The sequence below is a fragment of the Danio aesculapii genome, chromosome 17, assembly GCF_903798145.1.
Source record: "Danio aesculapii chromosome 17, fDanAes4.1, whole genome shotgun sequence".
NCBI lineage: Eukaryota > Metazoa > Chordata > Actinopteri > Cypriniformes > Danionidae > Danio > Danio aesculapii.
This window is the reverse complement of record NC_079451.1, coordinates 28,838,885-29,089,867: the sequence shown is the minus strand read 5'-3', so window position 1 is coordinate 29,089,867 and position 250,983 is coordinate 28,838,885. Positions and strand designations below refer to the sequence as shown.

The 250,983-nt window shown below is 35.0% G+C and overlaps 8 protein-coding genes, 1 long non-coding RNA gene and 3 other non-coding genes across 14 annotated transcripts; 9 read left to right on the top strand and 3 right to left on the bottom strand.

Moving 5' to 3' along the window:
* Window positions 1-1,679: 1,679 nt before the first annotated feature.
* On the bottom strand, window positions 1,680-20,040 carry minpp1a (multiple inositol-polyphosphate phosphatase 1a). The gene is made up of 5 exons (XM_056477306.1): window positions 19,310-20,040; window positions 17,318-17,509; window positions 14,514-14,611; window positions 11,583-11,713; window positions 1,680-2,715 (listed from the first exon to the last, which is right to left on the bottom strand). The coding sequence occupies exons 1-5, from the start codon at window positions 19,902-19,904 to the stop codon at window positions 2,355-2,357; spliced, it is 1,377 nt and encodes a 458-aa protein (XP_056333281.1). The 5' UTR covers window positions 19,905-20,040; the 3' UTR covers window positions 1,680-2,354.
* Window positions 20,041-22,740: 2,700 nt separating this feature from the next.
* On the top strand, window positions 22,741-56,356 carry sgms1a (sphingomyelin synthase 1a). Of its 3 annotated transcripts, XM_056476875.1 has the most exons (7): window positions 22,741-22,960; window positions 26,126-26,275; window positions 46,986-47,853; window positions 49,383-49,500; window positions 49,738-49,891; window positions 52,089-52,255; window positions 53,754-56,356. In XM_056476875.1, the coding sequence occupies exons 3-7, from the start codon at window positions 47,213-47,215 to the stop codon at window positions 53,931-53,933; spliced, it is 1,260 nt and encodes a 419-aa protein (XP_056332850.1). In that variant the 5' UTR covers window positions 22,741-22,960; window positions 26,126-26,275; window positions 46,986-47,212; the 3' UTR covers window positions 53,934-56,356. The 3 variants fall into 3 exon arrangements, with proteins under 3 accessions (XP_056332850.1, XP_056332851.1, XP_056332852.1); XM_056476876.1 differs by lacking the exon at window positions 26,126-26,275; XM_056476877.1 differs by lacking the exons at window positions 22,741-22,960; window positions 26,126-26,275 and adding an exon at window positions 23,151-23,171.
* Window positions 56,357-60,757: 4,401 nt separating this feature from the next.
* On the top strand, window positions 60,758-67,790 carry kcnk18 (potassium channel, subfamily K, member 18). Its single transcript, XM_056477308.1, has 3 exons — window positions 60,758-61,207; window positions 61,396-61,530; window positions 66,370-67,790. The coding sequence occupies exons 1-3, from the start codon at window positions 60,994-60,996 to the stop codon at window positions 67,194-67,196; spliced, it is 1,176 nt and encodes a 391-aa protein (XP_056333283.1). The 5' UTR covers window positions 60,758-60,993; the 3' UTR covers window positions 67,197-67,790.
* A 2,961-nt stretch (window positions 67,791-70,751) lies between these two features.
* slc18a2 (solute carrier family 18 member 2) lies at window positions 70,752-97,725 on the top strand. The gene is made up of 15 exons (XM_056477786.1): window positions 70,752-70,891; window positions 72,445-72,778; window positions 73,664-73,722; window positions 73,881-73,964; window positions 76,537-76,629; window positions 77,299-77,388; window positions 77,548-77,591; window positions 83,213-83,273; window positions 83,734-83,829; window positions 85,204-85,282; window positions 87,825-87,876; window positions 88,720-88,783; window positions 91,069-91,188; window positions 91,283-91,416; window positions 96,794-97,725. Exons 1-15 carry the CDS (start codon window positions 70,759-70,761, stop codon window positions 96,896-96,898), a joined length of 1,548 nt encoding a protein of 515 aa, XP_056333761.1. The 5' UTR covers window positions 70,752-70,758; the 3' UTR covers window positions 96,899-97,725.
* Window positions 97,726-106,055: 8,330 nt separating this feature from the next.
* pdzd8 (PDZ domain containing 8) lies at window positions 106,056-175,835 on the bottom strand. Its single transcript, XM_056476762.1, has 5 exons — window positions 174,820-175,835; window positions 149,492-149,617; window positions 143,149-143,251; window positions 109,606-109,768; window positions 106,056-109,479 (listed from the first exon to the last, which is right to left on the bottom strand). The coding sequence occupies exons 1-5, from the start codon at window positions 175,707-175,709 to the stop codon at window positions 107,219-107,221; spliced, it is 3,543 nt and encodes a 1,180-aa protein (XP_056332737.1). The 5' UTR covers window positions 175,710-175,835; the 3' UTR covers window positions 106,056-107,218.
* A 3,033-nt stretch (window positions 175,836-178,868) lies between these two features.
* trnal-caa (transfer RNA leucine (anticodon CAA)) lies at window positions 178,869-178,977 on the top strand. Its single transcript has 2 exons — window positions 178,869-178,906; window positions 178,932-178,977. It is a non-coding gene; the product is annotated as a tRNA-Leu (tRNA).
* Window positions 178,978-179,686: 709 nt separating this feature from the next.
* trnal-caa (transfer RNA leucine (anticodon CAA)) lies at window positions 179,687-179,795 on the top strand. Its single transcript has 2 exons — window positions 179,687-179,724; window positions 179,750-179,795. It is a non-coding gene; the product is annotated as a tRNA-Leu (tRNA).
* Window positions 179,796-181,067: 1,272 nt separating this feature from the next.
* trnal-caa (transfer RNA leucine (anticodon CAA)) lies at window positions 181,068-181,176 on the top strand. Its single transcript has 2 exons — window positions 181,068-181,105; window positions 181,131-181,176. It is a non-coding gene; the product is annotated as a tRNA-Leu (tRNA).
* A 359-nt stretch (window positions 181,177-181,535) lies between these two features.
* pex13 (peroxisomal biogenesis factor 13) lies at window positions 181,536-191,382 on the top strand. Its single transcript, XM_056477632.1, has 4 exons — window positions 181,536-181,668; window positions 182,938-183,662; window positions 185,387-185,509; window positions 190,927-191,382. The coding sequence occupies exons 1-4, from the start codon at window positions 181,598-181,600 to the stop codon at window positions 191,256-191,258; spliced, it is 1,251 nt and encodes a 416-aa protein (XP_056333607.1). The 5' UTR covers window positions 181,536-181,597; the 3' UTR covers window positions 191,259-191,382.
* A 3,199-nt stretch (window positions 191,383-194,581) lies between these two features.
* Window positions 194,582-216,764, top strand: sanbr (SANT and BTB domain regulator of CSR). Its single transcript, XM_056477654.1, has 21 exons — window positions 194,582-195,085; window positions 195,437-195,588; window positions 197,431-197,620; window positions 200,726-200,819; window positions 200,900-201,147; window positions 201,352-201,410; window positions 201,780-201,940; window positions 203,497-203,583; window positions 203,729-203,839; window positions 203,954-204,077; window positions 205,965-206,117; window positions 206,211-206,344; window positions 206,471-206,570; window positions 208,661-208,693; window positions 208,777-208,876; window positions 208,992-209,080; window positions 209,227-209,255; window positions 211,066-211,139; window positions 211,500-211,588; window positions 213,293-213,384; window positions 216,091-216,764. The coding sequence occupies exons 1-21, from the start codon at window positions 195,034-195,036 to the stop codon at window positions 216,125-216,127; spliced, it is 2,208 nt and encodes a 735-aa protein (XP_056333629.1). The 5' UTR covers window positions 194,582-195,033; the 3' UTR covers window positions 216,128-216,764.
* A 4,273-nt stretch (window positions 216,765-221,037) lies between these two features.
* Window positions 221,038-224,787, bottom strand: LOC130244094 (uncharacterized). The gene is made up of 3 exons (XR_008839202.1): window positions 224,615-224,787; window positions 224,003-224,133; window positions 221,038-221,979 (listed from the first exon to the last, which is right to left on the bottom strand). It is a non-coding gene; the product is annotated as an uncharacterized LOC130244094 (long non-coding RNA).
* Window positions 223,017-243,373, top strand: LOC130244093 (exportin-1). The gene is made up of 25 exons (XM_056476373.1): window positions 223,017-223,580; window positions 225,134-225,265; window positions 227,209-227,310; window positions 230,172-230,244; window positions 230,891-230,952; window positions 231,033-231,077; window positions 231,207-231,388; window positions 231,507-231,555; window positions 231,824-231,943; window positions 232,044-232,172; window positions 232,256-232,414; window positions 232,493-232,690; window positions 232,773-232,911; window positions 233,015-233,196; window positions 233,687-233,843; window positions 234,108-234,271; window positions 234,400-234,534; window positions 234,713-234,896; window positions 235,356-235,462; window positions 237,316-237,510; window positions 238,191-238,359; window positions 238,452-238,586; window positions 238,922-239,081; window positions 239,452-239,548; window positions 242,109-243,373. The coding sequence occupies exons 2-25, from the start codon at window positions 225,140-225,142 to the stop codon at window positions 242,253-242,255; spliced, it is 3,216 nt and encodes a 1,071-aa protein (XP_056332348.1). The 5' UTR covers window positions 223,017-223,580; window positions 225,134-225,139; the 3' UTR covers window positions 242,256-243,373.
* Window positions 243,374-250,983: the final 7,610 nt, after the last annotated feature.

Here is a 250,983-nt window from a genome sequence, read left to right as displayed (position 1 = left end):
AATTAGCTAGTGAGCTAACAAAGATGATTATAACATATCTAAAATATACTTCAAAATAAAGTTCTTTTTATTCTTGCTCTTTCTTTTGACTATAATTTTGGATATTACCACTTGTGTCTACATGTGCACCATTAGTTTACACTGCTTTAACACTCCCTCTGACAATGAAAACAGTTTGTTCATCTGACATTCAGCACAAAGCCTGGATTGTAGGGAATAATTGTTTTTCAGCTTTCTCTTTCTTATATACTATCTTATATAGTATATAAGTATTATAACATTCACAGTTGAAGTCAGAATTATTAGCCCCCCTGAATTATTCACCCCCGTTTATTTTTTCCCCCAATTTCTGTTTAACGAAGAGATTTGTTCAACACGTTTCTAAACATAATAGTTTTAATAACTAATTTCTAATAACTGATTTCTTTTATCTTTGCCAATGATGACAGTAAATAATATTTGACTAGATATTTTTCAAGACACTTCTATACAGCTTAAATTGACATTTAAAGGCTTAACTAGGTTAATTGGGTTATCAAGGCAGGTTAGGGTATAGGCAGCTTATTGTATAATGATGGTTTGTTCTGTAGACTATAGATAAAAATATATAGCTCAAAGGGGCTAATAATTTTGACCTTAAAATGGTTTTAAACAAAATTAAAAACTGCTTTTATTCTAGCCGAAATAAAACAAATAAGACTTTCTCCAGAAGAAAAAATATTATCAGACATACTGTAAACATTTCCTTGCTCAGTTAAACATCATTTGGGAAATATTCATAAAAGAAAAAAATTCAAAGGGGGGCTAATAACTCTGACTTTAACTGTATATAATACATACAGTATATGGGTATTTTGTAAAACACCATTTTTAAGAAATAAAATAGATATGCTTATGCAGTTTGAAGTCTGATGTTTGAGAAAATATCAATTCTTTCATGTTTTTTTAAATACATTTTAACTGTACCTTGGTGTGACAGCAAAAATTAAGAAAAACAACTCTTAATAATAATTTACAAATAGCATGCGAGTGATTTAACTTCATTGTTACCTTAGAGCTATTTATTTTATAAAACAATATCATATGTATTATTGGAAAATAACACCACATGAGAGTTTTCAGATTGGGCTCAAATGTGTAATAATCCATGGACAAAAAATGCTTAACCATTTACTGCATTTTAAATGATGACAGTCCTAATTCTATTCATTTTTGTCAAGCATGACAGTGAAAATACAACATCAAGTCAACAAGTCAATGGACTGCTTTTGCCATTAACATTGCTACCAATCAGTTCATTTAACATAAGAATTCTTCAAGTGAACATCAGTTTGCTCCCAAGGTCGTTTATTTTACTTCCACAACAAAATGACAAATCAAAAATGCAACATAAAGCTATTTCAAGGTTCCTACACCTTTTGCCCAAATAGTTACCATGACATTTCTTGTCATACCTGATAAACGGAAGTAATTGCACTTGCAAAAGTAATCTCAAATCTAAACGTTGAGCACAATTAATGTCATATTCACTTTGGAGAGTGTGTATATATATTATATATATATATATATATATATATATTATATATATATATATATATATATATATATATATATATATATATATATATATATATATATATATATATATATATAAATAAATGTATATAAATGTATATGTATATATAAAATGTGCTTTTCAGAGAAAAAAGATTTAATCTAAATATATAGCCTTCACTTTTTGTCCCTTCATTTAATAAGAACGGAATGGCATGCAAGTTCAGTCTGCTAAATTAGAGGTTTTATATATATATATATATATATATATATATATATATATATATACACATACAAGATATGATCTTCAAATAAAACCAAAACAAACATTAGATGTTGGCCAAAAGTAAACTTTGGTCTGAATAGATATTACATACCACTGACCAAGGCATTAGCAGAAATTGTGTAGTAAGCAAGAACTGATGCCTCAAACCAGCAATTTCAAAAGCAGACCTGTAAACAATGTACAATCACTGGTTCTTCATTTAAAAATGCAGCAGACCTAATTTACCTACAATTATGTAACCTATAAAATAAAATGTAAAATATCTAAAATCGTAAATACCTTTACTAAAGTGCTGATATATTTTGCATTAGAAGTGTCAAAATTGGTTGCTAAGTCCACAAATACAGTCCATTCCATAGGCAAGCAATACTGATAAAATTAGCTTTAACATTTCTAAAAGTTATAGTAAATTTTAGTTTCTGTCATCAGTCAAATTAGTTTTCTTTTAGACAGTTCTTGCTTCTATGAAAGTGTCAGTGAGCTGGCCTTAGTGAGTTGTGTTGCTGTTTTATGTTCATGAACTGTTAATTTTACACACAGTCTCTTGGTCACAACCTCCCAGCAGAGAGCTGTAGTGTTTCTTAACATCCTCATACATGGGCACGGGCTCGCTGAGTCCAGGTAAGGTCAAAGATTTCTCATTGAGTCGCACTCCCATTCGGATCCCCTCTGGACATCTATACAGCACCACCAGCAGGTTGGCAGCGTATGGCGTGATGCGGCCACTTCGAAATACTCTGTTCTGCTGAGTATTAAAGTTAGTCGAGCTGAGAGGAACGTCATCCTTGAACAGATCCAGCAGGGTGAGGAGAGGGATCAGAGTCTCAGCGTGACCAACCTGCACTGTTACAGCCTCTGTTACTGGAACATCTGAGCTGAGAGAGAAGAGACAGAAGAAAAGAGACACAGCATCAAAAACGGCATCTGCCAAGGTGTGACTGGAGGGTTGTGTTTAAGAACACACTCAAAACTGATAGCCCAGTGGTTAGTGTGCCGACATAGTTTAAGTCAGAATTATAAGCCCTTCTGAATAGATTTTAGCCCCCCTGTGTAAAAAAATCCCCAATTTCTATTCCATATTCAACGGAAAGAAGATTTTTTTCAACATGTTCCTATAATTTTTAAAACTAATTTCTATTAACGGATTTATTTTATTTTTGCCATGAAGACAGTACATAATATTTTACTAGATAATTTTCAAGACACTAGTATTCAGTTTAAAGTATAATTTAAAGGCTTAACTAGGTTAATTAGGTTAACTAGGAAAGTTAGAGTAATTAGGCAAGTCATTGTATAATGATGTTTCGTTCTGTAGACAATCGAAAAAAAAATTGCTTAAGGAGGCCAATAATATCGACTTCACAATCGTTTTAAAAAAAATGTATTGCTTTTATTCAAGCTGAAATAAAACAAATAAGACTTTCTCCAGAAGAAAAAATATTGAAGGAAATACTATGAAAAAGTCTTTAAAAAGATTTAGACTTCAACTGTATATCGCAACATAGCTCCGGGTGTCTCGAGTTCAATTTACGGCTTGTGGATCTTTTCCAACCCAGGCTCATTCTGAAAACGTACCTCTATATACATTTCTGGAGTGCACCAAATACGGTGTACACTTTTTGAGATCTCAAATTTCTCTCACGAGTGCCATTTGCACCTGCTCTTCTAGCGTAAATCCACCAGAGGCAGCTGTCGACTGACTGTTTGTTTGACTGACTGACTGACCGACCGACCCACCCAGCCCCTTCCCTAAACTCAACCTACAGTTTAAAAAAATAATCCAGAAAAAGAAAAGCCCTCGTCTGATTTTTACCACGTTTTGAGATTTTACCACATTCTCACCCTGTTGTTTACTTGCTTATTTTATTTTTTGAAGTCTGTTTTGTCTTACCCGCTTTCTGGAACCGTTCTTCACCGCACTCAAACCCCGTCGTCTTGGTCAACTCCTCTCTGCATCGCAAGTCCGCCAACGTACATGGTGAGCTAACTGGACAAACTGGTAACAGTGGGAAAACCGTCCAGAAATGGCGTCATATTGCCCCATAGCGTTTGGTTACGAAACGAAATGAAGCCATACTGTATGTACTTCTGGCTACATAATTCGCGATCTCCAGAAATGTATATAGGACTACGTTTTCACAATGAGCCTATGTTGATCTTTTCCGATCCTGTCCCCCTCCTGTCTCTCCACCTTAATTTCCTGTAAGAAAAGTGTTTGTAAAGGCTGTTGATTAAAGTTTTTGATGTTGTAATTAATGTTCAGTTTCTTTCACAGACTGTTTATTACACTTCAGACCTTAATATATCGCCATGATCCATGAGGATTAATTTACTTTTGCCTGTATTTGTTTTTTTTACTCTCATGTTACAGCATCTTTAATAATAAAAATGGGTATACTTGTCATAACGAGAGACAATTTTTACCTTAATTGGATTCAATACAATTCACCAAAAATATCTAGATAAAAAACAAAACAAGAAACACATAAAACTGTAAAGCTTTGTTTATAATGAGAAATGAGAGAAATATATTTAAAAAGGATTTTACAGTTGATTTTAACAAATAGTTATACTTTAATTCAATAAATAAATAAATTATTCAAATGAGTAGAATAGTAAAAATTTTTAGAAATTATTAAAATCATTATTATTATTATTATTATTTTAAAAGTTTCTTTGAATAAAAGTTTGTAAATGTAAATTAATAGTTGGGTAGTTGAGAAAATGACTATAAATTACAAAAAGGATGTAGTTTTCTTTGCAGCTTGTAAAACATTAAACACTTGTTTCCGTAAAATGTTCACCATAAAAAGTGTCAATTTAGGCAAATTTGTCACTCTAATTAGATAAATAAATAAAAACTCCAACAAGAAAATAAATCATGATATGCCCATTTTCTAGACAAGTCAAAAAAATCGAAATGGGTTGAACTGACATGCAACCCTGTAGGGTCAATTAAGTTACACCAACAATTTAACAGCTCTAAAATGCATGACGTTCAGGATTTATTCAGTTATCTCATATAGCACTTGCCTTTTCTTACAAAGTCCACACACTACTTGAATTACAAACTACTATTTGTTTTTTTTTCCAGCAGATTAAATGACAGTGTGCCTGGGTACATGTACGTCACTGTGAGTTTCTCCCTCCCTGCTGTTTGCCCCCAGATATTATGGAGGAGTGCTCTACAACAACCTTTGCACATGAACAAAGGTGATCTCTGGAAAAAATATATATATAAAACCCACAAAGAGAACGTGGACAGACTATGAGTTCACCACCAAATCGCAATGTTCTGCAGATTGAAGAAATCAGCAATGAACACTAGCTGTCATAAAATCATTCATAATTACACGCTGATTATAAACAGGCCTAGGCAAGTTTTTCTGACGAGGTCATGGTCAGTCATTGCCTCATAATCACAGCCAGTTAAAAGCTGATCGATCACCTGTTATAAACGCTGAACAAACAAAAACTTCAAATGTTGATCAGTTAAGCAACCCTGGCAGAGGGAGGTGGAACTGTGCTGCCTGATAATGTCAGTACAAAGTAATATTATTAAAAGTTTTAAGGGAGTGTTCAGACAGAATCAAATGCTAGATAAACGTGTTTGACTGTTGCCCTCACATTTTCCGTATTACGCCACACTCACAGTACAGTTTGTGCATACAAAATTCTTTCATACGGTGCTGCGAAAAGAGGCAGAATAAAACAAGATGATGCGACTGATAAAATGAGCGATTCCTCCATATTTAATATTTCTGTACAGAGAGATCGCGTTTTGATCTTGATTTTTTCCTTAGCACTAATGATACGAATTAGCAGGTCAGAGTTCACCAAGCTCGGACTTTGGAACACAAAGACATGCAAAATCTCTTACACAAGCTTGCGTTTCCGGTCTGGACCATTCTCATGCTTATGAATGTAAGTCTATGTGGCAAAAAGTACACTGTGACTACAGCTTTATGCAGCATCATGAGCGTGAATGCATTTTAAAATCGTGAAGCTACAATCAACATCAAATTTAAGCGAACAAGCAACAATTTAATACATTTTGAGGTCACCACTTAGTCCTGTTTGAAGCTTTCCTACAGTTAAAGGTGCCCTATAATGAAAATCTGGGTATACCAAGGCATAGTAGAATAATAAAAGATCAGTATCTGGAAATGGGCACACTGTGAGCCTCAAACACCACTGTTTCCTCGTTCTCATGTAAATTCCACGAGTGTAAAACTTCGAAGACAAAACAAACTGTGACGAGACTCACAGGCCATGCCCTCTACATTTGCATGTATGCTTAATTTGGGTCGTTCATCTGGCTTTGACGAGCAGCCATGTCATTAAGCTCTGAGATAATAAAAAAAGCTCTCAGATAATTAAAATGCACACATCATGCTGTGTATGATAAGCAACAACATTTTCTAGTGAAACAACATTGATAAATTTCCTCCCATTTCACTTACTATGTATGTGGGACTTTTATTTTGAAAACACGAGCGGCAAATTGTTTACTGAGTGTTACTGGGCAACGACAGCACGAGACATGTTTCAAATTCACCTCAGGATGCAAAACGTAAGATTTATAGATAACACATTTATTCATCTCCACTCTGAAGAGGCAGATGGTACAGTGTGTTTAGTTACATTTTTTGCTAATTTATCGTGTTTATTGTGAAATTTGATGCGTGTGTTTCAACAAACACACGTAGACTGCTGAATGCAGAGGTTGATATTTATTACTGGCTGTGTTTTCTGTGACTGTAGAAGACTGTCAAAGAAAACATTTGACTGTTCAAAATACAGCGCGATACATCTCTATCACTCTCTTTTGTGAAGTTTAATTATAATTTAGCCTTTATCCACAACAGATATGGTGAGCAAAATAGGTTAACGTTACTCTGATTGGCTTTATATTTGTTCGTGTTCAGCGTACATCATGCTGTATGTTTGTTTGTGTCTGAAAGAGTGGCACATCAGAGGGGAGCTCATTAATATTCAAGGCACGAGCCATATATGGTCAATCTTGGACCTTCTGATTCTATGGGTATTTTATAGAGTAATAAATGAGCTTATAAAACTGTTTCTGGAGATTTTTTTTTTACTTACTGAAGCCATAAACCTATTATAGATATCAGAGAACTATTTAACTTATTAAACCAATGCAGTATATGGCACCTTTAAGAATATCACATACAGTTGCATACTGTATATTCTGAACCAAAGTGTAAAGAAATTTGAGGAATAACAAAGAGGAAAAAAACAGAGGACACTTTAAGATTCATTCTATTTATAAATCTTACTGTTAATCAGTAAGTTTAATCTGGTGGTAACATGTAAATATCTAACAAACACTTTTAACTGGCACAGTATAACTTTCTGGTTTTGATGATGTTCTAAAGTGACTGAAACAGCAAGTTGTTTGGACAACAAGGATAAATGGAAAGGTAAAACAGTTCCTTAAAGCTGAAAACACTGAAATAATGAAATGGCACTCCAGAGTCCTGATCTAAACCAGATTAAAACAGTATGGCTAAGAAACCACCTTTGAGGACAAAACCCTAACAACTGTCTTGAAATATCATCATATTCGTATACTGTATATTATACTACTGTATAAGTCTTTAGGTACAGAAACCATACATGGAAAGCATTGTATAAGCAAAATGATTGACTCTGGTCCATGAAGTTATGGTAGCATTACCACCTCAAATGTGCATTATTTTATAACATTTTAACAGTTCATCATCAGCTATTCAAATTCAATTTATTTGCACTGTGACAGTTCAACTAAACTATCTGAAATCCCAGCATTATAAAAACAGAAATGACTCTGACCATTATCTAAGTTATTAGACAATACCACCTTGAATATTCAAGCCAAGAATTTAGTTTGATCAGGGACTTTCCTAACAATCCACATTATCTTATTTCAACTGATGGAGTATCATCTTATTTCCTGCCTGTTTTCTTCATTTTTGCATGGATTTAATTTAAAAAAGATGCTTAGATGTGAAACAAAACTAAATGTAAAAGAAAAAAATAATGAAAAGACAGCCAGATTAGCATCAAGATGAAAATGAAAACCTGTTTGGTCAGGAAATAAACATTAAAAGACCAACTGACAAAAAGTTTAAATTCCAATAACTCAAAGTCATGCTATTGCAAACTCTTGACCTATTTTTCACTGTGAAACATAAACTGAGAGGTTTCGTATAATGTTCAAGCTGCACTTTTTAAGTAATATTTTGATATTTGATCAGATTAACTGATTACAAGTGAAATTAAAAGGCTTTTTAAAAAATCTATTTTAAATAAACCCTGTATTTTGAACTCTCCATTTATTAATAAAAATCTATAAAACATAATCACAGTTTCCACAAAAATATAGAATTTCTGAAATTAATTACATTTTTTAAACACAAAAAGAAATCCATTATTTAATATTGAGATATTGTTTTTCTTTTTATACAATCTCATCCTTGTTGAATAGCAGCCTAACTATAAATCAAACAAGTAGCTTTGTGTGAAGAAATTTACAGTAGGGAATACATCCAAAATCCTTAAATAAAATGATGCTACATTTTAAGCAATGATTATCAAACACTTTCTTTACATGAACAGCAGCAGCCAAGACATTATATTTTGAACAGCAAGAGGGTAAATAAATGATGACATTAATTCATTAATCAAAAAGCAGTACACGCTGCCAAGCATTCAACTCGTGCCTGCCAAATGCAGAAAAGTAAATGCGCAAGTTTAAGGACACGTATACATACACTACAGTACGTAATAATGTATCCCCTCATGCATCTAGTTTTATGACACACATCCCCCACACCCAAGTTTGCTTAACTTTCAGAATGGCATTCAAACATAGAAAAGGATGTCTAACAGACTCAAGAGAATAAATGGGAGGATTGCTAAATATTACACAAGACAATTATATCATAGTAGTTCCTGTTCAGATGCTGTGTAATGCGCAGTGCACGTGACGTTGTATTTGTAGTATGATGCTGTTTCGGCTGTACGTGTAAATTTAACAAACTTTTTTTACGCTCGACTGCTCTTAAATAGAGATACTATTGGCTAGACAAACTCTCTCTCTCTCTCTCTCTCTCTCTATGGTTACATATACACATAGTGATTAGGATTTAGAGCAATGTTTACTGTAGTAACAGTTTTGACGTTTAGTAACAGACAAGCGTGGATCAAACAATGGATTGAAAGCAAAGTCAAAGTCAATGCCCTTCTTGTGATGGCCTTGAGTAATGCCTGGAACCAAAGTGACATCACCATTGTAAATGTTTTTATTATATTTATATTAGATATTTTTTGATCAGGTAATACCCAAACTTCCTGCACATTTTCCACATCTGTGAAAGGCTGACTGCTGTTAGTAGTAGAGACTCCGCTTGTCTCTCAATTTCAAAAATGGCATAAGTGTGATTATAAAAAAATAACTATAAATGAAAAAATAATTAACACAGTGTCAAGAAATGTTTCTGTGCATACCAGAGTCGAAAAGAAAAATCAGAGTAAATTAAAAACATGCATTCAAAGCAATCGAAATGATTACGTACACAATCTAATTATTAAATATTACACACTTTCAAACAAGAATAAAAGTGAATGAAATGAATGAATGAATAACAAATATAACTAAATACCCTTGTTTGTTCACATTGTTTGAATGTACTTGTTTCCTTTATTTTTATATGTATTATTGTAACTATAAATATCCTACAAAATCATAATCACACACTCTCGTTAAACCCATATAACATTCATTTAAGCACATATTCAGTACTTGTATATTGGTTTTCCAGATGTGGTGTTAAAGAAATTGTGTAACACTAACATGAATGGTTAGGACCATAGACTGTAAAATATATGGACGGAGCATCCGTGACGTCACCCATAGGTTTCTGAACACTGCAAAAGAAGCTACTAGTAGGCGCGGCCAACCGTCGCCATTTTGTTCGCGTGTCATCGCACCCACGGCGGGATACCAAACAAGGGCAAAGAGGCGGAGAGTGGGCGGAGCTACAGACATGTGTTTTCACTTTGCTTAGACCTGGCAGACAGACTTTACTTTGGGAGAAACGCTTAATACTTTATTACCTGCGACTCGTTTGTGTTCTGACCACATGTGCTTGGCTGTGCACTATATCAATAAAGTGTTTAGACTTTTAAAAACACTGTAGTAATACATTGAGCCACTAAACATTGTTCTTATGACGTTTTTCTACAGGAGGAAAACGCGAAATTCTTCCAAACACTTTAAATATAGTCTGTGTTAGTAAATGCAAGACTATTCATGAAATCCAGCATAACACTGTATGATAACGCTTCAGATGACTGTTCAAGAGCCTACAGCTAATCAATCTGTCACATTCTGGAGTGCTTTACGGGTCAAAAGAAAAATATTAATGATAAATGATCTTAAATAAAACAAATACATTTATAGAGATGGTATACAAGTTTATAATTTTACTCGCATGGGAAACGAGGCCACGTGAATGGTTTGTGAGCACAATTAAGTGCACACAGCATCCCATATCATCTGATAATTGTAAGAAATAAGTCCAAAAGGCAGCTGACTGTGTAAAGCCACAAAAAACAAAACAAAACTACGATGAATATGCTGAGATCAGTGGCTAATCTGCCGGATTCAGCTGAGGTGAAGTGACGGCGACCAGCGAGACCTAGCTGTCACTCAAGTGGCCACACCCTTAATTATGCAAACTTAATATAACCTAATATGAAGGAAATGGATGAGTTATAAAAAAATTCACCCCCCTCACAGTTGTCATGGAGGGTAATAATAGCTATATGAACCAAAATCGTTCTTTGTACCAGGCTGTAAACACCTTTTTTTCTGCTGTAAAGTTGGCCATTCTAACAGTGGGCTCAATTGCAACTTGCTCTATTATGGAGCCAGGACTAGCGGAATTTTGATGAATTGCAGTTTCATTTACTTCCGTATTGGCCTCCCGAGGGAGAGCGGGAGGTTGCCGCTTGGTTAGGACACATTGAAGGACACAAAAATATGAAGCAGCAGAACCATTTTGAACAACTGTACTAATAAATGTGTGTGAGTGTATGTGCGTTTTAGCACCAATTAAGCATATTAGAATGATTTCACTGATGAAAACTACAGCTTTGTCATCGTAGGATTAAATTGAATATAAAAAATATATAAAAAATACATTTGTAATTCCATTTAAGTACATTTTAAAACATATTGGGTTGAAAAATCTAAAGAATATGAAACATTAACTGTATCAGTATCTGTGCATCCTTATTAAAAAAAGTCAAGACTGCAATTTCTTACTATGATTTTGTAAAATTAAATTATTTCAATTTCAATAATTTATTTTATTTTTGTAAAACAAAATAATCCATTTCGCATTCACTTTAAAAAGTCAGATACAGATATCTTAAAATTTTCACTCTATTTTCTTCTAGGTTTTCACTCTCACTGCTGAACTATGCAAAACTTTTCACAATGCAGACTGTACCTGCTGATCCTTTCCAATGAATTCTCAGCCACAATAGCTGAGAATGCAGACTTTCTACTCTTCCTCAGAAACATGAGCTCTTTTGTGTGAAACAAAACTTACTTTTAGTTATTTTCCCACCAAGGCCATTGTTAAACAAAAGTAAAGTATTTTACATTTAAGTGGAATATGTTCCTTATATGTGTTCTGCAAAGATGAGAGAAAAGTGACAGTGATCTTACTTTATCTGGTCAACAACCCGGTCAAGTCGATAGAAAAGATCATGGAAGAGGATGCAGCTGGACTTGCTGTTTATGTCATGTCCGTAGCTTCGTTTCCAGTACTGTTTTAGGTCATTGGAGTACTCCATCACCTTTAGAGACACAACACAGAGTCTTCATGCATATGCAGGTGCACCGAAAGTGTAAATTTAGAATCAGCCACTGTGTCATTACACTAACATTATAGAATTAACTAATATTATGCCTTGAAAAAAATTAAGGTAGGTAAGATTTTTAAAATATTTTTGGATGAAGACTTATGCTCACCCTAGCTGCATTCATTTGCTTAACAATACTGAGCTACCGAGCTTTTAATATTTAAAAATAAATAAAAAAAATTAATAAGTGAAAAATTATTATGAAAATAAATAAATACAAATAAATAAAAACACACATGTATATACTTTAAATAACCTTAAAGCATAACACATAATTAAATAAAAATATTGTTAAAACACCTGTAAAAATGAATAAAGAAACATTATTTTAGTTCAAAATATATATTATAATTTAAAATAACTGTAATTATCTTGAAAGGTTACAGTGGACCAACTTTGGCCCGCAGGCCCTAGTTTGGGCATCCATCCCATCTGAGAAGAGAGGGAGGATCATGGGGAATGTTTAGACACTGTCTTTTCAAATCGAATGTAAACTTTTATTTAATTGTTAAAAGCTAATTGAAATTGCAGAGGACTTTGGTGAGCAAATCAAGGCAAAGGCAGATTTAGCATTGAACTTCATTGTTATGTTTCTATTGCAATAGGTTATCGTTCTAAAAGTTATACTGCATAAGTTCATATGATTAGTATTAGTAATTGTTTTTATTTATTTTTACATATCATGAAATAAATTTAAATACTACCCATGGCAACATATGGCCGATTTACATATCGGCCCACGGCTCATAATGATATTTGGTTTTTGGCCCTTTATATGAAAAGGTTTGGGCACCCCTAGTCTATATAAATAAATAATATACCCTAATAATGTATACCCTAATAATAATAATAAATACCCTAATAAACCCTAACCCTCTCTGGAATCGTCAAAACAAATCTCAGATAATAATAGAAAAAAATTATCTGGTCAGATAAACCTACATTCAAGCCTCATGTCTGGAGGAAACAGGGCATCAATTGACACCAGCAGAAATACCATCTCATCAGTAGGCCCACACGGAATCTGCATGCGCAGAATTCTGCAGATTTTCCGCAGATTTTCACAGAAATCCGCAGATTTTTAGCCCATCATTAATTCTGTTTATTTACTTGTGAAAATCTGTATTTATTCAGTTTTTAAGTTAATTACAGTAATATTATTGACTAATATGAAAATGTTCATCTGATGTATGTACAATGCAGTTTGTACAGTAATAATTTATGTCTTTTAGTAGATATATTATATGAGAGACTTGCTTTGTTTACCAAATAAAGTTAATCTAATTGGATTTGCATTTTAAACATTAAATAAAAGTTAAAAAGATATATTTTTTTATTAAGGTTTTAGTTATGATACTCCCAAAATAATTCCGCAGAAATCCGCAGATTTTTACCAAAATTCTCCGCAGAAATAGCAAAAAACGTCCGCAGATTCCATCTGGCCCTACCCATCAGTGAAGCATGATCAAAGCAGAATCCCGCATTGAGGATGTTTGTCAACAAGAGGAACTGTTGCAACTGTCAGTTAAACACAGCAAAAGATATCCTTAAAGGGATAGTTCACCCAAAAATGAACATTAACTCACCATTTACCATCCCTCAATCGATTCAAACCTTTGTATCATGTTTTCTTCAATTAAACAATAAAGAAGATGTTTTGAAGAAAGATGAAAACATGTAACCATTGAGTTGCATAGTAGGATAAACAAAGTCAACAATTACAGGTTTCCAACATTTTTCAAAATATCTTCTTTTGTGTTCAACAGAAGAAAGAAACCCATAAATGTTTGAAACAAATATAGGGTGAGTAAATGATGACAGAATTTTCATTTAAGGGTGGATTGTCCATTTAATAGGCTTCTTTAGTAGTGCTCAGAACCACAGACTGAGATGAAAATTCATCTTTTAATATGACAGTCGTCTTAAACACAGCCAACATAATGCAGAAGTGGCTTAAGGATGACTATGTGAATGTCTTTGGACTCATGGACATTTTTGTAGAAACTTGAAAATCGCCTGATCATCATCATCATCCTCTATCCAAGATGAGAGAAGCTTGTTGTCACATCATACCCAAAAACACTTGAGGCTGTATTCACTCCCAAAGGTGAGTCAACTGGGTTAAGGGTATAAATACTTCACCAATGTAAATAATTCAGTTTGTCCATTGTAGTAAAATTGCAAAGCTGTCATGACTCTTTTTGCTTTTTTTTGTTTTGTTTTGTTTTTTGCTTTGTCATGATGAAATGTGGACTGTAGATTTACATAGGGAAAAGAAAAAGCTATTTAATATCATGCTGCAACAAAAATATGACCAAAAAATTGCTTAAATTCCCAAATATAGGCTAATAATGCTGCTAAATCATAATCTTCCCAAAGGCAAAGAAGGATTTTAGCTATCACTATGGGGATATAAATATGTTTATTCTGATTAATATATTTCAGTAACATTTAGAAACAAGTCATTAGACTAACATTAGGAATTAGACTAATATTATGCCTTTTAAAAATTAGGGTAGGAACGCTTTGTTTAATGTTTTTCTATAAAGTCTCTCATGTTTGCCAAGGCTTTATTATCGCAAACAGTTTAATTATTGTTATTATTTGTATTATTTTTTAAATTTGGTATGTATGGAGTTTTCATTATAAAGCTAATGAAGAAATCTTGATATGTTTAAAGAAAATATTCTAGAATAAATGTGGACAAACAGGAAAAACTGCTCAGTTCCAGTACCTGTGCATCTACTTCATCAAAGAGTTGGCACCAGGGTGAGTTCACACTGAGAATGGCAAATTCATATGCACACAGGTAAAACGCTGCTTCCACTGAATCTGCAAAGTAAATATAAAGTATCATTGGTTGTGGCATTAGACAGTAAAACGTATGTCTTTTTTGGAAGAAAATCTATATATATTAAAATAGACAAAATCTGAATATTTGACTTAAGCAGAGATGCTGAAAGTAGGGCCCGCGGGCCAAAATTGGCCCATTGTAACCTTTGATTTGGCCCACCATCCCATCTGAGAGGAGAGTGAGTATGATGGAGAAGGTTGGGGCGAATGCCTTTAACACAGAGATCGTCATTTCTAATTTGACGTAACCTTTTTGTTTGTTTTATTACTGAGCTATGAGTAAAGCAAACAGAAAATAATTTTTTAATTAAATATAAATGAATCAGATTTTATAAAAATGTAAATACTGTTACTCGACGGATAGAGAACTACGCAGAAGACATCGCCAAGCAAATCAAGGCAAAAACTAGAGTAATTTTCTTATAAATTAGATTGTTTTGTTTTACCTGTAATAAATTCATTATAAAATTAACAAAAACTGTATTGGTTAATATAAAGCAATGTTTTATAGTCATATTTAAACTTTATTAAATAAATCAGGAAATTACCCATGGTAAATTACCCAATCTATACTTACCTTCCGCCCACTAGCCTTGATCAAGTTTGGTTTTTGGCTCTTCATAAGAAACAGTTTGGCCACCCCTGGACTAAAGGTATGAAAATCTTTCTTTCTATTGTTGGGTCAAAGACTGCCATCTAACGGTCAGATTATAAATTGCAGTAGATTCAATGTGCAAATTCTTTACCTCTCTCATAATCTCTTACTGTTTATTGATATCCAACTGCTGATACAGCAGATCAAGAGAGCAACCCTGACCTCTAAACTCTGCAAGTAAATTCTGCTTCATCAGCTCTGTAGAATGTTTTTCTTGCTTTCTCAGTTATAAAATTCTGCAATTTAAAATTGACAAACTGTTTCCAATCATGTTCAACAAATAATCTAATTTACATGCATTGTAAGCTCATTGCTATTCTGTTAGACAGTAAAATGTAGCCAAAGAAAAAAATCTGCATACATAGTTTGCATTTTCAGCATACAGCTCCATATTTTGATACAAAGTTTTCACATTCTAAAGGTGCAGTGTGTAAATTTGACACCCAGTGGTTGCCAGATTGATGACCAACAGGAGTAAGTCTGAAGGCTGATTTAAATCTTGTTCTATGCAAAAGCAACGCCATGCAATAGAAGCAATATTCTCCAAATTAAATGGAGTTTTTGTTTTAACCAACACCGATATATATTGATATATTAGAAAAGGCTTCTATTTCTTGCAGCTGAACAACAGAAGACTGACATGATCACCTCAGGTACACCTCATGTGCTTTATTCAGTGTTAAATGCTAATAATGTGAGTTTAAATGCCATTTTACACAGCATTTATTACCATACTACTGAAAGCAGCAGCAGATAGCTACCTCAGCTCTTGAAAATAAAATAAACCGTTTGCAATTGAACTTCAGAACTGTGACTTAAAATAAATAACATCAGTGATTCAGCCTGTTTATTTAATAATGTTAAATTATTATTATAAAGTTCAATTAGATTATAAACCTTACCATTTCATGATTGAGTACATATTCCGTGCTTCTGAATGGCTGTATTTACATTTCTGAACGTGGAACTCTGAATTTGCATCTCATTTCGGGGCTGCTACTGTCCACCGGAGGTCGCATTACAGTTGTGGGCGCAGGCTTTGTCTTTCTGAATGAATGAAATATGCTGTTTTCTATCATGGCAACCCGGGGTGCAGAAATATATTTCAGCATTGTTTTACAGATAAACAAGAATTTCTCACTTATCATGTTTTCTTTTAAATATCTCCAAACGTATTATGGTCTTTTTATGCTTTAGAAGAATCAAAAACTTACATACAGCACCTCAAAATAAGAAATTAAAAATTAAATGAAACATTGAATTCTTATGAAGCAAATATCTGAGCATTATTTACAATGTTATAACCAATCAAAGGACCCTTATGTATCATCAGGAGCCATGGGTATTATTTTTAACCATTTGAGCTAAAAATCATGTTTAATGCTTTCCTGAAAAGAAAAGAATCTCTTGGTGGCCCTAAAGGGAGTCAGATAACAGTTGACATTTCTTTTTGTATTATTAGATGAATTGTCTCCTATAGTGCACATACTGTACACTGTAGATTAATGGACTGCAGCCTCTGGATTTCAACTGCATCTTAAAGTGTTTATATTTTCTTTTAACAAATCTTGCTCCGTATAAACAAACTTTTGGAACAGAATGCTTCAAATGTAAACTATGCCTGTGGATGCATTTTGTTTTCCAACAGATTAGCAATCTGAGCTGATTTGCATGAAGCTTTACACGTATAATCATTTTAGTTGAATATCTGAAAAGACAAACAACGCTGGAGGTTTTAGTCTTTAGTCGAAGTTCTGTCTTTAGTTTTGCATGTAAACATGTTTATTTTATAACCGAGCTGAGGTTGGCCTTACAAGAATTTGGGAAGAAAGAGTGAGTAATAATATACTGATGTGGAAAGTTTTGTGGTTGTGGTTGCATGAGTGTAGCATTTACAGGGAACTGAATTTGCCACATCTATTCTGAAATTGGAGACGACACAACAGCTCTTCCCACAAAACCGCATCAGTAGGTTCCCCAGTGTACAGTTAGATTTCGTATTCGGTTTTGTTTTGGCGTTTGTGACTGACCATCATTGATGCTGGAGTACGGGACATCCAGCCTGTCAGCCATTTTCTCCATCACTCTCTTCATCTCGGGGCCTTCATTAAAATGCTTCACTTCTTCCAAGGCACTCTTGTTGTTCTCCACTTCTTTTACAAACCGCTCACACTGGTCAAAGTAACGCATTAAAGCGTCATTCAATTCAGGCTCCAATTCAACTGCAGAATAAACAAAAAAAGTTTAAGAAAAATTTTATTGCAAAATGCTGCTTTGTATAACTATGATTAAATCACAAAATGAATTAATCAAAATCCTTCATGTCCTGCATTTGTCTACATGTTTACCAACAAGTTTCTTTGTTTAAATGTGAACTGCATATAATATATAGTGTAGTACACTACCTCACTAAAATCTTGTTGCCTATCCAAGTTTTAGGAGCAACAAATAATAACTTGACCTCTAGTTGATTATTTGGTATCAGAAGTGGCTTATTTGAAAGGCAAAGGCCTCTAGATTAGGCTTATTTAACCAAAATAAAATATGATTATGCCTTTTAATTATTTAATTAGGACAGTATTTTGACTTTAGACAGAAGTCTTGTCACTTAACAGAAATAATGTACAGTATAGAATATAAAGTCATGATGTAGTGGAAAAATAATGAATATTGTGTATGACTCCCATGAGCTTGGAGGACTGCATCCATACATCTCTGCAGTGACTCAAATAACTTATTAATAAAGTCATCTGGAATGGCAAAGAAAGGGTTCTTGTTGAACTCCCAGAGTTCATCAAGATTCTTTGGATTCATTTTCAATGCCTTCTCCTTTATCTTACCCCATACATGCTCAATAATGTTCATATCTGGTGACTGGGTTGGCCAATCCTTTAGCACCTTCTTTGCTTTCAAGAACTTTGATGTGGAGGCTGAAGTATGAGGAGTGCTATCCTGTGGTTTGTAACATAATGGAGAACACAAATGTCTTGATACCTCAGGCTGTTGATGTTGCCATCCACTGTGCAGTTCTCTCTCATGCCCCCATACTGAATGTTACCCCAAACCATGATTTTTCCTTCACCAAACTTGACTGATTTATGTGAGAATCTTGGGTCCATGTGGGTTCCATTAGGTCTTCTGCAGTATTTGTGATGATTGGGATGCAGTTTTACATATGATTCATCGAAAAAATCTACCTTCTGCGACTTTTCCAAATTATCAACTAGAAATCATGTTATTATTCGTTGCTCTTACAACTGGGAATATGGTAAAGACTTTTAAAGACTTTTGTCAGGTAGTGTATATGTTTTGGCTGTTAGTGGAAATCTTGGACGTCTAAGAAAAGCCCTCAACGAAATTAGTCAACAAATATACAGGAATGAATGACTATGTGAACTTTAGATGTCTATTAGAAAAACAAACATCTAAAAATTGTTTGGTGGGATTGTTGGAGAGCCACATAAGCATATTTGAGTTTTTAGATCAAATTTGTTTATGCCTCCTTAGGGTACTGTTGGTAAATGAAACATGACTACTTCAAATGTTTTTTATTCTAAATGCTGTGTCTGCCATCATTGCATACACATTAGTGTAGAGCAAATGACAAACGGTAATGATATCAATGAATGTATAAATGGGTCAAAGACAAGATGTCTTGGTTTGGTGTCCACATCAAATTACAAATATTCTTAAACATAGCTGTGAATAAAGCAAAAGCATTTGCTCTTTTTAAAATATCATTGCTTTCAAAACAATTGAGATTAAAGGGATGAATTTTTGATGCTTCTTAAAGCATGAAACAAAAAAGGTGTAACAGAATAAGTATTAACTGCATTAAAATCAAGCAGATCTTCATTTTCTCTTCATTGAGTTTACTGCTGTTGGTGAGAAACATTGCAAGAAATCATATATGAGAGCTCAGAATCAGATTAACAGACGTTCATTCTGGGAAACAGTGATTTTACAGTGTGGCATGCAGATGATTCAGTGCTTGCGGTAACTGCAGGATCTTTATGCATTACCTGCTATTTTGAGTCCTGTCATTAGTCCCTCTCTGAAAGCGATGGTACTGTTCACACACCTGTGCTTGGAGCTGGTAATCAGTTTCACGCGTTTACCATGCACATTTTCCCCATTCAGCAAAGAGGGGAACCATTTGATAAGTCTCTGCGCCAGGTGCTTGTGATCCTCACGGCCCTTTTCCACCAGTCTGCCGTCCATCTCATCCGTGTACCACATCTTCCACTGAGACTTGATTTCTGACAAACAGGTTAAGTCGTCCGTCGCGTTAAGCTTCACCAAATCGTAAAATTCCCGCATCTTCTGGATGTTTTTGGTGGTCGGGAACCTCGTCCCGTGCCTGATTATAGCTGTTAAATGAATCTCGCTACATTTCGGGGAAGGCAGCGTTACGAGGGATTTGTTTATGGCTAAAATGTCGTCGATTAACCACGAGTTAACGTCCTCATAGCGACCCTTGGTGCCAAAATACCTGGCGATCGCTGGTATGCTGGGTTTTGTGGATGAGTGGAGGCTGCATGAGGACATAAACGCCCAGTAACTTATAACGAGGTGAAAAAGAACAAAACATATTGTCGTTACCACTTGTTTGACCATATTTGTGTTTTGGTTGCTCGGCGTCTCCTCTCCGTTGCCTGGTTTTGCGCAACTGAAATGTGAGTCATTTCACTAGATTTCAGTCACTCTTACAGACTGCTGTTTACGGATGTTTACACACCGAGGACCTTGGTGATGTTGGCCAAACAGCAGCTTTCCCTGTTTTCTGCCGTATGTGCATCTGTACCATTCTTTACAAAATGAAATGTTGGAAATGTTCATTAGAAAATATTTTACGGCCATTAAAAATGTTTTTTTTTTTTTTATTAAACTAAATATATATTTAATACGTTTTACCCCATTTCCACACCTGAAAAAAACATAAACTCTATCACCTGAATGCACTGTAAATACTCAATCTAGTAATCTAGCATGGTTGCCGTATGAGCATATTTTATCAGGGAGGTTCTGCCGAGCGGGATTTTATCATTACGTTATTTTATTTATTTTGTTGTTATTTTTATGTATTTATTTTATTGGAACGTTCAACAAGAGTACAAAAATATACAGAAAATGTATAAAACCTATAACACTAACAAACAGACAACAGAACACAACAAAAAGAGAAACAAAAGATGCCAGGGGTAATATAAATTACAATAGATCACTTTAAATCTATTTTAAAGCAAGGTCACAGTGATGCATAAAAACTCAGAAAATACAGTCAGCTGGGTATTATAAAAAAGAGACTGTAATACCGTAAGATTCACATATCTCGTTACGTTATTGAATATTTCAATTTTAGCCTAGTCACATCACTCACACCAGCTTAACTTTTGAAATGCATTTTTTGTATTAAACTATATTTGACGACTTGTAAAAATAAATTATATTCTAAAGAATTAGTGCAATAAAGATAGAAAACCAAAAACGTATAGAAAAATACAATTTTAGTCGTATCATCTTAGATTTGCTGTCGGCAGGGGGTGCTGTAGCACTCTCAGGGCCCCTAGTTCCATAGCTTTACAATAAGTCAGTGGGTCCAAAAGTAGGGGTCGGGACATCCTATAGGGTGACAGGGGGTCGCTTGGTGATTTCCAAAAATCAAAATAATTTTATTAAACTATTAGCAAAAATAGAAATAGTAGTTAATAGTTACATAAAAAAGCAACAACATGCAAACAAAAAGCCATCAGCCTTTTAATTGTTTTTCATAGGATTGGTGTTTTTACGTTAGATTAACAACACAGCAATAGCATCAGCTGCAGCAGATTAATTTTATAGCACCAGGTTAAACTTTCTGACACCTTTATAGCAATCAAATACATTAAAAATGAATACAGGCCACAACTGAACATTGACGATGATCTCTGAGTGGCGGTCTCCAAAATTAAATCAAGAATAGTCTTGTGCTGAAAACATTGTGCACATCAGTCTCATTAGGTGAGGTTAATATTAAATTAAACAAATTAATAAATGACTATATAATTATAGCCTATGGTTGTTGCACTTTGTGTTGTCAATTCGTGTTTATATAGGCGTATTGTTGTGTGCGCAACATTTGTATATTTATAACCACCTCCGAGGAATGTGGGGCTCGCAAGTCACTGGCATTGTTATTTTGGGGGTCGCAGGCTGAAAACTTTGGGAACCCTTGCAATAAATAATCCAAAAATAAAGATCTACTTTAAATGTACAGTCTCTTAGGAAGTACGATTCACTGAAGTCTTATCAAGTAAAACAACAGGCCTGTGGAGCATTATTTTTCAACATTATTGTTTGTTTACAACTTATTTTCATAGATCGCGTTGTCCAGGGAACCACACTTATGATGGACAACACAACACATATGCATAAGAGTTTAAGTCTGAGAATATGTTTAGCAATAGAGAGCTCTTGCTTCAGACTGTCATAGATAAGGACTGTTTGCAAAGGCTTTGGAATGGGGTAAATGCACAGCTAGTGCTTTTCAGCCAATGATAAACTTCCGGTGAAAGCTTAATGTGGCTATTTTCAGTTTCACAAGGTTCCTTTTACAGCATCAATGTTGAAATGTCATTACATTACATTAAGTTAAATAGACTTCAGCATTCATTTAGTTGTTCAAGTGTAAAACGAGATGAAATGCTATGTAACCGCTAGCACCATTAGGATCAGCAGGTGAGTAACTCCATTGAAAATACTGGAGTAAAATAATCTGTCATTTTTTAAAGACATGGCGGGGGGAAATGTAGTATGATGCAGTCCTGTCAGCAACCCACTTATATCATATATCTATCTATCAGTATATCTATCAAGATCACTGATTTTTAAAGAAATCAGACCTTTAACGTGGCAATTTTATAATGGAAAGACAGTTCACCGGAGCGCTGAGACTGGCTCTGGCTGAAATTAAGTTTGTGTGCATATACCCCATTAAAGTAATAATAATGTTCAGTTTCTTGCACAATTCTTCAAATTGTAGCTGTTGATTGCAGTTTATGAATGAGAAAGGAATTTCATCTTAAAATCTTCTTTTAATTTAATATTCTACAAGTTACATTAACATAAATTCTGTAAATTAACTGAATTTAATTTAATTTTGAACTACTTTTCATCCACTGAAGAGAAATTACCAAATACATTAACTTCAGTAGACACTGTACAAACTGTTGTATCATCCTAGTGTGAAAGACACTGTTAATGCATGGCGTCTTATAATGTCCCATTTTTTCTGTGAAAAAAAAATAGAAAATATGAAAATAACACTGCGACTATAGCTTCTTCACTCGCCAGTGTAAATCCAGCGTACATTCTGGTTGGACCTCGAAGAGAGGCGGAGCGCTGTGTTCCACGTCACATAGAGTGGGCCAAGACGGGATCCCCCCTCCTCCCCCTCCCCTTCTTCACGCAGGACCGACTGCTGTCTAAAATCCGCCCACTGACGTGCGCGGAGACAGTCTCGTATACGCGGCCAAAACCACCAGCCCCATCAAAACACAGTTACCCACTTCTAACGGGCATAATCAGGCGACAGCAGGATATTCAGGAGAGGCTTGTTGTTTTGGCCTGGATCGGGATCGCGTTGGATCGGACGAGCTACAAGTCCCCTTTGGGGAAAAAACAACAACAACACGGTGAGTTCGACTAAAGGGAGCTGTTGATCTCCACTTCCCCAGGGCCTCTCAAGAACACGTTTCTTGTATTTTGACGTTCTCCATAGGTATTATAACCGCCCACTCTGGACTAGGGGAATGTATTTCCCTCTAGGGTCGAGTGATCCTTTGGCTGGGTAATCTCTCTTTAATCGCTTGCCTAATCATCATGACTAGATCTACCGTTTTGAAGGTAAAAATATGCTTTAACAGGAGACACCGAGAGGGAATTTGCCACGTATTACCAAGCATTTGTGGAAAAAATTCTGCGTGTTCTCGATGGTCGTGTTAAATTAGCGCTTGTTCTCGCCAGACGAGTCCGTTCACGAAAGCGTTTACAGTTTATTACACTCAGAGCTGTCACACGCTGACGAGAGTGGTGTGAAAAAAAAGTGATACAATTGTTGGGCTGCCTTGGCCCACATGTTGCTCTCTGTGGTTGTTGTTTATGCAACTTAGTGTGATCTAATATGTCCCATTTAAAATCCTTGCCAAATATACCACACAGAGCGAATAAAGACATCGTTTAACCGAAATGTAAAATTAATTACTTGAAATGTTCACTGATTCTCAAGCAGTCGCTTTTATAAACGTTGATTTCTGTGTGGAATTTCGGGGACGCAGTCGGTTATTTTCGTCTCCCTCAGTATGCGTTTTGGCGACTTGAGCAAAGTTAGCAAACGTCATCCGTCTACAAGACTTTTATCCGAAACCATTATGCCTTTCATCGTATTTTCCTAAGTGTTAACACGATAAATAATGGGTTTCCTTTGCCAGAGAGCTATCTAGAAGCTGTTGCCATGGTTACATCCTAATTCGATTTCTGTTTGCCAGCGTACACATTCAGCAAACTCGAGCTGCTTTTGTTACCCGCATTTTGTGTTTACTAAAACATTATTGCAAAATTTGTATATGGAATTATACATACAGATAATTGTGATATATTTTTATATTAGCCGAAACCAGACAGTTAATTTTCAGAATTCGACAAAAACGTAAACTATATCAGGGGTTCCCAAAGTAAGTGTCGTGGGACAATGACAGGAGGTCACTTGGTAATTTCCAAAAGTCAAATAAATTTTATTAAACTGTTAGAATTATCATATTTTATCCACAACCCACAGAAGTTAAATCAAATAAAATTAGTAGTTAATAGTTACATAAATAAGCAACAACATGCAAATAAAGAGCCGTATCAGCCTTGTGTGTTTAGGTTAGATTAACAACACAGCAATAGTGTCAGCTGCTGCAGATTGATTTTATAGCTCCATTGATTATATAGGCATATTGTTGTGTGTGCAACATTTGTATATTTATAACTATCTCCGAGGAATGTGGAGGTCTTGAGTCACTGGCATTGTTTTTTTGGGGGGTGCGGGCTGAAAAGTTTGGGAAACCATGAACTATCATTTTACAAATCTGAGGCACAATATTTATAATGATAAATATTTTAAAAAAATGTTTACAATAAATATACACAAATACAAGATTTCAAATCATTAAAATCGGTATCCCCTAATACGTATTGTTATTATTTTATCAGCCAGCACTAATATAAAAGAAAACATATTTAACTTTTAATGCGTTAGTTCACAGGAAAATGTAAATTTATTGTTAATTTATGCAACCTCAATCAATCCAAAATATTGATTATTACATCAAGATAGATGGTTTCAGTATCGATATCGCAATACGCACATCCACAATAGTCACATCGCAGGATCTGCAATGTCGAGTTATGAGTTGACCAGGTGAAACGGAACACATGAAAATTGTGTAGTTATTGCAGCGTTTAACCGAAATGAGGTGTTTTTAAGGCCTGACAGAAATAAGAATTTTTTAAAATTACTGTTAATACAGTAAAAACTTTTGCAGTGTTATTTTACATTTTACTATTTAAATTCAGTACCTGAATGCTATTTTACTGCCCCAAAACCATAAAACACTGTCTATTTTACTTTTATCTTTGCTATTAATTCATTTTTTGACATTTATGATCGATTCACTTCCCTACAAAATCATTCCAATCAATGTAAATGAATAAATTCTTTCTAAATAGCAGTTTCAAGTCATCTGGTGAAATTGCATGCACATATATATATATATATATATATATATATATATATATATATATATATATATATATATATATATATATATATATATATATATATATATATATATTTATTGCAGAAAAAAAGTATCGCAATGTCAGATTTTTCCAATATCGTGCAGCCCTACATCAAGGCCTTTAGCTGAAACTGTGGTCTTTCGTGATTCATAAAATGCAATTAAACAGAGTTGTATTTTAGTGTCAGAACAACATGTACAGGCAAAACAAAATTAATTCCCTTGCTTCCTGACGATACATTAGGGTTAATAAGCTTAACATTAGAATATGCACTAGTACATACTATTTTTATGAACAACATAGACTTCTGGGAATGTGCCTAGAACCACAAAATTGCTCATCCTGGATTGCCTGAGAGTTGGTAAATAAACCACAATTAATAATTTGTACTCACACAGACACTTACTCATTGACATCCTGTGAGTGTTTCTTGACATAAACGTTTCTCAAGCGTTGTTCTAAACCAAACCTAAACGTTTTTTTTTATAAGGAAATAGTAAATCCAAATGAAATAGCACCAACATTATAGTTAGTAAATGAAAACAAAGCATCCCTTTAAGTATTCAGGTCTGTTGAGAGTGGCAATATTTGTAATTCCAGGGAGTTCTTTGCACTCTGAATCGTGGCAGAAACAGATAAGTGACACCTGGTTGTGTCACATGAAACTCTTTGCATATTTCTCAATCATTGATAAACATTTTTCCACTACTAGAGCTGTAAAGCTACTGCTTCGTCTTCACAGTTCATACTGGACTTTGTCCTTTGTCACTCTGGCTGCTTTGTGGGGAATATCTGGATGAGAATATTGATCGGCAAACGACTGTTAAAATACATAGCATTGTTCAGAGAAAAGAGATACAACAGTCTTTAGTTACAATTGTTAGTTCTGTTTAAGGCCTTAAAGCTTAAAATCTGGAGTCAGATGTTTTCTACGTTCACAGATCGGTAGTTTGAGATCCAGTGTTTACAGATTTACAAAAAGCAGAAGAGTCCCTAAACCACTTTTTTCTTCTCAGGAATAATTCGAAACTGGGCCACATCATGGGAGTCACAGTGAGAAAAATGTGTTTCTAATCACTGAAAATGAGAGCAGGAAACATGACTGCACTTTCATATGGGTGTGCTTCACATGTAAGCAAAAGGAAGACCTAAATCACAGCTGTCTGGTGAGATGCATTACTTTACGTATCTATGCAATCCTAAACATTTGTGATTTAAGTCAGATGTGATGAAAGATTACAACTCGTGATTCATCTGGTTTTGCAATGAGGATGTGTAGTCATTGTGAGAGTGATTTCACTCTCCACCCCTTTCGTTCAATAGCCACGCTTGCACAATCAACTTTTTTTATTTGTTATTCTGATTAAAATCGTAACGTAATCTTTTCCAATATGGTGATTACATGAGTACATGAGTTCCAGTTTACATGCAGTACTTTCATTTGGAATGTGCACACTAGCCCGTCCTGTTTTATGCCTTTTTTCTGTCAAGATGAGTTTAGTTCCATTATTTCTTAAGGCTGCCTGATTTATACTTCTGTGTCAAGCGCATACATATGCTCCAACACAGCTTTCGCACGGTTGCATAGCCTTCGTGGCTGATGCACACCTCTCAAAAAATGTAACTACATGTTGCAACGACACATATCTCAAGCTCTGTAGTTGGTTGGCTTTTTGGGATGGTTGATGCGGGTTGTAATGCGTTATATTAGGCTATGTTTACACGACAACAATGTAGTCAATAACTGAAAAGGTTTTAAACTTTGCTGCGTCCGAAATTGGCAATTACTCGAGTAGGTACTACATTTGAATTAGAATTTACTACATGACCATTATAAAACTATGTTTTATATAGTATGAATGTGACTAGTATGAATGGAACTCGGACAAACTACATCCACCATTTGTCATTATACTGTGAATTCTCTCATGTGGCTTCATGGGGTAGCGTAGCATCTATGGGATGTGCATTTCAGAATCTCGCCATAAGTTGTAGGTCATCTGGGTACTTCAGTTTTTCGGATGCTATGAATTTGGACATACTACTCGGCTCGCATACTGTTTTAAGCATACTATAAAGTATGGAAGTATGTCTTTTTGGACGCAGCTCTTGCGCTTAAAAAAAGTTTCATGTCTAGACAACAACGTTTTCAAAATTATTTAAGTTTTACACACATCCATGAAAACAGCCAGAAAGGCTGTATGTCATATGCCAGCTCATTATTTGGAGCTGTCATCTTGCTATTAAACAGTACCTGTGGGAAAGTGATGTCATGCTGTTGGGGCCTCAGTGCTAATGTCTATGTGTAAGGTGTACCTCAACTTTTGGCTGTAATGTGAAGTAAATCCATGCTTTGCTGATGAAGCGTTTGGAAACACTTGAGCAACAACACTACCACATACTCGGCCATTGTTGTGTATGTTTGTGTACTCTTGTCATTAATCTACACGTCCCCAAAGACATACTGTGCATGTGTATGTTGTAGTGTTGTCAAGATACTGGAATTTCAGTACCAAATTTTTTAAATGTCCATTTCCTGCTTACATTTGAGCGCCTACTTAAACACAGTTGAATGGCCATTGTGTTCAACAGAATGGGCCATATGCTCAACTAGTGTTTTTCAGCTGATCATGAACTTCCAGTGAAAGCTTTATGTAACTATTTTTAATTTCATAAGGTTTCTTTTACTGCATCGATGTTGTAGTGTAATTCAAATATAATCAGTAAAATAGACTTAAACACCTATTTGGTTGTTAAAGCATAAAAAGAGACTAAAGACCATTTAAACGCAGGCACCGTCATTAGCAGCAGGCTAGCGCAGAAATTCCATTGAAAATACTGGGGTCAAATTCATTTCCATATTTTAAAGACATGGCGCAGAAAAAAATAATTTAATGCAGTGCTTCTTGTTTGGTCTGATTCCCACTTTACATCGTATCTCAGCCAGGCAGTGATGATCGCTGTTAAAAAAAAAAAATCTGATCTTAAACGCTGCGATTTTATATGGGATGACAATAAACCAGAAGCCTTGGGGCTAGCTGACTGAAATAAAAAAATCTGTGTGCATATACCCTATTGACTGTGATTGGCCTTTAAGGTCATCAGTTCAAGGCTGTTCACCAAGTGCAAACAAAGATACATGGACACTGGAGAGTTTCAAAGCCATGAAGATCAATCGATCCATCAGTGAATCGCTTGTATGCCAGTGCATACACATCAGCTTATTGACACTGCATGGAAACGCTCCAGTGTCTGTGTATCTGTGTTTTCACTCTGTGAACATCGATGAAGAACGGTGAACTGATAATCTTCGCGGCCAATTACAGTCATTTCTGTTGAATGTGAACACAATCTGTCAATCAGCTGTGTTTAAGTACATGCTCAACAACTCTCAAATGTTAGTGAGAAATGGATGTTCTTAAAATTTCAGTACCGATTGGTACCGAACTCGATACTTTGACAACACTAGTATGTTGTCAGTTTTCAAAGACTGGTTTTTGGGTGTTTACATACACGAACATAACAAAACATCACAAAACACATTACAAAAACACAAGTAAATGTAAATGAACAGGCGAAGCACATTTAGTTTCCTGTTTTCGACTGAAAATGTTGTCGTGTAAAGGGCTTCCTATCTAAAATGCAAATTAAATGTTAGAATGAGTAGCAACCTGCTGGTCATTCATGTATGAACAAGTGTCTTATCTGCTGTTTCAAGCTTTGTGGAATGTTTGTTGTGGCGAATCATGACATGGAAGCAAAGTATTCTGTTTAACAAATTAATTGAATTATTAGTTTGTATTAGTAGTTGATTTAACCATTTCTATTTTGTTTGGTTTACAGAAAGGTTTATCCCACCTTTCTCTTTATTTCGATTCAGATTTGACTTTGAAACCAATTAAAATGCTCCATGTAGACGACCAGTGGTTTAGCAGTGCATTACTTGATTTTAAAATAACTGAAGGAAACACACACCATCTGGTATCTATGATTATTTGAAAAAATGAGTCTATTCTACTATCTATGACCTGAAAAAAATTTGGTTGGTTTTAGGTTCTGAATGTTGATTTTCTTTTCGATTAATCGCCCAGCCCTATTCCATAGTAGTTTATGCACGTTTCCTTATCAAATAAAAAGTTTGTCCTACTCAGTTATGCACAAACATTTTTTATTTGCATTTTCAAATTGTATGCGCATCTTGGCATTTCCATCAACTGTTTTTTTATGCGCATATCCAAAATGCACGTAAAAATAGGTGGACCGAAACGTTGCAACAGACACGCATGTTCTCTTGTCCCTGTTTTTTCCCTGTTCATACAATCTGTCCTACTTAATGTGAAATGTCATACAGTCTAATTATAGGAGGAGGTCTGTATTTTTGTCATCAATATCCCAGGGAGGTTAATAACAACATTCATCATGGGCCTTTTTCTTTATGGGTGGGCCAAATAGTAGTTACTATATAATGGAAGATATTTGTAGGTCCCTCTTGTTTTCAGAGTTCACACAGATACAGAAAGTTATAGTTCTTTTCATCCATGTTGCCGCTGTATTGTAATCATTTGTTTGTTTCTCTTTTTAAGTCTAGTATACGCTATCTTCTAATGCTATGCAAACAATCTGCAACATGTAACACTGTGCAGATTTGTTTCGTACAAAATGTTATGCAAGCTTCTATTCATGCATTTCCTTGGCAGGTGGTGTTTTGATGTGGTTTTAAGTGCAAGACTCTAGAGTATTCCTGCGTGTTTTCAACCAGTTAATGCAGTGATTACACACTTCACTTCATCACATAAAAATACATGATTATTGTACTCCATGCATATTAAGGAGGTTAAAATATCAGAGATTGATCTTATTAACAAACCGTGCAGGGCTAAGCTGTAGCACAAGCTGAGTATATTGAGGCAAAAACAACTTTAAAGGATGTTTCTGATTTTTAGTTTTTATTTTTTTGGAATTTTTTAGAAAATGCTTCAGATTTTTGTAATTTTTTAAAAATATCAGGCCAAATGCCCACAATACTTTGCATTGTTATTTCCACAATGCAGTAAATGTGGGTGGAATCTTGGAATTCAGTATAGTGTGGAATGTTATGTAATTTGGCAATGAATGAAGCATGATCTGTGATATGGACTAGTGTCTGTGAATAATAAACTGCATTTAAAATGTCAGTGTGAATGACTGGCAGTTTCATTTATAGAAGTTACCTAATGCACGATAATATCATACTTGATATTTTAATGACATGTAAGCTGACAATAATAAGTATTCCACTTACTGCAGATAAAGACAAACACTTGACGATCCAAAAGCAATCACTGTGTGACCAAGCCTCTGCAGTTAGAAATCCCCTAAAATTATGAAAGCAAAAAAAAAGAAACTTCCCACCTGGGTTTTTGTATGTTTATTTATAAGATGTGATCTACTTTAGTAATATCACACACCAGCACGAGTATCATTTTTTCAAATATATTTTATAAAACAAAAGGTTAATGAGTAACTTTAGACACTGCATTGCCTGTTTTTCCTGTTTCTCCAATGAAAAATAATTCCAAAGAAAGCCAGAGCAAAACAGCAGTTTTGTTACTGAAATCTGAGCCAAGATCCTTTTGTAAACCAATCCATTCATGAAGGATTCACTTCATTTCTAATTAAATCAGCCATATTAAATGAATAGTTTGAATGAATGGTAACACTTTACAATAAGGTTCCATTAGTTAATGTTAGTTCATCTGTTTACTGACGTGAACAAATAATGAACAATACATTTATTACTGTATTTGTTCTTCTTTGTTAATGAAATAAAGTCCTTCATTGTTAGTTTGACTGACAATGCATGAACTAATGTTAAAGGTCCCTTGTAGTACTTTCAAATTTGCATTTTTATTCGATGTTTGACATAGAGTAGCTTCTCCCCCTTTGTTTTATTACTGCTCTGCCAGTGAGAGTGGTTGAGCTCAAGTGCATAAAATGAGAAGCATCTTGAAGGGGATGGGGCATATCAGATACTAGAGAGCAACAGTAACAGTATGTACATTTTAAACTAAATCTGATTAATTTACATCATTTAAATTGAAAATTTTTATTTCAGATTTTTGTATCTTTTTTGTAGCTTAACAATAAAACAAACAAATAAAAAATGACATTAAATTTGAAATGACAATCTCTAAACCATCACCATCATTCTCCCTCTCATTCTCCCTCACTTCTCAGATGGGATGGCGGGCCAAATCAAACGTTACCATGGGCCAACTTTGGCCCGTGAGCCCTAGAGCATCTCTGCATTAAATAAAAAAAAAATGTTATTGTAAAATCTGACAGAATAGATGATATGGTAGTTTCAGTGTCGTCATTTACTAACACTAAAGCACATGCAGTAAAATACTTAAATTTTAAAGGTATCGGAAAAATATCAACATCTCACAACTGTAACTTCAGCAGCATTTTACCATTTTATTTTTTATCAAATAAAATGATGTAAAAATCATAGCATGCTCAAATAGAATCTCAACTTCATGGCTGCCCATCAAAATAAAAGTTTGATTTAACTTGAAGAGATTCTGATGGAAAAATAGACCTTATTGTGCAGGTAACGTTTCAGTAATAATAATACTTCACTAATTCACTTTTCTTCAGCTTAGTCCTTGCTTTGTTGGGGTAGCCACAGCAGAATGAACCTCCAATAATAATAAAAATAAATAAAATAATGAAAACAAAATAAAAAAACAGTTTTTCTTTCATATTTTTAATTTAATAGGAATACATATAAATATGATTTAAAATAAAAATGTGATTGTATCATTTGTGACCATTAAATTTAAAATATCCATTAAAAATGTCATCAACAGTGTAGGAGCCATAATTTGATTTAATATAATTTATTATTAGTGCTCAAATACATACACAAATACATATGTTAATATGTTTAGTTGTGTACATTCGCTGATTTCACCCCTACTCCTTTGTTTGTGATGGTTTGCTCCGCCTTTATTGGACTGTTTGAAGTTGTATTACAAGATACGAAAAGGAAATGAGAAGGACAGAGAAACAGTTTTTTTTATAGGAGTTTACTGTTATACTGCATGAGAATTTAGTAAACCTCTTTAATTGAAGAGAAACCCAAGTCAATTTATTGCTCGACTGATTCACTGAAAATTCTGATAGTCCTAATAGGGTTTAATTGTGCCTCACGTATCCCTGTTTATGGCACAAAAGCATGCGTGTTCTTTTAATTTGAATTGTAAAAATGCACGATTGTTTTAGCTTTTCAGTTTGTGCCATTGATATAAGGGTGTGTGTGTGTGTGCGTGTGTGCGTGCGTGCGTGCGTGTGCGTGTGCGTGTGTGTGTGTGTGTGTGTGTGTGTTAGGGCTGCACTATATTGGAAAATACTGACATAGCGATATTTTATTTTGCTGCGATTTATATTGCGATATGAATTAAATTTCGGCAGATGACTTAAATAGCAATATTCGGAATAAAGTCATTCACTTTGATTGGAATAATCTTGTAGAGGAAAGAATCAAAGAAATTGCAGGAATAAATAAATAAGATGGAGCAAAGATGAAAGTGAAATAAGTAGTCAGATATTCAAGTACAGTGATACGATATTATCATGATATTTTGTTCCTCATAATGATAGATTACGATATCAGCAATATATCACAAGAAAACCATCCACAATATATCATGATATTAGTAAATGAAGAGGGAAAAACGCATCAAAAACTTATAAGATGCATCTCTTTTATGACAAGGACATATATTTCTTGGAATTGCAACATTGACTATGTTTACATGGACATCGGTAATCGAATTATTTGCCTTAATCTAATTAAGACAATAAAAAATTTAGGTGTTTACATGAGTTGCTTTTTGAATGTTCCTTTCATGATACTGTTTTACATGTTATAGCGCATAATTCAAATAACGTCATTGCGTCACCACGCTATCCACATTTCCTTCGGAGTTTCATGCAATTTCGCGTGTTTCATTTTTAATTTGTCAACTTTAACTGCAGTTTGGCACTTTCACTTTCATTCGGGAGCATTTCATGCATGCCCCCCATGACAAACGAGATATTCGAAGCAACTATGAACTGCTGGAAGAGTGTTGTTTTAATGGAAGTTCATACCGCATACTGAATGGAAGAAAAAAACCTCATGATGCAGGTGTCTGTGGTCTGAGTGTCAAACAGCCGCATGTGTGTGTGGTTGTGTGTGTAGATGTGTGGACTATCCTGTCGCAAAACGCGGCAAAGTCCTACATAACAGTAATAGTTTGATTAAGGTGTTTACATGTCTGTACTGCACTTCAAAATGCGACTAAATTTGGCATACTCCACATGTCTTTATTCAATTTCTCTTTAGTTTGATTATGACCTTAATCTGATTAAATTAATCGAAAATCGCTGTTTACATGGTAGACTCTTAATCAGAGTATTGTCTTAATCACATTAAAATCGAATTATTGGTGTCCATGTAAGTGTACTCACTGATATATTTTGGATCCGCCATTCTGACAATCGCCACCTCATGCGTATCACTATTTTGTCCTGCCCCTATTATTGAATAATCAAATGTAATGTAAACTGTGAACACTGTACATTCTTCATTGCTGACCAACTATAATAATCCCAACTCCACATTGCAGTTGCTGCGAGGTGACTATTGCAAATGCGCGCATTGCGATATCGATGCTGAAATGATGTATTCTGCAGCCTTACTGTGTGCGTCTTTCTGCTCAGTGGTTTGTTGTGCTGTGGGCAAAAAATTCAAAGTGAACAGCAAGCCAATGCAAATGTCTACAAAACTGTCCAGGGATTACAGTACTCACTGTGACCTGCTTTATCTTTATTTATTAATTTAATGAAATCTGTTGTATTGCAAGCCAAATAAAAAGAAAGCTAATGAAGAAAAAGAATGAAGTGAAATTTGAAAAAGTGCACAGTAGCACATCATTTAAATTCAAGGAAGTATTTCTTTGCGGTTGACTCATTACACATCTCATGCAGGGTGGAGTTGTGCTTTATGGGACAAAAAAGACTGCGATTTAGGTCAGATAGTTCCTGCTCGGGATGGTTTTGCAAATATTATTTCATTATTAAAAACATGCAATTTTAAAACCGGTAAGGCTGGGAGACCGTACTAAAGTCCAATGTGTTAAAAGAAGTTGGGATTGATTATTGTTGAGGTCACAGTAAAGGAGGAGTACATGTTTTCAATAACAGTAGTTAAATTGTTAATTTCAAGGTTGAAGGGGGGAAAATGACGATTAAAGGAACAGCTGCTCCTACTTCTTATTCATATACAAGGAGGACCAGCTGTGGGAAAAAAACAAGACCTTCAGCTGACTCCTGCTAGAAAGTCAACTTTACCATAGGTTGTTTTCACATGACTTCGTTCGACATTCAGATGAAGGACAGGAAGTGATTCTTCTACATAGGAATCACTATCAGAACATCAAAATGTTTGTTTTATGTTGTTTATAATTGTTTAAATCGGCCAAAATAAGAAATGCCGAACAGCTTTTATAGACTTCCAAAAGTTTTGCTCATAAAGGGGAGAAAGTTCAAGAAACATTTATTATTAACAAGCATTATTTCCATACATACAGAGATATACAGGCCTAGCTATGTGTATAAATATGTTAATGTGTTATATAAAAGTCAGATGCAAACACCACCACATATATACAAAATCCAAGAGAATATTAATAACTTACCCTGCCATGTAATCGCTGTAATGAAATATCCGTCTTGTTAATCCATGTCTTTACTGGCGTTTCGGCAGAATAAACAATCGTAACGTGAACATCAAGATGTGCAGCACAGATGAATGTTTGTTGATGGTAAGTTCATTCCCCCTTATAAAACAAATAAATAATAATGTAGATTATGCATCCATGCTTTTGAATGCTTTTATCTCTTATTTTGCGATGTCTGGAAGATATCCGCATGGGGAAAATATGTTATAGTAATTTATAATAAATATGTTTTTGAACCAGTTTCCCAGAGCTGGAAGGGCATCCGCTACGTAAAACAAATGCAGGATAAGTTGGCGGTTCATTCCGCTGTGGCGACCCCAGATTAATAAAGGGACTAAGCCGACAAGAAAATGAATGAATGAATGTTTTTGAACCACATAGTAAAGTGTATAATGTGTATGTCTTTGTTAATGAATGCTACAGAATATACTGTAGTATAGTAAACTGATAAACTAATAAATAATGTTGGTGTAAACTACGCATGGGCTGGTATAAGATTCTGACGGTATGAATAGCTAGGATAAAAATATCACAGTTTCACAGTATTGTGATTACTGCTCTTAAATAAATTCTTTCTAAATGTCTAAGTAAAAACTAAAAGTTGTTCCCCTTTAAACACAATATATTTCATTTTGAGAAACATTTAAAATATTTTGGAGCACTAAACATGTCAGGCTGAATCATTCAAATGAATCAGTCTTCATTTGTTTCAAAAACACTGATTTCATTACAAATTTAAAACGGCATCTCTGGATCTTTTTTCTGTTGGAAATACTGTTTTTCTAAAAAAAATATATATATATAAAAAAATAAATAAATCTTACACATACCTTAGGAACGGTATGGCAGAAATATTTGGTGGTTTAAAAACCTTGACTTTTCCAAACCGCGGTATACCTTGAAAGCGGTTATCGTCCCATGCCTAGTGTAAACTGTGGTGAATTGTGATGGTCTATAATTATAGCGAAGAAAATCGAAGCCTATTGAATTTGTTTATTACTACAGTTGTGTCGTACCACAGCAACAATAAACTTATATTTTAGTTCAGTAGAAAACTCGGTCCACTTCATGATACAAGGATCTAATCCAACATATGTGGTTATTTTCTATTTATATATTCTTTGAAATATGGTATAAATCACTAAAATACGGACTTTCCTCCGTCTGAATTTGAATCTGAATATCGCGCGTCACCAGAACCATGTAATTGAAAACAACCTATACATGAACTTTTCCTTAGCGGAAATATCAAAAGTTATCAACGCATATTACACACGTTGCTACTAAAAAAGTATTTTTGTATTTTGTGTAATTTATTCTTTTACAATTTCTGAGCAAAAGGGGTTTCAGGCAAAGTTTGAAGCTAATATTTAAATGGTTTAACAGCAGTTCTTTGCCATCAGCTGACACATAAAATAAAAAGTCGACATCAATTTAGCAGATACTTTTGTCTGAATTGACTTACAAAATGAGGAAGGCATTAATTAAGTCCTCATGAAGAGGCGGTACAAACAAGAAGTGCTACTATGCACAAGTTCTAACATTGTTAGAGAAATTAAAGAGAACTGCTGTAGGAGAATACAATGGAAGATATTTTGAAAAATGTCTTTGTTTTGTTTATTTATTTATTAGTTATGCATGCAGTAGTGTTTGTATACAGTTGAAGACACGATTATTAGCCCTCTTGTGAAATATGAATAATTTTTCAAATATTTCCCAAGTGCTGTTTAATGAAGAGATTAAAAGAATAGTTTAAACATAATGGTTTTGATAACTAATTTCTATTAAACTTATTAGTTTGTCTTAGCCATGATGAGAGTACATAATTTTTACAGGTATTCAGCTTCACTGTAAAACCCAACAGTCACCTTTATCAAATGAAATGAGTGTAGTTAACTCAAAATTGACTGAAAGTTAATTACTCATTTGAAAAGAGTTTTGAACTCCGTGTTGAAGGTAATAAGTTCATTAAATACCTCATTACTTCAACTTAAATGAAGTAAGTTCTCAGTACTCGTATAGATTCGTTTTTTTACTCAAATGGTTTTTAGCAATCGGTTTCCTCAAACGGTTTGAGTTGCCCTAACTTATTGGGTTTTACAGTACTCAGTTGGTTTGAGTTCTCTTAATTTATTGGCTTTTACTGTGCTCAAATTGCTTTGTTTACTCAAATGGATTAAGTTCATAGTAGTCATTAGGATTAGTTTTTGAACTTAAATTATTTGTTGAAATCGGTTTTCTCAAATGGTTTGAGTTAACTTTTTGGGTTTTACAGTGTTGAATTCAGCTGACATTTAAATGCTTAACCGGGTTAAGGTTAACTCAGCTAGTTAAATCAATCAGGGAGATGATTGGATAACAGTGGTTTGTTCAGTAGCCAATTGAAAGAAATATTTTTAAGGGGGCTAAAAATATTGACCTTAAAAATGTTCTTAAACCGTTTTAAATTCCAGCCAAACTAAAAGAAACCAGACTTCTTTCACCAGAAGAAATACAGTGATACTGTGAAAAAGTTCCTTGCTTTGTTAAATAATAATTGGCCTTCAACCAAGTAAATTTTTTTACTCCATTGGCTTTAATTTTGTGGCCAAAGACTGACTTTCTTTAAAATTACTTCTTTTATTTTCCACCATGAAAAGAAAGGATGGTTTGTAACAACAAAAGTGTGAGTAAAAGATGACAAAATATAATATAACCCATATATAATATAGATATAATAATAACCCATTCCTGGATTAACTCGAACTCTAGAATATATTGTATTCTAATATATATATATATATATATGTATGTATGTATGTGCGTGCGTGCGTGCGTGCGTATGTATGTATGTATATATATATATATGTATATGTGTGTATATATATGTATATGTGTGTGTGTGTTTATATCATAATATATGTTTCTTGTAAATCAAAAAAACTATCCCCCCAACTGCAGAGATTGACACTAGAAATGGGATTACTAAAGGTAGCGTTGAATACAGGCGTGAATGCATAAATGAAAATAAACACAACAAAAATAGTATCTGGCAGTTTCAGGCTTAGCGCTATGTAAAGCTACATGTCTATGAGGGGGATGTGGGCTGAATATGTAGGCCAGGGTAGCACGTAGAGCATTAAAATGGTGTTGATCTTAGTCTTAGAAGCGCTGTTGAATTAATGCTTTTGAGGTCTGTGATTAACTTGATTTTCATCATGGTAGAGCGAAATGATTTATTTCATCTCTGAGTCACAGAGACGGACACTCAAGATGTTTCCTAATGGAAAAATCCACACACTCTTGCAGAGCTCAGTTGGAGATTAAAGTCAATAGTTTGCTTTGCTTCTCTAAAGAAACATTTACTTTCCCATAATCTGCTAAAATGTAAAAAAAGCTAGTGGAAAAGTAGAGAAACTGAATCTCTGAAGGATAATATGTGTGAATGATTATGTTGTGCAACTGGCATTTCATACACGTGAATCTGCATAAAAGATTCTATTGTGTGACCTTTGATTTGGTGTCGTAAGATGTAGAGTATTGACCTTTTTGTTAGAACTCTCTTACAAAAGATTGAGCACTCTTACAAAATTACTAGCATTTAATGGAATCTGTGACTTAATTTGTTTACTTAAGTTATTTGGACTCTTAAAAATGTGCTGTATTTTCCTTAATGTGTAAATATACTAGTTTCTGTGTAGGCTATGCAAGTTTGAAGTAGACCAAAAATAAAAGTATGTTCTAAAGGAAATGTGAAATGACAATAATTTATCCTCAACCTTTTTATCACCACGGAGCGGTCAACGTTTGACTATTTTACCGCAGACCGGGGGTGGGGGGGGGGGGGGGGGGGGGGTGCTAGGTTGCTAGGCGACAGCAAAGCATTACTGTCATTTTGATACAAGTTTTATTTATGGAAACAATTACAAAGCACTGCAGTGTTTGGGTGTTCTGTGTTTGTCTAAGATAATTTGTCTACCGAAATGTGTATATTCCATACAAGCTGAAGCTGATTGGTCAGTTATTGTCATGTGACTCGCAGTGCTCTCGCGGGATTCATTCAGCTGGGTGTGTTTGGAAGGCGTGAGCATTGTGCACACAAGCCACACACCTCCATTGGAAACAACGAATTTGTGCCAACTCTAGAAAAGACATCAGTTAATCTACATGTACAGCCATGGTGGATTCACCTGATTTGTTGACAAATGGGTTGCGGATCCATTCCTTGGCTGTTTGCGAGTCCTTCACTGGGCCTTTTCCCCTTAGCAAAGAAACTTTCCAAAGAGATCTGCTTCTTACTCATTTTGCTGCTTGTTGGTTAAATTTTGGCATTCAAGTGACCAAGATGTAACCGAGAGGATAGGGTCATTTTTTAAAATAACAGACCTTTTAAAATAAAAGATCGTTCAGAATCAGATAATAAATAAAATGGAAATAATTAATAATTTCTTGTGCGGCCCTGCACCAGTTGATCCATGGACCAGTACCGGTGGTTGAGGACCACTGATTTAGAGAATGTGTTGTTAAACAGATGGATTATATTTAGTGTATAGGTGACGGATGTGGTGCTTTTAACACATGCAATTGTAATAATATGTTTAGATTTATTGTATTCACTTGGAAAAATAGATTTAACACATGGACGAGCTGCTATAACAGTTGTAAATCTGGTCTTAAGTTACACTGACACTGTTTACTTTTAAAGCAGTCTATTGGATATAGTGACATAGAAATGAATATTTTGAGAGTTGACTGGAGTTTGAAAGCTCATGAAAACATCGACTTTGGGTGTTTTCACTGGCTCATTTAGAGGTATAATATACAATATATATATACAGCCATATCTTTGAATTGATAATTATTGTGAAAAGCGCTATACAAATAAACTTGAATTAAATTAAACATCTGTATCAGCTGATAAATACGTCTTTTTAAATATCATTTTAGGCCTGACAGAAAAATAAATTCATTCATTCATTTTACTTCGGCTTAGTCCCTTATTTATCATGGGTTGCTACAGCGGAATGAACCGCCAACTATGCCCTTCCAGCCGCAACCCAGCACTGGGAAACACTCATAAACTCTCACACACACTACAGCCAATTTAGTTCATCTAATTCACCTATAGCGCATGTCTTTGGGGAAACCGGAGCACCCGAAGGAAACCCCTTCAAACACAGGGATAACATGCATACTCCACACAGAAAGGCCAACTGACCAAACTAGGACTCAAACCAGCGACCTTTTTGCTGTGCGGCGACAATGCTAATAACTGAGCCACCGTGCCACCCCAGAAAAATAAGTTATGAACTGATAATTTATGCATTATTTTTGTGCTGATTAGTCCACTTCAGATGCATGCTGCTGGATGTATAAGGGACCAAATTTTCCCTATCTTTCACATTATTACATCATAAATTATGTGTGGAAAAAAGTGTTAGTTTAGCTAATGATGCTTGAGTTAACATTTAGCAAATCTGAAATTTGTTTGGAAAAACATTGTTTAGAACAACTGCCAAAAGCACACAAAATGGATTCTTGCTCAACATGATAAAATGATATAAAACTGCTACCTGTCTTACAGTCTTCCTCTGAGTCACACTTTGATGGCGTATTGCTGCTATAAAGCCACACCAAGGTCATGGTCAGCCATTGTGTAGTGTTGGGCAATGCGATTGGTTGTTCAGTTATAAATCAGAGTGTGAAAACAAAAACTTGTGAGTCAAACAGGAACACAAAGAAGCCTGCTGTCATTTCATCACATTTCTTTACCCTTTTAAAATGATCAGATTATCCAAAATATTTGCACGAGCAAATATTTGTCCCTTTGTTGTGAGCAAGAAGTACTGTGAAACGCTATGTTTACGATTCGTATGCGTGCAGCACTAGTTCGGGATTACCTTCCAATACACACTGTTAGAATCCGAGAAGGATTGCTTCATTGTCCTATTTTTGTATTAACCTGCACAAGCCTGTGTGTGTGCTAGTGCCCGACTACTGTATGCAGTTACTAAAGACATCAATGTGTGCTGTTTGGCCAAGCATTGTTCTTTAAATACAGTAATATTGGCTAAGGACTATAGTTCTGCTGTGGGACAGTAACAGGCAAGTCAGATGTTATATAAGTTTCACCAATGACACATGATTGTCCTCACCTAGGTTTGCATACTGAAAAACAATGAAGACAATGTGTCTATGACGTATGCATTTCAGTGGCCTGATTAAAACTCTTCTGTTCTCATTTCTAGCCTGCACCCCTTTGTATGCATACATATTTAGGAGTCACGTGTGTGTGTGTGTGTGTGTTATGTAAATATTTACCACCTTTTGTGTGTAGAGCCAGGTGTGTTAGAAGGCCATGTTTGTTTCATGAGGAGGTAAAATAAGAGGTAATCAAAACTCTGGTGAAAGAGTAGTTACATGAATTTTTATACACGTTTGGCAGTACCATTCTGTATGTGTGTTTGAGTTATACAAAAATGCTGATTTGGAAAACACATCGATCTTATTTGCTGAAAGTAACAGAATTTTATAAACATGTTGTCACTATTAATGTTGTCACTGTACTTGCACATGTTGTTTTGTAAGCTATTTAAGTTTTCTTTACCATAAGATAAAAAAGAAAGATTAGATAAGGTAGTTAAATTTGTATTCTGATCGTCTTTAATTAATAAATATAATTTTAAAAGAAAAAAAAAATTGATATGAGGAAAAAACATACAGGAATTTTTTTTATTAGGGATATCTGAACTTCATGGCACAGTTTAAATGCTTTTGGTCATGGAAGTTAGGGTGTCCGTGAGGGTCTTAAAAAATATAAAAAGTTGATCAATCAATTTAGAGAAATTTAAGGCCCTTAAAGTATCGAAAAAATCTTAAATGCTTTTTTACAAGGTATTAAATCTTGTATCAGTATGCTAAAGTTTGCCTGAATTTAATATGTGAATCTGTCATGCTGCTTTGTTTACTGCAGTAACCAAGGCAACAATGTTATTCCTGCTGTTGCAGGCGCTACCTGCTGGATTAGCAGTTTTGTTCACAATATGAATAATGTTTTAGTTTAGGATTAGTTTCTTACCATAGATATTTACATTAGACTTTGCCTGCCATGTTGTTCTCTATTTGAAGAAATGTGTCAATAAAGCTGCCATTTTAGTACAGGGTAGCTCTCCTTTGAAATGAATGTGGGACAAAGGTGCAGTGGAGGACTGGCCATCCAGAGCCAGAGATATGTACACATAAACACGTATATCTATGATCGGGAGTTTTCCCGGTGGTCAGTATGCAAATATTTTTTTTTAATTACGAAAATATAATTGCCAACAAAGAGCGTGTGTTTGTGTGCATGGAAATGTATTATCCTCCCTCCCTGGTAAATTTGATCTAATCTGTGCCCTGAAATACACCCCCTCTCATGCTTTCACTTCTAATGATAACAGATGGAGCGATTCGTTTGTGAATGAATCTCCATTATGAACGACTTGTTCACTTAAATAATCAGCCGACAATAATACTGGCAAAATAATTCTGGCACCGCAGCATCTTATTGTCATATTTCATTTACATTGTTTGCTTATTTTATTCAACTAGCATAAGCCTAGAATTTAATGTGAGTTGGGGCTACTTTGCTTTATGGTCAGGGCAGTAAGTGACTGTATTATCCTCAATAACGTTACTTGTTTAGCACAAAAGTTCATAACATACAACAACTGGACAAATGTGGCGGTGCTATTGACGCATGCTCAGGATCTGTATGTGATATCTAGTATATATATATATATATATATATATATATATATATATATATATATATATATATATATATATATATATATATATATATATATATATATATATATATATATATATGTATGTGTATATGTATATGTATATAATTTCTGCTGTAAGGTAAATTGTCATCAATGTTACTGTTGAATCCTAAAGTGGCAATGAGGTCTTAAAATGTTTGGAAAGGTCTTATATTGAATTTCACTCTCTGATTCCTGGATATCATGGAAGTGCAAAATATATATACATATATACACTACCGATCTAAAGTTTGCGGTCAGTATGATTTTTAAATGTTTTAAAATAAGCTTATCTTGCTCACCAAAGCTGCATTTATTTAATCAAAAATACAGTAAAATTGTGAAATGTTATTGCACTATAAAATAACTTCAAAAGTAGTTTATCATTTAATTTTTAAATTATAAAATTAAAACTATAAACGATAATTTTAATCGTTTATTCCAGTGATTTTAATGATGAATTTTCAGCTTCATTACTCCAGTATTCAAAATCACATGATCCTTCAGAAATCACTCTAATATAAATGAATATTATTATTATTATTATTATTAATAATAATAGTAATAAAAGCAATAATTACTGGACTAATCATTTCATTTGGAACTACATTTTGTTTGCGTTACACACTGAGGAAGGCATTGTGCCTAGGTTTGGGTCGATAGACGACGCTTCGATCTTTTGAATCTATCAGGTATCGTGTCATAGTGTCAGTACACTGCATCAGTCTTCCCTTTCATGCTTGTACTTAGTAATTTTTGCGAAAACCACAGATACTGTTGGTTGTGCACCTTTTTTTTCACCAACCAAGTTTGTTGACGACATAACCACACAGATCACTCTGCCTATTTATGCCAGAGTCCCGCGGAAAAAGTGATTGACAGGTGGTAATTTGTGTGTAACTTTTATTTATTTATTATTTATTTATTTATAATTAATTATTCATAAGTAATTAATTCACTGACGCCTACGACGACGATGCCATAATCCATCGCGATGTTTCACATTAGACATCGTACTATGCCAAATTGGTCGACATCGCCCAACCCTAATTGTGCAGAAACAATTGTGTTTTTTGTTTCACCCGAAGAATGTAAAATAAAAACTGTATGAAGCAATTATTTGATGAGTGTGAACCATGACCTTTTTAAACAATTTGAAACTACATACAATAAGATATTTAAGTTATTTAAAAATGTTTATAAATATTTAACAATTTAATAAATGCCACCTTGATGAACAGAATTATTTTCTTAAAAAAAAAACATGGAAAAAAACTGACCCCAAACTTTTGACTGGTAGTGTATATTTGTGAGGTTTTTTGCACAGCGAATTTTACATACTCTATAATGTCTGCTGATGGTTAAAAGAGCAATTATGAAGTAATCAAACATGATAAAAATCACATACCAATATTAATTCTACATAATACATTCTGTGTTTTGGTTTATATTGTTACTTATTTTCATAAAACTCTTTGGTACTGTTATGATGAAAAGGTCAGTCATGGGATTCCTTGGACTGCTATACAAATGCATCACTTTAAATTCCACAAAATTTCAAGATATTCCTATATAATTTCATTGTTGCTTAATGTGTTGAAAGTAGGACGATTGAGGAAATGATCATTAATGCACGTTCATTTTGAAAACTTAGAAGATTTTCAAAGAATTACCCATATAAACTGTAGATCCAATGAACTGATATATGACTAAAACTTTCTAACATCTCAATGTTACACTATTGTTACAGCATGTTTAAACTGCTTATCATTTTCACAGAAAACACTTCACATTCAAAGGAAAACGACTGATAAAAGAAAGGCACACTCAGCTGAAGATAAGTGAAAGCCAAGTGTTTGAGAGAGGATTTTGCTGTTTTCTTTGAATACCGGTTTTGTTTATCAGTCATTTAGATTTTTATATTGTACTGTCAGCTGTACTGTATCTGCTGAAGTCTGTGTTTATCACGTGGGTGTTCTCCCATGAGCTAGCCAACATCCGCTTGGTTTCTTCCTGTATATGATACTGTCATTTTCCATTCATGGTTGCTTTGGATGTCACTTACTTAGGATATTTTATAGGGGGGAAGGACTGTGAGTGTGGTTTGTATACATGGCATTGGCAGCAGTGTTTAAAAACGTCTATCTCAAAATCTTCTCGAGTCAGTTTTAATGTTGCTGTTGCTCTAAAAAAGAAAATCTAACCTTCATTCATTTTAAATATCACAATCCACTGTTTACCATTGATTACTCACTGGAAAAACTGGTAAATGCTGTTAATGATGCATAAATAATTACCAGCCGATTATTAACTCACTGTTAATAATTAATTGTTTTAAACCGAAGTCCATTGTTTTGGAACTATTAGTAGTTTCGAGTAGAGAGGCAAAACTAATTACTAAAACTATTGTTGGCTGATATATTGCATGATGAGGAGTTATGTGTCCTGATTTAAAGATTGTTTATATAACAGTTTATATAACTCTTTAGAGAACAGCCTACAGAATTCAGTGGTCATGGCCTGCAACTTGACCTCTTGCTGTTTAACATCCCAAATAAGCAGAACTTTTACACTTTCATAATGCAAGCCGATATTTCAATGAAGGAAGTGTTGTAACACTGTTGTTTATGTCCCTCAGCATATATGTGAACTAAACTTGATTACTTAAATAAATAAGGAAACTAATAAGCTGATATAAAGTAGATCTTCCACATTCAAGCAACAAATTAAACTGGTTTAGTGACATCATTAAGGGTTAAGGTCTGCCAAACCTTAAAAAGAAAACTAAAGGGACATTTTAGGATAAAAAGAGAGAACATGCTGTGTAAAATTGAAAACTAAATCAGCTTTGCTTCTTACCCACAGGTCAATTCACTAAGAGCAGCGCTAAGAGATTTCTATCTGCTAAAAGGAAGAAAGCTAATGGTTGGCTGGTCATCTGACAAATGTCCTGTGGATGTTTGGGATCGTTTCCAAGTTGCTATTTACTTCGTGTTGTTGTTGTTGTTCTTTCTTAATGCTGACTGGTTTTGCGTTGTGCATGTGTGAGTGTATTTCCCCCCTAAGCTGATTTAATAACCAAAGGTCTTCCAGACATAGCGTTGAGTCAGAGACTTTTAATCCCTCTCTCTTTCTCTCTTACACACTCACTCTCTCTCTCTCTCTCTCTCTCTCTCTCTCTCTCTCTCTCTCTCTCTTTCTCTCTCTCTCTCTCTCTCTCTCTCTATTCTGCTGTATGCACAATTACACACACATACAAGTTACAGCTTGGCAGCACAAGTCATAATCCGCATTTACGAATATATTGGGTGTGTGTGTCTGGTAATTGTTACGTAACGAGTATAATGTCTGCCTGTTTTTGCTGTGTTCATATACAATGTCACAGCTGAATAATTTGTACAGCTGAATAATTAGCTACAAATTATGAGTTTGTGAGAAGATGAGAAATATTGCTCTACTTATGGTACGGAAATTAATTTATTTATTTTGCCATTTATTTCCTATGTTCCCCAGCTGTGAACTGAACTGAACAGCTCTTGAGATGCATACCAAGCTTTTAAAATTAAAAATATATATATTTCAGCTGTAAAATTATGTCTCTGTTTGCAATTTTAAGGCAAAATATGACCAATACTTTAACCTATTACTGTATTAATCATAAGCCTTTCATAATTAGTCTAATATCTAGATTTTCTGCTCTTCCTGATTGTTGCAAAATGAAAGATTTTTGATTATTATAAATGTTGAAAAAAGTTTTACTGCTTTATAATTTATTTTGAAATGGCGTATATATATATATATGTATGTATATGTGTGGTGATATTAATGTCCTGTTTGTGGCACATTAGTATATGTGAGGGGACTTGTAAATAACTCATGAAAGAATAAAGTTACGTTAAAACCAAGCACACCATTGTTTTTTCTTGTGAAATTCCCATTAACTATTGATGCACTCACATTTGGCCATCCGAACTGTGCATGGGTGTGTTTGACCCCCCCCATTTCCTGGTTCATTTGACAAGTGTGGGTGCTCTGAATCGGGCCAAGGCTCCAAAGGCAAAGTTGCAGTGTGAGTGCTGGCCGAGGGGGAGCACCCCGTCTTTTAGAATCATAAACATTGTTTTCATTGAGGGTATGCACATCGCCGCTGCCATTCATCGTCTGTTTGTGTTGCCTAGCAAAGTATAGAAAACAATGTAAAGATGTGTCTGGTTCACGACCTTCTTTACTGTCATAGGGCAGCTGTGGTACAGGATACCTGCCTGTGATAAGCACACATATCCCAATCTGTTAGCTAACTTAAATGTGCTTTTATTTTTCAGGTTCATACATTCGTCCTCGGTTACACCAAGGGATTCAACATCCTCAAGACAAAAAAACTATTCTGCTAGAGGATTAAAATGAGATGAGGAGGGGGTGAAAAGTGGACCTCCCATATACTCTCCTCCAATGTCCCAGAGACGCTATGACTGCAGTCGGAGCACCAGATTGCTGAGTGTGGGCTCAGCCTCCTGAAACAGCCCATCTACTCTCTCTCTCTCATTTAAATATGAAGGAGGTGAGGCTGTGGACAGCCAGTGATGTCTCAGACTGGCTGACTGAAGAAGGCATGCAGGAATACACTGAAGCCTTGCGGGAAAAGGATGGTCCTGCCCTCCTGCAACTCTCTGAGCAGGACTTTAACACTTTGCCTCTGTCTCTGGTGACCGGAGACAGTGGTCGTCAACTTTTGGAGCGCATAGAGACTTTGCGTTTCACTAGTCACATGAAGGCACATAAGGGCAACAATCACAAAAACAGTTACCACGCCAACGGTCACGTTGGTGTCATCCTCGCCAATGGTAGTATTAGCAATGGCAAAACTGTCAACGGCGGTCCAAAAAACGGCTTGCTCTCAGAACCGGTTCGCATCCTGATCCCGTCGCTGTCTGAGCAGGAGCGAACGCCGTTTCCCACCGAGTGGTTCAAAACAGGTGTGGCCTTCCTGTACGCTCTGTGCTGCTTCCTCATGACTACAGTTATGATCTCAGTGGTGCATGAGCGTGTCCCACCCAAGGAGGAGACGCCACCTCTACCGGATAAATTCTTTGATCTGTTTGATCGTGTGGAGTGGGCCTTTTCCATCTGCGAGATCAATGGCATGCTGCTTGTGGGACTGTGGTTTACTCAGTGGCTTCTGCTTAAACACAGGTCAGTTACATAATTGATCTTTCTCAATTCTTTACTTTTTTACCGTGAGGTACCTTTTGTTTACAGTAGAGGCCGCCAGGTTTTGTTTTCAAAGCTCATTTTAATTTGTGGGACAGGCCTTGTTTGTATAAATTTAAAAGAAATTAGTTAATTATGCTAGCTTGACAAACTTAAACATACTGAAGTCATATTTCAGCTAGTTTGTTTTCTTCTGAGACCAAATTTAAAACCGTATCTCCTTCTAAAGTTTTCAAGCTACAGAGGTTCAGGATGTCCTGACTCAATATGCTTTTTCTTCTTAACTAACTGATAAGACTTATTATTTTTATAAAATTGTATGGTCAGATCTTTGTAAAACCCATAGGATGTTCATTGAGAGTGTCAAAACTGTTGTACAGTTTGAGACCTTCATTTATAATGCTAACAACATGCATGTTAGCAAACTGCTCCAACTTTCTGCATGGTAACCATGGTAGGTATGTGCCGATTCAGGAAATGTACCACCCACATGCTAATTCAGACTAATAATTTGGTAACCATGCTAGAAATATCTTTTGATTATCAAGAACTCATTGTCAGGAGGCAAAAGGATTCATTTTGTTTTGTCTGCTTATGTTTCTTTGACTGTCAAAGCACCATAGCCATTTACTTGCATTATATACATCAGAAGCATGGTTTCAGGTAAAAAAAATTAAAATCACTGTTACTGCGTCCCAATTGACATGCTATCCATTTTAAATAGTATTCAAAAATAGAATTAGTATGTCCCAAACTATAGTATGTTGAAAAGAGTATGCTAAAGGTACCAGGATGGTTTGTTATTTCCGGTAAAAACTCGAATTGTTGAAGCGTCCATACCTAACCGCTAGTCTTGTCCATAATACATTGCACATTGGATGTGAAATTGATTAGAACTACAAACGTGGGTGAAAAGTGTAAACAAACTACAAACATGGCGGATGCGCAAAAACAACCGTCGTTGTAGTAGGGTAGAGAGGCTTCGGTAAAGTTGTTTGTATGACTGTTAATCAATATCTAGCCAACTGGAATATATTTAAAACATTACACGAAAAACATGATTTATCTGCAACAACAATGTTATCTCATATCAAGATTTGTTTGGAGTGGACATTAACGTCTGAATGCATAATTACTCAAAGGCCTGGGGAGAATTCTCCCAATGAAAGACTCATGAATGGCAGATTATCCTGCTGCTGCTTCTCCAATAATGTAGGTAATTAAATATGAAAGAAATGTGGATGATTGACAGGGGACGTAACTAAGCAATATAGGGACATCTTTCATAAAGTATGAAAATACTGTATTATTCACAAATCAGAGAGCATTCTTGTTTGTTCAGTTGATTTATTGGCATCATCTTCTGAAAATTCAAATCACAACTTAATTTAACTCCTGTTGTGACTGCTAAAGAGTCCAGACTGTTATCTTCTGCACTGAGACTCTTAAAGCATGTGATTTATCCTATGATCGTCCTCTGGCTCTGAACCTGATTTCTCTCTGTTTTGCAGGTCAATAATCGGCCGCCGCTTCTTTTTCATTGTGGGAACTCTATATTTGTACAGATGTGTGACTATGTATGTTACAACACTTCCTGTGCCAGGCATGCACTTCAAGTGCTCCCCTAAGGTAAGTGTTGACGGACGATAAATCTGAAATTAAACCTTTATGCAGGTCAGGTTATGCAGGCTTTTAGAAATGAGCTGATGCATCCGCACAACTTTCCACTCACAACAGCACTTTTATGAGATTGCCATCTTGTGCTAATTTGTCCTATTCAGTAAATCTGGCCCATAATTAAAGGAAAAGTTGGTTATCTACAGGTTTTTGTGCTTGTGTATGCTTATATATGTGTTTGTGTTCCAGCTATTTGGTGACTGGGAGGCTCAGTCACGACGGGTCATGAAATTGATGGCAGGTGGCGGCCTCTCTATCACTGGCTCTCACGCTTTATGTGGAGATTATCTTTACAGCGGACACACAGTGATGCTGACACTAACATACCTCTTTATTAAAGAGTGTAAGTACACATACGTGCATAAACTTATCAGAACATACTGTCCACTTGTTATGTCTGACGTCACAGTTTCTTACTCCAAACTGATAAAGAGAACGATAAATGGTACTAATATAAGCCGACACTATGCTGTAATATTATTAAAAATGATGATCGTAATGTACAGTAAACACTCACTGGCCACTTTATTAGGTACACCTTACTAGTACCGGGTTGGACCCCCTTTTGTCTTTAGAACTGCCTTAATCCTTCGTGGCATAGATTCAACATGGTACTGGAAATATTCCTCAGAGATTTGTTTTTTGCTCCATATTGACATGAGAGCATCATGCAGTTGCTGCAGATTTGTCAGCTGCACATCTATGATGCGAATCTTCCATTCCACCACATCCCAAAGGTGCCCTATTGGGTTGTGATCTGGTCACTGTGGAGGCCATTTGAGTAAAGTAAACTCATTGTTATGATTAAGAGATGATTCGCTGGATATTTTCTCTTTTTCTGACCATTCTCTGTAAACTCTAGAGATGGTTGTGTATGAAAATCCCAGTAAATCAGCAGTTTCTGAAATATTTAGACCAGCCTGTCTGGCACCAACAACCAAGTCATTTAAATCAACTTTCTTCCCCATTCTGATGCTCAGTTTGATCTGTAGCAGATCGTCCTGACCATGTCTACATGCCTAAATGTATTGAGTTGCTGCCATGTGATTAGAAATTTGCGTCAACGAGCAGTTGGACTGGTGTACCTAATAAAGTGGCCATTGAGTATATCTATGCCTCAAAAGTCTAGATTATCATTTATCATTCAGCTTTTATAAATTAATAAAATATTGGTTCCCATATTATATTAAAGGGTTAGTTCAGCCAGACATGAAAATACTGTTGTTGTTTTAATCTGAGAACTTCATTCATCTTCAGAACACAAACAAAGATATTTTCTCGCATCCTCCATAGACAGTGACATGGCCAAGATGTTCAAAGTCAAAAAAAGAAACAAAAAGCATTGTCAAATCATTTCATGTGACTTCGGTACTTAAACTGTAACCATGCAATGCTCCAAAAGCAGTTTTGTGTGCTGAAAAACCTGTAAAACTGACTTTGGTCACCAGTGTCTTCTCTTCTAAGTGTTAATATGGCAATTATGTGTAGCACTGCTGACTATAATGGCAATACGTCACATTGCCCATAGTAAACATGCACCCTGATCTGTCATGGAAGAGAAGACAAAGGCAAACAAATTTTATATTTATTTATTTATTTATTTAAACCTTTTATTTTTGCCACACAAATGTATTCTTGGAGCTTTGTGTGATTCCAGTAAAGTCACATGGACAATTTTGACAATGTTTTTTGTTCATTTTTGCACTTTATACATCTTGTTGTCTATGCAGGATGAGATCGCTCTTGGATTTCATCTTAAATATCTTAATTTGTATTCTGAAGATAGGATTTTAATGATACAAGGGTGAGTAAATAATAACAGAGTTTTCAGTTTTGGGTGAACTAACCCTGTTTCTCTTATACCTGTGAACTTGGTACATGGTAGCTAGATGTGCAAGTAGCATGTAACCACAGCACATGTACACATAGTTGCATAGTATCTACATGCGTAATACTGGTGTAACAACAGCTGAAGAATATGTATAAGTACAGTTGTGTAACTGGACATTCGTAACAACAGATTTTTTTTTTTGTAATAAGAATTACATAAATGCATTTTGTAATGACAATATGTACTTGCACATTATTTTTCCACTTCTAAATGCAGTTTTCAGTACTGGAGTTACCAGTTTGGAGTATGCTAAAACATTATGGAATTCATGATGATTTCTGTGTGCATTTTCTGTTTTTGTGAACGCTGAATTAGTATTAGACTGGCACTACTAGCATCAAGTTTAATTAAGGTTTCAAATTGGCAACAAATATTGGTGCAGCGACTCCAGAACCGTAGTAAACATCGTCATTTTGTAAAAAAAATAAATAAATAGCTTTAATCTGTTATATGGCTAAACAGTGGTCAACTTGAGCAGAGCGGATGTCATTTGCAGTCTGTGAATGCTCTTGTGAGCTTGTTAATGTTGCCATCTGGTGGACATGAAGGGGAAAAACGTCTAGCATGCATAAAGCATGATCACTTTTGCTCTTTAAATGATAACAGATTGATTTTATTTACTTATATATATTTATTTATTGTGTGACAGACTCTCCACGGAGGTTTTGGTGGTACCATTCGATCTGCTGGTGTCTGAGTGCGGTCGGGATCTTCTGTATTTTGTTGGCTCATGATCACTACACCATTGATGTGGTGGTGGCCTACTTCATGACCACACGGCTCTTCTGGTGGTACCACACAATGGCCAATCAGCAGGTACATGTGGAGTTTTAAAGGATTTTTTCTTTGTGGATCTGTGCTTAATGTTTCATGCATTATTTATTAATCGCATTCTTGAAGTGTCTTAAATTTGATGCACTATTTATTGAGATATATTGATTTAGGTCATATTAGGTCAATGCTTTTTACACGCTACAATGATCACTAAATAATTTAATTAGTACATTTAATTAATTCGAATTTTTCTAAGATGCATTTTAAGTGGTAATAAATATTCATATGCCTTATTTATGCAGCTTGGTCTATCTTATTAAAGACTCGTCAGTTTTCACTACAGTCTTATCAGTTTTGTTAAAATTTGTTGTATTGTATATACCATTTATGCCATAATTACACATTTTATATTACTATATATTATACTATATATTATATTATTTTAATTTATACTATATATTTAAACTATTTATTTAGAGGCAATTTTTTTTTAAATTCTTAAAACAGTAAAACTAATTATATTTAGACTAACACCAATACAAAATGAAAAGTTTTCCTTTTAAAAATATAAATGCTTTGCAAATGCATTGATATATATCCATATTTATGTTTTTGTTGTGGTCAGTGAATTATAATAAAGCATAATTAACAATTTCAACCTAAATTTCCTAATTTCAGACAGTTTCCATTTGAAATGTTCAATTTTGTTATTGTTTGCATAAAGAATTGCCAAATCATTGCACACAGGATAGTAATGGATAGAATTAAGATTCAAAATATTCAAAATATATAATATAAAATACATTTATCAAGAAATGTTGAAGAAAAAACTTTTTTTCAAGTGTAAACATGGATTGTTTTGATATTTAAAGGGGTCATGCATTTTTGTGTTCACTTACTGTACAACATTTTCAAGCCCATTTTCAAGTGAGCTCAACCTTCTCTCTTTTATCACACAATTATATCAATATAGTACACAATCATTTTTAGTGCTTGGACTTTATTTTAAACTTTGTTATTGGAAATTTAGAGTTCTGAAATTTAATTTTATACTTGAATAGGGCTTAATGCTAAGGATGTTTTTGATGGCCCAGCAGAATTCTTTTTACTTGCCCCTCAAAAAACGAATTCTAATGAGTTATTTCTTAGCCACATATTTAAAATAACATGTCAAAACAAGACTTTAGCTGCGTACATACTAACTTAAAAAACTCTTTAAAAATAAAACTTAAATAACAAACTGTTATAGTATTAATTATAAATTAAATCAATTATAGTTTTGATAAATGTAATATTAAGATGAATTGTTGGTTATTAAATAAATATATGTTAAATCGATTCGGAATATTAAGACTTGTTTAAAAAGATTTTAGACCTACAAGACAATATTTCAGTGAATTGAACACTTTTTAGGGCCTAAAATTTAGTTTTTGAAATTTAAGACATTAAGACTTTTTAAGATGTTTACATTTGATCCAATTCCTGAAAGCTGTTGATTTATATTTACCTAATCTCTAAACTCTCTTCTGCTGTCCTCTAGGCTCTAAAGGAAAAATCCGCTGGAAACATGTTCTCTCGTGTGTGGTGGTTCAGCCCATTTCAGTACTTTGAGACTAACGTGCGTGGCATCGTGCCTCGAAACTACCAGCTGCCGTTCTTGTTGCGAACTCTGACGAGCACCAGAGTGAAGTACAGTAAGCTGGATTCGAGAGAGTCGTGACGCCCGGATCCCCGAGACTCTAAAAGAGGAGCTACTCTTCCCATCAAATCCCTGCAAAACTGGTTGAGCACTGTGACGCATATACATCAATCATTTTGTAGTATTCCAAGCATTTCAATGTCCCTATCAGGTATGTATATGTAGAGCAGAGCGTCTAACAACTGGATTCAATTTTGCTGCTCTTGAAATGGCCAGGCCTTCGGTCTGGTAGAAAAATGTTGTTTTAAGTACTTTTACCTGCCAAATCTGTATTGAATAAACTGGAACACTTGTAGAAAAATCGATTTTTCATTTTAAAAACATCTTTTTATAACAACTTTATTAATTCCGGAGCTTTTCTAAATATTTCACAGGTTTATTTTAGGGAAATAATAATAATAAAGTGTCCAAATAGAATATCTTTTTTAGATTTGTACCTTCCTGAACGCTGAAACCTAAACAGCCTCAGTGTTTTATAGTGCCTTTCTTCCACACACACATATACATACATCCATACACATATATATCTCAACATGTAATATACTCATTTGCACATCCAAGCATCAACAATGTACATGCTTTAAACATTTATATAATGCGTTAAACCCACAATGTTTTCTGTCTGGATGTGTTGCTTGGTCTTTAATCATTACAAAAGGCAGTACAGTTTTAGAGAAGCTATGAAGCTATATGAGAGATCAGTTTTGCTTTTCACATTAGTCCTTCAAATCAAACCTAAAGCACATGCATCCTAGTGTTTCAATTGCATAATTGTGTTCAGTTATTAATACCTGGAGCTTTTCTTTTTCTTAATTATCATCTGTTCCTGTAGTAAACTGAGGAATGAAGAAAAACAAGAGATTTTGGGGGGGGAAAGGTGTTTTGGATCTAGTGTTCTTTTGATAAGGCGATGTTTAAATTTTCACACACGTTTATTCACACAGGATGTGTTTTGCTTTCTAATAACATATCTGCAATGGAATTGGAGTTTGTGGTTGTGATTTCTATGCAGTGAAAGTTGGCATGGTAAAATAAATCAAAGAGATGCAGATGGATGCAAGAATGCATCGCATTTGAATGGTTAAATGAATACCCCAAAGTTTTAACTGTAAATGCATAGCTCAAATCAATCAAATCACTCCAAAAAAACATTTTCTTTGTCATTTACTCACCCTCAAGTGGCTCCAAATCATTATGAATGTTGACCATCAATAATTAAACAGGAAAAAATGATGTCTGCTGGTTTTCAGCAATCTTCAAAATGTCTTTTTGTATTTGACAAAAGAAAAAATAAAGGTCAGACAGGTTTGAACCAAGTGGAAGGTGAATAAATGACAGAACTTCATTTTTGTGTAAACTATCCCTTTAGAGTTACCTCAGTGCATGAATAAAAAACCATAATAAAAGAACCATAGATAAGCTTCAGAAAGCATCCTAATAATACAGATAGTTTATGATCAGTGACAATTCACTCACAAAGCTTGAATGTTTACATTATTCCCTATGAAACTAATGATATGAGTGTATAGATGGGGTGATCTGTACAGTAAATAACATGTATTATTTATTTAACACTGTACATCACAGTCCGAATAACCCCTATGTTTAGTAAAGGATGGTATTTGAGGGCTTCTTCTTTCAAAAGTTTGTCCACTCAAAGTGTGCTTTTGCCAGCCAAAGGGAAGATCGTCAAATCTCACTCTAAAAAAAAGCCCAGAGGTGTTTGAAACATTCTGTAGCAAGAACCAAATAGAAATCGATGGTATTTGACTGAAGAATGAGCCTGTAAACAGACTGAAATGAGTATCTGAAGTGTGAATGTACAATCAGTGACTGTACACGGTTTATGACTGGAAGGACTATCAGAAGCACTTTAATATGATGCCCAGCCACACACTTGTACAACGCACTGCACTTCAGTGACCTGCACGCTGGTAAACCTGCAGGATAGAAACACTATTTTCTTATACACACAAACAACAGCCGGATTGAATGATTGGTTTTGTGTTCTGACAGAGGAATCAGACCTTTGAATGTGCAACCTGTACTGATATGTGGCCAAAATACAAAATTATTATAGATTTTTTTGAGGCCACTGAAAAGTCCAGTCTTGGGTCATGAAAGGTTTTAAATACTAGATAAGAAATGGGTTGTTAATTTAATTGGAAAAATCCAGATTGTTCAGCTGTTAATTAAGCTTTGTGTTACACTGCCAAATGATTAATCTGAGAAGCGAACAGAGTGTTGGCTTATGATATGATGACTGTAAATGCATGTTGTTGTTGTTTGTTTGTTTTATTTTTTTCATTGTCAATCATAAATTCAGCATTGTCAAATTACTTTGTTGTCTAATGTAAACCAGGTTATTTGTGCTAAACAATCTCATGATATGAGATGAGACGTGGAGCAGATATTGAATAAAACTTTTAATATTCTGTATCGCCGGCTGAATTTCTTTCATCTTTCTTCACCTTCTTCAAGGCATCACTCTTAATAGTTGACAGAGGTGTAAATTTTGACGTTTAATTCTGAAATGTGGTAAAATTCGATTGTAAGTCATAATTATGACAAATGGTCAAAACTGAGATTTAAAAAAATTATGACAAAATCAAAAGTAGTCAGAATCCTGACATACGTTTAACAAAATAATAATAATAATAATGCTATACATTTATATAGCATTTTTCTGAACACTCAGAGGACTATACACATTTTTTGGGGTAATCTCATCATCCACCACCAGTGTGCAGCATCTACCTGGATGATGTGGCAGCAGTCATATTGCACCAGACCACACCAACCAGCTGATTGGTGAGAGGAGACAGAGTGATGAAGCCAATTGTGATATGGGGATGGTTAAGAGGTCAACATGAACAGAGGCCAGTGGGCAAATTTGGCCAGGATGCCGGAGTTAAACACCTACTTTTTTTCGAAGGACAGGGTTTTTAATGACCACAGAGAGTCAGGACCTCGGTTTTACCGTCTCACTCGAAATACGGTGCTCACTGAGCAGAATAGAGTCCCCATCAATATACTGGGATGTTAGGATCCACAGGGACTGCAAGCTGAGCACCCCCTGCTGGTCCCACTTAAACCACTTCCGGCAGCAACCTAGCTTTCTCATGTGGGATCCCATCCAGGTACTGACCGGGCGCAGCCCTGCTTAGCTTCAGTGGGCGACCATGTGAGAGTTGCAGAGAGCAAGCTGCCAGCAAATAAGCCTAAATAAGTCTTTGAAAGCAAAAAATGATACAAGACAAAAGTTACCATAATAAAGTAAAAATTATGACAGATTTGAAAAAGTTTAAACTATGCCAAAATTAGAAGTTGACAAAAAGTCAAGATTTTTAAGGTCAAATTATGATAAGAGGGATAATTATGACAAAAAGTCAGAAACTTGACTTTTATTTCATGAATAAAATGCATAAACGGCAGAAAATTCAAATAATGATGCCATGAGATGTTTTTTCATATTATTGGATGTTTTAATAAGCAAATATTTTAGTCTCTAGAGTCAATTGTTGGCGATATGTGACAATCAACAGTAAATATAAAGTATTATTACTGAGATTAATATTAATCAAATTTTTTGCAAATATCTTTAAAAAAGTGAAGTTTATAAACTAATTTCGAGAGGATCGTGTGCTTATGACAGGACCACAGCCGGTCCTGCATTAGCTAATCATGATCCTCCAGTCAGATGATTTCCAAGTCACAATAAATAACCACAGTCTTCATTCCACAACTGTCTTCATCTGGAAGAAACCACTCTTCCTCCCCCTTTTCGCCTAGATTGGGAGGTACGGCAGCCCAGTGGTTAGCACTGTTGCCCCGCAACAAGAACGCCATGGGCTCTGGTCCTCGCTGGACCGGTTGGCATCTGTGCAGAGTGAGTTTGTATGTTCTCCCCGTTTCCACCGGGTTCCCCAGTTTCCTCCCACTGTCTAAAGATATGAATCCTATGTAACAGACTAAGCCAAATTGGCACTACTGTCTAGCTCCCAGCTTCTCAAAGTAGTTCACCAACCGGGGAGTTTTTGAAATCTGCCCTCTCGCCCTGCGAACGGGAGGGAGCCCTGCATGGGCCCAAAGATCCCTTGAGCTCAAGGCTCTCTCCCGCGACTACATGCCAAACAAACTTATTATAAATCATCACCTAAGTGTGAACTCTTGAAATTTAATTTAAAAAGGGAGAATATTCCTGCATGTGTTTCCCCCCGCCCAATTTATTTTCCCCATCTCAAATCTAGGGCATTAGTCTAGAACTATAAACAGACTGAGGAATCCTAATGCTCACAATGAATTACTAGGCTGACACTAAGAAGAATCTGCATCTGTTCAGTAGCTGAACTGGAATCTGTGGGTGGCAAACAGTATGGCTTTCTGCATAAATATTTATCATTTACAACATTAACCAGACAATGGAGCTGTCAAGGCTTCTGACTGCTGGTATACAAAGAAAACAGTGGTGTGGTTTGCTTTATATGGGCAGTGTGGTCTACTGCCACACTGCTTCTGTTTTTAGATTTAGATTTTTGATGCGAAGTGAAATTGAGTGCAGAAGTGTGCAGTCATGATATGTGTAAGGATTTCAGTCAGATGTCCTTTCAAGGGCATCAATTGTGAGTTGATCAGTTACCAAAAGTGACCCATCAATCCCAGTACTGGATTGCGGCTGGAGGGGAATTATCTGCGTAAAACATATGCCAGTGTAGTTGGTGGTTCATTCCACTATGACGAGCCCTGATAAATAAGGGATTAAGCTAAAGGAAAATTAATGAATGAAAGTGACCCATCAAGTGCATCTTTAACATCCTATGACTAGGCTAGGACGAAACACTGGAGATGCACAAGAGTGAATTGAATAAGTGCATGGCAGCATGGTCATAAATAATTCAGACATGTTAAGACACTTGTAAACGGCCACACCTAAAGAAAAAACAGTACTATATGAGAACAGTACTGGCCAAGAATCTTATAGATAACAAAAATCATTGATCAATACTGATTAATATAAATATGGCAATCAAAATGTGCAAGCAATTCTTCATAATACAAATTGCAGCTTAACTCTTGTGCACTGTTCAAATTTACTACCCTTTTGTTATGTTCGGGATGAAAACATCCACTGGACTAAACTGCTGTAAAAATTGCATAAATCTGTTAATTAACTTCAGTCCTGATCAAAACTACTAAATGTATTTTAAAAAATACAGGATTTTAACTCTTTAATTGCCAAATTCACAAATGATGTCACTGATTTGGTGAAAAAAAAACAACACAAAATGACCTATTTTCAATATAAAAAGTAGTTGTGGACTGAATATTTTACCTTTCATCACAGTCTTGGACATGTGAACAATTAGTAACAACATTGGCTTTGATGCATTTTTAGATTTTCATTTTTTCTCCCTAATTTACTGTTGGTGGTTATTTTTGCCCCATTGACTTCCATTATAACCATATTTGATGGTGCATAAATACACAGTCTTTGTTTTTGTTTACTCCATATAGTTCTAAAAACTAAGGTGCATATTTTGATTTTCTCAGAGACATCAAGGTAAGTGCGTAAAAGTCTCACACTCACAGACACACATACACACACAAATGTTACCTCCTCCCAACAGAGAAAACAACCAACAATCAAAAATGCCTGATTATTATTATTATATGGTGTCATGGTTTTGGAATAAAAAAGTGGTTATAATGGAAGTCAATATAAAGCAAAAAACAGCCACCAACCGTAAATTAGAAAGACAAAAATGAAAATCAATCAAAAGCAATGCGTCATAGGCAATGTTGTTTCACATGTCCAAGACTTTGATAAGGGTTAACAAAATTTAAGTCCACAATTACTTTTTATATTAAAAATATGCAATTTTGTGTTTTTTTCACCAAATCAGTGACATCATTTGTGAATTTGGCAATTTAACAGTTAAAATCCTGTCATTTTCTAGGCAATTTAGTAGTTTTGATCAAAACTGAGGTTGATTAACATATTTATGCAATTTATTTTCATTCCTAACATAACAAAAGGGTAGTAAATTTGCCCAGAGTGTATTGTTCTCTCAAAATGTGTCATATAAGATTTGTCACCAAAAATAATTTTTCTAGCTGAAACAGAAAAAGTTATGGCCAAATTAAGACACAAAATCACACCAGAGTGGATGAAAACATCCCCAACAGTACATAAGGGTTATGTATTGGTTAGCTAAATTAAGCATTTCAATATAAAAGTTTTTTTCTCCCAAATATTTTAAAATGGACATAGATATGCAAATAAGTGGTTAAAGAAAATTTGCCTATATCATTATGATGACCAATAAATCAGCAAATTATATGATAGCTACCATTAAACTGTACTATGCGCGCGTGATTTAATGATGCATGCGTAATGGTCATATCAGGGTCACAAATTCATTTGATTTTCCCGGCAAAAACTACGTCCTCAGACTCATACAAAACTCCGTCCACAGGTTTTCATACACAACTTTGGAAGACCGGTTGGTAACTTAACCTAAATATAGGCAATTTTAATAAGTAAATTTGTAAAAGTTTTTACTGTTAACATACTCGCATGTTTTCCTCATAAACAAACATGAAAATCGAATAACAACGTCAACTCATAACAACAATGTCAGTAACAACAAATTCAACTCAGATCTACACTTCATCACTGTTTCAAAGCCTACACATGCTCGAGTGGACAAAAATGGCACATGGCACGACTCATAAATGCCCATTGGGGTTCAAGGGAATCTCCGGCATCAGGAGGCTAAAATTTCACACAGCCGCACCTGTTCATACAATGCGCTCACAATTGACTTTCCAGCAGAGAGACTGACTACCTGCAGTCTTTGTAAACCTGTGAAGTTCTCTCAGTTCCCATTCTGAATGCTTCAGGAGGAGCACGCGGATAATTGTTTAAGCTATAAAGCATTAGTTGAGCAGGCAGTTTGAGTCTGTGGCTTCCTTCAGCAGCGGGGTGTTGTCCTCCTGACCACACACTGCCATGAGAAGGAAGACTTCATCTCCACAGCCATTACGCGTCTCTGACTGACTGACTGACTGACTGACAGAGATGTCCGTGTCAAAAGAGACACAGCTTAAGGGGAGATGCTCGACACTCTTCTGGCGTTTGTTTCCTCATGTTTTCCTAATTTTATCACTCGTTTTATACGCGGTTTTAGGAGCGCTTGTCTTCAGAGCGATTGAGTACAAGAATCCTCGAAATGAGTCGGAGGAGATCCTGTCCATAGTGCAAAAAGTGATGGAGATCGTGCAGAATCACACAGGTCTGAAATAATCCTTTTCAAAAAAGTATAAACTGCTTGTATAATTTTAGACCTTTATGTGTTCAAAACTTATTAATAATTATCTATTATATGTATTCTATGTTATAAGTATTGTACAATATGTTTTAATAAGCTATATTATCTACTATTTACTATATATTTCTCGATTCATTTTATCTATATATTAGATACCTCAGAGCAGCAGCACTTAATCAATAAAACAAAAGTCATTTTGGACGATTACTGTTATAAGAAGGAACGTGATCACGAATGGACCTTCTTTGCTTCACTTTTCTTCTGCTGTACAGTGTTCACGACTGTAGGTGAGTATGCTTTTTCATCCTGGAATGTCACAGAGCTTGTAAAGCTTTGGGTTTTATTGGGTTTTAACCTGAACAATAAGATATTTTGGTCCCATGCTGTATGTGCAAAATTGATGTTGCATTAAATGAATCACCGAGTTGTTATTTGCATGAGAAGTTCTGACCTTTGGCTGTAGTCTCTGAGTGCTCCACCGTTGTCCACAGTAACCAGCCTGACCATGTTAAGAAAGAAAACAAGTGTCGCCATTTATGTAGAAAACAAAGTTGAATTATACACTAAATAACACTGAACATTTGTCTACTCAAAGTTGTGCAATGCAAATGATTGATGAATTGTTCATCATTTATTGGAGGATTACTCTACTTTTGGCCAATTTTTTTTTCCTTTTCAATCAACATATGCTTCTATATTGATATTTATACAATCCATAATGCATAAGCAGGTTCCACTTCATCCCTAAAATCATTATCTTTTCTTTTATTTCACTAAGATTAAAGTTAAATTACTTCTGTATATCAATAAGTTTGATAACTGCAAATTATCAGTTGAGTATAAAAGCAAAGGAACTCAAATCAGGACATGTATTCAGGTGGCTTGAGGCTCAGCAACATTATATCTCAGAGCTTTTCTCAAGGTAGGGCTGGGGGATATGGCAAAAATGCAATCTCGATAATTATTTTCCATTTTGAATATATATTTCGATATAAGTTGTTAATGCTTGCAGATTTAAAAGAGTACCCCAAAAATGACTAAAGCCTCAAAAATTAGAGGGTCCATTAAATGGCTTAACATATTTTAGGCTGATAAATTTTCAGTGGCCAAAAATTTGGTACATCTCTAAATTCAACATCGATCAATATAGTGTAAAAAAGTTCAGAGCTATTATTGTTATTGCCATAAATTTTATCACAATTGGATATAATATCGGGTGTCATGGTGGCGCAGTGGGTAGCACAATCGCCTCTCAACAAGAAGGTTGCTGGTTTAAGCCCGGCTGGGTCAGTGAGCATTTCTGTGTGGAGTTTGCATGTTCTCCTTGTGCTCTGGTTTCCACCACAGTCCAAAGACATGATGTGCTATAGGTGAATTGAATAAGCTAAATTGTCCGCAGTGTATGTGTGTAAATGCAAGAGTGTATGGGTGTTTTCAAGGGTTAGATTGTGGCTAAAAGGGCATCCGCTGCGTAAAACATATGCTGGATAAGCTGGCGGTTCATTCCATCATGGCGACCACTGATTCATAAAGGGACTAAGCCGAATAGAAAATGAATAATTATAATAATGTTTATTCGCCCAGCCCTATCTTAAGGCTATTCCTTCTTAAAAATAAAGGATCTTCAAGGGTGTATTCTCAGTCATGACATAGAATAATCTTTTTTGGTTCCCACTTTTTCTCACTTCCTCTATAAAGAGCCTTGTCTAAAACAAAAAGGTCATTTGCATGTTAAAATTTCCTAGTGAAACCATTAGTGTCAATAAAAAACCTTTTTTGAAAAGTCTTAATCCGCAACTAGGGTATAGATTAAATATATATTGTGACTGCGGATCAAAACCAACAACAACATTATTTCCCTTCCACTTGATAACTTCAACATGAAAGACAATTTCTGGACCAGGTGTCAAACTCAGTTCCTGGAGGGCCTCTGTACAGCTTTAATCCTAATTAAACACACCTGATCAAACAAATTGAGTCCTTCAGGCTTATTTGAAACCTACAGGTAGTGGTTGGAACTTAACTGTGCAGAGCTGCGGCCCTTCAGGAACTGGATTTGACACCCCTGCTCTAAACACTTGGAATCATTTCCACTAAACCATTAATGGGCCTCATTTCAGAGAGACATACATTCAAGTCATTATTTCCTGTGCATTACATCTTTCTTTTCTATTTAATGGTACACAATTTAGTTTATGTTTCACGCCTGTGTAGGATGCTGTTAGAAAAAAAAAATCTCTCTCTCATCCCTAATTGTAAAGCTCAGCAAACCACATCTAACATAATAATTGAATGTAAACTCCCATCTTTCAGGACAGCATACAGAAAAGCATTATGCAAAAGTGCCAAACACAGCAGTCTGTAGCCATGGATGTCCATTATGATTTCTAGGAAGGGTGAATCTTTGCTTATCTCAGGAGCTAATCTAAATGAGTATTGGTTTTAGAGGCAGTTGAGGCTAATGGTCAGTTTAAATGAGTTCATTTCTCTTTCTTTCATTTTTTTACATCATCCGCTATGTCAATTCCTTTTTAGATAAAAGACATTATTGCTTGGCCTGGCCATACAATTACAGCCAGAGCTACTGTATTTGTCCAATGACTGATTTAACAACTTGGTATTTTCAAATGAATTTGTATCAAAGTATTAATAGTAATCATATTACTACATTTAAAATAATTTATTGCATTGTATTTTGAGCATGGTTATTATAGTAAAGTAAATCCAGTCATTCATTCATTCATTTTCGGCTTAGCCCCTTTATGAATGAGGGGTTGCCACAGCGGAATGAACTGCCAATGTATCCAGCATATGTTTTACACAGCGGATGCCCTTCCAGCTGCAACCCATTGCTGGGAAATGCCCATACATTCTCATTCACATACAAACACTACAGAAAATTTAGCTTACCCAATTCACCTATAGCGCATGTATTGGGACTGTGGGGGAAACTGGAGTACCCGGAGGAAACCCACGCAAACACGGGGAGATCATCCAAACTCCAAACAGAAAAGCCCACTGACCCAGCTGAGGCTCGAACCTGCGACCTTCTTGCTTTGAGGTGACAGTGCTACCCACCGCGCAGCCTGTTAAAGTAAATGCATAAAATGTGTTTTTTGTGTTTTTGTGTTTTTACTTAAAATAAACACTTAAATACTGAAATACATTTTATATGGTTGCCAAGAAAATATTTAATATTTTAATTTTGTTTAACTTAAAACTAAAATAACTGAAACTACAATAACTATATGGTTAGAATTTTTTATTATCTTAAAATTAAAGGTTGCAAAAGAGTTTTCATCACAATGCCATATAATCAGAGGCTCTGATCCCCCTGCAGGATGAGTACTGAAACTTGTATTTCCATCCTGCTTCAGCATTCCTGCTTATGCATTTGAAATGAAAAGCTGAAAATCTGGATTAGTTGATTAGCAGGAGGGAGGAAGACCTCTGCAATAGAAGAAACATTTCTGGTCCCCCAGAGTACTTTCTAAATATTTCTTAAAAGTGATTTCTTTGTATGGAGAACATTTCATGTCTAAAGAGTCATTTCTGCTTACAAAAGTGTGTCGAATTCTAGATTCTATGGATGTTAAAGGTTCAGGATGTTAAAGGCAATGCATGCCATAAAATAATATTACAATGGCAAAATCACAACAAATTGGTAAACTATAAATATATACTATTATTATAAACTACAATTTACTCAATGCTATAAATGTCATGAGAACCTCTTTTGAAGCCATCGCATTGTAAAAAAAGAAAGTATTATTATTATTATTAGAAATATATAACAATTAATATAATAATATTTCATTCATTCATTCATTTTCTTTTCAGCTTAGTCCCTTTATTATTCAGGGGTCACCACAGTAGAATGAACCGCTAACTTATCCAGCATATGTTTTTTTACGCAGCGGATGCCCTTCCAGCTGTAACCCAACACTGGGAAATACTCACATACTCTTGCACACACTCACATACTCAATGGCCAATTTAGCATATCCAATTTACCTGTACTGCATGTCTTTGAACTGTGGGGGAAACCAGAGCACCCGGAGGAAACCCACACGAACACGTGGAGAACATGCAAACTTCACACAGAAACGCCAACTGACCCAGCTGGGGCTCGAACCAGCGATCTTCTTGCTGTGAGGTGATTGTGCTACCCACTCCGCCACCGTGTTGCCCATAATAATATTTAATAAGGGCAATATAGTTGTTGTTGTTGTATATGTTAAGGCCTGTAGCCAGGGGGGGTTCGGGCGGTTCAAAAGACCCACCCCTCACTGACAAAGTTCCAGAATTTGTCCCATACATGAGCTGATTTGTCCTATTTTGACTGCTATACCATCATAAATTGTGAAAAGAGTGGAATCCTCTGTTGACTGTTATAACTTCAGCTAATCAGTTTTGGCCAAAGCAAACTATTTTTTTTTATCAGTCCAGCATGCGGATGTGCAAGAAAACATATAATCTGACGTAAGCGAAGTCATCTTTCGCTACCGTATAGTTTTTAAATAGAAAAAACATTTTCCAAGTAACTTCATTTTAAATCTTGGACCTTATTAAACAAAAAATGACCAATAAAATGCTGTGAAACACAACAAGCGGCCCATTTTACAATAAATTTGAATACTAGTTTGACTATTGTTGTTATCCATAAATTTTCAAATGTACAAATGTTTTACAAGAAAGGCTTAAAAAATTCGTGAAGCTCTACTTTAGTATTATGTTTAAATTTTTTAAGGAAAGTTGAATGTGCTGGTCAGTTTTCATTTACCTATAGTAAACAACAACAGGCTACAATTTTAAATTTAAAACTTTAACAGATTGCTATTTTTTTCATATCCTAATGATATATGATTTGAAAATGTAGTATAAATGCAAAAAGGTCCACTTTTTGAGAAAAAAGAACTACCCCTTTCAACAGGCTGGCTACAGGCCTGATGATGCTCCTTTCCTTGACCATAAATAAGCAGAGACAGTGTGTTGCATTTCTGATGCATTGGTTTAGACCTCCAGCAGGCGGCAGTACTGAGACCTGTTGTTCTAAAGGGTGAAAAAAGTGGAAATTCCTGAAGAATTTGTAACGCTCTGTTCTGTTTTGTTTTCTTGCATATCAGGTTATGGACGAATTTATCCATTGACCAGTGAAGGGAAAGTGGCATGTGTCCTGTATGCGATGGCTGGCATTCCTCTGATGCTGCTGGTCATCTCAGATGTGGGCGATCTCTTAGCTGTTCTCCTCTCCAAAGCATACACTCGCCTCAACCTGTTCTTCAGGCGATGGATAGGACATCGCTCATGGAGACTTCAGAGCCACGAAAAGACATCAGCTCTCCAACAAGTGCAAGCTGATACTGATGGCACCTATAAGTTCAATCAGGATGTCGTGGTGCTTGAGACAACAAACATTCAACAGGTCATACAAACTAGGTCTTCCATCAGGCGTGGGTCGTTTCAGCTCCGTAACAACAAAGAGATCTTTGACCGCATTATTGTAAGGGAGAGCTTCAGGATGAAAGGAACTCTCACAAAATCCTGTTCATGCCCAGAACTGGACCGTATGCCAACTCCAAAAGATGAGTTATTCAATGACATCGGACAGGAGATGGAGCACTTAGACGTCCCTCTGCTGGTCATCTTGCTGATGGTGTTTGCCTACATGGTGATCTGCAGTCAGATTCTGAAATGCTGGGAGAAGCAGATGGACCATTCTGATGCCTTTTATTTCACCTTCATCACCTTAACCACCATTGGCTTTGGCGACATTGTGCCTGAACACCCGAAATTCTTCATGGTTACCTTTTTGTTCATCATCACAGGAATGGCCATTATGAGTATGGCCTTCAAACTTGGCCAATCGCAAATTGTTCACTTTTACAGGCGGTGCATAAAGAGTCTTAGCATGGGCAAGGTAAGAATACACAATGACTTAAACAACAACTGAAGGCAATGGGTTTCTGTGGCTTTGCTAATGGCACAACAGGAAAGCATATAGCTACTCCGAATATAAGATGGTAATGGGCTTTAATTTATATTACAGCCAGTCTGATATTGTGGGTTGAAAGGGAATGAGCCACGGTACTGTTGCAGTAAACAAATACAGGAGAGAAACAGGCTCAGATTGAAGTATGTTAACTATTTGAGCCACGAGATTTGAGCTCAGTTGTTTTATTAGGAAAATTGCATGACACACTGTTTATTTTTGTTTAGATGTATGCACTAGCAATGCAATGTAATTAACAAACCCATTTATTCATGCAGATGCAATACATGTACTGTAACTTGTGTAAGTCTGACAAGAATATCATGATATTAGTCAGTGTTTTTGCTTTTTCATTCAATGCCAAACAATAGTGTAAATATGATTTGCCTTTTTAAACAATGCATCATCTTTTTCTTGATAGCATTAATGTTATGAATGTTATTTAAGTTGGAGTGTGTCTGTTAAGTTAATTGATCCATTAATAAAAAAGCTAGCATGTAAATGAATTGACCGACCACCTGTGATATCTTGGCTGTGAAATTGTATATAAACTAATTATGCACTTTGAATTAAATGATTAAATATCTTTCTGTACCATTCTTGAGTTTGTATTCTTTTATATGATTTCTTAAAGCATAACTGGTTTCAACTGGTGCTTCAGTTCCTGCACCATATTCAATAGACTCAGGCCGATAGCCAGCCTGGTGAAAGGGGTGGTTCTTTTTTACTCAAAAAGAGGACCTTTTTGCAGTTTATTTGCCTCTTTTTTTTTTAAATTATGAGATTTAAATACTGCATTTTAGTGATATTTTAAGCGCTGAATTAGCTTGTCAGATGGTCATCATAACCACACTTTTTGATGTAGCCTACAAAAACTATTTCCTAATGATGTGGAATAAAGAAATGTGAAAAATTCTTATTTTTAAATTACAAATTTATTACATCATATATAATTAGAAAAAAATAAGAATCTGTTAAAGTTTAAAAATGAAAAACTAGCCTATTGTCATTTATTAGGCAAATATCAAACTGGACAGCTCGTTTAATATTCCTCAGTCAGAATTTGACTTTTTGAATAAAAAAACAATTAAAATATTATAATAATAATAATAATAATGTAGAGCTTCACAATTTTCTAGCCTGCCTTGTAAAAAAATTACAGTTGCAATCAGAATTATTAAACCCCCTGAATTATTTGCCCCTTAATTTAATAAAAATTTTCCCCAATTTTTGTTTAACGCAGAGAGGATTTTTCTAACACATTTCTAAACATAATAGTTTAATAACTCATTTTTAATAACGGATTCATTTTATCTTTGCCATGATGACAGTAAATAATATTTGACTAGATATTTTTCAAGACACTTCTATACCGCTTAAAGTGACATTTAAAGGCATAAGTGGGTTTATTAGGTTAGGCAGGTTAGGGTCATAAGGCAAGTTAGTGTATAACGATGTTTTTTTCTGTAGATTATAAAAAATATAGCTTAAATGGGCTAATAATTTTGACCTTAAAATGTATTTTTTTTAATTAAAAACTGCTTTTATTCTAGCTGAAATAAAACAAATAAAACTTTCTCCAGAAAAAAAAAGTCTTATCAGACATACTGTGAAAAATTCCTTGCTCTGTTAAACATCATTTAGAAAATATTTTAAAACAAAATTCAAAGGGGGGCTAATAATTCTGATTGCAACTGTAAATTTGAAAACTCATGGATAACAACAATAGCCAAAATAGTATTGAAATCGATTTCAATATGGTCCGCTTTTGGTGTTTCATGCCTTTTTATTGCTCATTTTTTGTTTCAAGAATAAGGTCCAGGATTTAGTTAGTTGTAAAATGTTCTCTATTTAAAAGCAATACTGTAGTGGAAGATGACTTCACTTACGTTTCACAAACAGATGTTGGACTGATTAGCTAAAGTCACACTGAAGCGACAACCAGCAGTCTTAAAGCCCTTGTCAATAGGTTATTTTCACTGTAAATGTTAGCATAGCAGTCAAAATAGGACAAGTAAGCTCATGTACAGGAAAAATTCTGGACCTTTGTCAATGTGGAGTGGGCTATATGGACCTGAGAATGATTCCCAAGGAAAATAAATGATAAAAGAATATAGCGTAAACATTTCAGTGTGTCAAGTGGTGTTATGTTGCTTCACCAAAGTGAAAGGTTTACTTGAACACATAATCATAGTTCCTAAACCTATACTAAAAGGCAGTTTTCCAGCTAAGTTTAGTGTTTATCCAGATAAAAGCATTTGTGCAAAAAAAGAATCTTTCTGAAGAGTTAAATAGCCATTTTATCATAAAGCACATTTCAATCAGCTACAGAAACCTTTATTGCACTTTAAAGAACCTTTTGTGCAATTGAAATGTTCCACAGATGTTAAAGGTTCTTTATGGAACCACTGCTTCCTGTTAAGAACCTTCATTTTAACAGAGCATGTGTGTTTGAATATAGCAGATGCTAAACACGTTGGACCTCCAGGAATCTATAATTGAGCTTGAAGCAGCAGTTTCTAGTGATTTTAATGATTTTGATTACCTGGTTTAGGTGTGTTTCATTAGCGTTGGCGATGAAATTAACAAAACAGTGGACCTCCAGGTTCCAGGAACAGACAAAAAATAAATAAATAAATGTAACAAATCTCATATCTTTCACCGCCACAAGATGGCGTTAATGTAAAACTGCTGAAAGAGAGACATTTGGTTAAACGAGATGATGATGCACTTGGATATTTGACCGATGACAAATAGTTTGTTTAAACTCAACAAGTGAATGCAGCTTTCCTTCTGTAAATAACTTCTTAACACCAGTCAAGCGGATTAAAACAACAGCATCATAATCTTAAAGCATGACCGTGTGGAGTCTATTATATCTGCATACAACTAATACAAGCATATCCTTAAAAGAACTTCCTAAAGAGAACTTTCTAAGCACCTCGAACATATATTGAAATATGGGTATTGAATAAATGGGATAATATATCACAAAAAAAGCAAATAAGGTGGTCCTGTCTATCTTTTGTGTGCGTGTGTGTGACTGATGGTTAATTCGTTCGTGGCACAGCACACCCCATTTGAGATCTCTGTGAAACAGCGTGACGTCAAACACCAGTCAAGCAACTAAAACGCTCCGCATCCAGCGTGCCTTTCACCCGGGATCTGACAGCAAGCTCAATGCAAATGTGCTTATAAGGTAAGAATGATAAAAACTGGATATATCTTTAGATATACAATTCATCACATATGTTTGGACTTACATTTAAAATAAAAACTGAGTTGCTAGTTTATTATTTTCAGAGTGCTCCAGTGCATGCATTTATACTTTTAATGTTTTGTTTTTAACTAAATATTTCTCATTTTTCTTACAATGTTTATCTCCTCGGGCGCCTCTCTTTGCAGGATTATTAAACACATTTTGCCTTATTAGATGTCACTGGTGGTCCTTGACACTCGTTTTCTTGCTCTGTTGCAGGTTATATCTCGCTCGGTCTCTGGCAGTTGGATTTTTATTAAAAAAATGGGATTATTTGATGCTCTTAGAGATTTTAGTTTATTAACATGGCTAAGAGAAGAAAGACAGTCTCGAAGGCTGATTCTGTTGATCGTTTTCATTGCTTTGCTCTTGGACAACATGCTGTTGACGGTGGTCGGTGAGTGCTGTGTTGTTCACACACCTGTTACATGTGCGAGCACACACCAAACATGCATGCAAACAGTGCTTAGAACACATAATGCATTTTTAAATATCACCCCATATATTGCCAGTAATAGTCAATATTGAATAGTCCTGTAGCAGGAATCCTGCTGAAAATAAAACAACGAATTTCTTATGGTTTCCAATACAAATATCCTTACAAACTAGATAATTGTTACCATTAAAGCCAGTACATTATAATGGCTTCTAGTAGGTTTTGGGGCATTTTCCATTAGGATTTGTTGTTTTAACATCCCATCAATAGAATGCAACAAATTACCTGACTCCACTATTACTTTCCATTAAATCTAATATAAATTCCATGATAACATTAGACATTTTCTGATGGTTTCTATCCAAGGCTAATAACCACAGACCTTACAATTAAATTGCTATTTTTATTTATGCATTTTTATTTATGCATACATATGTTAATTGCTGTACACATATACTAAAAAAATCATTATAACATTTCTAATTCTCAATGGCGGATATTAATGTGACTAAAACCATGATATGCGTGATTTTACCAAGATTGTAAATTGTTTCTGGTTGAATACCCTGATCCAGTAACAATATTTGTGTTAATTAGGCTGCATGAAAACAGTTTAAAATCGTAAACACTAATGCGAATTGTTTGACTTAAAATATTTCCCTAACTTAAAAATGCATTAAAACTTAAATAATTGGCTAATATTTTTAGATGCTACAGACAATACATAAAATACTGTTATCGATGCTACGCGATTGTAAACTCCAAACTGTCCCTGGTTTAAGGTATCATGTCCTCGAGCGCTGCCAGATCTCCATCCGCGCGCGCGCGCTCTTATTAAATGTGACACTGACGCGCGCTAAACTACCTCTGTTTGTTCTCACGTCCGCGAGCCAAGAAACGAGGAGGGCAATTAAGCTGGAAATACACACGATGAATACTTTGTCTGTGTGTGTGTGTACATGGACCCAAGTAAAAAATGAACCTGTCGTTCTTTGGCACAAGTGTTGAATGAAGAGGCTTTCGAGCGTTATCGCACACGGTGTCCCTGTGGGTTATTTACGCTTGATAATGTCAAACGCATCTAAACAGACCCAATTGTTCACGTGAAAGGTCAAACGTGGTCTCACACAGCTTGATAAATCGTCGCACATTTTCAAGCAAATAAGTGTTAAACAGCGTTTCTAGCCGTCTAAAACTGGTTTTCTGATTATGTTTAAAGAGTATGAACAAGTCGAAGGAATATGCTGTTGATTAAAACAACGACAGAAGAGGCTCGAATGGTTTACAAACGCTAATAAAACATTAGATACCATGAGATTTGACCCAATAAAATATGTCAGTGGTCTCTAGTGTGCTATAGGACATATTTAATTTATTAGCTTAAACATGTCAACAATACAAGGCAAAGGTAGAGACTCAATATAGTTTCCATTAAAACCATACAAATTCCCTGATGGTTTCAACTGTTTCTTGAACACAGTAGTTATGGTGTCTCCTCTTTTTCTTATCTCTAGTGCCTATTATTCCAAGCTACCTGTACACAGTGGACGACGAGGCCGCTCAGATGGCGAAGAATCACTCCATGACCCCTCTGTCTCCATCGAGCACCTTTCAGAGCATTGTGTCTTTGTATGACAACACCACACGTGTGACTGGCTTCAGCCCGCAGATTAGCACGGCTGGCCCAATGAGCCCGGCACCTACTTCTGTGACCCCTCAAAACCAGTCCGACTGCCCCAAAGCAGATGACCAGCTTCTGAACGAGAATGTGAAAGTGGGTCTGTTGTTTGCCTCTAAAGCAACAGTACAGCTAATCACTAACCCCTTCATAGGACCACTAACCAACAGGTACAGCCGCTAGTTTATGTTAAAAAAACACAGCAGCGTTTCTCTTAAAAGCAGGATGGGATTGCATGACATTTCCGTGTGTGTGTTGAGTGTAAATGGAGTGTAAGTAAGTTGAATATTGCAGTGCTATTCTGCTACATCTCTGTCTGTTCAATGATCAGCAGTAGTGTGATCACTCGTGCATGTGCCATCATATCTTCACATGCTAAGATTTGGCCAGTTAAATTTGGCCCCACAGCACTGAATGGATCCCACTAGAACAAACCGGTGGCTTCATGTCAGAGTTATTCAACCATAATATATTACATAGCAGTGTACATGACTAAAACACCAATGTTTTATTCACAGAATGTGACGAAGAAGCAAAAAAAAGAAACAAAAACACATTATATGTTATAGTTCTTATAGTAAAACAGCATCATTTCTTATAGGAGATGCCAGACTATTGGGAAAATCAATGTTTAATCAATATGTTGTCAGCAACACACTGAATTGAACATACATTTTGAAGGTAACAAAAGCTTAAATAAAATGTAAAATACTTACATTTTCAACTCTGAAAACTGAACTGACAGTTTCAGTTTACTTCAACTTTGAGGTTAAGCTGCTTTGACAAAATTTAGATTGTAAAAGCGCTATGAAATAAACATGAATTGAATAGAATTAAAATATACAATAATTGAAATATAATTTTTCATATACAAATCCAAAAAAAACTTTTCATCCAGTCTTTACAACTTAATAATAACATATTACTTTTTAGTGAAACACTGCAATATGTAACAAAACATTTCCCTTCAAAATGTTTGTGGAAAAAAAAATGCTGATGCAACTTTTGCCTTTTATATAATATATCCCTGAGGCATTTCTTATCTGTAATTGCAGAATAGGATACCAGATCCCAATGTTTGCTGGTTTCTGCATCATGTTTGTCTCTACGATCAGTGAGTACAAAATATAATTTTTTAATGCTGCTTTTAACATTAATCTCATTTCTAAGAGAGAACGGTGACAGTAGCTAAACTGTCTGGTGTGTCATATTGCTATGATAAATACATCTACGTTTCCTCTTTCTTCTGTCCGTGTTTTAATCTGTGTAAAGTGTTCGCCTTTTCATCAAGCTATACGCTGCTGTTTTTGGCCAGATCTCTACAAGGTGTTGGCTCATCCTGTTCTTCTGTGGCAGGTAACATGTTTTGTGCACTGTTATGTTAGAATTAGAAAAGATCCTGTCAAATACTGTATTGTAATGCTTTATGGTGCCTTATTTAACTAAATTGCATTTGACTTTGATTTTCTCTGAACTCTGTATGCATAAATCCACTGATAATGGTAGTAGTGTTCAGGTGCTAGTGTAAAATGGAATCTATTTCCATTCAAAGATGTATGCAATCCTAGATCTAGATTGCAAAACAGACTCTTGAAACTCCTAAATGAGTTATTTCAATGAACAAATCAAATGTAATTCAATGTTAGAATTTAAATAGTTACTATTAGAATTCATATTCTCAGAATTTACTGAATCAACCATCAAAATAGAAATGTTATTTATTATCGTGTCATTTTATTATCAGAAATTAAATTGTCATTTTAAATGTTTATACTTTGCCACTATCCTTCAAACCACTCGGTTTGACCTGTTTGTCAGTAAAAGGTTTTCATTCTTACCAAAATTTGCAATGATCACTTAATTCTTTTAAAAATTGTTATAAGTCTAGCTCAAAATAAATAGGTTGTTTTGTTTTTACAATAATATTTCTGTTACTCTGAATGACAAAGGAATGGTATTTCATCCATATTTTGACTTTTTAAAAACATTATTATTATAAGATAATTGCATTCTTCTATGTAAATTAAAATCAAAAAAGTTTGTATCTTAAAGATGTTTGTGCAAATCCCCTAACTGCTGTCTTCTGGAAATGAAAATATCAATTTGTCAAAAAGTGAATTGGACTGCATTGCCTTTACTTCTCTTTTAGCAGGACGCTTGATTTTAATGAATTTTAAACTTCCCTTAAACAGTGGGCCAATGGTGTGTTGCATTTCCTTAGTTTGGAAAAAATAAGATTTATTTTAAATGGTTCCGGGTCCAAGTTCACTGCCATGTGGCGTCCTTTTATAAGACAAATGTAATTGTAAGTGGACAATTTGATGCTGATGCTGTCAGGTTTTGCTTGTTTTCCACTTTCCATTTCCTTTGTCTTTGTTTATACTGTGCATCCTGAAAGTATTCATAGCGCTTCACTTTTTTGCACATTTTTTATGTTACAGCCTTATTCCAAAATGGATTAAATTAATTTCCTCAACATTCTACACACAATACCCCATAATGACAATGTGAAATTGTTGCAAATTTATTAAAAATAAAAAACCTGAAAAATCACATGTACATCAGTATTCACAGCCTTTGCTCAATACTTTGTTGATGCACCTTTGGCAGCAATTACAGCCTCAAATCTTTTTTAATATGATAACACAACACACCTGTCTTTGGGAAATTTTGCCCATTCCTCTTTGAAGTACCTCTCAAGCTCTATCAGGTTGGATGGGAGGTGACGTGTACAGCCATTTTCAGATCTCTCCAGAGATGTTCAATAGGATTTAGGTCTGGGCTCTGGCTGGGCAACTTAAGGACATTCACCGAGTTGTTGTGAAGCCACTCTATTGAAATTTTGGCGGTGTGCTTGGGGTCATTGTCCTGCTGGGAGATGAACCTGGCATTCACTCCAAGGAGTTCAATTTTAGTCTTATCAGACCAGAGAAATTTGTTTCTTATGGTCTGAGAGTCCTTCAGATGCCTTTTGGCAAATTCCAGGTGGGGAGTCGCTTCCGTCTGACCACTCTACCATACAGGCCTGATTGGTGGACAGGTGCTGCACAGATGGTTGTCCTTCTGTAAGGTTCTCCTCTCTCCACAGAAGAATACTGGAGCTCAGACAGAGTGACTATTGGGTTATTGATCACCTCCCTGACTAAGGCCCTTCTCCCCCGATCACTCAGCTTAGATGACAGGCCAGCTCTAGAAAGAGTCCTGGTGGTTCCAAACATCTTACATTTACGGATGATGGAGGCCACTGTGCTCATTGGAACTTTCAGAGCAGCAGACATTTTTCTGTAACCTTCCCCAGCCTTGTGCCTCGAGACAATCCTGTCTCAGAGGTCTACAGACAATTCCTTTGTCTTCAAGCTTGGTTTGTGTTTTGACATGCACTGTCAACTCTGGGACCTTATATAGACAGGTGTTTGCCTTTTCAAATCATGTCCAATCAACTGAATTTACCACAGGTGAACTCCAATTATGCTGCTGAAACATCTTAAGAATGATCAGTGGAAACAGAATGTACCTGAGCTCAATTTAGAGCTTCACGGCAAAGGCTGTGAATACTTATATACATGTGATTTTTCAGGGTTTTTTTTGTTAATAAGTTTGCAACAATAAAAAAAAAATATTTTTTCACATTGTCATTATGGGCTATTGTGTGTAGAAAATAAATGAATTTAATCCATTTTGGAATAAGGCTGTAACAAAAAAAATATTTTGAAAAAGTGAAGCACTATGAATACTTTCCAAATGCACTGTATGTACACAGTGTAAAAGCACTATGTTTATATGTATGTTGTGTTGTTAGTCGTGTTGATTAGTAAATGTTTGATGTTGTTTTTTGACTATTTAAATAAATAAAAAGGGGAAAAAGTTTATCTTTTGCTGAACATTCTTCTGAACCTCCTGATAAGGATGTCTGTTTATCATTGTGCAGGTATGGGGATGCTGGCAAGTGTTTACACAGATGACGAGGAACGAGGAAACGCTATTGGGATTGCACTGGGAGGACTAGCAATGGGAGTTTTAGGTGCATAATCTGTTTAAAATTCTTTTCCATATTTTTTTTGTCAAAACTTGGTTGGCACAAGAGAAACTGACAAAGTCCTACCTCTAGTTTTACTTGGAACTCATCCCATGAAGAGAGATATGATAAGTCAGTGGAGTGGATATGCATTAAGTGGCTTTGACTTGAAAAAGCCCAGGAGCAGTGGTCAGAAGAACACAGTGCTTCCCGTTAATGGCATCATGCTTTAATCTCAGGATGTTTAATCTTTTATAGTCCATTATTTTTATTCATAATGTCAAGTGTTTAAAAATATATTTGATCTACTGGATAAGAGCCATCTTGCAAAACAGTGATTAAATGTTGCTGTCGTCATACTGTACTTAATCAAATGAGAGCAACAGGAAAATGGAGCACAATAATTTTAATTAAAACATAAAATTCATTTCATTTCATATTCATCCAGATATTTGTAAAAGTAATGCTCCTGTAGAACATATTAGTAGTATTTTTTACTGTGGTTTGGCAATCATGGTTATGTACTTTGTTTTGAAGAGCTGTTTGTATTGGATTTGTGGCCTGTATTAAAACAAAGCATCAAATGTTTTCAAAGATACTTTGTTGGTAGAACAAGTCTATGAGCGATCACTCTTGTCTTGACTAATTTATGCTGTATATGTTTGTTTTGTGTAGTTGGTCCTCCATTTGGCAGTGTTATGTATGAGTTTGTTGGTAAAACAGCTCCTTTCCTTATCTTGGCGGTGCTGGCAGTGCTTGATGGAGGTGAGCGAAAGATTTTTTAAAATCTTCAGATTCAGCATTTAGATTCATGTTATGGTGATAAAGAGCTTACTAACTCATTATAAATGAATTTCTGAACAATACTTCTGTTAATAAATTATTATTTTGATGTTTTTTTTTCTTCCTAATTTCTCTGAGTAGCTCTGCAGCTTTTTGTGCTTCAGCCTTCAAAAGTGGAACCAGAGGTGAGTGCCATACCCTTTTTACTAATCTGACCTAAACCTCTGTTTTTCAACATTAGTGTTTGGTTTGGTTTATAGCAGTGATGTTGTATTGCATTAAGTTCAAACTCTGGGTTTGGAAGGATTTTTGTGAGCATTTTAAGAAAAAATGTGGTTTTAGTGCGAGTAATTTTTTTATGACGCCGGTGTTATTTGCAATGGTATTTAAGGGGTAAAATGTCAATTTGTAGTCTAATATCCTTGGGAAAAGGCTGGCTGTGACCTGGCAATAGACCTTTCTCCGCTTTCATTTTCTAAAACAGATGCCATTTGGCAACAGCATGGTCATTTTTACAAAACTTTCATGGCCCCCAAAATATTATGTTGTATGACCATCTTTAATATTACATACATCAACACTTGAATATGTGTGTATCAATAACCTTTGTGTTCAACCCTTGTAAAATTTAGGTAGTTCTTAATGGCAGGGTCAAATTGATATTTTATTTAATTTTTGTCAGTTCTGTGCACCTTCTTGAAACAAAATGTTGACCTGCAAACCTCAAATTTGGTTAAGTCATTTTGCAACACATTAGAATGTTGAAACTGTGTATGCATGGCCATAATCCTAAATCAGAAAAGTTACAAAGTGTCATAAAAGATCAAATAAAATCTTAGGTTAATTGTTAATTTTCTAGCCTGAACATAATGGAATTCTGTAGTGTTAAGCCGTTTTCCATTAGTGTGAAGCTTTCAATGGTTAGTAATAGCTGAGTAACATGTTTAGAATCACTTGTCTTTTTGTGTCTATATATTCTGCACTCCTTACCATTAACCATTGAAAATTGTTAACCATTTATCAGTGGCATGGAAAGAGTTAATCAAGTGAGGCCTGGTCTAGTCTTATCAGAAACAGTACTAGAATAATTTGTAAGGGGATTTGGGGCTCTCGCACTGGGTATTTTTAAACCTCGATATGTATTTGGGATTAAAAATACATCATTTCTATGCTGTTTGTGTGTAGATTGTAGCTCAGGATGATAGCACAGTTTGTGCAGGCTGGTGTATTAGGAATAATGTGAACGTGCCTCAGATTGCGTCACTGTAAAAGGAAAGATACAATAGAGTGGCTGATCCAATCAAACATGTCTGACGTTGATCAATGGTGCTGATGGGTATCAGTTACTGCAGAGACCCCGAGTGCCCCTCCAGACAGTGTATTTGTTTAGCTACTTGTGTTTGGATTATCTGTGAGGTTCTGTCATCTTTCATGAGGAAGGAAGAATTGAACCAAACATTTTCAAACAATAAAAGAAAACTAAAATGTTGTACAGCAATGGAAAAAATTAAAAGACCATTCGAAAATTCTTAGTTTCCTCTCGATTTTTAATATATAGTTACAGTTGAAGTCAGAATTAATAGCCCCTCTTCGAATTGTTTTTCTTTTTTAAATATTTCCTAAATGATGTTAAACTGAGCAAGAAAATTTTCACAGTATGTCTGATAATATTTTTTTCTTCTGGAGAAAGTCTAATTTGTTTTATTTTGGCTAGAATAAAAGCAGTTTTGAATTTTTAAAACCATTTTAAGGTCAAAATTATTAGCCCCTTTAAGCTATATATTTTTTCGATAATCTACATAACAAACCACTGTTATAAAATAACTTGACTAATTAACCTAATTAACCTAGTTAAGCCTTTAAATGTCACTTTAAGCTGTGTAGAAGTGTTTTGAAAAATATCTAGTCAAATATTATTTACTGTCATCATGGTAAAGATAAAAGAAATCAGTTATTAGAACTGAATTATTAAAACTATTATGTTTAGAAATGTGTTGAAAACATCTTCTCTCCGTTAAACAGAAATTGGTTAAAAAAATAAACAGGGGGCAAATAATTCAGAGGGGTTAATAATTCTTTCAACTGTATGTGTTTGATTAAATCATAATGTTTGTTTGGTTCTGTAAACTACTGATAAAATGTCTTCTGTTTTAAATTAAATATTTTCATTTAGGATTGATTTGAGCATATAATAATATAAAAATGTTTCCTTTAGACATGGTAACGTTCATTTTAGACAACCCAACTTTGACATTAGTTCAGAAATCAATATTTGGTGGAGTAACCATGATTGAAGCAATTGTTATTCTGTCCGGCTGTCATTTTCTGGGAAAAAAATTCTCGAAATTACAATATTAATAAAATACTGACAATTTACTTAAACCCATATCTATTAATCCCTGTAAATTAGAATAACTGAGAATATAAGTAGTCTTTTTTTCCATAAATGTAAATTTGTATAGTCAATCAAGCTATTCATTCAGCTTTTGAAACAATCATAATTTCCATTGTATGATAGAAACATTTTATCAACAAATCTACATGACAATTTGTTAAAAGGCCTGTCTCTTTTGTCCTCATACAGTATACCAAAGTAAAGACCAGACGATGATGGACCTGCCATCTCAAATCAATAATCAATAAAAAAAATCAATATTACTTTGACATCAGGTGGTAGATTTGCTCAGTGTCAATATTCAACAAGAATAGCAGTGGTAAAATCTAATTGTTTGGGAGCTGTGATCTACAATGAGACCATTCTCAGAATGAATTAACCTGGTTAGAGCAGTACAATTGAACGTGAAAATGTGTTTTGAGTGGAATAGCATCTCAACAGAGAAAGAAGTGCTGATTTAACAAGAGGTGTATTTATCAGACCTATGGGGCTTTAAAAAAAATGATTACAGGCATTTCTTCCAACCTGCAGCTATGATGCAAATCTCCTAAACAGATTTTCAAATATGTCACAGTTAAAGAATAATTGTATTAAATTAGATTAAACAAAAGTCAGGGCAGCACACTGGCTCAGTGGTTAGCACTGTCGCCTCACAGCAAGAAGGTCACTGGTTCGAGTCCCAGTTGGGTCAGTTGGCATTTCTGTGTGGAGTTTGCATGTTCTCCCAGTGTTCGTGTGGGTTTCCTCCTGGTGCTCCGGTTTCCCCACAGTTCAAAGACATGCAGTATAGCGGCTGGAAGGGTACCAGGTGCGTAAAACATATGCTGGAATAGTTGCCGGTTCATTCCACTGTGGCGACCTCAGAAATAGAGACTAAGCTGAAGGAAAATGAATGAATGAATAAACAAACGTCTAAACAATGCCCCTTATGCCACTGGTTGAATAAATAAATAGTAATATTTGCCGTCAAATTCACATCATTGGCTGAACCAATATGGATGCTTAAACAAGCAGCAATGTGTCAAATCTACTGTATCTAGAAAAGACTTATTCATTGTCTCTATTATCCCTTAAAATGTAATCACTTCCTTAAACACACATATACACACACAAATAAAGGTGCCAGGAAGAAACAAAAATGTTTCTTCACAGTACAAGAACAACTTTTGGTTCATTTTTATAGTTCATAAATAAAATTAATTGTCAATGGTCATGAAACCTTGTTTCATCACAGATTTGAAAAATGTTGAAATAGAGGGTGTGTTAACTTTACTTTCATTGAGTTAAATACATACAAGTTTCCTACAAATGCACTCTGCAAATCACCGTTACAAGCAACAAAATTATTTCAGTCTATTTCTACATTCTTTTGTAAGCTCACATTATCTCACACCCCTGACTGCTACACTCTTAGAAAAAAAACATTCTAATTTGTACCAAATAAGGTTCTTATCCTTGTAAAAAAAAAAATCGCAGAAATACTTTTTATAAGGTTCCATAAAGGACAATGCTTTGAAAATGCTATATATAGGACCTTATTGTTTATTTATATTTTCCTAAATATTAGTGTTAATATTAGAATATAAAATATAGATATTATTTAATAGTATAATTTTATTTTTATTATCAAGAAAAATATAGAGTATCTTTTAGTTTTTATGCATAAACCCAAGTATAGAAGAAAAAAGCATCTCTGTTACATACCCAGAGAAGAAGAGGCATCCTTAGCTGAACAGAGCTTGTCACATGTTCTGTTAAAATAAAAATAAAAACAGAAAGATAACATTGGTAGGAAACAGGTTACATTTTGAAAGATAAAATGCATAGACATCTTAAGAAAGAATTCATTTACCTTTTGATAGAGTGCTGATAGTTGTTGATAGTTGACGTCCAGAAAATCAGTAATGAGCTGCAGGTGCTTTGGCAGTTATAGATTTGAAAAACAGAAAGGCGGGAAATAAAGAACCCTAAACTCACATAAAAACTATTTCAGCAAATAAAGTGTTCTTCAGGAAACTGCGGTTCTAAATATAACTGTTATATGTGCAACAAACCTTTAAGAATCTTTTTTGGGAGTGTATAAATAAATGCACAGCTGTTTGTATTAATTTGCATCAGAAATGTATATTAATGAAAGCTATAAATATGTATTTTGTGGTGTAAACCATTTTATCGGTTAGATAAAAGACTGAATAAATAATCACTTTTGCAACTGCAATCTCACAGTTTAAAGTTTTTCTATCAGGCCAAAGCAGTGCGTGCTGTTTAATGAATAATTATGACACACTGACATGTTACTATTTTACTGTGGTCTTTTGCCACATCACAGCCTCTGTTGTTAACAGATGCACAAACCAATTAAAAAATTTACCAATTTTTTTCACATATTGTACAAAAAATATTTACAAAAATGTTGTCTCCTGTGGTCTGGGATACAAACACCTTGGTTAAAAACTCTGTATATAAGATGTAGTTTAGTGTAGTTACTTTAAAAAGGCTAGATAGAGTACAGAAAACGTTGTTTTTACCGACACCAGTGGTCGATAAGTGAACTGCAACTAGCCATTTCAACACGATTAGATGACAGAATAGCACGTTTAGCAATGACAAACTGCTCACAAATTGTCAAAACAGTATACTTCAAAATTCTAGCATAGCTAGAATAATAAATATTTGTTAACTGATTAGCTTTTCTTTTCAAAGTTTACAAATAAATTGAAATCTTTCACTTCCTTCAGGAACTGTAGAGTTCACACTAGATATGCCACTATTCCCACATCAATATGGAGAGTTAAAGCTGCTATATTTTGTCATTCACAAAGTTGTCTATGATCTTCTGGCTGCTCGCCAGAGGAGTCATAAATGGAACAGAAGGCATATGGAGCTTCATAAATATTGTTTTGTGTGATTCTCAAGTAGTCAACTCATCTCAATGGGACCCGCTGTGGTGATGAGGGCAGTATTTGTCATTTGCCCTGACGTACATTCCTTTATGAAACATGCCTGACCTGAGGCCAGAATTCATAATGGATTTGGAAAACCCCAAATAACCTAATTATATCAAGTAAATAATACTGACAATAAACTAACATGTAAAAATTAACCCATTAACAGGCACGTGTATGTTTTTTTTTAATTATGTTCCTGACAGAACTCTATATATCTTATAAGGTATTTGTGAAATATTTTGAGTGCAGTTACAATGCCTGTTGAAGTTTTAAAAGAAATCTGAATCATAAATCACAATAAATGAACATGTAAAATTAAGATATCATGTTTTATGTGATGCAAGATTGTGTCCAGTATTTAACACTTTTATGGCATTATTTGTTTTCCATGCTCTCTTTGCTTTTTTTACTAATTTATTTTAATGGAATTTTTATTTATTTATTGATCTTTTTTCTCTCCCAGAGTCAAAAAGGAACTTCACTCATAACCCTCATGAAGGACCCATACATCCTCATTGCAGCAGGTTAGACCAAATAACACAAACTTTTTATTCCTAAAAGCAGAAATCTAGTTTCTATTCATAAAACAGTCTTTACTCTTACTCTTTACTCACATCTGTTCAAAGGTGAAACTTTTTGGTACTAATGAATTCAAATCTTTGGAGCTAAAAAAATTGCTGGGTAGTTTTTAACCAACATTTTATTTAGTTTGAAACCAAACCAAATTTGAATTAAAATAACCCAGCATTTTCCAAAGTGTGTAAAGAAAGAAATTAGTCAGTTATTTTTGCTGCATGTGTGACACTGGATGTGCATCAGGCCTCAGGCACATTCAGAAATGTTTTTAGTGAGAGAAAAATAAGAATGTGTGTGTGTTTGTGTATGAAGTGGTCAAGAAACACATCTGTGCTCGCCAACATGATGCTCATTTTATCCGAGGGAGGGCGAGAGATGGACACTGACTCTCCTCATTTTCTATTTCAGGTTCCATTTGTTTTGCTAACATGGCCATTGCTATGCTGGAGCCAGCGCTGCCCATCTGGATGATGGAGACCATGTGCCCCCGGAAATGGCAGCTAGGTTGGAGAATGTGCCTCGTGTTGATGTGCACACTCACTTAAATCTTCAGTTCCAGGGTTTTCACTTTCACTGTTGGTAAAGATGAACAGGCAAAGAGAGAGAGAGAGAGAACAAGTAAAGCCCCAAGTGTGTTTTATCTTACATTAAAGGTCACAAGCTAAAAAGAGCAACTATTAAAATAATAGCCAGGTAATATTTTAATCTAAAATTTAGCATAAGAAAAAAATATACTTCTATAAAGGATTTTAATTTCAATTTTACATTTGTATTAATTATTCAAAACATGCTAGCACACTAATGCCACTGCAGTTGGGTATGTGTGTATGAAGAAAAAATATATTTTATATATTACATTTTATTTATATAATATAAATTATATATTAAATTTTCACACTTTATTAATTATAGCAAAATTTGTACTCATTATTACATGAGTATGGATTTTTTCATCAATTAAATTACTCACGAAATATTATTATTTACTCAAGAATTAATTAGCTTTATATCTTAATTTACTCATGTATTAATTAGCTTTATTTCTTAATTTACTCATGATGTAATTTCCTTACAAACTGCTAAATTAAATGATATATATATATATATATATATATATATATATATATATATATATATATATATATATACATATAATAATTATTATTATTTTAATAATTTAATAATAAATTCAACTGTATATGTATATGTTGCATGAAGCTACTCCATTATAGGAAATCTATTTGTTTAATTATTTATTGTATCCAATTTATGCTGATTTTAATTATTATACAATTATTGTATAATAGTTTTTATAATTGTAATTAACAATGTAATGTAGTGCAAAAATGTGATTTAGCAACTTAGTAGTGAGAGTGCTTATTTCGTTATGATTATGAAAATGACGATATCAAATATAAACAGTGCTATTCCAAAAAGATCATTGGACCACCTCACACTAATTAAGATATTTCCAGCTTTTTGCACAAAATGATGCTCAACACAAAATAAATATTTCCACGTACTTCCGGAATTGCATAAAGACTGGAGTGAACTCTTGTTCTCCATCCAAAACACTTCATACTTCAGCCACAGTAAACCCAGCTGAAATAGTCAGTGACTTCTGAGTTCTTCCGTGGTTTTCCTGCTGTTTACGAAGCATGGACAGCTAATAAAGAGAAAGGAAAGCAGGGAAACAGGGCAGGCAGGATATTGAGGTGTCATTGGCAGGCAAAGGGAAAGCACGAGAGCTAATGAAAGAGAAGGAGCAAGAGAATGAGAGAAGCAGCTTCATAACAGCGTCTGTGAGACCAACAGCAGCTCTGAGATCAAACTGATATTGTGTCGTCTTATCTGCTCTCTCTCTCTCTCTGCTTTTAGGGATTGCATTCGTGCCAGCAAGCATCTCATATCTAATAGGGACCAACATCTTTGCCGTTTTGGCTCACAAAATGGGGAGGTAGGAGAGGGAAATTAATGTGTTTTTTTCCCCTTCTTCTCTTTCCTTATCTTCCTCCACTCTGCTATCAGCTTCCTCTGTTTTGAAATGGCTCTAAATGAGTTTCTGTCGCCAGGTTTTGTGTTTGTGTTTTTAAACATCAGTCTCAGCATGCTGGGTGTTTGTTTGTTGTGTACACTTAGTTATAGTGAAGCTTAAGCACTTTTAAAGGGAATATACATAATCCAAATGTGTCTGAAATTAACTCTTTAAAAAGTGACAAAACTGACAGTGGTCATTATTTTCCAGTTTTAATATATTTTAAAATGCTATTTTATTTATCTAAAGACAAAGCAGTGTTTTCTGCATCCTTGTTCTAGTCTTCGGTCTCATATTATCTTTCAGATATTATCCTAATATGATGATTTGGTGCTCAATAAATATTCAGTATTATTATTTCATTTATGCTAATTAATCTAATTAATTCTAATTAAGCTAACTAAATAGAAATCTTTTCTCACATTATAAAATGTCACATTTGATGCCATACATCTTTGGATAAGAAAAGATAAGAGCCTTTTGCATCCAATAACATGAAGGTGTCATGTTTTCAGACACGTTTTCATTCATTTTTAGGCAACATAACATAAATGTTTGACTTAAAAGAACAAAACAATTTTGGCTGTATAATCCTGATTGTCAGCCACGGTAAATGAAAACATTTGTAATTTTGACCAGTTATCATTTTCTGAAAAATAAACAGTAAGAATTGTTATATATGTTTATTTATTTTAACAAATATTAGAATTCAAATCAAACCCATACAGATTTTCTAGTTTTATTTCTGATAAATTATATATAGAAAGAAGATTAAACTGTTTAATCTACACAGTATACATTCACCGGTTACTTTATTAGGAACATTTTACTAGTACCAGATTGGACCCCCTTTTGCCTTCAGAACTGCCTTAATCCCTTGTGGCATGGATTCTAAAAGGTACATGAACCTTCAGAGATTTTGCTCCATATTGACTTGATAGCATCACACAGTTACTGCAGATTTGTCGGCTGCATATCCATGATGTGGAATCTCCCATTCCACCACATCCCAAAGGTTCTCTATTGGATTGAGATCTGGTCACTGTGGAGGCCATTTGAGTACCGTGAACTCATTGTCATGTTCAAGAAACCAGTTTCGAGATGATTCACGCTTTATGACATGACGTGTTATCTTGCCGGAAGTAGCCATCAGAAGATGGGTACATTGTGGTCATAAAGGAATGGACCTGGTCAACAGCAATACTCAGGTAGGTTGTGGTGTTGACATGATGCTCAATTGGTACTAATGGGCCCAAAGTGTGCCAAGAAAATATCCCCCACACCATTACACCACCACCACCAGCCTGAATCGTTGATACAAGGCAGGATACATCCATGCTTTCATGTTGTTGATACCAAATTTTGACCCCACCATCTGCAGCAGAAATTGAGACTCATCAGACCAGGCAACGTTTTTCCAATCTTCTATTGTACAATTTTGATAAGCCTGTGCTAATTGTAGCCTCAGTTTCCTGTTCTTAGCTGACAGGAGTGGCACTCGGTGTGTTCTTCTACTGCTGTAGCCCATCCGCCTCAACGTTCGATGTGTTGTGCGTTCAGAGATGCTTTTCTGCATACCTCGGTTGTAACAAGTGGTTATTTAAGTTACTGTTGCCTTTCTATCAGTTTGAACCAGTCTGGCCATTCTCCTCTGACCTCTGGCATCAACAAGGCATTTGGATATTTTCCCTTTTTCTGACCATTCTCTGTAAACCGTAGAGATGGTTGTGTATGAAAATCCCAGTAGATCAGCAGTTTCTGAAATACTCAGACCAGCCTGTCTGGCACCAACAACCATGTCACATAAATCACTTTTCTTTCCCATTCTGATGCTCGGTTTGAACTGCAGCAGATCGTCTTGCCTAAATGCATTGAGTTGCTGCCATGCGATTGGCTGATTAGCAATTTGCATTAATGGGGAGTTGGACATGTGTACCTAATAAAGTGACCAGTGAGTGCATGTAATGATTTTATTCTCATTACGAATGTTTAGATTTTAGTAAACTGACTTTAAATTAATTGTCATCATTTGTATTCTGAATTTGAACAAATGTCTTAAGGTTTTAAAACAACAAGAGGCAAATAAATAGAAATGATTTAATTTTGCTGTAAACAAACCCTTTTAAGTCTATTTACCAGGCACTTTGAGTGTTAATTGTGAACGTCAGATAACTGTTTGTTTGCATTTCCACATCTCATTTGACATTTTCTTAAAAAATGCCTGGAGGTGTTTGTAAGAAAAGATAAGCATGTCAGGTGAAGCAGCAGAACTGTCAGTGGTTAAACTGCAGAGCCTGTAGATTTGCACAGTGACATTTAATGAACTGCATTCGTCTCTAACAGGACAGGCTCTTTTGTTGTGGCATTGTGACCCTCTGAATGTCTTGGTCCTCAGAAACCTCTGAATCAGAACAGCAGACATTAGTTGGTTCATCTTCATTTTTTGTTTCCTCTTTCTCCACAGATGGCTGTGCTCACTTATAGGGATGCTGCTGGTTGGAATCAGTATTCTCTGTGTAAGTTCGTCCTGACTAAATCCACCTCAAGATTAACATTTCACAACTGTGAATATTTCAGTATTTATCTATAAATGCAGTTGTGGATTACGGTGTCTGAAATCATTTGCTGTCCAGTAGCTCTGTTGAGGGCTGTAAAGAAAGTTTATTTTGAATTGAAAGCTCAGACTCTCGACCGTCTTGGACATATCCTGCTTACCAGGAAGACAGTCTGTTCTCTTATAGATGTTAATCAGTTTAGATGGGAAAACAAGTTCATATGAGAGTCAAGTACACATGTGCAGTTTTGCTTATGGAAAAAACATGGATACAAAAGGTTATGAAAAATCAAAGCACAAAAATGTGATGCTAGACAGTAAAAGCAGTGTTTTGTTGCACAGCTATATTTATAGTAATAGACAAAAATACATTGCATGGGTCAAAATGATATTCTTTTATGCCAAAATCATTAGAATATTAAGTATATTGTACATTTCCTTGCGTAAATAAATAAAAACTCAGTTTTTGATTACTAATGTGCATTGCTTAATTTGGATCATTTTACAGGTGATTTTCTCAATGTTTAGAGTTTTTTTAACCCTCAGATTCCAGGTTTTCAAATTGTTGGCCAAATATTGTCCTATCTTAATAAATCAATGGAAAGCTAATGTATACTATAAGATAATGTGTTAAGCTAATTGTCCAAAAATGTACAAATTATGACTGGTTTTGTGGTACAGGATCAAAAATAGTACTGTGCAAACCCTTTTCTGATGCTCTACAGAGTGTTTAGTTATCTGTGGTATTTTCTTATAATCAACAAGATTCTGTTTACCGTATTGAGCTCTTCTGATTGTCCAACAGGTGCCTCTTGCAAAAGACATATATGGACTCATTGTGCCAAACTTTGGTGTTGGATTTGCCATAGGTGAGTCTTAATACATTTAATGCTCTTTTTCCCTTTTGTATTATACACATTGAAATCATCTTTTTGAATAAGACACAATATATTGTATAACTACAGGTTAAGGATATATGCTGTCTACCCCATAAACAGCACCTTAAGTCTTTCTGATTTTGACTGTAATGTATTCACTTGCACGTTTTGTAAAGCTCCTTTGGAACAATATAATTATTGTGTAAAACACTGCACAAATAAGATTCAATTTAGTTAATTTAGTTTAAGTTAATAAAGTTAATTTAGTTAAGCTTATTTATTAATTCAATAATTGAATTACATTTTTTCTTTCTATATAAAAACTTTTTTTTTACCAAAGCTTGAGGTCAGTTTGACCGGTTTACTTTCTTTAGTTTGCACTAGGAAAGAGGAAAAGGAAATTTGTTATTGGATTCACTATGTAATTATATTAAACATCATTCAACTACCAAAATCTTATATATCTCCAAAGTTCACACAGAACATGGTTTCCAATTCACTCAACTATTTTTCTATTGTACATAAAACAAACGCTAAATGCACATATCTTGACCACTGTGTAGTCCTCTGTGTATTTTGCATTGTTATTTGTGCACAATATGTTTTTAGCATAATGATAAATTGCTAGCTTGTTGATGAAATATTGCTAATATTGTAAGATGTGGCTAGCATATTGTATCATGACTAGCATGTTTTAGCTTGTTGATAGCATATTCCTAATATTGTATTATGACTAGCATGTTTTAGCTTGTTGTTAGCATATTGTTAATATTGTATCACAACTAACATGTTTTAGCTTGTTGATAGCATATTCCTGATATCGTATTATGATTAGCATGTTTTAGCTTGTTGTAATATTGTATTATGACTAGCATGTTTTAGATTGTTGTTGACATATTGCTAATATTGTATCATGACTAGCATGTTTTTAGCTTGTTGGTTGCTAATGTTGTCTCATGACTAGCATGTTTTAGCTTGTTGATTGCATATTGCTAATATTGTATCATGACTAGCATGTTTTAGATTGTTGTTAGCATATTGCTAATATTGTATCACAACTAACATGTTTAAGCTTGTTGATAGCATATTCCTGATATTGTATTATGACTAGCATGTTTTAGCTTGTTGTTAGCATATTGTTAATATTGTATTATGACTAGCATGTTTTAGATTGTTGATTGCACATTGCTAATATTGCATCATGATTAGCTTGTTTTATCTTGTTGTTAGCAAATTGCTAATATTCTATCATGACTAGCATGTTTTAGCTTGTTGATACCATATTGCTAATATTGTATCATGACTAGCATGTTTTATCTTGTTGTTAGCATATTGCTAATATTGTATCATAAAAAGCATGATTTAGATTGTTTATAGCATATTGCTAATATTGTATCATGACTAGCATGTTTTATCTTGTTGTTAGCATATTGCTAATATTGTATCATAACAAGCATGATTTAGATTGTTTATAGCATATTGCTAATATTGTATCATGACTAGCATGTTTTATCTTGTTGTTAGCATATTGCTAATATTGTATCATAACAAGCATGATTTAGATTGTTTATAGCATATTGCTAATATTGTATCATGACTAGCATGTTTTATCTTGTTGTTAACATATTGCTAATGTTGTATCATAACAAGCATGATTTAGATTGTTTATAGCATATTGCTAATATTCTATCATGACTAGCATGTTTTAGCTTGTTGATAGCATATTGCTAATATTGTATCATGACTAGCATGTTTTATCTTGTTGTTAGCATATTGCTAATATTGTATCATAAAAAGCATGATTTAGATTGTTTATAGTGTATTGCTAATATTGTATCATGACTAGCATGTTTTATCTTGTTGTTAGCATATTGCTAATATTGTATCATAACAAGCATGATTTAGATTGTTTATAGCATATTGCTAATATTGTATCATGACTAGCATGTTTTATCTTGTTGTTAACATATTGGTAATGTTGTATCATGACTAGCATGTTTTATCTTGTTGTTAGAATATTGTTAATATTGTATCACAACTAGCATGTTTTACATTGTTGATAGCATATTGCTAATTTTGTGGCATTTTGCTAGCATGTTTTAGCTTGTTAGTGTGAAGGGGTCATTTAAACATTTTGTTATTAAATGGCTTACCGATAAGAGACATTGTGATGAATGGGAATATATAATATATTGTTATGTTACTGTTTATGTGTATAATATTTAGCATCAGTGTAAAATATGTCTTTTAAACAATCTGTATTTTGTGGTCTGCAGGTATGGTGGACTCTTCAATGATGCCTATCATGGGTTATCTGGTCGATTTGAGGCATGTGTCTGTGTATGGAAGTGTGTACGCCATTGCTGATGTCGCCTTCTGCATGGGTTTTGCTTTAGGTAATGACTGAAATGAAAGTTCAGTCTGTTATAAACGCCTTCATTCATTTTTAATATGTTTAGCAGCATTTAACACTCACGTCTGTTGTTGCAGGTCCGTCTGCAGGCGGAGCAATCGCACGGAGCATCGGCTTCCCCTGGCTCATGACCATCATCGGTTTAGTGGACATCATGTTTGCTCCTCTCTGTTTCTTTCTGCGAAATCCTCCTGCCAACGAGGAAAAGATGGTTAGAACCCACCATATATCAACATACATTATACTCATCGCAATCTACACACCCATGAATGCAGTAATTTATCAAAAAAAGTGATTTTTACCACAAAATATTGCATGTGACAGGGGATACTCTAATTATTTAATTAATTTGAATTTATTAGAAATTAAAAATCTAAGGTTATTCCATCGGGTATTAATTGGATGATGGTAGTTGCAAATAACAATGGGAGCAAACAATGTAAAAAGTGATTAGCTCTTTTCAGGGCTTGACATTAACATTCATCACCAGCCACTGTGGCTAGTAGTTTTCCAATGTTACTAGCCACTTGCCATTTTCACTATCACAATTGTGTTGTTTGGAAAAGATAATTCATATGCATGAAATTACTTGATTTAAGTTTTGTGTTATGTCCACATGCCGCCTCGCTCATTTAACTTTTTTGTGTGTTGTGACCTTGCTCAATGGATTGTGGTTTCATAGTGTCGCATTGCAATTAGTTTTATTTCACATGACTTTTCAGGGCTCAACACTAAGGATTTACCAATTTGTTCTCTAGCCACACCAAACTAATTATTTTGATGCCAAAAATCTTAAATAATGTGTTAAAACAAGCAAAATATAGCTGTATACATTCAGCTGCTGCTTGCAAAATATCTTAAGCTCTTGAAACCAGCAGGACAGTTGGTGCAAGAGCATTGCTTTTTGTCCTGTCTATGTCAAAGAGAACCGATCGCACCAGTTGCTCCACGCGCAGTCGCTTCGCACAAGGTAACGGGAGCATGCCTGTGTCTCACTGTGCGCGTGATCATCCTCTCATTCGGTATTTACCTCCTGTCAGTTATTTTAACAGTTAACCGTGCTGCTTCTCAATTCTAAGATCACATATTGACAAATGATCATAAACTATACTTCTAATCTTTAGTGACTAGCCAGCACTGGCAATTTAAAAATTATTTTCAACCAGCCAAATGGCTAGTGGGGGTGACTGTCTAACCCGCCACTGCTAAAATCTACCCGCATTTGGCAGGTGTTAATGTCAAGCCCTGGCTACTTTACTTCAAAAATGTGAGTAAATCCTTTGTAACTTGTTTTAACATTGTAAAATTGTTAAGTTGACTTCATTTTTTTATTATTTAAGACAACTTGTTTACCCTCTTTTTTAAGTAAAGTTTAAACTAATCGCTTTATTGTACAGTATACTGCATGTGTGTTTGTTAATACATTGTTATTAAGAGGTTAAATAGGTAATTTGAGCTAAAAATTTGATTTAGAAATATTGGTAACTAACTAACTAACTAACTAACTAACTAACTAGCTAACTAACAGAACAATTGCACCAGAGTTAGTTTCAATCAAACTAAATCTATCAAGTGTGAACAGACCCTTAGAGCTAAAACAAACATTTAAAACAATAGTATGCAGCATGCATTTATTAGTAGGTTCTGGTGAATGCCGTCTGTTTCTGTCTCGGCTGATAATAGTAAATAATTAAATGTACATAATTTATCATATGAAAACAAGTATAATATGGTTTATTTATGATTTCTGAACTATGATATGAATAGGTGGATGCATCCAGACTAATACACTATTAAAAATAATAGTTCCAGAAGGTTTGTTTGTTGCAGCATTGCCATAAAATAATCAGTTCATGTCCTAAAAGTGCTTTTTCTTAGTGTGAAGAATATTTTAATAATCTAAAAGTACTTTGTCCACTATAAAAATATGTTTTTTACAGTCAATTCTAAAATACAATCTTTTTTATTTTAATTGTGTCCATATTCTCTTCTTTATTTATTTTTACCAGTAACATCCATATATTCACTTTCTACCTGACATTCAGACACTTTCCCATTTGATTTGATCTCTAACTTTAAGTCACTGACATGACAGAATATGACTGCCACAGGAAATTTCTTACATAATAGATACAAATAAAATGACCCTTAAGCTAAGATCAAAGAGTGATGCTGATCTGAACAGACTCGTGCGTTTGCCCTCAAATGCTGTGTGATCAAAGCTGAGCATCGGGGTCTTTCTTTCTCAAGAGGAGCACTACACTGATCCTGAAGAGCATCAACACACACACACGCATATACACTGGATCTGTTTGTGCCTGCTTTACACACGCTTTATCAAAGCCTCGTTCAATCACAGCGCAATATAGATACTATCTCTTACTGTTAGGGGGCATCGTCAGAAGAGACCAGCTCCGCCCACAACCGATGATATCATTCACTAGTACCTGTTTTGGAGATGAGTAAATATAAATTAGGCCAAATTTGAGTCCGTTTTAACTCAAAATAAAATTACGACATCTTACGAATAAAATAAAATAAAATAAAATAAATGAATTAAAAACTGAAAAGTGAATAAAGATTTTGACTTTTCAAAACTAAAAGCACATATTATTAATAATAAACTTTTTTTTACATTAATTTAACTATGGATTGGCGACGCAGTGGCGCAGTAGGTAGTGCTGTCGCCTCACGGTAAGAAAGTCGCTGGTTCGAGCCTCGGCTGGGTCAGTTGGCGTTTCTGTGTGGAGTTTGCATGTTCTCCCTGCGTTCGCGTGGGTTTCCTCCGGGTGCTCTGGTTTAACCCACAGTCCAAAGACATGCGATACAGGTGAATTGGGTAGGCTAAATTGTCTGTAGGGTATGAGTGTGAATGGATGTTTCCCAGAGATGGGTTGCAGCTGGAAGGGCATCCATTGCGTAAAGCATATGCTGGATAAGTTGGCTGTTCATTCCGCTGTGGTGACCCTGGATTAATAAAGGGACTAAGCCAAAAAGAAAATGAATGAATGAATGACTATGTATTAGATTTAGGCAGATCGAAAAGGGAGTTATTTGTTTTATTATTTTTATAATAATAATTAATAATATAGTATAAAAATATGATAGTAATAAAATAATAGTTATAAAATATAATAATATTTACATAAATAATTTAATAATTTATACTTTATAACATCATACTTGTTTAATGTATACATTTTCACATTATATACTAAAGTTATTTGTTGATTTCGTCGATAAAGCTTAATCTAAAACTCTTCTTTCTGTCAGGTCAATGAGCGTCTTTTTCTTATGTACTCATAAATCAATATTTAACATCTGTGCATGTCATCCATTGTTTCCTGAATATACAGTATAGCTAATTCATGTGCATGTTATGTCATGTTAAGTCTATGTTAACTCTAAATATATTTGCTTGGTTGTTGTTTGTTGAATGGTTCTGAGGTTGGGGTTAGGTAGGTTAGGGGGATATTACAGCTTCATATCACACTACTCCACAGTAAAGTTGACACTGGTATCTAAATCTGATGGGTAGCATACTGCGTCATTAAAATGTGCTACCTACTTTTTGAATGGAAGGTAGGACAATCTGACAAGGTAGAACAAATCGACAGAACACCGGCAGTGACAGATTTTGTACCTTTATTTCTGAGAGAACAAGGTAATATACCTCTTTAAATGCGTAATCATCTATATTGCTGCATTATTACAAAACCATTTAACCATCATATTCCTTAATGTAAGAGTGCGGCCACCTAACATCATCAGCAAAAGACATAACACATATTAATTTATATGAGTAGCTGCAAATCTATTACAACCTACAATTTTTTTTAATTAAAAGTAATATTTTGTAAGGCCTCCTTGACTTTTCCTATAAGTTACAATTTTATTTGATATTCTCTAACATATTCACTGGGGTGTACAAATTTTTCCCACCATGATCGTACAAATGATTTGATAGAATAATTACAGTTTTGGTTTTGATCCTGACTTCTAATGCAATCTAATGCAAAAATAATAAACCATATTTGCAAAAATCTCTTATTTTAAATGATCGCATAGGGCTGCATGATATTGGGAAAATATAACATTGCGATATTTTGTTATTCTATGAAATATATATTACGATATCAATGCAATTTCACCAGATCCCTTGAATATCTCTATTTAGAAAAAGAATTTATCATTTTAGATTGATTGGGGTGATTATGCAGGTGAGTGGATCTGTATATAATCTAATAAACAATCTACCAGCACAGATCAATACAATAAAGAAAAAGATACAATTCAAATAAACAGCTGTATTGTGAAGTGGGATGCTGACAAAGGAAGTATGGATCCAAATGCAGGTTTATTAAACAGGGATGGTCAGGCCAGCAACAGTCAGGATGGGGGTAAACAGATGTACACAGGCAAATCCAAAGTCGTAGTCATGCAACAGGCAAATCGTCAAAAGGCAGGCAGCAGACAACATAAACAAACAAAACAAACATGTAAAGGCAAGGAAAACGCGTCGTAATGTTCGTAATCAGTTCAACAAAACTCAGCAATGAGTGTCTCAAAGTGAGCCGTATGTAGCTGCGGTCACACTGCACTTTTCTCCTCATAGACTTCCATTCATACGCACGCGAATGCGTCCGACCGGAAACGCAAGTTCGTGTGTCAAGTTTCGCAGTTCACTGTGTTGCAAAGTTCAAGCTTGGTGAACTCTGACCAGCGAAATCACATCACTTGATTGCGTGAGACCAATCGAGGATCAAAACATGACCTCTCTGTACAGAAATTTAAAATATAGACCAATCGCTCGCTTTTTTTAATGTCTAATCATCTTGTTTAATCTCGCCCCTTTTCATAGCGCCGTAAAAAAGAATTTCACTCACACAAACTCTAGTGTGACTGCAGCTTCAATATATGTAATCAGTACTTGAGCAGCATTAGCTGTGTAAGTGTAATCAATGGAAACTTGGAGCAGGTGCGTGTGTGCGCGTGTTGCATGACAGGAGTTGTAGTTCATATTGAAACAGGATTGTAGTCTGTGTAAATGTGAGTGTTCTCCAGCGATCTATGAAGGTTAGATCACTTGTGATCATGACAACAGTCTTTTATCATTTTCAGAGTCTAACGGTATTCAGGTAAAGTAACTGAATAATATAAAAAATAAATCAACATTAATTGCTATTAACATTACAAATTGTACAATTTCTTTTGCCCGAATGCTTTAAAAAATGTTATACTAGTCATAGTCGATGGATAACGATAAATTATAATACTAACTCAACACTGCATATCCTGCATTGTGACTATCGCGAATGATCACATTGCAATGTCGATGCTGAAACAATATATTTTGCAGTGTCCCAGCATTAGAATGTATAATAGTAATATTTCTTAGAGATGTGTAAGGGATGAACTCATTTATGCTGGGCATTGTATACTGTCTAGGTTGATCATGTAAATTATAAGACAAAAAATAGTTAATTAGCTACATTTACAGATTTTTAGGCTATACGTGAAGTAAGATAACTCTAGATAGATAGTGTAATCCTACGATGTAATCATACTCATGTTTTCTTTATTTTCAGGCCATTCTGATGGACTCTAACTGCTCAATGAAGACCCGTTCCTACTCCACCCAGGGCTCCAGCTATCAAATGGGTGATGATTTTGATCCCGAAAGCCCTGAGTAGGCGTCCTCCTAACCTCCAGCCATGTATGTCACCCAGAGTATCTATTTTGTTGTACGTAAAGAGGAAAACAACAGACTGACTGCTGATTTGTGCGAATGTCCCATATCTGTCCCACGGTGTCCTGTGCTTGTGATGGTCATGTTTTTCAGAAGCAAACCAAAGTTGTTCTCGTCGCTGTTTGTTCTTGATGTGGGAGAGGTGAAATATCTAACCAACAGCCTTATTTATGTGGATTATGATCAAAATATAGGATTTGAGAGTGGATGATTGGGAAAACATTCATTATTAGGCATAACAAAAGGTCATTTTTCCCAATTCAAGAGTCAGGAAGGGCAGTTGATAAGATTCATTCAGTAATGGACAGATATGTATTGGATATTTATTGTTAGTCTGTGGTGGTAGGAAAGTTTGGTCTTCATGTATGTATGTATCGGTCCTGTTGAAGTCTTTTCATAGGCGTAAATGTCAGTGAAGGTGCATTTAAGTCAGTTTAATGGATTACAACTCACCTTGAAATGGGCCTTAAAATGTTGCCATTCGTATCATGATCAGTTCAAATAATATCATATATTATAGGCCCTGTTTACACCTGGTATTAAGATGCATTTAGGATGATCTGATCACAAGTAAACGAAGGACACACATACCTATCAGTGTTTTAATCAGTCTCATATTTTAACTTGTGACCACTTGTCTCATTGGGAAAATGTCCCCAGGGTCACAGTTTTGAAAACCAACAAATATGTGCTCCTTTGTGCATATGGCGGCATTTTGTGTGTTAAACAAATGCTACGGGTCAGTACTGCTCACTGCTTACCTCTGTAGGGATGACACTGGTTTGAGTCTCCGGAAACCAGGTAAAACGAAACCCATAAAAGCAGTATGATCACAGCAGATGAGTCAGTGTACTGTTTTACTAACTGAATCTACTAACAGACTGATCTACTACCTGATATGGGTTTATTTCGAGTCAGAGGGGGTATCCGGTATGTTAGCACGTACTGAAGGCGTAAACTGTTTCACGACAACTCAATTTAATGAACTTCCACCGGTTCACTTAGAATATCCGGTTAAAGCGATTAATTTGCGAATCGCCCGTCATCACTACAGAGTGATGTCCACTATCTAATCCACTACTAGAGACTTACATTTTTGCAATAGATTCTTGTTATTTTGAACTGATCGAAGAAGTTGATTGTCGTAAAGTGTTGATTAAGTGTAAGTAAAACTCTTGACAACTGAAGGAACATGGCAATCTGAAAAAAAAAACTGGATGCGAAGCACTAACATACACCTGCACGCACCCCAGCTATAGCTTTGATTGATATCAGTTCACGGTCTCCAGGTAAAACAATTCATCCGACTAAACTGAAAAAAATGGTTGCTTTTATTGTTGAGGTGCAGCTACTGTCTCATGTAACTGTAGAAGCGACTAGGTTTTGTAATATAGTACGATTTTTTCTCTTTTGAGAAATGATTTACACATTTGTTAAGGCCACGTGAAGCAACTTTTTTTATCGTCTTACTGTTTATTTTGTTATCAAACATTTTAAAGTTTTAAAGTCTGTAATAAACGATTTCATGTTAGTACTCTTAGGCTTTATTGCAGTCTTTATCTCAATGGCGAGTGAATTTACTTAACTAATAACACAAAACCTTTGTACAGACTGTACGAAGATTATTCCCGTCACGCTGTAAGATCTCAGTTGTCATAATGTCAGAATGAACGACAATCAAGACTAGCCAAACAGACTCTTCTGGAGTTTGACGTCATGAATCCATGACACATTCAGTAACCTGGATTCTGCAGCGTTAGTTTTACTCATAACATGCCTTGATGATGAAATCAGAAGGAAAAAAACAACAACATTTTCGACATTACCTTGAGGTGGTTTGAAGTTGTCACGCTGATTGCATTATCAGGCTCCTATTGGTTCTTGGTTTGATGTTGTCTGCAGGAAAGTCTGCAGGAAAGTGTCCGAAATCTGAGGAGAAATTTGGTCGCAACAACTATTAATCGGCTATCAGTGAACTTGTCAACTCAACCAGAGATGATAGATTTTAGCCCACAATTACAGTATTTTTTTGTATTTCTAAAATTTGTCTCAGACAACCAAATTATGGCCATAATCCTAGTGTGAGCCAGGCTTAACAACTCAACACTAAAGAGCACAAGAGAAAACAAATAAAGAGCAACCATTTTCATACTCTGATAGCTGTACCAGTAAGAATATACAGTACCAGTAAGAATATTTTCAGAACAAGAACAATTTCAGACAGCGACGTTTAAATCCCACCTGGCTAGTGCACTTCAACTTTACGATAGGTAATATTGATAGGTAATATAATATCAGCTGTCAGTGAGCATATGGTTTTTGTGGCTATTGAAAATGCAATCGACCACAGGAGCATTAGCACTATGACGTCTAATGCATTTTCAACTACCTCAGGTAGACCCTGCTCACTTGTTTTGAATGTTGACTTGTGATGAGATCGACAAAAATCATCTTAAAGGGATAGTTGATCCAAAACTGAAAATTCTGTCATCATTTACTCACCCTTTACTTGTTCCAAACCTGTTTAAGTTTCTTTCTTCTGTTGAACACAAAGCAAGATATACAGCACTGAAGAATGTTGAGAAAAACCAGCATTGTTCAGAATATCTCGTTTTGTGTTCAACAGTCGAAAGAACTTCATATCAAGTTTAGAACCGCTTGAGTATGAGTACATGTTCAGGAAATTGTAATTTTTTGGTGAACTATCCTTTCAATACCAGTTGTAAACAGGGCCATAGAGAACAGACATTTTAGGCAAATAAAAGTAGAATTTTTGCATTTGGTGATGATTGCTTGAAATCTGGTTATTATTTGATTATATTGCAGTTGTTTTGATTTAGACTTTTGAGAGAGATAATAATCCTACATCTTTAATCTCAAGTTAAAGCTTAAAGGGACGGTTTACCTAAGCATTTGACATCTGTCATCATTTACTCACCCTCCAATTCTTACAAATATTTCTTTCTTTATTTTTCACATTTTTCAAAAGATATTTGTGGTTAAATTAAGAAAGAGACTTGAGGGTGAGTAAATGATGGGTACATTTTCAGTTTATGGTGAACGTTACCTTGAACATTTCAGATTATGCACCTTTTTTCATTTTGTCAAATAGCGAAAGGTCTGACAGCATCAGATAATCAAGCAGGATGTCAACAAGTCTTGCTTTCTCATTCTGCTTGTATGACTTGCATGATGACTGCTGAAAATGATGTACTGTACTAACAATATTGAGCCACAGATGAATTTAAATTATACATGGTGGAAATGTTTTTTTTTCAAGTTTAGTTTGGAGAAATAAGTGAATTATTGCTGTAAAACATCCAGATACTTTAGGTACTTTAGATTATATTTTGCTTTTAAAGTGTATATAGTATATATATAGTATATATATATATAAATATATTTATATATTTTAGTAAATCTTTTGAATGTGCTGGAATGTTCATTTGTAAAGAATGCCTCAAAATAGCTCTTTCCTGCTGTCATCTGTGACTTTTGTCCATTTTTTTAATAGGGTAATATTGATCTCCTTTTTAAGAACTGAACTGGCCGTGAAATGAAACATGGCCTTAAATTGAGCTCCTGAGATCTTAAAAGCTTAAAGCCATATATAAAATTAGTGTCAAGCTTATAAATATTTAGTTTTGTATGGTAATTTATTTAACTATGATTGGGAATGATTAGCCTATTTATCCAATTGAAGATTTTTAGCAGGTTTGTTAAATAAAGCCTTAAATTTGGATAGTCCTGCTGCTGGGAACAGCATTTAATGGCAAGCCTAGCTATAAGTGTGCTTTTGTGCTCAATTGGTTGGCTTTGTATGAAAATAATCACAAAATAAGTCTTCAATCTTTCTGGGCTATTCTTTTTTTTTTTTCTTTGGCATTTGTGTACTGAAGGAAACGTGATTTTTTTGTCCACAAGAAAATGCAAATGTGCATTTGATACACAGCATGTAAGAGGTACAATCAGTTTCACGCTGCAGCTGCAATCAGAACTAGCCTTTAGGAATAAACATGTTATTTAACTTTAAAGTAACACAACATTTTTGGAAATGGGCTCATTTTACAACTCACCTTGAGTTAAACAGTTGAGTTTTATCATTTTTAAATTAATGTAACCAATATCTAGCTCTAGTCGTAGCATTTTTAACTTAGCTTAGCATAAATTATTGAATTGGATTAGGCCATTAGCGTCTCACTCCAAAATAAAAAAGAAGTGGTTTGAGTGTAGGCTGAAGCAGGTGCAATCATATTGTGAAGCACTGTAACCTAGCTAGGGATTATTTTCAGGTGCTGAAAGAGTAGGTTGCTGCAGCCATGGTATTTATTATTATGGAGTAGGTTGCTGCATCCTTTATTATTAAAGCAGATGAGAGCATAGTTCCTAGCCATATCAAATCGCCTAAAAATAGCAACTTTTCGTTTCCTGTCAGTCTTACTACATAATGCAGCTACAGAAGAGTTAAGCTTTAAATGATTGAAACTCTTCTTTTAACAGTGATTATGTTTATATGGACATCAGTAATCGAATTATTTGCCTTAATCTGAATAAGATAATAATTTGATTAACGTGTTCACATGAGTTGCTTTTTGAACGTTCCTCCCGTTTTACATGCACATAATTTGATTATAACGTCATTGTGTCACCACGCTATACACGTTTCCTCCAGAATTTCAAGTAATTTGGGGTTTTTCATTGTTAATTTTTCGACTTTGACTGCAATTTGGCACTTTCACTTCAGGAACATTTCAATCTTGCCCCCGTGTCAAACTGAGGTATTGGATGCGAAGATGAAGAAAGGACTGGTGTTTTAATGGAATTTAATACTGCATGGCGAATGAAAAAAAAACTCTGCATTTCATGATACAGAAATAGTTTGATTAAGGTGTTTACATATCTGTACTGCACTTCAATAATGCGACTAAAATCGGCATACTCCACATGTCTTTATTCAATTTCTGTTAAGTTCGAATATGACTTTAGGTTTTTGATTAAGGTCATCAAAAATTGCTGTTTACATGGTAGACTCTTAATAAGAGTATCATCTTAATCGTATTAAAAATTAATATTGGTGTCCATGTAAATGTATTCTTTTTGAGTGGGATGCTATTGGTCCAATCCGATTCAATGATTTTTGCTAAACTAAGCTAAAAGAGCTCCAGCCAGATTAAATCGCTAATAGACTCAAAAATGGTAAAACTCAACTGTTTAACCAGCGAAGAAACAAGAAAACGTAACTATTTAACGTTTTGTCAGTTTAGTGGCTAATTTGTACAAATGAGTTCAGTTATGCGAAGATGTTTTTAAAAGATTATTAAAAGGAGGCGTGGCACTCCTAAACCCCAACAATCGTTAGGCATGAGCAAATCCAACACAATCTCACGGCAATTCATAACTTTTTGATTTAGTGGCTAATTCATATGAATTCGTACGATCTCATCATACAATTTAGTATGATTTGCTCATCAATGACGGTTGGGTTAAGGGGTGGGGTTGGGTGCCACGCCTCCTTTTAAAAATCGTTCAAATTCAAAACGTTTTGATTTGGTGTGAGATAGCGTCAGTTTAACTCTAGGGTAGTTGTAAAACGAGTCTATCTCTATTTATTGTAAAACGAGTGGTCCTTTAACTATATCTGCACAACTGGAGATTGTTTGTGTTTGTGATTGCAGTTGTGGACAGAACTATTGTGCATGAATTAAGACAAAATCCACAGGCTGGTTCCACAGATTTGATCAGATTGGTAAATGTGCTGCATATCTCAATCAGGTTTCCGAGTGCAGCGATGTCTTTTTACCTTCATGTTGTTGTTGTAATATTATTTTATGTTTACCCAGTAAGGGTTGAGAGTATTATGTCCCTTGTTTTCAAACTGTTTTTCTCAGAAATTAGTGTATGTGCCAATGTCAGTGTGTGCCTTCAGACTGGTATGTCTTGTTTGTGTTCAATCTATATCAACTAAGAGGTTGAGTTGATGGTTTTATATCCAGTGTTTGGTCTGGTGGTTAGGATTTACATCGGCTTTAGAGCTCTGAAGGTAATGTGTGTGTGACCGCAAAAGAAAATAAATGTTTAAAAAGGACATAACGCTTGTTTCCCCTGAATCGTCTTTTACATCATCGACAAAACATTTACACAATACAGAAGCGAAAAAAAGAGCTTTACCCAATGAAAATCCAATCAAATGGAATCTTAATATTATCTATTGATTTAAAAGATGTGCTGGTTTTCTCAATGAGCACATGGTTTAATAGTTTTATTGATTCTTTTGTGTGGTGATTGCTAACTAACAGAATACCACCTGCTCCCAAACACTCTTATTGGATAATGTTATGAACATTTAGATGATCATAATCCTGCAATCAGCTCACATGGCTATCAGAAGTGACTGTCCATATAGTTTAGCCCAGTAAATGTAACAGACAGGCCCAATTCACACCATACTGATAAGCAGTGAGACTGAATATCAGCGTTTCACCCATTGGTGTCTAGTGTCGTCTGACAGAGCTCATTTTCAGCAGCTGAACATGCTGCATCGGCGATTGTTAGGTTGTAAAAGAGACGTAGGTGGAATATACATCTTTTTTTAATAATGTTTTGTCCAATATTTCATCTAATCTAGTATGTCTTCATTGCTGGACACTAATTGTAGAATCCGTCATTTGAAAATAGCCTAATCAATAGTAACCAATCATGCTTTGAAAGTCAAAATTATGATTAGTAGCTAGTTGAATATAAAAATATATGCACTTTATATAAAATGGTGACATTTTTTAAGATGTTGACAGTCATATATACGCCCCACCTTGCTAAAATCACTATTAGGACACATATATTCAGCAAACAAGTGAAAATTGGTTGTTTTTGCGTTGTTTAAAGCAAATTCGTTCTTCCAGTTTGAAATTTTTTTTTGAAGCAATGTCACAACGATGATATCAATGGTGTAAATTCCAGCGTGGCGATTGGCTGTCCGTACTGGCAGGTACAAAATGACGTCATTGACTTTTTATTAATTCATGAGAAAGGCTTGGTTCGAACCAATCACCGCATTCTATTGTTAAAGAGATGCAACTTCATTAATATGCATGATACAGCTTCGAAGGCTCTTTTACCTGTTAGTGTTCAGAAAGAGGCCACGCTGTGTTGCCAAGCGTAATTCAAACAAGTAGTAGAAGAATTGCTCGGAGACATGGGTCGTCAGTGTTGCATTTATAACGTGCCACAACGAAGGTTTTGTTTCCATTTCCCTGCGATGAAAGCACAGCTCGCGTAAGGACCTGCATGTCTGGATTACAGTGGTCTGCTAACATGCAACAAAAATATGTTTGTAAGGAACATTTTTACCCAAGAGCTTTTCGCATCTGGAAATGGTGAAATCTGCATTTCCCCCTCGTCTTCTTTTAAAAAAAAGACCCGGTTCCAGTTGGTGTTGATTGTCCTGTCTCTATGAATTTGGTAAGTGTGTGATCAATATTTGTTGTTTATATTTAATCAAATGGCAAAGTTAGTTAGTTTTGTCAGCATTACTCTTTCAGTTTTTAAAGACATACCTTAGTCAAAATGATTTAGTTACTAATTTTACAGTATGTTAACATCACTACAATATTATGGATTGAAAATCCTCCACTTCCACACAGCTCTCAGATCCGCTGTAAATGCTGCTCTCTGAATCACTGTCCATCTCCCCTGCGTCTGTGTTTGTGTTGCTGGTGTGAAAATCAGCTGTAGTGCACGTAATGAAACTCCCCTTTTCATGCAAAGCTTTCCCTACTCGAAACCTGAACAAAGCTGGACTGGGGGCTTTCGTGGCGCTTTAAAATATCATGTTTTTTTACTCAGTATTATAGTCTGAAGTGCCGTTTTCACTAGTTCATTTTTGCTTTAAAACACAGAAGTATTGTTATTGTTATGCCTGGCGTCAACATTTCTCTGGCATCTTCGAGCCACTGTGAAGATGAAGCACTTCAGTTTAGGAACACTGGTGTTCCAGTGAAAACCCAAATATTTTTATATCGTTGCATCAGGCTGATCTCGATACGTGAAACATACGTACATACATTAGACCTCTCTGTGAACGTGCAAAAAGTACAGAGGAGCTTGTTTGTTTATTTCTAATAATTTATTTATCTCAAGTGCATAAGCAAATGTGATATGTCAGTGCGTAAAGGTCTTGCAGCAAGTTTAAAAGCTGTGCACTTAGTCGGTAGATGCCCTCCACCATAATTAAAACCCACAAAAGAACAAAATAATATATTTACATGAAGCAAAAACAACAACAACTAAAAAGTATGAACCCACATGTTGAGCACTGTATAAGTTCAGGGAGAAAGGACAGAGTTTAACGTCACCTACGATACTAGGCTATTTACAATAGCGCTTTAAAACATGACACCGCTTCCAATAAGAACAACAGCTTCCCCATAAAAGATTAACCACAGTTTGCCATGGTAGATGTGTTGATTTATACTTGATTTTTTTTCCTTCCATTGTGACAGAGATCATTTGAATTCGAGAAGCACAGGATAACAGCAGCTGCAACTAGACAGTAGAATTAAAACAGCAAAAGAAAAAAAAGAGAGTCTTATTTAGTGAGCTTACACTTAAATGTTATTTCTTCAAGTGATTCGACTTATATTGCACAAGTCAAAAATAAGATCGATTCTTCAGCTGAATAGGATAAGCTGTCCGAGGACCACTGTGGAACATAACCAATGGGCCAGATTCAGGGGAACAACCCTTAAATGTATGTGCCAGGCCCAGTGAATAGTACAGTTATAGCAGCAGGAACTTTAACTAGGACAGCAAGATTGTTAATACAGGTTGGTTTGACTAGGAGTTCTGTCCTTGCAACCTAAAGGCCTCATTATATATTTTTTTGTTTGTTTGTTTTTACTAAAAAACTTTACTTAGGAAAACATGTATGCAGCCAATGACAGATATCCATGTGTGAACCACATGAAATCAGTAAAATGGGAGTGATAACAGAAACTTGACGGAACAGACAGAAGCCACAAGACTCGCAGCTTTTGAGCCTAGCAAACAAATTACAGACTGTTAATGAACTTGCACTTTAGCTTTGGGAATTGATGAGTACTGTATGTATTGACAAGAGCTTTTAATGATGTAGTTTTACACTTTGAGAGATGATGTGTTGAGAGGCGAATGGAATAATGAATGCAATGAGAGTAATTTTGGAGATACATTCATTAGTACATCTGTAAAATTAACTTTTAAACAGTGGCAAATCAAGCCCTAGCACACACAGATGTGAGACAATTCAAACAAAATGAAGGCTAACACATTCACACAAGCATAACCATTCACCCAGACCAACTGATGAGGATAAAAACAAACAGCCAAGAAAAGTTGCCACCCTTTTAGAACTCATGAAGGTTTTTAAAGTATATTAATTTTGATATTAAAATATAATGAGACCATAATAATCATTGGAAACATATATTATGAAACATATAAAGCAATATAAATATCCCTCAAAAAAATAATAAAGTCACATTGGCATTGTGACATATAAATTACTCAAAAACAAATGGTCCCCAATAACATAACATCAAGATTATCTCACTCAATTCAACATTGAACCTTTTAAAAAAACAAACATTAAAGAAATTACGCTTTAAAATGAGCAACAATTGTAAAGTAACATAAGAAAAGGTGCTTAGCAAAGAGGACAATGTTGGTTGGGAATGGCATCATGTTCTATGGACTGGATAATTCTACCTTTTCTAGTGGATATAGTGTAAGGCAGAGAAGCTCAAAACACACTGGGCATGGTGTATTTCCAACCACGGACATCATCAATAGCACACATGTATGCAATTCAATTTCTATCAGTACACAAAGTTTGAATACAAATACATATTCAAGCTCAAACTGACTCTCCCTTCTGAAGCTTGTTGTAAAAAAACTGATTGCACCGTTCAGGTAAGGCAGGTAAAACATACAGTTTGATCATGTAATGGGAGCGCATATTTTGTGTGTTTTATGTAATACTGCTGTAAGTCTACATATTGATGGGTTTGTCCTCTACAACAGTGACTGGGGGAAACAAAATATTAAAAAAATTAAATGTAAAAAGAAAAAAAAATCTGGTAACTTTTACTCAGAAAATTCCTCAAATCACAGTACACTGCAGTGATCTTCAGGAATACTTTTTCCCACCTGTGAATTGCTCACAGGTCAACCTTTACTCAAGCGTGCTAAAAAGTCCTCAGTCACAATCTCCTGATGCCTGTCGTCATCTTTACGGCAAAGCCTCTACACAGATCTGCTCCTCTGTAATCTCATCCAGCATCTGAACATCAACTGGACTGCACATGTCACTGTCGTAGACTTCTGTGCCCATCAGTGCCTCCTCCAGACCCTCAGATTTCGCCTTTGGAAAGCCATGCTGTTCGGATGGAGAGGTGCTTTCTACAGACTCTAGGTCTTCGATGCCAGCACGGTAGTGTATCATGAGCAGAGTCAAAGCTTGGAGTCGTTCACCAGACTTGGCTAGAGCAGCAGTGATGAGGGTCTTGCGTCGAGAGTCAATAGTGTCTCGCTCTTCAGTGCTCAGCGAGTTGTTATGTTCCAGCTCCTGGTCAATCTCCTGCTGCAACTTGTCCAGCATTAACTCTAATTTTTGTGAACGCTCATCAGTCGGGAGGCCACGGTAAAGATCTCGACCGATCTCTTTGACAGCAATGAAGACACTGTCGTCCAGCCCACCTTCCTTGCGGACAAGTTTTGAGCCACTGCTGCCAGCCGGCTGCTTAGATGGACTGGCCCCAGTATAGGTCTCTGTGTCACTGCTCTCGTTATCAGATGTGTTAGGTGTGTGTTTCGGAGAAGGTTCCACCACACCTGATCCCATGTCTACAACCTGCTCAGCAAGTCTGGCTTTGGGCACCTGTCTCAGATTGAGAAGTCGAGAGCTAGTGTTGATAATGTGACGTGTAAGGCCAGTTGTTGCCCGGTTGATTGTGGACTTAGCCTCTGGGTCTGCCCCACGCCGGTCTGAGGCGGCTACGCAATAAGGGTGCTCCAATAGACATTTCTCTTGACATTTCTTGTGGCAGACATAAGAACAGATCATGCACTGTGAGGCAGCCTTGGTCCACACCTTCTTCTTGCAATACTCACAATACGTTGGATTCTGGAATTGAGTGTCTTGGAAATTGTGCCGCATCTCTCCAATCTGCATGCCGCTGTAACTTGGTTCATCCCGTGTTACCATAAGCACCTGCTCCCGTTCTCTTTCTCGATCTTTTAAGTCGTCTTCCTGAAGACTCCCTTCCCGCTCACGTTCCGTAAGTCCACTGGAGAGGTCTGACTCCCCATCCGCCAGGTAAGTGAAGTTGAGCGTAACATCTCCATAACACAGTTTCTCGTTGAAACCTTTGTGAGTGCTTAAGCTACGCAAAGCGGTACGGCTAACGCTGGCCCTTGGTTCAGGAGCACAAAGACGGAAGGTGCTCTGATATTCAGCAGATGACGTAGATATGCATTCCAGTGCTAGATGTTCCAAGCGCAAGCTGACATGCCCCAAGCACAAGAGACTACCAAGCTTGAAGGGGTCCTTGCACCAAAGTGCTACATTAAGGAATTTATGGTTGCTTTCCACCTCAAAGATCACAGAGGCTTTGTTCCAGCGAGCAGTCCTGTTGCGGTACATGGTCTCAGATGATTCCCAGAGACCCTGCTCATCAACACTGTCCCTAGTGTTGGACGAGCTCTCGGATATCTTGTCTTTGGCTGAATCTTGTTTGTTTGTGGCTGGAATATTTAGAATGTCCTCTGTGGGTTCTGGGTGCTTGCTGACAGGCTTCGGCTCTGGTGGCTTAACAGGGATTTTCTCTACTGGCTTTTCCCCATTGCCAGTATTTGGCTGTGTTTTTTCTGGGCTTTTTTCCACTGCAGGTTCATTACCTTCTACCAGGCTTTGGGTTTCTGAAGAGGCAGATGTGACCTTTATATGAGGCCTCGGAGGAACAGGAGGGCGTGCAGGTGGTGGAGGAGGGGGCACTGTTGGTCTCTGTGGTTGTTCAGAAGGTTCTGCATTTTTGAGAGTTGGGGGTTTTGGTGATTCTTTGGGCTGGGTTTTAAGAGGGGACTGAAGGTTCAGCCGGCGGTTCAGAATTGGCGAAATGGAACCAAGGGGCTTGGCCAGGTTGGCCACAGTTTTTTTGGGACTTTGGTTTACAGAGAGCAGGAAATCCTCCTTATTGTCAATGGTGACTGGTGCTGCAGCTGTTTTGGACTCGACATTCAGTTCCTCAAACTCAGAGTCATTGTCTTTATTTTCAGATATGTCCATTGTGGTTATTGGGGCTGGGTCCTCCTCATAACCCCCAGGTTGTGGAAGATAGCTGGGCTCCTCCATTGGGCCTAGGGTTTCTTGGAGCATCCCAAGACCTCCAGTAGGCACATGGTGCCGAACAGGCCTCTCATACAAGACTATCACTCTCTCTCCAGCTTGTTTTAGCAGCTTCGGCACTTGGACAGAGGATGTCACTTTGACTCCTGTTCAAACAGACATGAAGAACATTTAAAAGTTTGCAAATCTACAATGAAACAGTGCAAAATTGGGCATAAAAATTTCCACCATGTAATTTCAATGATGAAAAATACATTTATGTAATGTCTAACCTCCAATAGCAATGAGGCGATCTCCTCTCTGTAAATCCGCCAGGGCAGCTGGGGAGTTTGGGGTGACAGTTTCTATGCTAACATGCACCGTGTCACCATCACTAGCTGGAACATGCCTGAATGTCATTCCCACACTCCCAGATGGTCCTTTGATCACCTCCGTCTAAAAAAAAGAAGAAAGGGAAACAATATTTATAAAATCACAAAGTGGGACTTGTCAGGAAAGAAAAGTTTAGAAAAGATTTTGCTACTTATTTGAGAGGAACGGAAGTGGTTAAGTCAAAAGACAGCAGTTTTTTGACAGCAAAAGCAGTTTATAATTAGGGCGGACAACCTACATTATGATGTGAATAAGACAGCCATCACTTTCTATACAAAGCCCTCTCTTTCCATCACATCCAACAATTTTCATGGTGATAAAACAATGCTCTCTGAAACCAAGGCAAGGGAGGTCTGCAATTACAGCTAATTTCACTCCAAATGTGCCACGAAGTAGCAGCTGCTATTTCGACGCCGGCTGCATCACAAAGCCAGCATCACAACATCCACCTGCAGCTCCACCTGCTCTTTGGGACACCAATATACTACCAAGAACATAAGGAGCATGTTAGTCTGCCAATATGAAGAAAGATTCCACAAGCTCCACCAAGAAACAAAAAAATGATGGCCTGGACTGTATAATAGCTGCACAAACGCCAGTAAGATTGTTTATGCTTGATCTTTCCATAATATGGCCTCTGTGTATGTCTCCCTTGTTCTCTCTCTCAGCCATTTGTGCTGGGGGTGGGCAAGAAAAGACAGGATGCAGATCCACACTGCTGAGATGGATGACTGTAATTTTGCTGCTGTCATTTGTTATAACCCTTGAGAAGGGCACTGATTGAGTTAAACATGGGATGAAAAAACAGACAATCTACTCAATCTGGCAAGCAGAAGACTGACTTGCCCAGTTTTGACCAATGACTGACTGTCTATAGAAACATTTACTAACTCCTGGGAAGTTCTTAGAGGGCAACTAAAAATAATTCGGCCCAATAAATTCTAATACTATCTATCCATCCATCCATCCATCCATCCATCCATCCATCCATCCATCCATCCAAGAACGTATTAACCATAACCGCAATACAGGTAGAGCAACGAACTACATTACGTGGCTCATGATTTATTTATTTGTAATGTTATTAATAATAAATTAATCTATTTAACACTGGAATCTTAATGCTGTGTTCATTGTTTAAACAAATATTGCATGCCACAATAAAAATGTCACTGTAATGCAAACACTCTTTAATACTATTTTTAGAAAATGTTTGAAGATTCCAGTAAAACAAACAAACAAACAAACAAACAAACAAACAAACAAACAAACAAACAAGTAACGTACTTAACTACACTGCTATTGAAGGAGTAGACTTGTGGTAGCCATTTTAGTGTGTTGGGAAAAAAAGACAACACTTGTGCCAATACAATTTGCATACAAGTCAGCTTAGCTGAAAGGCTGGAGATAAGTTTGTGTATAACAGACAAAAACACAGCAACATAAATCTAAATGACTGCTGTTAAACGCTCCACAGAGATGATTAATTCTGAACATTTCCTCCCTCAGGACACAACCTGATCCCTCCTTTTACACATGTCAGAGAGGGTCTGTGAGAGAAAAACAAAAGCTTCAGGCTTTTTGAGGCCACTTATAGTGCTTTTACCAGGAATTCTTCCGATAATTCATTGCCACTGAGAATGAAATTGAAGGCAAAGCCAATGTACGGAATACCTTATTCACCACCTGGGTGAATCTAGGATGAAATTAAATGATCTAGATTTAATAAATTCAACTGATAAAACAAACAGACCATACATGAAAAACAAGACTCTGTTGTTTGCATAGGTTAATTTCACAAGGGCTGTGATCTAGAGTAGACTTTCATCAATATCAACCTTAACAACCCCTAAAAATTACTAGCAAACATCCAGATCAAAGCCTTCCAAAACAGGTACGTATTGTATTTTAGCATCACAAACTAAATATATGCACTGACTTTGAAATTAAATAAGGAACATTTGGTGAAGTTATATACATGAAAAGACAAGATCACAGAAAGCATTAACATTAGATTGAAATGTTAGTTAATTTTACTAGTAAATGTAGAAATTTTTATTCTCTGATGTCACTCTAAACCCATTGAACTTGTTTATTTTTGGAACACAAACAAAGATATTTTTATCCAAATCCGAGAGGTTTCTGTCCCTCAATGTAATGTTTGTTGACCCAAAAATAATAATAAAAATAGAAAATAGAAAAGGATGGACAGAAATCTCAAAAAAATATCCTCATTTGTGTTTAAAAGATTTCAAAATAAAGAGGCAATGTTCTTGAAACAACATGAGGTTGAATAAATTATGACAAATTTTCATTCAGGGGTAAACCAATCCTTTAATTGCAACAAAACGTGAACCAAGATCCTCCAAATTACAGGAGAAAATATAAAGAAAATGCAATAAAACCCAAAATACAAATGCTACATCTAGCAGAGGGTGAAAGAAACACCTGTGCTTAATATGTACCTTTGTTTTCCCCTATTTTAGATGACAAAATGACACGCTTTAAAGAGAGAGAAGAAATGAAAGAGGGAAAGAAAGATTTGTCTGACACAGGAACCAAACGGCGACATTGAGCGGCAATTACAGGCGATTTCTGTAGCTGAGCGCTGGCTAAGGGGTAATTACACAAGCATGGAAAGGCACAGCAGGAGAAACATTCACACACTCATTGCTTGTGTGTGTTTGTGTGAGAGAGAGAGTGTTGAGTGCAGGTAAACGGACTGCTGTCGCTCCGAATGCTACGTGAGGACGCTGCTCATGTGTCAATTTGCTGCCCGTCTCACCTCATCATCGCACGGTTCACAGATACACCCTCACATCGAGTGTTGCGGAAATATAAAACAGCTTTTCAACAACAAACAAACACACACCAGGGCCTGTGGGACATTTTCGGGTCAATTCCATTGATCACAGCATAAATGTCAGGATTAAAACACAACACTTACAACATACCATTACATGCGTTCAATAGAGCCACGATAAAAACAAGCCCAGAGCTGATCCAATAAAACAATAGCATAATCTACTCAACCAAGCGTTGTAGCAATCACGTATAACTGATTATACCTAGAGATGTGTGCTATTATTGAGATCAGCAGACTAATGCTTATTTTAATGTTATTGTTATCGGCTCAATAAGAAAACTAGGTAACAATGTATTTTAAGGTGTAAGTTCCATGTACTTACTATAGTAATTACAATAAATTATGCATAACTGCACATTATTACCCTAACTATATACAGTTAAAAAAATTTATTTAACTTAAAATTGTAAGGCAACTTGCTACACAGCATTTTTGAGCCAACTCAAGTGAACTTCTGCACTAGACTCAATTTAAGTTGAGTCAACTAATAAAAAAAATTTAAAAGCTCTGCAGCAAGTTGCCTTACAATTTTAGGTTGAGTCAACTTTTTTACAGTATAGTAATACATGTAATTAACTAATATGACTAAATGAATGATAATAAAATTGAAGTCTAATCGAATATTAATATGAATAAAGAACTATAGGATAAGGATCATAATAAGATTTATATTTATCAGCCAACATATTGGTTATCAGCTTACAAATATAAAGTTATCAGCTATTGCAGTGAGCAAAACATCCATATCAGTGCATCCTTTTTTCCCCTATGAAATATAAAAGGGAAAATTGCGAATAATATATTGTATATTGCTTCTTTTTACTTAATTGCACTGATATAGAACTTTAAAAATGGTAGAAAAGTAGAATTTACATATCTTCTAAAGCAATTTATATGTAGTAGTTTTGTATTAGCCCAGTCTATACAGTCAAATTAAAATATTAGAAACGTAAACAAAATATGAGAAACAGTTCAAATTCTTCATAAAATGAAAAGCAATGGCTATCGGCATCAAAAAAATATACATACAAAGACACAAAACAAAATTAATACCAATGCTTGTGGTGATACAACCAGGTTGACAGCAAAAAAAAAAAAGCTTAATGATTGCTATGCTAGAAACTGAACGTCATTTATAACCTTATTATTTCACATTTGATAAACTACACTACAAGTGTCCTCCCTTTGAGTATCCTCAGGAGGCTCTAGTGTTAAATACATACATTTATATTTTAGATGCATGTTTTTTATAATAATAATAAAGTTATAGCAAAGAAAACAAGTCTTAGCAAAAGTAAATTAACAGCACATTTTCAGTATGTTGATGTACTTCCAACTGAAACGGAATATTGAGTAGGGGGCGGGGCGTTTTTTTTTACGCATCATTAACTCGTAACTAACTAACGGTAAGAGGAGTGTGGTTAAGAATATTGTGGCTGAACCCGTCAAACTGATAGAGAAAAACCTCCACTCCAAATGCAGAAACAAACTTTGAAGATAAAAAAACAACAACCTTTTTTAAATAGATTAACAGGTTAAAAGTTACAAAAAAAATAGTAATATGCACTAGCAAAATAAACATTGTAAATTGTGATTCCATGCAGATGTTACGTCACCTTAAAAGCAAACAATGCTATTGAGCACACAATAACTATTTTATTCACTTTGAAGTTTTCTCTGATAACTGTCCCTCGAAATAAAAATCAAACAATTGCTTTAATACAAATGTACAGACATTACAAATGTATTGCCAAAGCATTTATAAAGTTTACATTAAAAAGAATGTATTCAGTATATATAAAAACATGATAAACGCAGTAAAAAGTAGTAAAAAAATAAATAAAAATAATAATAAATCAGAATAAACTAAACATTTAACAATCAACATTCTCTCTCTCTCTCTCTCTCTCTCTCTCTCTCTCTCTCTCTCTCTCTCTCTCTCTCACACACACACACACACCAAAAAAACATGTTTATTTTTATTGTTTATTTTATGTTTTGTTGAATATATCAACTTTTTGGCCAAATGAAATGTAAAATTATACTTTGAAACTACAAACTTTGTAAGTATAAATGAACAAAGTTTCATGAATAGTGCTTATTTTCTTCACATCAGATTTTGCCTGAACACAAGTGTCCCCCATTTCAATTACAAAACACACAATCCATAACAAACCCCGTAAAATAGCATCTAAATTTTGATTGGATTTATTTTTCAACTTTCCTTCTGATGACTTTCTCTCAAAAGGCATGTGTAATGTGATGCTTGGCCACCCTAATACTGCCTCAAAATGCACACAGACATCAAATCGTAGCGCACGCTCAAAGAGACAGACGGACAGATGAACAACAGCTCCGTGAAGGAAAACATGTCACACAACATCAGCTCGGGCAGTTCTGGCACAGCGTGTACAAGCGAATGGCAGTTTGTTGTCATGAGGGGTCAGTGAGTGTGTACGTGTTGTAGGTGGCGGATGCGTTTGGTGCAGCGGTGTGATTGTTGACAGATGCCCATTGAAGCCATTGTACAGAACAGACAGTTGCCTTGTGTGTACACCTGTTGCTGGAGGAGCCAAACCTCCCACTCTCCATCTCTCTCTCTCTCACCCTCTCTATACCTCCATTTTTCCAGCTATCCATTTCATTTATCCTCCCACTCCCCTCATCCCCCAGCTTTCTCTCTGACCGGCTTGTATAAATCTAGCCTTTTCAGAACAGACTTAATCATTCTTTGCTTAAGCAACACAGGTGATGATAATGATGTATGACAGACAACACACACAATATAAAGCAAAAGCAAAGCATGTAAAACACACTATATACAAGCTTTGCTTTATGCTGGCACATCCAGGAATAATAAAAGAAAATTGTTTATTCTGTATTTTAGTTCAATTTATCTTTATTTCTACAGCGCGTTTACAATGTAGATTGTGTCAAAGCAGCTTAACGTAGAAGTTTTAGCAAATTGAAACCGTGTCAGTCCAGTTTTCAGAGTTAAGTTTAGTTTAGTTCAGTTCAGTGTGGTTTAATTTTCACTGCTGAAAGTCCAAAAACTGAAGAGCAAATCCATCAATGAGCAGCTTCACAAGTCTCAAACCAAGCAAGCTAGTGGCAACAGTGGTGAGGAACAAACTTCACCAATTGATGAAAGTGAAGGAAAAAATCATTGAGAGAAACCAGGCTCAGTGGGTATGACCCTTTCTCCTCTCGCCAAACTTCCTGCAGTCTAGGTGTCGGATTTATTTGTGGTTGTTCATAAACTATGTTTTGTCCAAATGTAATGAATTTAAGATACACAAATAAAAATAAAAAATTATAATAAAAAAAAATATAATAATACAAATAAAAATAAATCACAAAAAGCTTGAGGGTTCCGATGCATTTTTGAAAAGAAATCTTGATTGCGCAATTTTTTTATGTGTCTTTGTTATCGTGTCTTTGTTATCGTGTACTTATTTATTTAACAACTAAAAACTCAACTATTTAGTCTCCACTTTCCTTCTTAATCTGTAACTGCCTCTCTGGCTATACCACTAACTGTACTCTCTCAAGAAAAAAAAAATTAAAAAATACATTACTAATGCTATGCTTCTTAGACTTTACACACCTGAAACTTGTCTATAGCACTTACTCACTGTTGCTCTTATAGTTGTGTAAATTGCTTCCTTGTCCTCATTTGTAAGTCTCTTTCGATAAAAGCGTCTGCTAAATGACTAAATGTAAATGTAAATTTAATAACTGGGTTATATTAATTCATTAGAGTGCTTAGTTGCATGCAGCGTTGGGTGTAACGCATTACTGTATTCTAATTACATTTTTGGGGAAGCCAGTAATGTAACGAATTCCATTTTAAGTTTGTGTAATTTGACTACGGTTACTAAAGTCAATGTAATTGTGATACTTATATTACAAATATAGGCGTCAGTATTTTAAAAAATAGCTTTGCAAAAAAAATAATAATAATAATAAATAAATTAAAAATCACATTGCGCTTTTTAATTTTTAGGAGAACACGAGCTGAAATGGCTGCTGACGAGAGTGGTTGGTTCTTTAAGTAAAAATACAGATATTGCTTTGATTTCCTTGAGTTTAAAACCAAAATTGTTGCTGTGAAATGCAGTCTATATCCAGTTTTAAAAAACTTTTGACTGCTTTTAACTCGACCAGCAGCTTGTTCAAGCACTTGAACAGCATTCTACGACAATACTCGTTGCCAAGGAGGACACCAGCACTCAAAAACCCAGCGGTCCAACTCAACCTAAACAGGCTAAATTGAATTTTTGTGCAGGATTGGAAGTGAAGGTAACTTCTGAATATACTAAGAGAAGTGTAGCTGCTTATGGGGCTGTTCACATATGGCATCTTTTGTATTATGCTCACATATTGCAGATTTCAGGCATTCAACATCTGCAGACATACTATGTCTTTTTCCTACTATGGATGTCAATGGTTGCAGGTATCCAGTTTTCTTCTTGTTTTCAAAAGAACAACAAAAAAAAGACAAACAGGTTTGTAACAAGTGAAGATTAAGTAAACGATGAAAGAATTAAGTTTTGGATGAACTATCTCTTTAAAAGATTTGAATGTGTTAAACCCATTGTGATGTTTTTCAGTGAATATTAAATTATGGAGAGCTGCAGTTTATTTTGTATTTTATATGTTTTACACTGTTTTAAAGTAACTTCAAAGTAAAATAATTACTAATCTGATTACTTTTTATATTAAGTAATTTGTAATCAAATTACAATTTTCCAGTAGTAGTGAGTAATTTGTCATTATTACTTTAAGTAACTTGCCCGACACTGATTGATTGTAATCATGCACAATTACATAGTAAGTACATAGAGCTTGTGTATTAAGGACACCTTAAAATAAAGTGTTACTGTCTACTCTCCAATGCTGCATTTGTTTGATCATAAACACTGTAAAGAAACAGTAATACTGTTATTTTTGTTCTGTTTCAAATACTGTTTATTACAGTTGTTTACTGTATTTTAACTAAAGCTCCTCAATTCTGAATAAAACTGAGAATCACGCTTGTTTGTTTAAAACAGATCGCTGTTTCTATTAGATTTTTAATAGACAATTTAAAATAAGTAATTGTCAAGAGGCTAGGACAAAACTGTAATTGCTTAAACGTATTTTCTATTTTGAAAATTATATATTTATATTATTCATTCAAACAAACAAAGCCAAAATTCATAATAATTCTCTATATTTTTTCTTGAAATGAATGACTGAGAGATTCAAAGACTTTACTCATTTCATTGATGAATGTATAGGGATTTTCATACAGATCTCTTAAATGATTCAGTGTCGTACATTATTAATGGTGTTTATTATTTATTATTTGCGATCACTGTTTTAATCTCCACTACAGACATCAGTGCTTATTGTTTACATTAGGCCACAATTGTGATTATGAGAGTATTTAAGACAGAAATAACAAACTGTGGTAAAAAACACTGGAACAAGCAATACGATTTTGTGTTTGTGTGTGTGTGTGTGTGTGTGTGTGTGTGTGTGTGTGTGTGTGTGTGTGTGTGTGTGTGTGTGTGTGTGTGTGTGTGTGTGTGCGTGTGTGTGTGTGTGTGTGTGTGTGAATTGAGATATTTTAACAAATAAATGACGCACCTACATTTATACATTAATAATTTATTACTATGATGGAAAAGTTACATATTTAGCAGCATTGATCCAGTCTTCAGTGTCACACGATCCTTAATAAATCCTTCTAGCATGCTGGTTTAATGCCTTAAAGTCAGAATGCATTATATATTTTGCATAATCTAAATCTATGATACATTTCTCCCCTGCATTCCCTGATGAATATGAACAACACTTATTCAAATAGAAATCTTTTATAACATGATTAATACCTTTACTGCCACTTGTGATCAATTTAAATCACCACTGCTACATAAAATGAAGTCATTTGACAAAGCGAGACTTTGGTTGAATCTGAACGTGATTAAGCTTCCAGATCGAATACACAGCAGTCCTGCGGGAAGACAGAGAATGACGTGCCAAAGCAAACACTCGTGCCACGAGCGATCAAGTAATAAATCAACAGAATCAACATTGAAGCGGCAGGTCTATTCTATGCTTCTGACGACTGAATGAGGAGTTTGGTAAAAAGATCCATCGTCAAACAACCCACTGTAAATGTAATACGCTTTGACGTAAACTGTACAAATTGAGGAAGCAGCCTTCAGCAGATCAATACGTTTACATGAAGGATCTCAGAAAAAAGTGCAGCACAGATCTTTTGTGTGTGTGCTGAGAGTCTGTTTCTCTTTCAAATGAAGGTTTGGGATTTAATCTGTTATTTTATCTGTAACCTGACGTGCAGAGGTGAGCTAATGACATTAAGATCGACAAACAGATACAGACTCGCCCACACCAGCTGGCAAAAAGAGCAAACACCAACCAAAGAGACGAACAACAACAACAGACAAATATATTACTGTGAATCTTTAAAACACAAACTTCACTCACAACAATTCACAATTTTTTAACTGTTTTAATGTAGCAAATGTAAATTAACCATTCTTTTTTGTATTTATTACCATTTTATAAGCAGTTTTACCACTAATACCATGGTTAAGCTATGGTAAATGTAGCAAAACCATAGTTGATTATGAACGCCATGGTTTAACTATAATAACGTATTTTTTGTTTGCTAGTTTGTTTCATAAAATAGGTCATTTTTGTAAGAATTCAGATTAATTTAAATGAAAACTTCCACAAAATCAGTAATAAGGGTGAATTTAAACAGATCTGTTTACATTATCTGAAAGCTGAATAAATAACTCCTTCATTGATGTATGGGTTGTTAAGATAGGAAAACATATGACTGAGATACAGTCATTGGAAAATCTGGAATCTGAGGGTTATAAAAAATCTAAACGTTGAGAAAATCTGTGTTAAAACGTTAAAATTCAATTGGCAATGCACATTACTAACCAAAAATGTACTCTTTATAGATTTACGAAATGAAAATTCTTGATAGAAGATGATTTTTACATATATTCTGCACTCAAAAGGATTACTGCTGCTTGTTCAAACTACCTGTTCAAAATGAGCTGAAACGACACAATTCTTGTCATTTCTTTGGTCAATTTATTTATGTTCAGTCCACTTATATTTGTAAACCATTAAGTTAACTTAAGCGATTTGTGTTGGGACAACATGAAGAAATTGTGTTGGTCCAACTACCTGGTTAGGGGATTTAGGGGATAGTTAGGGGATAGTTCCTAGCATGCTTTGCGTGGGATTGAATTAAGAGAGCGAAATGTTGACAATAGAAGTAACCTTAGATGTTAATAGAAATACATCTTCGAGTTTAATCTTCAATTTAGTTTGAAGATTTATAATATTTTCATGCACTTCTTTGAGTTTTGAGATTACCACCTTGCAGAAGCACCCATGCTTTGAGTGTTGGCAGCTTAATTAGCAAAAATGCTGTTTGATGCTTTGCTCGGTGAACAATAACTGTCCAAAATGAGTTCTGAGATCACTCTCAATCAACTGGAAATGCAACTCATAAAATATGCTAAAAAATGACCCTTACTTCATTTAGGACAACTAAAATAAAACAAATAAAACTAAGAGACTTCAAAATATACGACATATAATAAACATACATGATATTATCAGAGCTTTGAGATCAAGTTAAATGAAAATACAAATTTAAACTTTCATTTGATAAAATCATGTTGGACCAACTCAATTGCATTTAATTGTGTGAATAGTTTTTGTTTTTAGTTGGTGCTAAACAAATTTATTGGACCGAAATCCTGCCCTCAATTAAATTGAGTTCATCTAATGAGTTTATTTTAGACATAAAAGAAACAATTTCATTTATACAATGTATTTTGGCTATTTCCACAAATTAAATACACCCATACAACATAAGACAGGGTCACATGTGGTTTACTTACTGCTTTGCATTTTGCTTCTCATATTAAACTGTTGTGTAAAATCAATTTGACATTTGTGATTGCACTTACATGCTTATATTTGGGAAATTGTCAGTTGTGCTTGTGTGAGATGTTACTTAACTACATAATATCTTATAAATACATAAAAAAACAACACAATCTCACGGCAATTTGTGACCTTTTGATTTAGTGGCTAATTCGTATGAATTCGTACGATCTAATTCGTACAATTTTGTACGATTTGCTCATCCCCCAATGACGGTTGGGTTTAGGGGTGGGGTTAGGTGCCACGCCTCCTTTTTAAAATCGTACAATTTCGAACGACTGAACTCGTACGAATTCATACAAATTAGCCACTAAACTGACAAAACGTAAAATACTTACGTTTTCTCGTGAGATCAGGCTGAAAAAAACAGTCAAATTGTACAAATATAAGGTCATTCTAATAGGCTTCATTAGGCTGATAAAGCTTTCTAAAATTTAAGACGTTTTTTTCTTGTGTGTTTTTTCTTTTTTGTGAAATGCTCAATATCAGCTCTGACATTTTTTACAACAATTAGGATTGGTCACCTCTAGGCAAAACATATATAAGATAAGAAAGAAAAAAATATCAAGATATATGCATTTTTTTATGCTGCAGTATATTGTGGAGTTTGTCTCACACACAATGTCTGAGTTCAGTGGCCGGACGCAGTAGTGAGAGCCGTCAGAGCAATGGTCAGTAATCCAATCATCTGGCACATGTCAGAGAGATTAGTGTTAGGGTATAGGGTAGCAGTCACCGCGGGGCATAAACAAACACACATACACGGCTAAGAGAACTCTAGCGATTAACAGTGTATTTCGAAAGGAAAAGAAAAGAGTAACAGATACGTGAAGGAAAAAAGCAGTTCTTAGTCAGACTGACCAGCACAAGTGCATGGATTGAAGATTTCAGAAGAGAATGATTTTTCAGATCACAAATCTGACATGATGTAATACACCAAAACCCTTTTTCGTAGAATTTGTCATTCTATGTTCAATAGGTTATGTAAAATATGCATATAATATAATGCATGTCTGTACCAGATTAAATACATGAAAGAAGGTTTATATACAAAGAAAGCATGAATTTAAGTAAAATGTCTGCTTTAACGATTAAAATAACCTAAAATAAAAATAAAATAAGTCAAAATACATGGGTATATAATGGGTAAATAATGCTCTGTCAGTGTGCTTTAGCATAACCCAATATATTTGAGTAAAACTTACACAGCACGCAACATTTTAAGTGATTAAAAACTACTTGCTGACATATGGGTAGTGATTTGAAGAGTATCAACAAAATATTAAAAGTGATATTTCACACAAAATTATGTACTCACCATCAAGTGGTTCCAATCATGAGTATCTTTCTTGAGCTGAACACAAACGAAGATATTTTGGAGAAAGCTAAAAACCTGTAACCATCGACATCCAAAGTAACAAAAACAAATAGTGGAAGTCAATGGTTACAGGTTTCCAGCATTTTTCAAAATATCTTCTTTTGTGATGAACAGAAGAAAAACTCAAAGGTTTGAAACAAGTAAAGAGTGAGTAAAATTTTTGGTGAACTATCACTCAAAGACCTTAAATGACAATTAATATGGGCTGTATTTGGGATCCTTAAACAGCCTTTTAATATGTCAAGAAATGATTCTTGGTCTAAAAAATGCCTGACAAGAGTGTTTGAAATATAGACTGTAATTGTTACAATAAATTACATTTTAAATAGTAGACAAATGCATGGTAAATCTGGATAAAAACGTCTAACAGTCTTTAAGTTTGAGTATTTAACAAAGGTTGCAAATTAATGCTTAAAGACTGGATTAAAACTGAAGCAGCTTCAAAAAATAAGCTTTTATTTATTACAATTTGCATTTTTATTTAAAAGAAGTTTAGATGTTTTCAGTGAAAAGCAAATTAATGATCATATGCAGATGACCTGGCCTTATGAAAAAACACATGGAACTGAAATCAATGCTAAAATATTGTATACAAGAACACTGATTTGTCTCTAGTAAAGTAAACCGACATATCCTTAATCCTTTTTACATCTGTAAAGATCATTAATGCACATCCACCAAGCTATTACACCAAATCATGCATCTCCAGACAAAACAAAACCATTTATCCAAAATAATCCAATTAGAAACGAGGTCAAAATTAAACAGTGAAAATGTTATAGAGAATTCATATTGCTTTGAGATGAATGCAATTTCAAATCAATCATATGACGGCCAAAGCGGACAACAAGAGCTGCCGTGAATAATGTGACATATTAAATTGTCTGGTTTGAGCCACATGCAGCATAATAACCGATGGCGTGGTGGAATATCGTCAACACTGCCCTTTTCCAACACTCTGCTAATTCAATCACTCGCTCTTCTCCATTGCACACCTCCTCCAATCCATGCAAATTAACAAAATGGCCCGTCGCACCATAGTTACATGACATCAGGTTATATACCACTAAATCATCTTCAGAAGTATATGTTAGGAAAGACTTTGCACTACACGTAGGTGCTTGGCGATTTTCATTAAATCTGAATTAATTGAACATTTAACTCGATTACGATTAATAAATGATTATTTTATAGTTCGCTGACAGGTTTTGTACAGTAAATATGCTCACATATTACAAGTGAGAGATTTTTGAATGAAGGGTGCATTACTGGATTTTAAAATAATTAAAGGAATCACATGCTATCTACCATCTATAATTATTTATTAAACATTTAAGTTCAACAACTGAAATTAAAACACACAGCGCCTAAAACCAACAGTCAGTTTTTTCTTTTTAAAAAAAGTGAAAATAAATAACATGCTCTTTTGGAAACAAAATCAAATATTTTCAATGCTTTTATATTAAAAGCGGAAAATAAGCAGTATCTCTTCCAGATAAAATAACTCTTGTACATCCTGTAAATAATATTTTAAACATTGCATTAAACAGTGCATCTTCTGTGAACAAATATTTTCATGTAAATTATAATTTTAATGTAATGGCAAATATGCCGTCTCAATGCATCTCTGGTGAAGCTTGCAATTATTGTCAATGTAGTACAAAGTAAAGGCCCGTGCACACCGAGACGTTTTTTGCTCGCGTTTTCCGTCAGTGTTTACCGCCTCGTGACTAAATAGAGGGTGTCAATATGATCGTGCACAGCAACGCGCAAAACACCAGGCAAAAAAAATCATAATTTTTAAAAAGCGCCTCATGCTCGTTTTTATGTTTTAATGCGCCGCGCCAGATTGTCACTTTTGTTCACGTGCACGGAGCTGCTGAAGTTACAGTAAACATATGAACGTGGAGCTGCTTATTGCACTGGTGAACAATAATTTCTTCATTGCTAGAGCTGGAGGTACTCTTCTGCTCAGCGACAGTGAAAATCGCTTGGGTTTGAATCCGGAAAAACGTCTCGAAAAATGCTGATGATAAACTCAAACGAAAAGCGTCCCGGTGTGTACGAGCCTTAAGGTTCAAGACCAGAGACCTGGTTCACTTGACCAGAGATCAGATGTGACTTCAAAGTGGCTGTAGGAGTATAAAACAGAGCTGGGTCACATGACTCCACACACAGTGTAACAAAAAGTAATTGAAAATTTGTATTTTTTTTTTTTTTAATCGACCTGGAAAAATCTGATCGATTATCGGTTCTGAATGCAGATTTCAATTACTTTCCGATTAATCACCCAGCCCTAACTACACATAATTTTTTATACATACACTGTAAAAATTGCTGGGTTTCACACTATTCCTTCATGTTGTAACAACACAAATTATTTGAGTTAACTTAATCGTTTTACAAAATTAAGTGGAATAAACATAAAACAATTCTGTTGTCCAAAAAAACGTTAAGAATTGCGTAGTTTCAATTAATTTTAAATAAGTTTGAACAAGCAGCAAGAGTCTCTTTTTTTCAAACGCAGGTTTCCACATAATTCATCCATGTTGTCGATGTTGTTTCAACTCATTTTAAATGAGTAGTTTGACAAGCAGCAAAATCATTATTTTGAGTCTACACTGTAAAATATATCTGTTAATTAACAGTTCCATATTTTGCGTTTTCTGTTTATTTACAGTTGTGAATTGCATTATGGGAGCTTGAGTGAATATATTGTTTAAGAAATAATATATAGAGAACTAAGTTTTTTCTTTATGTACTGGCAGCTTATTATCAGGTTTTTGCAGCATAATATTCAACACCAACCCAGGCAATACATCACTTTAAACAATTAAAAATGTTCATAAGTCACTTTTTCAAACTTTAAGGTTAAAATTGTTTTAAGAAAGATCAAGGTCCCATAATGCAACTCATAAAGAAGTGAAAAATGAATTAGAAAACATGGAAAAATGTCAATTTACAGATATTTTATATCAAAGTTATAATGATCAATTAGTCATGACAGCATGTTTTAGGTATATTATAACTTCTTAAACTAAGTTAATCATGTTCTAACTTAATTGTATAAGTTATCCAAGCTGTTTTAAGTCAGTTTAATGTGATACAAGATCAATGGACTCATAAGGTTAATTTGATTCAGCTTAAAAATTAAAGGCAACCAGTATTTTTTTTTACAGTGAGTGTATATAAATCCCAGCAAAACAAAATATTTACGTTAAATATGAAGCAACACAACAGCTGGGTTATCAATTAACCCAATTAACTCTTTGACATTTAACCCAAACATTTGGTTTATGTTACTAATGTTTAAGTTAAAACAAACCAGTATTTTTAGAGTGCAAGTACTAAACCTTGTTCATTTAAAAAAAAGAAAAAAACAAAGCAAAAAACAAATAAGCCTTAATTTTCTTTAAAAAAATAATTAAATAAATAAATCCTCAAACATGGGTTCATCAAGTTGCACTAATTGCTTCTCATTTTCTGTCCATGGACGAACCTATTTCAGGAAACACTCTGATCTGCGCGCGTTTTGTTCAAAGCTTGGATGAATGTGCTCGCATCTCATCATGAACTGAATTTTCATGTTGCCGCTATGTTTTTTTTTGTGTGATAGCAGGAGGCTTTTCAGAGAACGGTGCAAAAAGGGAGGGTTGTTATAGAGACAGGGGGCATTCAAAAAACACAAGACCCTTCTTATCCCTCTCATTTGCAATTGTTCACAGAGGCCAGAGTGTTCTTTAGCGTCCATCTGAGTCGGCTCCGTTTTTAGCGCCTTCATTGTTATTCCTCTGCTCAGGATCGGTCTCTTCATCCACATGGATCAGCCTCCAGTTTAACCCCCAAATGCACGCGACGAAAGGTAGAGCAAGGACGACCGAACGAAGGATGGAAGGGAAAATGAAGTCTCTGCTATCAGCACTCAAAGGCCAGCTAACATGCGGGGGGTTGAAGGGGGACCAAGAGCACGTCCTTATCACTCTGGCATTTTCTTTGTCATTTCCATTCTCTCAGCTTAAACCTAGCCTGTTACTTAAAAGTGGAGTTTCAAATGTCCCTTTCCTATGCAATCGGCAGCAGAAGATTCGTAGCTTTATAACGCCTTCCACCCCAGCTCTACATTCAACAGGTGACATTTTGCTTCAAAGAGTGATGGGGTCTGAACGAAGGGGAGACCGTGTGAAATTAATGAACGTCCAGTATCCTGTGATAGCGATGGAGCAGCTGATGAGAAAACTCCCAATATGTCAAATGGGGTTAAACAATGGCAATCATGGTTCCACTGAAGATCCATCAGCAAAACAAACAGAAAGATAGCACTGTAGCTTCTTTCTTTAGTTTAGTTTGACATAAATTGCTACTTGTTCATTCAAATGTGACTGAAGACAATGACTGCTCCAGTATCTAAGACAGATCACATTTCTGAAATCTGAAAGAAAAGCAAGCAAGAAAGCAAAGAAGCAAGAAACATAAAAGAAAAAAGAAATATTAAAGAAAAAAGTAACATAAGAAATCAAGAAAAAAAGGAGAAAAGAAATGTATTTTTTTAAATGTTTTAAAAATATATTTTTAAAGATTTAAATATGAATGAATTAGGCCAATAAAGAAGGTATGAAGAAAAAAATAACAAGCAAATAAAGAAAGAAAAAGAAGAAAGAAAGAAAAAGAAGAAAGAAAGAAAAAGAAGAAAAAGAAAGAAAAAGAAATAAAGAAAAGAAAGAAAGAAAGACAACTGGGAAGAAGGGGAAGAGATTTATTAAAATATAAATTAGATAAAATAGAAAAGAAAAAAACAAAATTAGGCTAATACAGTAGGTATGAAGAAAACAATGACAGAAGGAAATGAAGGAAGAAAAAGAATAAAGAAATAGACAATGAAAGGAAAGTAAAGGGAAATGGGAAAGTAAAGTAAAGGGATATGGGAAAGGGAAATTGGAAAGGAGAGGAAAGGAAAGGGGAAAGTAAAGCTAAGTAAATAAAGGGATATGAGAAATGGAATTGGGAATTAAGAGGAAAGGGAAATGGGAAGGAAGATGAAAGAAAAGAGAAATGGGAAAGGAAAAGAAAAAGGAAATGGGGAAAAAAGGAAAGGAAATGGAAATGGGAAAGTAAATAAAGGGATATGTGAAAGGGAAATGACAAAAAAGAGGAAAGGAAAGGGAAATGGGAAAGAAAAGAAATGAGAAATGGGAAAGGAAAAAGAAATGGGAAAGGAAGGGAAAGGAAAGGAATGGAATGGAAAGAATTAATGAAAAAGCGAAGGAACCATTGTGGTCCATAACCATTACAAGTCAGGAAAGAAATGTTTAAAAATAATTTAAGGGGGGGATCAAGATCATGTTAAAAGCAAGAAAGGAAATAGAGAAAACAAAGCAAAGCCTGTAGTGAGTAAAGCTACATAACATTAGAGCCTTATGATCCTCTCTGATCCTGATCTGTCTGCATCTCTCTCTCTCTCTCTCTCTCCATTGCCTTTATTTCCAGGAGAGGTACCCGGCCAAGCAGAGAGCAGCAATAAACTGCATAAAAATGAGATTTAGCTGCAATATACTTCAAACTACATCAAACCGTAAGAGCACAGACAAAGAGCAGCTGGCCTGTCAGACACCCCACAACAAACAACAATTAACTCCAAATACGCCAGCAGCTGAATGAGGACACAACATACTTCACAACTAAGTTAAGGTCATTCTGCCCTGACCCTCCACTCCACTGGAGGCATATCTAGTACATTTTCTCTACACAACAAATGCAGAATAATGTCAAATATTTTTACATACACTCAAATATTGCTTTAATGGATAATGACAATTAATTGCACTTAAGGTGATGAAAATGAACATTTACTCACTATTTTTTCACCATCAGGTGGTTCAAAACCTTCACACCTCTTTATTCTTTTGAACACAAAAGGATATTTTCTGATGAAAACTGGAAACCTGTAACCATTGGCTTCTATTGAAGGTAAAAACATACAGTGGGTGATGAGTACATAAGTGGGTGATGAGTAAATGAAGATGGATCCATTTGATGCAAAACAAACCTCTCATTAAAACACAAATCTTTACATCTGCACGAATCCTGTTTGTGTCTCAAGATAGAAATCTGTTAAACCGCTCTTCAAAATATTGATTTATTAAAAATGATCTGACCGGTTGCAACATTCCCACTGTCTGCTGTGACTTGCGTCATCTGTTAATTACGTTCCTCAGAACCAATCAGTGCGCTGTGTTTTCTGTATTGCAGGACAAGGCTAAGATTCATTTAGTGATGGGCCAGAATAAGTAATCGTGTGTGTATGTGCTGCTGTTGGTAATACACACATCAGGCGATCTGTCATGCACAATGACCACTGTCAAATTAGCTTGATCATCATCAGTGGGGCAAAATCAATTGGAAGTACAAACCAGCAAAACAGATCGGGAAACCTTTAATGACCGGCTCTGAATGATCCATCAAACATAAAGGGGAAAATAAAATGTAAATTTACAATAGGCTGTTTAAATATATAAAAACAACACGCAATTTTCAACAAACGAGTCAATAATTTTGATTGTACTATGATTACCACACATGAAGACGTTGTTCAGATGCTCAATATCAAAACAGTTGTAAGATTAGTGTGGAAATTTAAATTTTTATAATCTAGTTTCAAATTAACAGTGATATATATATATATATATATATATATAAATGAGAAGTAATATAATTTTTTTTTAAATGTTTTTAAATGTTTTTAAATATATAATTTCATTCGAAACTGTAACAGAGACATTAAAGGGGAACTGAAGCACTCAGTCAAGTTTACATTATTTTGTAAATTGATTTCCACTTTGATGGAAATATATAAAACAAACTCAATAAAAGTAACCATTTAGTGCGCGACGCCATCTTGGAATATCGCTATGTCTGACGTCACGCGATTGGTTCCGTTCCCTCAACTGAACAGATACAGTGGAAGTAATAGGCTGAACACAGAGACTGGAAAGCCTAATTTAACCAAATGCATGAAGTTGTGGGTGTGGAGCTGGTGCAAATACAAGCGTCAGATGTGTATCTAATAGAAAAATATATTTATTCTAGTTTTTTTCCCTTTTAATAACAGATCATTTAGACATTTTTCAAAATAAAACCATTGTTTTAAATTTTAAAAAGTTAAGAAAATAATATTTAGTGGAATAACCCTCTCAATAAATTTGCCCTTTAGTTCTACTTGCCAAAAATAAGTTGTAAATGTGAGTCATAATTCAATTAAAATACAGCAATTTATTTTTTGAGTGTTTAGAATAATACAAAAAAATTACATTTTACCTAATAAATCCAGTAAATCCAAATAAACTTGAGAACTGCTCCCTTAATTATTACAAAAATTAGACAAAAAGTGCGAAAACTAGCGGTCTACAGATGTACATGTTAAGTACATATACATAACTACACACACATATGGTTTAAGAGGACTCTATTAAGGCGTAAAGTATTTTATACTGTAAAAACACGCTTATTATATGATCTTACCTTACCACTAAATCCAACCTTCAAGCACACACAAAGAGACGCGCACAAAATTATAGTGCACATTTATGTACACTGAAAAAAATTATTCAAAGATGATTCCTTGGATTTATGCAATTTTTTTACGTTAAGTGGTTGTAAACAATTTATTTTGGCTGAATTTAAACACACAAATTGTTTGCGACAGTTTTGCATGCAACACTTTTTTCAGTGTATCTTCCCATAAATAAACAAAACAACGTATTCTACATTTAAAAACACAAAGTAATTATGCACTTATTTCCAAATGAAACATTACAGTAACTTCGTAACTCATAAAATACATTCAAATATTAATAGCATATCGAAGGTTGGATCTTGGTGGCCAGAGGAGAAAAGACTGTGATAAGACGAAACGGAATCTCAGAGCCATTATGAGAGAGTCTGGATCTGAATAAGCCAAGATGAAAAGGACTCTGCAGTGATATCCTGACAAAGCAGGTACACAGAGGGTTATTTGTCTTTGCTTTAAATGAGATTTAAATCTACACGGACAAATGGAAACACACAAACATGGCAGCCAGGCAACAAAACTGAAGACAAAATTGAGTTTGAGTGAATGTCCAAGCAACCCTGAACATGAATGAAAAGCTACACAAACACGTCACAAAAGGTATATGGACCTAAAAGCAAAACTTCAAGGAAATAAAAGCCACTGATGTGAAATGATGAGAAGCAACATGTTTTAAACAACGTCACAACTCTGTAAACCACACTAACGGAAGATTCCCATAACACACACTCATACATGCACACACACGAATGAACAGCACACACACCCCCTACAGAGCTCATTGGTGTTATATAGATGGTATGAAACACACACAGAGCACATTTATAACAGCGATGAAGACATGCATCTGAATCTCTAATGTATCTGAATAAAAATAATAATACAAACATTTGGTTGAGAAGCCTGGTGACTGCACAGAAACATCAATATATAGGTTTATTCACTGCCGTCTGGTTGTTAAGAGAGATGATCAGTCAAGCATCAGAGCAGATGTGCAAATATAAGCCAATTCAAACACTGAAACACACTCCAGCTCTGTTCTATCGGAAAGAGAGATTTACTTTTTTTAACAGGATTTTACAGCCGTTGGCAAATACCTGATCATTTATATTGTATTAATATTTATTTTATTATTTTTGATTAGAATGTATACTTAATGTAACTTTTTTATTATATATTTATTTTATTAATTTTGTATTTAGTTTGTAAATGTAATAATTTATCATTATTTTTGTGGGCAGGTATTAAATATTTTATTCAAATAATAAATATAGTGTAATACATCATAATAATATGTGAAATATATCCAATATAAGTTATTTATTAACTTTATACAGTTTTATTAAATTGTATTAAAACTGGGTTTGTTAAACAAATTAACATTTTGAGGACAAAATAATAATAAAATAAACTACAACCATCTATATACAAGCTCAAAATTAAAATACAATCTCAGATTATTGTTATTACATAAAAATTCAAGAGTTCAAGATTTTATAACATAATATAATATAATATAATATAATATAATATAATATAATATAATATAATATAATATAATATAATATAATATAAAATAATTTAATACAATACAATATGATACGATACAATATAATATAATACAATATGTTATGATATAACATAATATGATATAATATGATATAATAATATATAATATAATATACTAAAATATAATGTAATGTAATATAATGTAATATAATATAATATAATATAATGTAATATACAGTATAAAATATAATACAATATAAAATACAATACGATACAATACAATATGATACAGTACAATGCAATATAATATAATACAATATGTTATGATATAACATAATATGATATAATATGATATACTAAAATATAATGTAATATAATATAATATGAAATATAAAATAATACAATACGGTACGGTACGATATAATATAATATAATATAATATAATATAATATAATATAATATAATATAATATACTAAAATATAATATAATATAATATAATATAATATAATAAAATATAATAAAATATAATACAATATAATATAATATACTAAAATATAATATAATATAATATACTAAAATATAATATAATATAATATAATATAATATAATATAATATAATATAATATAATATAATATAATATAATATAATATAATATAATTTAATACAATACAATGTGATACGATACAATATAATATAATATAATACAATATGTTATGATATAACATAATATGATAAAATATGATATAATAATATATAATATAATATACTAAAATATAATGTAATGTAATATAATGTAATATAATATAATATAATATAATATACAGTATAAAATATAATACTATATAAAATACAATACGATACAGTACAATGCAATATAATATAATACAATATGTTATGATATAACATAATATGATATAATATGATATACTAAAATATAATGTAATATAATATAATATAATATAAAATATAAAATAATACAATACGGTACGGTACGATATAATATAATATAATATAATATAATATAATATAATATAATATACTAAAATATAATATAATATAATATAATATACTAAAATATAAAACAATATAATATAATATAATATAATATAATATAATATAATATACTAAAATATAATATAATATAATATAATATACTAAAATATAAAACAATATAATATAATATAATATAATATAATATAATATAATATACTAAAATATAATATAATATAACATAATATGATATAATATAATATAATATAATATACTAAAATATAATATAATATAATATAATATACTAAAATATAATATAATATAACATAATATGATATAATATAATATAATATAATATACTAAAATATAATATAATATAATATAATAAAATACAATATAAAATAATTTAATACAATACAATATGATACGATACAATATAATATAATATAATATAATACAATATGTTATGGTATAACATAATATAATACAATATGTTATGATATAATAATATATAATATAATATACTAAAATATAATGTAATGTAATATAATGTAATATAATATAATATAATATAACATAATATACAGTATAAAATATAATACAATATAAAATACAATACGATACAGTACAATGCAATATAATATAATACAATATGTTATGATATAACATAATATGATATAATATGATATACTAAAATATAATGTAATATAATATAATATAATATAAAATATAAAATAATACAATACGGTACGGTACGATATAATATAATATAACATAATATAATATAATATACTAAAATATAATATAATATAATATAATATACTAAAATATAATACAATATAATATAATATAATATACTAAAATATAATATAATATAATATAATATACTAAAATATAATATAATATAACATAATATGATATAATATAATATAGTAAAATATAATATAATATAATATAATATAATATAATATAATATAATATAATATACTAAAATATAATATAATATAATATAATATACTAAAATATAATATAATATAACATAATATGATATAATATAATATAATATAATATACTAAAATATAATATAACATAATATAATATACTAAAATATAATATAATATAACATAATATGATATAATATAATATAATATAATATAATATAATATAATATAATATAATATAATATAATATAATATAATATAATATACTAAAATATAATATAATATAATATAATATAATATAATATAATATAATAAAATATAATATAATATAATAAACTAAAATATAATATAATACACTAAAATATAATATAATATAATATAATATAATATAATATAATATAATATAATATGCTAAAATATGCTAAAATATACTAAAATGTACTAAAATATAATATAACATAATATAATATACTAAAATATAATATAATATAACATAATATAATATAATATAATATAATATAATATAATATAATATAATATAATATAATATACTAAAATATAATATAATATAATATAATATAATATAATATAATATAATATAATATAATATAATATAATAAAATATAATATAATATAATAAACTAAAATATAATATAATACACTAAAATATAATATATTATAATATAATATAATATAATATAATATAATATAATATAATATAATATAATATAATATGCTAAAATATGCTAAAATATACTAAAATGTACTAAAATATAATATAATATAATATAATATAATATAATATAATATAATATAATATAATATAATATAATATAATATAATATAATATAATATAATATAATATAATAATAATGTTGTTAAAAAAGGGCAGGTATGTTATTTCTTTTAATTAACAGAAATTACTCTGTGAGCAAATCATCTTTAATATTTTTTTTTTAAATAATGCAGTTAAAAAAAACCATAAACCTGATATATGTATGCACGTTAAACCTTTTCCTTGCTTAATAAACATTTTCCTCCAGGCTTGTCTATCATATCTAGATGAGCACGTACACTGAGCTGTGCTGGAAATGGGCATCGGCGGGTGCGTGACTGCAGGCCGCTGCAGGTCGATGGTGAGAGCGGCTGAAACAGCAGGAGATAAGAACAAATGAAAAGAGCCCAGAAGCTCAGTATCACTTACTTATTACTGATAGCGCTGTTAGCCTCTCTGCACCACAGGCGGAGGCTAAGAAAACATGCTTTAACACTTCACTGTTCAGAAAAAAAAAATATTCCAGCATGCACATGAAGACAAAAGGGTTGCTACCATCCCGTGCACACATTCTTTTCAGGCACATATCATAGTCATACCCAGTAGTGCCTTGTATATGAACTTATGAACACAGATCATGATATTTGATGTGAAATTGTTTGAGCAGGGCCTTATGAAATCCATAAGATTTGTTTCCTGAATTCCATTTTTGTCCAGTTGAATTTTTTTCCGGCTACAAACAAGAGATACTATAGTATTTTATAGTGAATACTATAGTGTTTTAACCACACTAAAGTACTTGAATGAATTTGTTGTGGCAATTCTATCTTTGCTATGGTAATATAACAACTACAGTGATGTAAACAACCCAATACTGTGCCAAGTTTTTTTTTGGAACTTTAGGGTATATAACAGTACACCACAGTTTATCGTAGTAAAAACTAAAATTTACAAGAGTATATATAACAGTTGATAATAAGCCATAGCATTCACTAACAAAGCAATACACTTTACTATAGTATGGCTCAAAAATACTATTTACTCTAAATAACTATAGTATTCTTTCATGCGAGTATGGACTATTTTAATATTTAAAATACATTTTCACATGTCCACTCAATTGAAATCGTGAAATTGTTTCTATTTAATAATAATCTATGAAGAATTAAACTAATTTTACATTTCAGGAACCCTATGAAATGTTTTAAATGTTCTCAAATCAAAATCACAAATTAAACCACACATTTATCTTGACAAGTTTTCCTGAAGACTCTGCCAGTTTCCAAGTGTACAAAATATAAAGATTGCTTTAATCACATAAAACACTGAAGTTCATTTATGGCCTCATTTAGCAAATCAACAGAGCCTGAAAACACCATGAGTGCCACATGTGCATCAGATCAACTGTAGTATTTTCAACTGCGTCATTCATTCACAAAGAAAGAGATCACTCCTTGCAGTTTGATATTAAAATAAACAATACAGCCCATATTGTGAATTGATTAGGTGTACACATTGCTCCCTAATTTTTTTAAAAATTAAATTAAAGACGTCAGAAACCAGAATGTCTGTGCCAAATTAATCAAAATCCCTGGCCAAATTACAGAAATGCAGTTACTGTTTTTTGAAAAACAATGAGGTTTTGTGGTAAATTACAGTAATTGCTGTCCGAATCGGGGTTCACACCAAATACAAAAGTTAAATATTTAAGCAAATAGATTACAAAGTAAATACAAATGTGCCAATAGAGGCAAATTTCTGCTTGGTGGCACGAATGATGCGAAATGTGCATCACAAACTTGTTGCAAAGGCAAGGAATTTGCTAATTGCGTAAATCGTATAATAGAGTAGAGCGAGTGATGCGATGCAAATTTCTTCATGTTTAGTATAAATGCAGCATTAGTTACTAATGGAGATCAATCCAAAAATCATTTGGCACATTTTTTTGCTCACTAAACACACCGTACGGTTGCACTTCATGGTAATAGGCATAAGAAAAGTGGCATCTTGTGTATTAAAAATTGATATTTACATTACCTGAAGTGCTAGAAATGTAGTGCACTCTGTGTAACTACTGACTAGCTGTCGAAGGCTGCCTTTTTTAGTTCTGTTGCTACCAAATGTAATTGGTTGTCGTCATGATACTGACATAGATGCCTTGTGATTTTAGCTAAACAATCTCACGCCAATTCGTAACTTTGATTCGTAACTTGAATTAGTGGCTAATTCGTACGATCAAATTCGTACAATTTAGTACGGTTTGCTTATCCCCCAATGACGGTTGGGTTTAGGGGTGGGGTTAGGTGCCACGCCTCCTTTTAAAAATCGTACAATTTCGTACGACTACTCTGAACTGACAAAACGTAAAATACTTACGTTTTCTCATGAGATCAGGCTGGAATCTAGCATGAATTTTATATATTTGAGGATATCTACCTACCTACCTACCTACCTACCTACCTATATATATATATATATATATATATATATATATATATATATATATATATATATATATATATATATATATATATATATATATATATATATATATATATATATATATATATATATATATATATATATATATATATATATATATATATATATATATATATATATATTATACTAAGGGTGTAACGGATCACACCCACATATTAATAACTTTTTTTTCTTGTAGATTAATCCTAAATTTGTTATATTTATCATCACCTGAAGGCATGTGTTTAACCACTGAGAAGCTATATAGAGATTTTTATTTTACAGACATTGTCATGACAAACCACTGCAGTCTAAACAGAGCTTAATTCAGTTTATTGAACTGGATTCTGAGATTCCATCCGTGTTTTCTGCTTTGCGTTAATCACACAACCCAAATTGAGGATATGGAGAGAGGTGAAACACACAAAGAGAGGAAAGAGATATAAGTGACAGAGAGAAAGAGAAGGGTGGGAGAACACGAGAGAGAGCAGGAAAGAAAAACAATGACCTTTTCCAGATGATATCGGTACTAATCCTGTGTTTGAATCCCTGCTGAGGTCTCTGAATCTGGGGGAAGCTGATAAACATGAGCTGAAATGCACTGTGGCCAGTTTAAGTCTGCCGTGCCATGCACAGTTTTAGGTTGCTTCACATAAACATACCGGAACGTATGAACATTCATTTCAGCATCTACATAAATGCACACTACACGCATGCACAATCACACACAAGCAAGAGAGAAGTTATGGGACACCATCTGACAAAATTTGATTGATGGCTACCACGCCCCTTTTAAGGAGGGGACATTTCGCTCCTTTTTATATATATCTTTTATTCAGGGTTTCTGCAGGTTTCACAAAGTCAAATTTAAGTCATTTTAAGATCTTTGTAAGACCATTATGAATGAAATTTCTGACTTGAGATTTCAGATTTTTACTTGCCCCATTAAAAAATTTAATTACTTTAATAATACTTAAACAATGTGTCAAAACATGCAAACCATATATACTTTCCTTTGACAAGCTTTAAAAACTATAATAAACTAAACGTACGAAAGTCTGTCCAGGTCAAAGTCCTTACGACATATGGTCTATAAATACATGGTGAACTTACAAACGTTATTGTGAGGAACAATATTGTTAAATGGAGTTGGAAATAGAGTTTTGTTAAAAGTTTTAAGAGCTGTTTTGTTGGTGATTGTATACTGTTTACAGGTGTTGGCCTGATTTTACATAGACATTGGAAAATTAAGACCTGTTTAAAATGATTTAAGACCTACAAGTCAATTTTTCAGAGAATTTAAGACTTTAAGGCCTAAAACTTTGTTTTTGAAATTTAAGACATTAAGACTTTAAGACCCCGCGGATACCTTGTTATTTTTTGAAATACGATAATTAGATTCTAATCAATGCAATTGAATCCTATATGTCTTGTAATTCTTTTAAGTTCAGTTAGATTAAATTAAATATAATATTTCCAGTAAATATTTTCTATTCAGTTTAATTTAATGACCACTCCGGTAATTAGATAGTATTCAAACTAATTAAATTAGATATTTTATATTTAAATATAAAAGTTGCCAATTGCTTAAGCTAACTGTGTTTTAGGGTTGTCACAATGCTGGAATTTGGTACCAATCGATACTCAAGTTTTAAAAACATCCATCTCCCGATAACATTTGAGCACTGTTGAGCACGTTCTTAAACAGCAAACTTACCACTGTTTACTGAGTGTAAACACAGATACAGTGAGACTGGAGCGTTTCAAAGTCACATCAATCAGCTGGTTTGTCTATAAACTGACATACGAGCGATCTGCTGATGAATCGTGGCTTTAAAACGCTCCAGTGTTCCTGTATCTGTGGTTACATTCAATAAACACCGGTGAGTTCAGTGAATTGATGACCTTCACGGCCAATCACAGTCATTTATGTTGAGCACGTGAACACAAAGGCAAATCAGCCGCGTTTAAGAACATGCTCGACAGTGCTCAAATGTTAGCGGGAAATGGACACTTTTAAAATTTCAAGATCGATTGGTACCGAATTCCAGTATCATACTGTGTTTGTGTGTGTGTGTCTGTGATTGCTATATTTGAGTTACAGAAGAAGGTTATAATTGTTTAACAATAAATTTTGTTTTCAAGAAGGTAGCTGAGAAAGATTATGTTGATGTTAAAAGGTCAGAAAAAATAATCTGAAATGGTGGCTTGTCGATAAAAAAAGTCCCACCAATGTGGGTGTGGTAGCCATCAATCAAACTTTGACAGAGGGTGTCCCATAACTTCTCTCTCACACTGCAATGTGTGTACCCTTAAGACTGAAAAAGAAGAGTATAAGAAAAAAATTTAAACACATGCTGTGTCAGTGCTGGTTCATGCCCGAAATAGTCTCTCATACACAGACACTAGCTCATTGTGCTTTTAAAAGGAAATACAAAAGTTCCATTATTCAGTTGTTATTTTCTCATGTATCATTGTACTCACAAAAATAAAGAAGACATGTGAGAGAGGATTCAAATACAACATTAAAGACATAAAAGGCTAAAAAACAACTGAACATTTATAATAATATAATCTCAATATTAATTAAATGTTCCTGCTATACATTAAATTAATAATACCAATACATATAATAATAAATATACAAATACATATATTAAACAAATGATATACATTAAATATTCATAAATAATAAATATGTTATTGCTTTATTTGTAATCAAATACCAGCAGACTTGTGGGCATACTTACTGAAAGAAACTTAGTTCAAAAACACAACATAAAGAATCATATTAAATGCAATATTTCAACAGTGCACATATTCCATGCAAATATAGAGAGTTTATTTACTTCAAAATAAAGTCACAGCAACATGAATTAACAAAACTCATAGGAGTGTCCCAAAATCTGATTCCACATACTGTATATAAACTCTTATATCAAAATAAGCTATATACATAAAAGATGATTTTTTAAAGCATGTTGTAAAGTGGTCCCACAGAAAGAAAATAAATACAATTATTTATTTATATACAATTATTTATATATATATATATATATATATATATATATATATATATATATATATATATATATATATATATATATATATATACATATATACATATATACATATATACAAATACATAAAGTAAATTATGTTGATTTTAAAAATTCTTCAAAAAATCCTCTTTGGGTCCAACAGAATAACAAAAACTTAAACATGTTTGGAAGGGGCTGAGGGTTAGTAAATTGGATGTTCAATGATTGACAACTAAAAGGTGATTTATTTTAATTCTTTTTTTTTTAGCAACACTGGATTGATAAAATGGACTGATAAGATGAGATTTGCTAACAATTGAATGAGTCTGGCATCGGTGCACAAACAGCTTCACCTTATGTAACATCCACATTAAAAACCAGTCTTAAAGGGATAGTTCACATAAAAAATGAATATTCTGTCAATTGTTTTCAGCCCTAATTTTTTCCAAAGCAGTTTGAGCTTTAAACACAAAAGAAGATATTTTGAAGAATGCTGGAAACAATTAACCATTGACTTCCATAGTAAGTAAAAACAAATACTATGGAAGTCAATGATTACCGGTTTCCAACATTGTTCAAAATATCTTCTTTTGTGTTCAAAAGAAACTCAAGCTAGTTTGGAACAAGTCAAGGATGAGAATATAATGACAGATGACAGAATGAGCCAAATATAAAACAGCTGATGTACGAACACACGTGCGTGTCCATCAGTTGAACTCTACATAAAATAAAGCTATGACGCTGATTGGAAATGTAAACAGCCTACTCATTCTACACCGGATGTGAGTGTGGTGTTGGATTTAATAGGACCGGAGAAATGACTAGAACAGAGCAATTTAAGCTGACATTTTCTACCTGCTCTCATTGACGGCTTCATGAAGCCTCTGTCGGCAAGTAGAAAAGGAAAGCGTTTATGCTAAACATTAATTTTTCATAAATCAATAGCTCTTGGATGATGTTTGTGCCCCAAAGCATAGACAACCAGACATTTACAACTGACAGAAATAGATTACATATTTATTATGGATGCAAGGCACTTGACAAAGCTGCCAGTTTGGGTGAGCTTTCTGAATACTAAATAATAAATACGTAACTTTTTAGCACAGCCCATATCAATTTCTGTAGAAGCAAATGAAAAGAACTCTTCATAGAGAAGAGCACATGAGCAGAACTAACTCCCACCAAAACAACAGATGACTCCAGAAATGACCTCAGAAACGTCAGTTCTAATGATGACGTACACATACTTCCTGGAATATTTCCCTTGTTAGCATTCTCAAACAACACCCCTAAGAGACGAGACTTTTGCCCTGGTAATTTCAACCTGTATGGGTTTAATAAGCTTCTTCTGTTAAACACTTCTATTATAGTATTTCCCAGACAATAAGTCTAATATGTAAAATTTAATATGTAATATATATGAGGCACTGCAAAATAGAATCAAGAAAAAAAGAAATGTTGCATAGGTATTTTATAAGTTATAAAATACCAATGCAACATTTCTTTTTTTTTATTTGCAAATACAGATACTTCATTTATTCATTCATCTTCCTTCAGCTTAGTCCCTTATTTATCAGGGGTCAGCACAGCAGAATGAACGGCCAACTACTCCAGCATATATTTTACGCAGTGGATGCCCTTCCGGCCACAACCTAGTACTGGGAAACACCCATACACTCATTTACACACTACGGACAATTTTTGTATAGCTCATGTCTTTGGACTGTGGGGGAAATTGGAGCACCCAGAGGAAACCCACACGAACATAGGGAGAACATTCAAACTCCACACAAAAATGCCAACCGAACCAGCGACCTTCTTGCTGTGAGGCGAGAGTGCGCACCATGTCGCCCAATACATATACTTGTTGCACTAAATAAAGCATTTAGCTCCACCGCTTTTTACAAAACCTAAATCCTTTAGATTTAAGGGCTTTCAAAACAGAAATTTCTGTTTTATGATTACTAGTTAATTGGATGAAATGTTAATTTTTCATTTATTCTGAAAGTTATTTATGACATTTCTTCAAAATTGAAAATTACAATTAAAAAGGGTCTTATTTTCCAATACCAATGTTTTAACCCCAGAAGAAACCAATATTTGGTGGAATAGGGCTCATTTTCAAATCAGAAAACAATTCTATATATTTGCTATCAAAACTGCTTAAACTACCATTTGTTATTCTGACAATGTCATTTTCTGAATAATATTTATTTTAAAAATCTCTAAATATCAATATTATTAGTAGAAACTTAATTTCAAGGATTGACTTCATTTCTAATCAAACAAGCATAAAATATAGTGACCACTATAAACAACATTTATTATCACCTTCTATTAAACATGAAACAAGAAGTGTGTGTGAAACGCATTATACATATACTGACAATAAGTCTAATATGACTAATTTGCACTTAAAACTGCATTAATAAAAAAGAAAATGAGAAATGTTGCATTAGTATTTAAATATTTAAAGACTCTAAATTAAACTTAATTTAGAATATAGCTATAGATAGAAATGCACTAAAAAACACTTCGCTTCCCTCGCTTCACAATTTTTTTTTAAACAAAATCCTTTATTTACAATAAAATCCACACTTAAGAGCATTCAGAACTGATATATGAATAAAAAGTCTAGTTATGAAAAAATGTAAGAGCTGTAAATCCTCAGTGTGTCTGTATTAAGGATTTATAGTGGATTGTGTAAATCGTTACATTTGTTTGATTCTTTAAGTTACTGATGAGTGCGGCTGGAAGGGCAAATGAATGAATGAAAGTTACAGATGACATTTCTTTGAAATGCAAAGTCAAAATAGTCAAAAAAAGTGCAAAGTTCTTACACATTTATATTCATACTTAGACAACACAACACCAATGTTTTTACCCTCAGTATCAATATTTGGTTGAAAAGGGTTCATTTTCAAATCACAAAGACATGCTATATATTAACATTTGCTATAAAATAAAACTATCATTTGTTATTAATGACCACATTTCATTTTCTGAACAATTAAAAAACTCTAACTGACAATACTTTAATTAAAAAAAGTGGTCTCTTAATTTCCTCCATATACAGTTGAAGTCAGAATTATTAGCCCACCTGTTTATTTTTTCCCCAAGTTCTGTTTAATGGAGAGAAGATTTTTTTTCAACACATTTCTACACATAATAGTTTTAATAACTCATTTCTAATAACTGATTTATTTTATCTTTGCCATGATGACAGTAAATAATATTTGACTAGATATTTTTCAAGACACTTCTGTACAGCATTTAAAGGCTTAACAAGGTTAATTAGGTTAACTAGGCAGGTTAGGGTATAGGCAAGTTACTGTATAACAATGGCTTGTTCTGCAGAATATCAAGAAAAAATTGCTTAAAGGGGCTAATAATTTTGACCTTAAAATGTTTTTTTCTAAAAATTAAAAACTGTTTTTATTCTAGCCAAAATAAAACAAACAAGACTTTCTCCAGAAGAAAAAAATATTATCAGACAAACAATAAAAAATTCCTTGCTCTGTTAAACATCATTTGGTAAATATTTTAAAAATAAAAAAATATATATCTAAATATATCTGTATATCCAAGTATATAGTGACATCACTATAAACAACATTTATTATCGCTGTCCACAGAACTGTCTGATGTCTGAAATGCACTATACATATCCAGACATTATTAAATTCAAGACAATGTGATAATAGTAAAGAATTATAGTTCATTTAATACTGGATATTTGCCATTTCATCTATCCATCCTTGACCTTTAACCTTTGACCTTTAACCCTATATGCATTGAACATGCATGTCTGCTTGTGCTTTTATTGACAAATGCATATCAAACATGCACGCAATTACAACGCCCTCAAGCAGAGTGAAAGACATGCAGCAACACATGAAATGTGTACCTCTTTGATGGAGCTACGAGTTTTTTCCCTCCATTCGTCAGAACTGAGCTCGAAAGTGCAGTGAACGTACGTCTCCCTTTCATATGAGCCCAGGATAAACAACCTAGAGAGTGAAAACACAGGCAAATGAGGGAACATATCACTTTTTTTATTTTAAAGAACTGCTATTTTTCACATAGAAGAGCTGAATGCGTGTTCGGACACAAAATGAAAAGGAAATGATATTTGCATACTGTGCAATATCATGAATTTAGCTCTACAAACTCATCAGTGGTCTATAGATTGTTTATTAAGCAACTACTGCCATCTGCTGGTGCACATAGTTTATAGCAAAACAACATTTTTCCCCCATTGAAAACAATATATTTATAATATTTTGGAGCAGTAAACATGTCAGGCTAAATGATTCAAATAAATCATGGACTTCTGCTGTCTTCATTAGGTTCAAAAACGGATATTTCTTTACAATTTAAAACAGCATCTTTGGATATCTTTTCTGCTGGAGATGGTGTTGTCCTAAAAAACTTATTTTTTGAAATAATAAATAAAAAAATCTTACACGTACTTTAGGAACGGTATTACAGAAGATTTTGGCGGTTTTAAAACCTTGACTTTTCTAAACCGCGGTATAGCTTAAAAACAGTTATCGTCCCATGCCTCATTACAAGCACTGAAAATGTACTTTATCATACTCACTTCAATTCAAAGGTTTAATCGGTAAGCTATAAATATATTTTATCACGGATGTGTTAACTAAATGTGACAGAAAAGACCGCTATAATACATAGCTATAACTCAATGCAGTTTTTTTCAACACATCCCAAAATTTCTAAAATATCAACCTCTACCAAGTGGTTAATATGTTGGTTTATGGTAAAAGTACCAGAATTACCGAAATACATATACATATGAAAATATGAAGTGTTAGACCAATTTATTTTTAAAAAATATTATAAATACAACATTTCTGAATACTAAATCATCTTTATTTTTTGAAGTATGCCATAAAATATTTCACATTCTCATTTAACATGTTTTCTTGTTTTTGTTTTTACAATAAAACCAAAATGAAGTGTAGTAGTGCAACAGGATTATGCTTGTTTGATTTGTTTGTAACCCAACAATGCTGTATGTGTAAACCATTATTTAAAACAGTCATTCTTTAAGTGACTTTAACATTCATTATTTGGTAGAGCAGGCAGTTAAAAGGTTAAACAAATTCTGTTCTTTATAGATTTCTATTCAGATTGAACATCGAAGATTCAACAATATATATTTATTCACAGATAAAAATGTAAAGAGATCACCATATTAAAATCATTTCTGAAAGATCATAAAATAAAAGGTTTTTGTATTATACATTCTTCAATAAGACAACTCTGGTACTGGCATTTCATAACATGCACAGGAGTTCTTGTTATACATTCAATGGCATACAAATCCTTAAGAGCTGAAATAAAATAAGATTTAAACTAAACTTTCAAAGACAAAGGCTACATGAAGCACCCTTAAGAAAGTTCCCAAAAAGAGGACCAAATGTGCCAAAACAATTCAAATCTGTGATCCAAATCAAAAGTGAATTTTGCCAGTGGTAAAAGTGTTGATGCTTGGCTCAACCACATATTAACTGAAATGACCCGAGTAGTTTAAAAATTCAGCTCATATTCTTTATCACCAACTTCTGTAGGCACATGTGGTTGCATGTATTACCATACACGAGTTAACAAATGTGTGTTGTACATTTATGCAGCCAATTGCAAACAAATTATATATATATATATATATATATATATATATATATATATATATATATATATATATATATATATATATATATATATATATATATATATATATATATATATATATAAATAAATAGGTTAAAAACACACCCTTTCGGTTAACAGTAAATCTGTTATCATGAGCATCCCTACCCTCAAGAGTCAAGACAAAGGTCCACTGTGCAGTTTAGTAGATATATCATTGGAGACATTGCAAAAGTCTTTCCAATTATTCTAAAAGATAGTTTTAATTGTAATGTCTTAATTTTTCTTTAATACACAGTAAAAAAGCATGTGATGAGTAAGCCATGACATTTTTATGCTAATTTAACTTTCTAAAGAAAGGCCACGTTTCAACAATGAAAAAAAAAAAAAAATAAATTCAAGCAGTACTTCATATAATTAACAATGTATCTTTCATTTCAGTTTAATAGTATTTGTTTTATTTTTCAAGTAATATATTTTAAGTTCAAAACATAGTTAAATGTAAATGTTGTTGTAAAATTTTAAAATGTACAATTTTAAAGGTTACTCACACAGGTCAGTGCATGCATAGTAAACAGAAGCTCAATGTGCTTTGTACTTTCATGGACTTAAAGAAATCATTTTTAAGGCAAATTACTTATTTTTTATTGGCTCAACTGAACAAATTTAGATGTGAAACCATTACCCAATTTTTTTATTGAATGAATAAACATTTAATGGGAATTTTTGTTTTTATTAAAGCTAGAGAATTTAAGAGAAATGAAATTAATTTACTTTCTTCAACAAGACAAATATGCTTTGTACCATGTTATATAAAATTGTTTTCATGGAAATAGAAAATATTGTTTAAGCCTAATTATTTATTTTTCATTGGGTCAAGTGATACAAATTTTAGATTTGATTAACTATCCATTTTATTCATTTAACAAAATCAAATTTAACAAAATCTCACATTTAAGTCAGTTTACAGTAATTAAAGTTGAATGCAACTTAATTCGATTAAAAAATTAAAGGCTGGCTACATTTTATACTGTACATACATAATTAAAAACAAATGGTCGTAACATTATTCCTGCATTTAAGCTCCTCAGTTTAACAACTCTCTTTCAGCATGCTGGAGCGGGACAGGTTAAGTTAAAGTCCACTACTGCCCTCTGCTGGTGGAAAAGCCTCAGCACGGCTAAAAAATTAACAGCTGGTGTAAACAAATAGGCTGCATAAACACACGCTCGACAAAAATCACAGGTTTACCAAACTCTCGACTAAATGCCGCACACAGAAACCCAGTATACAGAAAACAAACTGTCTGTATGAGTGCACACGAGGGTTGAGTTGGGTTTGTAATTGTCAGACGCTGTGCATTATTAATGGAAAACCCATTACAAACACCATTGTAGTCAGTTACCAATCAGACAAAAACACAATAGCGAGAAGAATGACGCTTTTGTTTCATTGTGTGGAGGTTCTCAAATACAACAGCTTGCAAACAGGCCATTTCAGATTTCATTGACTAGGAATGTTATGGCTGCGTACAAGTTTTGTGTCCCAAATGAATAAGAAAACAGCAAGCACAGTGTATATTACTCTGAACAGACTCTTATATAAATGTCACTGTACTAAACAATGTTATATGCATCGTCAGTTTGACCCACTATGTGTGTGAGTAAACTAAAGAAAACAAAGAGGTGTATATGCACACACAACTGGATAGAGGCTAACAGTACAAAATGATTGCAATATGTGTGATGTGATGACACTGAAAACAGTAAAGGAGATACAGGGCAAGCCGTTCTTAGAAAAACTGCAGTGATACAACATCTATAATCTATGTTTGTTTGGCTTTTCTGTGCTAGGAATGCACAATATTACCACATTTTGATCAGCCAATATTAGCATTTTCAATATTTTATTAAACTATACATACTAATTTCTATTAATTTTACAGTCTTAATTAGATTTGGATTAATCTAACAGGTAATTCAAGTGTGTAACCCAATTTTTAAATACTGTATTTTCTGGAAAACAGGTCACACAGGGTCAAATCTGCAATACTGAGGGAAATAAAACACAGATAAGTCACATTTTATCATTCCTTTCAGGATGAATAGTAAAATAGGTTACTGTTTAAAACAAACATTATGATAGTGTTCACTATAAAGTTTGATTACACTTACTCAATTACAGCAATTGTTTTGGAATATAAATTGCAGCATGTATAAAACGATTAAAAAAGACATTATGATAAACAAAATGGTATACTAACATTTGAACAAGACTGTAAGGTGATATATTTATCAATTTTTAAAATTGGAAATATAATTTGTGATGTTTTACTGCCTAAATTCACCTGCATCATATATATCATATACAATAAATACATCATATTTATTGATAAATATAATATGGAGTTTGTTTTTAATATTTAGACAAAATGGAACAGATTTATCATACCAGCCACAAAATGAAAATAATCTAATGCTAGAGTTTTATTAACAGTGCGTCCCTCTTTCACATAGTAAAGTGTACTTTCTAAACATTAAAGGGACAGTTAATCCCCCCCAAAAATCTGCCATCATTTATTAACCCTTCACTTGCTTAAAACCCTCTTTGAGCTTCTTTTTTGTTCAACACAAAAGAATATATTTTTTAAAAAGCTGATACCAGGTAGGTTTTTTCCTACTATGGAAATGGATGGGTGCCAGCAACCAGCATTCTTCAAAATATCATCTTTTGTGTTCAACAGCAGAAAGAAACTCCAAAATTTAAAACCAGAATAAATGATGAGGTAATTGTCCTTTTTGGTTGAGTTTTTGAAAAATAATAAATAAATAAAGACATTAAAAGCTAAGGTTACACTTTATTTTGATTGTCTGTTTGTTGAATTTAAGTTACATTGCAACTAATTCTCATTAGATTATAAGTAGACTGTTAGGTTGGGGTTAGTGCAAGTTGACATGTACAGTGCATTCGGAAAGTATTGATAGCACTTCACTTTTTCCACATTTTTTTATGTTACAGCCTTATTCCCAAACAGATTAAATTCATTTATTTTCTCAAATTTCTACACACAATAGCCCATAATGACAATGTGAAAATAAGATTTTTTGAAATTGTTGCAAATTTATTAAAAATAAAAAAACCTGAAAGATCACATGTACATCAGTATTCACAGCCTTTGCTCAGTACTTTGTTGATGCACCTTTGGCAGCAATTACAGCTGTAATTAGTTCTGGGCTCTGGCTGGACCACTCAAGGACATTCACCGAGTTGTTCTGACGCCACTCCATTGATATTTTGGCGGTCTGCTTTGGGTCATTGTCCTGCTGGAAGATGAACCGTCGCCCCAGTCTGAGGTCAAGAGCAATCTGAAGCATGTTTTCATTTAGGATGTCTCTGTACATTGCTGCATTCATCTTACCCTGTATCCTGACTAGCCTTCCAGTTCCTGATGCTGAAAAACATCCCCACAGCATGATGCTGCCACCACCATGCTTCACTGTACGGATGGTATTAGCCTGGTGATGAGCGGTGCCTGGTTTTCTCCAGACGTAACGCCTTGCATTCACTCCAAAGAGTTCAATTTTAGTCTCATCAGACTAGAGAATTTTGTTTCTTATAATCTGAAAGTCCTTCAGATGCCTTTTGGCAAATTCCAGGCGCGGTGTGGCTTCCATCTGGCCCATACAGGCCTGATTGGTGGATTGCTGCACAGATGGTTGTCCTTTTGTAAGGTTTTCTTCTCTCCACAGAAGAACGCTGGAGCTCAGACAGAGTGACCATCAGGTTATTGATCACCTCCCTGACTAAGGCCCTTCGCCCCTGATCACTCAGCTTAGATGGCCTGCCAGCTCTAGGAAGTGTTCTTGTGGTTCCAAACAACTTCCAATTACGGATGATGGAGGCCACTGTGCTCATTGGAACTTTCAGAGCAGCAGAAATATTTCTGTAACCTTCCCCAGCCTTGTGCCTCGAGACAATCTTGTTTCGGACGTCTACAGACAATTCCTTTGTCTTCATGATTGGTTTGTGCTTTAGCATGCACTGTCAACCATAGGACCTTATATAGACAGGTGTTTGCCTTTTCAAATCATGTCCAATCAACTATATTTAATCACAGGTGAACTCCATATATGCTGCTGAAACATCTCAAGAAAGATCAGTGGAAACAGAATGTACCTGAGCTCAATTTAGAGCTTCACGGCAAAGGCTGTGAATACTGATGTACATGTGATTTTTCAGGTTTTTTATTTGTAATAAATTTGCAACAATTTAAAAAAATCTTTTCTCACATTGTCATTATGGGCTATTGTGTGTAGAGTTGAGGAAATAAATGAATTTAATCCATTTTGGAATAAGGTTGTAACATAAAAAAATGTGGAAAAAGTGAAGGACTATGAATACTTTCCAAATGCACTGTACTTGCAAAGTTTCTTATAGTCAGTTAAATGTCTATTGAAGGAGCAGTATCAACAGATATTAAGCAGACAGTTTACTAATACTCAAATGGACCATCAAAATAAAGTGTTACCAAAGTTAAATGCTAATTGAAATCACATAGAAAGAAGAGTTTGTCCTACCTGCTACATTCAACAAGTGTGACCCGTAGACGCCCCTCCACCAATAATGTGTCTCGGATGGAGATGTCAAGGTCACATGACGACATCAGAGGTGGCTGCACTTGGAAAGGAAAAAAGGGCTTGTACCTGTCAATCAAAAACAGACAATCAATCAACAATACTGCCCTTCCTTGCACTACATACACTATTAATAGGGTCAATAGGAAATGTTTGCAAAGTTAGCGGATATTTTGGGTGTGTGCAACCTATTTACCTTGCACTTACTATAAAAACATGCATTTCAGCTTGTGTGTGTATGTGTGTGTGTGTGTGTGTGTTTGTGTGTGTATTTTGTCCTCCACAAAGAAAACTTTAGGGCCTCAGAGCAGAACGTGTGTAAAGAGCAGAAGAGCAGGTTTAGCTAAATACCGCTGCAAGGATTTTTAGGCGCTTTTAAATTGTGCAAATCATCAAGACGGGTCAGCATTCAGGCAAAAATAAAGTGAAAACTATGATGTTAAATCTCAGACTCCATCAAAGTGAAATTAAACTGTATGTCTTTGCTCGAGGTCTGGCTCTCACTGCTACTGCACAGTGAATCCAGGAATTAAGTACATTTTGGCACCCCATGTTTAATCCCTGAATGGGCAAAACAATAGATGGACAGAGGATTACAGAACAAAAGAAAGATATAAATGATTGAAATGAATGTAAAACATAAAATTATTTATTTCAAGAGTTTTATTTCATGAGTGACAAGTGGACTGTCAGAGGACGGACAGATGGATGGATGGAATTACTGAACAAAATAACTATAGAATGATTTAAATACTAAAGAACAACTGATGGACAGAACTCTGGATAGGCAGATGGAGGGATGGAAGGACAGAACTATGAATGGATGGACAGACGGATGGACAGAACTAAGAATGGATGGACAGAGAGATGGATGGATGGACATAACTATGAATGGAAAGATAGATGGACAAATAGACAGGACTATGAATGGGCGGACTGATGGACAGAACTGAATGGATGAACGGATTGACTGAACTATGGATGGACGGATGAATTGATGGACAGAACTTTGTATCGATGGACAGACAAACAGATGCATGGACAGACAGAAACTATTGATGGACCAACGATTTGATGGATGGACGGACAGACAGACGCACGGATAGAAAGAACTATGGATGGACAGAACTATGAATGGACGAACAGATTGCCTGAACTTTGGGTGGACGAACGAATTGATAGAGAGAACCATGTATCGATGGACGGACAGACAGATGCACGTATGGACAGAACTATAGATGGACAGAACTATGAATGGACAGACAGATGGACGGATGGACAGATCGATGACTGAACGAACAGATTGACTGAACTTTCGGTGGATGGACGAATTGATGGTCAGAACTATGTATCTATGGACAGACAGACAGATGCATGAATGGACAGAACTAAGAATGGATGGACAGAGAGATGGATGGATGGACATAACTATGAATGGAAAGATAGATGGACAAATAGACAGGACTATGAATGGGCGGACTGATGGACAGAACTGAATGGATGAACGGATTGACTGAACTATGGATGGACGGATGAATTGATGGACAGAACTTTGTATCGATGGACAGACAAACAGATGCACGGACGGACAGAAACTATTGATGGACCAACGATTTGATGGATGGACGGACAGACAGACGCACAGATAGAAAGAACTATGGATGGACAGAACTATGAATGGACGAACAGATTGCCTGAACTTTGGGTGGACGAACGAATTGATAGAGAGAACCATGTATCGATGGACGGACAGACAGATGCACGTATGGACAGAACTATAGATGGACAGAACTATGAATGGACAGACAGATGGACGGATGGACAGATCGATGACTGAACGAACAGATTGACTGAACTTTCGGTGGATGGACGAATTGATGGTCAGAACTATGTATCTATGGACAGACAGACAGATGCATGAATGGACAGAACTATGAATGGACCAACAAATTGATGGATGGAGATAGACGCACGGATGGACAAAACTAAGGATGGACAGAACTATGAATGGATGGATGGATGGATGGACAGAACTATGAATGGACGGAACTATGGATGGAAGGACGAATTGATGAAAAGAACTATGTATCGATGGACTATGTATCGATACAGGACTAAGGATGAACCATCAAATTGATGGATGGATGGACAGAACTATGAATGGACAGAACTATAAATGGACAGAACTATGAATGGACCGACGGATGAACAGAACTATGGATGGACAGAAGCCAGGATGGACAGAACTATGGATAGATGGACGGACGAATGGATGGATGGACAGGACTATGGATGGATGACAGATAAATGGACAGAGCTATGAATGGATGGACAGGTGGATGGATGGACAGAACTATGGATGAATGGATGGACAGACAGATGGTCAGGGCGATGAACGGATGGAAGGACAGACAGATGGACAAGACGATTGGTGGATGGACAGGACAATGGATGGAAGGATGGACAGATGGATGGATTTACTGAACAAAAGAACTACAGAATGATTTATATACTAAAGAAATACTAATGGACATTACAAAATGTGATTGGAACTACAGCATGAACTATAAAATCATAAATGTACAACAGATGGAGCTATAGAACAATAAATGGACAGATGGAGCTATAGAATGAACAAACTATAAAATTATATAATACAGAACAACAGATGGAGCTATAGAACAATGAATGGATGGAGCTATAGAACAAATGAACTATGGAATGGCAGAGAACAAAAGGGTGGAGGACAGATGAACAGAATTAAAGTCTAATGGATGTACAGTATATGGATTTATGTGGAATGGGTGTAAATAATTATAGAATTAAAGAACTACACAATGATTTATAAAATTGTAAAATGGCAGACATGGACGGAACCAGAACAAAACAAAACTACAGAATTATTATTCGAAATAAAAAACAGTGAATAGATATATGGAACAATAGATAAATGGAAACACTACATAATGGAAAAACTAAAGAATGATTGATATGAACTATGAGTGATGGACAGATGTACAAATTAGGGCCTATAAAAACAGCGTGCCCCATTTGTGGGGCCCTTTCATGTCATCACAGACAAAATGTTCTGAAGACAAACCGTGTGATTCAATAGTGATTTCTGGGAAACACAATGTCTCTATTCCTCCTACATCACATGTGTAAAGTTACAGTAAAAATAAAGTAATAAAACAAATCTCCTAACACTACAACAAAGTATTTAACAAGCATATTATGACTCAACAAGGACTACAATTTTAGCTAAAAAAATCTTTCTAGGATATGAATTTCAACCAGCGATTGAACAAATGTAAATAATGGGAGATTCTTATAAGACTCTTATTTCGAAAAAGACTTAAAGACTTTCTTAAAGACTCTTATTTTGAATTCTGCGGCATGACCAGTAATTAGATTACACAGCATTTAAAACGTCCAGCATTGAGCAAGTGTTTCACAATAAAAACATTTTCAAAAATGTCCACCGCATGATCACAACTGTCAGTCAAACTGCTCTCATACAGAGAATTGTACAAACAGGGGGATTCCTCCTGCCGGATGCAGAGCTGAGGCAGTTTTGAATACCTCTGAGGAGAATGGCTCTGTTCTATTTCAAGACACTTTACTGCTAATAATAACCTGAAAGACTAGTGTTCCTAAAACAGGAAGTGCTTTTCTCTCTCCATAGACAAAGCCCCTCCACTTTACCCTTGTGAAGCACAAAATATTACAAAACCCATCAGTCTAAGAAATTGCTTTGTGAGCCTTTTTCTGAAAGTCCAGACAGATTCTTTCCCACCTTATCATCATGCAAATTGCTATGGAAACTGGCAAAAGAAGAGCCTTTTTAAAAAGGAATGATTAGGTTTTATACTTGCCTCAAAAAATGTTAAACTATCATTAAAAATTAATAAAGTATACAAGTGCTTATGTTATACTGTGAGCTAAAATCACTTAAAGGGGTCAAATGTAAAGGAACTCACTAGAAGAAAGCTAGAAAGCATTGTCTTCTATAGTAGGAAAAACAAATACTACGCAAGTTAATGGTTACTGGTCTCCAGCTTTCTTCAAAATATCTTCTTTTAAGTTCAAGTTACTATATTGGTATGACATTTGGCACAGTATTGCCAAAGCATTTTAGGTATGTATAAAATATGTCATATATTAACATTATCAAGTAAATTAAAATGACAATAAACAAATAAACGACAATTATAGACAATATCTCAAAAAAAAAAGTGTAGATTCTTTAATTTTTGATTAACCATTTCTAATGTTGTGTATGGTGTACACATATTTTGCAGCCAGATTTAATACATTCATAAATAAATAATGAATAATTTATAAATAAATATTTTTATAGACCATCTATGTTCAACAGAAGAAAGAAGAAAGACATTTAAATAAGTTTGGAATGCGTAAAGGGTGAGTAAATGAGGACAACATTTTCAATTTTGGGTAAACTATTGCTTTAAAAATGACAGACAAACTTCATGTTCATGTATTTTGAGCAAAGCAGTTAATGTACTAACTGTTAACAAACAATCACATGCTTTCTCAAAGGAGGTCAAAGAGAACTGAACCACTCCTCTAAACAACATAAACAGACAAAAGGCAATTTCACTGACTTCTCTAATGCAAACATTTTCACAGGCAAAGTCCTGAGATTAAGACATGATTTAGCTGAGTCACATGGACATAATACTGTGAAAAGTCACAATGAAAAACAATACCCACTGTGCAAATAAAGATTCTATATATTAATACATCTCAGCATTCAATAAATCAATACCACTGATGTCTGCACTGCTCGGATTCTTGGTACATTTTATTCTTCCTTTTCATCCGTCTACTTTTTGTAGGCAGTCAATATTGCAAGAATTGAATAAAGATAAAGTTTGTAGTTTGACCTATTCCAGCCGAGAGAAAATGTAAACATTGAAAGATTTCTTTAGCCTTGTTTTAAGTCATTGCAAACAATTAACCTGGGTTGAATTTAAACAAACAAATTAAGTTGAACATTAATAAATTTAATTTGTTTGATTAAATTAGTAATGTTCAAATTAATTTGTTTGTTTAAAATCAGCCCAAATAAATGGTTTACAACCACTTACCTTACAAAATTTAGTAAACCCAAGAAATGATCTTGATGAATGATTTTTTTACAGAGATGCATTGCTGAGATTTTGTGAGCATTTTTTACCTAGAACAACTGAAACTGCGTATATAAGACAAATGTGTGACAACCTTGACCTTTCACACATAACCAACAAAACCTGTGTAAACAAGCTTTAATAAACTTTATATTATTAATAAACTTTTTAAAATAAATTATAGAATATACTATTGTATATTTATATAACTATATATTATATAAAAGCTTTAACACTTTCTTTCCTCAATTCAAATAAAGCTGAAATTAATGCAAAAGTTTTATTGTAAAAAAAATCCAGTTTCTCTTTACTGGATTTATTATGTGATTGAAAATGTTAATGGTTTTTTAAATTCTACATAAGGTCTGCGAAGATTTCTTCGAAATACACATTTATAAAGAGTAAATTCAGCAAACTGGATAAAATAACCATTGTGTAATAATTAGTTAACTAAAACTAAAAAAAATTATAAGAATTTTATACTCGTTTTGTTTCAGTGAAATTAAATATTTGAAATTGTTAATCTAATTATTGAAAAATAAAAAAATTTCAAATAAAAATTATTATTATTATTATTATTATTATTATTTATTTTATTAATTTAAAAAAACAAAAACCTTACCTAAAACTAAAATTAAAACTCAAAAAATACTGTACACATAATATCAAACTAAAACAGACTTTTAGAAGTCTTTTAGTTTGCTGTTTATTCAAACTACTTGTTTAAAATGAGCTAAAACAACACAAATATTTTGGGGGGGGGGGGGCAATTTAATTGTTTTATGTTCAATCCACTTAAATTTGCAAAAACAAGTTACCTTAATTTCTTAATGTTGCCCCAACACAAATCGATTGTGTGGAACCCAGTATTTTTACAGTTTGATTAAATCAACCTATTACTAAAATTATAACCAATAATACGACAGCACTGGTGTAAACACAGAAGTCCACAATAGTGTGTGACTCATAAGGGCAGTTCAGTGATTCTACTTCCTGTTCAGATGCTTTACGATACGCAACTGCAGGAAGAAGATGGTGGTGTGGTAACAGTGGGTATGTGGCGCCCCTTCCTCTCTCTCCACTTCCCTGCGGCTTAATTGCAGGACACGACTTCAGTTTGTTTCAGAGAAACACAGGGCACAGAGCACAGCCCTATCACTTACCAGCAACACCCTTACAGGAACACAGCCAGCCTGACGCATTAAAAATACAACACACACACATAAACACACACGCTGGACCTCACATGCCAACTGTAGGCAATTCCAGGTCATGCACAAACCTGCACTGGTGTATATTAACAATGATTAACTGATAAGCAATATTCAGGCCCTGAATTAACCCATTTTTTCATCTCAATCCACTGTTCAAATTGAGAATACTATATAACACTACAAAGAAACAGCTCTTTGTTTTATTAATACAACTCTAAACTAAAAATGTATTAAAATCCTTCATTTTCATTTCTCATACACTTTTTATAATATACACATTTGGAAAAATTAACCTAAACATTTAATGATGTGTATTTATGAAGCTTATTTGAAGTTTGCGGTGGCATTCATTCATTCACTTTCTTTTCGGCTTAGTCCCTTTATTAATCTGGGGTTGCCACATCGGAATGAATCGTCAAATTATCCAGCATATGTTTTACAAAGCGGATGGCATTCCAGCTGCAACCCATCACTGGGAAACACCCATACACTCCCATTCACACACGTACACTACAGATATTTAGCTTAATTCAACTATAGACCTTTTTCTTAGAACGCAAAATTACCCATTATGCTTTGCGTGTATGCGCAAGGAGAATGCCAAGAACTTCCGGCCGGCAGCAGACGCGTATAAGCAGTCACATTTAGACAGCTTTGAAACAATAGTTTTAATCCATTTCATTTGTTTTTAACGTCTTTGAACCAATCCTGTTGTCGATCAGCACCACCTCCTGGACTGGTTATTTTTAAAAAAATGCGATCGAATAGGATGGAAAACAACTGCTGCGAGGCATTTCCTCCTCATTGTCAGACACCTTGTGCCATTTAAATGAAGCATCATCATCGCTAAAGTCAACATTTTCTCTTTCTCTTAAATATAACCAACTTAAACAAATGTATTTCACCAAAATGTTTGATACACACACGTAGCCTGTACTGTCCCACTAACACATCGATTGAATAAGTGTGACAAAGTAAAAATAAAGTGGTGTTTTGAAATGACAGAAAAACACAAACATGGACACACTCTGAATAATGGTTGTGCCCAACAGAGCCTGGTTTCTTTCTAGTTTTTTTTCCTTTCACTTTGTCAATTGGTGAAGTTTTTTCCTCGCCACTGTCACTACTGGCTTGCTTGGATCGGGACTTGTGGAGCTGTGCTTCGGTGGATTTGTTCTACGGTGTTAGCCCTTTCAGCAGTGAAACTGAAACCACACTGAACTTCAACTTTGAAAACTGGACTTTACTAGAACTATGTTAAGCTGCTTTAACACAATCTACATTGTGAAAAGCGCTATATAAATAAACATGAATTGAAAATTTTATTAAAATTTAGTCAAATTTATATATTATTGTATTCATTAACATTTTGAATCAACAATTATTTTAAAATCTATTTCAGTTAAATGAATTTCATACCTATTTCATATCTATTTCATGATAGCTGGATTGGTGCAATGGCAGCAGTAATGCAATCAATGTACTGGTCCATTGTGGTAAAGAAGGAGCTGAGTTGAAAAGCAAAGCTCTCAATTTATGTTCCTACTCTCACCTATGGTCATGAGCTTTGGTTCATGGTCAAAAGGAAAAGATCTCGGATACAAGCAGCCGAAATGACTTTCCTTCACAGGGTGACAGGGCGCACCCTTATAGATAGGGTTAGGAGCTCTGTGACCTGAGAGCTTATGGTAGAGCTGCTGCTCCCTCACATTGAGAGAAGTCAGCTGAGGTGGCTCGGGCATCTGTTTGGGATGCCACCTGGACGCCTACCAAGGGAGGTGATCCAGGCATGTCCCGCTGTGAGGAAGTCTCGAAGACCCAGGACACGGTGGAGCTCAGGGTCCCCGAGAGGACCTGGAGGAAGTGTCTGGGGAGAAGGAAGTCTGGGACTGCTGCCCCCGCCACCCAGCCACGTTAACAATATGATGCCTTGCATGATGACGCCTATAGCCTAGTGGTTTAGTGCACCAACATATAGCATCACGGTGCTCACAGCGACCCGAGTTTGATTCCCGGCTCAAGGTCCTATGCCAACCCTTCCCCTTTCTCTGCTCCATTACTTTCCTGTCCGTCCTCCACTATCCTATCCCAAGAAAAGGTGAAAAACCCCTAAAAAATAATTATATATATATATATATATATAAAACTATTAATGATGCCTTGCACAATAAAACCAGTGTGGTTTCAGTTTATTTACCAGTGTGATTCAATTTCATTTATATTAGTGTCTCTCAGCAGATCTGGTCATCCACCAAAACAATGATTTATATAGTATTATTGTATTTTTTTTTTTTTTTTTTAAATCACAATTTATTTTTAATTTTTATTTATTTTTAATTTTAGGTTGAAATGTTTGCATCATTTCAGCTCAACAAATTTAAACACACCAGACATATTTTTACCATTATTTATATTGGTTAATATTTTATCATGTTTATTTGCTTTTATAATATTTACAGTATTTGAGCTGCACGATATAATCATACAGAAAAAAACTTGCAACTTACCTCTGCGATTTACAATTTTGTTTACATTTACTTCTATTTTGTCAGTATTCATACATTTTTTTTTAAATGTCTGCTTTGTTTTTCCACAAAAGCAGCCCGCTTAGGTCAGGAATGACATGAGGGTAACTTTTTGATGATTTTTTTTTTGGTAGATTTCCTTCAGACAACGTAAACTCATTCTAAGGAAACTTTCTTCTCACAGGAACTGTAGTGTGGAGACCGTAAACTATAAAAATAGAGTGAGACTGTTATCAGTGCATCACCTTTACAATAGCATCCTGTGTGCTCTTCGCTACACACACAAAAGATAAGCTTCTTGGGGATGAACTTTGCTGAACTCAAATGAAGAACACTTAACCTGTACGATGAAGCACTTTGCCATTTAAAGTACTTTCGAAGGGCTTCAAACAGAAGTGCGAGTAATACTTGTGGTGAACGGCTCTGAGGGAAAGAAGCCAGCAGAGGCTATTGACTGTGAAGGCCTTGTCCTGGGCTAACCATCTATCTTACTCTCCACTCCTGAGGTGTTAAGTGTAGGCAGTTAAAAAAAAGAATTCTCATTGTAAAGTCATTTATTACATGGCACAATATTTGCATTAGATAACAGATTTTTGCAGTGTTTCTGAAACCACTGGAAATGTCCTGGTTTGCACAGAGACTAACTACAAACTAGGCATAGGACGATAACCGTGTTCAAGGTATACCGTGCTTTGGTAAAGTCAAGGTTTTAAAACAGTCAAAATTTTCTGCTATACCGTTCCTAAGGTATGAGTAAGATTTTTTTATTTACATTTTTGGTCGTTTTTTTAGGACAGCAGTATCTCCAGCATAAAAGATCTCCAAAGTTGCTGTTTTAATTTGTAAATAAATTTGTGTTTTTGAAACAAATGAAGACAGCAGAAGGCAATGATTCATTTGAATTATTTAGCCTCACATGTTTACTGCTCCAAAATATTTGAAATGTTTCCCAAATTAAAATATATTGTGTACAAAGGGGAAAAGGTTTTGGTTTTTACCCAGACATTTAAAAAGAACATATTTTAGAGCAGTAATCACAATACAGTGATACTGTGAAACCGTAGTATTTATATCTAAGGTTATCATACTGTCAGAATCTTATACCGGCCCATGCCTACTACAAACTACAGTGTAAAAAAATCTGTAAATTAGGTTTTCCACATTTTGTGATTAATGTTTTAATGTTTTTTTTTTTCCTTGTTTATTCACGCTTTTGAATTGCATTATGGGACCTTGATCTTTCTACCGAAAACTTTTAACCTTGAAAAGTTGGAAAAAGTGACTTTTATGAATAATTTTAATAGTTTAAAATGATATATTGTCTGGGTTGGTGTTGTATATTATGCTACAAAAACCTGACTGTACTTTTTCTGTTATTTTACAGACTTATTTATCCATATTTATTTATTAAACATAATACTATTTTAAACTACTAAATTGTCAATAAAAGCCAGTCTGTTAAACTGTAGAGTTAAATTTTCAACATCAAAGGTGGACAAAGCAGAACTCAGGGTCCCATAATGCAATTCACAGCAGTAAAAAAAAAAGGGAAAACACAAAAAACAGAAGCTGTTAATTAAAAGATATTTTCAGAGTGAAGAAATACAAAAAATTATCGTTATCATGATACTGTTATATGCAACATTCATATCGCAGAGAGGTGTAATAAATAACTTTTTTAGGTTTACATTTTCTGCTGTTTTTCCATTTTTTTCTCCAAAATTTAGTGCATCTGTATTTATTTTGCACCAAGCTATATTTTAATGATTTATTTTTGCCTTTATTGTCTTTATTATGATATAGACAAGAAGCAAAGTTGGAGAGAGAAAGGAGGGATGGGATCGGAAAAAGGTCCATGAGCCAGGACCATGAGCCAAAAAGGTCCATGAACTCAGAATGCCAGAACAGCAATCACATAACATGTTAACGTACTTCCAAATTTGACCTATCAGATGGGGCCTTAATATCTTTATATCTGCCTACCCAGTTTATGTTGTTCTGATATTTGCTAAGGTGAATGGGTAACACCTTAAAGTAATGGTCCATTAGTTAATGTATTTACTAACATGAACAAACTATTTATGAAACATTTACTACAGTATTTATTCATGTTTGTTAACATTATTTAATAGGGCTGCACAATACATCGTTTCAGCATCGATAACGCAATGTGATCATTTGCAATGCTCACATGACAGGATCTGCAATGTTGAGTCTGTATTATAATTTATCATTTGTATGTGTATTTGAGGTCTGTGACTGTAAAATGATTAAAAAAGCATTCAGAAATATGAAATTGTTCTGTTCGTAACTTTAATAATGATTCATTTTATTGAATTATTGAATTATTTAATTACTGTACCTCAATACTGTCAGACTCGGAAAATGACAAAACATTTGTATTGTATTGATCTATGCATGTAGAATGTTTGTTATATTTTATACAGATGCACTACTCTACAGAATTATTAAAATCAATCAAAAATTATTCACTTTTTCCAGAAATAGTCAAGTCATCTGGTGAAATTGTATTCATATGGCAATATATAATGACAGAATAACAAAATACTGCGATGTCAGACTTTTTCAACATCGTGCAGCTCTATTACTTAATGTTAATTAAGTTAAATAAAATTAGTGTTAACTCACAGTGCATTAACTAATGTTAACAAGCACAAGTTTAGATTTTATTAATGCATTAATGCAGAACTATGATTAATAAATGCTTTATAAGATTATTCATACTTAATGTTACTAAATACATTAACTAATGTTACTAATAAACCATTATTCTAAAGCGTTACTGGTAAACCTAAAGGTGAAAATAAATACTAATGATAGGAGTGGATACAAGACAGGAAAATGACAACAGCCAATAAGAGTCAGAATATCTGCACAGGTTTTCATTCAGTTGTAGTGTTTGCAGTTTACAGCTTTTAAATTAGAAAACATATTAGATAAGAAAAATATCTATTATTACCTTAAATTTAGTATGACACTACATAAATAAATAAAAATCATATCGCAATACTCAACAGCAATATCATAGAGTATATTTTCCCAGTATTTTGCAGCCCTACAAACATGCATGTATGCACACACATATGTAACAGTGGCACACAAATGCTCACACGCATTGGCTCTATTCAGTGAGCATATTATATAAGCATATGACATATTTAACAATGCATGATTGAAATAAATACATATTTAACTTTTATAATATCTAGTGGAAAATTAGAAGAACTGTGAGAGACTAGTGATGCCTTGTGTCAGCAGATTTACTGAAGTGATTTAAAACAAGGGCCTGTACACTTCTGTCTCATTTCTGTTTAACCTCCAGACACATTAAGCATAATTATAGCATGAAAATAAATATTACAGCTATTCTCTTATTTTGATTACAGTGTTTTCCCTAAAATGAATGTTTTTGTTGAAGTTCCTCTGGTATAAACACAATAAAAATATTCTCTAAATTTAAAAATGATGAAGATTAAATATTAACCTGAAAATAATACATTTATAAATTGTTTTTTTTTGTTGATTCACACTGTTTTTAAAGATACGGGCTGATTTTTAAAGCAACGGGCAACAACTTTAGTTCTAAAGTTTGTATAAATACTTTAATCAACACTTGGCAGTCATCAGAAGCATAAAACGCATATAAATGACTTTTTGGGTCAGAGATGTTTGTAAGCCACACAAACACACACCTGCTGTGTTTTTCACTAGAAGCACTGCAGACCGGATTAAATTCCACTCATATTACCAACACATCTCTAAATACCTCATATTCACCACAGCCAGGTCACTGAGGACAAACCAAATCAGCTTTGCTTTTATGTGGAGCAGGAAGAAATGTATGACTTTGCCAATCGGGTAGGAGTGCCAGGAGCTTATGTGCGTGTTCTGACTACAAAAATAAAAAAAGTCCATCTCACATGTAAGTACAGCACAATGAGTATTTCACTTTAATGTTTAATGTCATGATTGTTACCATTTATTTCCTCTTATGCATGTGTTATTGTTACAGACAACAATATTGCATATTTAATGCAAAATACAAGAGAAACAGATTTGCTATTGTGATAACATATTTTGCTAATTTGATTCAATAGTAATTCAAACATGGCCAGTGAGTCCTGTCTGGATTTATAAACAGTAAAAATATCAATTTCCCATATATTTTCCCCCGTCTAATATTTCTGTTTATTTTAAATTTGCAATAGCAGTATGCAAACTTAATCTATGACTTGACAACATTTGATGTTTAAAAGTTTAACAAATGACCTTTATTGACATTTTAAGTAGTTTGAACCCATTTATTGCCTGTTTTTTCCATGTCATTTATTTTACAAAAGCCAGGTAATGAGCTACCAGTAATCATCCAGTTATTTTAGAAAATAGCAGAAAAATTCTACATTTTTAATTGTTCCATATTAATGAAAATGTACATAAAACCACCTTAAAACAACAGAATCAAATAATATTTAAAAAACATTATTCAGATTCTCATATTCAACAGGAAATAAAAAGGATATAATAACAACTTGTCAGCTTTAAAGTTACTCTTTAAATACAGTAATAGCATATTAACATGAAATATTTAACTATTCTCAAATAATATTACATGTTGTGATGCCTAAATTAACTTTCAAAACTAAAAAAAGTATAATAACTATATATAATTAATATATGTATTAGTTTTAAGTGTTTAAATTATTTAATCTAAGTATTATAGTATAAAGGCCCTTTGTTGATCAAATCAACCATAAACATAAACAATTTGAAATAATATTTTAATTAAAATTAATTGAGTTGCCTACATTAGTCAGTATTTAATGTTGTGTTACCATAATATAAACAAACCTTAATAAAGGAAACAACAGTGGTGGTGTGCATTAATAACACTGGAAACTAGGGCTGCATGATTCATTGAAAATAACGTTTAGTTTGTTACACTAAGCGATCATTTGGAAGCCGCGAGGGAAATATTGCATGTATGTTTTTTTTCCTCAAAGTGACGGCAGCCATGACATGAGCGCACTCGGCAGTGAAAGTGAAACCAAAATGATTACTACATGATTATTATATGTTATGATAACTACAAACATTTGATATGTGTTTCTTTCTTAGAAAACACTAAGTGTTGTCCATGAAAATGAATGTTTAACAGTGTCAGTATATCTACTCTACCCTATATAATGTTAAATATAATGCAGGAGGGTATCTGATAGTGACAAATGTCTCATTTTACCAGTGAAAAAAATTGGTCTAATAATGTTGTCAATGACAAATGACAAGCATACATCTCCAACATATTAATTTAACTTTAAAATTATGAATAGTTGTATTCTGGTGTTATCACTTTACTGTGCATTAACAACCAGGACAAATGTAAAGTCTGTAAAGTAAAGTAAATGTAAAGTCCACCATTCCAAGTCTATACAAAATTTAGCAAATTAGACCTACACATAGGCCTAATATTATTAGTGTTGTTTTACCATATGTTTGGGAAATAACAATGATAATAGTCTACTCATACTGGCTCTTTATTTTAAATCTTAAAATCAAGATCACGATTTTCTCATGATTCTGTAGAAAAAAAATTGTGATTCTCATTTTAGCCAGAATCGTGCAGCTCTAGTGGAAACTAAGCTCACAAAAGTTTTGTTTTTTTTCCTAAAAGATTCTGTCATTTAATCTGGAAGTGATTAAAACCTTATCATTTACTGTAGCCTTTAATGTTTATAAAGAGATCCCAAAAGAGGTCTCATCCTCTCTGAACTTTGGCCTGCGTATATTTGCCAGTGTACACTGAAGTGTTTTGCCTGCAAGTTTACACTTTGAGATATGAGCTTTTAATCACTGATGAAACATTGATGAAATGATCAAATGTCATGATGCCATATGGCTTTGGAAAGGTTAAACACTTTTTATAAGTATAGAAAGAGAAAGAGCCTGAATATGTGTATCATGAGTTGGGGTGTAAAATAGCATGTGCAAGAGTGTGCAAACAGAAGCATAACAGATGTTTTCCGATGCGCACTTACATAAGTGGACTTTGGAGACGTGGACGGAGCTAAAGCAGAGAGAATGAGATATATTTTTCAATCATGGGCAAGTTAATCATTGCTGATGATCTGAGATGACGGATGATGGCATCATCACTAAAGGATGTCCTTTACAATGTGACAGCAAGACACAATTAACTAAAGCAAAAGCTATTTCTATATATACACACATGCGTAGAGACGTATACAAAACATTTTCTATTTTAAAACTCAGAAAAAAATATGAAATATTTTCTTATGAAATCAAACAGAGCAGAAGATTTATTCGCGTTTATTGATCCAACATGACTAATAACTACGAAATCATCTTACAGAATAATTTATTTCTAACAATCGATTGAAGTTATTCAAGTTTTTTTGTACAGCGCTTTTAAAAATAATTATTTCACAATGATTAGTTATGAGGTGAGTTCGGAGCAAAAATGTTGTTTGTGAAATGTGATATTCTCACGTGCTTTCAGATGTAGCAGCAACAAAGAACCAGAGTTCACTGCAGTTCTACAATATAAACAGGTGTAAAAAAATCTGCAAAGTAAGCAATGTAAACCGATGCAATTTAAACAAATGTAAAAAAATTATTACTGCAATTATATTAAAAAGTAGCTTGTCAATGAACTATGTGTAGTAAATGCTGCTTCATGTGAAAGCACACACAACATGATCAGGTTTGACTGTAACAAAAATGCTCAACTTAGAGAGTGTTTTGGTTTTGTAATAATACTGTTTTTTAATGTCTGAAGTATAACTCCAAATGAAAAACTAATGTAGAGTTACTTTTATATCCTGAATTAGGGCTGCACAATATCGCAGTCACATCGTAGGATCTACAATGTCAAGTTGGGATTATAATTAACCAGGAATCACAGATTTTTACTTGGATCTGTTTTTTAAGGTTTGAATGATTTAAAGCAAATTTAAACCATTTAGGCACAAGAAATTATAACGTTTGTCGCATTAACAAAATTAATTGTTTAATAATTTGTGCAATGAAGACTATATAGTGTTTTTACACTTGATTATTGAATTCATGTACCTCAATACTGTTAGACTCCACCGAAAACCATAAAACGCCATTTATTTTATATTTATATTTGTTCTATTGTTTTCATCTTAGCCTTGATTTACTTTATTTTGCATATTTTTGGATAATTTGTATATTTTATGCAGATACAAAATCATCCAAATCAATGTAAGACTATGGCTTCTTTCCAAGCAGTTACTTGGAATATTGTGAAATTATATTCATATAGCAATATCCAGTGGTGTAAAAGTAACAAATTACAAATACTCAAACTACTGTAATTGAGTAGTTTTTTTTTTACTTAATTTTTTTTTCTTGTCTACGGGGATTAGAAAAATCATTCCTCTGATTCCTGTCCTATCAAATTGCACATTAAAGGTAAATCGCATCATAATGAATTACCTCAAGACATGGGCGATTTATAATTACAACAAACTGTTTGGAAGCATGACATCTATCAGACGTTGGATTTTGGTTGCCATACCTGACGAGTAAATGTCAGTTATAAGATTTAAGATGTTGGCTCGACGTTGGATTTTGGTTACTTTTAACACAACCTAAAAATCAACCAAATATTAATATCATTTGACATTGTTATTGGTGATCAAAATAACGCCCTCCTTAGAAACTGGCTAGACATTGAATTTTGGTCACCTGACGTCACAACCTAAATGGACTACAGAATGTTACGTTTACACACATTTACATGTAAATGCATCAGATTTTTTTTAATTCTCACAACTCTTAAGGTCTACTTTTTACTCATACTTTGAGTAATATTTACAACAGATACTTTTACTCTACTTGCACTACATTTTTAAGCAAGTAATGATACTTTTACTTTAATATGATTTTCAGTACTCTTTCCACCACTGGCAATATCACAGAAAAACAAATGAACGCAATGTCAATTTTTTTTTTATATTGTGCAACCTGAATAAATAACCTGAATGTATATTGCAGACCATTCTTAGAGCTCTGTCAGAAATCCCCCAAAAAATTCCAGAAATGATTCATAAATAATTCATACTGTGCACAAGCTGCAAGCAGAATATCAGCAGTGCTTTCCTTCCAAATCCAAAAGATATCTGCAAAAGTTGCGCACATTAAACACGTCATTTGAAAAGAAAGCACTTGCATCTGATGTAGCCATTTCAATCTCAATGCTTACCATAAAACAGAAAATTTATTAGCATGATAAGCCTATATAATAGCAGTTTTTTTTATTCTCATGTATTTGTAATGCATCGATGCAAAGTCTTTAATATTATACTGCAAAGCATTATAAAACCGATTATTTTCCACAATTCCACAATAGAGTGCCACAGCATTGACATTTTGGTGGTGCTCTGCCCTTCATTAAATACCCATGAGTCACAAAAACTGTAATCCTGGAAGTAAAGCCATTCAATCTGGATCCAACTGGAACTGCAGCTTACATACACAAAAAAACCTGAATCTAGGTTACTAGTTTACATTGCACATAAATTCCTGACTAAATTATAACCATGTAAAGAAGCTGTAAGATCACAGATGACAGTTTTAAAGTGCAGCTGACAGTGAGTCTCAGTGGCATGGGGCATTTAAGAAACCAAACGGCATCAGTGTCACAGAAGGATGGATGGACTGAACGCAGTGCTTTTTTTTCTACTGAGAATGTGTTTCTCTGATGCCTCTGAGGAGCTGGACCATTAAATGTGCACAGTCAGGAAAATTTGTCTCGAGTCTCGCTCAAGGGCGCACAGCTGATAGGGGTCTATCAGTGGCTATTTTGTGCAGATCATGCCGACAGGGACTTGACTGGCCCAAACATACCAAGATAGAGTCGCTTCATCTATGAGAATGGAAGGTGTCATTAAACACCTATCAATATCAGCTGGACACACAATCACACCAGACATGACATCAACTAGAGGAAATCTGAGATCTAGTATAAGTGAATGCGGCTTAGAGAGCGCAAAAAGCACATTCTTACACACACATCGTGCACCGTATATCAAACATCTACAACATCATTCATTATTTATTTGGGATGCCGTAATTAGTAATGATAAGTATGCGATAAACCTTGACAAACTACATCTCTTATTACAGTAATCTGTAGCAGTAATGCCCTGAAGAACAAATAAACACACAAAAATAACAAGAGTACATTTCTGACTCTCGGGTTTTGGCCATCTGTGACATGGAGCCTATCCAGAATGCACCACAGATGATCTCATCCTGACCTGCGGTACTAAATGGTCTATTATTAAAACTTTTCAGTAAGGTTGTATACTTCAGATATTAGTCAGCATTTTTCAGTGAGTCATTTTGGGTTATTAAACAGTGTGCTTGACATATTGTCCAATAGAAAGACCTGCTACAGATTAACAATGGCAATTTATTTGACTTTAAATTGGATCATCTTTATTTTAAGAACTGTTAAGATCTACATTAAGACAAATAATTGGGTTCAGTGTAACAGGACGTCCTCCATAGAATATCAGAATGGGTTTGCTGAGGAAAGTAAAATTACCTTTATATTAACTTAATCATTGCAAACAAAGCAGTTCTATAACAATGATGTCTACATGAACATGTAAAAGTTTAAAAATTCTCACCAAAAATATGTGCAGGATGAATTATCAGAAATTCTGCTCATTTCGCAAAAAATCTTTTATATGATATTCGATATGATATATCATATATGATATGATACATGTTATGATGTGCTATGAAATTTTATACAACAGTTTTGTCTGGTTCTCGAATCTGATTGGCTGATAGCCATGCAATATTCTGCAATATTAGCACTCATACAGCCTCTTGTGTATTACTCCGCCCACATAGAGTGAGAGCAGATCAAAAGGCTCACTACAGTTTGACAAATATTGCTGCTGTTGGACAACATATTGTACTTTTGAGACTTGAATGTTGTTTAGATGTAGTTGTTTAGATATTAAACATTTATAATTTGGAGATAAAGTGCGTAGGCATCCATCAGCCTGTCATTGAGCAGAGCAAAGACGGCTGACGTTCGCCACAAGATGGCGACAGAGACAGAATAATAAGCCCTTAGAGGAGAAAAACTCAGCGTAATTTCAAACTACAGCCGATCAAATCATTATAAAACAGGTAAGTGACTAAGTCGATCTCTCTTTTGTATATTGTAGTGCTGTATTAATACCATAGTCTGGTAGTGTTTCTGGTAATGTTTGCTTTGCTTTTGCTTTTGGGGGGTTAATTCTTGTGATATTCCGATTGCAGCAGAAAATACTGGGAAATCTCTGTAGACTGATGGCATTTCATGCAGTCCAGCCTTATAATCTTAAAATTTAAGCAAAATTACCTGTTTTGTCATCACTTTAGACATTACGCTAGAGAATCATTCAAATACTAGCTCTAAAGTGACATTGGTGAAGTAGCATCGGTTTCTGCTGTTCTGACAATCAGCTGCAGATGTGAATGAATTGCGGAGGAAAGTAGTTCCTTATACAAAAGGATTTTAGACTCTCAGTGTTTGACTTTCTTTTTTATATACAAGATTATGCCGTCGAACTGTTGTATAAAGGCAATATCACACTCGTAGCAGTGCAATATGGCTGCATATAGTCACTGGTGGGACACTAAGGCACTCGGCCTGGAGCCTTGTGCCAAGGCACGCCTCCCATCAGTGTCAATATACAGACATATCGCACTGCTTCTCGTGTGATATTGCTCATATAATATATTATATTACATTACATTACATTATATTATATTATATTATATTATATTATATTATATTATATTATATTATATATTATATTATATTATATTATATAAAATGCAAACCAAGTCTTTCTTTATCTTAGTAAGACCATACAGCTATATAAAAAACAGACAGATAAAATATTGATTCTTTACCCTATACCTATTACCACAGAATATTAAAAGCTTTTTAACCACAGTATGTTCATCCAAGTCTCCGGCAATTTTGTCCACATACACACTCTTGTCCTGTTCTTGAACACCTCCTCCATCTGTGACACTTCCATCCCACACAGAGACGACAAACGAATTGTGTCCTGCCTGCTTGTTTTGTCCCTGGGCCATGCTGCGTGCTTTTTAAACAAAGTTCCCACTCACACACTTGTTTAAAAAGGAATATTGTCAGCTCCTTAACGTCACCTCCCACGTGACAAATTAAACACTAAGTACTTTTCATCTCAGCCCTAAAGCAAACGCCATTAAACTCTAAGGCAGTAAAACATGACCAGTGCATGAATTCGACACTGTATCATCCACTTTTATCACACATAAAAGAAAACTATCTGCCATCTCAACCACCAATGAAGTGATTCAGACTTTTGAGAAAATGTCAATACCGAGAAAATGAGTGTGTCATTTAATGTCTCGCATCATTCAGAAGTTCATTCCCTCTGGGTAATGTAAAGCGCTTAGCTTCAGTAAGTTTGCTGCTGGCTGTGCGTGTGTGTTGTGATGACTAAAACTCTTTAGTTCTGCAGCACGCGTCCTTATGGAGTATAACAGAGGGCACAGCGTCAATGCCAGCCTGCTCAATCGAAAGGAAAGTGAGAGAATGGTTTTGAAAATACTTATTGGATCATTTAAGTTGTTTTGTACACCTGGCATTAAGATGCGTTTTTGTTGATACGTGACAATGTGTTTGGACCAGCTAATCTCCAACTACTGACCTTACTATTAATCATTAAAGGCTGGTTTACACTTCTGTGTTAAGTGATCGGCGTGACCCATGGTGCATGCCTTGTGCATTGACATGCATTTATACCTCTGTGTGCTGTTTGTGTTGTTCTGCAATAACACTTACTAAACGCTAGCTGTCAGCAAAGTTATGTTCCCCTGTGTCGAGTTTCTTCACTGGTGTTTTGTTTCTTCTGAACGCTACCTTAAAGCACAAGTAGCTAAAACTCATTCAGAGGCAGGAACCGACGAACATGCTACAACTTTAATCATAAGGTAAACACAAAACAAAAGTTTCCATCTGGTGCTCCTTCACGGGTCTTGACACTTGTAAACACTTGCTCCAATGGGTTCACTCGGTTCTCATCCCCGCCTACACTCGTCAGCGCTACCAAGCAGACCAATCACAGAGCTTGCACTATGCGTCGTTGCGACGTGTTTTTTCGAGAGGTGCACGTTAGCATCAACCACAAAGAGGGCTAGATGACTGCATGATGGCTGCGCTGAAGCATACGCCTGTGCTTGAAGCAGAAATATAAATCAGCATTAAGGTTCGTGTCGTTAGACATACTGGATTTAAACTTTGCCAATTGTCATCCTATATTCAAATTGAAGATGCATTTTATAGGCTGCCAAACCAGTCTCAGCCAATGAATGGTTATTTTTAATGTTACATTATCAGACTGATAAGTTAACTATTGTCGCGATTTATTAAACCTGAAAAATTCTGGATCATTTCCACCAGTTGATGTTTTAATCGAATATTTTGAAAAATAAGCTGTATATATGAAAGTTAAGGAATACAGAATACAATAAAACGAGCATCCAAATGATGAATTATTTGCCCCATTAGATCCGCTTCGAATCCGTTGCTAGCCTTCTAGCATACAGAACATTAGAAAACATTTTTTTTTTTTACTGTGAAAAATTTGTTTAATAAGAATTTACCAAAAATAATTTTGGGGGAAAAAAAAAAAGATAAAAACTCTACAATTAAGGTTTTCAAATAAAAACAGTTGTTTTTATTTGCTTTAGGGCTGCTGAGATTTGTCAATATAACTGACTGAGTCGACGATGATAGTACGTCAACATCAATACTTTTAATCCACTTATTTTATACTCTTTTACCTTTTAAATTTAATTTTCACTCTGAATTAAAGCATGATGCTGTTTATGAAGAGGAAACGTACTGTACATGGGCTATTATTGATGATGAACCACAAGAGAAGGGAAAGCCACCTTATTTTTGTCTAGTAGGCTAAATTAGCTCTGCTTTGTAGGCAGAACTTTTCAAATCTGCTGTCATTTAAGTTTCTAAACACTTCAAGTAAGAGAGGTTCTTGGTGTTCTGTCTTTAGGCGTTTGAGAAAACACAGGCAAGTTTAGGCAATCCACTGCTCTGCACATTTTGTATGCTTTAATTCAACATCAATTGACCTACGAAGTGGAGATGCAGATGAGTGTATGTTTAAATAGATTGTTGTCTAATATGTGACCCTATTAAACCATATTTATTTATAGAGGTATATTATTTCACAGATTTATTGTGCGTTTTATCTGTGTGTAAAGACGCCGCAATCTGTAGTGCAGTGCAAATCCCTGAATGGATGTTCCAAGCTGAAGTAAAGATTTAATCTAAAGAACTGTTATCTATATTGGGTATGTTAAATAAGAGAAATAGGCTATATATTTAAAGTGTTGTGGGTGCAATGATAACAAGAATAAATATAATTGTTGGTAGCAGCCCTAGTTTGCTTTTTGTTTCTGTAATCAAGTTCAGAAAATTTATATCATATAAATATAGGATTTGTATTGTATTTTGTCTATATATATCAGTTTGCAGCTTCCAAAAAAATGTATATAAAGTACCCTTTACCCACAGTACTTGGTGTAGATTTCTGGCAATAAGAGCAGAAATAAAGCCGTTTACACTGTTCTGTGTATTGTTTTCCATTGTCTCTTTTCACTTACACAATTAAAGCTAATTTTTCACAATATTAAACCAAAAGATCAATACAGATCTTCCTCACAGAAATCAGGAGTGGTGCAGCTTTGACTAATGAGATGGATTAAAACCCCAGGTGTAACGAGGAATGAGTTTCCATCTACTTAGGCATGTTAATCGGCCTCTGACGTCTGAAGTACACATATTTATCACTTATCAAGCTCTTATATTAAGGCTATAACTATTGATCACTATATAATCAATATTTAAGTGTGACGTTTAACAGAGTGCAGTGATTTAATTTACTACCAAAAATCCTAGCTCTGTGGGGTCAAAGTTCAAACGCACCATTCAAACTGATGAAGATTACGACATAATTCAATCCGTTTTTGTCTTCCCAGGACACTACAATTAACTTAATGGATAAAATCACAGTGTTGTGTTTGACTTTGTGATTTGCACATTATGTTCATATTGACTGATGCAGCGTGTCAACAGAAAGACGAGCAATTTGAATGATGAGCCAAAAACGACTGTTCATCAGAGCATTTGTGCACACGCTGACTTACAAAGACAATGTTGAACCTAAAGAACCTACGACAGCCGAGAAATCCAATGAAACCGCACACACTTGCTGAGACATCTTAATGTTTATTGGCAACCGACCGTTTTAGGTGTGCCAAGTAATGCTGAGTAATAGAGAGCAGTGAGGTGTAGGTGGATGAATCCTGCAAGCAATCAATCCACAGCTTGGTTGAATGACTTAGTCACGGACTTTATATATTTCTCAGCTAAAAACAGGAAGTAACACAAACTACATGAGTTGTTTTCACTTTTTAAGAGGTCAGGAATAAGAGCGCAGTAAAGTGAATCGTGAACGAAGATGAAAAGTGGCCCCCATTTCCAGTTTCACTCGGGGAAAATAAACATGTTCTTGTCACATGACCCAACAATCAAGTCAGAAGTCTCTTACTGCCGTGCTACGGCACTTCTGTCTACTCGCTTTTCACAACCCCAGTCAGACATGAACACACACTACCAGTTTCACAACCTCTTAACATTCTTTCTGTGCAGTCACAGCAATTTTCACATAATAGCTTGAAATATTACTTTTGCTGATAATTACACTTTCCACTTAATAGGGTGTTTAATGACAGGTCTGCCAATTTGGGAAGTAACTAAATACACAGAATGCTGGTCACTTCTTTAACGTGTTGTTTAATCTGTTTAAAAATTGTAGAACCACTTTAACAGATGGTTACAAAAAAACAATACAAAAGCAAAAATGTGGGACCAAGCAGATCCCATCTTTAATTATTTAGCCTGACATGTTTACTGTTCCAAAATATTTTAAATGTTTCTCAAAATAAAATATATTATGTTCAAAAAGAAAAAAAAAGTTTTTTATCCAGACATTTAAAAAGAATAAATTTTAATCACAATACCGTGAAACTGTAATATTTTTTATCCAAGGTTATCATACCGTTAGAATCTTATACCAACCCATGCCTAATATTAAGATAAATAAAGAAATCAAAAAAATAATAATAAACAATTATTATTATTACTCATTATGATAACAGTATTTTCTGCTATATGATAAATAGTAATAAGAGCTACTTTTAAATTGTTTCCACAGGTTATTTGTTTTCCATTATGGTTTAAAGAAGTTATGTTTTGCTATTACGATATTTTCACTAAAATGCCTGTATTGTAACATTTTACATTCGTATTCCACCCGTGTTACAATTGTTCAACATTATGAAGTTTGTGCAGAAGGAGAACAGCTTCTGAGCTTCAATCTGAATTGATTTTAGTGATTTTAAATGTAAAACAGTGTATAACAACAGAAACAATAAAAGTGCATTTATGTATGGGAGTGAAAGTGAATATTTTGAGTTTTTCTAGTAATAGTGTCATTTAACGCGTTTTTGATTATTTAGACTGGCCATAGTCTAATTCACAGGTGTCCAATCCAGTTCCTGGAGGGCCGCAGCTCTGCACAGTTTGGTTCCAACCCTGCTCCAACACACTATAGGTTTCAAACATACCTTAAGGATTCAATTAGTTTGATCAGGTGAGTTTAATTAGGGTTGGAACTAATCTGTGCAGAGCTGCGACTATCCAAGAACTGGATTTGGCACCTGTCGTCTAGTTTTTGTATATGTGTCTGTACTGGCAACCATGATACTACTAATAGAAAATTATTGTTCATTCTGCTTTCCAAAACATACAGTATGCTGCATATTTATGGATGCACAGATACGGAAAATCTGGTTGACACTAACTATAACTATAATATTTCATATCTTAAGTGGATCAAATCCATACCTTGATATCATGCTGATATGTGCACATTCCAAATCTTTTATCTAACTAACTACTTGCAAAAAAAACAGGAATTAATATTTAGAAATTGGTTTGACATTTCAGTTACCACATACCATTAAACAAACAACAAACACTAGTCATCAAAAGCTTTCTCTTACGCACCCCTCACAGCCACAAAATAAACCTGAATTCAGGAATTATTTTAGGATCAACTACAATCATTGACCCGCAAGGCCATATTCCTTACACACCTGAGATCCCAGAAAAAAACACTTAATCACAAATTTTAAGCGACAAGCCAAGAGTTGCTGAAGCAGGACATTACCTTATTTTGTAGTTTGGTAAGGTGTGCTTCCTCTTGATGACTCTCTTGAGTTGGTTGACTATGATGGAGGTGAGCTGAGGCAGAGGACGACCCTCAAACTGAGACTTCACCTCGAAGTCTATCAGCGGGTCCTCCAGGAACGAGAAGGACCAGTGCGTGAAAGGCATGCGGGTGAACTGCAGCTTCAGGCGGCCTGCGACCCGGGTCATCTTGACGAACAGATAAGCCGATTTACCGAAAACCAGATCGACGTCGATGGCCAGATGAAAGCCGCCGTTATATTCCAAGTCAACCTCGAAATTCAGCTCCTCCGGCATGTTGTCTTCGTTGACAGCCACGGGTTTCATAAGTCTGGCTGTTTTGAAAACAGGCACCGAGTTGCCCAGGGAAACATCCCGCAGACTGAGCCCCTCCAGCAGGCGCCCGGCGGTCTTGGTCTGGAGGAGCTCCTCAAACTCTACCTTGATCTTTTTGGTGATCCAGTGCCGGACAACCGGCGTGTCTCGGAGCTCGCGGAATAAAAACAGAATGATGGCATTGAGGAAGTCGCATGTCTCGGCTTTGGAGCTGTGCTGAGGGTCGCCCAGGGAAGGCGGTGGCGGCGAGGATGGCTGCTGTTTGGGGCTGCTGCCGGGGACGGGGGTCTCTTGCTGCTTGGGAATAGCGGCCTCCGGTTGTTTGGAAACTGGCGACGGGCTGTCCGGTTGTTGCGGCGCTAAATCGGCTTGCTGGTTGCTAAAGTAATCCTTGAGCGCGGGATCAGGAACTACTTTGACATATTGCACTGTTCTGGCGACAGGCTCGGGGCTCCTCCGGTACAGCAGTAAGAGCTGCAGGAGGAGCGTGACGACGGCCCCGGAGAAGGCAGACAGTAATATCAGGTATATCATCTTCGGATCCCCCGCTGCGGCGTGCGGGTTAGAGTGTACTCATGTTCCGCTGTCAGCCCGATTAAACAAAAGCGAGTTCCACCTGGCCGCTCACAAAGCTGCCATATCATCTGCTCCTTTCCTGGGCTTCGGAAAACGGCCGCCGATTGGTGGAACGTAACGACGCGTCATTGCGCTGGAAGCCCTGCGTCATGACGGTATCTGCCGGGCTGCGATCGAATGGTTTTTATTTTACAGTCTATGATCGCGACACATTAATGCACATATTATTGACACGAAACAAGTACTGTAAGGTTTTAAGCTGAATATGAACTGTTCGTGTGTTATCATGAGAAATAATTATCAAGAAATAGTTATTTCTTTATCAATTTGTATTATTTTATATAAGTAGCTTTTTATAAAATACACAATTGTCATGTATTTTATATAATTTGTGTATTTTTTACTATAATACAATAGCTTAAATATAGATAAAAGTGCGATAATGCAATGACCATAACAGGAAGGTAGGAAGTATGACTACTAGATTTGCTATTATATATATTAATTAAATGGCCCATATTAAATCTATTTTTAATACTAAATTAAAACAATTTTGTAGCTAATGTTTGTGCAAAAAATTAAATCTAATTATATTTAAATTTCTAAATATATATGGCATACTTTTCATACAATAATATTTCTATAAATACTAACTATACAGTTGAAGTCAGAATTATTAGCCCCCCTGTTTATTTTTTTCCCCAATTTCTGTTTAACAGAGAGAAGATTTTTTTTAACACATTTCTAAACATAATAGTTTTAATAACACATTTCTAATAGCTGATTTATTTTATCTTTGCCATTATGACAGTAAATCATATTTGACTAGATATTTTTCAAAACACTTCTATACAGCTTAAAGTGACATTAAAGGCTTAACTAGGTTAATTAGGTTAACTAGGCAGGTTAGGGTAATTAGACAAGTCATTGTATAACAGTGTTTTGTTCTGTAGACTATCGAAAAAAAAGATATAGCTTAAAGGGGCTAATAATTTTTACCTTAAAATGGTTTTTAAAAAATTCAAAACTGCTTTTATTCTAGCCGAAATAAAACAAATAAGACTTTGTCTGGAAGAAGAAATATTATCAGACATACTGTGAAAATTTCCTTGCTCTGTTAAACATCATTTGGGAAAATGTTTAAAAAAGAAAAGAAATTTCAAAGGGGGGCTAATAATTCTGTTTCAACTGTATATAAAATATTATTGAAGAGTTTTCTTATCAATAATATTTCTTAGCATATTGATGATTTTATCCACAGTTTTATTGTGTTAATAATTAAGGAATAAAACAATAATTAAAATCTCGCTTGATGTATTAATATCAGTAAAGTGTTGTGTTAGAGTTTAATTATTTCCACTAAGGCCTTATGCTATGTTTTTTTTTAATTATTGCTTAATTCTACTTCTTCTTCTTCTTATTATTATTATTATTATTATTATTATTATTATTCATTCATTCATTCATTTTCCTTTGGCTTAGTACCTTTATTCATCAGGGGTCGCCACAGTGGAATGAACTGCCAACTTATCCAGCACAGCATATGCCCTTCCAGCTGCAACCCAGTACTGGAAAACACCCATAAACACTCATTCACACTCATACACTATGGCCAATTTAGTTTATTCAATTCACCTGTAGCGCATGTCTTTGGACTGTGGAGGAAACCGGAGCTCCCGGAGGAAACCCACGCCAACACGGGGAGAACATTCAAACTCCACACATTATTATTATTATTATTATTATTATTATTATTATTATTATTATTATTATTATAATTATTATGTATAGTTGTTTAATCATGATTTACACTATTTGAAATTTTATTGGATATTATTATGATTATTATTATTATTTAAATATCATTACTTTAAACATTGTATTGAGGACACCCCTTTTAGATAAATATAATGCAAAAATATTATCACCACATACCTATCTTTTTGCCTGAATGCTACAATTTACTTGACAAATTATGACATTTGATTTTTTATTTCTTATTATGTTTAGATAGAGATTAAGTGCATCTCACCACTCAGTGCAAACTTGTAAATATATTCTTACAATACAAATCACACTAAACAACAAGTTACAGTGGAAAGAACTGTAGATGATAAACAGTAGTGCAAAATAGGGGATGAGAGATGGTGAGGTGAAGTAAACAGATCTGAATAAACCCTGTCAGCTTAAAAAATCAGCTTGCCAAAATCACATAATGGAGTTTGCAAGTAAAATAAATTGTAAGTGGTGGACAGAGGCCCTTATTTGACTTAAACGATAGTGACTTTGTGTTAATTCATTTATTTATTTATTTGTTTATTTATTTGTTTGCTACCTTGAAACGCTACCAGCCCTAATGTGGTCAAAACTGCATTGCTCATACTGAGCCAGGGACCTGCTTCTGAGGTCTGTGTTCAGTTCTCAGCCAATAGCATTGCATATGTTTAACCACTGGGTATGCAGCCATTACCTTGATTGAAACAATTAATCCCCACGTTGGCTGGCAGGAATGCCCTCTCACAAATCCTGTTTGATCTTTATCAACTCATGTTTCACTGCTACTGGAGATCTGATCTATTTCAGTGCAGAGGCACACATTTATAATACATTACAAAAGTGGGGGTTAACCAAATCCAAATCCGAGGAGAACACTGCTGCTGCTCCATCTTGTGGGCTATTGAAGATATTGCGGTAAAAACGTCGGGGCAGAGGATAAAGCAACAGGCGGTATAAGACATCGTCGTGCTTATCATATGGTTTTTGTCGTTTCTAAACGCAATTGATGGTTGATTGACAGTCAATATTTTATAGGAAATTATATTTGTAGAAAAATTACGTTGCATAAATATAATTGATTAAAAGTTGGCCAAAGGCTAAAACAAATCAATATGAAAAGTAAACAAAAAATTGTAAGAGATGCTCTCCTGTGACTTTCTTAAAAAGGATATCCCATGTTAGAAACTGTTATTCAAACAATATAGCCTACATTAGAACTTGTATAAGCACACAGTTATAGCGTATACATTTTTAAGCAGAATCATGCATTGTTAAAAGGTCTAATTGGTTTACCCAGTGCCTCTTCCACTGTATGGACATCCTCGTGGCGGATATTACAGCGTCAGGATGGCCGAGCGGTCTAAGGCGCCAGACTCAAGGTTCAACCTTCTCAGCTGATGAGACTTCTGGTCTCCGAATGGAGGCGTGGGTTCAAATCCCACTTCTGACAACACGTTTTTTAAGATTCAACTAAAGTAATTAATGCAAATCTTTTTTTAAATAATGTACTTTTAAGCAATATGTGTAGGTCCACTTGCAAATGTTTCATGCAAATTGGACGTGTTTATGTAAAAAACAAATCCCAAAGAAATTACAACATTAAGAAATATTTATTCCCATTTCATGTTTGTAAATTACACATTTCAAAGTGGTGTCAGTGACCCTTTTAAAATGAGCCAAAAATAAATGTATGGTCCCATGGTATTTTTTGGGGTAAAATAAAATCAAATTAAATCGAATAAAATAAAATACAACGAACAAACAAACATACAAACAAACAAACAAACAAACAAACAAACAAACAGATAATAAATAAACAAAACATGGCCCTAAAAAGTAGACTAATTATTTCAACTTTCAGTTGACCATTGTATGTCATGTGTATTCATATAGCACATTTATTGTGTATGGCCATCCAAAGTCCTTTACAATAGTACGAGGGTATCTCTTGGTTAAATTTTGTGTACTTTGTATTGTTTCAGTTAATTCGACACGTCTTTTTATTGATAATTGAATTTCAATTTTTATAAGATTTCTATTACAACGTTATATTGCTAACTTTACCATTAAATACTGCATGTATGTTATTATAAAGCTCTCTTCAGGCCCAAGATTGTTAATGCAGCGCTATCAGAGAATGATTGCCCACGCTTAACAGTGTCAGGATGGCCGAGTGGTCTAAGGCGCCAGACTCAAGGTTCAACCTTCTCAGCTGATGAGGCTTCTGGTCTCCGAATGGAGGCGTGGGTTCAAATCCCACTTCTGACAGCATGTTTTACAAGAATAAAATGACTATAAATTGTGAACGATTTAAATATTACAAACAAAATATTATATTTATTATATTTTATTCAATTATATTACCAACTTAACCAATAAAAACCCGCTTCTGACAGCACCTTTTAGAAGCTTCAAATAAAGTATCATGCAAATCTTTTAAACAATGTTTCTTGCGAATTTTTCATGCAAATTGGGAGAGTTTATATGAAAAACAATCCCTATTGAAATAACAATTTATTTATTAATTAAATGTTTGTTCCCGATTTTTTTTTCTGTTGGCTGTAAAAAATTTTCAAAAAAATTCTCAAAGTGGTGTCCATGACCCAAAGTGAGACAAAAAATAATAATAATTTAGTGCACCATGACCTGTTTGTGGGGGGAAACAGCTTACCTAAATAAAAATGGCTCAGTGGTTAGCACCTCACAGCAAGAAGATTGCTGGTTCGACTCCCGGCTGGGTCAGTTGACATTTTTGTGTGCAGTTTGCACGTTTTCCTCTTGTTAGAGTGGGTTTCCTCTGGGTACTCCGGTTTCCCCTTCCAGTCCAAAGATATGTGGTATAGGTGAATTGGATAAACTAAATTGGCTGTAGTGAATAAGTGTGTATGGGTGTTTTCCAGTACTGTGTTGCAGCTAGAAGGGCATCTGCTGTGTAAAACATATGTGGTAATATGTTAATATTATATATATATATATATATATATATATATATATATATATATATATATATATATATATATATATATATATATATATATATATATATATATATATGTGTGTAAATAAAGTAGAGCTTTATGTCTAGCAACGCCCCTGAGTTGGCGGTTCATTCTGCTGTGGCGACCACTGATTAATATAGGGATTAAGCCGAAGGAAAATGAATAGATGTTAATTTGTATGGCCGTTCACACAAAACACTTTATAATAGTTTGAGGGTGTCTCTTGGTTAAATTGGGTACACTATATCTGGTTATTCAACATGCCCTTTGATCGATAACTGAATTATAATTAGGTTAAATACGATTATAAGGTTAAAAGATTACATTGCTAATATATCCACTAAAAGTCTTTTATTATTATAAATATCTCTTTTGAAAATGTCCTCTAGGCGGTTCATTTCGCTGTGGCGACCCTAGATTAAAAAAGGCACTAAATCGAAAAGAAAATGAATGAATGAATAAAAAATGTCCTCTATAAGGATTCTGGCCCCTGGATTGTTGGTGCAGCGCTATGAGAGACTGAATATGAAAGAATTGCTGTGTCAGGATGGCCGAGCGGTCTAAGGCGCCAGACTCAAGGTTCAACCTTCTCAGCTGATGAGGCTTCTGGTCTCCGAATGGAGGCGTGGGTTCAAATCCCACTTCTGACAAGACACTTTTGGAGTTAAAGGACTATGACGAGGTTTATTGAAATCTCTGTTTACCGGTGTTAAATCTACAGCAGTTTCATTGTCATGAATTTGGTGTCAAACTTACAGCCTTTAGATTAATCGTGCTCGATGAGAGCAAAACCAGTCTAATAATCAGCCATTTTCGTTTCAGCTAATTTAAGTGGCATATCTTCTGACATGCATAGTACTGAATTTATAACCGCACATCACACAGCCTGTTTGTTAACCAGTTTACGATTATACCACGCAATCGATTCAGTAGTTGATTGTTTTGGTCTCGTGTAGTCAGACAGTCAGAGCGATGTAAATGATCGATTGCTCTAGTCTGGCGAATGGGATACTGTACGTACTGACGGTTGTTGCTCAGTGCAGCTCGACTTTGGCCTGAAATATAAAAATAATGGCTCAGCCTCCTCCAAAACCATGGGAAAGGCGAATCCCAGGAACCATAACAGCACCGTTAAACTACCGGTTTGTATAAACTCATTGTATTTTGGCCAGTATTTACAAATGTAGGAAATGTAGGAACGCTAGCAAACACTTAGCCACCTAACACACAAAATACAAGTCTTACTGAACGATATTTCATTAAGTTTTACTTACTTTGGTTTTACGACGATGCTGATAAATATACCGTTAGGTCATCATGACATTTTTACTCGAGCGTCAGTAAGTTTCATAAACTTGATATTTGGCTCGGGCATGCATGTGAGTGTCAAAGTTCACTCCAACATACCCATGCTGTGTTCTGTCATTACTTTTAAACTGGGGTGGGCGAAATTGGAGTAAAGTTGACTTTCTCCTTAATAAAATTTCAGAAAAGTTTTCTTTCAAATTCTAAATAGTGAAGTCATATTAGCAGCCAATGACTATTAAAGTACGACATTGTTCACAGACAAATAAACAGTGCTAATGTTGTTTTCAAAATTTCAGACGAATATTCAAAAAAAGTTCGTATGGTAAACTATATAGGGAGGATGTCACTTCTCAAAAATGAACGAATGTGTGAAAATAAAACCAACTTTTCTCTATATGCGCAAAGTACTTTTGTCGGGTTCTATTTAGAAGTACAGATGCCCTAATAAACTACTCTTTTTCAGTGTTACTTAAGTTAAAGCACAACAGTTCTTTAGTATCAAAAGTAAAAAAGTACTTACTGATAAATTTTCAATTGTTTTGTAGGAAAACACTTGATTACCATTACCTTGTCTTACCATTATAACTTCTGAAAAGTAATTATAGTTCAACCAAGTGAAATAAAACATATCCTATAGCTTAGTAAATAAAAAGAAGTAAAAAAATAAATCTGGGCTTATTAATTTAAACATTATACAATATATAAAAATAAATGTCCCATATGACAAAATGTGTTTCCATTTTAAATCCTTATTTTGAAAGTTTGATCATTAATATCTTACATTTCTGGTTGGAAGCACTCAAGGTGTGAAGAGTCTAATGTAAAAAAAAAATAAGTGTTCTGTTTAATATGGGGAACTGTTTAACTGGAAATAATTGGGTTATTTTGAAAATTGTTATCACTTCCAGTGGCAGCTCTAGACCAGATTACATTTATGAAATGTAATGGAGTAAAAAGTACTGTGGTTTGGAATGTAGCAAAGTAAGAGTTGCCTAAATACAAATACTCCAATAATGATAAACTGTACTTTATTGTAGAGTACTTAAGTTTAGTTTTTAACATTTACACATGTCATTTGACTGATTTTGTTTCCTTTTATCAAGCTCTACGGACTTTGGATCAGCATCCCAAAGTGGGCCATCAGGATCTGGTCCTCCGGTTCTAACACGTGTGGTGCCTCCAATTCCTCCACGACCTGTTCGACAGTCATACCGCCCGACATACAGCTCATTTCCCTCCTCGTACAGCCCTTATGGGAGCTCCATGTATGGTGGCTACAGCCCCTACAGCTACAGTGGTTATGGAGTCGGAGGCGGCCTGGGATATAACCGTTTCAACACAATGGATGAAATCCCACCCAGTCGTTTTGTCCAGCAGGCCGAGGAGAGCAGCCGCGGAGCATTTCAGTCTATCGAAAGCATCGTCCATGCATTTTCATCAGTCAGCATGATGATGGACGCTACTTTCTCTGCCGTCTACAACAGTTTTCGAGCTGTTCTAGATGTGGCCAATCACTTTTCCCGCTTGCGCATACATTTCACAAAAGTGCTGTCTGCTTTCGCCTTGGTTAGGACTCTTCGATATCTGTATCGCAGGCTGCAGAGGATGATGGGATTACGTCAGGGTTCAGAGGTAGATGATTTGTGGGCAGACAGCGCAGCCTCTTCTTCAGTGGTGTCTGCTTCAGGAGCCAGAGGTGCAGGGGTTGAAGAACCCGGAGTGAATTCTGTCAAATCGTGGCCTATTTTCTTGTTTTTTGCTGTTGTTCTCGGAGGGCCGTATTTGATCTGGAGGCTTTTAAGGTCTGCTGAGGGTGCTGAGGAAAATGGTGAGACTTTGTAATTTGTTCTCATTCTAGTCTTACACCTCATCTGTCCTTCTTGTGATAAACTGGTCTGACATGAGAACCAAAGATGCTTTTAAACTTGTTTAAATCAATAACAAAACTTCCAGACCATTTTTATGACTGCTGTTTTTTGTTTTAACATGGGACCATTAATGAGAAGGATTTTACTCTAACGTTCAGAAGATTTGGATATTCTTGTAAATAAATGTATACAATTTTTTACCCAGGACACATTTAAATAAATCAGAAATGACAATGAAAACATTTATAGTGTTTCAAAAGATTTATTATTTCAAATAAATGCAGTGATTTAAAATTTTCAATTAATCAGAGAATCCCGAAAAAACAGCTCTGTTTCCTCATAAAACACAGCACAATTATTTTTAATATAGACAATAATAGTAAATGTTTCTTGACCACCAAATAATATTAGAATTTTGAAGGATCATGTGAAAATTCAGCTTTGCCATCACAGGATTTAACCATATTTTAAAATATAGTATGATTATTTAAATTTTTACAAAGTATTTCAGTTTTTATAGGATTTTCAATTAAAAACATTGCAACTACAAGTGAAATAGACTTTCAAAAAACATTTTTACAAAAAGATTTTGAGTATCTACTAAAACCGAATCCAGATCCGATACTTCTGTGGTACATAAAAAAAGAATAAAGAAGACCAAAGAAACAGATGCAGGATGTTTCTTGTTTTTTTGCTGAATTCACCTTATTTTAACATTCAACAACTCTGTTAACAAACTGAGCACTTCTGTGAGGTAGCTTGAACAATCAAGTAAGAAATAACATCAATTCTTCACTTTGGAGTGCAACAGTAAATATAAAAAAATCTAATAGATAAACAAATAGCTCCTCAACTCAAAATACTCAGCAGGAAATCCTAAGTTAAGCTATAGCAATGTTGTCGTCATCAACTTTATAATACCTCCAGACCGCAGACATACTCGAGCTTTCCGCATCAAGCTGTTTCCATGTTTCTCTTTGCCAACATTTAACCAATAGCGTCTCTGCAAAAGTGATGTCATGCCGCATGCATTCTGTTTCTGTGTCAAGAAAGACGTCTAACTCTATGCCACCGCATAACTATAGATGTGTTAAAAAATAATGAGAATAGATAAAGATATACATATATATTTGAGTCTTGATCGGGATGTAACATCCGATTCTGATTGAGTCTGAAACCACATGATCAGGCCCAATTTCCAATCACATGATCGGATCTGGACATCCCTTCTCAAAGCTTTAACAGTTGTGTATACTGAACCACTAAAGAAACAACACTAAAAAAGTAGTACTAGCAATTTAATTTTTTACAGTAAAAAGTAATTTTTTGTTGGTGCGATAGCCCAGTGATTAATGCGCCAACATATAGTGCAACATCGCTCCAGGTGTCCTAAGTTCAAATACCAGCTTATGGACCTTTCTTGATCCTTTCCCCTCTCTCTCCCACTTCACTTTCTGTCATTCTACTCGCCTGTCAAATAAAGACACAATGCCAAAAGAAATAAAAAGTAATTTTATGAATGAGTCATTCGAAATCCCTGCATGTCTTCATCGGCACACTATAGAATACATCTGATGATATTTGTAGGTCTTCATGTCTGAAGATATAGTTGTACACTTTGTTATGTCTGTATGTTTGTGTTTTATGGAAGTTCTGAAGTATGTCTCTCTGTTCTGTTTTGTAGCCACTAACTGGGCAAGTGGGGAGGATGATCATGTAGTAGCACGAGTCGAGTATGACTTCACTGCTGCGTCTGAGGAGGAGATCTCTGTACAGGCTGGAGACATGTTAAATCTGGCGCCTAAAGGTAAAAGAACAGGACACATTCTGGACATAATGCATACAGAAACATTTAAAGAACATATTGTAGGTTAGACACCCCAGTGAGTCAATGTGTGTAAGAGTAAAGTAGGAACTAGATTTTCTTTAAAATATACGTTAAAGTTTATTATTAAGCCATCTGGAGTCATTTTTAGTCAGAAATTTACTTCCGCATCTGAAAAATCGCCAGACCGGAAGTGACGTTGGATGAGGCAGATCGCGCATATAAACAGTATGAAGACAAGTGATTGGGGTGTGCGTTTGGATGCCAAGATAAGATATTCTGAGAGATTCACACAAACGACGGACCACAGTCATACAATTATAAGCCTGTGGACAGACCAGCTGACAGAACAGCATTCAGAGTAGAGTAATTGAGCTGTATTGTGTGGAGAACAGAGCAGGTTCTCAGTGAGAGACCAGTGTTAGCTTACAGACAGATATGTAAGATAACGAAATCTTATCTGGCAACAGCAAAGCTACTATTGATCATCTATAAGTATTAATACTTACCAGTGACAAAAACTAATGAACATTTAACAGAGTTATGTCACATTGACCATATTTTGTAATTGTAGATAAGTGAATACAAAAAACACAAAACGTCTGGAATAATGCAGAAACATGTCAACAAGATACTTGAAAATCTTTTTAATATACAAAAGGTTTTCAGAGCTTTTGTATTAAAATAAAAACAACATCAAATAATAAAACAATTTAAATAAGTTTTTAAATGTGTCTTTTTTGTCAGTTTTTTGCATTGAGTATAAGATGATCCATATCAGATCCCATTTAGGCAACAATCCATAAAAAAAGTCACGTTACTGTATAAAATATTTACAAAGATTTGATCAACAGATCTGATCTGCAATTATGGTAAATAAACTTCAACCCTAATTTAAGTTCAAATTCAACTCAAATTAAAATTTTATTTATATAGCACAAAATCATAAGCACTGTTAATACCCAGCATTTTTACTCTTTATATAAATGTATAAGTATCTGTGTGAGTGTGTGTATAAGTAGGTAACAAACATAATACTGAAAGGAAAATATATCACCTGACACATTTAAAAGTAAACCTTTTAAAATGATTATTCAGTAAGGTCATGACATGGTCATGTCTTTAATGTGTGCTAAATTGTGAATGCTGTGTAAAAAGATGCTGACAGCCTCCTGCTTGTCAAGCCTGTGATGACCTCCAATATACCACCGTCAGAGATGCAGTGAGGGCTGATGCATATATGCTGTGGAAATAATGCAAAAGTTTAAATTATGATTATTATTCATGTACATTTTAAAATTTACCATATGATTTTAATATAACATGATACAGAATACCCAGTCACATTTGCAGACCCCTGGGACCCCTGCAGTTCACTATGCATACCAGCTCACAAAAATAGATTGTACCCATTATAAGTTGAGCATGTGTGAACAAACTTTAATTTTTCAAATGTTATTTGTTTTTCTTCTACAAGATGAGTATTCCTCTTTTGTGAATAAAAAGTGCCTTTCCTCATTGACAGGACAGAATATTTTTACTCTCCCTCAAGTGGTTCCAAACCTTACTGACTTTCTTTCTTCTGTTGATCACAAAAGAAGATATTTTTAATATAGCTGAAAACCTGTAACTATTGACATCTATAGTAGGAAAAACAGATACTATGGAAGTCAATGGTTACACGTTTACTATATAAAAAAAAGGAAATCAAAGATAGTGTTTGAGTTTACCTACATGCATTATATAGAAATATTCTAGTAATTATTTGCCCTTCTATTTTTTGTAAACAGATAATGTCATGTATAATTAATTCAAATTAGGGGGAAATAATAATCTACCTAATGAACGAGGTAAAGGTCTGAGGTTACTCTGTGAGCCAAAGTAAAGCACAGTTGAGCGAGAGGCTCATGGAGAGAAAGCGTTCAGCTTTGCATCAGCATCACGTCTGCAGATGCATCTCTCTACGCTGTAACTATACAAGACATTTATAATATTAGCAAACTGGTGGTACCAGTTGTCTTATCATATGCTTATATTTTCACACGGTTTAAAAAAGAATATTTAATATGCTTAACGTAACAAGCTAGCAGCAGTGCTGTACTGTAGGATACTCCAACGTAAACACATCGCGTTGCGTCACATTACTCAAATAATCATGCATACTGATTTGAAATTTGACAAATATAAAAGAAAAAGGAGTTGTCTTACCGTGTACAGTTCTCGCATTCATCCTATTTCATGAACATATATGATCCAACATAGCAACGGGAATCTTGTGGATTTGATATGCTGACAGGCTGGAGTTTGTGCAGTTCCCATAAACGCAATAATATACCACGATGATGATAAATTACACCAAAACTAGCAACCGTTTCTGCTATATGCTACTCTGCCTCACTGTAAACAGTGCACGCCTGTCAAATAAGTGCCCAATTTGAAGTCACCGGGGTGGTTCGAAAAAAAGCGGATCTTCTGGAAGTGGCAGAACAGACATTTTCTTTCAAATTTCTGCCCGTGCGCTTCGCAAAACATTTTAATATGGTATTTTATGGTATTATAGAGTATTTTCACAAACGATTCTACCTTTTTTTCAAATATGCCACAATATGCTCTTTAAATATATGCAGACACACTGACTAATAACAGTACTTTTCAAAAGTACTGTTAGTAGTGAATCCTTGTCAAAGCACATTACTTTTCAGGCATAGACCTTTCCTCATCATATTCTCTCTCTTTCTTTTAAAGTTTGCTTCCTGTCTACATATTTTCCTATCTAAAATCTACCATAAAGCAAAAAAAGTGAAGTTTATTCATAAACTAATTTTGAGAGGATCGTGTGCTTATGATTGTCCACAGCTGGTCCATTATATTGGTGCATTAGCTAATACACGATTCACCAATCAGATGATTCCTTTGGATTCCTCCAGATGAGTTTCTTACCTCAGTATCTTGATCTTGAAGAGTCCCCCTCCCACCCTTACTCCCCCTCCTTTATAGATTGGGCACTGTTGCCTCACAGCAAGAATGTCACAGGTTAAAGTCCCTACAGAACCAGTCAACATTTCTGTGCGGAGTTTGCTTGTACTCCACGTGCTCGCATGAGTTTCCAGTGCGTTTCCCAGTTTTCTTCCCACAGTCCTAAAACACGCGACCTAATGCAGAGTTCAGACTGCAGGATTTTTAAAGTAGTCGTGTCATGGATGTTTTCACATTAAACTATCTGGGCTAGCGTTCCGTCTGTGCTGTGTTTACACTACAAGATGGATCAGCGACAGAAGGTTTCACACTGCATAACTTTGAAATTGGAAGAATCACCGACAACTTTGTCCAAACTATGTTTCACAACCAAACACAGAAGTGAGACGGAAACAGCGCGAGGTCACAAAATAGCCTGTATCTTTTGTTATTAACTACATCATGAGAAAGAAGCCTTTACTGGGGTAGAAAATGGACTCATTTTGCTCACCTGGCTTTGAAGGGAATTAGAAATTTCTCTCAAACTTTTTTCTTTTTTGACCCGGTTGTGGTATTGCTCAGATGACATGCCAAACAGACACTGGCGCAAATTTCCACTACTTTTTCCCCCATTGCAGACAGCTCCAGACATTTAGCATGCCAAATATCTCACGAGTGTTGGTGACTCATCTGCAATTCTCTCAGATCGCGTCTTTGATAGTTCACACTGTGTGATTGTTACTCGCTTGAACGAGCACAGATTTGTCAGCGATTTCTCAAAACCTGTCGCAGAGTCAAAATCTGGGCTAAAATCATGCAGTCTGATCTCGGCATAAGTAATTTAAACATTCTAAATTGGCATCATAGTCTAACTCTTAGTAAGCCGTACATCTCTCTTTAGTCATCCCTTTATCTGTCATTAGCCAGAAATAAGTCGAGGGAGTTCATCGAGACCTACCTGAGCTCAAACTCCCCTCTCGCCCTGCTAACAGGCTCAAGGATCTTATGAGCTCAGGACAGCATGCCCGACATCGGCTGTGAAGTCTAAGTGTGAAACCTTTTTTAAAAAAAAAGTATGGATACTAGCTAATCCTTACTTAATTTTATTTTTTTATATTTCCAATGTATTTGCAGTGTTTATTGAGCTCATTAACTTATTAACATAAGTCAGAGATTTGTTCTCAGTATAGACAGATTTTCTTTTCTATTATAATTAAAGTTTTCAGTCTGTGAGCTTGTACTGCTCTTACTTTCTGTATACTACACATTAAAAATGTAGATATATTTTAGGAGTTTGCATGTTCTCCCCATTTTCGAGTGGGTATCCTCCGGGTGTTCTGGTTTTCCCCGCATGCGGTGTTGGTGAATTGAATTAACTAAATTGCCCGTAGTTTGTGTGTGTGTGTTTGTGTGTTTGTGTGTGTTTGTGTGTGTGTGTGTGTGTGTGTGTGTGCGTGTGCGTGTGCGTGTGTGTGTGTGTGTGAGAGTGAGTGAATGCGAGAGTGTGTATGGGTGTTTCCCAGTGCTTGGTTGCGGCTGGAAGGGTATCCGCTGTGTAAAACCTATGCTTGAATAGTTGGTGGTTCATTCCGCTGTGGCAACCTTTGAGAAATAAGAGACTAAGCCAAAGGAAAATGAATGAATGAGTGAATAAATTATATATTTTAATGCTGCAAAGTACTCGCTGCAGTTTGTTTGGAATGATAGCTATATTAAAATGCATGACAAGCTGAAACTGCAGTTTTTTACATTGTAATAATCAATATATAATATTACACAACAACATATAATAATAAAAATTATTATTATTTCAATATTAATATTATTGATCACTGTAATGGAGTTTGTGCAAATGAATATTTGAAGTTTACATGTTTTCAATATGTTATTTCCTTATAGTCATTAATAACTTTAATGTTATGTGTTTAGTTTATTCTCCCCGCGTCCGGTTTCCCCCACAAGTCCAAAGACAGGTGGTATAGGTGAATTGGGTTAGCTAAAATTGTCCATAGTGTATCTGTGTGAATGAGAGTGTATGGGTGTTCCCAGTGATGGGTTGCAGCTGGAAGGGCATTCGCTGCATAAAAAACATATGCTGGATAAGTTGGCAGTTCATTCTGCTGTGGCGACCCCAGATTAATAAAGGGACCAAGCCGAAAAGAAAATAAATTAATGAATAAATGTTTAGTTTATTCATTTTTAAGTAATTAAAAGAATAAATACAGTAGTTTTTGCAGTATTAAATAGAACCCTGACATTTTACCATGGTATTTTTCCAACTAGCAAAATTTTGGTACCTTGTCAACACTAATAGTGAGTGAATAGTAGAATAAAAATGGAAAACAAAACAACTAAATAAAAATAGCACTGTCACTAATGTCAAGTATTATGTCCTAGGCGCTGACCTACACCGTGTACTCACTGTTGTTCACTCACATTTTCAGAACAACAACCCCGGGTGCGTGGCTGGCTGTTAGCCAGTGTGGATGGGCAAACCACCGGCCTTGTCCCCGCCAACTACGTCAAAGTGTTGGGCCGAAGGAGAGGCAGAAAGCAGGCTGAATTAGAGAGGATGGCACAGGCCCAGGAGGCTGCACAGAACCTTCCAGCACCTCAAACGGCCCTCATTACAGCTTCTGTCCCAACGACAACACATTCAGAGGATCTGCTGGAGTCTGTTTATGGGGAAACACAAGGACTTGGACTGGAGGTGCAACCATCCACACACAACAGCCGTGATACTGTAGTGATGCATTCAGAAAAGATGGACTTATGAGTAATCTATATGTGCAGGGTGGGGTGTTTCTGTAGGGGAAAAGGTCTTCTTTGTTTTTTGAATGTATCACCATTGGAATAACTCAGTTCAACCACAAAAAAATGGAGAGGAGCTAATGAAAATACTGGGGAAAATACTGAAGAGAAGGTGAATATTGCTTTAAAGGGTTAGTTCACCCAAAAACGAACACAAAGCTATATTTACTCACCTTCAAGGCATCTTAAATGTATATGACTTTCTTCTTTCAGCTGAATCCAGTCGGAGTTATATTAAAATATCTACAAGCTCTACATTGGCGATGGGTGGCTGGATTTTTCAGCAGTCCACACAAGTCAAGATAAAGAGTATCTATCCATAATAAAAAGTGCCTATAAGAATGTAGGATAAAAAAAGCTCTGTAACGAACTGATGGACAGTAGTATGAAGGGCATGTGCAGTTGAAACGAATGTAGAAGATAAACAATACGCAGTCTTTTTCAACTGACAGTGATAAATGCACCAAAAAATGCACCTCTAAAGATGATGATGGCACAATCTCTCACTGGACGTCATATAAAACCATTAATAAAGTTTTAGACGTTAATATTTTTCTTACATAAATACATTAATTCACTACAGGAGACCTTTATTCACCCCCCAGAGCCATGTGAGGCACATCTTATTATAGATAGAGGCACTTTATTGGACTTGTTTTGCATTTTAGAGCTTAAACAATATTTTTTATACTATTTTCACTGAAAGAAGAAAGTCATATACACATAGGATGCCTTGAGGGTGAGTAAACTATTGTCTAATTTCATTTTGGGGTGAAATAACCCTTTAATTCTTTAACCCTCTAGTTTATAGTACATAATTTCAGAGATTTTACTAGACTGTTTGGCTCAAAGCCATTACCAATATTTGTTTAAAGTTTTTTTTTTTGTCAATAAATAGTTTTTTTGAATAGTAATTAGGCTAAATAGATTTTGGCTTTCACAATTAGTTTTGATATGCTCGCATCAAGCATAAAATGTTACAAATTTGTTTGGAAATTTTGTTGCAAACAATGTTACGAATATGTAACGCAATGCATCTGATTAAATAGTGAGCTTTTGGCTGAGAATGCAGAATTTCCACTGAGAATGCAGAATTTCAATATGGGATAATGTTCTTTCTCTCCTAATGTGTGTTTTAGATCGCTGTTCATCTTTCTGAAATGTAAAGTCTATTTAATATTTCCATTTTAAGTTGTGTTGTATCAAGGACTAGTTTGTGAATCTTTTGTGTTTTCAGGCTTGTTTGTTTTCTCGCACTGACAACACAGTGTGCAATGATGTAAATACAAGCAATTATTTTGCCAGTAAATAAGTACCTCCTGTCATTTTTAATTGCAGACATAGCAACAGATTTCTTACTTCACATATTTATAATGTAATGCTGAATCTTTAGCATTCATTACTTGAGTCGTCACCATCACAGGATACATCAGAAGTCATACTTATGCTTTGTGCAACATAATAATTTGTTAACCATTATACTTTTTAAAGATTTTTTAAATATTTTGAATCACATCAACACTTTTGATCACTTAAACGAGTCCTTGCTGAATATAAATGTTAATTTCTACTTAAAAAAATGTTACTGTCACCAAATGTTTGAAAGGCAGTGTTCAAATTAGCACACACTGGTTATTATAAGAAACATCAGATCTGATCACTATATGCCACACAGTTCTAGACCTCAACTTTCTAAAACAAACAGTTCAGTCTCTTAGCGTATCTACAGCTCTGTTTATCTTTCACCAATTTCTGTGACTTGATTATAGTAACAAAATGTATTTGTGTTTCTGTGGTTCCACACTGCAGGCAAAAATAGTTTTTTTAAAGGCAAATGTCGGTATTGAGATTGGGATTTTACGGCTTTACATCTTGGGTTTTTTCCGTCTGATGGAAAGAAAGAATTTAACTGTTACTTTCATCACACTTTATCAATATATACACTACCGTAAGTAGTTTAGAGTTTAGAGTTAATATGATTTTGAAATGTTTTAAATTAAGCTTCTCCTGCTCTTCAAGGCTGCATTTATTTGATCAAATATACAGTACAAATTGTGAAACGTTATTGCACTATAAAATAACTTTAAAAGTAGTTTATCATTTAATTTAATAATATATTCCAGGGATTTTAATGATGAATTTTCAGCTTCATTACTCTAGTCTTTTCAGTCACATGATCCTTCAGAATTTACTCTAATATTTATTATTATTATTATTATTATTATTAATGCATACAATAAGCAGTTATTTAAAATAATAAATATTTAACAATTAAACTTTTTTTACATTTAATAAATGCCGCTTTAATGAACAGAATCATTTTATTTTAAAAAACATAAAAAAACAAGACCTTAAACTTTTGACTGGTAGTGTATATCTGCATATTTTGATTATAAAGCTTATTTTTCACATAGTTTTTACCCCCTATAGCATTGAGCCATAAGTTGTCACTTCAGCTGAACTTATTTATATTTAAAAAAAATTTTTATGAAGGAATAGTTTCATACATAATTTACCTGTCTGCTAAAAAACCCCAGCATATGCTGGGAAGGTATGCTTTGATGCTGGTTTCAATTCTGGTTATGCTAGTCTCGATGCTGGTCTTGCTGGTTTTAGTGTTGATCTCAGTTCTGGTCCTGACCAGCAAGACCAGCACTGAGATCAGCATTAAAACCAGCAAGACCAGCATCAAACATACCTTACCTGCATATGCAGTTTTTTTTTCTGAAAAAAGGTGAATTTGTTTTTGTGCAGTAGCTGTTCACAGCTGTTCTGAATTATGGATAGTGATAAAAAGTGATATCCAAAAAACACCTCTGGAAAAACCTTTGACTCTGTAATATTAAAGGCATAGTTCACACAAAAATGACTACACAAAAAAACTGCACCTGTTCCAAACTTGTTTGCGTTTTTTTCTGTTAAACACAAGAAAATATTTAGAGGAAATCTGGAAACCTGTATCTATTGACTTCCATAGTATTGGTTTTTTTAACTTTGGAAGTCGATGGTTACAGGTCTCTTCAAAATATTTTCTTGTGTTCAACAGAACAAAGAAACTGATTGTGAACCACTTGAGAGGAAGTTTTCATTTAATCTGAACGTCCCTTTAATATTGTTGGCAATCAACAGTTTAAAGTATGTGAATAACTATTAGTTATCTTCCATGATAGTATTCACCTGCAACGTCTTGGCCTTTAAAAAGCAAGAATGCATTAGTCATGTAATGTTAGGGATGTCGCCAAGCAACGGGGACGCCGGCGCGCACCTGCTGCACTGCGGCACCGGAAATCGAGTGCACAGCACAGCGGCAGAGCGCAGGATGTGGAGAGCTAATCCTCTTTCACGGGCGGCTTTCGATCGTTTTATCCAGCTCGCTTGATCAGGCTCGGGTCAACGAGCTTTGGCATCACGACAAATCGCAGCAGACGGGCGTAACGTTACAGACAGGCGGCAGAGGGAAGAGGAGGAGGCTCGATCGGGGACACTGCAGCATCATCATCATCATCACCACTCTCTCTCTTCAACATCTCTGGCATTTTATAACACGAGCAGACACAAGGACGTGGGTAGTCATGCCCACCCTATCATTTGATTTCAACCTTAGTTTTTACTGTTATTTGCATACGCTGTGCGGATGCGAACTTTTCTGGTTTACCCGGATCAAATCAAAGTAAGCCACACAGCATCTCATTTGATGTTGCTCAAATCCAGCCCGGTGTCTGCAGCCCCGCTCAGCTGGAATGAAAGAAGAGCACTGCTTTCAGAGGAAACCGCGCATCCATCTGGAACAGGGTAAACCGGCGATTGGGTGTTAGCTTAGCATTTCACACGGCGACGTGACACAAAACGCAGGAGTGCCGCGATATATTATTCATTATGCTGGCTAAGCACATCCTCCTTCACACACACTGAACGTGCTTAGTGCAAAAGTAGTTTTCTTAGCGCTGTCAGCTGTTATTTGTGATATTATGAGCTTTATGATGCGTCAAATCACAGCTGTCATCCTGTCAAGTTGAGCTTTGGTTCTCTGAAATTCAATATAGTGGGACAAAAGAGAGCCGGCAGATGGCATGATTGTCAAGGTGGTTTTTAAAAGAAATGTTGTATTCCGATATAGGTGACCGTTTTCTTCTTCTTCTACAGAAATGAATCGTCTTTGCTCTGTTAATAATAACTTTCCGTATGACAACAACCTCCTGGTGCTGGACATTGTGCTGAGCTCACTGTGGGCATCGCCTCAGCCAATCAACTGGGAGAATGTTGCCAAGCTAGTGCCGGGGTTCACACCTAAAGAGGTAAGACAGATGAGACTTACCATATATTACACACTATATTTTAAGGTTCCTATTGTTAACATGAAGTAACAACCACAGATACTGTTAAAAAGTCTATTCATCTTAGTTAATTTCAACATTTAATAAAACATTATTTATTAACTGAGCTAATATAAACCAATAAAAATGAATAGTTGCATAGACAGCGGCGGATTTAACCAATAGGCAAGGTTAAAACCCCAGAAAGCCCCAGAAAACTTAGAGGCTCTCAATAAATACCTATATTACAGTTTTTCTTTGTGGCACCTTTTTGTGAAAACTGTACTTACATTACCTTATTTATATAATAAAATATTTGAATATAGTATATATATATATATATATATATATATATATATATATATATATATATATATATATATATAATATAACAATAGAAATTGTACAATTTAATAATTTGTGATATAATTTACTGTTAAAAAGCCTGTTCACATGCTATAATCAATAAGATATAGTTTTTAACATCACGTTGATATTTTCTTTTAAAAAACACACAGAGGAACAATCTAGTTGGAATCACGAAAAAAAAAACAATGACAACCAGTCAAAATCCCGTAGTTGGGTCCGTTCTTTGTACATGAATTACTCAATTTGGTTATTGGCGATTTGACATGATCCAGGATCATTTCGTTCTTCAAAACTCATCTGAGAGTTGTTGTCATAGCAACAGTTCTGGTAGCTCAAACCTGCTCGGGAGCAGGCTCATTGTATATAAACAAGATTAGATCAGGTCAGTTCAAGCAAAGGTAATACTGAGAGTATGTACTAAATTCTTATATTTTCTTACAGTAGTAACCTATTGATTACAAACACTAGGGAAAACAGTAAAAAATATATAAATTTACATATAAATTGAAGTTTAAAAAATTATAAATAAAACTGTTATGCACTCTGAAATAAAAGTACAAAACCTGTCATGGGGTGTTCCCAAGGGGTTCAAAGAGAACATTAATTAATATGGACTTTTTAGATATAAATGCTTACTATTTTAAGTTACCGACCCAGCTTTAGTACAATTTGTGTATGATAATGGACATGGCCAATATTCTCATTTTTTAAGGAAAGGAATAATAATTTATGCAGTCCTGCACACATTTTGACAGATAATATGACGGTGATTTGATGCTTTGCAAAAGTTGCAGACACATTTACTGATATCAAAAAGCTTTTTTGATGCAAAATTAATTTGAACAGTCATTTATTGAGAAAATTGAATAGGCCTACTAATCTGAGCATGCAGCCCACGACAAATGTGGAAAGTTATTGCGTATCATATTTAACAAACCGTTTACTATGAATTTTATATAATTTTGCTCACATGGATAATTGAATATTAGTCAGAGGATGTTATTACGCTGCTGTGCCGTCAGCCAATCGATACATTGCTGATCATGATTTCAAGGATCGATAGATGTATCCTTCACAGCACATGAAGCCATCTCAGATCAGCTTATCCAGACATTTTAATCTGATTCACGATCTTGTTTGAAGAACCAAATTAGCCAGAGATCAGTTTTCAAGATTAGAAGGTCAAAGATCTGCCAAATCATCTTAGATCATTTAAGCGAGGTACAAAGAACATACCCCAGGTTTAAAGACCCAAGCTTTTGCAGCACACACTAATAATAATAAACAGACTGTTATCACCATGCTGATGACACTAATTTAGTTATCGTTATATTTATCGCTTTAGGTTTGAAGGCTCTAAACACAATTCACATAGATGTTCCCCTTACATAAGATCAAGAAGGTTTCTTTGCAATTTTTTGTGCTCTTTCAGCTTCTACATCTATGTTTTTGCAGTGTGCTCGGAGGTTTGAAGAGCTGAAGACTACAGGCAGTTTTCCTCATGTCGATGAGCAGTGTAACCCACTGACCGGAGCAGTGAGCTCTCCATCAGAGTCCTTTTCCACCTATATCAAATCCAATGTACTGGACATTACCAGAGATACAGGGGAACCACAGTCCAATCAGACCACTCTCTCAGTGTCAGGTGTGTAAATGTGGGGGATTTCAACAAAAATGCTCAGTCCATTAGCTTTTGCACTGAAGACTTTTTCACGTTTACTAGTACTGTTGGTAGAAGTACCTGCTTTTTGGCGTGTCCACACTTTAGGATCTGGGAAGAATTTCAGTTCTTTGAAAAACATTTGGAGGAACTAAATTAGCTCCTACTTCAGAGCTGTTTCTAATCCAGCACAATATGAACTGCAGTGACATACGTGTACCCTTATTGGCAATTGCATGGCAGCACTGTGATTTAATGTGCTACAAACATACACATTCAAAAAGCTAATGTTTTACAGTTGAAGTCAAAATTAGCCCTCCTGTGAAACTTTAATTCTTTACAAAATATATTATGTGTTGCTTAATGGAGAGAAGATATTCATTTTCTTTTCAGCTTAGTCCCTTTATTAATCTGGGGTCGCCACAGCGGAATGAACCGCCAACTTATCCAGCGTTTGTTTTATGCAGCGGATGCCCTTCCAACTGCAACCCATCACTGGGAAACACATACACACTTATTCACACTCGTACACTACAGACAATTTAGCCTAACCAATTAACCTGTACCACATGTCTTTGGACTGTGGGGGAAACCGAAGCACCCGGAGGAAACCCACGCGAACACAGGGAGAACATGCAAACTCCACACAGAAACGCCAACTGCGCCACTGCGTTGCCCCGAGAGAAGATATTTTGAACACATTTTAAACATAATAGTTTTAATAACTATTTTCTAATTGCTAATTTCTTTTGTCTTTGCCATGATGACAGTATACATAATATTTTACTACTTGTTTTGCAAGATACTACTATTCATCTATATGCAATTACTAGGTTATCATGTTAACTAGGTAAGTTAGGATAATTAGGCAATTTATTAGATAACAGTGTTTTTTCTGTGGACAAACGAAGCAAAAAAAATTAAAGGGGCTAATAATATTGACCTTAAAATAGTTTTTTATTATTAAAAACTGCTTTTATTTCAGCCAAACTGAAAGAATCAAGTCTTTCCCCAGAAGAAAAATGATTATAAGAAAGACTTTGAAAATGTCCTTGCTCTGGGTGGCTAATTTCCTCATCTCCTCAATTGCTTGCTCTTTTTTTCATTCTCAGTATGTAGCACTACAAGTTACTTCTTTTTGGTTTTTCAATTAAATAACTTATAAATCTATGTTTCATCTGCAATATCACAAAACAACCGACAAACAGCTTCGATCATGGCATCCTCCATCCTCTAGTTGTTGATTTTGTTGGATACAACACTTGGCAGATTACACCATTTCAGAGTTCCTATTGATGGTTCTAATGCTAAATGAAAATGGCTTTAGGGGAAATGAGTTCCTAGGGAAGAAGGCCTGGTGTCTAGTTCTAATAGTTGAGTTCCAGTAACTACCCAGTGTGAAAGCCCCTATTTCATTCCAATATTAATTTCACACAAAAAATAAATTCTCTTAATAATTAAAAATTAATTAATTAATATTTAATTAACACCTTTATGTTGAAATGCCCTGAGACCTTTGTTCATCTTAGGAACACAAATAAGGATTTTTTAGATCAAATTGGAGAGCTCTTTCGTCCTCCATAGACATCAATTGTCCAGAGACATACAACTATAATCATACTTAAAGTACACTTTTGTGGGCCAAAGAAATTGTAAAAACAACATATGCCTATGTCTTCCTCATTAGATTAGGCTATTTGCATGTTGCGCTGTTATTTGCATGTTGCCTGAGTGTGTGAGAGCATAAGAGAGACCTTTGCACACTTACCTTAATATTTCTAGAAAAATCTAAATATTCATATACTAAGTGTATTTTTGCAAGCATACTATAATTAGCTAATTTACTCCATAGAACTCCATATAAATGCTTTTTTGCATAGGCCTATCTAAACTCTTAAAGCTGCCAACTGATGATCAACAGTAAAAATGACAAATTTTACCTCTTCCGAACTGGGAAAACCACCAACAGTCAACAATGCATGGTTATATGGCAGGGCTATTCAATTGGCCACCCGTGGGCCAAACTCGGCCCCCGAGTCAATTTGTTCCGGCCCTGCAAAGAGTGAGACCAAGACATCAAAAATAAATTAAGTTCAGTCGAAAAAAACGGTCATTATAGTTATGAAGTGACTTGCATCTGTTCAATACAGCATGAGCTGCAGTTGAAGGGCAGAGTGTGAGTCACTTGATATTAAGCGAGTGGCGCAACACGAACAGCCTCTCTGACAGCCACATGATGATGATGTTAGATGCTAACTTTTGTTCATTTCTTCTGTGTTTCTTTTTTCCTTTCTTTTTTCCACAAAAATATCGGGAAATTTAGTTTAAAAAAACAGCCGAGATGGACAAAAAGAAAAGTTGATGCAGAAAAAAACTGTTCAACAGTGAATGGACAGAAGCATTTGTTTACATCTGTCTGTTCTAAGCATGTATGTTTACTGTACAATGACTGCATATTTTGTTACAGTATGTGCACTTAAGTTTCAGTTACTGTAAATAGGTTTCTAAATAATTGTAGATTTTATGCTGCCTTCGAAATACAACATTTGAATATGTTTGTAAAAAAAATCCTATTGTACAATGCAGTGATGTTATGTAGTTTCAAAATACAACATATTAATGTTTTAATGTAGAAAAAGCCATTGTGGGTGTCTTAAGGAGCAAAAATACAACATATGGGCTCTAATATTGCTGTTGTGTTATCACAAATTGCAAGTCATATCTCTCCGGCCCCTCATTTGGGATGCTTTTCATGAACTGGCCCCCATGACAAACTAATTGAATATCCCTGTAATATGGTGTCATGGCTATGCAGTCAAAAATGTCAGTAAAAAGGAGGTCGATCAGGCAAAAACAGCCGCCAACATAATGAAAGGGTAGTAAATTTGAGTACACCAGGGTTAAATTGTTTTTTTTTTTTGTTTTTGTTTTTTTTTGGAGTTGAACGAAGGTGGGGGTGGGAATTTCATAAAAGTAAGATTTTTAGGTGAACTAATCTATTAATATGTTGATTTTTGGTATTATTTGGGTGGTTTCATCAATAAAGGGTAAAAAAAAAAGTTCTGAAACGGGGCTTTTATCTATTTTTAGGCCTCAATGTTCTCCCTACTGGTCGAGGAGCCTCTGCTGAGACTGAGACTGCAGATCCTGCCAAGAACACTGAGAGAACAGAAGAAAATAAAAGGTGAGGCACATTTAATAGTCAATCTAGTCATCCTGTACTAATAATATCTTCACTAAATGCATTTATTTCCTGTCACACAGCCCCAACATGGTCATCCACGTTTGCGATGAGGCCAAAAACCTGAAGCAGGACTTTGTGTGTCCAAGGAACCTTCTAGTGAAAGAGATGCGTTACTTTGAGGAATATCTGTCTGTGGACCCACAGCGCTGGGACGAGGTGGACATTTCTGTTCACTGTGACGTCCAGATCTTCGACTGGCTCATGAACTACGCCAAGAGTCACAACACAGAACAATCACACGGGAAACATACAGAGAAACCAAAACTGGGTAATTGTCTTTTTGCGTCCACCATTGTGTGTTTTACTTCTATAACCAAATATACCATCAGAGTTGTCGTGTGTACTCTGACCTGGCTGAATGGTGTTTGTAAGTGATGGTGGGTGGTGTTGTAAACGGTTTTGCGTTGGCTGTGATTTGGACGTTTCGCTGTTTGTGATGTTGTCGGTTATGTTATGTGGTGTTTGGTTGCAGAGCACAGCAATGTCATCTCAATCCTGATCTCCTCCGAGTTCTTGAAGATGGAAACTTTAGTAAGTGTTGTAAGGGGTGACAGTGTTTTGGGTGATGTAGTAAGTGTGCTCTGAGCTGACTGACCTTTAGGGTGTAGTGGACAGTAAAAAGAGCATGATGCATGATGGCTGTTTCATCATTTGTGTTGTGCTTCTGGACGAATGGGTGCACTGCTCAAACAAACACTGTGACACAGAACTGACTATTTAGCAGACATGGCAAATCTTGATGAAGCAAAACAATTCATAATTAGATGGTGATTTATTATCCAAATACTTGTCTGAGCAGTGTGCTTGTTGAAAGCATGTTGGTTGATTTCATCAGAAGTTATTCATCATTTGTTAACATGGCTTCAGTTGATGGTCATCGTGTGTTTTGTGGATCTGAAGGTCGACGAGTGTATCCAGTATTGTCACAAGCATATGAGTGCCATCATAGCAACACCGTGCAATATGAACTGCATCAACAACAACCTGGCCGGACGCATTGCTGATCTCTTCAACCATAATGAGGCAGATGATCTCAAGGACAAAAAAGACAAATTCAAAAGGTAGGTGAGAACACACACACACACACACACACACACACACACACACACACACACACACACACACACACACACACACACACAGCGCATAACAGAAAGATACTGAAGTGCTGGATTAATGTACTGAAGTGTTAATATTGGACATGTAAACATCATATGCAGTCTAATTGTGATATCATTCATTTTCATTTTGGCTTAGTCCCTTTATTAATCAGGGGTCGCCACAGCAGAATGAACCGCCAACTTATCCAGCAAATGTTTTACGCAGCGGATGCCCCATCACTGGGAAACACCTATACACTCTCATTCATACACATACACTACGGACAATTTTAGCTTACCCAATTCACATATAGCGCATGTCTTTTGACTTGTGGGGGAAACTGGAGCACCCGGAGGAAACCGACTCGAACCGGGGAGAACATGCAAACTCCACACAGAATGCGAACCGACCCAGCCGGGGCTCGAACTAGCAACCTTCTTGCTGTGAGGTGACCGTGCTACCCACTGCGCCACTGTGACACCCCCTAATTGTGATATATTTTATATAATATTTAATATAATAATATTAAAATTAGGACATTATAATATATAAAAATTTTTAATCTAAACTATTTTAGCATGAATATGATATTTTAAATGTACTTAATAATATTAATAATAATAATAATAATACATTTTATTTGTAATGGGCTTTTCTTAAAGTCAAAGCATTACAGAACAAAAGAACAACAGTAAAAAAACATAAAATACCAAACTGCACAAATAGTTAAAATTGACAGAAATCCTCATAGATTAAAAGCAATACTAAAAAGGTGAGTCTTAAGCAATTTCTTAACTGAGAACTGGCATTCCTGATGGTTGTGTAGGTAAAGCATTCCATAATTTGGGCATGCAATAGGAGAATACCCTACCTCCCATAGTATTGAGTCTGCAACAAGCCAGACTTGTGTTCAAATGTTTTAAAGTATTATATGTTTCCTAAAACTGCATTTTATTATTTTTGTAAATACATTTAAATATTAATTGAAATACTCATTCATTGTCTTTTCGTCTTAGTCCCTTTATTAATCTGGGGTCGCCACAGCAGAATGAACCGCCGATGGTCCATTTGAGTATTAGTAAATTGTCTGCTTAATATCTGCTGATACTGCTCCTTCAACAGACATTTAGCTGACTTACACTAATCCTAACCCCAACCCCAACCTAACAGGCTACCTATAATCTAATGATAATTAGTTGTCACGTAGATGCAATGTTAGTTATATTCAACAAATGGACCATAAAGTGTGACCATAAATTTTTTTAGATTTTTTCTAAATTCTAGATTCTTTCATTTTAAATCTAACACTTTTATAATATAGTAAATGTCATTACTGTCACTTTTGATTAATTTGTTTTTAAGTATTAATTGGCTTTATGAAAAATAATACTGACAACAAACATTTGATCATTGAAGGTTAACAATAATTGAATATAATGAATTTTTATTTTACAAGAGATGTTTAATGATGTTATTAATCAAACTTCACTCTCACCTTTTTGCAACCTTCCTTCAGTAAACTGTTTCAAAAGAAGATTGAGAGAATATTTGATCATGGTTATCAGAATCACGATTCCCCTGGTAATGCATCTACTCTGTACAGGTGAGACATTTGCATTGTGCTGGATTGTAGCCTGTACTTATAATAAAAGTAATATGATTTATTTTTGTAGTACAAACATGCACTATAAGTATCATAAATAAGGATCTCAAAGTAATAATTTGTTGTTGATGTGGTTCTTTCACAGATGTGGACTTTGCCTTAAACTTCTAACCAAAGAAACGGAGAGAAAAATCCCTTGTGTTCCAAACAAGATCAACATAGATGCCCGAGGAAACATTGTATTCACTCATTGCAGGTTATATGAGACACCATTTCAATCACACAAACACGCAAAATAAAGTCGTAGATTTAAGTTTTAGGCGCACACACATGTGAGCATACATGTTAACAATTGTGGTTGTCTGTGTAGACATAAGGCCTGGGATGTTCATGAGTATGTGAATGTGCTTTATGAAGAGTTGAAGTCATGGGTTCTGGTCTACTGGAGGATCTGGGGCACTATCAACTTCCTTACATGTTCACGCTGCAAACAGGTAAACAGATGAGACTTCAGAAGACATTCATTTTAGTACAATATGCACATGAACAGTAGTGTGAGAAAGTATTTGCCCCTTACTGATTTCTTGTTTGTTTTTTGCCGTTTGTCACACTTTAATGTTTCAGATCAACAAGCGTATTTAAATATTAGTCAAAGATAACACAAGTAAACACATCGTGCAGTTTTGAAATTAAGGTTTTTAATATAAAGGAATAACAAAATACCCCATTATAGCCCTTTAGTTCACTCAAAAATTAAAGTTCTGTTATAAATTACGCTCATGTTGCTTTAATCCTCAGACATTCATTCATCTTTAAAACACAAATTAAGATATTTTAGATAAAATCTGAGAGCTCTGTAACAGCATTCATTCATTCATTCATTCATTTTCCTTCGGCTTAGTCCCTTTATTAATCAGGGGTCGCCACAGCAGAATGAACCGCCAACTATTCCGGCAAAGGTTTTACGCAGCAGATGCCCTTCCAGCCGCAACCCAATACTAAGAAACACCCAAACGCTCTCACATTCACACACTACATCCAATTTAGTTCATCCAATTCACCTATACCGCATGTCTTTAAACATCTTTGAAAAATGTATATTAACTTTTTTTGGTGCACAAAAGTGTTCTGGGAGCTTCGTATATTACAGTTGAACCACAGAAGTCACATGGATTGTTTGAACGTCTCGTGACTTGCTGTCTATTTAGGATCAGAGAGGTCTCAAATTTCATCTAAAATATCTTAATTTGTGTTCCAATACAGAATGCAGAATTAATTAATAACAAAATTTGCATTTGTGGGTGAACTAATCTTTTAATGTTTCCTAATTTTACTTTGGATAATAGGTTTGCATCCATTCTAGGTCAAACGCTTAAATTTTGCTCATAATATACATTACAGCATCACCTCTGTTCATCACAGTGTCTGAAATGGTTTATTTAAGGATCTGGTCTCTCTAAACCCCTCCTTTCTGAAAGCATACTTTTCTCTGATTGGCCAGATGGCCCAATGTGTTGTGATTGGACTACTGCTTGTTTTAAAGGTCCTGTGACGTGCTTTGAAATGTGCAGTTTTATTCAATGCTTAATGTAATGTCAACCTAAACATGATGGGAGGGTGGGACATTGTGTAGCACTTCCTCTTTTAAGCCAATAGTGTTTTGTTTTATCACCGCTCTGCCAGTGTGAGAGTGGTTTAGCTCAACCGCATAAAATGTGAATCATCTTAAACGGGGCAAGGCATGTCAGACACTACATTTGATTGGTCACGATTTCATGAGAAACTGAAGTATGAGGTGACGTGAATAAAACCGTTGTTCCCTTTAGGTGGAAGTGACGAACTACAAGCTTTACATGTTTATATTACTTTCATATCTCCTAACACAAATTGTCCCACTGTTTTTGGTGCACACTAGCTTATAGTTAAAAACTATCAATACTAATTCTAACATCTAAAAAACTTTAGTTTAATTTCATGGGACCTTTAAAAACAGAACAGCTTTTATCATATTTTAATTTTAGCATGTTTCCTTGCAAGCACTGATGCAAATAATAATAATAATTATGACATTGGGTTTGCTGTACCAATTCAAACCCATATGTTGGAAAAAACCAAACTCTTCTAGTTACAACTACAGTGTCTGAAAGCCAAAATACACATTCATGAGCTGCAATTGAAGGCCATAAGCTGACAAAAATTAAATCTGTTACAGACCTACATAGATTTGTGGAGAAAGTAAGGCTGGCTCTTTTGAAAGTACTTTGGAAAGCTCTTTGGAACTTTGCAGACCTTTTACATTTACATACAGCTACACTTACATATTATATGAAAGATAATATCCATAAAAAATGAATATGTGCATGTTCTATTGTCTTTGACAGGCATTCTTGTGTACAGAGTTGGGTCAGTGTAGGTATCACCCAGAGGCGGTTGTGTATCCTGGCATTGGGGCAGATCATAGATGGCATGGTGTTGGTGTTTACCCTTGCTGCAACCAGAAAGTCCTACGATTCGATCCCTCATTCATGCCCAAGGTTTGTGTTATTCCTTGAATTTTTATTTGTGAACTTGTTCGACCTTTAAACCCATTTCGCCATGTGTGAATGTCTGTGTTTTCCTTGTCGCAGGGCTGTAAAATAAGAGACCACATTGTGAGTGCGGCAGATGGTGGTGACTGTAGCGATCACAATGTAAACTCAACCCAGACCAGAATACTCAATGACCTGCTGCTGCACAGAGACGCTGTGTGTGTGCCAGAGAGGTCAGATTATAGCAAAAAATAAAAAATAAATGATTGGCTTTCTGTTGAATGAATTATTTAAATGGTCTGTTCATTTGTCAAGTCTTTTGACGGTTTTATGCCATAATCTATTTTGTTTTGCTGTAGCTCTGAGGATCTTTCTGTAGGCAGTGAACATGTGCCAGGATGTGATGTTATGCTTGAGCCAGGGGTGCTTACAGCTCACAGACCCAAGGAAACCACAGCTGTGAGTCTAACTTTTTGTTGTTTTATTTGTGCAACTGTCAACAACACACAATCACAATGGTCCTAAACCGGGACTCGGAATTGGGTCACCTGAAGCACAATCTAAAAGGACCAAAAGGCAGATATGAAGATTAAAATCATGGTCATAAACGTACATACACCTTATAGAGTCTCCAAAATGTTAACCATTTAAAAAAAATTATTGTTATTAATTTTATCAGGGGCATGGCTAGTGGGGTAAAAGTTAGGGCGATTCTAAGGGCCCACGCAGTTTTGGGGTCCCAAGAGATATTATTAGGAGCCCAAATGGCCCACCAACCCCCCACCCCCCAAACTTGTCACTTTTGTCAGAGACACCCCACCACTTCTTCCTTTTCGTCAAAGGTCAACGCCCACCGCTCTTCAATTTCATCCACCCAGGTCTTCACTTTTTTTCGTGACAACACCCCCCGAAACTTTTCACTTTTGTCAGCAACCCATACCCCCCCCCCCTTTTTTCACTTTCGTCAGCGGTCAACGCCCATCGCTCTTCACTTTCATCCGCGATATCATTGACTGGATTTTTTTGGGTGACAATTGTTTGTGAGCCACTTGTTTATTTTTAGCACTTAAACTGCCTGATGTTCTTCAAAAAAGTCCTTCATGTCCTACACATTCTTTGATTTTGCGATATCTTCTGCGTATTTTGCCATCAATAAATATGATTTTGATATGACGAAATGTACGTTTTTATATAGGAAAAAACTGAAGGTTTTAAATGGAACAAGTTAACATTTTTATGTGATACAAAGTTTGACACCCAGTGGTTGAACTAGGTATTACATTCCTGGATCAAAACAAATGCAAGCGCAGGTTGCCAGATTGAGGAGCGAGTCTGGTGATTGAGCCTAATTTAAGTTCTAAATTGAAGCAACGGCACGCAATAGAATGAATATTTTTCATATTAAAAGGACCAACACCTCGAATTGATATATAAGAAATGGCTTCTATTTCTTGCAGCTAAACAACAGGATAAACTGTGATCACCTCAGGTACACTTCATGTGCTTTATTTAGTGTTAAATGCTAATAATGTGAGTTTGAATGCCATTTTACATGACATTTATTGCCATACTACTGAATGCAGCAGCAGATAGTTCACCTCAGATCTTGAGAATAAAATAAACCGTTTGAATTTGAACTTTAGAACTGTGAAATAATGCAAACAATTACATATCAGTGATTTCGTATCTACATTTAATAATGTTAAAGAGGTTTAATATGTATTAATTAGATTATAAACCTCACCATTTCAAGAGTGAGTGCATAATCTGTGATTCTGAATGGCTGTATTTATATTTCTGTTGTGTTTCGTCTGGTGCAAACAGCCAAATTGCTTATCACTCCATATCTCGTTACATAGCGTGTTGCTAGGACACGTGGTTAAAATGTAACCTGCTCGCCCAATGTAATTTTTATATAATTTGCTAATTAATAACCTCATGTGGAACTCTAAATCTGCGTCTCATTTCGGTGTCTGCTACTGTCCACCGGAGGTCGCATTTTAGTCACGGACGCATGCTTTGAGAGCCTTTCTGAATGAATGAATGAATGAAATATTCGGTTTTCCACCAAGGCAACCCAAGGTGCTGAAATATAATTGGCTAAACTGGCATCGGGAGGGTTAAAAAAACCAAAACAAAGACAGCTTTCCGGCATGGAAAACACATTTTCAAAGCAGAATATCTGACTTCAGCATTGTTTTTCAGATAAACAAGAATGTTCACTTGGCATGTTTCTTAAATATCTGCAAACATGTTGTGGTATTTTTACGCTTTAGAAGAGTCTAAAACTTACATACAGCACCTCTAAATACATAAATCCTATATGACATTGTGCTACACGATGTCAGTAAAATTAAATACATTTACCACTGAGAAAATTTGCATTATTATATATTATATATAACATTTTATGCTGATATATAAAGTCATGATTGTGAAATATAAGGACACAATTATGTTTTTTGTGTGTGTGTGTTGACTCATTGTCAATCTAAATTTATTTGTTCAGTTTTGAATAATGACAACAGTCTTCTTACCTTCTGTTGCAGTTTTCGCTCTTAAAAAATTGGAGTCTTCAGCTGGTAAGAACCGAGCATTGATGCAAGTCCATTCCTACACACCTACATTAAAAACACACATCTCACCTGTATTTCTCCTTGTGCAGCGCCAGCAGTCTCTACTATCTGAAGATGAAGAGTACACTACAGGGTCAGAGGTCACCGAGGATGAGGTTGGGGATGAAGAAGACACATCAAAAAAACAAGGCAAGCTAAAACCACATGCTCTTTAGAAGGCAGTACCTCATTATGGCCAAGGAGTGGCAGTCATGTTCAATTTCAAGGACATTGACCTGATGTGTTTATGACTTTGTGTACATAGCTGCAAAGAAAGCAAGGAAATCTGGCAAACCATTGAAAAGACAAGTGTCCTCCCCCAATTTTCACCGTAAGGAGAAATCAGGAGAAAAGGTGAGTGCAGTCAATTTTTTTTATGAGAGTGACTTTCACAAAATTATTAGTGCTGGATTTTTTTAACCATTAAAACTGGTTCAAGAATGGAAAAGATATGTGACAGTTTTTCTCTTTTCATTCATACTATCCTGTCATTTTTAAAGGCACCATCTCGAGATACAACCCCATTCACGTAAGTGACTCCAAAATCATATTGTTTCTATATAGGGATGTCTGATCAGGTTTTTTTGCCCTCAAGTGCGAGTCCAAGTCATTTAATTTTGAGTATCTAGCGACCGAAACCTGATCAGATACTTCTATAATACATAAAAAAAATAATATAAAGGAGAGCGAAGAATGTTCCTTGTTTTTTATTTGATTCACCTTATTTTAACATTCAACAACTCTGTTAACAAACAGTGCACTTCTGTTAGACAGTTTGAACAATCAAGTAATAAATAACATCAATTCTTCACTTTTGGACTTTAGTGCAACAGTAAATCTAATATAAAACAAATAGCACCTCAACTTAAAACACCCGGCAGGCAATCCCAAGTTTATGCTATGGCAATGTTGTCGTCATCAACTTTATAATGCCTCCAGACCGCAGACATACTTGTGCTTTCCGTTTCAAGCTGCTTCCATGTTCTACTTTGCCGGCATTTAACCAATAAAAATTAAACCAATCTCTGCTACAAAGTAGTCATGCCACACGCGTTTCTGTTTCTGTGTGAAGTCAAGAAAGAGTTGTAACTCTGTGCCACCGCATAACTATAGATGTGTTAGTAAAAATAATATATACATATATATTAGAGTACTGATTGGGAGGTAACGTCCGATTCTAATCGAGTCTGAAACCATTTGATCGGGCCCGATTTCTGATCGCGTGATCGGGTCTGGACATCCCTATTTTTAAAGGACTGATCTTAATATTAATTTATCTATTTAAAGGAGTAGTTCAACCAAAACTGGCAATTCTGTCATCATTTACTCTCCTTTTACTCCAAACCTGTTTGACTTTGTTTCTTTTGTTGAACACAAAAGAAGATATTTTGAAGAATGCTGGAAACCTGTAACCATTGACTTCCATAGTATCTTCTTTTGTAAAGATATATAATAAAGGTTTAGAAACACTTCAGGGTGAGTAAATAGTGGATAAATTACAAATTTTGCGTGAACTATCCTTTTAAGCACATTGTTGGAACACATGATTAAAAAGGATTTTCTAAATAAGGGCAGAAATAAATTAAAAACTGATCCTCAAACAAAGAAAAGATGTATTCAAATCATCATCTAGGGCAGGGGTGCTCAAACTTTTTCTTATAAAGGGCCAAAAACTGATTTAAGGTGGTGGGTATAAGGTAAATATACCAAACTGCATTACGTTGCTATGGGAAAATTTATATAAAAACTGAAAAAAAACAATAGCTAGAAAACACTGCTTTATATTTATCAATGCAGTATTTTTTTACATTTTATAATGAACTTCTTACATTAAAAAACAAAAGCAGTCCCATTTTTAGCAGAATCGAGTCCTGTTTTTGCCTTGATTTGCTCGCCGATGTTTTATGAAATGTCTTCTGTCCGTCGAGTGACAATATTTCCATTTTTAAAAACAGATTAATTTACAGATAGATTTCATTGAAACATTTAATTTCAGTTTGCTTTTTTATAGCTGAGCAATAAAACAAACAATCGAAAAAAGGTTATGTTAAATTAGAAATGACAATCTCTGTTAAAGGCATTTGCCCCAACCCTCACCATCACTCTTTTCTCTGATGGGATGGTGGGCCAAATCAAAGGTTACCATGGGCCAACTTTGGCATCTCTGATCTAGGGTGTAACATTCTGTTGAATTGCAGTATGAAATTGCAGATGCATTACAGGTTGACTGTAAGAAATGAAGTTACTACATATACATTTGCAGTTGTGAGAAAATGTTTTAAATAAAGCTAGTCACAATGTGTGATTTACATTTGGCTTTCTCTCTCTTTTTCTCTCAGCGTCAGCATCCAGAAGAATAAGTGGGATAGCAATCGCTCCATGAGGTACAATCAGGATGCACAGAGGGAGGAGGGTAGGAGCCTTTTTCAAATCCTCTGACTGTAACAAAGATCCTCACAATTGCACAGTGTGAGAGCGAGTCTTGTACTAAAAGGCATTTTTTTGTAAAACCACTTAAAACCCCAGAAAATCTCATCAGAGAAAGTTAAATCCAGCCATCAGCAAGTGCATCTGCCAGCTCTTTAGAAGAATAGGTCACTTATGTCTTTGTTTTATAAACACTTTTGTATTCAAAATAGGATTAAGCCTATGGGGATTTATAATGGTAATTAATCAGTAGTATAAAGTATTTTTGGCACTGAAGTATGTACAGTAGCTCATGTAGATTTGAAATGATCTTGACGGATGTTTTTTTTGTTCAAACTCGCTGTAGATCAGAGGAGAATGGAGGAGATTATAGCCAATCTCACTAAAATGCGCTTTGGTGACCAGGAGCAGACAAAGTTTAAAGACACAAAAGAGGTACAAAACGTCTTCACTTTTAAGCACAAGCATACCTACCTGACAAAAGTCTTGTCGTCGATCCCAGTTGTAAGAGCAACAAATAATAACTTGACTTTTAGGTGATCATTTGGAAAAGTGCAGAAGGTAGATTGTTCAGATGAATCATCTGTTGAACTGTTCCCCAATCTGCAGATACTGCAAAAAAAACAATTAAAACCCACATGGACTAAAGATTCTAACAGAAATCAGTCAAGTTTGGTGAAGGAAAAGTCATGATTTGGGGTTGCATTCGATATGGGGGCGTGCGAGAGATCTACAGAGTGGATGGCAACATCAACAGCCTGAGGTATCAAGATGTTTGTGCTGCCCATTACATTACAAACCACAGGAGAGGGCAAACTCTTCCGCAGGATAGCGCTCCTTCTCATACGTCAGCCTCCACATCAAAGTTTCTGAAAGCAAAGAAGGTCAAGGTGCTCCAGAAATGGCCAGCTCAGTCACCAGAAATGAACATTATTGAGCATGTATGGGGTAAGATGAAGGAGGAGGCATTGAAGATGAATACAATGAATCTTGATGAACTCTGGGAGTCCTTCCAGATGACTTTATTAATAAGTTATTTGAGTGATTGCAGAGATGTATGGATGCAGTCCGCTAAGCTAATGGGAGTCTAACACAATATTAACTATTTTTCCACTGCATTATGACTTTATATTCTATACTGCACATTATTTCTGTTAAGTGACGAGACTTTTGTATAATTAAATAACTAAAAATCAAGCCATGATCTTATTGAATTTTTGATAAAATAAGTGTAATCTAGAGGCCTTTGCCTTTCATATAAGCCACTTCTGATACTAAATGATCAACTTGAAGTCAAGTTATTATTAGTTGTTCCTAAAACTTGGATAGGTGACCAGACTTTGGTCAGGTAGTGTACAGTACTTCATTTTTGCAAACACATTGTCTTTTCAATTCAGCTGCATTTGACTTTATTCAAAACTCCAATGATTTTGATCTTCTGCACTTTTCTCTACAAGATGTATGAGCGATGAAAATGGTGTTGTTGAGTTGCAGATATCTGTCAATTCCCTTACTCATGTACTCGTCAAAATGGACATCTATTGTGCCACCACCATTAGCAGCTTATTGTCATTTTCTGTTCCATCACTTTTCTGATTGCAGAACAACAACCCGCTTCTGTGTTGATAGATTGCAGATATGCTTGATGCATTTACATTTATTCATATAACAGTCTTTCTCAGGTTTAGTTAAACTGAGGTCATAATCCTTCATCCAGCTGCATTTCGTCTGATCATTATTGGATCGTCCAACTGGAATAAGAGGTAGAGTTGAGAGTCATTAGTATAGCAGTGGTGGGAAAAGCTTCTGAAAGTGAAATGTTTCTGAATGACAGCTTCAAGTGATAACTATGTCAAAGATAGTGGACAAATCCAGCAAGATGAACAACTGAGATCAGGGCAGTTCCAGTAGTATCTGCTTTTGAAGCCAGACTGATGATCAAATTTGTGGGGCACTAACTGTACACCCACTCTCACATGCACGTAAAAGTAAAATGTACCTTGGGCTTTAGATAAACCTGCTGAAGCATCTGTAAGACTCTCTGTATGTTTTTGATTTGTTGCTGTATTACAATTGTACCACAGTATTTCAGCACTGTTCTCTAGTATTTTGCACCCATGTGTGTTTGTGTGGTTTCAGCCTGCAGGAGGCCTCTACTCGAGACTTGAGGCCCAGTTTAAGGCCTCCTCACAGTCCAGCGCAAGACAGAGCAGCTCAGAGAAAACTCTAAGGTACTGCATTCACCTCCAACTGAAGTGAAGACACTGCACAGACAAACCACAAGCAAAAGCGTTTCAGATTATGATTCATAATGGTAATAATAAGATTTGGAGGGATTAGGAACGTGTTTGTGCACAAACTAAACTGGGATGTCTGATCTCGTCATGCAGGCTTACAGGGATAAATAGTAAACTCATGCTGTTTTCATTTTGCTTTGACAATTTTAGTTCTTATTAATGTTTTAGGATCATTAGAAACAGTTGTATCTTTATTCTTTTGTGTGATCAATTTCCTAATGCATTAAAGGGCACCTATGATGAAAATCAACTTGTGGAAACTGTTTGGATAGAACTGTGTGTAGGTATATACATACATTTGTGGGTATATACATAGGTATATGTGTTCACAGTCATAGTGGAGTGATGTAAACCCAACAAATCTCTTTTTAAAAATTTCCTGATGTTAAAATAGGACCCAAATCCTAGTGATTTTGAGGCCCACATGACTAGGAGTGCGGTTTCCCCGCCCACTGAATTAATTGACAGGCACCATGTTTCTATAATAACATGTATACACATGTCCACAGAACATTTTTTGCAAATAAACTGGGATTAAAATATCTGTTACAACTCTCTGTGATTTTTTTTTATATACGTTTTATAGTTTAAACGTTTTTGAAACAGAGCATGTTTGTAATAAAGACAATAAAATTGCTAGTTCTTAACCGCTATAATCACCACGGCTGTATGGTGTCAGTAAATGGCAAACAGCATTTGTGTGAGACTCATCATTTTAGAAAGGCTTGAATAAACGCCACTACAAATGCACGAAATAAACTTGCTTGGTAGTTTTGACTAATGAGCTATATTTCAGCTTCATCCGAGTCTGTCTCTGTCACTGTGCTGTTTATCTGACTTAAAGGTGCAGTAGGTAATCTGCAACAATGCTAACCTGTTAGCATAAATCTCTGAAACACAGTCCCTCCCATGCCGTTCAAAGCCACGCCTCCTGAAAACACAAGCGCGCGCACCTTAATGATGACAGCAAAACCCTCTCTCATGTTTTGAGCTAAAGCGACTAGTGGTTGGCTGGCGGCGTGCAGGAATTACACTTATTACTAAGCCATACTGACATGCTATTTCAGACCGAATATTCCGAGTAGCATGGTAAACAATATAGGGAGCACGTCACAGATTGTCATTGTTCAAAAATGAATATGAAACCAACTTTAGCTCAGTAAAGCAGGCTAGGTGGAATAGCGCTACTTAGTTATGTTTTGTTGTTAAACTAATCTAAACTAATAGTCACCTAATTCTATCATGGGGAGATTTCAGTGGCTGAACAACACTTGTGTGCAAATAACCCATTTGTAACAACATCTACATCAGCTTTGCATGAAGCTAAAATAGTTTTAAAACAGAACATTACCTGTCTAAAAGAAATACTTCAGCCCTGGTGTCGTCCTTCCTCCTTCTTCCGTCCCAAAAGTAACTCCATTATTGATTCAGGTTTTTAAAAAGTTTTGATTCAGCATTTGTTTTTACTGTTACTGTTTATACTATTGTTTCTCTCTCTCTCTCTCTCTCTCTCTCTCTCTCTATCATGAATGCGCAGTGCATGTACGCATAAGCGGCGGATCTGCGTATAAACTGGTGCGCAGTAGCTCAAATCTGCATTTGCTGACAGACAGTTTGAGCTACTTATCGGGATTCTTTTGTCGGCCGGACACTATTTAATTAAATGAACATTTTTTAGTCTTATGCCTTACCCAGAATATAAAAATACATATAAATACATTTAGATAATTTACTTTAATCAGTACTATTGGACTGTGAAGAGACTTTCAACCTGCACAACAAAAAATGTTTCTGAAGACAATCACCTACTGTACTTTTAACGCATGATGAGAAGCAGGGGAGCGGTGGGCGGGGAGAAGCAGCTCATTTGCATTTAAAGCCACAGGCAACAGAACAGCTACAGTGTATTCAGACATCAAAATGGGCAGATTCTGGAGGCTGTAATAAATGATCTGATGGGTATTTTGAGCTAAAACTTCACATACACATTCTGGAGACACCAAAGCCTTATCTTGCATATTGTAAAAGAGAATTTTTATATTTTTAGAAGAAAAAAGAAAATTAATTTTATATTTTTTTATAAATGATTATATTTTTATTAAAACAATTTTTTATATATTATTATATTTTTTATTATATTATTATATTATATTTATTAAATTATATAAATTATTATATTTAGGGCAAATTATTATATTTTAATACTAATATAGTAGGTTCCCTTTAAAATAATTATAAATGTTCACTTTTCTTTCTTTTTTCTTTGTTGTTCACCCATGAACAAATATCCTCATTAAAACTCCAATATTTATACCCATGTATTAACAGGAAGTGCATTATTTGTTAATTGTAGTTGCAGTGTTTTATTTAAAAGAAAACAAAATAATAATAATACATAAAAATAGCTTTTGTTTAATTATTTTGGGGATTTTTTTTTTTTTTTTTTTGAAAAATAAAATTATTATATTTTTATTATATTTAGGGCAAATTATTATATTTTAATACTAATATAGTACACTGTTGGCATACTATTGCTATACCTTTTGTTCAATTCACCTGTTTGTGGCTTGAATTAAAACTTTTTTTCTTGCTCCTTTTCTCTCAGTTCCATTTTTAACTAGCTCTTTGGTCTATTTTTAGAGCAAAGACACGCTCGGGGCCGTCAAGACCGACTTAGACGAAAGACTGAGCTAAGTGGATGAGTTTTTGAAAAGGAGGAGGTAAAAGAGCTTGCTGCTGTTTGACGAGGCAGAAGAATGCATCACTTTCTCTTCGCCATCCTCTTCTCCACTCCTCACCTCCCTCCTGACACAGCAGGAAGAGCATTAATCTTTTCCATTACAATCTCCGGAGAAGAATGGTTCACTGGTGTGGTCGCTGATGTCATAGTTGTAGCTGCAGAACAAAAACAATGGACCTAATAAAAACCCTTGGTTGCACTGTAAACAGTAAAGGCTTTTGGCTGCTATTGAATGCATCTACTGAAAACAATCTTTATTTAGCATCGTTTGCTTCATCTCATCTCATGTCTAGCTCAGGATTCATCCCAGCCGTGGTGTCCCTGCTTCATTCTAGCCGACTCAGGTGACCAGACAAAGCTCATCTCTGTGGTTCTGACCCTGCACTTTAAGCCGTCCTAATGCAATGACTCAAACCTGTATAATACGCAGAGAAGCCACTGGGTAAAGAGTGACGTTGACGACTAATACCTGTGTGGTCCATCGTTTTGTTGCACTGGAACTAGAACTGTGCCATATGGACCGATGTGACATGGAGTAGACACAGAATAAATAGAATAAATCATTTAAAAAAGAACTGCGTGGGACTCTTACTTGTTTAGAATTGTTTATATCAGATGTTCTTATCAAATGAGTAAGGCTTAAAGTTTTACTTGTACACTGATAAGAAAGTTCATACATCCTTTATAAATTAACCATGGTTTTATTAGTAAGTCTAAAAACTGTTTTGTTTTTTGTATATTGATGACTAGTTTTTAATACAAATAATACGGTTATACTTTGGTTGGTATTGCAAAAAGCTATTGTTAATTTGTATGCATTGGTTTTTTTGTAAAAAGTCTTTAAATTAAAATAGATTAAATTTGACTATTGCAGTGTAATTTTAAAGAAATAGTTTTAAAAAATTACGTTTTCTGACAATTTACTCACTGTCAGGCCATCCAATATGAACAGTATTTTTATTTAACATAACAGTTAAGAAGAATTTTTAGCTGAAAATGTTGTCCTCTGGTAACCATAATGGTGGTCAGTGCATGCCATCACTTTGAGATTCAAAATAACATATATGCAACAACTCATAAATGAAAAATAAATTGAACAAATAAAATGCAAATCCTAAAAAAAAAAAACACAAAGGGAAAGTTGCAAACAAAACTAAAGATAAGCAGTGCAAAAAAATTTTTTTTTGGTGGTTGCCGGTTCATCTCCCAGCAGGATAATGACCCAAAGCACATCACCAAAATATCAGTAGAGTGGCTTCACAACAACTCTGTAAATGTCCTTGAGTGGCCCAGCCAGAGCCCAGACCCAAATCCTATTGAACATCTGTGGAGAGATTTAAAAATGGCTGGGCCTGATAGAGCTTGAGAGGTACTGCAAAGAGGAATGGGCAAAAACACCTGAAGACAGGTGTGCCAAGCTTGTGGCATCATATTCAAAAATACTTGAGGCTGTAATTGCTGCCAAAGGTGCATCAAGGTGCCAAAGGGGGGGGGGTTATTATAAATTTGCAACAATTTAAAAAAAATCTTTTTTCACATTGTAATTATGGGGTATTGTGTGGAGAATTTGGAGGAATTAAATGAATTTAATCCATTTTGGAATAAGGCTGTAACAGAAAAATGGGGAAAAAGTGAAGCGCTATGAATACTTTCCAGATACACTGTAAATATAATAGAATATAATAGAAAGCTTATACTTAAACATAAATGCACTTAAATCCATTATTAAGCCATTTTTATTTATCATTTTAACATTTGCGAAACTGGATTTGACTCCATATTAGTGTATATCTCATGATCAGTCAGTCATATTATTGAAGCAGATTTATAACACGACTGTTATCATCATGACTTCAGAAAGGGAAGTGGAATTGTGTGCGTGCGTGTGTGTGTGAGTGAAGGTGGAAGAGCTGTTTTTGGTGGCAGTTGATGGAGTTTGATTGAGCTCAGACAGGTTGGGTTGCAGTACTTGGCCTCCTGCCAGCCAGAAACACAAATGATCATGTGTTAATTCCCTCTCTGCTGGTGGGAACCAGATCCATCACAACCCCACAGTATTCAAATGCGACAGATCTCTCTCTCTCTCTCTTTCCAGGAGCCCTGTGTATCTCTCTTACTCTGAAGAGTTGACAGGTCTGAGGAAGCAGAACAGGCGGTGCATCAATGTTTTCATTTTATTTCTCATTTTACGTTCCTGATTTGTTTCCAGTAGTCATTCAGAAGTTGTAGTGTTTCTTTTTTTGTATGACCTCTGCTCACCCAGGCTGCATGCACTTGTTTAAAAATACTGTGAAATATTAGAATTTTAATATAACTCACCCTATAAGGTATTTTAAAAAATGATTTTACTTACTTCGTTCTTTAGATATCATTCTAATAGTATGATTTGGTCATTAAGAAAAATGTATCAATGTTGAAATCGTTGTTTAAAATATTTCCAGAAACTATGGCGTTTTTTTACAATTATATATCTTCACAATCACTTTTGAACAATTTAATCTATTTATTTCACCTATTTTTAACGGGTAGTGTCAATGAACCTGTGGGAACAGTATCTTTTTTCTTTTTATATAGTATTAGCAGTTGTTAGTAAAGCCATTGTTTGAGAATGTTTCAAGGATCATGCTTTTCTTTCTTTAATAATATAGAAAACCATAGATGTTTCTTTTGTACTGAGATAAAATATAACATAATGGTCATGTCCGAATGTTATTGCCACAGTTTATTAATATTCTGAAACCAGATTCTTAGAGTGTCATGTAAATTCTTCATGAACTGTTGTGTCTATTGGAAAATGTCTGTGGTAAAACTCTACATCTGACAGGAATCCAGTAAAAAAGAACAGAAAGAGAATGGATTGAGCAGAGCGAGGCTAAAGGTGGTGGACAGTCTCTCGTTGCACGGCCAAAGGTCACATCCTAATCATTCAATGCTCTTTTGTCTATTGTTATTTGTAGCAAATGTTGTGTTGGCATTGGCGCTGTGCTTTTGTTTTGAATGGCACGGGTTTGTTGTTTCAAGACTGCTAGTATAGGCTACTACAACCATTTTGGATTAAGCTATATTATTTCCTACACTGTTTACATTCACCCGTTCACATGTATGCGCAACAAATACATTCGGTTTCTTTAAAGCTAAGTTTCATAACTAATAACTACTTGTTGAAATTGTAAACATTCCATCGACCGCATGAAGCCCTGATGAAAACAAGTCATGGCTTCTGTTTTTGTTGTATTATGGCCACTAGATGGGGCTGTTTGTACCTGAACATGTTCCTCACGAAGCCAAACTTCCTGTGCAGCAAAAGGCCTCGTTCATTGTCTGTGTCTGTGTTGTTGTCATGAAGTTCACCTCTCGAGAAGGACAGGGCTATTTATAGTGACCACCATTAGAAAGACACTGCTTCAAATAACCAGGCAAAAACAAATAATGGATCATGCATTTGCTAAGAACGCTAAGAATAATAACAATTATAATAATGTCATTTATTTATTTCCTTCATGAAACATGCATCAAAAATTACATTTATAAAACTTTGTGACACTGATTTTGTGGTCAACTTATTATTTTTTTCACAATACATTTGCTTTTATGGACCACCTGCATATATCTAGGATTGTTGATTTATTACAGCTTTCAAGTTCACGCATAAAAAAATCTTATAGTTTTTAGTACATCAAGTTAAACTAAATGAAAATAAACATTTCCTTTGCTAGAAAATAAAATAAATTACATCCAGTAATTTTTTTTGGCTTAGTCCTTTGATTCATCCGTGGTCGCCACAGCGGAACGAACCGCCAACTTATCCAGCATATGTTTTACACAGTGGATGCCCTTCCAGCCACAACCCAGCACTGGGAAACACCTATACACACTCATACACTATGGCCAATTTAGCTTAGTCACCTATAGCGCATGTCTTTGGACTGTGGGGGCACCAAAGCACCTGGAAGAAACCCACGTGAACACAAGGATGGAACATGCAAACTTCACAAAATGTCAACTTACCCAGCCGGGGCTCGAACCAGTGACCTTTTTGCTGTGAGGTGACAGTGCTACCCACTCAGCCACCGAGTTGCCCTAAATTACATTTAGTTTTTATTATTTTATTAAGAGAAAGTTCATCCAGAAAACTTGCCATCTCTTTTATTCTCTCACATTAAAAAAAAAAAACTTTTATGAGCTTTCTTCTGATGAAAACAAGATATTTTGAAACATGCTAGTTGCTGCCTGGCACCCATCTACTTCCTTAGTAGGAAAAAAAGATTCCTATGGAAGTCAATGAGTGCTATTGACCAGCATTTTTCAAAATATCTTCTTTGGTGTTTAATAGCAGGAAGAAAATCAAATAGGTTTTGACCAAGTGAAGGGTGAGTAAATGATGCAATGATTTCTAACACTTTTAACTACACTGTAAATATATATATATATATTTATATATATATATATATATATATATATATATATATATATATATATATATATATATATATATATATATATATATATATATATATTTAATTCATTGTAACTTATTAAACCAAGTTAATCTTGATCTAACTTAATTTTATAAGTTGCGCAAGCTGTTTTAGGTCAGTTTAACATGATATAAGTTCAATGAATTCATAGGGTTAATTTGATTCAGCTTAAAAATTTAAGACAACCAGGATTTTTTTGTGTTTTACGGTATTTGTCTATAGTGACCAATTTCCTAAACAACATTTTTTTATTTATATTAATAAATAAGGCAGTATTAATAGTTTATGAGACAGTACATAAACACCATAGGTATGACAACTGTCAAACAAGGGAGGAGCAGGTGATGTCATTATAATGCATGTAAATGAACTAGTAGGACCGGTGGGAACGGGCTCAATCCAGCCCAATCCAAACGGAGCAGCCCATTTCATTCACATGTATGTGCCACAGTGCACGTGTAGCCCTCCTACAGCTCACTTCAGCAGGACGACCTCTTTCACTCACCCCTGTGACCCTGTTAAGTTTCAGACCCTCTGTAATGAGCTGATTAATGGCACACTTTAATATAGGAAGCATACAAGGTTTTCACATCAGCCACCGTGATGCTTTTGGTGCGTTGTGCATGATCGGGAACCCGCATTAAACAAAACCAGACTTCAAGAGAAGTTTCAATGCTTTATTGTATTTCTTAAAATAATTCAAAACAGCTGAGACAACAAAGGAAGGAAGTATGGTAAGTTTTCTTTTACACAAAGTGAAGTCATAGCAACACAAGAGATTTCTTATTTCTATAATAAGAGCACATCCACTGTGTGTGAATGTTAAAAGAGTTACAGGGTTTAATTTTGGAGTTTTAAAGAAATAGTTCACCCAAAAAATGTAAAAAAAAAAAATTCTCATGATCACCCTCAACACAAAAGAAGATATTTTGAAGAATGTTGAACACAGGCAGCTGTTGACCTCTAAAGTATTCCAACATTTTTTAAACAAAGAATTTCTTCTTTAATTTTTTCAGGTGAACGGTCCCTTTAATTCAAACTAAATACAAGGAACATACAACTGAACACAACATATTACTCTGTGTTATCTGAACACACCCATTCTCTCTATTAATTACTTATTACTTGTAACCTGCTGTAAAGAAAAAAAAAACTGGAACAGGAGTTAACAAAGAAGTTGACTGCGATTCCTGGAAAACAGGAATAACTATTTCATAGAAACTTCTAGACATTGTGACAGTTCACTTACTGACATTCATTCAAGCCACATTATACTTATCTCTTCTTCCAAAGTTTACATCGGCATGTGACCTGCATATAATAAAACACACAAAAGGGTAATGAATATAGATCTGATTCACACAACAGCTGATTATCAAATCACACCTGGAGCCATTTAAATGCACAAAACAGCCATGCTGAATTAAACACCAGCTAACACAGGAATAAATGCTGGTCTCTACTATAAGTGTTGAACATGTAATTTACAAAATTACTATTCCTAAAGTGCAGTAACACTGCTTGTTTAGTTAACCATTTCAGAAGATGTGTAAAACTGGCCACATGCTGGAATAAACGGAAAGACTTCAACACTGTGACCTTGTGGAACTAAGTTATATTCAAGCCTAAATGACAGCTCGACTTGAGGACAATGTATTCTTGTTCTCATTCTTTGTTCAGTTCAGGCACTACATTAGTTTGAGCACACAAAATCCAGTATTTTTCCATCAACTGACGTTTAAGTGGCGTTGCGTCACGTGACTCTCGAAAAGGGGGGTGAACATGCGAGCGTTTGACGTCTGTCTGAAACAGCACGCCGATAGTTTATGATGATGTTTTGAGCGATTCGATGCGTTTATCATCCATCACAACCATACCGGACTTAATTTCGCGGTAGTTAAGTTTATGAAGACCATCACAAGCCAATTGTATCAAGCTCTGACCCGTGCCATGCGTATCATACCCTGACTCTGAACAACCACTCCCCTTCGTGGCTCGTGGAAAATTACCAGCTTACAATCAGCACAAGTACAAGCTCCAACATCCGCCTCGCGGACTCGATGCCCTCGATCTCCTTCAGTCCACCCTGAAATTCATTTCCCCGAACATGTATGCAATTATCAACCGCGCACTGCTAGAGAATATCAAATTAAAGCTCGCGGCGGATATAAACGCGAATGTTTATCGACAGAGTCGAGCAGAACACGTCGCTATTAACGCTAAAACTAGCTTTTATTAGAAGGGTAACTAAAACACACGAGCGCAATATTATCAGAAATTACAAGTCCATTCTGCACGCAGTTTGCCTTCTTTTTCTCCAAACGGGCGGAGCGGTCGCGTGGGCGCTAGAAAGAGTTGAGATTGATTGACGTGCTCGCCGTCCAATGGTCCGCGAGCGAGGACGTACTTAGCAACGCAACGGCCAATAGCATGCCGCCATGGGCGTGACGTTAATCCAAACTTTTCGCGGCGCCATCGGCTGAAAACTAAACCGAGATGGAATCTCCCAGTCTGAACCGGTTTCAACCGGTTACGAGTTTGTTGCCTGTGAGAAGAAGAGGCGCACAGGCTCAGTCTCTAATACCGCCCTGGTGCAAAATATACTTCAGTACAGAGCACATTTCTGAAATAAGGTTAACTTTGTTTCGTAAAATGAACCGGAGTGAGAAAATGCTGAACTCGCCGTGATTGATGGTGCGGAATTCACATCCTAGTGGTCCTTAAATCAAACAACTAGCTCGTGTAGTCTTCACAGAGGAATAGTGTGGCTGGCCAGCCAACGGCTCATCCTAAAGCTTTTTTTTCAGAAAGCGTGTACAAACAGGCACCAGCGATACTGGATCAAATAAACATAATTTTAGCAACTCTGGCAGACAAGCCCACCTTCTTTCTCTCAAAGGCTTGGACTTTAGGTAGGTAAATTTGGGGTGCAAACTTATAGCCAGAGTGCTTGGGTTGGTTTGGAGAATGATGATGCTGTAAGATTGTGTGGAAATGAATAGAAATTGCACGTATAGAGGTTGAGGTCGAAAGAAAGTGAGCTGGTTTTGCTGCTGAGTGTTTGTTGGATGTTGCGGGTTTGTTGCGTGATGGCTCCTGGTTTCACGCTGGACTAAATTATATATCTGGGGTTTGTTCGTGTAAAAATCGTTATAATCTCACGTAACATCATAACAATCACAAATGCATCGCTTCCGATCACGAGCTAGACTTCAGCAGCACGCTTGTTTGGTTTTAGCCAGCGTCATTCAACTGTAAACTGCATTCTGCACTGTTCCAGAGCCGAAGCATTCGTTATAAAAACGCGTATACACATCCACAGTGTGTTTCTTACCTGGTTTACTGCTGGTGAAGCCTGCAGAGCTTTCAGGTGTAACGTTAGGGTGCAGAGCACACTGTTGGTGGGAGGGGTTGCTCCAGAGTCAGCGAGGGAGATCCTTGCAAAGTCACCCCCGTAGAAGTCATCTAAAAACGGGTGTAGTCCGTCAATGTCAGTGTTTTCTTATGGAAGAAGTGTTGGCTTGAATGTTTTAACGTCGGTCGCGCGCTAAAGTGTCCATTTAGCCGCGTTTGTATGATTGTATGCATACGCAGTTGCTGTCATGTACAGCGACGCATTATTAGGGCTTCTCGTGAATAAACATGACTAGGGCATCATAAACAGCAGGATCTTAGTCCAACCCAGTTGTGTTTTGAAGACGTGCGCATGCACGTATGTAGCTCTATGTGGTCACTGCTTACTGAATGAAATAAGGTGATGTGTGGAAAAGGAGGGTAAATCAACAGGTTGCGCAGTACTGACGATTAGTTATGGCACACACACCATCACTTTGTTTATGCCTGCGAGACCCGTGGTCTCACAAAGCTTGACTGTGTCGTGTCCAAATAAATTCTTGAAATTTCCTCCGATGCCAAACTTTTTTTGGTTCTTGGCCGTAATGCTTACCTTGTTACGCAATAGTTTGGCTCCGGGGTGCAAATTGAATTAGCTTGAGCAATGGGCATTCAAGTGTCCTTCAGTCTAGTCAGCATTAAGTCTTGTGGTGTTGTGGAAGTAGAAAGAAAGTGTGTACTAATGCAGAGCGCTCAGTAACGCTACGCCTCTGTTATATGTAAACAATGTCGTCAGCGAAAGGGCTGCCTAGCACGTGGTCTCATTCAGAGAATAATGGCTGGTGTGATGATCATGAGCCCAGTGAGTGTCTCTTGTTTCTCCACATATCAGGATATCCAAGCTGCAAGCATGTTACCTTTATCGCGCCACCAACCTATCCCATTGCTATTGAGGATTAAACCCTCCATTAGGCATTGGTGTGTTGGCAGGCTAGATCATATAAGGCTTTTTGGGTGATCCCGAGTTTGGTAGGGGGAGGGGTGTAATGGTCAGCTGTTTGGATTTTTGTACCCATATGTTCATTTGACATGACTTTGCCCCTGCTGGATGTTTCCTCCATGTCCCCAACAGAGCTCTATGCCAGCAATTATGACAATGTTAGCCGACCACGCAGCCAGACAGCTGCTGGACTTTAACCAGAAATTGGATATCAACCTGCTGGATAATGTGGTCAACTGCCTGTACCATGGAGTTGGGCCACAGGTAAGTAAGATCATTTCACAAATTGGTAAATACAGCACCAGACGTGTCTGTTGAAAATATAATATAACATTAGCTGATATGTATCCAATGCACATCAAACAATAAATATAGTCAGTACAAATAACAATAAATGGATTGAAAGGGAAAGTATTCATCTAAGAGTCCTGAAATAAGCATTATTATGGCGATCATTTGACATTAAATACTGGATAAATATAACTCTTTAGTGCCTGTGCACTTTACCAGCAGTGTATTTTAAAATAAAACACCATGTAACTCATTAATGGAACCAGGCTACTATGAGGCATTTTATATTACTACTAGCAAAGATGATTAGGAAAACTTGATAAAAACAAAGATACAAAACTGTGCGCTTGATGAGTTTAACAAGGAAATAAATAATTACAATCATATGACTCAAATGCAATCAAAAAAATTATTAAACAATTCATTTAAATTTTGGTGTTGATGTTGAATGATGTGTTTTGATTGATATATTGCTTGATAGATAGGAATGGAATGTAGTGTAGTGAGATCGTCTAGATCAAAAATAATTTCCAGGTCAATTTTTTCAATTACTTTCTGTAGTGTGTGTGGAGTCACGTGACCCCGCTTTGTCAAGGCTAATTTATACTTATTATATTATGTTTTATACTTCTGCATACTTGCACACCTCTCAAAAAAATTTAACTACATGTCACAACGATGCGTAGCACAAGCTTTGTGATTGGTCAGTTTGGTTGAGATGTGGGTGGGTGGTGCGGAGAGCTGCATTTTAGGCAGTGGGGGTTTTATTTTCAGTTGTTCAGCATTGATGTTCAATAAATAATTATAGATAGTGGATAGCGTGTAATGCACCCCACATTTAAAAGCCTCTTACTTGTAATATACAAGCACATTTACTGTACAAAACATGTCAGGTAACTATGAGGGCAAAAACATAAAATAAATAAAATAATTGTTCATAAATTTTTAATGGAGTTAAAATGTTCAATTTAGATTTTAGGCCAGATCGCCCAGCCCTAGTTCAATGCGGAAAACGGTAATGAATCTGCACCTGCCTTTGCATTGATTTGCATACTGATGTCTTCTGCATTGAACTCTATCCGTCGAGTGACAGTATGTTTATTTTTTAAAAATCGGATTAATTCACAATGGTTAATTTGAGTTTGTTTTTTGTAACTTTACCATAGAACAAACAAACGAAAGTTTGTTTTAAAGGCATGACGTCTAACCCATCCCCATCATTCTCCCTCTCTGTGAAAAATCAAAGGCTAACATGGGAAAACTTTGCTCCATTGGCCCTAGTTTGGACATTTCTGATCTAGATTGCTAGTTAAAAAAATCCGTTAGTGACACTTGTTTCCTGCCGTTTTTTCAGATTTTTGATATTGTTTGTACAGCATCATGGTCATGTAATTTTATGCACCAATTCCTCTAAGCATATATATTGTTTATAAATGTTGAGATTTTGCAAACAGATAGGTTCAACAAAATGCATATACAATTAATTAACAGCTGTAGATCTTTCAATTTGTCTGTCTTTATTAGTTATGATTAAAAATCCATCAGGTTTGCGGAAAGTTGGTATTTTTACATGAGTAACCGTACTGTTGCATTCTGTTACTGCTAAAAATTCTACTTTAATTTAAATTCAAAATGCACCATAGGAATAAATTGTACTCAAAAATAATTTAAAAAGTTAACAGATTTTTAAAATTGTACAAATATTTCACATTATTAATTTTATTGTTATTATTGTTTTTATTCTTATTAAAACATGTCAAGTAATTTAATATTCCCAAACTTTTGAATGGCAGTTTTTGTTTATTTAATATCTTGTATATACATTTGTGTATGTACTGACATCATTAACACTCATTACCAGTATTTTGTTGCACTATAGTGTTATACAAGTTAAGATGAATGTTTCTCTGTTTTAGCAAAGAATGGCCCAGGAGGTGCTGACTCATTTGAAGGAGCACCCGGATGCGTGGACACGAGTCGACACCATTCTAGAGTTCTCTCAGAACATGAACACCAAAGTAAGCAGAGACACAACTTACTCCAGTGGAGGGTCATGGTTTCTATACTTTGAGGAAGATCTGATCTCTTATCACACATCATACAAAATCACAATTTGGTTTTGGCTTTTTCTTTCAAACCAGGAATATTGCCTTATGTAAGCAAGACCCTTTTTAAGCGTACTGGGGTTGCTTAGCATCAAGTCAAAAACAGATTCCTTTGTGCACTTGTGAGATCACATTTTCCTTCACTCTCCTCACATTCTTCTCCTGGTGAAGAAAAGTCAGAGTTAAAGTTGATGTGTGAGGATCCTCTGTTGACGGTGAAATGCCTCAGTACCTCCATCTGTACAGCAGTTAGAGTTGCTTTGATGACTGACTGTTTGAGGTCAGGATGTATTAAAAACTGTGACCCATGAATTCTTATTTTTTTATTATATTTTTATAAAGGAAAGCAGAGAATCCATGTACAATTTCTGGTTTCTAAAGTAAATATTTCTCCACTGATAAACCATAAACCTTAGTCTTTTTTTTTGTGTGTGTGTGTTTGGGATGAATTGTCTTCCTCAGTGTGTTAATAGACTTCCTCAAAGTACTGCTGACCCAGTTTGCCGTCTGCTTGCCTTTTAAGATTGCTCTTAACACTCTGGTCATTACTAATGTTTGAGTTGATTTATCAACAGTATCGATAATATCAAAATGATAATGGCCCAAAAGTGAGGCCTCTAGAAGAACAGACAGGAAAAAATACAGAGCAGGTAAATTCTTTGAATTTGTCTAAATTGATCAAGCAAAATACAGAACGAGCGCATTAAAGTGCTGTTGAACATTTGGCTTTTTGCTTATTTTATTTTACAGTCGGTGAAAAAGCAAACAAATTCAATTAATTGAAGTTGTTCATATTTGATATTAATCACAATGTTCCATTATGTTGATTGCTTGTAATAGGACGAAAAGGGGTGTGTCTTCCTGTGCACCTTGACACAGCTAGGCTTTGGCGGCAGGCCTCCACAAGGTCTACCTTTTCATTCCCTTACTCTCAATTCTGCTGTGCCTCCATTCACACTGCACATGCCTCATATGGAGCTGAGAGACGACAGGGAGATAGGCAGGCAGTTTACCCTATTTTTATTTTTACCCCGATCATGGGTGGTTACAGCTATTTTCACTGTAGGGATTATCAGTGTCTGTGCTGTGAAATCCCTTTTCTCCTCAAGCATTTCTACATTTCAACCCTGGCCCTGTTATTTTTCTCTCTCAATCATGCACCAAGAAATGTTGCAACATCACATGCGAGCAGTCAAAATGTAATGCTTTGCATGCTGTTGCAATGTTAATATTTATTTGAACTCTCGGCGCAATTAAAGGTGAAAGCCTTCTGGTGATTTTCAATGGGTGAAACCCAGGGTTTCTGCGGGTTCTTAAAATGTCCAAAGTTTAGGCCTTAAAAAGGTCTCAAATTTACTGAAATATTGTGTTGTTGGTCTTAAATCTTTATTTTCCTTTGTTCATGTATTGCTACCCAATCTGGCCAAAACCCATACAATCACCAACAATCCATCTCTATAAAACTTAAACTTTTTATTTAAAATGGTAATTTTTAACTTTATCATAATGGTTTAATTATTTTCCTTACAATAACATTTGTTTAAAAGTTCTCCATGTATTTACTGCTGAGAACACCGACCTGGACAGATTGTTGTACATAGATTTAGTTTATCATAGTTTTTAAAACTTTTAAAACAGTTCATTTTTTTATGTTAAAGAAAGTATGTTGGAAGCAAGGTGTATGGATACAAGTGAATACAATATTTAGCTAAGAAATAAAATCTAAAATATTTTATTTGTTTTATTAATGTATTATTATATTATTAAATGTGTTCAATTATAATCGTTTTTTGATTTGTCAAATAAAAATCTTTTCCATCTGGGCCATTTAAAAAAAATTCCTTAGCCTTTTGTGCTTTGAGTCTAAAATTTCATTCATAATGGTCTTAAAAAGTCTTAAATTTAACTCTGTGAAACCTTCAGAAACCTTGAAATCTCTGCCTATGCAAGTAACCTATTTCCCCAGGCCTTCAACCTTTAATATCCTCCTGTCATCAGTGTTCTCTGTTTTGCTTTAACACATTAACATTTTGTCTCACGTTTTTTCCTCTTTCCTTATTAATCCCTACAGTCGAAATGCTGATGATCCAAATAACACTAGTCTAGTGACCATAACAAGGACACTAATGCACCATGAATACCTTCTTAAAAGCAGCATGTAAAACATCTTAAGGTAGTTTTATAGACCCAAACCTGTGGCTCGTCTTGCTGTTTTTGAGACCCACACCAGTTATTGGTGGAAACAGTAGTGTCACTTTAAGACAGAAAGGGATGTGGTTAGTAGTCGATGAATGAGAAAACGTATCGCTGACGTTTAATGCATTTCAAAGAATTCTCCGGTTCTTTTTGTTTTCAGACACAGTTGTTGCGTCGTTCCTTTGTTGTGGCCGGGCAGAGAAACAAACTATTAGCTATTTGCCATTTAATGCCTCCTTTCTTGTCTTTCACATTCTGGTGTGATGTGGCCAGAAACAGCAAAACTTCTGCAGAATCTCATACAAACATTGTATAGGGTTTTGATGGGGGATTATGAATACGTTTTTTTTGTTCTCCTTTTGAGTTCTTTATTACAACAATTCTCACTGAAGTCAAATCTGCATGATGTTTTTTTTTTTGTTGTTGTTTTTCAATCTGAAATCAAAAAGAATGTGTGGAAATGTATTAGGCAGTCAAAGTTAAAAGCAATTTTTTTTTGTTTTCCTTGTGCAGCTCTGGCAGATTAGCTGGTTAAAGCTTGGGTCATTAATGCTTGATTTGTTCTCTTGGCATTACAGTACTATGCTCTGCAGATTCTGGAAACAGTTATTAAAACAAGATGGAAGATTCTGCCCAGAAACCAGTGTGAAGGTAAAAGTGACTCACAAGAATTCCCCACGCCACTTTGATATGAACAAGTAATTCATAGCTCAGTCTAAATCAATTCTTAAGTCATAAGCCGCTCAAAGGCTGAATTTTGACAAGCGAGGGATCATTGAAATGTAGAAGTCAACGTCTGTGACAGGCTTGACTACAAGACGTTTCTAGCAGGCCAAGACATTCATTAGAATCAAGTGTGTGATTGCCAAGTTGAGCTGAATTCCCTTTTTAAAAATGCATGGAAGGTCGTCTGCTCGGCGTAATGTTCATCTGTTTCTAAAAAGACTCCTTTTTGTAAAGGATCACACGTAGCAAAACAATGACAAACACCTATTTATATGCTAGTTTATTAAAAAAGTAAAGCTTATTTTATGATTTAACAGTGATTTTGTCATTTTAACAATGATTTCAATAAATGAAGAAATGCTACTAATAAAGCAGTTTGAGTTCAGTTGCAGCTAGTCTTTTTGTTTGTTTGTTTAACTGTGAGAAAGGCAACAAATCTTAAATATGCTGATGTACACACAGAAACTAGTCCTCTGAGATGAGCTGCTTCCATCCAAGTGGAGAGCTCATGGGGCTTTGTGGAGTTTAACTGCAAGCATTGACTCTCTTCACTGCGCTGCTTTTGTTTCAGGCATAAAAAAATATGTTGTGGGTCTCATTATCAAGACATCATCAGATGCAGCTAATGTTGAGGTTAGTGTAATTCCACTTGTTTTGTTTAACAGTTTTCTGTGGTTGCTGTCTGTCTTATGAAATGCTCTGCCTCTTTTCAGAAAGAAAAGGTGTACATTGGAAAACTCAACATGATATTGGTACAGGTGAGGTTTGTTTAGCAATAAATATTCATAGCCACAGGTTTACAAAAAAGAAGTAAATGTCACACGACGCATAAGTGTGTGTACATTTGATGACTCCAGTGAAAATGTCTGTTTGTGTGATCTGTGTAGATTTTGAAGCAGGAGTGGCCCAAACACTGGCCCACATTTATTAGTGACATTGTGGGTGCAAGTCGCACTAGTGAGAGCTTGTGCCAGAACAACATGATCATTCTGAAGCTCCTTAGTGAGGAGGTGTTTGACTTCTCCAGTGGTCAGATGACACAAGTGAAAGCCAAACACCTGAAGGACAGGTGAGACTGAATTAAAAGAGGAAGAAAATAACGGTCTTAATTTATGCTTGATGATTATTAAATGAGGTCCATTCAGATTTCAATAAGTATTGTTGTGTTTTCTGGTTTCCATCCACAGCATGTGCAACGAGTTCTCTCAGATATTCCAGTTGTGCCAGTTTGTGATGGTACATATTGTTTTTATTTAGTTTTTTTTTTCTCTCCTACAAAAATGCACACATTCTCCCCTCCTCTTTCTCAATACATATTGCAGCTATGAGTAACTTCAAATCCATGTACATAGTTTTAAAAGTCTGTGATTTTTAGTGTCTCATGAGTAAAGTTTTGAAATTGAACCATATGGAAATGTGAAAATCAGCCATATGTTCAAACCTTTGTTAATTGTTAAGTTTTAATTGGCTTAACCCAGTTTTTTTCCTTCTGCCCACTTCTCAGGAAAATTCTCAGAATGCCCCACTGGTACATGCAACTTTAGAGACTCTACTGAGATTTCTCAACTGGATTCCATTAGGTTATATCTTTGAAACTAAACTCATCAGTACTCTTGTATACAAGGTAACCTGTCTGGAGTTTATCTTACTTGTACACTGTGTATTAAAGCATTTCACACTTATAAAGCAGTAGTTGCTGTACTAATTGTTGGGTTTGTCCATAGTTTTTAAATGTCCCGATGTTTCGCAACGTGACCCTCAAGTGCTTGACTGAGATAGCAGGAGTCAGCGTCAGCCAGTACGAAGAGCAGTTTGTCAATCTCTTCACTCTGACCATGATGCAGCTCAAACAAGTAACTTCCTCTCTGCTGCAAAATTCACATGTACAAGTCAGCCTTAGGCCAATCTGATGTTCTCTATTTATTTTCTGTTGAAGATGCTTCCCCTGAACACTAACATCCGACTGGCGTATGCCAACGGTAAAGATGACGAGCAAAACTTCATTCAGAACCTCAGCTTGTTCCTCTGCACCTTCCTCAAAGAGCACGGACAGCTGATAGAAAAGAGGCTAAACCTCAGAGAGACTCTTATGGAGGTAAATACACAAACTGTTCATTATGGAGAATCAGCCTTTGTGCCAATGTGTTAAAGGTCTATTTGTTTTTGCATTTAGGCTCTACATTACATGTTGCTAGTGTCAGAAGTGGAGGAGACAGAGATCTTTAAGATCTGTTTGGAGTACTGGAACCACCTTGCAGCTGAACTCTACAGAGAAAGTCCTTTCTCAACGTCCACCTCTCCCCTCCTCTCAGGGAGCCAACACTTTGATGTTCCGCCCCGAAGACAACTCTACCTGCCCGTGCTTTCTAAGGTTAGCTCACAAACACACCACTTAGAGAAATTTCACCTTGCATAGTAGCATCCATAAGTGAGTTTGTGTTGCTGTCCTGCAGGTGCGTTTGTTGATGGTGAGCCGAATGGCCAAGCCAGAGGAAGTGCTGGTGGTGGAGAACGATCAGGGAGAGGTGGTTCGAGAATTCATGAAGGATACCGACTCTATTAATCTATACAAGAACATGAGGGAGACGCTTGGTGAGAACTTGGCCATTCTTTACTTTAATGCAGATGTTTTGACTAATAAACTGTGCTTTATTATTGGTTTCATCACATTGTGAATTTGTTTCTCTCTCTGTAGTCTACCTTACCCATCTGGACTATGCCGACACAGAGCGTATTATGACAGAAAAGCTTCATAATCAGGTGAACGGTACTGAGTGGTCCTGGAAGAACCTAAACACGCTGTGCTGGGCCATTGGTTCCATCAGTGGAGCCATGCATGAAGAAGATGAGAAGCGGTTCCTCGTCACAGTTATAAAGGTGTGGACGTCTTTAACAAACAAAACCACCAGAGGGTACATTTTACACATCCACAAGACCACTATTTTGATTTGGCTAAAAAGCTTATTGTATCACTGTATTGTGCATTTGTCTTCAAAAAGTAGTGTCTGGAGTCATTTTTTATGATTATTTTTAATCCTCATCTATGATGCTGAACTGAGCCTAGATGCGTCACTCATACCTAATATGTCTCCCCACCATCAGACTCGCTATAATTAATGGCATTTTCTGCCTATTACCTGTTTGGCATCCATAAATTTGCACCTTTTTAACCATTGTGGCTAAAACTGAGTGGGAGAAAGATGTTGCCTAGCAACATATAAGCTAAAACATAAGTGGCCTGAAAATGACATCAGTTAAAGTCAATGACTTGGAGACTTATTTGTTTGGTCTGTTATATACATTACAAAATTAGTGAATTATGTAACATAACAACAAAACCATAATAATGTGCCTATGTCATCTACAGGACTTACTGGGTCTGTGTGAGCAGAAGAGAGGCAAGGATAATAAGGCCATCATTGCCTCCAACATCATGTACATAGTGGGCCAGTACCCACGATTCCTACGTGCACACTGGAAATTCCTGAAGACAGTCGTCAACAAATTATTTGAGTTCATGCATGGTGAGTTTCAAAGGCTTGAAGTCTTAGAATAGAATCAGATATGTTTGTCTGTATACAGTTGTGATATCTTTTTGTCTGATCTTAAAATAGCTGCATGTTTGATGTCACATTTCAGTACACATACTCAGCAAGTTCAGCATCTTTTGCTATTGTTTTAGCTATTTTAGCATTGGTTGTAATACATTAAAGCTGACCTTTTAATTTTAACTTGATTATAAAAGCACTGATGTAGTCATGTGGTCTTTTCACTTTTTTTTTTCTCAGAAACCCATGATGGAGTGCAAGATATGGCGTGTGACACATTCATTAAGATCGCTCAGAAGTGCAGGAGGCATTTTGTGCAGGTCCAGGTGGGGGAGGTGATGCCCTTCATTGATGAGATCCTCAACAACATCAACACCATCATCTGTGACCTGCAGCCCCAGCAGGTACCAGATAACCTCATCTGTCTCCTTTAGCCTTCTCTGTGTCTGGCTGTCCCACATATACCAAATATACTACTATTGAGATGTTCTTGGAAAGCAGCTGGACTTGAGTGACCATTTGCTGTTCTCAGGTGCACACATTTTACGAAGCTGTTGGGTATATGATTGGAGCGCAGACTGACCAGGCTGTGCAGGAACACCTGATAGAGAAGTACATGTTGTTGCCTAACCAGGTGTGGGACAGCATCATTCAGCAGGCCACAAAGGTGCGTATAGTTTCAGAAAGCAGATGAATGATACAGAGAGCCAATCAGAATCGATCATGCTTTATACAATTCCTGCTTTAACTGCTAATTTGGTTTAAGCAGAACTGTGTGTTGCTGATTTTGGTTTGAAACCCATTTTTAAAACTGACCTGAAATGAATACTGTTGTCCTGCTGTAGAACGTGGACATCCTGAAGGACCCGGAGACAGTGAAGCAGTTGGGCAGCATCCTGAAGACCAATGTTAGAGCGTGTAAAGCAGTGGGACACCCTTTTGTCATTCAGCTTGGTCGGATCTACCTGGATATGCTCAACGTATACAAGTGCCTCAGTGAAAACATCTCTGCTGCTATCCAGACCAACGGTACGTGTTTTTATTTTAGCAATCAGGTCTCTCTGTGTGCATTGCAGATTTTATCATAACAGGTAGGCACGAGTTCATGAGTGTGTGATTGCAGAGTTGTGTGTATTTGCATCTCAGTTGGTCGTCTCAGAGTGACAGATCCACATTTAACTGAAGTCAGTCTGATTACACAAACTCACTCAGCTGGAAGACAAAAGGCTACCACAGAGCTTAGCGCCATGTGTGTATGTGAACAGCAGTCCATTACAGGGCTTTTTGAGCAGCTATATATAGCACTGCAGCTTCACACAAAACGAGTAATGTTGAATTAACGGTTACCTTATTACTATTATTATTTATTTATTTATTTTCAAATTCTAATGTGCTTATTTGGACCATTTTTGAAATATGTAAACATTTATTTAACTCCAGTCAGGACCACAAGAGATTTGTTTACGTCTGTGCTTTTTTTTGATATAGGTGAGATGGTAACCAAGCAGCCTCTCATCAGGAGTATGCGCACAGTCAAGAGGGAGACTCTAAAGCTGATCTCAGGCTGGGTCAGCCGCTCTAATGACCCACAAATGGTGAGACCCAAAGCTTTATTTAGGCTGGCAGTCTAGATGGAAATCAAGTTGTTAAATCTGTAATGTATATTTCCATATTTTCCAGAAAGTAAGTCTCACCTGAATGCAAGTTGCATAGGTTTAAAACTGCATCGTCTAGAGGGGAAACAACACTCACATTAAACAAAAACGGGGCAAATGTTTAGAAATTATGAAAATTCACAGTTCTCTTAACTCCACAACACATCCATAAAATGTAATGCTATTCAAAATAAATTATAGTACTAGTGACTTGTTTTAGATGATTTCAAGAAAATCAAAAACTGAGAAAATAATATAAATAAATAATAATAACATATTATTGTAAATAATTTTTGTACTTGTTTTGCAGTTTTACTGCTATCTTAAGTAGCCTTATATTCTTTAAAAATGTAAATTCTTGGTAGTTTATTAATAAATATTTTAATAAAATAATAATGTAGTGCATGTATTGTCTTCCAATATGACATATTACACTTCATCTAAACATTTATTTTTACTGCATTTTTTTTGGAAATTAGCAATTTCATGCAAATATCAACCTTGCCATTAAATATAATTACGTTTTCACCAAAATAGTGAAACCCTCTGTTTGGAGTTTTTTGGAGTTTCTTGTATTTTACAGTACTGGGAATATACTCAAAAATGCCTCTGTCAATGTTTTCAAACAATTATATTTGATTCACCAGAGTCACAAAAGTGGCATTTTCACATCTGTCACATCCATAACGACGCTTTTTTCCTCATAAATGCAAAAATATAAAATAAAATAAATTCAATCATTTTTGTTTTATAGTGAGCCAACACTTATCCTTTTGATTGGCATTATTGCTTTTAGGTTGTGTAGTTAAATGCACAGAATTTCTGCAAAGTATGTTGGAAACTGCAAAATCGCAAACCTTTTTGGTCAAATCCATAATGCATGTTTATTTTGCTCATTTAAAATAATTTTTTTTTTTTTAAAACTGATATTTTTCTGATCATATTATTCTGTAGTTAGTTGTTTTAAGAAAATATAAACAAATGTTTTAATATAAAGTTAAAATATTCTTTCTCTGTGCATTTATGTTTTGAGTTTTTAGTGCAAATGTCATATCCATAATGCGGGAATTGCTCAAATAAAGAGTTTGATCCATATTTCACCATGCATTTAAACGTATCTAGTGACAACAAAAAATATTGGTTGGAAAACACGTCATGTAACAGAATGTAAGAAATGCACTTTGCTTATTGACCTTATATTGCTATTGTTTTAGAACTTCTGATTCAGTTGTCTATAGGAGAAATGAATAATAAGAAATATTATTATTTGTGAATAATAACAAATAAATAGTGTTAAAACAATGCAAAAAAAAAAAAACAGTAAAATATCCATCCACACTATGAAAAATGTGGTTTAAACAACAACAATCAAACAAACAATATGTTATCTTATCTGAGCATTCCATGACAATTTAATTAACTAATCAAACCATTCTTGTTGTCACAAATGGTTCTTGGTGATTATTCATTCATTCATTTTCTTTTCGGCTTAGTCCCTTTCTCAGTGATTAAATCAAAGTAAAATCAATATCTTTAATATAGCAAAACCAGACTCCACAACGGACCAAATCTATTTTATAATAAGTATGAAATGATTGCAGCAACCTGAAGTCTCATATCAGTGTGTTTGTTAGATTCAGTATGCGTCTCCATACAGATCATTCTGTTCTACCTGCTTCAGGTCTGTCAGTCTGAACCTGTTGAGATTAGCGCTGTCCTTACGCAACACACACTTATCCGCTCATCCTTTAAGCCTGTGTGCGCATGTGTGTTTTTTTTTGTTCATGCTCTAGGTGGGGGAGAACTTTGTTCCTCCACTGCTGGATGCTGTGCTCATTGATTACCAGCGCAATGTGCCGGCAGCAAGAGAACCGGAAGTCCTCAGCACCATGGCAACAATCGTAAACAAACTGGGCGGACACATCACTGGAGAGATCCCGCAGATATTTGATGCAGTGTTTGAGTGCACATTAAACATGATCAACAAAGTAAGCTGCAATTTTTTTATCTATCACCATTATGAACTAAATATTTAATAGTACATTGTCATTTATTATTAAAGCCAGATTGCATCGTAATTCTTATTTTCATGTTTGTTGTTCACTCCCTCCAGAATTTTGAGTCTAATGGTTTTTGAGATAAAAAAACAAATTATCCAAGATTTTTTTGGCATTTTTGCAGCAAAACACAAGAATTAAAGTGCATAATGTCATAAGTTTTGAGAAAAGACATCACAATTTTAGGCCACAAATATAAAAATAGTTCTCCCTGCAAAATGTTTTAAAAAAATTCTATACGTTGACAAACAATAAATTACACTATAAATATCAATCATTTTGATATTTTTATTTAAAGTCATATTTCATCAAATAAGTTTGCAACAAAAAAACATTTTGCTTAAAGATAAAGACCCCATTTTCATCAAGCACATTTTATTGTACTTTTAATACTATTATTAATATTTGTTTATTTCTAAATTTATCTTTATTTAGTTTTATTTATGTATAATTAATTTGTGAATGCATTTTTATTATGTAAAAAGAAAATAGTTTCATTTGAATTTCCTATTTTTCTTCCTGCTTTTTTTCAAACTATTTTCCATGGCATAAAATTAGTCATTAAAAAATAAACGACTGATTTACTAGCATGCATTTATATTTCTGTTTAGGATTTTGAAGAGTACCCAGAGCACCGGACACATTTCTTCTACCTGCTTCAGGCGGTGAACTCTCACTGTTTCCCAGCATTCTTGGCCATCCCACCGGCCCAGTTTAAGCTTGTCCTGGACTCCATTATATGGGCTTTTAAACACACGATGAGAAATGTGGCAGACACTGGTGAGAACACCGATTTCCAATGTACCGTAATGCATATCTAATAATCCATAATCATTAATCATAACATTTATACAATGTGAAATGTCCTGCAGGCCTGCAGATCCTTTACACTTTGCTGCAGAATGTGGCTCAAGAGGAGGCAGCGGCTCAGAGCTTTTATCAGACATACTTCTGTGACATCCTTCAACACATATTCTCTGTCGTCACAGACACATCACACACAGCCGGTCAGCTCCTATCACTTGCTCTTAAAACACTAGTTATTTTAGATAATTTCAAGCTGAAAATTATTCATACCCCTGGCAAAGTTTCTTTTATTCAACCAGAAAGTTTTTTTTGTTTGTTGCTTTTTTGACCGGAAATGACACAGGCTTCTCCCAAATGATAATAAGACTATGTACAAGAGGCATCAATGTACAAGAGGCATCAAATTCTCAACTTTTACTCACACGCAAGCAAAAGCTTTAGGTCAGAATTTGCTAGGGGTATGAATTTCAGGTTTGACTGTACTATTTATCATTCGGTTCTTATATTTTATGTTTGTTTTGCAATAAAACTTTAGGTTTGACCATGCACGCATCTATATTGGCATACATGTTTAACCTCGTCGAGGAAGGAAAAATCAGTACCACTCTGAACCCATCAAACCCAGTCAACAACCAAGTGTTCATCCAGGAGTATGTGGCCAACTTGCTTAAATCAGCTTTCCCGCACTTACAAGAGTGAGTATTCCACAATGCACTTGCACTAATGCTTCACAAACTTGCATCTTTTGAAAAAGGAATAAAAATGCATTGGGTTTAGAAGGACCCAAGTATTATACAGATTTTCAAAGCATTTAGAGGTTAATGATAAAATGCATTTGCAATACATGTGTCAGTAAATCCATTAATTGCAGTTGTTGTGGTGATTATTGCATTTGGTTGAATGTTATGCAACGCATCTCTCAGGTATAAGCTTGTTCTTTCTCAGTAGACATCTTGCTGTGAGATTAATTAATACAGTTTTAGTTCTGCAGCAACAGTCTGCAAACTGTTCATGTCTAGTTTGATTTCACATCTGACTGTATGCTTGTTCTCTTCCTCTTTGTAGTGCCCAGGTAAAAGTATTTGTGACTGGCCTGTTCAGTTTAAACCAAGACATCGCAGCATTCAAGGAGCACTTGAGGGATTTCCTTGTACAGATCAAGGTGAGCTGCAAACCAGTTGAGAGCCTTAATAATCTCTAAATAAATTGGGTTGACTTTAATACTAGTAGTAATGACGTATTTGAGCAGATGATAGATGAGGGTGTGAGTGGAGGAAACGGAGATGGTGTGAGGAAGCGAGTGTGCTGTAACTTTGACCTTTTAAGAGATCATGAAGTGTGGTGTAACTGTATGGGTCAGCTGGAGTGCATGGGGACAGAGGGTGTGTGTATACTTGCATGTTTTTATACCCTGAGGGGTATTGAACAAAAGTGGAACCAAGAAAGCCAGGAGAACAGAAAGAGCATGGCTTGAGTTTAATTAGGTCCTCCTAATGGACTGGCTTGGTCCATTGCACGTTTTCTGATCCAGGATGAGAACGAGCTTCTATGTCAAGCCTGATGTTGATAGCCAGGATGAGTGCACATTCGCAGCATTTGTTAACAGACCACAGGATCGATCATAGAATCAATGAGGCAAGTGTTGATCAAATCTGATGTAAGCCAGTCAGGTAACAAGTTCAAAAATGCCTCTCTTGTAATTTGAGGTTTCATCAAAAAAATTATAAAAAAAAATAAATAAAATAAAATAAATATATATATATATATTCATACATTCATTTCTAGTAGCATTGACAACAAAACCAAACCAAATTATAAATCACTAGGATTAATGTTAGCCTACTCTGGAGTAGGCTAACTGCAAAGAATAAATCTCCATAGCTTAATTTATGCTTTCATGCAACTGAGTCAAGACTAAATTCAGCCAGGATAGCCCAGTCTCATGGGTACTTTTGTCACTGTGGGGAATTAAATTGAGATCCCCATTTGTAAACATACTAAATCATAGAAATACATCATAAGAAATGAAAATATTTGAAAATGTACAAATGCTCAGTGTTTCCTGTGGTGGAAGTGGGATAGAATATACAGTCTGTACAGAATTTCAGGAATATCATGGAATTTTAGATGGTCTAATCCAGAAATTGAAAGTCAGGTATTTTTGTTTGTTTGTTTTTGTCCACGTTATGGAATAAGTTATTTTTGTTTGTAATTTGTCTTCCATTTATAAAGAAAAGTAATTATTTTTTTATGCCGTATATTTTTATTGCATTGTTTCATGTGTTTTTCTTGTCGTTTTGCTGTGAAAACATCCATACATGTACACATCTTAGTTCTTAGTAATTTTTTGACCTCAAGATCCTTTGGTCGCTGTATTTTCTATAACACTGAGACAAACCAAGAAAGAAAATGTTTACCTCTTAATCATAAAGCCTAGTATGTCATATTTGATATATCAGGTATACGTTTAATTGCGCATTACAGTAGCTATATGTTTCCATCCAAAGATGCAAATTAAATTTATGCGCATAACTGGAATATCGCGTAAAAGACATGCAAATAAAGCACCATTTCCATCCAACGAGTCAAAGAAAACAAAATCGTCACTTCCTGATTAACTGGCATCAATGAATAAAAAAAAAAATTCCCTAATTAAACAATGACTTACGCCTCAAAAGACAATCCCAACACGCAATGAACACGTGGTGACGTTTGAAGGTGTCAGATGCAGAGCACAGATGCTCTTGACTATTCTGGAGGTAATGAATAAAATAATAGCACTAATAGAATAGAATAGATGTTTTAGAATGATCAAAACAACATTTCAGATATTTTACAATATGCTCAGCCTGCTGGTTTGTCCATTCACTCACATTTTTATCAGCACATGATCTCTTATAACAAAATTGCATGACTTTTTTTTTTTTTTTTTTTTTTTTTTGACTTTTTTTGCACATACTGGAATTTGTTTGGTAAAAGTGTTTCCATCTTAGTTCATGCGGATCTTTTCTTATGGAATAAAAAGTTTATCCTACTCAGTTATGTGCATATGTTTGTTATCAATTTTTATTTGTAATTTAAATTAACATGCTCATTTTCAAAATATATGCACATCTTGGCATTTCCATTAATCGTTTTTTTTATTTTTTTTTAATGCACATATTCAAAATGCGCATTGAAATAGGTGGTTGGAAACGTAGCTACAGATATGTCACATGATGCATCTAAAGCAAGAATAAGTGCAGCGCCGTGCCATGCGTTTCTAGTGCAGCTATTTATTGCACTCTGGATGAACATTTTTTCATACACAAATATGATATTTAATTCAAATGAATGCAAATGTCATGGGAGGAATTTGAACAGTGGCTAGCCAAAATCTCGAGAAAAACCAGCACTTTAAAAAAAATTGTCTGCAAGCCTCATAAAATTTTGCACCATGTTTTATTTTGCATTTAATTTAGCGATTGCAGAATTTCTCAGCTCTAGAGGGACTGCTCAACACTGCCGCCTGTTTACTGTTCATTATAGCTCATAGATATTCAGCTCTTTACACAGGGAATTTGACATTTAGTTTAGAGTGGGAACCCTGAATATTATTATCTCCTGACCAGATCTGTATGTGTGTGTGTGTGAGAGAGATGAAGAGACAACAATTATAGCAGAGATCACTCTGTGCTAGTAACAACCATGAACCGCTGACTGGATTCTCTTTGTACCTGCAGGAGTTTGCCGGCGAGGACACATCTGATCTGTTCCTGGAGGAGCGGGAGGCATCGCTGCGTCAGGCCCAGGAGGAGAAACACAAGCTGCAGATGTCCGTGCCTGGCATCCTCAACCCTCATGAAATACCCGAGGAGATGTGTGACTGAGTTCACACACAAAAACACAGTACACACACACACACAGACACACTGCGCTGACTCCTAAACAAGCTCAACACACAACTAAAGCGTTGTTGTGGCTGCTCTTCTGTGTGTTTTCTCTAAGTGTGTGTGTGTGAATACTTTAGGCCCTTCTTGCGAGGAGGTGATTTCCGCACTTGGCTGTCTCTTGACCAAAACGATGCCAATATGTAAACGATACTGTCACCCAGTGGCCCTAATTGCATAGTACGCGTTTCATACAGACACTTTTATGTATTACTTTTCCATTGTCAACAGCTTACGTTTGGTCACTGTAACCTGAACGGTGCATGAAGTGTCACATCTGTACAGTTAACTCGCTTGTGATTTTGCGTTTTTCGTTTCGACTTCCACACGTCATGTATTTGTTCATGTATATTATATATATGAAGACCAGAGTGCAGTTTGTTTCGTTTGCAGGGAGCTGTGTGAGTTCTGACAGCAGGTATAGATGATACCTCGTGTCAGTATATGTGTGTGTGTGGGTGATTCAGCCAATGAGAATGTCAATGAATGTCTGCGATTGGTGAGTTTGCACAGGTGCTGCATGCTCATTGGCCGGCGTTTGGTGTGGTTTGGGACTACAGTAGCTCTCAGCAGAATGTGAAGCGGATGACTGGGTTGAACAGTCTGATCGATGCTGCTTAGAAGCGGCGCTCCGTTTGCGCTTTTCGTTTTTTTTTCTACACAGGAGTGTTCAGCAGCTTCTACATGTTCATATCAGCATCACTGTACAGCATCTTTACTACCATGGGAACACGCAGATGTTTCGTCCTGTTTTGTTGTGGGTGTGCGAGCGTGCGTGTGTGTTGTCGCTGAGCCGACATCAGGTTTTTTGTTTTCCTCAATGAGGACGGTTGCTCCTTTTGTGAGCTTTCATTAAATTGAAGTTTAAAAAAAAACAAGTGGTTGAAATATTTATGGGTTCTTGTAGGCTACACCTTTATAACTGCTCATGTTAACTCTCACTCAGAGACTGCTTTGGAGTTATTTTCTTTCCCGAATTGTACTAATTTACATTGTTTACCATGCTGTAGTGCTGCAGGACACTACGTAGAGCAAAATAAATCTCAGTTTACATTTAATTTTGTATTTTGTTTTGCTTTTTTATCGTTAATTCCTGTCCAGATAAAACCCAAAAGGTTTTATTCAGAGAAAACGACATAAATGCCAACATTCTCATTAGGAAGAAGAATGTACCAATCCAGAAATTGATGATCAACGGTGAATTTCCCCTTTATTATTATTATGTGTTACATTTGTTGTGAAACTTTTTGAACTGATTAAAGTTGGAGGAATTTTATAATTCTGGCTCATTTCTTTTGGGTTTCTTCTTTTTCTTGGCTAGATTTGGTTTATATACACATACACAGTTTTCATTTTACAGTGGCTCAGTGGTTAGCACTGTTACCTCACAGTAAGAAGGTCGCTGGTTCGAGTCCTGTTTCGACCAGTTGGCATTTCTGTGTGTAGTTTACATGTTCTCCCTGTTTGTGTGTGGGTTTCCCTAAAATTGTCCGTAGTGTATGAATGAGAAAGTGTGTGGGTGTTTCCCAGTACTGGGTCGTGGCTGAAAGGGCATCAGCTGCGTAAAACATATGCTGGAATAGTTGGCAATTCATTCTGCTGTGGCAACTCCTGATAAATAAGAGACAAAGCTGAAGGAAAATGAATGAGCAGTGGGTAATGCTGTCGCCTCACAGCCAGAAGGTCGCTGGTTCGAGCCTCGACTGGGTCAGTTGGCTTTTCTGTGTGGAGTTTGCATGTTCTCCTTGTGTTCATGTGGGTTTCCTCCGGGTGCTCCGGTTTCCCCCAGTCCAACGACATGTGCTATAGGTTAATTGAATAAACTAAATTGGCCATACTGTATGTGTATATAAATGTTTCCAGTAGTGGGTTGCCGCTGGAAGGGCATCTGCTATGTAAAACATATTCTGGATAAGTTGGCAGTTGACCCCTGATGAGTAAGGGACTAAGCTGAAAGAAAATGAATGAATGAACTTTTAATAAAATAAGGTGCCATGTTTTCAGGCCTGTTTTTTAAGACTTCAGACTTAGCTGCTGATTGATTACAAGCAAGTTTGGCATGCTGTCCCGGGAGAGAGCCCTGAGCTCCCTTCTGTTTGCAGTGCAAGAGTGGAGCTCTGAGCTTAGGTAAGTCTCAAGAACTCCCCAAGTTTTGATAAGAGCTGATGACAGAAATGATTGGTGTGAAGAGATATGTTTTTGACTGTAGTGCTAAATTTAGATTGATCAATTCACATATGGTGCATGCTTTTTGAACTGTGGGGGAAAACCCACGCAAGGACAGAAGAACAACTAACTTCGCACAGAAACGACAGCCAACCTGTTTAAGGACTAGAACCAGTGACGTTCTTTCTGTGAGGCAACAGTGTCAATCACTGGGCCACCGTGCCACCCTATGAAGGGAAAGGTGGTGGGGTGGAAGGGGGATTCTTCAAATCGAAGATGACTGCAGTGAGAAACCCTTGGCTCTTTATAGTGGGTTCGGAATCGTCTGATTGGTGAATCATACATTAATGCGGAACCAGCCGTCTTCAATCATAATCACGTGATCCTCGAAATTAGTTTATAAATAAACTTCACATTACATTTTAGACAACATAGGACCAATGTTTGAACTTCAGAGAAGTCATCCCAGCAATCAATTTCAGTTTAATAACCGTGTAAACATAGATGGATTAACCAGAACAAGGCAAAATTTGGGCCTTGAAAATCAGTCAAGTGAATGGGTCAGTGAAAATCTTAATATACGTCTAAAAATATGCCATTAGTGGACTAGTCATCAAATACACTGATTAGAAAGACTTCCTTCATGTGTATTTGATGACAAACCTATTATAAGACATTTCTAATTTTTTAGATTTTCTCTGACAGCCCAAATTTAGCCTTGTTTTAGCCAGGATATCCTGTGTTTGGACATCTAGATATTTAAAAAACACAAAAAAAGCTTGCTGGAATAAAATCATAATCTATTTTAATAACTCTGTATGGCAATGGTCTCAAATTCCTGGAGGGCCGCAGCTCTGCATAATTTAGCTCCATCCACCTTCAACTCACACCTGCTTAATAGTCTCTAGTAGTCTTGAACATCTTGATTAGTTGATTGAGGATCAGCTGTGTTTGATTAGTGTTGGAGCAAAACTGCAGAGCTGCGGCCCTCCAGGAGTCGAGCTTGAGACCTATGCTGTATAGTACAATGTTATTTGGACCCTGGAATTTTTCTTAATATGTTTAAATGTTGTTTTGGCAGTATTTATATTCTGCTATAGAGTATTAAAGTAGCTCTGTTATATTTTTTATAGAGTAGTTAAGTGTTTATCGTTAGATAGGAAACTTGTATTTTTTTATATTATTGTCTTGTTGTTGCCTTCACATTTTTTTCACATCTCCTAACCTAAAAGTAAATGCTTTCAGTCTATACTTTGTTTTTCTTAATCAGCCACTCACAAAGTAGCAAGTGAAGCATTTAGGCACATAGACTTCAAGATGATCTGCTGAAACTCAACATCAGAATGATGGAGAAAGGTTTTTGACGTGATTTTAAACATGGCATGGTTGATGGGCTCCTCTGGCTATTTCAGAAACTGCAGATCTACTATGATTTTCATGCACAACCATTTCTAGAGTTCATAGAGTATGGACTAAAATAGAAAATATCCAGTAATCAGCAGTTCTGTGGGTAAAAAAAAGCCATGTGGATGTCAGAGGAGAGTGACCAGACAGGTTTAAAAGCCACCAATTAAAACCCTTTTAGGCTCAAAACCTTTCGACCTCATCTCAACTTCTAAACATTCCCTTCATTTTTGCTAGTTTGCTGAAGACAATGCTGTTTAAATCACAACAACTCCAAAACAAGAGCTGGATTAAACAGTCTTTATATACAGGTAAACGAACCGTCCACCAGCAACTGCGATCCATTTCCACAGCTGTGCTTATCCAATGGTGTGGTGAAAAGAGTGATCCGCTGAGGCTCTAACACCGTCTTACAGTTTGAACAGTTCTCCAGAATGATTTGACTGGCAGAGAAGAGCCGTGTCGAGTTGCTTCTCGGGTGCAGTTTCCATGAACGGTTCTACTCTGATGTGCATGTCCCAAGAAACGCATTTCTTTTTTGTGATCTGCAGGTCTCATTTAACATGCTGTGACAGTTGTTGGAATGCATCACTGCTGTTTGTTTTTGCCTGTGCTGCTCTAGAGATGTGATTCAACACAGTCTCTGGAGATCCCAGTTCTAGCAGTTTTAGAAAACACTGAAGTTTTTTTTCTTTCTTTCTTAACTGGCCCTGTGTTGTTAGTGGTAATAGTCTATTTCCTGTGAGCCAGTCTAGGAAAGATGAGTTCTCTCTCCTTCCCCCTGACCCACTTTACTATAGGAATCCAGTCCGGGGGTTCCAGAAATGCTGTTCAGAGGTCAGTGGAGTTCACTTCTGCTCATGTCAAAAGGCAGATTAGCACTGAACAAAACCTGTTGAGCATTTTATTTCTAGAAGTATACAGTTTCTATTTTAATGTAAGGCCAAGTGGACAGGTTTTGCTGTTTTAAGCTTATGTATGATCAAAATGTTTAATTTTTTTATTATTCATTTTTAAAATATGTAATGTGTTTGTGTATTAGTTGAGAGCCTTTGCTCCCTTTAAAATGTATATTATATTACAGGTGAAGCAGTGGCGCAGTAGGTAGTGCTGTCGCCTCACAGCAAGAAGGTCGCTGGTTCGAGCCTCGGCTGGGTCAGTTGGCGTTTCTGTAAATTCTCCCTGCGTTCGTGTGGGTTTACTCCGGGTGCTCCGGTTTCTCCAGCAGTCCAAAGACATGCGGTACAGGTAAATTGGGTAGGCTTAGTGCATTAGTGTGAATGAGTGTGTATGGATGTTTCCCAGAGATGGGTTGCAGCTGGAAGAGCATCCGCTGCGTAAAACATGTGTCGGATAAATTGCCTGTTCATTCCGCTGTGGCGACCCTGGATTAATAAAGGGACTAAGCCGAAAAGAAAGTGAATGAATGACTATTGTGTTATATTATTATCATATTAGTATAAACGATATCGAAGATTGGAAAAAATGTATTGCAAGCTTGTGAGTCTATGTAATGTCTGTGTAGCGCATTTGTAATGTTTCTATAGGGTATTTATCATGTATGGCCATACACACAAAGTGCTTCACAATCATGAGGGCGGTCTCTCCACACCACCAAGAATTAGGACCTAGGTTTAACATCTCATCTGAAAGACGACGTTCACTGACAGTATAGTGTTCCCTTCACTTTACTGGGTCATTAGGTCACAGACCGCCGATTGAGTGCCTCCTGCTGGCCTCATTAACACCACTTCCAACAGCAACCTAGTTTTCCATTGTGGTCTCCTATCCAGGTACTGACCCGGCTCAGCACTGCTTGGCTTCAGTGAGTAACCAGTCTTGGGTGATATATCTGTGGACGAGTATCAAATACCAAACACTAATTTAAATGATCCTGGAAACACCAAAATATCACGTCTGTCTTACGAGGACACAGAATTGTAAAATAACATAGGTATGACGTAGTTGAACTCTATTAAGGTGGTTTACAAGGACAAGCTTTGAGTCCTCGTTATTCAAAACGCTTATAAACATACTTAACGGGGTCTTCTGACATTCAAATTTGCCACAGGCTTCCTGTGAGGGTGAGTTTGGGGGTAAGGTCATGTAATAAGTGTTCTTTACAGTCTAAAATACATTACATATCAAATTACATCTTGTTATTGTCTCCAGCGTTAGGCCTGTATTAAATGTGACTTTCTTTGTCACTTCTATAAAGAGGCTGATGTATTACATAATCTAATTTGCATAAGTGTTATGTAATTATACAAATTTTGAGAGAAGATGAATGGCTTCAGCTCTGTAATATGGGTCACGACTTGAGAAATGAACCGTTCTGACTCATTCACTGTATTGTAAAGCCTATACTGCCATCTACAGGTGGGATTTACTCTGTTTTTGATTCCAAGGCCTCACTTTATTCGCAACACTAATAAATAAATTAAAACATTCCAGTGTAGTTTTATTTAATTTTAAAGATTAAAATCAATTTAAGAATCGCTGGTGTAAAGACTGCACACACAGTTTAAAATCTAAAGCAGAGGTGAATAGTACTTTAAATGATGCGTTCCTGTCAATTACTATAAATAATGAGTAAATTCCTAATATTAACAATATTTTTTTATAAAAGGATAACAGCTGTAGAACCAGGAAAACATCCTGTTAAAGTGACGCAATGAAACTGGACTATAACACTGAGATGCAGAGCATAAAGGACCTGTGGCCTTTGACGTGGACACAGCTGGCAGTGGCAGCACTAAACTGAGTCCCATCATTCCTCTCTCTCCCTCATTGTCTCTCTCACAGTCCCCGTACAGTATAAAATGCAAGACTATACAATGAGAAGTGCTTCTTTACTGTCACTGTGCATATATCTTCATCTCATTCATTCAGTTATGCAGGAGTGCAATATTTCTAAGAGTGCATTGACAATATTTATTATATTTTATAGTTATGCCAATTCGTTTTCGACATTGATTATGTGTGTTTTTGCAATAGCATCAAAAAGCTTAAACATCCTGGTTTTATGATGCACATTCCTCTTCCAAGCACCTTGTAAAGGAGCAGTAAAGGACACTTCTGGAGAAAGGGTACAGCGGGTCAAGAGGATCAGCCATAAGTTGCCACACACAAGCATTCCAGACCAGTGCTCTGGCAACCTATATGCGTGTAAAAGAGCATAGCATGGTTAAAAAAAATACAAGCCTGTATTTGTGCATAAATATGGCCATGATGGTTATCTAAATGCAAAGCTTAATTAAAACCCAGTATCCTGTGGCACTCAGGATATGCCTAATATTACTCTGAGGCAGACTATATACAGGAATCAGAGAGTGCCTTTAAGACCTTTTTTAGGACTCTTTCCATACCTTTTAAGACCTTATAACATCTTTTCAATTGGAAACACTTGCAAGATTTTAACTTACAGCATATTTACTAAATATTACTATAAGAAATGAATCCAAAACTAAAACATGATTCATATACTGAATACAAATCTGTTAAATCTAGCTAATTCACAGGTAGGGGCCTGTAGAATTGCAGAAATAATGGTGTTGCAGTGGTTACTGCAGTAAACAAAGCAGCATGATGTCAGATCTAGTAGGATTTCATTGATTTTATAAACTACACAGCATCCTCATATTCACAGATTTAATTCAGGTAAACTGTAGCATACAACCATGCACTGCATAATCAAAATTGATATAAAATTTAATACTTTGCAAAATAGCATTTAAGATTTGTAATACTTTTTAAGGGCCTTAAATTTCACTACATAGAATTTATCATCTTTTAATACTTTTTAAGACCCGGTGGACACCCTGTGAGGGGAAGGGAGACAACATTTGCGTCTATTTGCTGGTTTAGTAGGGTGTCTTAGACACTTTAAAGCTGATACGACTCAGAAAACTCCCACATGAAAAAATACTATAGTACTGTAAATATGCCTAGTATAGTGTTTTTAAATCATACTGAAGTAGGCCTATACTTGCATTAATCTGTATTGGAAATTCTAAAATTGCTGTGCAACATAAACAACATCACACTGTACTAAAGTTTTCTACAACAATATATATATATATATATATATATATATATATATATATATATATATATATATATATATATATATATATATATATATATATATATATATTATACTAAAATACACCACAGTTTATTGTAGTAAAAACTAAGGTAGATATGCTGCAGTATTTATTACAGTTCATTACTTCACTATTGTATGATGTAGCATTCGTTACTTATTTTTTCCCAAGTGTGCTGCAGCTATGTAGTCTTTTTGAGACCGTCTTAAACCAGAAAACCATAATTGATAATTGTTTCAAGATTTATAATGACATGATTAAGCTAATTTGATGTAATAAAAAAGTTGAACCCAAAATCTGCAGCTAATCTTCAGGCTTCATGTACAGTATCGAATGAATGGTTCAAACATTCTCACGACAATCAGAATCACTATTCACCTCACCGTGCGCGTGCATCACTGGAACGCCAATGAACCGTGCGCGAGACCCCGCGCGACCTGAGGTGAGGAGAGATGAACAACAGCAGCTCTCAAAATATTAAAGCACAAACATGTCAGGAAAACTCTGAGTGTTACATCTGCAGCTCCACAGAGACGGACTGACTATCTGGAATGGGATTCCAGGGATGTTATTCCAGGAAAAAGGAGCTCTGGAGAAACTGTAACTTGATTTCATGAAGAAACAGCTGAAGTCGGTGAACTCGAGTAAGTCTTTTTTTATCTTATCCTATAGCTTTTCATCTCAGGATGTAAACCTGCGTCAACGTGATACAATTTTGAACACTACCTAATTTACACATGAATCATTTTAGAATAAGTATTAGTATAAGTATAATAATATCGCGTAGCTTTAAATATGCGTAGGTTCCTGATCGGTGTTTACTTCGTATAGCCTTTCATATTCTATTGAAGTGTATTGCGGTGTTTATCTTACACTGTTTTAGATCATCTTTATTGCATTTTTTTCTCGCATGTGTTTGTATTTGTGTGTATGTGTCGCCAATCCATACCAGTAATGTTTTAAGGAAAATTTCATTGATCATTAGAAATACA

Bases quoted from the DNA above. Each gene is read 5' to 3' on its own strand.
- LOC130244093 (XM_056476373.1), top strand. From the start codon at position 225,140: ATGCCAGCAATTATGACAATGTTAGCCGACCACGCAGCCAGACAGCTG. The intron at 227,311-230,171 runs GTAAGCAGAGAC...TTGGCATTACAG, and splicing joins CTCAGAACATGAACACCAAA to TACTATGCTCTGCAGATTCT. The intron at 231,944-232,043 runs GTAACCTGTCTG...GTTTGTCCATAG, and splicing joins TCAGTACTCTTGTATACAAG to TTTTTAAATGTCCCGATGTT.
- sanbr (XM_056477654.1), top strand. From the start codon at position 195,034: ATGAAAGAAGAGCACTGCTTTCAGAGGAAACCGCGCATCCATCTGGAA. The intron at 197,621-200,725 runs GTGTGTAAATGT...ATCTATTTTTAG, and splicing joins GACCACTCTCTCAGTGTCAG to GCCTCAATGTTCTCCCTACT. The intron at 201,941-203,496 runs GTAGGTGAGAAC...ACCTTCCTTCAG, and splicing joins AAAAAAGACAAATTCAAAAG to TAAACTGTTTCAAAAGAAGA.
- kcnk18 (XM_056477308.1), top strand. From the start codon at position 60,994: ATGTCCGTGTCAAAAGAGACACAGCTTAAGGGGAGATGCTCGACACTC. The intron at 61,208-61,395 runs GTCTGAAATAAT...TCTATATATTAG, and splicing joins GATCGTGCAGAATCACACAG to ATACCTCAGAGCAGCAGCAC. The intron at 61,531-66,369 runs GTGAGTATGCTT...CTTGCATATCAG, and splicing joins TACAGTGTTCACGACTGTAG to GTTATGGACGAATTTATCCA.
- pdzd8 (XM_056476762.1), bottom strand. From the start codon at position 175,709: ATGATATACCTGATATTACTGTCTGCCTTCTCCGGGGCCGTCGTCACG. The intron at 149,618-174,819 runs GTAATGTCCTGC...TTTGATTGACAG, and splicing joins TTACCAAACTACAAAATAAG to GTACAAGCCCTTTTTTCCTT. The intron at 143,252-149,491 runs GTAGGACAAACT...TTCACTCTCTAG, and splicing joins ACACTTGTTGAATGTAGCAG to GTTGTTTATCCTGGGCTCAT.
- minpp1a (XM_056477306.1), bottom strand. From the start codon at position 19,904: ATGGTCAAACAAGTGGTAACGACAATATGTTTTGTTCTTTTTCACCTC. The intron at 14,612-17,317 runs GTCAGTCACAAA...TTTACTTTGCAG, and splicing joins GTACTCCAGCATCAATGATG to ATTCAGTGGAAGCAGCGTTT. The intron at 11,714-14,513 runs GTACTGGAACTG...GTGTCTCTAAAG, and splicing joins TTGATGAAGTAGATGCACAG to GTGATGGAGTACTCCAATGA.
- pex13 (XM_056477632.1), top strand. From the start codon at position 181,598: ATGGCTCAGCCTCCTCCAAAACCATGGGAAAGGCGAATCCCAGGAACC. The intron at 181,669-182,937 runs GTTTGTATAAAC...CCTTTTATCAAG, and splicing joins ACAGCACCGTTAAACTACCG to CTCTACGGACTTTGGATCAG. The intron at 183,663-185,386 runs GTGAGACTTTGT...TCTGTTTTGTAG, and splicing joins TGAGGGTGCTGAGGAAAATG to CCACTAACTGGGCAAGTGGG.
- sgms1a (XM_056476876.1), top strand. From the start codon at position 47,213: ATGAAGGAGGTGAGGCTGTGGACAGCCAGTGATGTCTCAGACTGGCTG. The intron at 49,501-49,737 runs GTAAGTGTTGAC...TTTGTGTTCCAG, and splicing joins ACTTCAAGTGCTCCCCTAAG to CTATTTGGTGACTGGGAGGC. The intron at 49,892-52,088 runs GTAAGTACACAT...ATTGTGTGACAG, and splicing joins ATACCTCTTTATTAAAGAGT to ACTCTCCACGGAGGTTTTGG.
- slc18a2 (XM_056477786.1), top strand. From the start codon at position 70,759: ATGGGATTATTTGATGCTCTTAGAGATTTTAGTTTATTAACATGGCTA. The intron at 88,784-91,068 runs GTGAGTCTTAAT...TGTGGTCTGCAG, and splicing joins TGGTGTTGGATTTGCCATAG to GTATGGTGGACTCTTCAATG. The intron at 91,417-96,793 runs GTTAGAACCCAC...CTTTATTTTCAG, and splicing joins CTGCCAACGAGGAAAAGATG to GCCATTCTGATGGACTCTAA.